The following is a 276204-nucleotide window of genomic DNA, read 5'->3' on the forward strand; positions in this document are numbered from 1 at the left end:
GTACTACACCTCCCTTCCTGTATGGACCAGCTCAGACCACTGGTCCCTATAAGTACAGCACTGAACCTCTCTACTTGGGCCAGATCAGATCAGCGGTCCATATAGTCCAGTATTGCACCTCCCTTCCTGCATGGACCGGATCAGACCATTGGTCCATATAGTCCAGTACTGCACCTCCCTGCTTGGATCAGCCCAGTGTTCCATATAGTGCAGTCCCTTACCTCCCTGTCTGGATCAGACCAGAGCCCTAGGCCCAATCCAGCTCAGGTCACCGGTCCGTATAGTGCAGTACTGCACCTCCCTGCTTGGACCCAACCAGACCAGACACTGCGGGTCCGTATAGCCCAGCCTCTTCGCCTCCAGCACTCAGTAAACCATACCCCCATAATGCACACCCTCGCAGATAAGGACTGACTGTCCTCTTGGACTGTTCCAAATCCAGCAGCAAGGGGGCTGCATGTTCCAAAAACTCAAAGGGGTGGCCGAGCCACTCATGCCCCCTGGCGGGGTGATGGCAAAAATGCAGACAACATGGGAGCCGTGGAGAATAAATCGTACTCACGTCCCAACCAAAGGACTTGGGGTGCTAGGTTGTGCTGCATGCTGGGGCCTGTGGGGGGGGGGGAGGGTGATGTCGGGGTGGGGTGGAAGAATGAGTCCCCTCTTATTCGATTCTCCTTCCTTGAAAGGAGTCTCAGCACTGAATTAAGGCAGGGGACTGGCTGCTTCTGTTTTCAAAACCCCCATGGGTTTCCTGGCCCGTCCCTTGGGCCATGGGATGCTCTCAGCCTCCTGGAGGGGAATCTGCACCCCGCAGAGCGGGATCTGAAAGGGCAAATGCCACATGTGGAAAGTTTTATTGCAGACTATGAAGGGGGAGAGGAAGGGGACAGAGGGCAGGAGGAAGGCTGTCCAGTGAAGTAGCAAGACCCAGCTGACAGGGTTTTAAAAACAATAAAACTAAGATTTATTTAAAAAAAACAATAGAGCTTCCATACCATAACGCCACCAGCCAGAGGTCCTTCCCAGATACCTTTCGACCTGCAGCTCTGACTCCCAGCCAGAAGCCAGGGAGTTTTATAGAGGGATTCCCTACCCAGAATCCTTTGCAGGGAAGGAAGCCCCCTCCCTACTCTCTCTGGGCGATTGACAGCCCATCTGGCCAATCAACTCTTTTTCCCTCATTCCTCACTCTCCAGGGCTTCCCCTCCAACGCCAAGTGCCTTGTCCTGAATTAGCTTGATCCACTTTGGAAGTGGGTTAGACTAATCCGGAACAAGGTGTTCTTATTCCAGATGAAGAGTGTGGATGGAATTAATCGGGAATAGTCAATCCGCTTTCAACTCACACCATCTCTGCACGGGGAATAACTTTCAAGTGTAGACCAGCAACTGAGCGCCGCCATATACCAGAGAAGATCGGTCGAGGTCTGTCTGTCGTGTATCCAGACATAAAGGTCCCTGGGTGCGATTCCCATGACACAGCCATTCTGTGCCCAGGGGAGAACCTGACCTTGTCTTGAAACGAGTGGTGGGCAAAAAAATTCCAACCAAAACCTTATTTCTGGCAGCTTCGGTAACCCCAAAACATTTCGCGACGCTGTGTCAACTTTGCCAAATGGTTTTGGTTGGGAAAAAACCTGAAAAAGAAATGTAAGGAAGCTGGAAAATTTTGAAAAGCGTCATTTCGGCACAAAACCGCTTAGGTTTCAGTCAGAACAAATTTTTTTCCTTCCAGCCTTGTTTTGAAAATAAAAGGGAAGGAAATCCAAAGCATTCAAACCCGTTCAAAATCAAAACGTTTCCTTCAGCCCGAAATGACATTTTTCAGCTTTTGAATTTGCCCAAAGTTTTGAAAAAAATTGGTTTTTGGGTTTTGTTTTTACTCAAAATGATTTTTTCTTTTTAACCATTGTTTTGGAATTGTCGGCAAACTGAGAAATCGGTTATTCACGCCGATCTCTTTGGGACGGGCAGGTAGGGGGACCCGATGGCAACTGTGAGACAACGGGACAGAGGGTGGGGCGTAATAGGCGCCTATATATGAAAAAGTCCCCAAAAACGGAACTGTCCCTATAAAAACGGGACATCTGGTCACCCTAGATGGGCTACATCAGTGGTGAATCCCACAGACCCCTTTGAAATTTCTTGTCTCCGCCCCCACTGAAATATACATGTGCTTGTAAGTTTCCAGGCTCCTCACTCCCCCTGTAAATCTTGATGGCTACATTTTGATAGGCTAACGAATGGGAATAAAAGCCGAGATTATTATTTTGAGGGGGGAGTAAATGTCTGTCCTTGTCTGACGAGGCTCAGGAGTGGAAAGGGGCTGCTATGAACACAGCCAGGGCGGAGGAGTACGGAGGAAAGGGCCGTGCGGGTGAGGTGAGGAGAACTCATGCAAATTCCATGCAAATTTCACCTCTAATTGCTCTCATTTGCATGCATTAATTATGTAAATTAGCCACCATTTTTAGGCTCCACGTCCTTCCTGGTGTGCTGTTGGTTACCTTGCCACTCCATAGCCAGCTGGAGGAAGTGGTGAAGCCAGAGATCCCAGCATACAGCATCCATTAGCTCACTTGTTCCCATCGGTGAATTAAGCGGCTCCATGGGGCTCTGATTTTCTTAATGTCCCCCTGGGGTACTTTTAATTATTATTTATATCATGGTAACGTCTAGAGGTTCCAACCAAGATCAGGGCCCCGTTGTGCCGAGCGCTGCCCAGACCCCGACCGAGATCAGGGCCTCATTGTGCCGGGTGCTGCTCAGAACGTGACCGAGATCAGGGCCCCCCGTTGTGCCGGGTGCTGCTCAGAACGTGACCGAGATCAGGGCCCCCCGTTGTGCCGGGTGCTGCTCAGAACGTGACCGAGATCAGGGCCCCCTGTTGTGCTGGGTACTTCAGAGGCACAGTAAGAAACAAGCCCTTGTCCCAAAGAACGCACAATGCTTATAGACAAGGGGAGGATCATTATGCCCATTTTACAGATGCAGAAACCAAGGCCCTGAGAGCTGCCAGGACTTCTCCAAGGTCACACAAGAAGCCTGTGGCCGGAGCAGATCTTAGGTATTCCCATCACACAGTATCTGAGTCACTCACCATTGTCAATGTACTTATCCTGCCAAGCTCCTGCTAAGACAGGGGAAGGTTTTTATCTCCACTGTACTGCAGGGGAACCCGAGGCACAGGGCAGCCTGGCATATGGTCACACAGGGAGTTTGTGGGTAGAGCAGGGTCCTGAACCCACATCTCCAGTGGCTGTTTTAACCTTCGTTCTGCCAGTGTCACGCCTTGAAACTCCCACTGCAACGTGCCGCTCACCCCCATCACATGATCGAAACAGAAAACCCCGGCATCGAAACAGACACGACACGAAGGAAAGCTGGCGGGTCGGAGTCTGGTTTTCACTGTGCTTTATTGGTCCACAGAGCTGGCTACACAAGGACAGGGATCTAAAAAAACCAAAAACAACCCCCCCCCCAAACCCCAACACCTGATAGACCAGGCCATCAAGCAGCTACACAGCATCAGCACCTGCAAGAGATGCGCTCACGGCCTACGGGGAGGGTGCCGGGGGAAGAGAGTCCTCCAGCTTGAATGGGAGGTGGGGGGAGAAATCAGCAAAAAACCCAAAGTGAAAAGCCCGAGAGACCAGGATTGGGAGGATCGGGGCCGCCAGAGGCGCCAGGTCCGAGGGATCTCGCTTTAGGAATGTAGCTAGGGAATGTAACCACTGCTTTGTGTTACCCATGGATGGGGTGTGTGGGTATGAATGAGTGAGAAAGACCCCTGCAGCTAATACAATAGGCTTCTCTCTGCATCCCCTGCCTAACATACAGGACGTGTCTGTGTTTTGTCGCCCCGCAGCGAGGATCAGGCTACGGCTGCAGCCTGCCAAGCTCCCAAGCCTGTACTTATGGGGCGACAGGAGGTGGGTTCCTGCTGCGTGGGACAGAGCAGACCCTTACAGACACTTCTGGGGTCAAACTCATCCTGTCTCCTCTCTGACGCCCCTAGAAGTCTCCAGACTCTGAGGGCAGGACGGCTGCGGGGACGTTCAGGTCAGACCAGATCAGGCTTCTTGCGTGCGAAGAGACCTCTCCTAATTACCTCGCCTTTCTGTGAGTGATGAGCTGTGTGTGACCGACCTCTGGGGCTCCAGGCCTTCCCCCCGTCACATCCCGGGCCAGGAGAGGCTGGGTCCCTGTCTATAGCCCAGCAGGAATCACAGAATCCCAGGATTGGAAGGGACCTCAGGTTGTCATCTAGTCCGAGCCCCTGCTCAAAGCAGAACCAATCCCCAGTTTTTGCCCCAGATCCCTAAATGGCCCCCTCAAGAATTGAACTCACAACCCTGGGTTTAGCAGGCCAGTGCTCAAACCACTGAGCTATCCCTCCCCCCTTAATCACACCTCGCTTCCCTGGTCTGCAGTGGAAACTCAGCAGCCCCCTTCGCTGAGGCGGGATCCGGCACCCGCAGCTCCCCACCGGGGCGACGGGAGCAGGAAAGCCCTGGTGGGACAGACGCACAGAGCCCTGGGCCTTGACCTCATCAGCCAGGCCAGCTGGGTACACGTCAGCTGTACCTTCTCCAGCTGACCCCCACCCCGCCCCCCGCTATGCAGGCCCCCTGCCCCTCGGCTTTCCTGGTGCTACTGCGGCTGCCTCCCCCCATCTCCCCTCCACCTCCAGGCCTCCCGTGGGCCCCACAGGCTGAGCGCGTCTGGCTGCTGGTGAAAATGACCCCTTGGGAGGTGGGCAGAGCTGACCCCTGAGCCCAAAGCGATGGTTGGGTGTCGGGGGCGGAGGGGTCAGGGAAACCGAGGTTTCGAGGACCAGGCAGAGCCGCCGGGTCCCACGAGGCTGCGTGTTAACTGCCAGAGTCCGGCTTGCCCAGTGGGTGGGGAGTCAGGCAGGTTCCCCCCCTGGCACCGGAGGGTCCCCTCTTTCTGTCCCTTCTTTGGTGCCCCACAGGGGGTCTGCATTAAACAAGAGGCCACAAGTGAAATAAACTCCACCCTCTTGGGCCCTGGGGGTTGGGGCGGGGAACGGCAGAGAATAGCCACAGCACAGTGTGCTCTGGCCACGCCCCATAGCCACCCCCTCTGGGTTCTGGGGGGCAGAGGTTCGCCACAGCGCAGCGTGGCTATTCACCCTTTATACCATGCCAGCTGTGGGCAGTTCTCAGGGGGACATTCCTACCCACTCGGTACCCCCAGAGCGCACAGTTGCTGAGATCTAGGGTGCCCCCCCCCAACATCTCTCGCCCTCCATTGCTGGGGAGGGATGTTTCCTGCATGGAGTGGGTGGGGAGGCTAGGTTGGAGGGTTGGTTATTTTCCTTGGCCTCAGGTCGGGCTGGGTCCCTGACGGAGTGGGGGGGGGCAGGGGGAGCAGATAGAAAATCACAAGCTCCGAGGCTTTGATAACAGTCCACAGCCGAGTGGGAGAGGAGAGGAGGGATATATACAGAGAAAGCACATGTGTGGGGGTGCCGGGGCGGGGGGTGACTCTTAAAGGGGCGGCCGCCCCTTTGTCCCCCTCCCACGGCTCCCTGCTCCCCTAAGGGGGCTGGGGAGGTCATCCTCTCTTCAGCTCCCGCAGCTTCTCCGCCACCTTCTTCAGTGCATGCTCTATCTGTTCCAGATTCTCCAGCTCCCGTTCCTGGATGGAGAGAAAGCAAGAGGGGCCGTGAGGATGGGGGACCCCCCAGGGCTCATCCCTACCACCCCCCAGGCCACTACATCCAAGCCACCCACCAGGCCTTTCGTTTATCGCCCCCCAAAACCGGGCTTTGCACCTCTGGCTGCCCAGGTGCATTCTGGGATCCCCACAGCACCTATCCCACAATGCCCAGGGCTGGGAGCGCAGGGGCGTTTGGGCCAATCGTCCACATGGCCACGGGCGGGGGGAGGATGGAGCGAGGAGGCCCAACTGACCCCAATGCGCTTGCAATGCTGCAGGCTGCCTCGTCTCCCCTCCACCCAGCTGGCCCTGCAGCTGCGGAGCCAGGTGGGAAACTTTGCAGGGTTCGTCACGAGGAGGAAACAGACCTTGGGAGGCGCGTAGCGAAAAATGGGAGAGCCCCACCGCAGAAGAGCCCATAGCCCCGGGTCAGAGCACTGAGCTGGGAATCCAGCATCGGGCCCCTGCTCAGCTTGATTTGGAGCAGGGACTCGAACCTGGATCTGGCCCATGCCAGCTGGTGGCCTTAGCCACCGGGCTACTGACGCTGGGGCACGGCGTCCCCTGGTTCTGACCACAAATTCCCTCCTGGGACGCTGACAAAACTTGGGTGGCAACTGGGCCGTTCCACTGAAAAATTCCCAGCCGGCTCCTTTCTGCCCACGGAGGGCCAGACCCCCGGGGCTCCCGAAGGCCGTGGGAGCTGGAGGTATGCAGGGAAGATTTTTTTCATGGGCACAAAGGCCGTTTAGCTGCCCACCTCCTGGCTTTCAGCTGCTCAGTCCTGAGAGCTGGCAGGCTCCCAGGCTGGAGGCTACCCCCAGGATCACTAGCCATGTAGCCCATGGAAAAGGGCTAAGTGCTGACCTTGTCCTTCTTGGCCTCCCTCTCTTCTTCCTCTTCCTCCTCCTCCTCCTCTTCCTCTTCTTCCTCCTCCTCTTCCGCCTCCTCCTGGTGGCCCCAGTGCTTGCCCTTCAGGTGTCCCGCCTCGTCCTCATGGTGCCTCTTCTTCAGCACGTGGCCGGGTGGCCCGTGGTGGTGGCTGTGCCTCTCCTCCCCCTCCTTCCACAGCTGCCCGTCCCCGCGGAGGTGGCTCTTCGAGTTGGAGATTTTAACGCCCTTCTCCTCTGCCTCAAACTGGGCCGTCTCCTCGTCACTGGCCTTCTCGGCCATCCGCTTAGCTGGGCCGCCTTTCCGCTGGGCCGGGCCCGATCGCTTTTCCTCTTCCTCCTCCTCCTCCTCCTCCTCTTCCTCCTCCTCCTCTTCCTCCTGCTCCCAGTCCTCTAGCCCCCCACGGTGCCGGCCTCCATGGTGGTACGGCAGCTCCTCCTCTGAACTGTCCTCTTGGCTGAAGTGCCTCTTGGCTGGCGGCCCCGTTTTCTTGCTGGCCCTGGGGCCCTGGGTCTCCCGCAGCTTGGGCGATGTCCGCCTCACCTCCTCGTGCCTCCTCTTCCTCTCCTCCTCCTCTTCCTCGCCCTCAAGGATCTCTTTGGCCTCCTCCTCCACCTGGGTGCTGTCCTTCCCTTGCGAGACCTTCTCCTCCTTCACCTTCTCCTCAATCTTCTCCGTCTTCTCATACTCCTCCTTCCGGGCCTCGCCCTCCTTCTCCTCCATCGTCTCGGAGGCGGCCGAGCTATGCTGGAGGGACTTGTCCTGCTTCCTCAGCTCGTCCCCCACGGGGCCCTCCTCTGGCTCGTGCCAGGCGCCACGGCTCGGGTGGTGGTGGGCATTCTCTAGGGGCAGAGAGGAGAACAGTGAGCTGTTCCCACCTCGTGGCAGTCCTGACCCCATTGGGGATGGGTGGACACAGGCCAGGGGACCCCATTCACACAGCAAGGCCCGTGTCCACAAACTGCCCATGCACCCTGGTCCCCCATCGTCCGGGTGCCCCAGCCCTACCCCGTCTCCAGACACCTCTCTCTTGGCTTCTCCGCTCGGAGTGTCAGCTTTGGTGGCGAGTGGGATATTGCCCTAATGCCCTGTATCCCTTTCCCTGATCCCCCCCAGCCAGGTCCCCTCCACATGCACTAGGGTTGGATGAAACTGGGGTCCCCTCCAGGGTGTGCCACCTCCAATCCGACCTCAGGACAGGGGACTGGCTGCCTCAAGGAGGTGGGGAGTGGGAGCCAAGGGCCTTTCCCCTCTCACGGGTGCCGGTTCTGATCCAGCCCTAGAGTGGGGAAACTTGCTGGCCTGGGGGGCGGAGAATGGGACATGGGGACTTTCCCCTCTAGGGTGCACCAGCTCTGATCTGGCCCCAGGGCAGGAGCGTGGGTGGCTCGGCGGGTGGGGGGGCAGGGAATGGGACATGGTGTCTTTCCCCTTTAGGGGGCACCAGCTCTGATCTGGCCAGAGGGTAGGAGGACTGGGTGGCTCAGCGGGGGCAGGGGCACGGTGTTTTTCCCGTCTCCGGGGCGCTGGCTCTGATCTGGCCCCAGCGTGGGGGGCTGGATGAGTCAGAGGGGGCAGAGAATGGGATTTGGAGCTTTTCCGCTCCAGGGGCTGCCACCTATTTTCCAGATTCAGGTTGGCAACAGAGCCAGGAATAGGACCCAGGCGTCCTGACTCCTCGTGCGGTCACTGTAATTCATGCAGGGAGGGTGGGATGGGGGCCAAGGCAGGTACCTTCGTGGACCAGCTCCTTCAGCAGGTAGTGATGGTGCAGCATGGCCAGGACCCGCTCGTCTGGAAGAGACAACAGGTGAACCCCCTTATGAGCTTGTGCCCAATTGGTGCCCTCGGGCAAACGACCTGCCCTGGTCGTGGGCTAGGAACGAGCCGCAGCCACGTGCAGTGGTATCACTGAGCTGCCTTTCACCCGCAAGGACCGTCTCGTGCAGAGACAGGTGAGAAAACCTGTCCCGAGTGCGAGGTAATTCTGGGGGAGGGGGAGATTAACTAAGTGAATTAAGGTAGCGCCCCGAGTTCTCTGAGCAGTGCTAGGTGATGTACACACATTGCATGAAAAGCTGGTTCCCGATTACAGTCAGATTCCCAGTGTTTCTGGTAGAAATAGGGGGAGGGGACTATAACCCCCTTTGCCCTCCCCGGGTCCTGGGTCCTGCATGGTCCTCAGCATCACAGCAGCCTTAGAGCTGCTCTAACTCGTGGCCACCACCTCTGGGCCCCGGGGGGCAGAGAATAGCCATGGCGCAATGCACTCTGGGCGTGCCCCCAGTCCACCCCCTAACTCCACTTCCACTTCACTTGCTAAGGGGAGAGTCTCAGGGGGCTTTTTCCCACCCACCCCCACCAAGGCCCCTGGTTGCTCCCAGGGCAGCCCAGCGGAATCTGAGAGCAATCAGGAGCTGCCTTCTAAGTCTCTTCCATCAGAGATGGGACTGAGTCCTTGCTGAGCTGTGGGGGGTGTTCGGATCTGTATCCGGCTCCGCTTTCCCCAGGAGCTGATGGCCACATCCCGGGGCACTCACCTTCTTTCAGGATCTTCAGGCAGTCGCTGGCGACCGAAACCGGGCTAGGTTTGGCCAGGGTGTCAGCCAGAACTTCCGTGATGCATTTGATGACCTGGCCGGGGGGGATGGTAAGAGTGAATTTGGGTTTACAAGGACAACACACCAAAGATCCCCTCAGGGTTTCCCCTCCTCTCCCATGGCTGTCAACTTCCGACAGGTCAGGGCCAGCGTGATCGGAAAACGGGAGGGCCATCGCACGGCTGCAATGAAGGGAGGTTATATTTTTACGAGCCACCGGAATGCCTCAGGTTCCCTGTGGCGTTCGTACGGCCGCCCACTGAGCGCCACCAGGAACGAGGGGCTAGCAGAACTGTCCGCTGCTCTGTCTGAGCTGGAATCAGACAGCTAAACCAAGGACCAGCCTGAGTCAACGCGGGTGAGCGGAGGAGCCGGAAGATAGATCCGATGGTTGAGACTTTGACATAGCAATTTCCAGCACCGCTCTGCAGGGAAGCAGAGGAGAACAGCAGCTGGAAAGAAAGGAAAGCCCAGATCCCAGGAATCCAGGACAGTGGGAAATGCTGGTTTGTTTGTTTTTTTCTCCCGACAAGGCCAAAACCCAAAACTTCTTTAGGAAGTGACCATGGTGCAGCATGGGCGATGTAGTCTGGCTGGGGAGTAAGGTTCATGAGGAGAATGGGGTGTGGGAGGGGGGTGAAAGCATACAACTCCCATGGGGCACTGTGTCGACCTGCAACGGTCCCATTTCCCGGCAGGAAAGACGCCGCCAAAATGGATCTTTTCCCAGGGAGAATTTCACTTGAGAGGAAACCCTGCTTTCCGACGGGAAACCGTTTCGTTCTACATTTTCGCAGCCACCCGAGTCCTGACAACGTTGGCCGGGGCTCTGTGGTGACTTATGCGGCATCGCGAACAAAGAGCTGACATAATCAGCGTTCTTAACAAATAATAATCCCGAGCACGGGGGGTCTCATCCCTTGTCTTTCTGAGGCCCCCCCCCAACATGCGATAAAAACTCCACAGCCCAGCTGTGCCACAAGAACTGGTTTCCTGCCTATAAAAGCCAGGGCGGCATTAGGGGGTGGGAAGCGGGGCAGTTGCTCGGGCCCCACATCACAGGGGGCACCGCAAAACTAAGTTGCTTAGACTGCAGCTTCAGCCTTCGGTGGTGGGGCTCGGGGTCCTGGGCTGCAGTCCCTTCCGGTGAGGCTTTGGCTTTCTGCTCTGGTTCCTAGAGAGTCTAATGCCGACCCCCCTGAAACCAGCTCGCGACCCCCCAGACCCCTGGTTGAGAACCACTGCCCTAGTGCTTGTCATGGGCAGATCCCAAAGCCCTTTCCAAAGGAGGCCAGCATCGTTTCTGCCATTTTACAGCGGGGAAACTGAGGCACGCAGCTGGACCACGACTTCCCCAGCAAGTTGAACCAGGAAGAGAACCCGAATCTGCTGAGTCCTGTTTCGATGCGCCATCCACTCGCTTACGCTGCCTCTCATGCGCTTATAGACGCCCATACGCACCTGAGAACACTCAGTGGCGCGGGGAGAAGAAAGAGGAAGACAATGGGAGAGAATTGCTATGAATGATTTGTGTTAGGGTAGCACCTACGGACCCCAGCCCAAATCAGGTCCCCATCGCGCCAGGCGCTGCACAATCATCCCCTCCCCCTAACAGCATCCAGGCACATTGCCAACTCTCCAGAATTTCGGGGGACTCTTGAGATATTTGCTGATTTCTCGCCAGCCCCAGGTCCTGGAATCACGTGAATTCCTCAGAAGCTCATGGAATCATAGAAACATCGGGTTGGAAGGGACCGTGAGAGGTCACTGTATCCAGCCCCCTGCACAAACTTAGCCCATCCCTGACAAGGGTTTGTTCTTAAAAACCTCCAATGACGGGGATCCCACATCCGCCCTTGGGAGCCTGCTCCAGAGCTTCACTCCCCTGGGAGTTAGAAAGTTTGTCCTGATAGCTCACCGCTGAAGATTGAGCCCATTGCTTCTTGTCCTACCTCCAGCGGCCCGTGGAGAAAAATGGATCCTTGTCTCCTTTATAACAGCCCTTAACCTACTGGAAGACTTCTCAGGACCCCTCTCAGCCTTCTTGTGTCAACACTAAACATGCCCACGTGTTTTTGTCCTCGGCCAATTTTCAGGAAATAGAAAACCCGCCTGGTGTTAGGGAAAAGCCTTGAGCATGTGAACCTTACACCGGTCAAACAGCGCAGGGTAAATCAAAGGAGCTGAAAGTTTAGTTAAAAAAATCTCATGGTTTTTAAGACCAATCTCGTGAGTTTTGAATGTTTGAGGTTGGCAGCACCATAAACAGACAAGACAGACAAATGCACAAAGAGAGAGGCCCCACGGGTCTGGGGAAAGACCCCAGGTGTCCTGAGTCCCGGCCTCTCTACTGCACTGTTCATGAAGCAGGGACCCCAGTTTAACCCCGTCAGGCGTCTTGTTCATTTCAGTGGAAATGTGGGTTTGGTCCGTTTTCTTTTTCTTCCTTCCTGTGTTTTTTTTTTCTTACCTTTTCATCTTCCTCCGAGAGCTGGGTGGACAATGGCAGTGAATCCGCTGCAAAATAAAAGAGGTGAGGCAATCTATTATTACGGGCTTTCATTAGTCGGCAACACAATCGCTAGAACACAGTCCCTCTACCGCTTCCCGGGTGTTTCCGTGATTAGGGGTACTGCAGTAACTCATTAGAGGCTCCAGTTGAGCCTGGGGCTGCCTTGTGCGAGGTGCTGCATAGACACATAGTAAGAGACAGTCCCTGCCCCCAAAATCTTATGAGCTAAACAGACAACTCAAAGAAAGGGAAACTGAGGCACACACATTTTTTTTTAAAAACTTTGTCCAGGATCAGACAGGCACTCTCTGGGAGAGGGTTGTAGCCTAGTAGATTAGAGTAGGGGGTGGAGAGCTGAGAGTCAGGACTCCTGAGTTCTAATCCCCACTCTGGGAGGGGGAGGGAGGTCTCGGAGTTAGAACCGTGGGGACAGGGGATCAGGGACGCCTGGGTTCTATTTCCAGCTCTGCCAGACTTGACTAGGTAACTTTGGGGCAAGCCGCTGCCCTGCTCTGTGCCTCAGTTTCCCCACCTGTAAAAATTGGGATGCAAGTTCTAACCCCCTGAAGTGTTGAGATCTGGGCATGACCCGCGTGGTATATAAATAAAGCGTACACTCACACCACTCGTTACGTGTATTAGGGTAGCACCTAGAGGCCCTGACTGAGGCCAGGGCCCTGTTGTGTTATCCATTGTGCAGACACACAGAGAGAATAAAGAGTTCACAGGCTATATTGATAACAAGCGGGAGGGGAAACCGAGGCATGGATGCAGCGTTTAGCTCTGATCAATGCCTGTAGGGGAATCTGGGGTTGAACTGAAGCCCGAGTTAGTAACACACCTTTGGTTGCAGTGTGGACATACCCAGAGGAGGCCTCCCCCCGAGGTCACACACCCTACCACTAGATCAGCCTCCCCCGCAGGGTCATTCATTACAGACCCACAACTCATGAGTGCCTAATGGCATGAGGAATCCAGGCTCAGACTAAGTCAGCTGACAATCAAGGTGGAAAAAAAACCATTCCCTGCCCATCTACTTACCCCTTGCTTAGCACACGCTGTTACCTACGCAGTGGTTCTGCCTTCCCGATGCTAACCACCCTCCAGGCACCAATTACTTTCCCTTCCTTTTTTTTTGGCTCCCTGAAACAGCTGCACTTCATGCAGTTTTAATGCACCAGGCTCTGCCACCACCGGGGAGAGAAAAGCTTCTTTCTCTGGCTGCGTGATCACTGCCATCATCGTAATGAGGTCCCCGCAGGGGCTGCTGGCAGAACAGCAAGATCTCGGGCAAAATAAATGACCAGGCTTTTGTTTCTTTGTGAAGAGCAAAGCAACCTGAGTAATTGAAGGCCGGCGGGTTTGCAGGCAGACAGGTGTGTTGCTTTTGGAACAATGAGGGGAAAATAGAAGGGTTGACAGTATTCTTGTCAGCAAGTTAAAGAAGTATGGGCTGGACGAATGCATGTAAGGTGGGTAGAAAATTGGCTCGATTGTCGGGCTCAATGGGTAGTGATCAATGGCTCCATGTCTAGTTGGCAGCCAGTATCAAATGGAGTGCCCCAAGGGTCGGTCCTGGGGCCGGTTTTGTTCAATATCTTCATAAATGATCTGGAGGATGGTGTGGATTGAACCCTCAGCAAGTTTGCAGATGACACTAAACTAGGAGGAGTGGTAGATACGCTGGAGGGCAGGGATAGGATACAGAGGGACAATTGGAGGATTGGGCCAAAAGAAATCTGATGAGGTTCAACAAGGACAAGTGCAGAGTCCTGCACTTAGGACGGAAGAATCCCATGCACCGCTACAGACTAGGGACCGAATGGCTAGGCAGCAGTTCTGCAGAAAAGGACCTAGGGGTTACAGTGGACGAGAAGCTGGATAGGAGTCAACAGTGTGCCCTTGTAGCCAAGAAGGCCAATGGCATTTTGGGATGTATAAGTAGGGGCATTGCCAGCAGATCGAGGGACGTGATCGTTCCCCTCTATTCGACACTGGTGAGGCCTCATCTGGAGTACTGTGTCCAGTTTTGGGCCCCACACTGCAAGAAGGATGTGGAAAAATTGGAGAGAGTCCAGAGGAGGGCAACAAAAATGATTAGGGGACTGGAACACATGAGTTATGAGGAGAGGCTGAGGGAACTGGGGATGTTTAGTCTGCGGAAGAGAAGAATGAGGGGGGATTTGATAGCTGCTTTCAACAACCTGAAAGGAGGTTCCAAAGAGGATGGCTCTAGACTGTTCTCAGTGGTAGCAGATGACAGAACAAGGAGTAATGGTCTCAAGTTGCAGTGGGGGAGGTTTAGGTTGGATATTAGGAAAAACTTTTTCACGAGGAGGGTGGTGAAACACTGGAATGGGTTCCCTAGGGAGGTGGTGGAATCTCCTTCCTTAGAAGTTTTTAAGGTCAGGCTTGACAAAGCCCTGGCTGGGATGATTTAATTGGGGATCGGTCCTGCTTTGAGCAGGAGGTTGGACTAGATGACCTCCTGAGGTCCCTTCCAACCCTGATATTCTATGATTCTATGGTTGGGGGGGAAAGAAAAAGAAAAGAAAAGAGAGTACAGACCACCCAGTGATGGCACATCCGTGGAAATCAAACCCTCTTCCTTGTTAAAAGCATAGGTCTCTATCGCTTGAGCGAAACGATTAGCCCCATCAGTTGCTAGCAGCAGTAGGCTGTTATCCTCATACGTGAACCAGCCACTAGAGGGGGCTGCATCACACACGGGTAACGTCGCTGTGGAGTCAGAGCTGTGGAATAGCAATAGCGCCCTGTTGTGGCCAAAGGAGGCTGACGCTGGTGGAGTCTCACGGCCCCCGAGGATGAAGCTGCCCGGCTTTGCACAGGCCCCGGCATGCCAGGCCAGCGGTGTGGCCTTCCTCAAACGCTCTGCACCTGCCAACGCACCAGAGCTCGCGCCATGCAGCTTGCAAATCCAGGCACCTCCGGGCCTGATCCAAAACCCGGTGGAAAGATTCCCCCGCCCCGCCCCCCAGGAACCCCCCGGCGCTTGATGGCTCTGCAGAGTGGATCCAACGTGCCCTTCTGTGGCGGGGGCAGAGCAGGTGGTAAAGGGCGGGGGGGGCTGCATGCCCCAGCAGCAGGTGCCCACCTATTATTAGCTGCATTTAGCCCAGGGCATATCCTCAGCTGTTCCGGGAGGGCAGGCTGCCCGCTCACGACACCCGGCAGGTGGACGCTGACACCAGCAGGGACCCAGCACCAGTGGGGGCGGGAAAGGGCCAAGCAGGGGTGGGGGGCCGGACCCCGGCATGGAGGTTTTAGGGCAGCAGGCGGCTGCATTCCCTGGGACAGCGGGAGGGCAGAATCCCTGCGCCGGTCACAGTTACACTGGGGCAAATCAGCTTGGAACCTGGCCCCCAGGTAGCACAGGATTTGATCCCTGGCTCCCCCGGGAGGGAAGCGGGGTCTCGCGGTTAGAGCAGGGAGGGGCGGGGAGGGGGGCCAGGACTCCTGGGTTCTATCCCAGCTCTGGGAGGGGAGTGGGGCCTAGTGGCTAGAGCAAGGGGGTCTGGGAGCCAGGACTCCTGGGTTCTATCCCAGCTCTGGGAGGGGAGTGGGGCCTAGTGGCTAGAGCAAGGGGGTCTGAGAACCAGGACTCCTGGGCTCTATCCCAGCTCTGGGAGGGGAGTGGGGCCTAGTGGCTAGAGCAAGGGGGTCTGGGAGCCAGGACTCCTGGGTTCTATCCCAGCTCTGGGAGGGGAGTGGGGCCTAGTGGCTAGAGCAAGGGGGTCTGGGAGCCAGGACTCCTGGGTTCTATCCCAGCTCTGGGAGGGGAGTGGGGCCTAGTGGCTAGAGCAAGGGGGTCTGGGAACCAGGACTCCTGGGTTCTATCCCAGCTCTGGGAGGGGAGTGGGGCCTAGTGGCTAGAGCAAGGGGGGCTGGGAGCCAGGACTCCTGGGTTCTATCCCAGCTCTGGGAGGGGAGTGGGGCCTAGTGGCTAGAGCAGGGGGGTCTGGGAGCCAGGACTCCTGGGTTCTATCCCAGCTCTGGGAGGGGAGGGGAGGGGAGGGGAAGGGGGGGTCTAGTGGTTAGAGCAGTGGGGTTGGGGCTGGCAGTCAAGACTCCTGGGTTCTATTTTCAGCTCTGCCATTGACTTGCAGTTCGACCTGGACTAAGTCATTTCATCTCCATGGGGGCTGAATGATACTGACAACCCCCGCCCCCACGTGGGGGATCTCCCTGGTGGAAAGGAGCTGTTGATGTGCTGGGTGTCCTCCAGCCCCTGCTCTCCTACTCTAGCTGCCCCCAGACCCTCAGGCTGAGAACTTGGGGGGCCACCCCCCGCCCTCCTTATATAGGGCGCCCTGCAATAGCGGGGCCCTTTAGCTCTCCATCTCCTGTAGCCAGCGTTGGCGTGCAGCCCCTGGATCCTTTTACCCCAGCCCTGAGTGGGGCGCAGGCTGGCCCCTGTTCACACAGGGGCTGGGACAAAGATTCTCCCTCGCAGGCGTCTTCCTCCCTAGCGTCTGCTGCTCCTTGGCACCCAGGTGCTGCACAGACCCGGGGGGATCTTTGCTTTAATATTAGGGGTATTGCAGCAGCAGCTAGAGGCTCAAACCAGGATCTGGCCCCCAGTCACACCAGGTGCTGCACAGACCCGTCCACACACACACTTGTCAGAGAGGGGGGCCTTCCTTGTGCTGGATCTAGCATGGATCCTGCCCGAGATCAGGGACCCCCCATTGTGCCAGGCATTGCCCAGACCCTGACCGAGAGCAGAGACCCCAGCCATGCCGGGTGAGGCACGGACATGGAGTGAGAGACAGTCCCTGCCCTGAAGAGCTTGCCATCTAAATAGACACAAAAAGGGGAAACTGAGGCACAGAGCGGGCAGGTGACTGGCTCAAGGTCCTGAAGCAGAGGTGGGCCCAGAACCCTGATTCGCAGGCTAGTGCCCCAGCTGGTTTTGGCCGAGGCCCTGTTTTGATAACCAAATGCTGGCCGGGTAGTGCGTTCCTGCTGTGGGGCCAAGAGACCCTACGTTTGGGATCTTCCTGCGAAAGCCAGACAAACGCAAAGGGCAGCTCGTTCCATCCCAGCCCCTCTGTCTATACCCGAGTCCAATTCCTGCTAGCATTTGTATCTGAAACCCTTATACGTGGATAATTTCACCCAGCACTGAGATGCAGCCACCTCTGGGCTGGAGCACAGCAGCTGTTTTTACAGGGATCCCTCACCCACCGCTGCGATGCAGCCACCTCTGGGCTGGAGCACAGCAGCTGTTTCCACAGGCATCCCTCACCCCCTGCTGAAAAGCAGCCACAGAGCAAAGACGAATAATAATGCAAATAAGTCGGACCTGGCGCCTCCTATCTAACAGCTTCCTTATGCACAAGTCCCCCAGGGTGTGCTCCTTCCCCAGCACGTGCATTGATAATCCACCCCTCCAGGGGGCCCCGGGGTTGTCCCCCCACCCCACACACAGGCCAAACAATGGACTGCAGAAGGGGAGCCGTCGCTCTGGCACCTGGAGGCTGCAGCGAGGGACGCACCAGCCTTATATAATGATATTATGTAATGTGGGAGGTAGCACAACGCGGCGGAGAAAGCAAGCGGCTGGGATCCAGCTGGAGGAAGCCTTGGCCCACCTAGCTCCGAAATCGGGGCTTCGCTCCTGAAAGCTTGGGCCTGATTCCGGGGTAAATCAGCAGCCGCCGGGGTGATGGCGGCAGGAGAACAGAAGGAGGCCCCTGGGCTTTTTAATGACTTTGACCTGGTCGGGGACTGCTGGGAAAGACTCAGGGGGTGCTAAGTGAAGTCTGCCCCCCCCGAAATTGATGTGAACCGAGCGCCGCTCTTTCGAATGCAACCGCAGGGGGAAGTTCCTCGGCCCTGCATGCAGATCTAGCGAGACAGGTGCACACGGGGGTGCAGATCGCCCCCCCAGATCTTCACGCACGCGGCCCCAGACCCACCAATCTGGGGCTGCAGGGACAATTTGTACAGTTGCGGGTGCTGAGAGCCATGGAACCAAACTGTAAACCCGGCACATGATGGAAACCACGTCAAGCCAGGGGGAGCTGCAGCACCCCCAGTTCCAGCCCTACGTGCACACGCTCGTGCGTACACAGATCTGTGCGTGCAAAGGGGACACGGAGATCTGCACACACAATCTTACTCTCCCTCTGGTGCACCCCCATGACTGGACAGGCCTTTGGATTCATATCAGCATGTCTAGTCTGAAAGCAGCCCTTTCTTGCCCTGATCCGGTCCCCTCAGGCCCCGATCCGGATTTGCCTTGAAACCTTTTGACTAATTGCAAATTCTCCACCACGCAGGATCCCAGGAGATGGCTGGGGAAGCCGTCCCCTTCACAACTCGGGAGCGGGGGCGCAGTATTTTGAGCGCCAGGATATTTAAGATGCAGCTCAGATATTCCTCTGCCAGATGCCTGGGGCAGGATGCTGTCTAGGGTGCTGAAATCCTTCAAACCCCCTCCACCCCCGGGGCTTGGCACACACCGGCTGCTGCCAAGACGGCCTTTCATTTGGTGCCACCCAGCGTAAAACAGGACTTTGTCCCACTTCAAGCCGAGCTCCTCCTGCAGAATACCCCCAGCCAAAGAATAAAGCCGGCTGCTGGTGAGTGCGTGTGTGTTTTTTTCAATGCAGCATGTTCCCCAGATGGCACGGAACATGGATTTCTGGCAGATCCCCCCAGGGAGGCCGCATTTTCCCAGGGGGCAAACAATCGCCACCTTCCCACGCCAGCCCCCTTTGAAAGAGAAATTGGCCACACGCTGTCCCAGCCCAGGCGGGATCTTCCCCAGAAGGCAGGAGAATGGGAAAGCAGGACTGACCCAAGCCAGAACACACAGTGGAAACTTACAATGATCAGAGACATCAGGGCATGGAAGAGGTACTTGGGGGCAGATTTACAAAGGTATCTGTGCATCTAAGACGCAAAGTTCGGCACCGAAGGGGATTTTCAAAAGCACCTAAGCAGACCAGGCACCTAACTCAGCTAGGCACTTCTGAAAACCCGCCTAGCTGTGTCTATCCCAGTCTGGGCCTTGCTTTGCTCGGCTCTTACCGTGCCAGCAGGACAGGAGCAAGACGGAGAGGCCGACGGCCTGCATGGTGCTCGGGTGGCGAGTCCCAAAGAGCTGCCCAAATTCTGCTGTTGACGACGGGTGTAAAACAAAGGCAGGCGGGCTGGGAGCTCAGGAGCGAAGCGGGCTGCAGACGCGGGTTAGAAGGGGCTGGGGAGGCAGCCGCGGAACAGCTGGTCAGCCAAGGCCAGCGAGCTTGCCCGAATCCCCACAGGTGCAGCCTTCGCATGTGTGCGCGAGCGGCCCTGCCTCTGCATATGAGGACAGGCAGCGGGATTTTAAATAGGAGGCAGGCTGCAAAGGAAGTGATGTCAGCTGCGGGGGGGGGGGTGTGTGATCTCCCCCTCCTTTCCCTTCTGCACACTGGATTTATTCCAAGCCACCCCAGTGCCTAACCAAACCTGGCCAGCAAATAATCTAGCTTGCCTCCTCCCTAGCACACACTGGTCCCTGGGCTTAAGGCCTGGGTTACCGAGGTAGCTAAAAGGTCTGGGCGGGCCAGATTCTGACCGGACCCTGGTGTAAATCAGGAGTGACTTTGTGGATCAGAGTCTATGTCCACACCAGGGGCTCTCAAGCTTTCCAGACCCCTTTCAGGAGGCTGATTTGTCTTGCGTACCCCCAAGTTTCACCTCTCTGAAAAACGACTTGCTTACAAAACGAGACAGAAAAATACAAAAGTGTCCCAGCCAAATGGCTTCCTGTCTCATTTTCACCACCGAATTATAAAACAAAGCAATTGGAATATAAATATTGTCCTGACATCTCAGTGTCTAGTACATAGAGCAGTATAAACACGTCATCATATGAAATTTTAGTTTGTAACTTCACTAGAGCTGTTTACGGAGCCTGTAGTAAAGTCGGGCAAATATCTAGATGAGTCGATGTACCCCCTGGCAGAGCTCTGCGCACCCCCATGGGGTCAGACCCGGTCTTGTGGACACGGTTTCCAAGCCAGCGCTTGACTGGCGTCCACCCTCCATTGTAAACCTGGCTTTACAATTGCTGGACCCGGGTCTCAGAGCCGTGCCCGCTCTGTGCCACGCAGCCCTTCTGACCCGGGTCTGCGGCTTGAGCTGCGTCCACACTGCAAAATAACAGGTCTGGGACCCAAGTCGCAACAGGACTTGGGCTCTAGAAGGGACCTCGGAGCCGGGTCCTGAGTGCTTGCTGATGGGAGTCAGACTGATTTGTGTGTGGACAGAAGCGTGTACGAGACTTCATTAACTAAGCCGAGTGCCCTGACGGCCACTCCAGTCAGAGTGCTGCGTACAAAGCTCCGGGTGAAGGCGCTCCCCAGCACGGAGGAAACTCACACAAGCGTAAACGGTGACAAACATAGGACAGCTCCTCGTTTGGCTCCTCTCGGGAAACATGAGCCAGCCCGGCCGAGGAAACCTGGGGTTTGAAAAATGCCTCGTTCACTTTAATTAAATTAATTTCTCATTTTGATCGCGCTGCTGCCCTTTCAAATCAACCCCCATTAACGACGCGCTTCCCTTCGAAAACTTGACGCCGGCTCATCTTGTTCTAATGTTGTTCCTATGACAACCCTCTTCTTTTTGATTCCAAAGCCGGGGCCAGATCCCCCCGGCCCCGGCCAGAATCGGTGTCACTCCGTTGCAGCCAATGGGGCCAGATCTGTAGCAGGTGTAAACCGGCGTCACTCCGTTGCCCTGATTCTAAATGAGCCTCATTGATTTAAAGCTCCAGGTCCGTTTCAGTCTGAAGTCAGTCAAAGGTGATTCTCAGCTAGCTGCCTGCTCCCGGTGCTCTCAAGCACCCGGGGGGTGGGAAGGGGGAGAATGGTGCCAGGGCTTAGCTATGGCGAGCAAAGGAGTCAGGCGGATGCCAGGACCTGGGCCAGAACCATGCAATGGTCCTGGCCATCAATCCAGAGTGACTCCGTAATAAAGTACATTACAATCAGCATCACAAGTTCTAAGGCTGTATGGATAAGGATCATTCCCCCAGCATTAGAATGCAGCCACCTCTGGGTGGAAGTGTGGCAGCTGCTCCTACGGGGATCATTCACCCAGGGCCCAGGTGCAGCTGGCTTGTGGGGACAGCTACTCAATAACTCAGAGCAACGCTACGCAACTGCTTTCATCCAGGGCCTGACTAATGCCACCTCTAATTGACATTGGTGGGAGAAACTGAGGCCTGTGATGATGGCCATCACTTCTGGAAAGTGCTGCAGGGGATGCAGTAGGGTGAGCCACAAGCCGTCACCGCTGACCCCAGTGGGGCTCTAGGGGCCGGCTCTCCCCTCGCAGTCACCGCTGACCCCAGCGGGGCCTCTAGGGGCCAGCTCTCCCCTCGCAGTCACCGCTGACCCCAGCGGGGCCTCTAGGGGCCGGCTCTCCCCTCGCAGTCACCGCTGACCCCAGCGGGGCCTCTAGGGGCCGGCTCTCCCCTCGCAGTCACCGCTGACCCCAGCAGGGCCTCCAGGGGGCGCTCTCCCCTCGCAGTCACCGCTGACCCCAGCGGGGCCTCTAGGGGCCGGCTCTCCCCTCGCAGTCACCGCTGACCCCAGCAGGGCCTCCAGGGGGCGCTCTCCCCTCGCAGTCACCGCTGACCCCAGTGCAGTGGGAGGTTCAGTAGTGGGCGCTCTCCCTCTGCAATCAGTGCTGATTAGCCCTGAGCAAATGACTGGCCGTTTTGGGACCCTCCACCCCCCCAAAATCAGGTAGGTTCGAGCCAAAATGCAAAAAATAAAATAAAACAAAAACAACTGTTTGTGCATTGGATCGAACCCGGCCTTCAAACCAAAACACGGCTTTTCAATGGTTTCAGTCAGAAATTTAGCTAATTAGACGTTTAAAAAAACCAAACATTTTTTCAGCCAAAACTATTTGCCAAATTCCACCCAAATGCACAAACAGTTTCGGTGCCCTGAAAAATGCTCTTTTGGGGGGGGGGGGTGACTTTACTCTTTGCAAAGAAAAAAAAAAAGAAGATCCGGTCTCGTGCTGCCCTCAAAGCGAGGGGGCACGGTGCTGCGGGGGCAACTCCGGAGGGGGCGCTCTCCCCTCAGACTCAGACGCAGCCGCCCGGGGCATCGCGAGCCCTCGGCCTGCAGCCGAGTTTGAAGCAGTGGGCGCCCGGCCCTAGCTCCCGGCGAGCGCTGATAAATGCCGTGCCCCTCGCTGTTGATCAGCGCAGCCAGGAACGGGCAGCTGGCAGCTGTTCTGTGCTCGCCTTTGCAGGCCCCTCTTTGTGGCAGAGCAATTGTCAGGCTGAGCCAGGCAAAAAGGGTTGCACCCTGTTCCCTTCGCAGGAGCAAAGCAGCCCCAGGGAGGACGCAGGAGGAATTGAATCAAATCAGCCGGCATGGCAAATTTCTAAGCAATAAAAAGCCCCGGGGGGGGGGGGGGAGCAGCAGGTTTTCACGTAAACCTGGACTACTTGCCCCTCTCTGACGCTGGCTGGCAAGGGCAGAGGTGATGGACAAAACAGCTTTGTCCTACCACGTCTCTGGGATCCCAACTTGGCTACCGCCAACCCAGTCGCACCGGGGCCTGTAGTTCTTTGAGCAGCCGGCATTGCTCAGCTGCTGCGTTCCGTACCAGAAGCGGCTGCATCTCAGCCCAGGGGGAGCGATCCCCGTATAAACAGCTGCCATCTTTCCACCCCAGAAGTGGCAGCATTTCAGTGCTGGGGGAGGATAAACAACTGTGGACTGCCAACTTGGGGTTGGAAGGATTTCACTGGTGGGGAGCAATCCCCATATAAACAGCTGCCACCTTCCACCCCAGAGGTGGCTGCATCTCAGTGCTGGGTAAACTGTCCATCTATAAGCAGCTGTCACACCCCGCCTCAGAGACGGCTGCCTCTCAGTGGCGAACAGCAGTTCTGTACAATCACGAAGGGTCAGATCCTGCCCCGAAGGCAGGGAAACCACTGGCCAGGGGAGCTGTTCCAGTACCCTGCACCCTGTCCTGCAGGCGTCGCTCTCCTCCGTGGAATAACTGCTGGAGCACAGAGGAGCAGGGGGTGCAGGAGCATTGGCTATTCCGTTCCCTGGTGACTCTGGACCACAGTAGCAATTAAGATCAATTTGCCACAGTCAATTGGTGCCTCCCCCTCCAATGCAGCAGGACTGGAGATCTCAAAGCACCAGGGCAAAGGGAATTCCCTGAGGCAGGAGGGTTTTCCCAACCGCACGACAGGGCTGATCCAAAGCACACAGAGGTCAATGGAGATGCTGGGTCAGGTCCTTCCAGACCAACTTCCCCTCCACCCTGCCGGGAAAGGCTCAGCCGAGGATCCACAAAGACAGAAGGGGAGGGGTGACCCCCATTCCACACAGTGGGAAACGAAGTGATTTGTTCCAAGGTCATGAGTCAGTGGCGGAGCTAGGAGAGAACCCAGGAGTCCTGACTCCCAACCCCCCTTGCTGTAACCCACTGGACCCTGCTCCTCCCTAACCAGTTTGTGTTTTAAGCAATGACCTTGAGAACAGAAGAACCTTTTCCAATTGCAGATTTAATGGGTGGCACAATCTCGTTGCCTTGATTGGCAGCTCCAGGAACCCCATGCCCCACTTTGGCAGCTGCCCCACTCAGGTATCTCTCTCCCCCTCTCAGCTCCTTGGCTGGGATCCTGCCCACCTGCAGTCAGTCCAGCGACCGATCAGGGAGCCTGGATCTCCCTTTCCTTCCCCATAGCATGGGCAGCTGCAAGGGCGAACCTCCCCACCCCACACACTGCCCCCCTGCTTGGTTGCCAGAGCCCCGGGGGACCCTGGCTACGGCTGAGGGGGAAGTACAGTCTCCATGGCCTGTTCTGCCTCTCCACTGAGGCTGCCGGTGAGAATTGGTGCCGATCCTACTCTGTGCGAAGCGGCTCCACCAGGGAGCTGGGCTGAGACCTGGCAAAACTCATTTCACGTCAGGGTCTCCAAAGGGCTGGCCGATGGGAACACGCTGCAGCCAGCGCTGGCCCGAGTCAGATGAGAACCGGCAGCCCGCAGGGAGAAAAGCTCTCGATCTCGTCAGCAATCAGCTCCGCCGGTCGTGGCTGGTACCGGCAGGGAGGTTGCGGAGCAGGACACGGAGAGGGAATTGTTCAGGGCGTGAATGAATCTAGCCATGGCGGCAGCATGCCCCCGCAAAGGCCTCTAAGCCAGATCTCTCCTCCTCCTCGCCAGGGGTTACTGATGGAGGAACCCAGGAGTCCTGGGGAGAACACAGCTTCCTGCTTCTTGCCAGTGCTGGGGTCTGGCTCCAGGCAGCTCAATCCAGTGCCGGAAGGATCTTGGGGTTTCTGAAGCACCTCAGACCCCATCCACATCGGCCCCATCCAGGTGCCACAGACCAACTCGAGGGGGCAGGAGAAGGGACGGGTCACAAGCCACTGAGAATAACCTGGGTGTGGCTCAGAGCCGGAAAACAAGCCAGGAAAGGCCCCTCTGAATGCTGCCGGGGTGTGCGCGTGTCTCGTCTGCGTCCGGCTGGGCTGGCGGGGTCGGGGGGGGGGGGGGGAGTGGGATCCCCGACAGCTGGTCCCCGTTACGGCTGCTCCCGGTGGGCTGCTCAGCAGCGTTTGGGCTGGTTGGGCCCGATGTATTTCAAGGGGGCGTAGCTGGGTTTGACGATGATTTCCGCACCCAGGAATGGCTGCAGGATCGCGGGGACTCGGACGCTGCCGTCCTGGGGGGAGGAACGGGGCAGGGGGTGGTTAAGACGCAGCACTGGGGGGGGGGGAATCCACCCCCCCATGGCTAAACAACAGCAGTGACTGTAGACGTTACCCGCTAGCTCCCACCTGGAGCCCACTCCACCATCCTGGCTCCGGGCCTGTCTGCCTGGGCAGAAGGATGCTCCCTGCTCCCCAAAAAAACTTGGATCTTGTTGGGGGGAGGGAATCTGGAATGGGGCCCACACTGCTGAGCCATCCCCGATTTTCTGCGCTGCTCCCCAGCTGACGGAGAGAAGGGGGGCAGGGAGGAATTTCCCCCCAGCTTGGCAGGGACATGGGGATTTCCCCGCCACACCCACTTTCCTCCGTAGCCAGGGGTGCAGGATCATCTGGGGAGATCTCCCCTCATCGATTCCCTGCAAGTGCAGGGGCATTGGGGGCCCCTTGCTCTCGGGGACAAATGCCCTGAGTTGCCTCACGCTGCGAGCGCACTCCAGCCATCGGCGGGTGCTACTTAACGGCCCGTGCTGTGTGAGAGGTTGCACCAGATGAGCTAACGGCCCCATCTGGCCTGAAACGGGAACCGGGAAAGTGCCTTCTAAATTCAACCCTAGCCTGGCTCTGGTTCAGTGGGGGAACCTCCCCACTTCTCTACTCCTGGCTGGGGCAGAGAATCCAGGCTGCCACAACTCTGCCCTCTCCCCCGGGGCCGTGTGGCCGGCCCCCCTCCGCCGCGCTGGTCGTCAGTGGGGACAGCTGCCCCCAGGCCCAGGAGCCGAACGCAGGGCACAGATGTCCCCCGCGGCGGGACGGGAGCGCACCTTGAGCTGGTTGGACTCCAACAGAGCGATCAGCACCCGTGGGACAGCGCAGGCCGTTCCGTTGACCTGGGGAGAAGAACAGCGCGAATGACGGGGGGGGGATTTAATCCCCCCTGCCCCACAGCCGCTCACCAGCCGGTGACCTGCATCTGCCAGCCTCCCGAGCAGCTCCGGGACCTGTAGCCATGAAGTTTGCTCGCCCCCACGGCGGATGAATTTATTAACATACAACGTTCCCCCTGCACGATCCAACCTGACAGACAAAGGGACCCCTCCCTCCCCCAGTACTGAGCCGTAGCCCCCTCTGGGGTGGGGCGTGGGGACGGTTTCTACAGGGACCCCTCGCCCAGCACTGGGATGCAGCACCCAGGCTCTGTTAGGTCTCCCACCCAAGTCCAGCTAGATCTGACGCTCCTGTGAAATCGCCTGAGAAACGCCCCTCACTCCTTTTGGGGGGCGTGCGGGTGTTCCCCATCTCCCCCCGCCGCCCCGGGCACTCACCGTATGTGCGTAGCGGAGCTGCCCCGTCTGGTCGCAGTACATGATGTTCAGACGCCGGCTCTGGTAGTCAGTGCAGTTGGAGGCGCTGGAGATCTGGGGAAGCGAGGAGGGGGCCGTGTGGCGGGAGGTGGCTTGGGGGACGGCAGTCACGTGACGCAGAAAGCAGCCACATGACCCGCCAAGGGCATTAGGTTGTCCCCACATCCAGACCAGTTCCCTCCCCCCACACCTCCCCAGGGACAGACCAGTGGGCCTGGTGCCGCCACACCACTCCCCACAAATGGACTCTCCCCCCCCCATCACTACATTTGCATTAGGGGTGTGTGTGAGATTGTACATCTCCTTCCTGACCCCTCACATGCCTATCCACCCCCACACCCTGAAGCATGCGGGTGGACAGCCACTGTGGTTGGGATCCTAACCTAAGGGAGCCAAGGCACATGGGGCGGCAGCAGATATCAGCCAGGGCTGCCCCCTTTGCCCCAGATCCCCTGGACAAGCTGCTCCCTTGGTGCCTGGATTTCCCCCACCCCCAGCACCGCTCCAGCTGGCGGTTCTCACCTCGCCATACTTGCCCCTGCCAGGCATCCAGGCTTCGATGTCGTATTTCCGGTAGGCGGGCAGCCCGAGCTCCTGGGTGGGCATATCCAGGACCCTGCCGCAGAGAGATCGATCAGGCAGGTGGCGGGAGGTACGGACCAATCCCAGCACTCGGGGCACCCGGTCCGAAGCAGGGCTGGGGCTGCTGGGGCCGTTTTCCCCAGCCGAGCCGGGAAAGCAGCCCTGAGCCGCCAAGGAGGGCAGAAGGGTAACCCTTGCGGGGGTGCTCCCCACCCCTACCCCATAGCTCCCCTTTTGACAAGGGCCTGCAGAACTCCCAGCCTCTCCTTCCCCGCTCACTTGTAGTGCAGCCCCAGCTCGGAGAAGATCTCCTTCTGCAGGGCGAGGAACTCCTCCAGCAGGGCGGCACTCTCCTCCCCGCTCTCCGCCGCCGTCACCCCGAACATCTCCACCTGTGGGGGGGGGAAGAGAAACTGGCGCATCAGGCAGGAGGAGCCGCTGCCACCCCCCCTGGAACCGGGTGCCGCTCCTCGTGCCGTCCCACGGGCCTTTTATTCGGGAGGGCTCCCAGGCCCCCCTCCCTCAACCTGCACTGACCCTGTCCCCCAGGGCTGGGATCTTGGAACGCCACCCTGCTGTCAATGCCCTGTGACAGGACCCTCCTGACCCGAAGATGCCAGGCTGGTGGGAGCGGTCGGCCCAGAGGGTGTCGGTTCTGATCCAGCCCCGGGGAGGAGGCGCTGGCAGTCCGCTCCCCCATCGGGTCAGCGGTTAGGGTAGGACAGAGGATCTCAGTCCAGGCCCCAGGTGCCAACGCAGATAAGCCCCCTTGGCCGGTAGCTGGAGCAACCCAGAGCGGGATCCTGTATGGAAACTAAGCGCCTCTCTGCTCACCCTTCCTCAGCAAAGGGAAGGTGGCCCTGCCTCTTGCAGAGGGGTCTAGTGGTTAGAGCAGGGGGCTAGGAGTCAGGACTCCTGGGTTCTAATCTCCCATTCCCCCTTGCCCCCCAGTTCCTGCTTTCCCCAAGAGAATGAATGGCGCCCCTACCTTGGTGAACTGATGGACTCTGTACAACCCCCAGGGCTCCTTGCCAGTGTCGGTCTCGGTTCTGTAGCAAGTGCTGGAACACACGGTTCTGGCAAAGGGGAAAGGGACAGGCCAGGCCATGAAATTAAACCCATTGTTCCAGCCCTCTCCGGGGCTGGGGGGGGGGGGGGGAAGAACCCCCACAGCTGCCATGGGGGTGAGCATCATTAGCTCCACTGGACAGAGTGGGGAAACTGAGGCACCGAAGTACAGACTTTTCCCTATTCGACTCCGAGCCAGGAACAGAACCCTGAGGTCTCGGGGCAGGCTTGGGAGTGAAGGAGGTTGGGAGTCAGGACTCCTGGATGCTATTTCGGGCTCTGGGAGGGGAGTGGTGTCCAGTGGTTGAAGTGCGGAGGGGGAGGAGGTGCTGTGGGTGTCAGGATTCCTGGGTTCTATCCCCGCCCCCCCTTGTGGAATACAACAAGAATTTACTTTGCACAGCGTTCCCAAACCCCTGGCAGGGAATAAATGACACTGGAGGGACAGAGAAACCAAGTCTGCTGAGGGAGGAAAAGTGGGTGCGATTCCAGATGAGACAGAGAACTGTCAGGGTGGGAGAAATACGGGGCAAGTGCCCAGGACGGCGAGCGCTGCGGGGGAGAAGGCTCTTGCGCTGAGCGCCGTGGGATTGCACGGAGGGGCCAGTCAAAGGGCCGGAGCTGGGATGGGAGCAGAGAGAGACAGATCAAGAAGGAAGATGACGACTGTGAAAAACAAACCATGTGAGGCAAGGGGAAGGTTATTACCTGACAGGCATGTCCTCCAAATTCACAGCATGATCCATGAAGTAGCCTGGAAAAAGGGGGAGGAGGGTTTCAGTAAGGGGCACAGAAGAGGGTGATGGGGTGGCCCCCTCCTTGTGCCGGGCACGCTAAGCCCTTCTCCTGGGTACAGCAGCAACAAGACCAAGGCCCCTGCGCTGCTGGATTCTCTCGGTGGATGGCTGGAGAAAGCAGGGAATAGACAGAGCCCACACTATCAGCTGTAGGGAGATCTTCCTGGGCTGGCTCGCGACCGCACTGCTGGCTCAGCAGAGGAGAGAAAACATGTTCCCTGCAGGATCTAAAGCCAACGAAGGAGTTGGGGGGAGGGGGGGGCATTAACATAACCCCCCCCGCCACCCCGAAACAATGAACTACCACCACCATGGGGACCAGGCTGCTCAACCTGGCTCAAAGGCCCTGGCACACGATGCACCTGGAACAGCACAAAGCGCCCGCCCTGACATAGGGCAGAGGGTCCCTCACGCTCCAGCCCAGAGACAGGCCCTGCTGGGTGCCTGGAGGTCTTCGAGACCTGCCAGCTGGAAGACGGGTGAGCGCCTGTGGTTCCTGGTTTGGGGTTTTTTTCCCCAGATCTGTTCTCTCCGGAGTGCTTTTGTTCTGAATAAATAGGCCGCGACTGGTCGCTGGCTAACTCTCAGCACAGCGGCAGAGAACAGACTGGTGGGGGCAGAGCTGCTGGCGGATCCGGGGCAGCCTGAGAATTAAGGCTACGCCGGAGCTTGGGGTGCAATTCCCAGCAGGGACAGAGGTACCCGACTCCGTAATACTCAGGCCATTCACCGTCGACTGGAGAAAACCGGCCGGATCGGCGGAAGACACAAGCCTACGGCACACTGGAGGAACCAGGCACAGAAACGGGACGGCGTTCGTCCGCCAGCCACCGTGTGAGTCCCGGCCTCGAGACAACCGAAGGCAGCGGTCGGGTGGACTGGCAGCGGTCGCTCGCTATTCCCCCGGCTGCACCAGAGCGCTGAAAACCCAGAGGGGCTCGGAGACGCCTGGAAGAAAGCCACGCAGCGTGGGCAGGGCCGCTCGGTGTCTAAGTGCTCTGTTGGAGATGTACCCGCGCTCGCTCCGGTCGAGGGAGCATGCAATCAAGTGCAGCCGCGGCGGAGTCAGGGCTAGTCTGAGGAGGTGCCTGGGGTCTCGCAGGGGAGGGGTCACACCGCTATTCTTTGCCCGCTAGCTCTGTCCGAAGTGGGAATTACAGCTCCCAGCTCCAGGGTAGACGAACTCAAAGCCCCCCCGCCAGGAGGAAGAGGATGGTGGGATCCTGCCCTGATGAAGGTGCCGGCTGGAGGCCTGAGATCTAAGCGGGGAGGTGCACTGGGATCCGAGAAGGGGCCGGTTAAAACTAAAATGTCCTTTTTAGGGCCCCTGAAGCAATCCCAGCTGGCAGAGTTCCTAGCTCCCGGAGCGTTTGAGGAGCTCAGGAAAGAAGCTGCTTAATCCAGTTTCTAAGGGCCTGGCGTCAGAGTCTCCAAACTTACAACTGAAAAACCGATTTTCCCAGGCCTAGGTCTGGTCTCTTCTCCCTTTGGCTCAGCTTCCTTTCCCTGTTTACACACAGCCCCAGTGCAGGGCAGGGCGTGCCGTGATTGCACCCGGCTGCCAGTTCCAGCCGGTCCCTTAAAGGGGTAATATGCCCCGCCACCGGTGTGGGGTCGGAGGTGCAGCGAATGCAGGAAGTGTAAATTATCAGACATCAGCCCAGGGACCTAGCGCTCCCTGGGGCTCAGGGATCAGACCAACCTCATCTCACATTGACCTGGGCCCTTCCATCCCGTCCCCACCACCGCTGCTGAAATGCGGCCACCTCTGGGGCACAGCGTTTCAGTGTCGCACCAGGAAGCCGAGGACGGACATGGCCCGCCGGTTCCTGCCTCACCTGCGATGCCGACCTCGGAGGTGCCAGCCAGGCACAGGTCCTCGAAGCGGGTCGGGTCGATGTTGTACACCGGGGACGGGACGGCGTTGGGCTGCATGCCACAGCCTTCCTGAAGGGCAGAGGTTGCAGAGCCCTGGTTATTTCCACGGTGTCCAGCTCCCCAGTAGAGCAACCCACCCCTGCCAGGGCTCCCCCAGTCCTGGGTGGCCACCCTGTCGGCTCACCCAGAATCGCGCCTGCCCTCCCTCCCTCCCAAATTCGAGGTTCCGAGAGGTGGCCAGACACTCTGCACGGCTGATGGACCCATGGCCCTGCTCCTAGTGGGAGAAATGGAGAGTGAGGGAGACCGCAAGGGGCCTGGAGCAGGGTGGGCAGACCCCCGGGGAGCACCAGTAACAGGGGGAGGAGCAAGCTGGTGGAGAATGCACGACCCTGGGAATACAGGGCTTGGGGGAAGTCGGGCCAGCTGCCACTCTCAGTGTAGAGCTGTGGGACAGGGTGGGTGCCTGGGAGCAGAGAGAGACCTGGGAGCCAGCAGAGCTGGGGGTGGAATGAGCACCCGGGAATTGGCACTGCTGGGAATGCAGAGGCAGGAGCCAGCATCACTGGGATCCCAGAGCTGGGGGCTGACGGGATCAAGTTGTAACAGGAACACTGGGATAGAGGAGTCGGGGGCCAGCACTGGGAACACGGCACCGACACAGCCGGCCTCTGGGAGACCCTACTGTCAAGGCCAGCAAAGAACGGGGGGCGGGGAAGTCAGAAACGTCCATGTTCCTGGGCAGGGGGGGGCCAGGGCTCCGTCCCCAGGACACTTACAAACACGGCTCCTCGCAGCAGGTCTGGAACGGCCATCGGAATGAAGCCCTAGGCAGGGAGAGAGAAAGGAGAAGATCCTACAGGCCAGCGGACCCAGGGCGACTGTCCCTTCTCCCAGCATGCCCTGCAGGGACCCCGGGGACGGGGGGAGGAGGCAGGGGAGATTGGGCTCCGTGACCCCATTCAGCCTCTGCGGAGGCTGCCGACCAGGGGGTTGAATTCTGGGGGCGGTTTGGCGCTGCGGACAGCAGGGGCTGGCCTGAGACCGACCAAATGTCCTGACACAGGGTCTATCCGAGGACGCTGGTGGGGCATGGAGCCTCAAAATCCTATTAATGAACTGAATCCTGACGCCCCCTCAAACACGTGCGAGTCAGCGGCACAGTCTGGAACAGAACCTAGGAGTCTTGACGACGACTCCCCCTTCCCCCGCCTTTTCCCGGGGCTCTATCCACTGGACACCACTCCCCTCCCAAGCCCGGAAATAGAACCCAGCAGTCTGAGCTCCTGATCCCACCCTCCCCTTCCACAGCTGGAAGCAGGAACCAGGAGTCCTGGCTCTCTGCTCTAACCACTAGATTCCACTCCCACCCTCCCCAAGCCCAGAAATAGAGCCCAGGAGCCCAACCTCTCTGCTCTAAGCCCTAGACCCCACTCCCCTTCCAGAGCTGGGAACAGAACCTCTGACTTCCAGCCCCTCCCCATTCCAGCCACCAGACCCCACCCCGCTCCCCAAGCTGGGGAGCGAGCCCAGACGCCTCGCACCCTGCTCCAACCACTAGATCAGGCTGCCCCCAGGCCACACGGCAAACCCAGCTGGAAGTACCTGTTTCACCAACTTGCTGACGGTGAACTGCACCAGGGCATGCTGGAGCATGGCTCCAGCCCCACGGAGATAATAGGAGCGGTGGCCTGAGATGTGAGAGAGGCGCCTGCATGGGGAGAGAAAGGAAGAGAGACCATGTCAAGCCACTTCCACTGGGCAACATAACACAGGGAGCGACTGGCTGCTCCCGGAAACATGGCGCAGCCCTAACCTGGAGCCCAGCTCTGCTGTTGACTCCCTGTGCGATCACGGCCAAGTCGCTTAGCCTCTCCGCGCCCCAGTTTCCCCAGCTGTATAACAGCACCGCCCTACCTCACAGGGGTGGTGGTGGGGAGCTTCAGATTGTCAGTCACCATTGGGGTCACGGAGCCCAATCTGCCCTGCCCCCCCCCGGGGTCCCTGCAGGGCATGCTGGGAGAAGGGGCAATTCAGAGAAAGATTAAAGGATTGCAAAACCTGCCTTATAGCGAGAGATTCAAACTACATAGCTTAACAAGGAGACGTTTAAGGGGCAGCTTGGCCCCAGGCTATAAGTACCTCCATGGGGAACAACTATTTAATAACGGGCTCTTAGCCACTGGAGCAATTGACCAAGCGTCATGGAGCATTCTCCATCACAGACAAAGTTTAAATCAAGAGTTTTGCTATAAGTTCTGCTTTGGGGCAGTTCTCTGGCCTGGGATATACAGGAGGTCAGACCAGACGATCACGGTGGTCCCTTCTGGAGGGGAATCTGTGACGATCCAAGGATGGTGGGCGAAGGAGTTGAGACGGAAACAGCTATTGTCCCATTTAATGGACAAAGGGGCCAGATTCGTCTCTGGAGTAATTCCACTCACTCCCGCCTTCCTGGAGCCACGGGAGCATCTTGAAGAGGGAGAGAAATTAGCCAAGCCCCGTGACACCCGTGCAGATGCCGAGGGAGAAGAGACTTTTTCCATGACGGGCCATCGCTCTCACCCCAGGGCAGTGGGGGAGTCAGGGGAGGCGCGCCTGATGTCGGAAAGTGCCCGAGGCCCACAGCCGAACAACAGGGAGGAGAAAGGGCAACCCACGCAACATTTATGGCCCCTCCATTCTGCAGGAGGCTGGGGGCGTCAGCAATCAGCTAATGGGCCCAGAGAGAGCAACAGCTGATCTGGAACTCAGGGCCCCCGAGGCATCCAGACACAGCAGGTGGCTGATCACTTTAGTGCGGTCTGATGCCCTAACTACAAGATCAACATGCCTATTGGAGGGTGCCCCTTTGATGTGGTTAGAGCGGGGGCGGGGGGCATCAGGACTCCTGTGTTTTATTCTCTGTCCAACCTCTGAATCCCTCAGGCAGCTCAGTTAAGTCACTGCCTTGCTCTGTGCCTCAGTTTCCCCACCTGGGAAGTGGAGAGAATAAGATGTCCCAGCCTCTAAAGGGTGGGTTTTTTAGAAGGGCTGATTCAGGGTGGTGAAGCTCAAGATCTTTGCCATTTCACAGAGAGGAGAAAACTGAGAGAGGGGTGAAGGGACTTGCCCCCAACAGAACCCAGGAATCCTGACTACCAGACCCCCCCGGTTCTAACCACTAGACCCCACTCCCCTCCAAGACCGGGGATAGAACCCAGAGTCCCGATTCCCAGCTCCTGCTGCTCTAACCACTAGACACCACTCCCCTCCCAGAGCCGGGGATAGAACCCAGGAGTCCTGACTCAGGCCCCCTTTGCTCTAATCACTAGACCCCACTTCCTCTTTGTAATTCAGACCTAGGATCTTCCATGAAGGTGTCCAGTGGGACCCGTCTCCCCATGTCAGCTGGCAGCTGCGTGCTCCAGCCTAGCCAGAGCAGATCACACTGTTAACTACCAAAAAAGCCAGAGGTAGGTTCCCAAGAACCAGTGTCTGACAGCTGCCATTTTGGGAGACATCCCAAGGGGACTGAACCAAACACCTGGAGAGCTGAAATCACAAGCTGCTACGAGCCAGGCCCCCGAATCTGGCTCTTAACAGACCCGCATCCCCTGCGGACACGAGCCATGTAACACACATGGCCCAGCACGTGGCACTTGGGCATTAAAGCACCAGATCCGCAACTGGTTTAAGCTGCCAGAGCTCCACTGAACTCAGCAACGCTTCATCCGTTTGTAGCTGGCCGAGGACGTTGGTCGTTGACAATGGCTGTTTCTCTTCCAACCCAGCGGCCTCCCGAGGTCTGTGGCGTTCTGCCTCGACAGCAGGCAGTTGCTCCCCCAGGAACCATCTGCCACCCTGCCAGAGAGAGTTTATGGCTCTCCCTGCACAGAGCGCAAAAGATGCAAGGCAGATCTGCCTGATGGTGGATGGGCAGGCGACATTTACGAGGGATCGGCGGCTTCGGGGGGGCCACCTAGTCTCGGCTGTTTTAAAGAGACAAGCCCTTCGACTCAAACAAGCCCCAATCTGGGCTACAGGCCAGACTATCTGACATCCTGCCTGGACTAAGGTTCTGCTCTCTTCTTCCCCAGGACTTCCCAGGTAGACAGCATCCCCAGGGCCCGATTTTCACAGGTGCTCAGCACCCACAACTCTGAGGTCAACCGCTCAGCGCCAGTCAAAGTCCAGCCCCCGGCCAATCGATCCTCAGCTCCCCCCGATTAGATGTATTATAGGAGCCCCACTGAAACCAGGGCCCTGCAGAGGCAGTCCCTGCCCCAAGGAGCTCACAGGCTGAGGTCAGGGTTGGGAGGGGAAACTGAGGCATGGAGAAGGCACATGACTCGCCCAAGGTTACTCAGCATGTCAGTGGCAGAGACCGGAATAGAACCCAGGTGTCTGGATTCCCATGCCTCAGTCCTTAGGCCACAGCGCCTTCCTTTTGTTACTTCACCCTGCAGGAGACCTGAGCTCGTTCCTTGCCCGGAGCTATCCAGAGCCTCCATCACCCCAAAGGACACAAGAACCAAGCAAGTTGCAGCCACGGCTGTGAAACTGACTTCCTGGGCTGCTTGTGAACAGCTACCCCTCACTCTCCCATCTGTGCATCCGGCCCTCTCCCTTCCAATCTGCTGCGAGCAACATGCAGAAAATTTCAACCTCACAACCATCCACAGTTCACGAGAGCAGACAGCCCCCTCCGCATCCCCTGGGGGTCCCCCAAGGGCAGGCGCAGGGGCCAGCTGCCTCATCGATGGGATCGCAAAATGCAGTCTCCCAGTCTGGAGTGGTCTCTCCAAACCTGACCCTCTGCCAGAGGCAGGAAGGTATAAACGCGGGGGGGGGGGGGAGGGGGTGGCGGCTAGTAAGTCACGGCCCTTTAGGCTCCAAGGGTCTGATGCTCAGATATATTCGAGACCCTTCGGCAGTGTAAAGGGATCACACGGTGGGTGGAGATGGCCTCCCAAGAAGCCACCCTGCGCAGCAGTCTCTGCAGCTGGTGTGCAAGTGGCAAAGGGCCCGGCCTGCAGCACAGGGGGTGGATCGGGGACATGGCCGGAGCGCACTTTTTGTGCTGTGGCTATTCTCTGCCCCCCGCGGCCCATGGGTTAGAGCGGCCCTGAAGCTTTGCACCTGATTACCAGTCTATTTGTCCAGCTTCAACGTTCAACCAAGGGATCTTGTCAGGCCTTCGTCAGCTAGACTGAAGACCCCTCTCTCGTCACGTTGCTGCTCTCCACCTACGTACCTAGAGACTGGGATCAAGTCTCTCCTTTACCTTCTCTTCGTTAAGCTAAAGCAGCGTTTGGGCTCTTTGAGTCTACGGCAGGTTTTCTAACCCTCTGATCATTCTCGCGGCTCTTCTCTGGCCCCTCTCCCATTTACCAACATCCCTCGTGACTTGTGGGCCCCAGTCCTGGACACGGGATTCCAGCAGCGGTCGTACCACCCAATTTAGCATTTAACGTGGAGGGCTCAGAGCCGGGTGGATTAAGCCTACGTATCAGACAGGCCTTGGTATCAGATTTCAACCCAAAGTTCAGTGTAATGTAGCTCTAAAAACAAACCCTCCCCCCCCCCCCCACTATCTTACCTTTGTCTGACGATAGCCAGGTCTTCCCCAATTTCCAGGTGCCCCTTCACTTTGAAATCAAAAGCTAAAATGAAGGGGAGGGGAAACAAAGGGTTAAAGTCACAACGGGGTCCCAGGAGACGCATCACAGCTGTAGGGGACTCTTCCCCCACTAACTCAGTGGACACAGTACTCGGCAGGTGCATCTACTGTGCAGGATCCAGTGAGCAGAAAGCACTTGGCAGTCGGGCAAACCACCCAGGAGATTGGGCAAGCGTTAGTCTCTGCTACAGCTGGGGAAACTGAGGCACAGAGCAGGGAAGTAACTTGCTCAAGGTCACAAAGGGAGCCAGTGACAGAGCTGGGAAGACACGGTCAAAGTTATTTAGTTTCTGAACTGCAGGACAGGACCCAGGAGTCCTGACACCCAATCGTCCTCTGCTCTAACCCTTTAAATCCCACTCCCCTCCCACAGCTGGGGACAAAATCCAGGAGTCTTGTCTCCCAGCCCTGTTCTGCTCTAACCACTAGACTCCACTCTCCTCCCAGAGCCTGGGATGGAACCCAGGAGTTCTGACACCCAGACAGCTAATGTTTGAGTGACCATGCACTCCAGCTATCAGCATTCTCCCCTCACAGGGATGATGTCTGACTGCTCCCATCCTATGTCTTAATATTTGGTGTCTTCCCCCCCGCCCGCAAACACACATACTGCTGCCAAAGACCTGCAGAACCCCACTAAGCCAGCTACTAGGGCCCCATCCCCAGGCTCTCTCTGCCTGTAAGCTGCTGCTCCCAGAGTTCCCTGGGGCTCACGGGGACAAAGCCGGTCTTTCCCCTTCTCCCCAGCAGATGTTCCCATCTCCAAGGCAGATTTGGAGAAGGCAGGTCACAACCAAGGCTAACCGAGGGCCAGATCCCCCCAGCTGGGGGAAGATGGGATCAGGAACGCCAGCTGTAGATGGGCTTTGCAGCCGGCCCATGTGACCCTTCCCCACATACAGGGTCCAAAACCCGCCCCGAGAATCCACTTCCTACCTGGTTTCTCTCCCACGACCTCCACCACCCTCGCTTGGCTCTCATCTCCGACGGGCTGGAGGAAGGAAAGATCAAAGGTCGTGTGGGACCACCACAAAGATTCAAGAGAGGCATGCGGAATGCACTCCAAAACCAAAGCGGATGAGCCCCATAATTACATGGATCTCTCTCTCTCTTTGACCCGGCCTTGGGACGTGGCACCACCTAGGGGCTAACTGAATTCCAGGACACCGGAAAGGGCATTATGGGAGTTTGCACGTTCGACCCAAAGTCCCACAATTCCAAGGGTGGCGTGAGAAAAATCCCGCAATGCAGAGTGCGAAGCAGGGGAACACTGCATGCTGGGATGCTTACCCAGAATGCAGCGCGCCTATTCACAATCTGCAGGGGAAGCAGCTCTAGCCGGTTTAGCAAGGCGGTGTGGGTTCACTGCTTTGGGCCAGTTTTACCTGTATTATCAGAGCCAAGACAGCCTTTCCACAAGAGGCAAGCCCTAAGCATGGTTCTCTAAGACCATCGGAATGGCCAGACCGGGTCAGACCGAGGGTCCATCTAGCCCAGTGTCCTGTCTCTGACAGCGGCCAGTATCAGAGCTGCAAGGGGAGCGTACAGGGCAGGGCAATTCTGGAGAGATCGGCCCTGTCTTTCCCTCCTGGCAGTAATCACACCCAGACTCCCTGATCTGCCTCTCCTATGTCCGTGGATGAGAGGCCGTTGGTTAAAGGTGGGGAGCCGGGCACAAATCAATACATCTAATGGGAGGGGAGCAGGGTCTAGCGGTTAGAGCTGCAGATACTCCACACCGTTAGGAAAAAAAAGAAAGAGTGAGGCCATGACATTGTAAGAACGGCTGTGTGCTATGCCGGGGCAACGCTCTCCTTAGTGGGAGGATGGATGGAGAGAGAGAGAAGATAAATAAGATTTTAATGCCAGAATAAGGGACCATTCACTCATCTAGTCTGACCTCCTGTAGAGCACCGGGTGGAGATTTTCACCCAGTCACCCCTGTATTGAGTCCAAGCACTTGTGGCTGGCTAACACGTCTTCCTGAAAGGCATCCAGTTGAGATTTGAAGCCATCAAGAGCTGGTACTGACGGTTAATCACCCGCACTGTTTACCGGTGCCTTCTTTCTAACTGGACTTGTTCCAGCTTTAACATCCACCCATTGGTCCTAGTTCTGCCTTTCTCCGCTCGATTAAAGAATCTTCTCACACCTGGTCTGTTCTCCCTGGGAAGGTATTCATACACGGCGACCAAGTCACCTCTTCATCTTCTCTTTGAGACACTGAACAGACTGAGCTCCTTAAGACTCTTCCTGTCAGGCGTTTCTTCCAGCCCTTGGGTCCCTTTCGTGGCTCTTCTCTACACCCTCCCTTGTACACGAGCAGCTGTTTAAGTCAAAGCTCAGGGACAGACTTGACTGAAATAAGGTGAAAGTTCCATATCAACATCTAAAGCCCAGGTGACTGAATCCACATACACTACAGACACCTAGCTTTACCTGGATCTCTTCTGTATTCATAAGAGTTTCCTACCAACTCTAATGTTAAGCCTCCCAGTGTCTTGAGTGACTATTGTGCACCCATACAGCAACCCTCTGTCCCATGACCCAGCAGCCCCGCCTTACCACATCGGGGTGGGTCCAGTTCGGCAGTTTCAGAGCCTTCAGATAGTACTTTTCATCCAGTTGCATCTCCTGCTGGTACAGGGAATTCAGCTGGTTACGTATTTCCCGACCTCGGTTCCGTAGCGCTTGGTAATCGGGAAGCTGTTTGGGGGAGCAGATGAGAACATAGTAAGGAGGAGCGAGTCTCAGCCAGATCCAGGATTAAAAAGGAGCCAGGTATATATCCAATGGCCGAGTTTTGTGCCACTCTTTGAGGTTCATTGCCCATATGCCCCTGCGTATTACAGGATCTTCCCAACAGCTTGTACCCTGCACTGTATTACAGCATTCATTTCCACTGCCTCTGTCAACCACGAACCTCAAAGCAGCATCAGCCCCTTCTAGAAATTTAGAAACTGGGCACAGAAAGGCAACCCGCCCAGCGTCACACAGCGGCAGACCTGGGAACTGAACTCGGACATCAGGCCAGCCAGTCTCTTGTTCTCACAAAACTAATCCAGGAGTCCCCTCTCGGAGCTGGGAACAGAAACATTCCACGGGACACCCATCACACGCTCTAACCGCCAGAGAGCCCCTCTTTTCTTTAAAGCCCTGAACATCAGGGATTTGAATGGCAGTAAAGCCTCGAGGTCACAATGAAGACCAGAGCCTCATTGCATTAGGACAGGAAAAAAGGAGACTGGTCATGCATCAGAGGGCTTAAAATCTAAAGACAGACAAAGGTGGGGTAAAAATAAAAGATGTGTTCTCTTCACGTGATAGCTGGAGAACTGCGGCTCAGGGTCACACATGAAGTCCAGTGCCCTAACCCGCATGCCCGGTCTTCCTCTCAAAGCTACCTGTCCACGCCTCATCCTGTTGCCCCAACCTCCATCCTTCCTAGTGAAGGAGGATTTCTAAGGAGCTCTCCATATGCTCCTGCCAGGGCTTGTAACGTACGAGGGCTTCTGCTAATAGCACATTCATGCTAAAAGCAGGGATGGCCCAAAACCAGCGGCCACAGATCAAACAGGCCCTGCGGAGTCCTAAACATGAAGCCTTCTAACACAGCTGATCACCTGCAGTTTTCTGTTGCACAGCTTCACTAATACATATCTATTCAGGTAGCTAGCAAGAAATCCAACGATCCAAGTCAGTTTCTGGACTATTAGGGGTGGCCATTTAGCTTCTGAACAGATTATCAAAGCAGATTTGGGTTGCTACAGTCTGATCAATTTCAAATTTTCAGGGTATATTTTAGGCATCAAGACGCAGAGCCCAGTTGATTTGCGGGAGAATCGGAAAACGGGATTTCAGTGCTCCAAGTGAGAGCAAAGTCAGAAACCCAGTGTGGCCGTTTGCTGCAGTGAGTTGGTGGATATCTCTCTGGCGCCCCCTGCTGCTCCTTACACATCACAGGCAACAGCTTAATATTCTGCTCTCCTTGGGCTTACAGCTCAGTCTACTTAAGGAATTAAGTGTGTGACCCTCTAGCATCGATCTGCAGAGGTCAAGTGTGCACTTAATGCTTCCTTGAGCTTTCACAGATTGTTACATTAGCAAAATCTGGCTCTTACCGACTGCAATGTGCTCTTGTCCTGGGTCTCCTGGGAGGAAAAAAAAGAAAAACAGGAGGTAGTAAGAGTTATTTCCTTGCTGAAGGGTGTCCGGCCTAAAGAAAACAAAACCAGGGGCGCCTGGATTGTATGAAAGTAAGCAACCTCATAGCTCCCCAGCATCTGTTCTTTTAAGATGCTGAACAGAGCATCTGTGATGACGGAAAATTATACCAGCTGTTAGAAGCCACAAGCAGTAGGGGCTTTTAAACATGGAAATATTGTATTGCACACTGGGGCTGTTTGGAAACATAGGGGAAAAGGGGGCAGCCTGTGACCTAGCAGAAAATCTCACCCCAGGGCCCGGGAGTAATCTACACACTATGCACCTGATTCTCTGCTAACTTATCTCAATTTTACACCAGTGTAACTCCACCCACTTCCCTGGGGTCACTCCAGTTTTGCACTAGTATGAGGGGAGAATCAAACCCAAGGATTGCCAGCTGCTGGATTTTTCAAAGGCCCACAAGTGTGAAATGGATCCAAAAGCAGCACAAAACCCTTAGGGGTGGGGTTAGAGAATGGGGGGGGGGGGAGGGTTCGTCAGTCATGCTCGGCAGGGGGCGAGGCAGAAGGGGGAAAAAACAGACAAAACATGCACAAACCGCCCATAAAGTTAAACAAAAAAACCCACAAGCAGCAAGTAGACTAAAGACACCTTGCTTAAAAGTCATCAAAGTCCAAAGTCACATATTTTGAGCTACCATGGCAACCCATGAGGTCATACAGCGACAGACTGAAAGATGCACCCACTGAAGTCAATGGTAGTTTTGCCAACAGGAGTTGAGCCCAGTTACAGTCCTTTGCTTTCTGGTAAAAGGCACTTGACAGACTCTCTCTAATGGATACAGTTCATCCAGCACTAAAATGAAGCTGTTGTTGCTAGAGCGATCGGCAGCCAGGATTAGTGACGGGAGGGGGAAGAAGATCTGACCCCCTATGCTTAAGAAACGTGCCATATGGGGGTTTTAGTGTTCAGTTTCTGATGTTGTGGTCTCATCGGAAGAATCCACATAACATAAAATATGCAGAATTTGAATTAATGGGAAGGATAAAGGTTTGCATCAACTGCTGGATCCATGCTCTAGATCCAGAGAGTCTACAGGTTTCAAACCTGATGTTTGGTTCACTGTGCCATCCCCTCTGGCTACAGTAGAGGGGACTGGACTAGATGCCCTACAGAGGTCCCTTCCAGTTCTACATTTCTATGATTCTATGCACACAGTCACCTTTTCGAAAGGACCTGAAGTCATTCACGGCCGAGGAGATGGCAGCTGAGGCAGATGAAGCCAGGATACAGTGAATAAGGTGTCTGTGCAATTTCCAGGGATGCCCCTCGGATAAGTTCTGGACCGTGACATCTGTGTAATGGTGGGTATTTTTATTTTGGGGAATAGGACAGGTGCTGCTGTGTAGACTCACCACGAGGTATTTCACTTGAACGGAGACTTCCTCTTTCTCAGTTTCAAGTTTTCCAATCTCTTCTTGCACATTCACCAGTCTCTTCCACGTGGAGAGCTGGTGGGGATGGAAAACAGCAGCATGAGTGCTCCGAGCTGGGGTTTCTCTAACAGTCGCTCCTCCGAACACTACAAAGCAGCAGGTATTTTCCACTCTGTAGATCATTTTCCCTTCTCGCTCTCCCAAACCCTCTCTGTCTTTCTTTCTTTCCCATATTCAAAGCATCACCTTTCCCCCTGAATCCAACTCTTCAACTTAACCTCCTAACCTTACGTCCTTCCCTCCCAAATCCACCTCCTCTTCCAGCTTCCCCTTACCCTGAGCTGTCTCCTTCACCACACAGAGGCAGCTGCAGCGCTGCTGGCAGAAATAGCAACAGGGAAATTTACAAGGCTCTAGTCAGCTTCAGGGCTGCTGTTCAGAGTCCTGTGAGCAGGGGTGACAGAGACCAAAATCAGATCAGGATCACCCTGTTGCTTTTGCTTGGGGAAGCTGGATCCATCTTCTCCCTGTTAGCTGGCTGCTGATCTGAAAGATGGAGCCATCACACCCAGCAGGAGCCAGGGACAACGGCAGCACACAGGAAGGCAAGCCAGTACCCTCCACTTCAGCAACCCCCCACACCCCATTCTCTGTTATCCTTTCCCCAAAGGCCCCTCCCCAGTTCTCTAAGACCCACTTCATATCCCATAAACCCATCCATTGTAGACTCCCCCATCCCCATAAACCCCACCCAGTAGTCCCCGGCAACTCCTCTATAGTCCTCATGACGCTTCCCTATAAGTCCCTCCCCTTTAGCCCATCCCATCCCCATAAACCTCCCACTCCTCTATAGCCCCCATCCATCCTCCCCCATAGGCCCCGCCCACTCTATAAATCCTTCTCATCAGCCCTATCCTATCCACTCTCCACAAGACCCTCCTCCCTCTAGCACCCACCCCAACCACCCATATCCCCTTCGCCAAGGCGCTCATTGCCCCTGCCCCCTCCCCTGCCCTAAGCCCCACCCACTTACCACTAAACCCCTCCCATGTCCACAAGTTCCACCCACTTCCGTGGGGGCATTGCACACATGCCCCGCCCCCTTTCAGATAGGCCCCGCCCACTGCCCACAAGCCCCACCCCTTTCCCGCTAGGCCCCGCCCCGGACTCACGATCTCGCGCAGGTCCCGGGGCCCCAGCGGCCCCTTGCGGGTCTCCAGCTCCCGCTCCGCCTGCTCGGGCCGGGCGCTCAGCGCCGCCATGTCCAGGCGGGGCCGCGCGCTGTTCCCTTCCCGCACGTGCTCGTACAGTCGGCTCCGCCCCGCCGCCCCCTCGCTGCTCCGCCGCCTCCCCGCCCCGGGCAGCCCCGGCCCCGGCAGCGCCCGCCACGCCCGGACCCGCCGCAGCGCCCTCCCCAGTGCCATGGGCGCCGCCATGTCTGCCGGTCATGTGACACGCTCGCCCCGCCCCCCTCCGGCCTCTCCCGCGCGCGCCGGCCAACCGCAGCGCGCCCCCAAGACGAGGCGGAAGGGCCAATCAGAACAAAGAACCTGCCCCTCGCCCGAGCTGGCCCCGCCCCGGAGACTGGTCGCTAAGGAGGGAGCCAGCTGGTTGCCATGGGGACGGGAGGGAGGGATGCTGAAGGAGCAGGAGCCCCCCCGTCCACCAGCCCTACCTCCCCAGCAACCCCACCCCACTCCATCCAAGGACACTGCCTCCGGGCAGGGGGAGCCTCCCGCTGAGAGCCCCCCTCCCCAGACACCCCTCCTGTACCCTGCAGAGCCCTCCTGTGTCCCACAGCCTGAGCAACACCTCCCAGCCCTCCCCAGACAAAGACAGCTCCCCCAGGGAGACCCCACCACCCAGAGACCCCCAGTGCTCTCCCAATCCATAACTCCCCCATGTGACCCATCCTCAGAGTCCTCCTATGTCCCACAGTCTGAGCAACACCCCAGTGCTCCATCACCCTGAGTGACTCTCCTGGAGACCTCTGGTACCTGCAGGGTCCCCCAATGTACCACAGCCTGATCAACACTCCAGAAGCCCCTCTCCCAGGAGCAGAGGAAGAGACTCCTCCCTCCCCCCGAGCCTGAGTGACTCTTCCAAAGAGACCCCATAGCCAGAGACACCCCCTCATACCCTCCGGGAACTGAGACTACAACTCAGAGCCCTTGTTCAGAACACAAATCCACCCTGTCTCTCAGAGACGAGTTAGAATTTAATGAGCATGGTCTGCATGGAAATACTTCACAACAGTAGAGAGCAAGTAGTAATGTCTCTGGAGGATATCTGCCATGATACAAATGCAGACGTGATTAAAACTCCTTTCCTACTATGCCGGGAACTTTACAATCCCACAACACCTCTCAGCGCGGAGGCGCTTATTTCTTCTTCTGAACATGGGCGCAGTCATATTTCCCACGCACTATTTTGAGCTTTACCCCAGGCAAGTCCTGTGTCCTTCCACCTTCCACCAGCACAATACTGTGCTCCTGCAAGTTGTGACCTTCTCCGGGAATGAAGCAGACCACCTCCTTGCCGTTGCTGAGCCGCACCCGGGCGCACTTTCTGTTGGCAGAGTTGGGCTTCTTGGGCTTGCGAATCATGGTCTTGAGGACCACGCCCTTGACCTGGGGGTTGCCAAAGGTGGGGCCGAGTTTGGGTGGGGGAAACTTTGGCTTGCCCTTACGGTGCATCTGGTTGAGGGTTGCCATGGTGCGGGTTTCCAGCTGGCCCAGAGCTTGGGTTAATGGCCATCTCCCTGGTACGAAGGCATGAGGGAAAGCATTGATACCTATAAGGAAGAGAAGTGTCATTAATTACCACTTGGGAACAATCCGACTAATCCAAGCTGGCATCCCTTTCTGTACCAATGGTCCATCTATTCCTGTAGGAGACCAGAACAATGGTCCATCTATAATAATGCCTAGCTCTTACCTAGCACTTTTCATCAGTACATCTCAAGGCACTTTGCAGAAGAGGTTAGCATCGTCATCCCCATTTTACAGATGGGGAAACTGAAGCACATGGAGGCACGTGACTTGCCCAAGATCACTCCACAAGCCAGCGACAGAGCCAGGAATAGAACCTGGGTCTCCTGAGTTCTGCTCTAGTGCTCTCTCCACTAGGGATTATGTCTCATGCTGTGCTATCTAGTATAGCATCAGACATCCTTCTAATCCATTATCCCACCTCTTGCCATGCTAGATAGGACCGTAGTACCCTGCCTCCCAACTGTGCTTCAGAGAAAGGCATAAACCCTTGCCCAATTATTCAAATTGTGCAGACCTAGGATTATTTCTTCCTGTTCCCTGGCTGGTTGTTCCTGGAGCAACAAAAACGATAAGCGATTTAGAACAGAGTTTCTCAATGACCAGTCCGTGTAGCAGCGCCGGTCCCGGAGATCTCTCTCACACAGTTTAGGAGGCATCAAGACAGTCCCTGGTATTGAAAAGCTTGAGAAACACTGATTTAGAAGATCTACAGGGAAAGGCTGAAAGAACTGGGCATGTTTAGTCTAGAGAAGAGAAGACTGAGGGAGAACAGGATAACAGTCTTCAAATATGTACAAGGTTGTTATAAAGATGACTAATCAATTGTTCTCCATTTCCTCTGAGGGGAGGACATGAAGGAATCAGCTTTGTTTCAAGGGAGATTTTGGTTATATATTAAGAAACTTTCTAACTCCAAGCATGGTTAAGTACTGGAACAGGTTACCGAGGGAGGATGTGGAATCCCTGTCGTTGTCTAACCTTTGCTTAAAAACCACCAATAGACCTGCCAGGGATGGTCTATTGATAGTTACACTTGCCACCCTGCCTCAGCACAGGGGGAAAGGCTAGATGACTTCTCAAGGTCCCCTCCAGTCCAATATTTCTATGAAGACTGGGAGCCAGTATAGTTGCTAAATGCATTTTTTGCATAGCAAAGCAATACAGAGCAACACTCCAGAATCAATCAGACTCAAAGTAATGAATAGAAACAGATACGTACTCCATCTCAGAGGTGGTGCCAGCAACCTCAGGAAACCCCTGCATGACATTCTCCGCATTAAAAGCTCACTAAAGCCCCAGAGACCATGAATACAAGTCCCCTGGAAGAAAGGAAAACAGGAAGTTAATATTTCTGGTGGGCAGGAACTCCAGCTACCACATTGATAGGCACGGTCTCAGTCAAGTGAGACAAGATGGCTTATGGGATTGGTAACTGACTACAGAGCGTATCATTTTAAAATCACTAGCCCAGAAGAAAAGCGAGTGAGAATTGTTACTATCTGACAGGGGTTTGTTGCTGTACGTGGCACGAGTCTGGCAAGCCTCTGCCCAGTTCCTAGGCGGAATGACGCATCCAGGTTACAAAGCTGCTCCTTTGCCAAGCACTAAACAGAGTCACAGACCCACTTTCCTAGAGCAGATTCAGATTGAGGCCTGCTGAAGGGTCCCGGGGTGCATGTGCGTGGAAGGCTTAGCCTGTTCTCTACCTGTGTGGGGACACACCTGGCCCACCACGGCTGGGAATCTGACAACGGTTTTGAAAAAGGGGGCACAGTAACGGGGGCAAGGCAGGGAGGTGGGTGTGGGATTTTTCAGCAGGACAAGCCAGCTGATTTGGGGAGGGTACAAATCCCCTACGCCCCCAAGTGGTTGGGAGGGGAAGAGCAGGATAGGCACCAGCGTGGGGAAAGGGGGGGGAGGGGAGGGAACACCCACACGGAGCGGCTAGGAGGGGACCGCGAAGAGGAGAGGAAACGGGGGCCCTCTCCCCAGCCCCAGAGCAGCTGTTGGGGGAGGGGGGGAGCGGCTGAAAGGCGGGGCACTAAGTGGGGAGGGGGGTGGGAAATCCTTTCCCCTCTGCCAATCACAGGGGGGGCAGCTTGGAGGAGAATGGCGAGAAGTTAGGGCACCAGCTGGGGGCGGGGGGGGGAGAAGAACCCCCCCAACCACCGAGGGGCAGCTAGGGGGAAGGAAGGGAGAGAGAGGACCGGGGGGGGGGGGGGGAGTTGGCAGGGGAACGGGAGGGGTCTTCCTCGGACCCGGGCTTCAGATGTGGGGTGGGGGTGGGGGAGGGGGAGGCGTCCCCCCAGAGAAACCGGTGGGGGAGGGGCGGCGCAACCCCTCGCCGCCATCCACACTGACCTCACTCCGCAGCCGCCATCTTGCCTTCCCCTCCCCTCCTCCGCACGAGCCCTCCGCCGCTCGGCCCCGCCCCCCCCCCCGCTCTCTGATTGGCTCCGGCCGCGCCGCCTCTTGGTTGGCCACGCGGGAGCCCCGCCCCTCCACCGCGCTGGGTCGGTCAGCGCGCGGGGCACCTTGCCCCTCCTCTGATTGGCCGGGGAGAGCCCGGAGGCGGGATCATGGTGGGGAACTACGGGAGAGCGCAAGGGTCATTCCGCCCACCCGTCGCAGCCCTGCGTGCCCAGCCGTGCAGCGCAGCCGGGGGGGGCGGGGCTGGGAACCAGGACTCCTGGGTTCTATCCCCAGCTCCGCGGCTGAGTCCCTGGGTGAGCTTCAGGCCACGCCCTGTCCCCCTCCCCAGGCCAGAGCTTGTCCCACTGCAGCGCGGGAGGGCGGGGAGAGGCCCGCGGGGCTGGGTCGCTCGCTGCCTGGGGAAGGCTTTGGGAGCCGTGGGGCCCAGCGCGCCCGGCCCCATCCTGGCTGCCAGGGGCGCTGTTGCCCCACGGGGCGATACCGAGGCAGCTGCCCCCCCCCCCCCACCGCTGGCTCGGCCTTTGGTTGCCCCGGCCCGCGTCCCTGGGAGGAACGGGGCCTGCAGAGCTGTCTCAGGCGTCACACGCTTCGCCCCCCTCTCCGAGCATGCCGGGCAGCAGCCTCTCCTCCGCTGGCTTCTCAGCCGCTTGCAGCCTGCAGCTCAGGGACCTGGGGGCCCGGCTGCCTACCCCTCCTGGGCCAGGCCGCCCAGCACAAACTCGGGGAGAAGAGCTCTTCCCCCACAGCCCCCAGACGGCATCATTCAATTACCACCCCCCCCTGCAAGCTCCCGGCCGCTGCCTCCTTCTCTCTGAGCTGTGCCTGGTCCCCACCTTTCTTCCTCTCCTTGAAAGCCCCCCGCACCGCCTGCTGTTCAGGAAAGCACTTTAATCTTCATTAACAAGCTGCTTAGGTCATATTCCGCGATTCCATTTCGGGACAGAGCCCTCTGAAACTGAACAGCTCATGTACGCGCTGGCCCCTCTTTTCTGGTTGGTGACCAGCTGAAAACTTCCGTACCCTTTTATTGATAAAAACAATTCAGACCAACAGGAAACCCATTAGCTCTCTCAGTAACTAACCTACCAGGGATTTCAGCCCAGGCCCATGGGATCATTTTAAACAATAGCAGCCTTGCTCCAAGTGCCACCATCCATTCCAGCTCTCTCCGCACCAAGGGAATGGGCTGGGAGGTTGCTCAGTGTTCGGACTGTATGGCTACCTTAAGTCCCTTCTCTATCTCTCCAGTGTAAACCAGGCTTAAGACCATTGGAGTCAGCAGGCCTCATTCTTCACTCAATCATTTGAGCAGTAGGAGAATCAGAGCCCCGGACTTCAACGGGGGCAGAATTTGGGTTTTTGAGACAGGTAACACAGAGCACCAGATCCCCCAGCATCACGCCTCCAGGTCAACAGGACGGTATCCCCTGCTGGTATAAGAGAGCAAAGACACCAATGACAGGATACTGGTTTAAACCAGCAGTGGTTCTGGCCTGTCTTTACTAGTAGGGGCTAAGGCCCATCCCGATGGCTGTATGCAGGACAAGGTGATGCACTGAAGGCCGTTGCTGGGCCATGTGGCAGGAATTAGACCCCAGTCCCCTAGAAAGGTCTTGCCCGTCCACCCCTGCTGGGCGTGGGTTCTGTGGCTCCACCTACAACCCTCTTCTGATGCCCCGTGATCATGCATTAGTACAAGAGTAGACTTTGCCTTACGTCCACATCGCCCCCCCACCCCGCCCCCCCATGGGGGGGGAACTGCACCAAAGCACTGCTAGGCCCCGGTTCTGGTCTCATGTAGACCTGTGTGAATTTGGAGTCACTCTTCTGGAGTCTTTCCAGATTTACACACTTCAGAAGCTGACCCTTGGTTTATGTCAGCAAAAGGCCTGAGCGTCTACCACGCCCGCTGGCTTTGCTGGGATCCGAGTGCAGTGAGAACAGACCTGAAGGTTACGTTCCCCATAAACTCCGGGACAATCAATAAGCAGCTATTTACGTTTGTCCAAGGGCTGCCCTGTATGGTATTCTCATGAGCGCTGCACTACCTGAAGCTTGCAGGAGCTGGGTTCTAACCGCCGCTTCCGCAGAACCATGCAATCTAACATGGGGGGACGGAGGGGTATTTTGCTCACCTGCCTGTGAATCTGGATACACATCAGACAGGCAACGCCACAGGCATCAGCTGGCAGAAAAAACTCTTCCGTTAACAGAACACACAGCGAGCTCCCAAACCAAATCTCTGCAGCTTCCAAACGGAAACGTGGCAGAGAAGATCTGACAGCTTCTCCTCACGGTGGTAAAAAAAACCACCTCAAAGAACTATTTTTTTAACCCCTTCACGCTCTGATGGCACAGTCCCAAAGCCCCACAAATAATGGCACAAGCCCAGTTGTTTCCATCTTTAAAGACTTGTTGCTTCTGCTGTGCAGGGGCAGGTTCACAGGCACTAGGAACCTCAAGAGTCGCCACGGTACTCTTTTGTCCTGTGCAGGACGAGGCTGGCCGGAAAGAACGGACTGAAAAAGCGTAGGGGCATATTAATTTAAAGGAGACGCATCCCTCTGATTTGTTCTAGGACAGGAGAGGAGCTCGCAGCGGCAAATGGAGATCATCATTCTGGCTCGCGTGAGACTCGTGGAGACCCGCTCCTGGCTCTCAGCCGAGCTTCACCATGACTGTGGAGTTGGTGATCCGTGCACCGTAGTGTCCTGCCCAGAAATGAGTGTCCTTCCCTTTGTGGAGGAAATGCACATACCGGACTCCGCGGCCGTACTGCCTGAACCAGTAGGACACCTGGGAGGGAAGGAAAAGGAACCCAGATTGATCTCTGGACTCTGTCACAAATCCATGTGCTCCAGAGAAAGTCGGGGCTACATAGACTGGTGAAGATATTCTTGCAGAGCAGGGGCTGGGCAAAACGGAATAGCCACTGTGCAGCGAGTGGGGGGTCGGAGAGCAGGCCTGTCCCACATTCCCCCCAGAGTGGTGGCCTAAGTTCCCTGAAGGTGCTTGGCCGTGCAGCAACCTATTTAGCTCTGTGCAGGTGCTCAGGGCGTGGCCAAGGCACCCCTTCCCTAACTCAGCCACGGTCGTGGGAGGGGTGGCCTGAACCTCCCATGGCCGGGGATGGGCGCCTATTCCCTGGCCCCAGCCCCAGAGCTGCCGCGGGGAGAGAAGGGCTGGAGGGAGCCCCAGAGCACCCTCCTGCATCCCAAACCCCTCATCCCCAGCCCCACCCCAGAGCCCACACCCCCAGCCAAATCCCTCACACCCCTGCACCCCAACCCTCTGCCCCAGCCCTGAGCCCCCTCCCACACATCACCTCCATATTGGTGCACATGACCAGGGTGGATAAAAATCAACGATTTAAAGGGGAAAAAAAAAAAAAAGGATTTTTTGATAAAATGCTTTTTGAGGAAAAAACTTATCTAAAGATAGTTTTAATTAAGATATCTTTGAGCTAGAATGTATCTCATCACGGAATAGGGATTATAAATTCTAATTCTATAGTATGAGACAATATATTCATGTCATGTTTAAGAAAAGTTTTGTAAATGAACTCCAATAGTTCATGAATTAGGGACCCAATTTTATGGGGTTCCAGGGGCTTCTGTATAGATTATTTAGGTCAGAGGTGGGCAAACTATGGCCCGTGGGCCACATCTGGCCCACAGGACTGTCCTGCCCGGCCCTAGAGCTCGTGGCTGGGGAGGCTAGCCCCCGGCCCCTCCCCTGCTACCTCAGCTCGCCATGCTGGCGGTTGGGCTGCGAGCTCCTGCCGGGCAGCGTGGCTGCGAGAGCCGCTGGCCTGCCCCGGTGCTCTAGAGGGCGCTGCGGTGTGGCTGGCTGCGGCCAGGCAGCGCAGCTGTCAGTCCTGGCGCTCTGAGAGGTGTGATAAGAGGGTGGGGGAGTTGGATAAGGGGCAGGGAGTCCCAGGGGGCAGTCAGGGAACAGGGAGCGGTTGGATGGGGTGGAGGTTCGGGGGGTGGGGAGGGCAGCTGGGATTGGATAGGTGTGGGAGTCCCGGGGGGCCTGGCAGGGGTGGCAGGGGTCTGTATAGGGGTTGGGAAAGTCAGGGGACAGGGAGCACGGGGGGTTGGAATGGGGGGTGGGGTTCCAGGGGGCAGTTAGGGGCAGGGGGTCCCCAGAGGGGGCAGTCAGGGGACAAGGAGCAGAGGGGATGGATGGGTTGGGGATTCTGAGGGGGTGTGGGAAGTGGAAGGGAGTGGATGGGGGTGGGAGCCAGGCTGTTTGGGGAGGCACAGCCTTCCTTACTCGGTCCTCCATACAGTTTGGGAACCTCAATGTGGCCCTCAGGCCAAAAAGTTTGACCACCACGATTTAATCTTTCTATCTACCCAATGGGACTCAGTGCTCAGTCTAGAAGATACCATCAGAGATGCTTAGTTTTGCAGTTCTCAGACTGTGGATTTGTGTCTCCATAGGTAACATGCTTGTTAACAGCAAACATGTTTTAAAATAAATATATAGAGGTGAGAAATAACAGGCCTCAACCCTACTGTCCCTCTGCAAATTTATGTACACACAGTCAGTCCCTTAACTCTCTCTAAGACTGCAGTTTCAAAAAGTTCAATGAATAGAAGGTTGTTGGGGGTGGAATAGATCTGGACAAGAAGAAGTCTGGAGCTAAATGTGAGAAGGGAGAGACAGGCAGTAGAAACAAAAGTGAAACTGTTTGAGCAGCATATTCCAGAAGTCTTGAGGTCTTTCTGAGTGTAGCCTTCGTTGATCTGAGATCTACCATACCATTCTCTCACTAGAAGGGAAAACCTATAATGGCTGCAGGCCATAAAAGAGACCCAATTTGGGTCTCATCTGTCTCGGAGTTGTGAAGAATATGTATAAAACAACCAACAAGAATGCACTTTTATGTAGAAATCCATGATTAACTGGAGTCTTCCTGACTAGTGAGTTAAATCATGATTTAAATCAAATCCACCCTGCACATAACAAAATTCATTCCGCACATGGGTGGGAAAAATTAGAGGGAGCGCTGATGGTGACTCCCGTCCCACAGGTCTGGGCCCGACTCCAGCCCCTTGCAGAACTCAGAGGAGCCCGCTAGGGCAGTGGTCCCCAACCTTTCTTGTGGGAATAGCATATTGCACCCGCAGGCACCGAGTTGGGGACCCCAGTGCTAGAGCGTCATGGAACACGAGTCTCCGTGCACAAGTGGGGCCATTCCTGCCTCCTTCCTGGCCCTGGTGCAGCTGGATACAGAGCTTTGTTTGCCGAGTGGAGCAGGCAGGAATAGATTTGGGGTAGGGGTGGGGAAAGAGGGGCTGAACGCCCACTAGCCCTAGCCATCTGTCACCTGTGGTGGGCTAATGGGTAGAGGACTGGATGTCAGGAGACCCGTGTTCTATTCCTCTCTCTGCCGCCGCCGCCACCTGCACCTCCGCTCCTCCATAATAAAACCTACATAATTTTATAAATTACGCCCACTTCATCCCTACCACTTTTCAATGGTAGATCTCAAAGCGCTCCATAGTAGATCTTGGTATGGTTATCCCCCTTTCCCAGGGGAACTGAGGCACAGGGAGGGGAAGTGACCTGCTCAAAGTCAACCCAGTGGCTGAGTCGGTTCTAGAACCCAGGCGTCCTGACTCCCTGTCCCTTAATGTTCCCAGAGAGCTGGCAACGGAGTCGGCTCACATGGTGATACCGCGCGTCGTTCCACTGCTGTATGGGATCGGGGTTGGCCTGGAATTCAGCAATTACAGTTCTTCCGTCGGCAGCCAGGAGCTTGACGCAGATGGAGTATTCACAGCCACAGTCTTCCCGGGCGCCCCACCTGGGGGATGGGAGCAGACGTTGGGGAACAAGCAAGAGGGAGACAGGACACAGGCCCCCGAACGTAAAAGGTAACAGGAATCCTGGGAACACACATAGTCAAATCCAACACATGCAGCACCACCGGGTTTTTGGTCCCCATCAGTTAGGGGATTTGCACCAGCAACTTAGCTCCAAGCACGTAACATCCTCACCCACTGTTCTTGTCTAGCCCAGCAACTTCAGGGCAGCCCGTCTATGATCCTAGCCAGCAAGTCCGAGAACAGACGCAACCTGCGAATATGCATTTGATGCAAGCCCCAACCAACAGTTGGGCTGGAGAAACTCACTGTTAAAAACCCAGCCCTTCTCACTGCTTTAATTAAGGGCTAAGAGGGCTCCCAACCCACATCTCTGGGTCCTCCAAGGGGACCTCCAGCAAAAAAAGAGATCAAAGAAGGTTCAACAGGCCTGATATTTTTAAGGTTTAAAAAAAACAAAAAACAACCACCCCAAAACAAACCCAAACCCTTTGATTTTGAGGCACAGGTGGCCCCTATAACTAGAAATAAAGGAAACTGCAGGTGTCTTATTTTGGACATCAGAAATCAGGAGCAAAGACACAAACCCATTTCTTTCAGCAGGAGACCATTAAGGCCTCTAGGGAGAAGAGGGTGAAACTTACCAATCGGAGATGTAGATTTCCGGTTGGTAGTTATCCAGCAGTTCTTCCCACAACCCCTGCTTTAGAAGATCTACGAGCTGCGATTTGATGCACCACCTACAGAGGGGAAAAGGAAACCCTAATGAGATATTGCAATCGCACCTAACTGAGATCAGGGCCACATTGTGCTGGGCGCTGCACAGACTCTGTGGACACTGGGGGGGAAAAAAAGAGTATTAGTGGACAGGTGTTGAAATCTGACTGTAGCTAGGGCAGTTGTGGTTTTAACATGTTGGCAGGTCAAGATGAACTCTAGGAGGAGACAATCGCTGTCCCAAAGAGTTCACGGTGTAGACACAGTGGACAAAGGGTGGGAGGGGAAACCAAGGCACAAACAGAGGAAGTAGTTTTTGCTCAAGGTCACAGAGCAGAGCCAGAAACAGAGCTCAGGTGTTCAAGCCTCCGGGCACTCCCGCAGTACAGCTCCCTGTGTAGACAGGCAACGCTGCCATAAGCCATGATTTGAACTCATGGGGTCAGCTCCCGCAGTGCAAATAATGTCTGCTATAGGAGTTTGCTGGGGCAGGGGCAGCTACACCTGGGGCTGGAAGCAGGGCAAATCAGCAGTACAGAGAAGGCCTCGTAAATCTGGGGGGACACCGTTCCCAGTTCTCCCCTGCCAGGACACCTTGGGTTGATACCGACACCTGGGTAGCGTGTGTTTGTGCGTGTGTCATGATAACGCAAGGCAGCACAGAGTCAGGGCCTGCATCTGATCTTGGTTATACTGCTGCAAATCCGGAGCGACCCCCCTGAAGTGACTCCAGATTTACTTAGGGCTTGTCCACACTGGCAAGTTTCTGCCCAGCAAAGCAGGGTTTTGCACTCAAACGGAAGACCGTGTACACGCTGCCAAGCCACTTTGTCCGCAGAAACTCCGCAGTTGCAGCGCTGCAAAAAAACCCGTAAGGCTATTTGCACAGCGCTCTATGGCCAGTGTACACACTTGATGGCTTTCTGTGCTGTAACTGGCTTCCGGAGCTGTCCCATAATCCCTCAAGTGACATCCCAAGGTTCCCCCCTTCCCTGCCTCAGGGCTGGTTGCTTTCTGCCACTGTCTGAACTTAGAAGATAGCATGCTGACACACTCTCTGTCCCCCAAAACACACACACAGTCTCTCTCCCCCCGTCCGTCTGTACTGTAAAACTGAATCCACACTGGGGGCTTCTGCTAGCACCGCTCTCTTCCCAATACCTGACCGACAGATCTGCGCCAGCAGGAATCTGTAGCGTAGCCCTGGCCTAAATCCAGAGCCACTCCGGAGTTACTGGTGTGTACATATATTTGGGACATGACAGTACAAGCTGCAGGGGCAGACTCAGGCCTGGCACCTCTGGGTCTCTTTTATGCTGGGTCGATCCAAGTGACTCTGGATTCATAGGGGCACACGCCAGACCAGGACCGGACTGGCCTTTGGAGAACGGGTAGCTCTCTGCCGCACACAGAAGCTGGGGGGCAAACGGGAAGGCTCAGGGGGATAGACTCACTGAAAGGATGAGACAAAGCAGGTCTGGGCCGGGGCGTCCTCGACTGGGCAGCGGTTCTCTTCCACCATCCAGCCATTGCCCCCATGCTCCACGTGCCAGTGACAGAACTGATCTGTGGGAAGACGATGCGTCAAGAGAAGGGGGGGCAAGGTGTGGTGAAAGCTGGTTTGATGGGGTGGGGGACGACGCCCTGGTGGGCACCCATTCCCAGGGGAGGGGGAGGAGTGGGTTAATGTGGCTCTCGAAATATAACCGGGAGAGAAATAAATATCTGGGGAGGAGGGGTTGCCTGGGGGGGGGGGGGAGACTCCCCCCCCCCCCATTTCCTGACACCCTTCCTTCACACCTGCCAGACCCCCAGGTACCTTTTTGCCCCAGTGCCCTCTCATCACCCCCTCCCTCACCAGTGATAATTTTCTCCCCTTCCCCCACTCTGGTGCGCCTTCTCCTTTGCCCCCCCCCCCCCAACGCCACATACCCCTCCCCATATACACACTCCTCAGTGCTCCCCATTCACCTCCTGCTCTCCCACCTGGTTCCCCCCTCCTCCCATGCTCTCTGCCCCCCCCCCGTGGTACCTGGCACTGTCAGAAGATAGGTTACTGGGAGAGATGGACCATGGGTCTGACCCACTATGGCCATTCTTGTGGCGTCCCCTGCCCTGGACTCTCTCCGCCCCCTTCCCGTGTTCCCACCTATACCTCTCCCATGGTCCCCTCCCATCCCTACTCCCCCTTTCCTCGCCCCCCATAGTCCCACAATCCCCCCTCCCCTAATCCTCCCCCTTTCCTCGCCCCCCATAGTCCCACAATCCCCCCCCCCTCCCCTAATCCCCCCCCTTTCCTCACCCCCCATAGTCCCACAATCCCCCCTCCCTCCCCTAATCCCCCCCCTTTCCTCGCCCCCCATAGTCCCACAATCCCCCCTCCCTCACCTAATCCCCCCCCTTTCCTCGCCCCCCCAGTCCCACAATCCCCCCTCCCTCCCCTAATCCCCCCTCCTCGCCCCTCATAACTCCCCCCATACTCCCCACAATCCCCCCCTCCCCTAATCCCCCCCCTCCTCGCCCCCCATAACTCCCCCCATACTCCCACAATCCCCCCCTTTCCTCGCCCCCTCCCCTAATCCCCCCCTTTCCTCGCCCCCTCCCCTAATCCCCCCCCTTTCCTCGCCCCCCCAATCGAGTCCCCCCCCATCCCTCTCCCACGCCCCCGGGCTGGCACCCACCCCTGCCCGCAGGGGTTCCGGAGCAGGTTACGCCCCAAGGGCTCCAGCAGGCAGATCCGGCTCCACCGCGGCGGGAGGCAGAGGCGGGCGGCCGCCAGGGTGGCCCGCAAGCCCGGCCGCCTCTCGCCCTGCAGCCGCCACACCGTGGGCCCGTCGAGGAGGTCCCGCCCAGCGGCGACACACCAGCCGGCAGCGGGTCACCAGGACGGGGCCCGGCACCCAGCTCAGGATCAGCGCCAGCAGCTCGTCCGGCAGCGAGTTCGGGTTCGGGTCCAGGTCCAGTGGGGCCGGGGGAGCCCGGCTCGCCGCCTGCCCCATGGCCGGGGGTCGGCCTGGCTAGCTCAGGCCCAGCTACCGCTCCTCGCTGCATCCGCTCATATGATCCCCGGCCCCGCCTTGGAGCCGCCCCTGGCCTCGTTTACACGGCTGCAAACTGAGCACCGGATTCTCCCCCGCTCTCGTTCACATCGGTGCAAAGCGAGCACCGGATTCTCCCCTTGCAACCCGGGGGCTGCTTGGAAGAGGATGCGGGAAACGCCCCCAGGTCCGGCTTCTCCGCTCAGCCCAGCTGCAGGGTCTGATCGCCGGCTGGTGTAAATCGGCGTCGTCCCCAACCCGCACTGTCCCTCCTCCTGTACACACTCCTCAATGCTCCCCATTCACCTCCTGCCCCACTCCCCCGCACAGCGCTCTCCCACCTGGTGTCCCCCCCGCACCTGGCATTGGCCACTGTCGGAAAACTCCCAGCCCCCCTGCTCTCCTACAGCTGGGGAGAGAACCCAGGAGCCCTGGCTCCCAGCCCCACCCCGCCTCTAACCACGAGACCCCGCTGCTCTCCTGGAGCTGGGGAGAGAACCCAGGAGTCCTGGCTCCCAGCCCCACCCACGAGACCCCGCTGCTCTCCTGGAGCTGGGGAGAGAACCCAGGAGTCCTGGCTCCCACCCCCACCTCTAACCACTAGACCCCGCTGCTCTCCTGGAGCTGGGGAGAGAACCCAGGAGTCCTGGCTCCCAGCCCCACCCCCAACCACTAGACCCCACTGCTCTCCTAGAGCTGGGGAAAGAACCCAGGAGTCCTGGCTCCCAGCCCCACCCCCAACCACTAGACCCCACTGCTCTCCTAGAGCTGGGGAGAGAACCCAGGAGTCCTGGCCCCCAGCCCCACCCCCAACCACTAGACCCCACTGCTCTCCTAGAGCTGGGGAAAGAACCCAGGAGTCCTGGCTCCCAGCCCCACCCCCAACCACTAGACCCCACTGCTCTCCTGGAGCTGGGGAGAGAACCCAGGAGTCCTGAGCCCCCAGCCCCACCCGCAACCACTAGACCCCACTGCTCTCCTAGAGCTGGGGAGAGAACCCAGGAGTCCTGAGCCCCCAGCCCCACCCGCAACCACTAGACCCCACTGCTCTCCTGGAGCTGGGGAGAGAACCCAGGAGTCCTGAGCCCCAAGCTTCTTTTCCGGTGTGTGGCCTTTGCCGCCCGGCAGCCTGGGCACATGCCCTGACCCAGGAGTGCGGCTCTGCCTCCCTGCCCGGGCTGGCCGGCTGCCACCAGCCCATGGCTCGCTCGGTGCTTCCTGCGGGCTGACGTCCTTCCGCCCCTGCCCTGCAGCACCTGCCGGGCGGGCGGCGGAGGGAGCCGACCGCAGCCGGGGCAGCCTGGTGCGTGCATCGAGCTGACCGGGCTCAGCCCTGGGAGGACAGCGCGGGAGCCCTGGCCCTGCGGGCGGCTGCGGAGGAGCGAGGTAAACGCGACTGCGGGGCTAGGGAGACCCCCGTACCGGCAGGGGTGTGTGAGCGAGTGGTTAGAGCAGGGGGGGAGCTGGGAGCCAGGACTCCTGGGTTCTCTCCCCAGCTCCAGGAGAGCAGCGGGGTCTAGTGGTTAGAGGTGGGTTGGGGTTGGGAGCCAGGACTCCTGGGTTCTCTCCCCAGCTCTAGGAGAGCAGTGGGGTCTAGTGGGTGGGGGTGGGTCTGGGAGCCAGGACTCCTGGGTTCTCTCCCCAGCTCCAGGAGAGCAGCGGGGTCTAGTGGTTAGAGGCAGGGTGGGGCTGGGAGCCAGAACTCCTGGGTTCTCTCCCCAGCTCTAGGAGAGCAGTGGGGTCTAGTGGGTGGGGGTGGGGCTGGGAGCCAGGACTCCTGGGTTCTCTCCCCAGCTCCAGGAGAGCAGCGGGGTCTAGTGGTTAGAGGTGGGTTGGGGTTGGGAGCCAGGACTCCTGGGTTCTCTTCCCAGCTCTAGGAGAGCAGTGGGGTCTGGTGGTTAGAGCAGGGGGGCTGGGAGCCAGGACTTCTGGGTTCGATCCCCAGCTCCGGAAGAGCAGTGGGGTCTAGTGGTCAGAGGCAGGGTGGGGCTGGGAGCCAGGACTCCTGGGTTCTCTTCCCAGCTCTGGGAGGGGGTCTGGTGGTTAAAGTAGGTCAGTGTTGTTGACCTCCCAGGGCTGGGTTCTATTCCTGCTGTCTCACAGACTCTCCACGTGACTTTGGGCAAGTCCCTTGCTACGTGCTGTGCCTCAGTTTCCCCACCTGCACAAATGGGGTCAATGACACTGAACCACCTCCATTGGGGTGGGGGTGGCTGAGAGCAGCCAAGGAATGATTGATGATGTCATCAGCACCGAAACTGGTACCCAGCAAATTGCAGAGCCCAGGCATGGAGCTGGGCCCTGCCCCAAGGCATCTGCAGTCTGGCTGCTGCCATGCGTGGGAATGCCACAGTGGGGTAGAAAGCTCCCAAAGCTAGAAATAGAACCCAGGAGTCCTGATTCCCAGCCCACACCTCCTGCTCTAACCACTAGATCCCGCTCCCCTTCCAGAGCTGGGGAGAGAACCCAGGAGTCCTGGCTCCCAGCCCCCCCTGGTCTAACACAGCACCCTGACCTAAGAAGCGCCAGTTCTTCCTTCCTCGTTCCCCCCCACCTCCGTCTCCGCCAGTCAGGTCAAGCTGGCGTCTCTGCCGGCCTGTGCCCCGTCCCCTCCCGCGAGGAATCCCTCAGGTGGATCCATCCCTCGGTGCTTCTCCAATGACTGATTTCTTGGGCCTCGCTAGGTTCTCCCATCACCCCCTGGCTAAGGGAGCTGGGGCTTTAATGCCAGGGCAGGGGGCAGTATGTGTGTGTGTGTGTGGGGGGGGCGCTGGTATCTCCCTGGCACTGTTCACTCCGTGGTTGCACAAGTCGTCCGTTTGCGAGGTTTCCCATCTGGCACCGGCCGAGCCCTTAACTAATTGGGGTTCTGGGCAGAGTTGGGGGGCAGGATGGCTGGTGTGGGTGGCAGCTTGGGTAACAGGGTCTGCCTCTGCTCTGCTCTCAGGTTCGCCTAGGAGTGGGACTCTGGGCTGCCCGTCCTGGTGGGTCAGCGTGGTGCGGAGGGGCACCTGCTTAGTGCCACGGGGCGGAGCCAGGAGCAACTGGCAGGGGAGGGGCAGCCGGTGTCAGCCTGGGGCTTGAGGTGGGAGGGAGAATTTTGGTTGCTGTCCCAGGGCCCCCCATCCCCCTTCTGCCAGGGCTCCCCAACCCCTCCCCAACAGACTGTATCCCCCCAGTCCCCCTTTGTGAGGGCTCCAGGGCTGTTTTTACAGGCATCCCACGCCCGGTGCTGAGATGCAGCTGCCTCTGGGGTGGCGTGTGTTGGCTACCTATACAGGAATCCACCACAAGGGATGTGTTTGTCCCCTGCAGCCGGCTCCCCAATAACTCTGCTCCTACACCCCATCAGGGAGCCCCAGAGCTAGCTCCCCCAGGACCTCCTCCTAGCCTCCCCACTAGGAGACACCCGGACCCAGCTCCCCCTGACCCCTGCTCCCAGCCCTCCATCTGGGCCCCCCGAGATCCAGTCCCCCATCAGGGTCCCCCCCTAACTCTGGGAATTTGAACTCTGCCCCCCAGGAGCTGTCTGGCCTCACCGCTGACGTATCAGGCTGCGGAAATCAGAGCCGCGTGGCGCTGACTCAGGACCACAGGAGGATCTGACCTGCTCACAGGCCACCACCCCACAGCTTTCGTTTCCCCATCCCTCTTCCACACGGCTGGGAAGAGCAGGGCGAGGATGGGGTTGCACGGCTGGCTCTGCCTGCTCTGCCTGGTGCTCCCCTGGCTGCTGTGCCAGGGCATCCGCCGCACCCAGCCCGAGCAAGTGCATCTCTCCTACCCAGGTGAGGCTGTCGGGGCTCCGCCTCCTGGCAGGGGGACCGAGGGTGGGGCAGACTGGGAGCCCAGCTCCACTGGGTTATTGATGTTTATATCACCGGGCCTGGGGTCCCCAGCTTTGGGAGGGGAGTGGGGTCTAGTGGTTGGTAGGGGGAGTTGGAAGCCCAGACTCCTGGTTTCTATCCCAGCTCTGGGAGGGGAGTGGGGTCTAGTGGTTAGAGCAGGGGAGCTGGGAGCCAGGACTCCTGGGTTCTATTCCCAGCTCAGGCAGTGACCACTTTGTCTGGCTTCAAGTGAGTCCCTTCCCCTCTCTGTGCCTCAGTTTCCCAACCCCCTGCAAACACTTCCCTGCCTCAGTTCCAGAGTGCTGGTGAGATGGGGGAAGGTTGAATCAGTTTCTCAGGCAGATTCAGCTCCTTGGAAACCAAGATCTGGCTCCAGGCCTGGCCATAGGCCCATCCATGCCTGGCCGGAGGGTTGGAGCCAGAGGCTGGTTCTGGGGCAGGGTAGAAGTGTCTGGAGCCGGCTCAGTGTGTAATTGGCCCTTGTAGCACCTAGACAGAGCCGGTGGGAGGGAGAGGGCCGGCGTCCCGGGGAAGACTCGGGCTCCGAGCACTCACCAGGCTGTTCTAACCCCGGCAGGCGACCCCACCGCCATGACCGTCACCTGGACGACCTTCGACCCGGCCGGCTCCATCGTGGAGTTCGGCCCAGAGCCGGGCGGGGCCTTCACCACCTCCGCCAAGGGCCAAGCCAGCCGGTTCGTGGACGGCGGGTGGTTGCACCGTAGCATGTTGATCCACCGGGTCACCCTGCGGGGTCTGGCTCCCGGGCAGCGCTACGGTAAGCGGGGGCCCGGCCGCGGCTCCTCTCCCGGCAGTGGGCCCTGCACACTGCAGACTTCATCCACGCCAAGCCACGTCCACGCCACCAGACTGAGGGACAGAGACATGGGGGCAGGGCTCTAGAAAGGGGCCCCCACAGGGAGGGGGCGCAGCAGGGCCATTGAGACCTGGGGATATGCACTGATGGGGCGGGGGGGGGAGGGCGCGTGCCCGGCCACCCGGCCACGCTCCCTGACGCCTTGTCACGCTCACGCGTGCCCTGAGACACGCGCGCACGCTGATAGGCGGGGCACGCACACAAGCACAGTGTCCCCCAGCAATATCCACCATCACCAGGTCCAAATCTGCCTTGGGCCCAAATACACCCCCACCCTGAGCACCCAGCCATGCACACTCCCCAATCTCTCTCTTTCGCACACGCGCACACAGCTCCCAGCTAGTCCGATCCACGTGCACACAGCCCCCGGCCGTGCAAACTCTGCTCTCTGTGCAATCACGTGTGAACACACAGAGCAGGGCTCATCCCCTCCAGCAGGGAGGGAGGGAGGGACACACGAGAAGCAGGTGTCTGTGGTGACCAGATGTCCCGATTTTATAGGGACAGTCCCGATTTTTGGGTCTTTTTCTTATATAGGCTCCTATTAGCCCCCACCCCATCCCGATTTTTCACACTTGCTGTCCGGTCACCCTACAGGTGTCTGAGTCTCTCCCTGCTCTTCCCCTGTAGCTTATCGCTGTGGGAGCCCGCTGGGCTGGAGCCGGCCCCACAGCTTCCGGGCTCTGCCGAATGGCACCGACTGGAGCCCGCGTCTCGCTGTCTTCGGCGACATGGGGAACATCAACCCCCAGTCCCTGCCCAGGCTTCTGCGCGACACGCAGCTGGACATGTACGACGTGATCCTGCACGTAGGTCGGTGTCACGCCGTGCTCCCCCAGGCCCTGGGATTGGGGCTGGAGAAGGGATGGGCTCAGGGGGCGGGGAACGGGACACGGGGCCTTTTCCCTCTAGTGGGCGCTGGTGATCCAGCCCCAGGGCAGGAGACTGGCTGGCTCGGGGGGGCAGAGAATGGGACACGGGGCCTTTTCCGTCTAGGGGGCACCAGCTCCCATCCCATCCATGTCAGGAATGACCGACAGTCATCCCCATCTCATGACTGTTGGTGCCCCCGGGAACGAACTCGCTGGGTCCGTGTCCAGCTCCTGGGATGGCAGGGCCTATGTCCCCCAAAGCACTGCTGGGGGCTCTAATTGCCCCCCTCGTTGGGGATGTCAGCCAAGGACTAGACTCACCTCTCAGCAGGGCCGGCCAGAAGGGGGGGGGCAAGTGGGGCAATTTGCCCTGGGCCCCGCAGGGGTCCCCACGAGAGTTTTCGGCGGCACTTTGGCGGCGGGGGGGGGGGTCCTTCAGTGCTGCCGAACACACCCGGGGTGAAGGACCCGCCACCGCTCCTTCCGCTCCGGATCTTCGGCAAAGTGCCCTGAAGACCCGGAGCGGAAGGACCCCCGCCGCCGAAGATCCCAGGCCCCCTGAATCCCCTGGGCGGCTCTGCCTTTCAGCCCTCGAGAGCACCCCTCTCCCCTCCAGGGGTTAGAGCAGGATTCAGAGGGCATCAAGCCAGCATCGTCGGCTTCAAATGGGGGGGTAACCTCAAATCTGGGTAAAATCTGCGCCCAGGCTGCCCCCTGCCCCCAGGGCAGAGCAGCCAATTCACTGTGATCCTCTTGTCTTTCCCAGGGGATTTTGCCTATGATATGGACCAGGTAAATTCTGTATCCATGCTGCCTCTTTCGCCTTCGCTTCTCCTCCGGCTGTGCCCCATCCTGCTCCCCTCCATGTCTGGGGGGCTGGCCCCACTCACTGGTGTCTCTGCAGTGGAGATCTAGGGCCATCGCTGGGAGGGGGTCCCCCAGGAGAAGGGGCTGTGTGCTCATCTCCAAGGGTTTCTAGCAGAGATGCTTGTGCCCCCATGTATGTACATTCACCTGTGTGCGTCCCACCCAGCCTGTATGGGTATCTCTACCCTGCATGCCTCATGGACTCAGTGAGGTTTACAAAGCTGCTCCAGCCCTGGAACTAACCCAGCTGGCAGAGGCTGGCACGTGGGGGGTGGGGGTTTGATTCCCGCACACGGCGACTTGCCCAGGAGGCTGGTATTATGAGCCCAGGCCCATGGGAGATTGGAACTGCTTCGGGATGTGCCAGGGAGCAGCGTAGCCTGCGATGGGAATTGAAGCAACGATGCGAGGCGGGTTGGCCCCGTCCACCCCACGCCCCATCCGTGCCCTGGTGGCCATGTATGCAAACGCACACACGTGTTTGCATTTGCACACGGATCTGCCCACCCGCTTCCAGGCATGTGGCCCTCCAGCCACCCGGGGTACACGCAGCCCCTAGGCATGTAAATGTACTCTGAGGGTGCAGCGTTCCCAGGTGCCTCGGCTGATGCGACTGTCTCTGGGGTGTAGTGTAATGCCATGGTCGGAGATGCCTTCATGCGCAAGATCGAGCCCATTGCCGCATCGGTACCGTATATGACATGCCCGGGGAACCACGAGGAGAAATAGTGAGTGGGGGGAATTTGTTGCCCTGGGAACCTCTCAGCCTGCGGTTGGGGTGGGGAAAGAGGTGGCGGAGCCGGAGGTGTCTCCATCTGCTCCCAGGGGATGGACTAGGAGTGGCAGCTTAGAGGCCAGGGTGAGGGGTGCATTAGGGATGCTTGAGATGCCGGGCTGGGAATTGGAAGGGTTAAATCCACCCCCGCACACACACCCCACTGCAGCCCCTAATTGTTCTTCCCTCCCCCAGCAACTTCTCCAACTACCGTGCCCGATTCAGCATGCCCGGTGACACGGAGGGCCTGTGGTACAGGTGAGCACCCCACCTCGCCCCCAGGGGGCAGCATTCCAGCCCCAGGTGCCCGACCCTGGCAGAGGTGCAGGAGGATAAGAACACCTGGGGCAGGACTCTCTGGGCCTGGCCGTACTTGGTTAGAGTGTGTGTGTGAGGGGGTTGGAGGGCGCCTGGGTTCTATCCCAGCTCTGGGAGGGGAGTGGGGTCTAGTGGTTAGAGCAGGGGGCTGGGAGCCGGGCCTCCTGGGTTCTATCCCAGCTCTGGGAGGGGAGTGGGGTCTAGTGGTTAGAGCAGGGGGCTGGGAGCCAGGCCTCCTGGGTTCTATTGCTCCTACTGACTCACTGTGTGTGTTGAGGGGCAGGCTGCTTCCCCCCATCGTGTGCCTCAGTTTCCCCCCAGCATAGCACAGGGCTCATCCTTCGCCTTCCCTCCCTTGTCACCATATGATTCTGCTTCTCTGCCCCCCGAGCTGGGACATCGGCCCTGCCCACGTCATCTCCTTCTCCACTGAGGTGTATTTCTACCTAAACTACGGTCGCCACCTCGTCCAGGAGCAGTACCAATGGCTCGAGAGAGACCTACAGGTAGACACGCCCCCAAACCCCCACCCCCGGCTGCCACCCGCCCAGACTTTCTCGCTCACAGTCTCTCTCTCCCCCCGGCGGCACGGCAGGAGGCCACGCGGCCGGATCGGCGCCGGCGGTTCCCGTGGATCGTCACCATGGGGCATCGGCCCATGTACTGCTCCAACAACGACTTAGACGACTGCACGAAGCACGAGAGCATCGTGAGTGGGGGGGAGCCGCTGTGGAGGAGAGAGGGGGGATGCTCTCGCACCCAGCGGGGAGGGAGCCGAGTGGGGACCTGCAGACTGATCCAGGGAGGCCGTTCCAGGGGGCGGGGGGACCTCGCTGGAGGGCCTTAAGGAGAGAATGTGGGGCAACCCACCAGGCCCCCCGCCAGCTGCTGATTCCCCTCTCCCCCCCGCTGTCTTTCTCCTCAGGTTCGCCGAGGGCTCCCCCAACATCAGTATGGCCTGGAGGACCTGTTCTATAAATACGGTACCCGCTGCCCCTCACCCCCCATCCCTCCAGCCTCCCCCGGCAGCACCCCCTAGGAGGGAACCTGGGAAACTCCCCCTGCAGGACATGCGCTGGGGCTGTCAGCTGGAGCCCCGGGGCGATGGGGGGAAGGGTGGCAGAGTGGCACCAAGGCGCTTTGGGGGCTCACGCCGACCAGGACGGGCTTCTGTCACTTTCTGGGTGTCTCTGTGTCATGCAGCCCTAGCCCAGAGCCCTGCCACCAGCAGCCGGTGCGTAGTGTGGGGATGAGCCAGCCTGGGTACCGATGCAGGGAGACCCCCAACGGGCCTGAGTCTCCCCTGCTGGGCCCAGTCCCTCTCCCCGGACACTCCCGGACGTCAGCGACAGAGCCCACACCCCAGGGACTTCGGGCCCCCAGCACCTTTCTCAGCTCTGGCCTCGTGCGCCCCCCCAGGTGACGGGCACCTCCAAGGACTTCTCTGCTTCTATCTCCTATTGTCTCTGTTTCCAGTCCCACGAGGGATTCCTGGCGCCGCAGGCTCTGTCCCCCGTCATGCTGGTTAAGGGGCCTGCCCCCCTCCCCACCCACTCGTTTAGCTTGATGGCTTTGGTTGCTTTTTTCATCGCCCTCCGAGGTCTGGCCTTGCTCAGTTTATCCCGCAGGCCCAGGCAAGCGGGTGGCATAGCATTACCTTCGGTAGGGCAGGCTAGGGTTAGGTACCTGCTTGCGTAACTCCTTTTTGTGCCTGTTCCCAGCCCACCTTTCTCATTCTTTGTACAGTATGGACTCATATGAAGGACCAGCGGGTCCCGGTTGGTATATGATCCCTTCCACGTGTTCTTGTAGAGACACAGATTATGACAGTTCGGGCAATGAATATTTCTTTCCCTGTCTCCTACCCGGACTCTCCCGTAATTCACCTGGGAACATGGGCTGAGCCCCACACCCTATCTCTTAAAGGGCCGGCTCGCCCAGCGACAGGGCCCCAGGGCAGAGCATGCCTAGGCCACCAATTCAGCCATGGGTCTAAGATCCAGTGGCCAGAGTCCTGAGCCAGTGCTGTCCTCTCTTCACCAGGTGTCGACCTAGAGCTGTGGGCCCATGAACATTCCTACGAGAGGCTGTGGCCGGTCTACAACTATCAGGTGACTCCTGATTGGGGTGGGGGTTGCGGGTGTCTGGGGGGGGGTCTCTCCGGGGTCGCTGTCCAGCCTGATTAGGGGATTGAGTCCAAGATCTGAGTCTGAAATGACCCCGTCTGCCTCCCCCCACTGCAGGTCTACAACGGCAGCACCAAATCGCCCTACACCAATCCCAGGGCGCCCGTCCATATCATCACCGGATCGGCTGTAAGTGACAGCGGGTGCCCGAGCCTGGTAGTGTGGCGCCCAGCACGGGCCGATACCAGCCGCCACGGGCCCGCCTCTGCTCGCCATGCGAGTCAATGGTGAAACCGCGGCCGGGCGTCTCTGCCCACGATTTAAGGGCCTGATCCCGTTAAGCACCAAACACCACCTGAGTGGTGCTGAGTGCCCTCAGATCCCATAGAAATTCAGTGCGGCGCTTCCAGGATCGGGGCCTAATTTAGATGCCTGTTGGGGGTGTTAGTTTAAGGGCAAGAGTACGAGGAGTGGAGCTGGGCCTGATCCTGTCTCAGGACAGTCCCGCGGCGTGGGGGTAGGGCAGGATTGGGCCCCAGCTGCCCAGGGGATGGATGGGTTGGGGTAAGAGGCTCCATGAGAAGATGGAGGGATCGGGAGAGGAGGCGTGAAGCTGGGAGCAGACTGAGAAGAGAGAAACTGAGGCATGGGCAGGGCAGTGATTCGCCCAAGGGCACCGGGGTCTCCATCCAATGCTCTATCTGCTAGGCCACGTTGCCTTGAAAGGGATAGGGGGTGGAGGGATTGATGTGCAGTGGAGGTGGGGCTGAGGCAGTGGGAGGAGGAGTTTAGCTGGGAAAGAAGCTAAGATGTAGCCCTGCCCTCTTTCTCCCCCCTGCCCCAACATGGTCATGCAATGGGCTCTGCCCCCCTCCATCCCCCGCAGGGCTGTAAGGAGAGGCTGGACTGCTTTGTCCCCTACCCACGAGAGTGGAGCGCCCTGCGCATCAAGGACTACGGCTACACGCGCCTGCAAATTGTCAACCGCAGCCATATCTGGCTGGAGCAAGTGTCTGACGACCAGGTATGGCATGGCCGGCGGATGGACCCCCACCTACGCCCACCCCGTCCTGCCCGATCCGATCCCTACCTGGGCTGGCTCAATGTGCATTGGACTGTGCAGTGGACCCATTGCAGGGGTATCTGGGCACTGAACATTAACCACTAGACCCCACTTCCCTTCCAGAACCAAGGATATAACTCGGGCGTCCTGACTCCCAGCACCCCTCTGCTCTAACCATTAGACATCATTCCCCTCCCACAACTGGGGAGAGGACCCAGGAGTCCTGCCTCCCAGCCCCCGCCTCCCGGCTCTACCCACTGGCCCCCTCTCCCTCTGAATGCTACCATCCTGCCATAGCAACCTCTCCCTGAATCTCAGCTGGCACCCTTGGGGTGTTACCACGAGGCAGTGGCAGAGAAGGGAAACCCTGGGGGTAAAGCAGCGCTGAACTCTCCTCCAGCCTAGGGTGGGAGAAGTCTGGAGCTGGGCGTCTCTGGAGAAAGGCACAGGAAGCATTTGGGCTTGTCTAGCTCCAAGCGGATATAGGGGGCAAGCAGAGAGGGGTGGCGGGGTCTAGTGAGTAGAGTGAGGAGTGGGGGCTGGGAGTAGGTGCTGAAGGCTTTTGGGAATCTGGCTCCTGTGTTGCGGGAGCTGGGTGGGAAGCCGGGCAGATCCCTGCTGTTTTGGTCCTTCTAACTTCGGTGGGTTCACACTGGAAATGGGCCTGAGCCATGGAACCTCCCAGAGTTCTCACCACCTCTCTCCAGAGCAGCCTAACATTGAATTCATATCCTCAGGGTCTTGACTTCCAGCCTTCTCTCCTCTAATTGCTAGACCCCATGCCTCTCCTAGCGTTAGGAGTAAATCCAAATCCCTGTAGCTGCGGTTTGCTAAACATGGATGTTTCCTTTGTTAGAAACGTGATAATCAACTTCATTTGAATGCTTAATCGGTGCTTCAGATTAAGGGGGCTGCAGGGGAAGGGTTTAGTGAAATCCAGAATGCGGGTCTGGTGGAGGGGAAATAGCTCTAGAGAGCTGGGGGGATAAGGCACATCTTCATGCCACTGGGGATATATTGCAATCCCATCCCTGCCACCAGTGTGAATGTGTCACGGAGTCACTGAGTGATGCTCTGGAACTGCCCCTAAGAAGCCAGGCAGGACTCTGGGGCAGCCTCCTCTCTGTGAGCAGCCTGTCTCCAGGGCAAGCAGCTCACACAGCTTCCACCTTCCTGGGGCTGACCTCGGAGCATTCAGCATCCCCGTCCACACCGTGCGCTTCCCGCAGTGAGTCCGCTCAGGCGGGGTCCTGGGGAAGCCAGAGGGTCCTGCACCCCAATTCCACAGTCAGACGTGATTCTCAGCCAGCCAGTAAAACAGAAGGTTTATTAGACGACAGGAACATGGTCTAAAACAGAGCTTGTAGGTACAGGAAACAGGACCCCTCAGTCAGGTCCATCTTGGGGGGCAGGGAGGCCAGAGCCCCATCTGGCCTCCCTCCATTTCCCCAGCCAGCTCCAAACTGAAACTCTCCAGCCCCTCCTCTGGCCTTTGTCTCTTTCCCGGGCCAGGAGGCCACCTGATCCCTTTGTTCTCCAACACCTTCAGTTGGCACCTTTGCAGAGGAGGGGCCCAGGCCATCAGTTGCCAGGAGACAGGGTGTCGGCCATTCTCTGTGTAGACACCATCACACTGGCCCCCTAGGGCTCTGCCACAATCACACACCCTTATCCCACCACCTGGATACTTAAGAACTGCATCGGGGAAACTGAGGCACCCACACAGTATTCAGGGAAAACATTAAGAACATTCCCACTTCGTCACAGAATGAATCTTGCCCCTTTGTGGTCCCAATTCATCCCTCCCGTCCCCATTCCCAACACGTTGCCATAGACCCGCCCTGGGTTCTGAGGCTCACCATGAAGCTTGTCTTGGGTTCTGAGCAGTGGAGGAACATCCCCTGGAGCCACCCCTGAACCTGAGTCCTGGTTTTGTCTTTCAGGACGGGAAACTTGTGGATGGGATCTGGCTCATCAAGGAGTTGCATGGCCCCAAAGCTTGGCTTTAGCCCGGCAGCAGGCACCCAGCCCTGAGTTGAGCAGAGGGACTGCATCCTTAGGAAACTCTGAATTCCTCGCTATCTGGCTGGAGTCAGAGCTCCCTGCATGGCTACAAACTAAACTGATCAAATCCAAAGACCGCTCTTGCAGGCCTTGATGTATGGCACTGGAAGGATACGTCGGACCCTGCAGCTGGGTCTTTATAATGGTGAAAAAGCGCTTTGCTGCAACTGAGCGTATTAGGTCTCAGAGCACTTTATACGGGTGGGGTTCTGTCTGTGTATTCCCAGTTTATAGATGGAGAAACTGAGGCACAGAGACAGGAAGAACATTGACCAAAATCTTAGATTTAGGGGTCTTGCTTTCCAGTCTTCCCTTATCACTAGATCCCATTCCCCTCTCAGAGTCAGGAATAGAACCCAGGAGTCCCCCCTGCTCTAACCACTACACCCCACTCCCCTCCAAGAGGCAGGAGCAGAACCCTGATTCCCAGCCCCCCTGTTCTAACCACTAGATCTGCCCCTCGCATGTCAGGAATAGAACCCAGGCATCCTGACTTCCAGTCCTTTGTTCAATCCACTGGCCCATTCTGCCTCTTAGGAAAACCCCCCCTAGATCTAAAATGTTCTCTAGCCTTTGCCCGGGGCATCTCTGCTGCTTGACTTCTTCTGGCTCTCAGACTGTGTGCGGGGGGGAAGGGGTGCTGGGATCTGATGGTTTTCTTTCCTTATTTGTTCTTTCCTCCATGAGCTGAGCCTCCGTACCAGGCTTTCTCCCCTGCTGCTAGTTCCTGTAATGCAATAAGCCCTACACGGAGCTGCAAGGCGGCAAGGGATGGGGCTAGATTTGCCTTTCGCCATCAAGCATGGCCCATGGTACATCTCTGAGGTTCGTTGTATGATCCTTAAATCTTCGAGCTACACGCTGGGTCCTTTGTACTGATGCTTTGGAAATTAACAAAACAAAATCAAGCTCAAAAGGTGTGCGATGCTCATCTCCTTCAGACAGCGCTTGATTTGCCTTTGGTGCCTTGACTGTTTTAGGGCCAGATTCTGCTCCGGTGTAAATCAGGAGGCGCCCCCTCCAAATCCTTGAGTCACAGAGAGGAGACTTCGGCTCTGTCACCGGCCCCTTTAAGGGGAGGTGGGCTCAGCCCCACCTGGGACTGATCAGCTGCCTCCTAGTTGAAGCTGGGGGGGTAGAGGTCAGGTGATGGCCTCAAGGAGCACCTGGCCAGCAAGCGCTCAGTTGAGAGGACTGATGGCAGGCAGGCAGCCTGGCTTTATGGTGTCTCCCAGATAGGTGGCTGGCACAGGGAGAATTTCTGGGAGTCTCTGGGTCCACGTGCGGGCTAGGGGGGTGTGTATGGGGGGGGGTCTCTAGTGGGGCAGAGGAGCTACTTAACTTGGGTATTTTGCCTAAGTTTTCTGATTACTGATACACACTGCCCTGTGCCAAGGGCGTGAGATAGACGCCGCTGTAGCATCTCTCCTTCATGGGCCAGTGAGAGAGCCCGCTGGCTCCCAGGTTCCTCCTAGATCATTGCCACAGTCAGGGGCGGGCCAATGCTAGGCCAGATTTCTGCTGCCCTTTGCAGAAAGCCCTGGTGAGAGTTCGTTTTTTCCCCACACTTACATCGGCGGCTGTGAGAGGTACTGCCCATCTCGCTGACCAAGGCTGTCTCCCTGCGCTCCCCCATCGGTCCCACCTCTTCTCCTGTATGTGGCTTGTCAGCCGTTTTGGAGCAGGGAGTGTCTTTTTGTTCTGTGTTTGTACAGCGCCTAGCGCGATGGGCTCCGTGACTGGGGCTCCTCCGTGCTAATGCAACTCAGAACCCGGGTGATGAAGGAGCTCAGTTTCCTGTCTGGGCTTTGATACAGTGTAAAAGTCACTATCCTGCATTGACTGTTTTAATCTACTGGCTCCTATTAAGAGAGACTGAAAGAGTGGGACTCTGACCTTGGAGATGAATAAGAGGGAACATGGTAAAAATGGGGGGGGAAATAGTGGGTGCTTAGCATCCACCAGCCACAGCTGTTTGGTGGCACCCTGATCAGCTGGGGGAGGACTTGGGAGAGGGCAGAGAGCAGCGAGTGGGTGGGGGTCTCGGGGAGGGGGCAGAATGGGGGTTGGAAGAGGCGGAGTGAGGGCAGGGCCGGGCCTCAGGGGAGGGGTGGAGTGGGGGTGGAGCAGCCCCGCGGAAAAGAAAACCTCAGGGCCTATGCCGTTTTCACCCATTAGCCAGTGGAACTCACTGGCACATGATCTCCTGGAGGCCAAGAGGTTAGCAGGGTTCAGAGAGCAAGCGGGCAACTTGACTGAGAACCCAGCTCACCAGACTTAGTCTAGTTAATGCTACACTCTAAAAAAGATCCCTAGGTAGGCACTAGTTCAAACAGAAATGAATTCAGGGAAGTCCAATGGCCTGGGTTATGCAAGAGGTTAGACTGACCCCTTCTGGTTCATAATCTCTGAATGAGGCAGCTGAATACAGAATGGCCCCAACATCAGATACATTTAGATGGGAGGGCTGGATGGCTGTATATATACCTGGGCAGAATAAAAGCAAATTCATGACTGCAGGGTCTTTAGAATACCAGGGCTTGGTTTGCCCGTGTCTGGTAGAGAGCTGGGAAGGGGAGAACACACTCTGTTTAGGTAGTACAAGAGAGGCGCCTTCCTAGCTAAGGCCCCTGAAACTCTTTAGGCTGCCGATTTACCCAGGGAGTTGAGTACAAGAGCTGGGCTTCAATTTTGCCTTTCCACGCGGTCCTTGATTTCCTCTTCTGACTTTGAGCTCATTAGCACAGTTCTGTATGGGGCCCTGATGAACAGGGCAAGTTAGTAAAGTATCCCTAGAGCTTTTGGCTAGGCTTTTGCCAGGGCTATAAACCCTCATGCTTCCTGGGGATTGGGGGAAGCAGGGCTCGATGTGGGACTGGGGAGGGTGGGTCACGTTGACAGAGGTGAACCCAAAAGCACATGAAAAAGTTTGGAGGCCCAGTGATCTAGGCTGAGGCCCTGCATAACACAGGCCTTTATGCAGTGACCCCAGTATAGACCCCCATATTGTGTGGTGTTCCCACCCGGGCTGCGATGTGGGCTTCATCACTCGCTAAGATGTGATGGATGATGTTACCGCTCTCTCCTGTCCTAGGGATAAACCCAGGGCCTCCAGTCTCCAGGGCCCTTTCACCAGCATTAACGCTAGCTACCACTAAGTTCTCCACGTGGGGGCGGAATTTCTCTGCTGCTGAGCATCTCAGAGCGACCTTACCGAGCCCAGGACATTCATCTGCAAAAGCCCCAGGACTTTGAAATCTGGCTGGCAGCGAAGGAGCAAAGGTTGGCAGAGAGTTGGCAATGGCCCGTGCACGCCTAGCAGAGAGAATGGGCAGCGTGCACCAGGCACGGGGCGTTAGGATGGGGCTCTGGGGATTTTATTAATCAGCCATCTATTGCTGTAGGGTTTTCTTGCTAAAAGCAGCTGTGCAATATGTCCTGTTGGGCGTGTGTGTGTGTGTGGGGGGGTGGTGGTGGTGGTGGATGATCCCCATGATAACTAGTGTTACTTACACAGATCTTTTTATCCTGTGATCTCAAAGCACTTCCCAGTTGCTGGTATAATTTATCACCCTCCCCCAAAAAAAACACCCCACTCCCATTTTGCAGATGGGGAAATTGAGGCACAGAGAGGGGAATTTTTTGCCACAACAAGACAGAAACGGAGATGGGTACGGAATCCAGGTGTCCTGCCTTGCAACGCCCCCTCCCCATTCTTGTAATCATCCTGACTTGTAAGCCCCTTTATAACCACTAGACCCCACTCCCTCCTAGAGAGAAGAACAGAACCCAGGAATTCGGATCCCTGGTCCTCCCCTGCTCTAATAGCTGGGCATAGAACCCAGGAATCCTAGCTCACATCCCCGCCCCCCTCGCTCTAACCACTAGCCATTTTGCAGCTCATCTGTAGTCCTGTCAGGGGTGGGGACTGTGCCATGGAAATCCACAACTGATTGATTGACCTTTCCACTGTACAAAGGAATCAAAAAACACCAAATACCAGACTGACTCCGAACTAATGAAATTCTGTAACCTGCTCTCCACGCAGATTTCATGACCCTATAACTATAGCAGTTAGGGGTGTGTGTATAACCTATATAGTTATACCAACACAACCCCTCGTGTAGACACTGTTATACTGGGATAGAGGTGCCTTATACCGGTATAGCTTATTTCCCTTCCTGTACAGGGATCGCTGTCCAGCACCTTTATCTTGGTATAACTGCATTCACACCAGGGGTTTGTACTGCTTTGACTAGACTGGTATAAGGCACTTATATCATTTGTTTATTTATTTGTATTATGGGACCAACTAGGCGCCCCAGTTGTGACCCAGGAGCCCGTTGTGCTAGGTTGCCTGGATGCCCGGACAGCCACATCTTCTCTCTCTCTGCCAGACAGAGTCCCTCCAGGACCCAAGGCCGCACCGTACCTGCTCTGTGATTAAGCAGGGGTGTTGGTCCTCAGGGCTGTCAGGCTGGCACTGAATTAACTCCAGTGACAAGCCGATGACTATTATTAGCTGCCATGTGGGTGGCTCATTCTTTGCCTTGCACTGTCAAAGCGCTTAATTTAGCAAGTGGGTTAGGGCTGATTGCTGGCAGGAACGGCTGCTGGGAATGGCTGGGTTCTCCGGGGCTGTGTTGGTCCTAAATACAGCCCAGGTGGCCATGCTCTTTGGATCGTGACTTTCCCTGCGCCCAGTCAGCCTCATGACCCACCTGGGAAGTAGGTATTATCCCCACAGTTTACAGAAGGGGAAACTGAGGCATAGGCAGGTGAAATGACTTGACCAAGGCCACATATCCAGACTCCCAGTTCCCTCCTTTAACCTCTAGACTGCAGGATGCCTGGGTTCTATTTCTGCCACTGGGAAGGAGTGTTGTCTATTGACTGGGGGAGGGTGGTGGCTGGGTTTCAGGACTCCTGGTCAAATACCATGGGAACATCACAAGGGTTCGCAGCCCCGGGGGTCTCGCATCTCACCTCATGATGCCGCATCATGGTGCAAGGATGGGACCGAGCGATGCCGGGTCTTCGTCTCGTGATGTCATCGTGCGGCATGATGTCACGTTTCGGCCGGAGCGAGTGACTGCAGGACCCCAGGAGATGATGCCCTATCACGCCACGATGTCACATTTCTCAGATGATCTTAGGGTGGGATCAAATGACCTCAGCCAAAGCATCATAGCGCGCCATGGTGACAACCCCCTGTGGCTGGATGATGTCATGCCTTTTTGTGATGACATCAAAGCACAACATGATGACACCTTGTCTTGCTCGGAGGACGTCATTAGGGTGTCTGGCAACATCACATGCTGAAAATGGTGGCAGTGCTGTGACAAGATGACCCCACCCGCCCGTGGCAGTCTGGGAAAGGTCAATAGGAGCTACCCCCCACGCCTCCACGCCCTCGCCCTCTCCCCGGGCTGACCCCACCCACTCCACAGAAGGGGGCGACGTCCCCTTTAAGAGAAGGCACGCCCCCTTTTCCTCCTCCCATCAATCAGCCTCTCCTCTAGCCAATCAGAACGCACGATGCTGCGAGTTCTCCCGCCCCCTCCGCCCCCGAGTGGGCAGTGCCCGCAGAGCGGCGTCGTTTTCGGCCAATCAGAGGTGGAGAATGGGAGGTGGGGGTGGGTTTGCCTCCTCCCCCCCTCAGGAGGCGGCCCCTGTTGCCGGGGGGACGGGGAAGAGCCGAGGAAGGAGGGGGGTGTCCCCGGATGTTGGCTGGTTCCTAATATGGTGGCTGCGGCGGCGGCGGAGTGACCAGGACCCGGGGGGAGACAGCGCGAGAGCCCCCGCCCTGCCCCCGGGAGACAGCCGGTGAGGGGGGGTTGAGATATGGGGGGGAGGGGGAGTGAGAGGAGGGGGAGCCGAGGGGGGTTGGGGAGGGGGATGAAGTTGGGGGGAGGGGATGAGAGAGGAGGGGGAGCCGAGGGGGGTTGGGGGCTGGGGAGGGGGATCAAGGTGGGGGGAGCGGGTGTGAGCGGAGGGGGAGCCGAGGGGGGTAGGGGGCTGGGGAGGGGGATCAAGGTGGGGGGAGGGGATGAGAGAGGAGGGGGAGCCGAGGGGGGTTGGGGGCTGGGGAGGGGGATCAAGGTGGGGGGAGGGGATGAGAGAGGAGGGGGAGCCGAGGGGGGTAGGGGGCTGGGGAGGGGGATCAAGGTGGGGGGAGGGGATGAGAGAGGAGGGGGAGCCGAGGGGGGTTGGGGGCTGGGGAGGGGGATCAAGGTGGGGGGAGGGGATGAGAGAGGAGGGGGAGCCGAGGGGGGTTGGGGGCTGGGGAGGGGGATCAAGGTGGGGGGAGGGGATGAGAGAGGAGGGGGAGCCGAGGGGGGTAGGGGGCTGGGGAGGGGGATCAAGGTGGGGGGAGCGGGTGTGAGCAGAGGGGGAGGTGGGGGGTATGTGGGGGTTTGGGGGCTATGGAGGGGGATCAAGGTGGTGGTTGGGGGAGGGGGTGTGAGAGGAGGGGGAGCCTAGGGGGTTCAGGGGCTGGGGAGGGGGATGAAGTTGGGAGGAGGCGGTGTTAGAGGAGGGGGAGCCGAGGGGGGTAGGGAGCTGGGGAGGGGGATCAAGGTGGGGGGGGGGGAGTGTGAGAGGAGGGGGAGCCGAGGGGGGTTGGGGGCTGGGGAGGGGGATGAAGTTGGGGGGAGGCGGTGTTAGAGGAGGGGGAGCCGAGGGGTGGGGAGTATGTGGGGGGTTGGGGGCTGGGGAGGGTGATCAAGTTGGGGGAAGGGGGTGTGAGAGGAGAGAGAGCTGAGGGGTGGGGAGTATGTGAGGGATTGGGGGCTGGGGAGGGGGATCAAGTTGGGGGAAGGGGGTGTGTGAGGGGTGGGGGAGCTGAGGCGTTGGGGGCACAAGGGGGATATGAAGGCATCGGGGTGAGGGGGGGTGGGGGAGCGGTGTGTGCGCGTGTAGAGCCCTGCCAATCTGGGATGTCCGTGGACCATGTTCGCGGATTGGCACTGGATACAAATTTTTGTATTGGTGCAGGACTCTGTCTGCAACTGGGATGTGTGAGCAGAGTGGGGCTGGGGGAAGGGGGCATGTAAGGGAAGTGGCCATTTGAGAGGAAGGGGGAGTTGAGGGTGGGGGGTGTATAGGGGAGCTGAGGGCATGTATAGGGCGCATGTGACAGGAGGGGGCAGCTGGGGCACAGAGGACTTGTGGGAAGTGAGAAGAGGTAAGTGATGGGGTTACAAGGCCGCTGAAGGGGTAAGGGAGGGGACTGGGGCAAGTGAGGGGACTAGAAGGGGCTGCATGTGTGGGAGGCTGGTTAGGGTGAGGGACTCGGGGGGGTTGTAGAGGGTGGAGATCTGGAGATCAGGGTGTAGTTCAGTGGAGAAGAGGCCCCTGGATGCTCTGATAGTGGGTGAGCTAGAAATGCTCCGGGAGGATGGAGGGTGTCAGTAGAATGGATGGGGGGAGGAATGGCAGAGAAGTCGGGGCTCTGTTATCTGGGACATGCTGCAGTGGGGGTGGGCAGGAATGTTCCAAATGGTGCATGACATCATGTCAAAATATATACAATATATAGCATCTGTGGTCGCCACCACTTACTGTGTGGCAGGGGACCTCAGAGAAAATTCTTGTGCAGTGCCTCTCATCTGAGGATCTCAAAGCGCTTAGCAGAGTTGGGTCAGAATTACCTCCCTCTTTGAGGTAAGAAACAGATGCAGAGAGACAGTGACTGGCCTGTGACAAATGGGTGCCAGGACTGGGAGTGCAACCCAGGAGTCTGGATTGCTGTTGCTCTGATCCCCAGAAACCATGTAGTGAATACTGTGCTCTAGCTAAAGGACCCTCTGCAGCTTTGCATATTCCACCATAGCTACACTTCCCAGTGCAGTCAAACCTCACTTATTTGAATGAGAAGAGGGAGATGTGGAAATGAATCCAGAGGGGGGTTTACTGTTGAGGGGTGTTACTTTGGTTCTGGTAAATGGGAATTTTGGATAACCAGGGTCTCAGCAAAATGAGGCTTAGAGGGCAGACTGTGCTATTTATCCTGAAAGGTTAAGCTGATATTTTTCCCTGGTGGGGAAAATCAAAGCGGGGGAAATAGGTAAAATGGGACTGTTACTGCTCCAGGGCTACAGAAACACTCTAGTATAAAGAAAAGGGGTACTTGTGGCACCTTAGAGACTAACCAATTTATTTGAGCATACGCTTTCGTGAGCTACAGCTCACTTCATCGGATGAAGTGATGAAGTGAGCTGTAGCTCACGAAAGCTTATGCTCAAATAAATTGGTTAGTCTCTAAGGTGCCACAAGTCCTCCTTTTTCTTTTTGCGAATACAGACTAACACGGCTGTTACTCTGAAACTCTAGTATAAAACTTTCCAAGCCCCCAGATGGCTTGTTGGAGTGTTTTTGTAGGAGTTGGCTCTTTTCCTCTGTTTGGTAACTGCTCTGTGTATGACAGTCTCTGGGAACAGCTGTCTCCGTTAGGACATTCTAAGCTTCAATTAGCCTGAGTGGAGATGCCACTAATTGTTAGCAAGTGAAATGCAAGTGTAAATTAAAAGTGAAGTAAGGCTCAGCCTGCAGACTCCGAAGATATTTTTATTTGGAAATAAATGTATAGACATCAGTACCCTAGAGTAACAAAGGGAGAGAGCTTAACCTTCCTATATAGGCATGTTGATCAGCAGATGTGCTCTTGGATATTTTTGCCCTCACTGTTGCTTTTTATGACTGACATTTCAAATTGGACAGTGTCCTGGTTTGTAACTCAATCCACGCTGATATTTAATGCATTCAATGATCTCTGGCTGGCAGGAGCTGCCACATACTGAGGATGCGCTGGGTTAGCAATTATAGCCACTAGAAAGTGGGTCTGAGAATGAATCCAGCTCTGTACCCTAGCTCCACATAGCTGTTGCAGTTGGAAGGAGCAGATCATAAGAACTCTTCTGAAATGTTAATTGGTTGATTTTCCAATAGCTTTCATTTTTTCTAAATATTAGGTCTGTCAATTAATCGCAGTTAACTCGTGATTAACTCAAAAAAATTAATTGCGATTAATTACAGTTTAATTGCACTGTTAAACAATAGAATACCAATTGAAATTTATTAAATATTTTGAATGTTTTTCTACGTTTTCATATATATTGTATTCTGCGTTGTAATTGAAATAAAAGTGTATACTTTTATTACAAATATTTGCACTGTAAAAATGATAAAAGAAATAATATTTTTCAGTTCACCTCATACAAGTACTGTAGTGCAATCTTTGTTGTGAAAGTGCAATTTACAAAAGTAGATTTTTTTTGTTACATAACTGCAGACAAAAACAAAACAATGTAAAACTTCAGAGCATAGAAGTCCATTCAGTCCTACTTCTTGTTCAGCCAATCCCGAAGACAAACAAGTTTGTTTACATTTACAGGAGATAATGCTGCCCACTTCTTATTTACAATGTCACCAGAAAGTGAGAACAGGGATTTGCATGGCACTTTTGTAGCTGGCATTGCAAGATATTTACGTGCCAGATATGCTAAACATTTGTATGCCCCTTCATGCTTCGGCCACCATTCCAGAGGGCATGCTTCCGTGCGGATGACGCTCATTAAAAGAATAATGCGTTAATTAAGTTTGTGACTGAACTCCTTGGGGGAGAATTGTATGTCCCCTGCTCTGTTTTACCCGCATTCTGCCATGTTAGCAGTCTCAGATGACCCAGCACATGTTGCTCATTTTAAGAACACTTGCACTGTAGATTTCACAATACGCAAAGAAGGTACCAATGTGAGATTTCTAAAGATAGCTAGAGCACTCGACCCAAGGTTTAAGAATCTGAAGTGCCTTCCAAAATCTGAGAGGGACGAGGTAGGGAGCATGCTTTCAGAAGTCTTAAAAGAGCAACACTGATACAGAAACTACAGAACCCGAACCACCAAAAAAGAAAATCAACCTTCTGCTGGGGGTATCTGACTCAGATAATGAAAATGAACATGTGTTGGTCTGCTCTGCTTTGGATTGTTATCGAGCAGAGTCTATCATCAGCATGGACACAAATCCCCTGGAATGGTAGTTGAAGCATGAAGGGACATATGACTCTTTAGCACATCTGGCGCACAAATATATTGTGATGGCGGCTACAACAGTGCCATGAGAACGCCTGTTCTCACTTTCAGGTGACATTGTAAACAAGAAGCGGGCGGCATCATCTCCTGCAAATGTAAACAAACTTGTTTGGCTGAGCAATTGGCTGAACAAGAAGTAGGACTGAGTGGACTTGCAGGCTCAACAATTTTACATTGTTTTATTTTTGAACACCATTTTTTGGTGTGCATAATTCTACGTGTGTAAGCTGTACTTTCATGATAGAGATTGCACTACAGTACTTTTATTAGGTGAATTGAAAAATGCTATTTTGTTTTTTACAGTGCAGATACTTGTAATCAAAAATAAATGGAAAGTGAGCTCTGTACACTTTGTATTTTGAGTTATAATTGAAATCAATATATTTGAAAATGTAGAAAACATCCAAAAATAAATGGTATTCTATTATTGTTTAACAACGCGATTAATTTTTTTGGTTGCTTGACAGCCCTACTAAATATTTATATTTCTAATACTAATCCTGAGCACTTTCATTGCATTTCTCATGCTCAAAGAGCTCAGTAAACACCTGGTTGGGGGAGGGATGTAAGGTAAGATGATGGTTGAGTTGAATCATGGAGCGCTTAAGGCCACCATTTTCCAAAGCGACATTTGGTTTTGAGTGCCCAAGGAGTGGACTTTCAGAGGTGCTGAATTCAATAGGAGCTGTGAATACTCAGCGGCTCAAGCTCGGGTCCAAAGTTTCTCAAACTGGGTGCCCAAAATTGAGCTTGTCACCAACGTTGTACAACAGAACACTAGAAAGCCTCCTCTCCTGTCTGTCCTCTCTCACTGACTTTCCCCTCCCTTCACTTTTAAGTGGGTGATACTTTCCAGCAGGGAAGTGCCATACAAAACTTGAAAGACTTCAAGACACTTTTTACTCGCAATTAAAAATGACTGAACTTGGCAAACATCAGCTGGACACTCTCCAGGGTTGCGAGTTGACATGGGCAGCATCTTTCACAATGGGTTAGTAAACAGGTGGACCTTGGGTTTATTGAAAATAACCAGTTGTAAAGAGTGGCTAAAGGAGGATACAAACGACCTTAGTAGCTTTGAAAAATGCTTTTTATACAAAAGCCCTAAACACAGTCTGAGAAGTCGCCAAGGAATTGGTCATCTGCTGCCAGTAAAAACATTAATCCTGGCACCCTTGTAAGGAAAGTGCTTTCCTTTGTGATAAAGGAATAAACCTGTTAGCTGAATATATTGATTGTCCTTTGCGTCTTGCAAATCCGGTTGGGGAAAGTTTTCTTGAAACCATGACTAAATTGAATGGACAAACAGAAACATTATGTGAAGCACCCAAAAAAACCTCCCGTAAGGTTTGGATTTGTTGATGGATGAATACGTGGCTGGGACAGCACCATGTTACTTTATAATCTATGACTCAAGCAGGGGGTGGTATACCTAGCCAGGTGCTTCCTTGCATTTATCTGGTGTCTCTTCTCGAATGTTAGTTTCATGCTTGTTCTGACTTTGCCCTCACTCACACCTCCTCCCTGCCTGAAAAGGAAAGCTGGTTTCGTTCACTGAAACCAGGGTTTATAATGGGAACTGAAACTCAAATATATGATCATAAACCATTACTTGACTTTACACTGCTGCTCGCTTTCGTGTTTGGCATGAAACCAACTACTGGAGACCGATCCCAGGGAAGATACCAATGTGAGTGTGATCAGTGTCCACTTGCATTACACTTTACTTCCACTGAGTGGAAATGTATTCTCTGCTCTCCCACAACCGCCCGCCCCATCCCCTCATTTGTTCCAGTACCCAGATGTTTTTCAGATACCCAGTTACTTTTGTATTTTGTTTGCATGTGTTTGGATGACAGTTCTTTTTGCTAACACTTATCAGCACCACCAGAAGGAAACTCTTAACAAAAAAATAAATAAAAATCACACGGCTTTCTTCTTCCTCCACTGGTGGCCTCCTTTCATGCCTTTACTGCTGCCTTGTGAAACTGCTGATTGTCCTGACTGACTGCTCCCATGATTTTGCAGTTTGTTTCTTTGCAGGTGCTTCTCCAATGACAACATGGTGCAACTTATTTCTTGTATGTTTGCTTGTCAAAGAGTGCTCTGGGTGACTTCTTGTTCATTAAGGTCTTTAGCCACATGTCTCATTGTGACTGTCTCTTCTCTCCAGCCCCTTGCCCTGCCAGGATAAATGTAAACTTAGTGTAGATTTTTGAGGCCAGAAGGGACCATTGATTATTTTCTAGTTTTGATCTCCTGCATAACACAGGCCAGAGAATTTCACTCTGTGATTCCTGTATCTAATACAACAACTTGTGGTTGAATTACAGTATGTCTTGGGCCATCTTTCTAAATCTTGATTTGAAGACTCTTAAGTGATGTGGAATTTGCCGCATCCCTTGGTAATCTGTTCCAGTGGTTAGCTGCCACTGATGTTAGTTTAAAAAAAAAAAAAAGAAAGAAAAAAGAAACCCAGTTTGAACTCTGCCTTTGGCTCTTCTTGTGCCTTTGTCTGCTGGATTAAAAAACCTAGTATTGGATATCTTCTCTCCACATAGGTACTTGTAGACATGATCAAGTTGCCTCTTCACCATCTCTCACTGACTTTCCCCTCCCTTCCGATGGTTTTCAGTGGTAATAAATGTAGGCCCCTAAGTGGGGGAAACTGCCACTTTTCCAGTTGGGAAGCATGAAGGAGAAGGGGCCTTCCAATCACCCAACATAGTGATTATCACATTTATTTTTAAATAGTAAAAAAAGACTCCTAGGCACCCTGATGTTCATTCAGTAGAATAATCAATCAGACAGGAACGAAGCCAGCCAGCCCCCTGCAGAAAAGCTCTCTTCCATCTCTTTGTTGTTCCAGGTATCACACCCTTAGCCTTCTCCAAAAGCCCTCTCTGGTTGACTTCTGACCTGAGTTCATCTGCAGGCTGGCAAAGCTGAATAAAAACAGGCACCTGGTAGCGCCCACTCAGATTCTATTCCTACCACACTGGAGGGTTAAGGTACCTGAACTGTGGACACAGAAATGAAATCTAAAGCCCCACCTCAGTGCTGAAATCATATAGTACTTTATGACCAGAGAGACCTCGTCCTCTGCCCCAAACAGCTGAGGTATAAGACATGGGAGAGCAAGGAGAGAGGAATTGTGAGATGGAGGGGTATCTTGCATGCATAGACTTAAAGGGGAGAGGAGGCTCACGTAAGGTTCTATGGTCGTCCGACTAGATGATCCCAATGGTGCCTTCTGGCCTTGGAATGTTTGAATCTTATGAAGGTTGCTTCCTTGGCAAACAGGAAGCACGAGGGGGTTCCAGGCTGGAGTGGGAAGAAGAGGATGAATAATGATGTAAAGATGAGGGCATACGAATTGTTAGAGTGGATCAGACACAAGGTTCATCTAGTCCAGTATCATGTCTTCAATATTGGCCAGCGCCAAATATGTAAGAGGAAGGTGTAAGAACCTCCCCAGTAGAGCAGATGTGCAATAATCTGTCCCCTATGTTGGGTCTCACTGTGGTCTAATGAAAATTGATTTAAGCCCTGAAGCAAAAGGTTTAATATCCTTTAAATTTGTTAGTATTAACTATTAGAACTCTGGATATTTTTATCCTAAATGCCCATGTCTCTTTGAATCTTGGCATTACTGACCTCAGCGACTTCCTGTGGCAATGAGTTCCACAGTCCAATTATTGGTTTTAAATTTGCCGCCTTTTACACTTTATTGAATGTCCGTCCCCATGTTCACGTGTTATAAGCGAGAGAACAGAAGCGCCTGGTATGCCTTTTCTATACAAAGGGAATAATAAAGGCACAAAGGAGGGTGAGGTTCTGAATAACTCTGAAGGTGAGGACTTGGAGAGGAGAGGGAAGATAGATTGGAGTGACACTGAAAAGGAGAGAGAGACAGCAATTAAGATGTGATTAGGATAACTAATAATGGAGCACTTTGAGGAACGAGTGGACTTCGGTGGTAGAGAAGCAAAGCAGCAGGACTTAGCGAGAGACCAGTTAATGGGGAGGTTGAGAGAGGAGTGAAATTATGGTTCATGCGAGGTTGAGTTTGGAAAGCAAGGATGATGGTGGAAAAGCCAGCATGGGGAGAGAAAAGAGGTGCTGGGCTGGGGGGGTGTTAACAGAAGATGATCAGTTTTAGAAAGACTGATGTAGAGAAGGTAGTGGGTGCAGAATACACTTACGTAACATACATCTAAGACTCTTCACTGTGAAATCAAAGCGAAGGGTTGGGTTCCTTGCTACTTTATTTTTTTCCTCTTCAGATTAATAATTTAGGAGTCGGTGGGTGGCAGCAGCGTGGGGTTGGGGGAGGAAGTTTATTTTTACATTGGGGTTGGGAATGGTTTTCTGCAGAGCCTTCTGTTGCTAATTGTGAGCGCTTGAAGAACCCCCCCCCCCCCGAACATCTCTGAGAGAAGCTGTCAGTTCTGTGCACCATCTGGATTTATGACTGGATCTGTCCTATAGAGTAGTATTTTTCTGCACCCTAAGATACATCGTTCTACTTATTGGGAATTTGGCAGCCTCAGCCCCCCTCCGTCAGGATTTAGATTTTTGGGTTAGTTCCTCTGTTTTTTTTTTTCAGCCAGCTCATTGCTCTCTCTGTTGGCTAGGCCCAAAGCACTGACCTCACTGTGTTGTTTCGTGCTCAGTCTTTGTATCTTTCCTCTTCGTTAGAAGCCATAATTCTTTATGTGGCTGCTCCTGAGTTGAGGAACTTCCTGACCATGCTGCATAGTTTTAAGACGACTTCTAGGTCGATTGTGTTGCGCATCTCTGGTCAGCCTGCCTAGGAAGGAAGGAGTTAAATTTTGATCCCTATTGAATCAAGGCATAGGACGCTCCTGGATCATGTCGTATCCCGTTCATAAACTTATCAAGGATGTTCCATGCACAGACAAAACTGAGCACAGTGATAATTTGGGCACATGACTTTGGGCCTGATCTTGAAAGCAGCTGTGCACCTTTAACTTCCATTGAGGGCAGGGAGTGGCAGCTACGCCTCACCCCTCAGAATCGGGCCCAGGACTTACTCGGAGCAGGGTTAGAGGGTAAAAATGCCAGAGCCCTGCCTGTACCTCCGCTTTTAGCATTGCTGTTACTGGTAGTGATGCACTGGTGATGAATGAAGAGTTCTGTGTGTTCCTGCTGTAAACAAGGCCTCAGTTCCACACTCTAATTGTACGGCACGGTGAACAATGGGTTTCTGGGTATTGCTTCACTGCAGAGTTAGCTGGAGTCATCTGTACGTGAGGTAGCTTGGTGTGGGGGAGAGCAGCGTGTAGCGGAGTGATACTGAGCAGCTGTGCCCCATAGCATGACAAGCGCTTGTTTAAGGAGCACCGGAGTTTCGACCCGTGCCCCCTCGGGGACCCTAGCTAGCTCCAGTTTAAACCAGGACCTAATTCGAGCCAGAGATTTTTGTGCCTGGATGAGAATTTGCACTAACGTTGCAGTGAAGACCAGTCCTGTGTGCCTATGAAAAGCTGAAGGAGTGAGTCAACTAGGACAGGACTCTGTGATTCTGATGCAAGCTGCATAATTAATGCTCCTTACGGGAATCTTGCCAACCCTCACCTGATCCTGTAAAACCAGAGATACCTCTGCGCTCTGGGACATTGTGCTACTGAAATTCAATCTCCCAGGAACGGCTTCTCTTGTAACTGAAGTATTATTATTAGTCGTTTGCATTGCAGGTGATTTAGAAGCTTCGTCTCCACGGTGTATTCAAAGTGCGTTTGCCTGTTGAGGGAGTGGTAGTTTATGATCAATTACTCCATGGTCACAAACTTTTCATGGGCTGGTGTGTGGGTCGTAATGAAAGTGGTAGGTCCCTTTTCTGAATGAGCTGCTTTTCAGAAGGCCTTTATGGCTCAGCAAAACATCCCAAGAATGCTCTGGTGCTTCTGTGAGGCCTAATTATGGCTGCATGTGTGTGTTTTATTAAATTGAATAAAAACTGATTTCTCCTGAGCTTAGGAGAGAACTGGAGGGATAGTTGCAAAAAGTGTTCTGAACTGAGCTGCGGCAGGTTTGTAGTGTTTCAAAGACCGCTTTATACAGGCCAGGTGCAGCTGCATTGCAAAACAGTGTGTCTCAAGGGAGTTGCTTTTCCCAAGATTCAGGCAATTGTTAAAATGGAAGCAGCTCTGTTCACTCTGCTTTCTATCCCCAGGCTTAATGGAAATCATCCATTCAGAAGAGTCAGGTGCTTTCGGAAACCGAAATAGCGGTTTGTTGGCCTGAAGAATTCCAGATTGCTAATTTCTTATGTGGGCCCGGTGAGGCAGGATCATCTGTTAGTCACGGTCAGAGTGCCACATCAATGCTTTATGGATTTGGGATGATTCTTTGTCTTTTTGTGAATTTTTGGCAGGGGGGTGGGGAGGGGGAAGGGAAATCTGTCTCTTGTTGCTATTCAGCAGCTCCTGCATTCTTTCTGCGGGTTTGAACCGAGTCCTTCAGAGCTCTTGCAAGACTAAATAATTCAGAGTTTGTGTGTGAGTTTTGAGTTCAGTTTACGGGCAATTCTGTTGCAGGTGGACAGAGGTTGTGTGTTGCCTTTCAAGTGTCTCCTGAACACGCTTCATGCTTCAGTGGCAGCGTTACCCTGTTGACTTTGCCGGTGCGAATGGCTCGGTGGTAATTGGTTTTTTAGGAATCCTTGGGCTTTCATGTAGCTCTCACATGCTGGAATGTGCATTCTGACATGTCACTTTAATGGGAGAGGACAGGGAGAGAACACATCACCGGACATCGGCAATACCAGGAGGGATGAACTGGAGTGCCGATGAGACGCGCAGTCAGGAAAGTAACTGAAATACTTTCCTCATGGATTGTATTTTCTAAATGGACAACCTACCTAATTCTCAATTACTGAGGGACAATCTGCACTCATTGATATAGTTTGCTTTCCACAACCAAATCTCTGTACAACTTTTCACGAGTGACATACCCGAGTATTCAGATTCTAATATCTAAACTTATTGTTAAATCTATTCATCTAAATTTGGGTTACTGCTGATTATGTACTCTATGTATCATATGACTTTTAAAAACAAACTTTCTGGATAATCTAAGCACTATACCCAGATGTACAGACATTCTTTTCTCAGCCTATGTATTACATAATTCTTTTAAGATTGGCTTTTAAATCTAATCCCTCACACCGCTAAAAGGATTCTTTTGGGTCAGAGTGCCGTAAGGAGGAAATTGAGGTCTCCTTGCTAGAGCAAGAAAATGGGCAGAAGCAGGAGTTCAGTGGTTAGGCTTATCCACTCTGTCTCTTAGGCCTTGTCTACACTGCCACTTTATAGCACTGCAACTTTCTCGCTCAGGGGTGTGAAAAAACACCCCCCTGAGCGCTGTAAGCTTCAGTGCTGTAAAGTGGCAGTGTGGACAGTGCACCGGCGCTGGGAGCTCCTCCCTTTGTGGGGGTGGGTTTTCTTTACAGCGCTGGGAGAGAGCTCTGCTGCGACTACTCAGTCATGTAAAAGCACTTTAATGTTGGTAGTGAAGACATACCCTTTGCCTGCCTTCTGCTCCCACCTCTGACCTTGATTTACGCTGCAAGTCACTTCACTTTTCTGTGCCCTAGTTTTCACCCTTTGTAAAGTAAGGCTAATTCCTGCCCCATGGGGGATTTTGAGGCATCTTTAATTATTGCTTGCAATGCACATAGGAAACTTCCAGTGAAAGTGCTATGGAAGGGCAAGGTAGTAATTACAATCCGTTACACTGACAAAAAGCAAAACTAGGGACTGTCCTGCCAACAAAATCCAGTCCTACAGCTGCTGCTCTGCCTTTAACGCATCCTGTTAAGGTCCTCCATCAGGATTCCTCGGAAGAGTGATCTAACGGCTATGTGGGCTGCAGTCAGTAGGAATGTTGCAGAGGGATTAAGGTCAGTGTTCTTAAACTGTGTGTCCCGCCTCTTTATTTTGGCATATCCCAGACTCGTTGATATTGCTGGTCTGTATCCACTGCGAACTCTTAGGGCTGGCCTATACATAAAACCCTGCAGGGGCGCAGCGCAGAGTTGCTGCCTCTCGGGGAGGTGGGTTGTCAGCAGAAGAAGCTCTCCCACCGACCTAGCACTGTTTAAGTGTGTGTGTGGGGTGGTGAGGCTGGTATAACTGTCGCTTAGGGGTGTGGATTTTTCACACTCCTGAACAACGTAGTTATACGATGTAGGTCTGTCATGTAGACCAGACCTATGTTTGATCCCAGGCATAATCCATCTTCCTCTTTTGTGTGTGCAAGCAAATAAAGCTAGGGCCCTGCTCCTGGAGTCTTACAACATACAATCCTGCACGTGGTTGGTGTGCAGAGAGGCAGTGAAGGCAACAAGCTTGTTGAATGGAGTTGTCTACCTGGATCAAGAACGCAGCAGCAGCAACAACAAAGGATTGTGGGTAAGATGTCTGCATATCCATAGTGGGGCAGAGACTACTTATCCTTAGGGCCCTACCAAATTCACGGCCATGAAAAACGCATCACGGGCCGTGAAATCTGGTCTTTTGTGTGCTTTTACCCTATACTGTACAGATTTCATAGGGGGTGGGTGGGGGGGAGTGTTTCTCAAACTGAGGGTCCTGACCCAAAAGGGAGATTTGGGTGGGGGGGTGTCGCAGGGTTATTGTAAGGGGGGGGTCACAGTATTGCCACCCTTACTTCTGCGCTGCTTTCAGAGCTGGCTCGCCGGAGAGCAGCGGCTGCTCGCTGAGGGCCCAGCTCTGAAGGCAGCAGCACAGACGTAAGGGTGGCAATACTGTGACCCCCCCCCCCTTACAATAACCCTGGGAGCCCCCCCCAACCCCCTTTTGGGTCAGGACCCCCACAGTTACAACCCTGTGAAATTTCAGATTTAAATATCTGAAATAATGAAATTTACGATTTTTAAAATCCTATGACTGTGAAACTGACCAAAACGGACGTGAATTCAATAGGGCCCTATTTATTCCGTACAGAGATCACTGTTTGCTAATTTGGCTTTGCCGGTTGGTCAGTCTATATTTAATTGAGCATTGTGGTAAGTAGATTTCCCAGAAGATGTTTTGAAGGATGGATTTCAGTGAAGGTGGGGCTCACGAGGGTAGGGAGGGCGTTCCAAGCAAAGAGATGTCCTGCAAGAAGCAAAGTTGACTGGTAGAAGGACGCAAATGGATCGACAAGGGGGGAAGGCTGGAGTGGAGCAAAGAGGGTGTTAGAAGGCGGGCGTTGAAAGAGGCAGGCGGGAAGTTGGACAATGTCTCGAAGAGGGGTATTGGGGGGGCTAACTTTGTGGACGCCTAGAGAAAGGCTTTGAATGCGGGTGATACCTGCTGAAAGCTTTGATAGGAAAGTGCTTCCCAAAGTGGATTATGTATCGCCCCTGCTTTGCCGAAAGCAAAAACGAGCTGCAGAAGGGCAGTAATTCTCCCAAGGTCGCCCAGTGAGGTTATGTCCCATCTTTTTCTGTGCCTGTCCAGAGCTTTGCACAGTGGAGTCCTGGGGTGCTATTGTAATACACCTAATAGCCAAGCTGGCCGTAGAACCCAGGAGCCCCGTTCCCTATGTGCAGGGCCATATAGCCTTCCACACGTGTAATAAAGAAGGCGATTTGTACGCACCAAAGTGTTGGTGTTTTTTTGGTTTTTTTTAAATAATAAGAACATGGAGTCGGAGACCAACTGACCGGGGGTGGACAAAGAAATGCTTAAATAATGCCTGTTTTCTAATGAAAATTAGCAGTGTTGTCACAAGCAACATAATGCTTTAGAATTGTATCCAACCTGGTCGCCCCCTGCCTTCCCTGCACGCACAATTAGAGGGTGTGAATAAGCTATAATTTTAGTAAGTGATGTAAAGGGCTAATTAAAGGTTTTACTTGGCTAATCAGCTTGCACTTTAATTAGCACCAAATGGTAATGACTTGCTGAAACATAAATTGACTTCTCGGTTGCTACCAGCTTGTTACATTCTCTTCAACCACCTGAGCCACTTCGGAGGAGTGTGGGCCTCATGAAGAGATGCGGCCCCGTGCAGGCATGCTACTCCTTCAGGGCTCTGTCACATCATGGGGGGGCTCCCTTCACTCTGGAGAAGCTGCCTAGAGTCAGTCAGCATGTTTCTGTTCTAGGAGGATGGGTTTTAAATAGGTCTGGCTCACCCTGACACAGTGCTGTGTTCAGGGGGTGATGAAAGCTGGGAGAGTGTGGGCGTTTGTCCCTAGCATTCTGGATTGTGGAGTTTGCAGGCTGATTTCTGGGTGTGCTCTTTGTGAACCCACCCCAGGGGACCTGAATTCGTGTCTTTGTGAAACAAGAGTTTGGGTCTCCACCCTGTTCCTGCTGGATGGGTGTGTGCATGTTGTGTACACAAACATTGACACTAATGGCCTCTCTCAGCGGGGGTGGAGGGGCCTAGAACCAAATGGACGACGGGAGACTGACTGCCCTTTTCACCCACTTAACAAGGGAACAGTGGGGGGTGAGGAACCTCCATTTTCTGTTATACTCACCCCCCGGCCCCCCAAATCCGTTCAAAACTCTGCTGCTAAGTTTCAGAGTAGCAGCCGTGTTAGTCTGTATTCGCAAAAAGAAAAGGAGGACTTGTGGCACCTTAGAGACTAACCAATTTATTTGAGCATAAGCTTTCGTGAGCTACAGCTCACTTCATCGGATGCATACTGTGGAAAGTGTAGAAGATCTTTTTATGTACACACAAAGCATGAAAAAATACCTCCTCCCACCCCACTCTCCTGCTGGTAATAGCTTATCTAAAGTGATCACTCTCCTTACAATGTGTATGATAATCAAGTTGGGCCATTTCCAGCACAAATCCAGGTTTTCTGCTGCTAAGATTACCCTCTGGACTTGTCACTCTGATGACCCCCTCCAAAGTCCATCCATTGGCTCTTCCCTTCCACAGCATCCAACACCCACACCTTGTCTGGGCTTTCAAATCCCTCAGTGAACTAGAGCTCCCTACCTATCTGACCTATTATCCCATCACAAGGTCGACTCCTGCCTTCGCTCTGCCAGTGATTGCCAGCTTCGGTCACTTGATTCTTTGCTTCTCCGGCAAGCGCTAGTGTTGTTGCCCCTTATGCAGGGGAAAAGCTCCTAATCAAAATCCATAAAGCTGCTATCTTGTCCCTCCTTAAAATTTGCCTTTGCTGAAACGTATACAGAGAAATGCAACCTCATAAAGGCAAGGCAGGCTGCAAGTTGTGATTGTGTCCACGGATTTGTTCACATCCTAGTTTTCCCCTCTTTCCCACTGCAGCCTGCTGGTGGGGCTGGTCTAAGCGAGCGCTCCCAGTGGTGGGTCTGCAGGGGTGGGGAGTTTGAAGGGGCAAGGGGTGGTGTGGAGACGCCCACAGGGGATTGCAAAGGATGTTGATGAGGGATAGTCCAGTGGTCCAGACCCTGAGGGTTCAATTCCCTGCTCTGCCATAGACTCCCTGTGTGACCTTGGGGAAGTCGCGTCACTTCTCTGCCTCAGTTTCCCCATCTGTACAGCTGGAACACTATCCTCAACATCCCACTGAGATAAGGAAGTGTTTAACTACATTAAAGATTGTGAGGTTGATTGAATTGATGCCACTGACTTGTACTCCTTTTTGGTTAAATGCCCTGACTTGCCATGTTGAAGCCTCATTGCTCCACCGGTATAATGGCTTGGGGAAAAGCTGAGTGCTAGAATGTGTGCCTAATTAACCTGCTATTTAGGTGGCATAGCTGGAGATGCCTGTGTCAGATCTTCTTGCATTCTTTGCATGCCTGCCTGCCTTCCCCACCCCTCTTCCTCCCCCCAGTCCTGCCTCAGTAGGAACCTCGTGCAGCAGAAAGGAAAAGCCAGCATTTTGGCCAAGTCCAGCCACCACACTGCTAAACTTATACAGTTTGTTGGATCCTGGTGGAGTCACTGGGTTATGTCTTTTTTCTTTATGAAGTTGTTAGTCACGGTCTCTCGTGGGCTAAGGAGCCAAGCTAGTTCCCTGGCTTTAGCTTTGTTTGGTGAAGTTTATACACCTGGTTTCTAGGTGGCTGAATCGCCTCCTGAGATGAAGTCACGAGTGCCTGGCCTCTAGGGAGAGGGAAGAGTGCGTGTTCTGTTTTCCTAACCTGGCCATTCGACAATCTGCGTGACTGTGCTTTGAAACACAGCTCTGTGGATGGATGATGTTGTGTGCTCTGGCATCTGTGCAATAAATGTTGGGTGGGGTAGAATAGCTCCACATCCTTCGTGTGCTGCTGTAAATAAGACCCTTGCTGTCTGTCATTGGCTGGGTCCCTAATGTGACATTAATAAGGAGTCGAGCCCTGGCTGAATACTTGGATTCCAGCAGAGGCTGCACGTCAGACTTGCCCTTGTTTCAGTTCCTCTGCAAATGAGACCCTCACCCAAATAGCATAATGGGGAAACCACTCCGAGATGGATAAAACTTCTGTGATAAAGGGGGAATACAAAGGGGCTAAATTACTCTGGGGCAAGCCCTGTGGAATTCCACCAAGGATGAATTTGGCCTTAGACATGAGGCCTTGAGATTCCACCTGTCCTTAAGAAAGGGACTGCATCTCACTCTCAAGCTCTTTCTAGATATATAAATAAGCTGTATATTTATATAGCATTCCCTGTTAGGAGCTCTGCTGGTCAGTAGAATCCATGTTGCGGGACAGTGGAATTTCCAGGGCTAGGCGCTTAGAACAGCTGGAAAAACGTGATGGTTTGTAGCTGGAAATATAATGTTGCATTGGGTCTGGAAGGCTTTGGTTCTCTGTTCTTTCTGGCCAGGGCTGCGTATGGGTAGTGGCTAGAGCAGTACGAAAGCAAATTGGATTATCAGTTGTGCAAATTGGATGGCCTAATCTGTGTGGTGGTTTACGTGTGTCTTTGGTAATTGCTCACGTTTAAGACCAGTCGAGTTGGCTGGCGTGGTGCATTAGTATAGGGGGTGTAGAACTGGAGTTGGTGAAGGGCGCTGGATTGATTATGGTAGAGACAGAATCCCTATCTCTACCCAGTCCTGGCCTTCGAAAAATAACATTGTTTGGCAATCCTGTTCAGATGCTTTCGATCCAAGGAGGCTCTCAAAGCACTAATATGTTTGGAAGATTAGGCCATGTTTACTAGTGGGGGAACTGAGGCACAGAGCAGGGATGTGACTTGCCCGGGTCATGCAGCGGAGCCAGACGTCCTGATTCCCAGTCCTGTGGCTCACCCGCCTTCCTCTTCAGACACTGCAGCAATCCTGAACTAATCTGTTGCAGCTTTTAGCGTTGGGAAAAACGTGTGTGTGATCACACACAGAGAAATGATTTGCTTAGCGTGTGTCCCCACCTCCCTTTTCCTCGTCTCATTCACAGCAACACTTGCGTGGGTGGTATCTGAAATAACCTCTTTAAACCTGCATTTCTTTGGTTTCATGCCAAATGACGACTGGGGCTCTGTAGTGGGGCAGTCGCCCCAACCCCTGAGAAGAGGGCTGGAACAGGCCTTTTGAGGCTGCGCAGACTGGCAGCCAATCATTAAAGGCCTGTAGAGGGCCAATCAGGGGAAGGAAGAGGCAGCCAATCAGGGCTGGGTGAGGCCCTATATAAAGGCGGCCTAGCAGAGAAGAAGGTGGTCTCTCCCTGACTAGCAAGGGAGCGAGCACCTTGGACAGAGCAGTGCTGGGCAGGCTCGGGGGGGGGGGGGGGAGCAGGAGAGAGCTCCAGCCCCGTTACCTCCCAGGCTGGAGACCCTACTACAAAGGGCCGAGAAGGTGCACAGGGCCAAAGGGGAACTGGCCCAAGGAAGAATAGGTGGACAAGAGGGGAATGAAGGAGGGCAGAAAGAGGCTGCCTCTAGAGGGTCCCTGAGCTGGGACCCAGAGTAGTGGGTGGGCCTGGGTCCCCTCCCCGCCTTACACTGCACCTGGCCACCGAAGACGGTGGCCAGTACAGACTGCAACTTGCCCCTGAGCTAAAGGGCTAGACTTTGGGTTGTGGTTGGCCACTGAGGCAGGTGCGAGTCCCCAAAACTGCTGTTAACCCCCCCCAGAACGGGGCGAGTCGGGAGTAGCGGGCATTGCCGGAGGGCAGTGTCCTAAAGCGGACGCCGCCAAGCGGGGAGCAATGTGGGTCTCAGGGCAGCAGGACGGACAATGAGCAAGACCTCACGCGCTGAGGACGCTCCGCAGCGGTCAAGAGCGAATTCCTGGAGCGACCAGCAGGAGGCGTAAGTGGTGGTGAGTCTTGACCCCATCACAGGCTGCCATAATTTTTTTTTAAATGAAGAATTTGGATCCTTTTGTATATGTGGCAACGGCTACGTAGCAGTACACAGGGGACTGCTTGAACAAGAAGATCTATGAAAGTGTTGCCATTTTATGAATATCTAAGAGAAGTCCTAGTTCTTGTGTGTGTGGTTTTTTTTTTGGCTGCAAATACTTCAGCTGATGATAAAAATGTTGCATACCTTATAAAATCATTCAAAGATGATGCCTTTAAAAACATCTGTGCTAAATAGCTTCCCTGCTGGAAGCATCTTTCTCCTGTGCATCTCCTGTAATGGACTCTCTTGTGGTTGTGGATCATTGTGGGTGGTGGTTCTAATACTCAGGAGGTAGTAATAATACGTAGTTCTTATATAATGCTTTTCATCAGAACTCAAAGACAGGAGCCAAGATGTTAAAAAGTTGCTGGTGAGATTGGCCCGTCCAGCATGAGATGCCATATGGGGGCACTCCTGGGTTCTGTTTCCAGTTTACCCAGTAGGCAATGTCTGTACTGGAGATGGAGGTGTAATTTCCCACATGGGTGGACATCCTCCTGATATCTCTGATTGAGCTCGTGTGCTAAAAATAGAAATTATAGCCGTGGCGGGGCGAGAGGCAAGCTGCCCTGGATACGACTCCATCCGAGACACGTTCTTGTGGAGCAAGCCCCTCCCACCATTTGTCCCATCATGCCTCCACTGCTATTTTGTAGCATGTTGGCTCAGTTAGAGCTAGCTCAGGTATGTCTGCCCAAGCTGGCACAGAGTACCTGAGTTCAAAAAAGCATTGGATAAGTTCACGGAGGATAGGTCCATCCAGGGGTATTAGCCAGGATAGCTATGGCTCTGACTGTCAGATGCTGGGAATGGACGACAGGGGATGGGATCACTTGATGATTGCCCTGTTCTGTTCATTTCCTCCTGAAGCATTTGGGGGTATGAACAGACGGGATGCTGGGCTAGATGGATCCTTGGCCTGACCCAGTGTGGCAGTTCTTATGTCTACAATGGTGCTGGAGAAACATGTGCATTGTGACACTCCCGTCGCTGTGCCTCAGTTTCCGTGTTGTAAAAGGGCTCCCTACGTACTTCCTGCAGAATGGATGGTGATGGGGTTTAGAACATACTTGCTAAAGTGCTTTGGGAAAGCAAAGTGTTTTCAGGTTGGAGGATATTTGTCTGTGTGGTTAGAATGTGTACAACATGGTTAACTGTGAGCATGCCTGTTACCTTTGCCTGCCTTTATCTATGCTCCTGGCACTTCACTGCCAAAAGCAAGGGGTGACTGTAGACTTGCCTGGAAGCTGATAGGTATAAATTCCAGTGACCCTGCACGTTGAACATACTGCATGAAGCCTGCACTTCGCGGGTGTAGTCCCTTGCGCCAAAACCTCTTAAAGCTTTGAATCCAAAACGCTCCATGGGAGACCTTGAAAAATGCAGCACCTGACTGAATTGCTTTGACTGTGTTTTCAGCTTATCTGCTCCTACTGTGACAGTGGGATGGATCGCTATCGCATGGAAAACCAGCTGAGAGAGTAAAGCGTGGTGGTGGGGGGGGGTAACTCTGTTTTATTTATTTTTTTGGAGTTGGAGCAGTGGCTCTTACCTTTTCATAGAAAGTGATTTGTGTTTATTTTGTATCCCAAATCACTTCACTAACCATAACTTTAACTCTGTTAACAGTATTATTTGCCATGGTTATTTATTGAGTCCTGGTCTGCATTAGGACACTAGGTCGGTATAATTACATTGCTCGGGGGGGGGTGAGAAATCCACACCGCAACTGACACAGTTCAACCAACCTAGCTTCTGGTGTAGACAGCGCCAGGTCGATCGGGTTGAGCCCCCATTTATGCCACGAATGTAAAGCGGATATCCGAGGAGCTGCAGGGCTCTACTGGGAATGACGGCGGCAAACGCAGCCGCACATTGGGTTTCCACTCGCAGGAGCCAGCAGCCCTCGTGGGCAGCGTCTCTGACGTGGCTGTACCGCCCCCAGCCGTGCCCACTGGGGTAGGCGCCAGGCTCAGCGGCAGCTGTCCCTGGTTGCGCTACTCCAGGAGCATGCAAGCCGCTGGGGCTGGGGTCGGTACGGCCATGCCAGAGGAGCTGCCTGAGCGGGGACTGTGAGCAGGTTTCAGGGGGTCTGCCAAAATAAACCAGCAAGCAGGGCTGGTGTTAGGCTCGCAGGGGCCCAGGACAGAAATTCGAAGCCCGAGTAACTTAGCTTTGCACGGCCCCCTGTGGTGTGGGGCCCTGGGCAATTGCCCTGCTTGCTACCCCCTTAACACCAGCCCTGGCTTGTAATCTACTAGATATGCAGAAGAACAGTTGTTGTGGGCCATGCAACTTTTATAGGGGGCCTCAAAAAAAAAGTTGAGAACCCCAGTCGTAGACAACAGGAGATGCAGAGTAGCAGGCTCTTGTGCCAGTGGGGTGAGTATGTTGAGGGACAGAGAAGAGGTCCGTGCTGGGTGCATACAGAGAATGAGGATGTGCGTAAAGAAATGAGAATTTGGAGCAAGTCGGTGGAGGACTTTAATTACAGAGAGCAATTTTTGAACTTGATTCTGAGATGGGTGGGGGGCATTGGTGGGGAGGGATTTAAGGATAATGGTCTAAGCTGATATGCTCATGCTTTGGGAATACATGTGAGAAGGCCAGCAGCAGCCTTTGGTCATGCTGGCGTCTGGGAAGCTGACTTTGAAAGCCTTGGAGAAGGGAGCGAGTTAGATCTTTGGGACAATGACTGTCATTTACCATATGTTTGTACAGAACTTAGCGCGGTGGGACCCTGAGCCTGCTGATTTGTAAAGGTTTAAAAGAAAATGGCCCTGTGGTAAGTCAAGAAGCGAGGCAGGCTCTGATGAGGCCTTCAGCAGCAATGAGTCACGGCCCTGGTGACTCTGCATGGGTGCCATGCTCCGATACCAATGGGGGGGGGGCATCTTCTGCCTTTAACGAGGTGCCAATAAACAGACTTGCAGCTGGGGAAGGAAGAGGGGTCTGTCTCGAATGGCATTTGGGGGAGTGATGGAACCAGTTGACGGTTTGACTGGCGTGGCAGAAGATTCCAGCCATAGACATTCATGCTCACGCAGAGCAGTGCTTTTTTGCGGGGGGTGGAGACGAGACTGTTGCCTTGCAGTTTATTACATCATTCTGGAGACCTTAAAATTCCCCCCACCCCACCCCCCCGGTCAAGCTCCAATATACGCATGCAACTTACTGAGCCGTCTTGAGGCTAGCAGTTCCCCCCGGCTTACATTAAGACCTGCCTTGCTAAGTGTGCCACCCTTTTGAAATGGGGAAATATGGCGTCGGATTCTAGTCGCTCATTGGTGCGAGTTCGTTGGTGTCCCTGGAGTTATTTGGATTTACAGCACTGCAAGCGAGAGGAGAGTTCGCTCCACAATGGTATAGAAGGGGCAATCGGAGGAGGAAACCACACGTCTGCATTTCTTCAGTAAAGGAGTCGCGTTGTTTTAAAAGCACTAGCGTTTAGAAGTACAGTCTACTGACAGATTACATTAAAATCCTCATTACAGCATGTTCGCCTTTGAGGCTGCTGGGAGTGTAGGATTGATTATGCATGAATGAAAGGGACTTTGACTTAATTTGTGATTTCCTCCTTGCCTCGCCCCCCCCCCCTTAGTTTCTGTTCCCAGTGGTAGTTTCCAGGCTGACAGGACCTCTCAGTGAAGTCCTGGGTGGATGTGCATGGGGTTTTTTTCTTTTCCCCCTTGTTGGTGTTGGTGTCTCTCTGAATGAAACTTGGGCTACTAAAAGAAAGGAAAAGGTTGGCTCTAGAAATAATCGGCTACAATATATCCCTTCCTCCACAGCCATCTAGAAGGAATGAGAAGCATAGCGTTTTGCACTGGGAAGGCTTGGGTTATCGTGGGCAGGGGGGTGGGGCTTTTCTCCTGGCTCAGGTGATGGTAATGGCCGTTTAAAGGTATTCATTGCTACAAACTGCAGACTGATGCTACACACCATAATTCCAAAGACGGTCTCTACTCTGGAGAGTTTACAGTTCACAGAATGATAGATTTTTTTTTTTTTTTTTAAGGCAGAGGGAGGGGACTGTTGGGATCATCTGATTTGACCTTCTGCACAGCACAAGCCATAGAACCTCACAAAACAATTCCTGACTTTTGATGGAGCTCGAGCATGTCTATTAGAAAGACATCCAGCCTTGAGTTAAAGATTCCAAGTGGTTGGGTTCTCCACCACGTCCCTAGGCAACTTGTTCCAATGGTTAACTACCCAGACTGTTAAACTGCATGTTCTTTTTAAGAACTGTTTATTAAGAAGTTTTAACAAGTTTACAAATCCTTGCCATGTAAATATTAGAAACAGAACCCTTGTTACAGCTGTTAGCTTTTGTTTTGAAGAGACAGGAATATAGTCATTTTTCTGTTTATCTCGGTGTTACTCATGCCATAAAATGGCATCATTACAACACGTCTCATTTCTAGTGATGTTTATTAAATTGGGTGAAACTTTTGTACACACATCTAACAGACCAGGCATGTCTATCAAATGTTAGTATTCAGTGAAGTTGGACGGGTGCATTGTTTTTGGGGGTGGTTTTTTACAGGTGAATGTACTTTGAGTATTGAATTAAAGGTAATCAAATATCTGCCCTCTGTCGGTTTTGTTGATGCACCTTATTTCTGATCTGAGTTATTCAGCTTTCAACAACTGGGTCTCATTCCGCCTTTTTCTGCTAGATTAAAAGAGCTATCAGAAATCTCTTCCCCGATAGGTACATGTAGACCGTGATCAAGCCCCTTCTTAGTCTTCTCGTGGATAAACTAAATAGATTGAGCTTCTTGAGCCTCTCGTGGTAACACATGTTTTTTCAGACCTTGAATTATTCTTGTAGCTCTATTCTGAACCCATTCCAGTTTTTGTCCTTGTGTTGTCAAGCTGTAAGTGACTTGCCAGGAAGTCTTTGGCAGAGCAGAGATTTGAACCCAGGTCACTTCAGTCATATCTGTTGAGGTTCAGTGCTTATGGAAATCAAGTCACATACCGGAATGCACATTTAGGAACCTGACTTTAGGCACCCAAGTATGAAAACTTGGCCTCTTATAAATACAGGTCAGTTTCCAAAAGTGCATAAAGAAAAGGGGTACTTGTGGCACCTTAGAGACTAACCAATTTATTTGAGCATAAGCTTTCATGAGCTACAGCTCAGAAGTGAGCTGTAGCTCACGAAAGCTTATGCTCAAATAAATTGGTTAGTCTCTAAGGTGCCACAAGTCCTCCTTTTCTTTTTGCGAAAACAGACTAACAGGGCTGCTACTCTGAAACCTGTCAAAAGTGCATAGTATCTTTGAACCCTTCCATTTTTGGGAGTCCAACTTGAAATGCTTTAAAGGGTCTGGATTTTCAGAAAACTTTCTGCTCCAACCCTTTAAAACTCAGGCACCTTTCAGGTGTGTCAAGCTGAACGTCCAGAAACTTGAAGCCTCTTTAAACCACTAGTCCTTTTTGGAAAAATCTTGGCCAATGTAGTAATTATCCAGTTTGATTAGGTGAAATGCAGCAAGAAACCTGAAGCTTCCCAAAACTTTGTGCTAGTCAAATGCTTTGAACAGAGTTTACAACAGCAAGGGTGTTTTATCTAGTTTGCCTTCAGAATGTAGCTGTATATAAACAACCCAGTAATCCTCTAATTAAGCTTCTTTGGAATATTAAATAAACTCGTAAACGTTTTTTAAAAACAAAATTGAATGCAGGTGTCCTCTTAAGCACTGGAAGAGACTTGGAAATGTGCAGCAGAGGCTATGCTGGGTGTCTTTGGTTTCAGAGGCTTGTCTTACCAGCCATGTAAAAGTTATTAAGGTAGCCTGGGAAGAACACACCACTCCACTGCAGCCTTCTAGGGTTTAAATACATCAGCTTCATTTAGCCCTGAGCATTGTGTAGTAATAATTTTGACTGGATCCACGCTTAATGTGACTGCCTGAATTATTTTCTAGAGCCTTGAGGTGCAACCTGTCACCCTTCCCTCTCCCTGGTAGTTAGTCTGCTATTACAATACTGGCTCCATGGTATTCGAAAGATTAGGAATTTTACATCAGCTAGTTGGGGGGTGAGGGGGAGACATTGCTCAGGTATAATGGGGGGGGGGGGGTTGATGTTAAAAGGGGAAGAGGTAGGCGTTATTAATTAAAAGAAAATAGACTGTTTTTTTTACTGCTGTCCAATAATGTGAAAGGGTCATGTGACTGGAAATAATGGACAGAAAACGATGAATAAATAAAAGGGGAAAATTCCTCTAGGCAGGGTGTAGCGAGTCTGAATCCACTGCGAGAAGGAGGTAGTAATGCCCAGTGGAGAGAAGCCCTGGAACAGGAGTCAGAAATCCTGGATTCTGTTCCCAGCTGTGTCCTTGACTTATGCTGTGACCTTGGGCAAGCCACCTTACCTTCCTGTGCCTCTAGTCTTTTATCTCTGTACAGTGAGGATTGCCAACCACTTAAAATAAGATGAATGAATGAATAAATATGGCTATCTATGGTTTATAAATTGGTGCAAAAGCATTAATGCCTCATCCATACGTATAAAAAGACCTTGGAATGCAAAACTTGATCGTGTTAATACTGATAGTGTCACTCTTGTATCTTATTTCAGCCTTGCAAAATTATCATGAAAATGTACACTGCTGACACAAAATCCAGTTGCCTGCTTTTACAACAATGATGAAGAAACCCCCAAATATTACTCGCTTCAGTGAAGTGAGGGAATGCAATTTTGCAAGGTTGCTTTGTGCGTATCTGTTGGGGGAAGCAGGGGGAAGCGAATACATTTTTAAAATATCCAGCTGCAGTATTTATATTTATCTTTGGGAACCAAGATAAGGGGAATTGGAGCTCCTGCTTCAGGGTATATATTTGAGTGTCTCCAGGGAATGGAAGGAATCTTCCCACCTCTGTGCAGTATTGTCAAGTGCTATTTTAAGAAACGGGCTAAATATCGGGAAAGATTTCCTGGGAGATGAGAGATGTTCAGAGTAGTTTCCTTAGGGCAAGTAGCTGAAGCCCCAAGGCTTAGGTCACTTAAAAGCATTCTGGGTGCGTGCTGGAAAATAGAATGCACTCCTGACCCCCTTTTTGACAACAAAAATTACTGCATGACCTCAGGAGGGGGACCAAAGCCTAAGCCCATCTGAGCCCTACTGCCCTTGGCCAGGAGGGGTGGGGGTGGGGCGGTGGTCAGAGCTGAAGCCATTGGGCTTTGGCTTTGGCCCTGGGCAGTGGGGTTTGGGCTTCGGTCCCAGGCCCCAGCAAGTCTAACCCACAGTTTGAAAACCCCTGGTTTAGATGTGACTCAATCACTTTTCTTTATCTCTAAAGCTTGTGAATGGATCAGGTGTGTTACAGCTTTTATTTTTTTACCATGAGGTGTTGGCCAGCAGCCTGGATTTGACAGCCTAATTGCAAAGCTTGTATGCTTTGCAAACTTCGAAAAAACAACAAACAGAAAAAACCCCAAGGTCTTGCACACATGAGCAAACACTGTGGTGGTCTGGCTGTTTCTTAGGAAATGACTGATTCTTCTTTGAATAACGTCCCCATGGGAGAGTCCCACGTCTGTCAGAAGTGCAACTTCTGCCTGGCTCTCAAGTCTATGGTAAGGAAGAACAGGGAGATTAAACTCCGATGGAGTGCTCCCTTTGGTCAGCTGCTGATTCGGGTCAGGAGACTGCCACCACAACCACCCACCTCCTTTCCAGACCAGCACCCCTTTCACCTTGGCACAGGCTTCCCTCAAGAAAGGGAGGTTGTTGGAGGCTTCAGAGAAGACTTCCAAAAAAGAGGAGCACGGTCTCTCATCTCAGGGTGCCTGCTCTGAAAAAGCCCAGGCCCATTGCAAGATCTATGGTCTCTGCAGCCTCAACCTCTTGGCTCATTACTATTGAATTAAAGGTGCTGGTAGAGCCCAAAAGCCCTGAGCTCGAGGGAGAGACGTGGCTCCAACAGGACTTCGGTGTTTAGGACAGCAAGTATGAGCATCCAGTCTGGTACCGGATGGCTCAGTCCTGCCTTTGGCACCTACCCGCTCGGTCCTGAGCAAGCTACCCCAGCGCTCCAGCAGCCGGGCTCGGGCAGCGATTTAAAGGGCCTGGGGCTCCACTGCGGTAGCCCCAGGGCTCCTAGCCGCCTCTGCCATTGGTAGCTCCAGGGGTAATTTAAAGGCCCCGGGGCTCGCAGCCACAGCCACGCCCCCGCTCAGGACTCTGGTGTAACGTAGCCCTTTAAGTTACTTTCACCCTTGGGCACAGGGCACGTGCACGGTCCGAGTGAGTACTGGTAATGGACAAATCTCCTCCAATCTCGGGCTCGAGAGGGGTGTGCACCCCCAGTGTGGAGTGCTCCTAGAGATGCCCGTCGCAAAGAACCACAGTTACCGCACAAAGCGAGTAACCGCTTTTCGGGGTTGGCAGTCACTTCCCTGTGCATGACACCTCTCGAGTTAAAATATTACTCCTGATCCGAAAGTGCTGGAGGAAAGTTGCTTTTCTGATGCAGTAACCAGACACGAAGGTCTCCAATCCTTTTTTCCCCAAATATCTCACACTTTTGGGTGGTTGATACTGACTGTTTCTAGCATGTTTTATCTAAGGATCTCAAAGTTTATTACAAATAGTAGCCCTTTGAGTTAGAGCCATATTCATCCTGTTTTATACAACAGGAAACAAAAGCCCAGAAGTCTGATGACTTGGCTGAGGTCACACAGTGAGTCAGTGGTAGAACCAAGAATTGGCACTGGAAGTCCTTTGTCTCTACCAGCATTGTTTAAATGTTGAGTGACCCTATGACAAACACAACCAGATCGTAGGCGTGTGGTTAGACATAAATGTGGAAAGGTGAAGTCTAAGGCCAGGTCTATACTACTATGTACTTTGGGATAACTTACATCACTCAGGAGTATGAATAAACCAGCCCCCTGAGCAACGTATGCTCCTGGGGGAATTCTGCACCAAAAAATTAAAAATTCTGTACACAATATTTGTCAATAAATAAATGCAGTGGCTTCAGCACGGCAGGGGGGGAGCACAGGCCACTAGCTGCACGAAGGTGGGAGATCACCCTGCAGCACCCGCACCCCCTGGGACACGGACTTAGCGGTGCGGCTGCACCCGACCCTGACGTAGCACAAGGCCTGGGCCTTCCCCAGAAACACCCTGGGGGCATGCCCCTCTGCGCCAGGTGTGGGGCAGGCTCAACCAGGCAGGATCTAAGTGTGGAGGGCCTCTGGGGGCGAGGGGATCCAGGTGTAGGGTGAGAGGATTCCGTATGGGACAATCTGGGTGCAGACGCTCCGTGGGGGATCTAGGTAGGGGGCGGGAATCTGGATGCACAGAGGCTCACAGGGGGTGGGGTGCATTTTCCAGGTGCAGAGGCAATGGAATTGCAGGGGCTTCCAAGAGGAGGGGTCTGGGAGTGTGGGTCTCAGCAAGGGGCTCCGAGTGCTGGGGGAGTGGGGCTTGATGGGGTAGGGGTCTGGGTGAAGCTAGTTGATGGTCAGTGGCATGGGGGTCTGGATGTGGGGGCTTGGTGATGCAAGAGTTGGGAGTTAAGTGCAGGGAGCTCAGTGGGAGACGGTCTTGGTGCAGGGGGTCTCCAGATGCAGGGGTTGAAGTTCGATGGGGCAGGGTTTGGGTGTGGAGGGCTAGGAGGGTTCTGGATGTACCAGGTGAGGCTTGGCAGGGGTGTCTGGGTATGGGAGGTCCAGATGCACGGGGGTTGGGTGGATGGGGGAACAGCTGTCCATACAGTGACCCGCTCCCCCCACAGCTAAGGAGTAGTGGGGGCAGGAAGCAGGGGAGGATGCTGAGCTTCCTGCAGCTGGGAGAGGTTTCTGGGGTTGGGTGTGACACAGCCCCAGCCAGCCCTTGCAGGAGAAGAGGGAAGTCCCGGCCTTTCCTGCCTCCAGCCCAGCCGGGATTAGCAGCTGATCCTGGCTCAGGGTAGGAGCCACTGGCTGGGGTGTCCCCAGCCCCATGGTGATTTACCTCTCCACCAGCTGCTCCGGGTGCCTGAAATGATGTACCTGGACTGGTAGGGAGTGGTGTGTGACTGCTCTTGCAGCTTCCCTGTCAGAAACTCGCTTTTCTGCAGGGAAGCAAAGACCTCTGTGGGGGACATGAATTCTGCACACACGCAGTGGTGCAAAATTCCCCCCAGGGTAAATGTAAGTTACACCAACCTAAGTGCCGGTGTGACCAGCGCTATGTCAGCCGGAGAGCTTCTCTCGCTGACATAGCTACTGCCTCTCATGGAGGTGGATTTATTATGCAGATGGGAGAGCTCTCTCTCGTCAGCATAGAGCATCTTCACCAGACATGCTAGAGCGGAGCAGCTGTACTGGTCCTCGCTTCTAGTGTAGACTAGCCCTAAATCAAAAGGAAAGGCTTTCTCTATCCCAGCGTGTCTGGACACGCTCCAAAAGGCCCAGCTGATTTGCTTAGTCATTCTTCAGCCTTAATTGAGGGTGAAGACTTAATGGCAGGTTTCTACTCCTGGGTTTCTCTGGTTTTGGTACCTCCCCCTTTTTGTTACCTGACTTGAAAAGAGGCAGGGCTAGCATCAGAACAGGTTTCCCACACAGAAGCAATGTCCTTGATCTGCATGTGAGTCACTTGTGAAATCCTTTACTCCCCAGAGCTGTTTTATAGAGGAGGGAGCAGCGCGCACGCTCCTCGGCTCCAGGAGTGTGAGCACCTGAGCTGTGCTGTGCAGCCGAGTGCACTTTATACAGGCTCTTCGCTGCCACTATTTTACTGGGGATTCACAACAAGAAATGTGACATTCTCATTCTCTGGAAGCCTGTAGGTTCGGGAAGACCCAACAGTTCCTGTCTCTGTACACAGTCCAACAATTCAGACAGCCGCAGTGGATTGCATCAGAGCGGATCGCTTGGGGGAACTCTGTGTGTTAATGCGAAGCACTCCAGAAAGGGGCTTGTGTCTTTTCTGAGAGTCAGCAAGAAGCTTAGTTATTTAGCAGAGCAGGAGGCTGTGGAGATGATCTTTGCCCACAGGGAAAACTGAGCGACTAGTTGTCCAGAAAGCAACAGGAAAGTGAAATCAGTGCACATTGCCAGATGACCCCAAAACAAGCTCTCAGTTAATAAGCCACGGTGCTAGCTGTTACAAGTCCCCATAGTACAGCGTTGCTTTTTGCTGTCAGTTTGTGGTTTGCCAGAGCTAATGAGACTAACGAAGCGTAGCGTTTTATGTAGCTCTTTAAAATATTTTCCCTTTCATCTGAGGATCTGAAAGTGCTGCAAATATCTATCCAGTCTCTTGCAATGCCCTTCTCAAGCCTTTTAGAAATCACCCCTAGGTAGTCTTATGTCAGAGTGGGGTGATTTCTCAAGCCTTTTCTACGCTGGCAAAATCCTCAAGTGTGGATGCAGTTATATCCATGTGAAAGTGCCGATACAGCTTAGGTTGGTTCGGGGAACCGGCATAAGCTGTACCGGTATAAACACTTTGATGCTGATATAACTGTATCCACCCTAGGGCTTCTACCAGCATAGCTGTGTCAGTAAAATCACCCCTCTCTGACGTAGCCATGCTAATGAAACGGGTCGGTATAGACCATGCTTCAGTATAACTAGGACTTGGAGTAGGTAAGGCAGCGCTATGCTTTTCAGCGGGGGAAAATGAGACACAGAGGAGGTGTTGCAACGAGTCGGGAAGAGAGCTGAGATAGGAACCTGGAAACTCCTGATGCCCTGCCCCTTTGGCCATATGCCACATGATGTTCACTTCCGCCCCATGTCAAAGGAGGCCAAGTACCGAGCCTAAATTAATTTATTGTCCTGTTTGTTTGTGTTTTTTTTAAAACCCGTAAGTCCTCCTGAAGTCATTTTCCCTTTAGATTTGTCCACGGAGGATTCGATTGCTGTTTCTGGCTGCTGATAAAGTAAAGCTTTTTTTTTTAAAATACATCCCCAGGTCTGCATGCGTCTTTGGAGAGAGTTAGAAGCATACTTGCTACAGGCTCCAGCTTGTCAAAATCAGCAGGCTGTTGTGCACAAAAGTTCTGTGCAAGCATATTCCCAACGCTCTTGGGGCACGAACGATGGCATTAATGTCTCCTCGTGCGAGACTGATGACCTCTTCAGTCAGGGTTGTATTCTCATGTGGGACATCATGGCTGTATAGGGGACCCATAGAGCAACCTCGGCAGATTGCTCAACCTCCGCTGGCAACATGGGGAGCATCCATATGAGTTATATGGTGCATGGCCTGTTGTAAGCTCGCATGGACAGATCTGAATGCTGCTGGCTCTGCGCTGAGCTAAGCGCTCGCCGGTCCCTACTGTAATGCCCTCGTGCATAGTAGCACTTTCCATCAAAGGATCTCAAAGCACTTCACAAACGTGAAACCTCACTAGCCCCCTTTGAGATTGGGGGTGGGGGGAGTATTCTCTTCATCCCAATTGCAGCCTTTGGCTGCTACCCTAATATAAATATTCACCAGAAGCAATTTTACAGAAGGGAAATTGAAGGCAAAGAGACAAAGTGAATTGCCAAGGGCAGCGCTGCTGCAATGTTGTGTAGATCTGCTTTGAGCAGCATGGTGGTCAAAATGCTGGTGACTACCTGTGCCCCCTTTTTTCACTTCCTGCCTGGGGATATTGGGTTGTGAAATTATCTGGGAGGATCACTTAAACGGTAATCCTTTTGATATTGTGATGCATCATTTAGGTCTCCACTGTGCACCCTTTGAGACAATTGCCAGTTAATTGCTGTAGCCACTAGCCCACACTTATGAACACCTGCAAAATCTGAATGCCTTCTCCTCACAGAAACTTCTGTGACGATGGGTCTCCTTGGTGTATCATAGCACAACCGGAGCGCAGGCTCTTGAATTCTTGGAGTTCCTAGCTCCGCTTCCATCTCTTTGTTCCCAAGTTTATCTGTCTATGGCTTGGATCTTAGCCAGGATAGGTGCGGGCGCTCCTGGGATGGGAGATACCCAAAGAAATACCAGGCTTCTACTGAATTGCCAGCAGCTATTTCTCCACGAGTACTGAGCCATTGTGATGCTAAGGGACACCCTGCTGCTGGAAGTGTCCTCATGGCTGCCATGGCCCTCACAACTCAAATATTTGCTGATGAATGTAATTGAAGGCAAGGGAGGGAGCAATGGATTGGGGCTTTGACTCTAATGAGGGCATCTAGTGTTGGTTTAAACACCAAGTTTAAAAAACCAGCTAACGTTAAGGCCAGAATTTACCAGCCGATATGCAGACTGTCTGATTAAGAAGCCAACTAGTCAGTTATCAATCTCTGCAATTACAAAGCAAACACGTACCACTTGGTAGGAAAGACTTTAGCAAAGGATCATATTAATAAAAAATCAAGACCGCAAAGCTTTGTATGTGAGGAGCAGAGTCTGAGATAACGAGCCTTATTAGCAACCCCAGGCTGAGGCCAAATGATATTACGATCGTTACATAAATTGTGGTCCCAAGACTAAGGCTGTGTCTACACTAGAGACTGCACAGCTGCATCTGTGCCACTGTAAGGTCTTCCGTGTAGCCGCTCAATTAGACCACCCCCAACGAGCAGCGGTAGCTACGTCCGCGGGAGAGCATCCCATGCCAGTATTGGTCTGTCCACACCGGTACTTCTATCAGTCGGGAGTGTTGGGGGGAAGAAACGTTTTACTGTCAAAAGTTAGTGTGGACACGTGCTATCTTGCGGCACAGAAAGTATGGAATCTTTATAATATCTGCATTCTCTTTGGACTGACGTATATAGTTCTGATTTGCAAAACGCATCATTAGCGGGGTGAGAGTAAAGTGGAGTCTGATTAAGCCATGCTGGCGATGTTTTTATACATTATTAGCGAGTAGGACATTGGACTAGGTCAATTCTCTCCCTAGTTCTGCGGCTTATTGGCTATCTGACCACGGGCAAGGCACTTTCCCTCTTTGTGCCCCTGTTTCCTCTCCCGCCCCTTGTTAAGACGTAAAAGGAATTCTCCGAGTGTGTTCCTAAACACAGCCGGTGCTGGGGCAGTGGTCATGCAAGTGTCCCTCCTGTGTACACACCAGCATACTTAAGTGCTGAACACAGGTTGTCCCCCTCCCTGTGCCTTTCAGCTTAGGTCTCTTTCTCCTGAGAGCGCCAGCAGAAGGGTCCTTTCTAATGGTGGCTTTGGGCTAGCCATCCAGGGATGTAAGTTGGATCTTGGGAGAGGTTGTGCTTGGGTGGCTAGCCTGTGGTGCTGTGGCCATCCCTGTTACTTGTCGTGCTTCTCTTGAGTAGTGTGTACATCTACCTGAGCTGGGAATGACAGCTCCCAGCTGCAGTATACGTATTCTTATGGACAATGGACACCTGTCGTTTAAGAAATAGGCCCAAACCCACCTGTTTCCTTCATGTCTGCATATGAACAGCCATTAGACTGCAACAACTTCCAGTCCCTGCTGATCCTTGCTGCATTTGATTTTGTAACCTAGATAAGAAAGGGATCGATGTCCCCTTGCTTTCCTGACACTTCTAGATCCCTGCTTGTACAGTGCCAGCAGCCTTCCTGAAATACACGTTCATTCTTGGAGTATTCGGAGACTGCTAGAGCTTAAGCACATCTTCCTTACACCTCATCCTGCCGGGAGATGCTCTCTCAAAAATAACCTGTTCAAATGTCCCTGGCTTTTAAGTCTCTCAAGCTCCACAAGTAATGCCAGACTAGATTGGCTCATAGTGGGTTGTTTTCCCTCTCACTCTTGAAGTGCAGGAGTTTTGGCTTTCATTGGAAAATGATTTTTCTTGGATCCCTCCCATCTTTCCAGTGTGATTCTGGGAATGCTTCCAAGTAATAGTTAAACAGTCCAGTGGTGGTGTGGCTGTTGATGTATCAAAATATAATAAGAGGAAAATTAACATAAATGGGAAGGGAACTGTCAACTTGCAAATCATGACAGATGATTAATTTGCCTAAATACATGTTCCCCATTTTAAAAAAAAACAACAACAAACTTCTGGGTTTTTTTTGTTCTTTTTTAACATAAAAAGATCCAGCCCTTGTAGGCTACAAGTTTTGGATGTTGTCTAGTATTCAAAATACGGTTTATTTTCAGTTTATCAAATGCAATTGTCTGATTTAAGCTGCCTTAAAAATGTCATTTTTGTTGTTGAGATGGGACTGGAGCACCACTGAATAAGACTTTTTTTCACATTTGTACTGAAACAGTCCTGCTGGGTTTGCTGTTCAGGATTTCCTTAGAGTTCATTTTGTGCTGATAAGACCTCAGTGCTGCCATTCCCACCCCCCACCCCTTTTCTGGACTTTCTAATGCATTTGAGGGAGGGTGGGGAATTGAAAGCTTAAACTCCTGCATATTGCAGTGATTCTCTCAGATGTGTTTAGCTACATGGATGGCTTGCACAGATGGACACAATGAATTTGCAGTGCTAAAGAAATGTCCAGGTTTTGTTTACAGGATACACCAGCTAATTGGGCCAATCCAGGGGCATTTCCTGTTAGCTCAAACATTTAAAAAAACAAAACAACCCAACAAAAAAAAAACCTGAATATGGACACAGACCTCATAACATTGAAACATTTTAATATTGGAAGCCTTGCATATAGGCTTAGAGCCAGACCTGGTAAGGACTCAAGCAGTTTTAGCCTCCCTGTCCCCACTAAATCAATGGAAACAGGGTACTCACCACCTCATAGGATTGGCCAATTAGAGTGGCAGACAATGTCATTCTTGGTTTACTTTCTGTGTGCCAAGGACAGATGGGCAGAAAGAAGCTTTAGACAACCATGAGATCAAAGGCCAAGTGTTAGGGAAGTTTATTAAATATGGACTCTAAATTTCCTGGTTTTTGGAGGGGGTTTAATTCACCTTGTTGGTAATCTGGCCTAGGTTTTATCATTTAAGCATCTTAACTTTGGGTTCCATCTTTTTCTTATTTTAAGATCATAAGCTAAAATCTGTGTAGAACTTCATTAAGGCCTTGTTTACACTTAGCTATGTCAGCAAACCCTCTTAGTTTAGATTCCGTTTACACTGGTGAGGATTTCAATGCTGGTATAACTTTGTCTACACTAAGGTAGTTGCCTGCATGACTTTATCAGCAAAGGATAGCACACCTAACCAACAGCTATGCCAGCAAAACTTGTAAGTGTAGACCAGATCTAAGGGAGAGTTGAACTCCCTGAGGAAAGAAAGGAGTATGCTCTAATCCAGAGGTTTCCAAACCAAGCTCCCTGGTGATACTGGCTGGTTGTGGGGTCCCAAGCGGTAGTGTTGCCTACCGGATCGAGCATTGGACTGGGACCCAGGAGACATAGGTTCTGTTCATGGCTGTGCCACAGACCTGCTGGGTGACCTTGGGCAAGTCACTTCCCTTTTCTGTGCCTCAGTTTCCCCATCTGTAAAATTAAGGTGATGGTACTTGACTCCCGTTTAAAGCACCCTGAGACCTATGGATTAAAAGTGCTATAAAAAGAGCAATTTGGCAGTGGTGTCTTTTACAAACCTAAAAATACAATAGACATCCTTCCATGGAAGCAAGTGCAGTAATTGCAACAGAGATATTATGCTCCTGAGTAGAGGCACAGGGAGTCTGCTGTCCTGTACAGGAAGGCGGTTGGCCGTGGAATAATCTCGTACTAATGTGTGGTGGTCCAGGCTGCTGGAGCGGTACTGCCAATCCCCCATGTGTTCAAATCTCACGGGTCTGACTTAATTTACTTGGCTTGATTTTGTTTGCTCTTTGCTTTCTGGTGTTGAGGTCTCTAGGGGTCAGGTTTTTCAAGCTTTGCTCCTTAACCATGAGGGTTGCTTGGTTGTTCTCTTCCCCGCCCCCCCCCCCCCCCATCCCGTTGAAAGCTGTGATTCTTAGGCACTCCAGGAGCTGGGGCATTGAGGGAAAAATGCATAAAATAGCAAGGGTTTGGAACATTGCTGCGTAGACTATTTGGGAACCCCTTGCTCTGAATCAAACTGGGGTTTCTGGCTTCTGTTCCCAGACCATCCTCTGATTTCTTAGGGTACTGAATAAGATAGGTATTCATAGATACTAGTATGGAAGGGACAAACCACTTTGCAGTTGTGTGGCTCAGTTTCCCTTTCTCTCAAATATCTAAAATCCCTCTCTGTGGGTGTTATGAGGCTTTAATGATTGATGCTGATAAAGTCTTTTGAGATCAGGTGAAAAGTGGTAGAGGTGCCATAGGGTTGGTTTTGTAAAAGTGTCAAGGACTGACCTGTGTGGCTGCTGAGTTTATTGCTCGGGGTGGGGGTGGGGGGGGAAGGGGAAGGTCCTTTAGAATTGCTGTTTTTGTAAGCCAGTTGTTATGGGGGTCCATTTGCCGAGTAGGGAAATACCCCACTAGTGACAGCTCTTGGGCGAGCAGCTGCTTGCGGTGCTGATGGGGGGAACCTGCCAGCTTTTCCTGGAGGAATTTTTCCCCTTTTGTGTTTTCAAGCTGACCCTACATTGGGTTGCTCTATCCTCTTCCCTCCCTCCTTCCTCCTCTTTTGATCCTGATCCACTGACTGGAGCACTTGACTGGCTGCTTTGTTTCAAACGTTGCTGTTTCATTGGCTGCAGGCTCAAATCTTCTTGCGTTCTTGCTCCAGTTCTTGTTGGCTTTGCTTTTTAACCCTTGCCCTTCCAAATCCAGCGGACAGGGGGATGTGGGAGTCCAGCTGACCTTTTTATTTTATTAAGCTATCACTCTTCCTGATTTCTACCGGATCTGGATGTGCTTTCAGTCCCAGATAGTTAGGGGTTTTTTTTGTTTAAAAACCCTGTTAAATTGCTACCTGTCAGGTTATTGCATAGTAAAACGACCGTAATTAATGCCTGGAACATGTAGGAAGGTTGTCAAGGCCTGAGATAAAACATGACTTGTTTTGTTTTCTGTTAACCTGAAGGGAGAGTTTCCAATTTTGAGAGGTGGCTGGCGTTCAGTTACGCGGGTTGTCGTTGGTATTGGAAGCCATTCTCCCTTTGCACTCTGGTTCCTTGTGCGAAGGAGTTAATGCTACTCTAGTTCTCTGATTTTTTTTGCCTTAGGTTCAGTTTCTGTTGCTGGCAGCCTGGTGAAGTGTAACTGCAAGATGAGAAAGGGAAGGAAAGTCCGGTTTCATTGTGTCCATTGCAGGGAACAGACTCCCTGGGCTGAGAAATAGGCACTCTTATTTCGTTGCTATGGGGAGCTGCCCATTCCTCTCCTCTGATAAGAGGGGGTGGGACTGCAGAATAAGAGTGGAAAGTGAGAACCTGTGGGGGGTGAGGGACTGGAGGAAATACCGTGTTAATAAAACCCCATTCCACACACTCTGTGCGCGCACAGATCATATCGTGTAACTGTGTGACTGGACGAAAGGGGTGAGGTGGGTTAAATATAATACCTGTGGCTTCTTTTAATAAAATCTTGTTAGGTAGGAGAGCTAGAGGTAACTGGGGAGCTCTACCATTAGAGGGATTTCGGGTGGGGGTGAGGTGGAGGATCAGATCACATCTAAGTCTTCTCACTTTTTGATTGCTCCTACAGCAGTCGCTGACAACCTGTGGTCACAGACCTCAGGGGGGTCCATGGATGCTGTTGAAGGGGTCTGGGAAAGACTTAGACTAGAAACTGACCAAACAGAGTACACGCAGGCAGGCAGGTAGGCAGGCAGGGCTGCCACTTGGGGTGGGTGTCTTTGGGTTGAAAAGGTGGCTTGAGGGGCTGGTCTTGACCACTGTTCCCTCTAAGCTGTGCGCGTGTGCCCACGCACACAGATCCTAAACCCCATGCACACGGTGAAACACCGCACGCACAGAAATTTGCACAGAAACCCAAAAATTTGCACAGAAGAAATTTTTTGCGCACACAGTCCCTCAAAAATTAGAGGGAACATTGGTCTTGGCTGACTCATTACACCAGCTACTGTCGTGATGGGTGCGCTATTAAATACCGAAAGTTGGTCTAATAAAAGAGATTATCTCATCCACCTCCTCTCTCATAAATCGGAACACACACAACCCCTAAGGTCTAGCAGAGAAACACAATCCCAGCTGCTCCTTCCCTGTCCTCTACTCCCAATGCAGCAGCTCGCTTGCCAAGAAGTAGGTGGTGCTATGCCTTCCCCCCCACCCCCCCACCATACACACTCCCTGATCCCCAGTGCAGACCAATTGCCACTGATGTGGGGGGAGGCGCCTCACAGTTAGCAACGTCAGAAATCTGGGTCTTGCTGAAACTGACGCCATGCATGCAAGCAAGCTGAGGTCAGGAGCAGCTGAGTTAGCGACTAAACCACCAGCCTCCTTCTCTATCAAGGAACAGAGCAAAGAAGGAAATCTAATCCCCTCTGGAGGGGGGGGGAGGAATTGGTTATTTTTATCAACCTTTTTTTCCCCCCGGCATTATTTTTTCCTGTGCTCTGAGTTAGGGCTCTTCCTGTGCCCCCGGCTCGTTAGCAGAAGGATGGTGAAGGTGAGTGGTTTGCTGCCTGGTTGCTTTATGCTGAGTTCAACACAGGGCGTTTTTTGGAAGGGAGAGTTGACTCTGAACTGTCTCCTGCCTGATTGGAGCTGGGGGCGGCCGTGTTTCAAAAGCTTGGAAGAACAAGGAGAGTCTCCCCGCCTTGAAGACAGGAGAAATGGACACCTGTTAACAAGCTGGCTTTTGGGAGGTGGGTGGGGGACTTTCCAAAGGGAATATGGCACTTGTATCTGTCCCTTTTTTCTGCAGAATATATTTCCTGTCTGGGATGTGGGTGCGGGTTCCGTTTTCTTCCATGCTAAAGTAAAAAAAAGAACAAAACAAAAACCACCTGTGCCTTACTTTTGTGACAATCTGAGCTGCCCAGGTGTTTGCGTTTTTTTTTGTTATCCCTGATAAAATTGGGGATGGCTGGGGAAAGTTTTCCCTTTCGTGTCCCCTCCTCAACAGCAGAGGTAAAACAAGAGCTGACTGTCTGTCTGATACAGGGCAAGCGTTTGAACTTTAAAAATGAACCCTCCAGTATGCACACTGCATTCAGTTCCAGCTGCAACCTGCTTTTAGGATGATTGTCTAGGAAGGCTTGCTCGTATGTCTGAGTCAATGATGGGAAAAATTTAGTGACTGTTCTTGGGATCAGATTTTTTTTTATGTGGATGTCACAAAACATCAGCCTATCGCCATCAGTTGATGGTGATCTTTGGGATCAACAGAGAAGAGGAGTTTTGGGAGTGGTATGTTTTGGGAGCATTGGGTGAAATTTGTGAAAAGGGGGCTTTGAGATCCTTGGATGAAAGACTACAGATGATCAAAGTGTGGTTATCTTTGTTCTGAGACCCTTCATTTTTGTCTGTATTCGCAAAAAGAAAAGGAGGACTTGTGGCAGCTTAGAGACTAACCAATTTATTTGCGCATAAGCTTTTGTGAGCTACAGCTGATGAAGTGAGCTGTAGCTCAGGAAAGCTTATGCTCAAATAAATTGGTTAGTCTCTAAGGTGCCACAAGTACTCCTTTTCTTTCATTTTTGTCATTACTCTCCAGAAAAAATATTTTTTTGCCTGCAGCATAATACAGTTTGAATGCCATTGAACTTAAGTAGACTGATATTTGGAGTGAAAATTCCAGGAGCAAACTCAAGACAACTGGGTAGATCTTTTTCATGCCAAACTCCTTCTGTGGTTATTAAATATTCTTATGCAGCCTCTTCATATAAGGTTGATATGTTATGGTTTGCCCTGAATTACCTTGCTGCTCTGTGAAGAAATAACTTTCCCTTCTAAACATGGTTTTGAAATAAAATTTTGCTGACTCTCAGATCAGGGAAAAGGGGTGGCCTGTTTGAAGTGTCATCCCAGTTTTACTCTGCGGACAGTCGGTTTACAGAAGGCCGTGTCTCAGAACTGATTAGCTCAGTGGTTCTCAAACTTTTGTACTGGTGAACCCTTTCACACGGCAAGCCGCTGAGTGCAACCCCCCCTCATAAATTAAAAAAAATGTTTTTATATATTTTAACACCATTATAAATGCTGGATGCAAAGCGGGGTTTGGGGTGGAGGCTGACCGCTCGTGACCCCCCATGTAATAACCTCATGATCCCCAGTTTGAGACCCCCTGGATTAGCTGCTTAAGGACTGTAGAATGGGTCCTGAATCTTCAAAGTAACCCTCAATGTAGTGACAGTCTTGCAAGGACTTGGATGCCAGGGCTTTTGGACAGCTGCGTTGATGGGTATTTAAGATTTAGTTAAATTGTTGATAATGCATAGCTTTTATAGCACTTTTCATCAGCAGATTTCAAAGTGCTTTGCAAAGGAGGCCGATACCATTATCCCAATCTTACAAATGGGGAAACTGAGGCACTGAGGGGTGAAGTGACTTGCCCAACATCACCCAGCAAGCCAGTAGAACCACTGGGAACGGAACTCAGGTCCCCAGAGTGACAGTCAAATGCTAACAAGGCCGCATTGTGTATGTTTTCCTCTTCAGCTTTTGGTAGAAGGGAGGTGGGGAGGTGGTATGTGCCTCTGATATAACTTAATTTTTTATTTTGACATGATTTCAGTGAACCTTCTTTGTCCTTGCTATTCGGTCTTATGTAACACACGTTGACTTTGTGTAGAGAAACTTACAAAGGGTTTCCTACCGGTTTAGCTGAGAGCCATAGCGTGGACAAGGTTCTGGAGGTCTTTTTGGTGTGTTTTTTGTATAACATTTAATTAGACAGACTTCTCCACAGGTTTAACTACAGCTAGCTCTGGCCGCTGGAGCTTTGTCTTCTCTGAGGCACCTTCTGTCTATCGCTGGTTCAGCTGACCTGATATTGTGCCTGGTAGGATTTCTTGGTAAGCTCAGTGGGGCAGCGATTGTTGGTCTTTTTGTTCTGTGTTTGTCTGGTGCCTACCGCAATGGGGCTCTGGTCCATGATCATCTCTTGGACGTTGCCACAATACAAAGAACTCCTTTTCACAGCCATGAGAAGCAGCAGGAGTGTAGTCACAAGTAAACTGAATTTACCTACTTCTCATTTGGGGCACACGAGGTTTAGTTTAGGTTAGCTTGCCCCTCCCCCCCCCTTTTTTTAAACTACTACGCCATTGAGCTCCGATGTTCTTTTCAGAAAACAGAATGGGTTTAAAAACAGAGGTAAGCGTGCAAATTGCATAACACTGTTTTTTTTTTGTTTTGTTTCCTTTTTGTAGAGGGTCGGGGGGAGCGAGAACTTACTCTGACCAGTGTGCCTTAATCAGGATAATACAGATCTGTTTTTGGAGTCGTTTTTTGAGCTTCATGTTGATCTATGTATAATTTGTCCGTACTTATAGCAGAAAACGTACCTACCAATGTATAAAACCCCAAAGCAGCCTGTTTCTGGGTTATATCTGATCCTGAAGAACCAAGTTTTTTGTCAATCCACTGTTTTTCTTGCAATCAAACTCTCTCTGCCTCTTGATCTTTTTATTTTTTCGGTGAAGGTGGTGGTAAACTCTTAGCCAGGGGCAAAACTCTTGGGTGTATGCTGGCAGGAAGGAGTGCTCTGGCTGGTGTGTTATTTATCCAGGGCTGCTAAAAGTGTTGGTTAATGGCTGACTAATTAAACAAGGCAGAGAGATAAAGGGAATGTGACCTGCATTAGGACAGCAGGCTGCGGAATGTAGCTCTAACTGGAGCACAGTTTGGTATCTAGCAGTGAGCGGGGAACAGCAAGGGGAAAGCTGGCTTCTTGGCAGGGTAGGGGAAAGTTTAGACCAGTTGGGCAAAACGATCATGAAAGTTCAGCCGCTGAGGTACAAAATCTACTTGATGGTGGCAAAGCTAACCTTTTCCCTTGCCTTTTCCAAAAATCACCCTGGATTCATAGATTCCAAGGCCAGAAGGGACCATTGTGGCTATCGCATTTGCCCCAAATAACTCCTAAAACATAATGTTTTAGAAAAAACATGAGGTAGAAGTTTGCAAGGGGAGCGCTTATTCCAAGGTTGAATAATCGGATGGCAGTACCTTATCTTATGGCTCTTAAGAGAGATGCTGATGAAAAGCCCTGTGTAAGAGCGTGGTGGTGGTGGTAATATACTAATATTTCATGTATATATGTAAAAATACATCTCTAGTAAACTCCCATTTACTTCATTGGAAGCAGGCTTAAGCCAAACCCCAGTGCTTTTGAAAATGCTGGCCCAAAAGGATAGTGAATTCCTGCTTTTTCCTCAATAAGGCTCAGATCCTGCTTGTGCTGAGCCTCTTCGTCTCCTGTGGAAATCCTTATGACCCAAGTTTTCAGTCCGGGTAGCTGTGCCATTTGTCTAGGAAGGTTTCTGCTTGTAAAGAGAAACTTGACCAAAGTTTGTAGCAAGAAACTCTCTTGGGGAAGTGAAAGGAGGGTGTGAGGTGATTCCACTTCATTCAGTGCCTAGTTAGAGTCTGAAGATACTGAGTCATTAGGTGGAAGTGGTGTGAAACTGTTAATGCCCTGCAGAAGGAAGGGAGTTTTCCTGAGTGTTACAAAAGCTGACCACATAAAACCAGTGTGACTAATAGGGAGGCATAGTTGTGGGTATTGAAGCTTTTACTAGTCATTTGCACAGGTGACTATAGTCAGCAGTGGGCCGTTAGCCCAGATTTCGCTGAGCCAGTAAACCAGGTCGGTGACTAGTGACTGTGGATGCCGGGTCTCTGTAAAGAGAATGACTTGAGGGTGAGGGCTGGAGCTCAGTTAAATTTGGGGCTCTTTAATAGGACAAAAGGATATCATGAAAATCCAGGATTGGATGCACAGAGGTTGTCTCCCATTGCTGTTTTTATTAATCCTTATGTCTATTATGGTAGAGCCTAGGGCGAGCCAAGATTGGGGCCCTCTAGTGCTTGGTGCTGTACACAGAGTAATAGACTGTCCCTGCCCCAAAGAGTTTACAGTCAATGAAGGGGCAGTATATGCTACTCCCTGCAAAGAAACTGGATGGAGGTAGAGGCATCCGTGTGGGGAAAGATGTTCCCGGTACTCCAGAAATACCAGCTCGGCTTGCTCTGTGCTCCATGAATACCAGATGGCTTTGAGATTCATTAAAGGATGTGGGGGGTGGTAATGGAAATCTCCAAGATTAAGAAAGTTCTTGCTGGTTAGGAAGGAGGGTCTGTCCAGGTGCCGGAAATACACAAGCAGCCACTGATGCCTTCCCACTTCAAGGGAGGGATCAGGTGAGGAACCGCTACATGTTTGGGTGAATAAAAAAGTGTCAGTCACACCCCGTGAGTCCAGAACTCTGTCCCAAAGGGTCAATTTGACAGCTTGTGCCTTGCGCTGGATGTGAAAAAGAGGCCGTTCTCCTTTTGTGGTCACTAAAGGTCCGATGGCATTTTTGGCAAGAGCAGGGAACACTCTCTTGATAGCCCAGGGCTTAGTTTAGGAGATCTGTGTATTGTTCCTGGCTTCTTCCCAGATTCCCTGTATGACCTGGGCAAGTCACTTATTAGCTCTGTTCCTCCATTTCCCTAGATGCAAAGAGAGGGGTAATACTTGTCTTAGCAGCCCCGGGGTAGGCATTAATGCATTAAATATATAAAGCTCTTGGAGATCCTCTGACAAGGGTGTTATAAAAGTGCAGAGTATCATTTGACTCCTGTGTGAATTCAAATGTATGTAATTCCACTTACTCACAAATCCCTTGCAACTTTATTAGGCTACAGGCTTATTCGCTTCCTCTTCTAAGCTATTGTGTAAGCTGCTGTTTGCTGTGAAGCAGCTCTCACGTTCCACCCAAGAGATGGCTGCATTTCAGTGATAAGGGGGAAATGGATTGTATCCGTATGGGGTTTACGGAGTTGAGACGCAATAGAAAGCCTCTGTTTTTGTATGGTGGATTTTTTCAGTCTTGGTACCTTACCTTTTGGTTGTGGGACTGGAAAAGTTTCCAGTGACACTAGCAGAAGCAGGTCCCCGTGGGAAGTCGGTAAGGCTAAGTGCTGGAATTCAAGAATAGTGTGGGCGGGATCTGACTCCTGGCCTGGGAGGAGCAAGTGGGCAGGCCAGCTGGTTGATGCTGGAATGCAATTCCGTCTTGGAAGGCGGGAGGAAGCTTCAAACCAACCAACTGGCTTCTGTGGAAGGAGGTGCAATGAGACACTGAGGAGGAGGGGCCTAAAAGTAATAAATAAGGAACATATGTGTTTGAAGTTGCTCCCTGTGGCTGCCACACAGTCTCCTGCAATCCCCGGGTGGAGATGAAGTCCCAGGAAGAATGGGCTTGTAAGTTTCTTTTGAATGCATCTTTGCCTTTTCCCTGTGTAACTGGGTCTTCTGCCGCAATACCCAAAGCTTTTAGCTTGATTTCAAGGATGGGATTTTCTGTGTAATCTACTTTCACCTGCATGTTTCTTCTAATGTAGCTTGGGGGCCTTGTAAATTGCACAAGTAAATGCTCTGTGATCCTTTCTGGCTGCCTCATATTTCAAAGGAGTTTGCTCTGAGTACACATCTCTAAGGCCTGGTATCCTAGTGGTTGTATCTATGATGGCCAGATGTATTCTGATTTTTGTTAGTGGAGGTAAACGGGGACTGAGATGTGGGGGAACTCCAAACAAACGAGAGAGACGAAGTACAGCCAGGCATACTGCATCTTTGCGATGTGACAGAATTTAAGTCTGTTTAAATATTTCAGCATTAGTTAGCGGAACAAGAGCCGATCGGCTGGGGTGAAGTCAGTGGAGAGGTATCTATGGCACACACTTTGTTGGTAGGTGCTGTAATATGAAGAGGGTTTTTTGGGGGGAGCTCTGTCAGCCTTCAGAGACAGATCGGGCTCTCTTCCCCCTCCTGTGCTTTGTATAGAGCTTCTCCGTTCCATGGAAATTATGGATCTCATGGGCCTTTCCAGACCAGCCAATATCTGGATGGGGGAAAGAAGAATGTGGCTGTTTCATGAGGCATCAGTCTCCATTTGTTCTCTCATTTAGCACTTTGAGAAACAAATTGCTTAAAACAAACAAACAAACAAACCCCCAAACAAACAGGGAGTGGCCCAAACCGCCAGGCTTCCTTTTGTTTGTTTTAATAGTCTGCTCCCATGTTCTTGATCTCTGTGTTAGCAGTTTGTGTTTCTGCTGTGTTGGCTGCTTTTATCGACAAACTGGTTTTTTCCCCCCTGCTGTCAGGCTCCAGATGTTGCATCAGGGTTGGACCCCACTTTGGTGCTGCATAGGGGGAGAAATCTTGCCATCCAAACCGCTGCTGGTGTGATGATGGTCTGTCCGGATTATCTCAATTAGCTGCTCCGCTAACGTAAAACTAGTCCTCATGCGACCACGATAAACTGAGGGATGATTATAGGATATGAAGTGTTCTGCAAAGGTACAGAGAGAAAAGGGCAGAGGGCACTTTTTTTGATGTTAAAAACCTTGAAGGGCTTAATGTTTGAAGTATCAGAGGGGTAGCCGTGTTAGTCTCTATCCACAAAAATAACGAGGAGCCCACCTCTGAAGAAGTGGGTTTTTTACCCACAAAAGCTTATGCCCAAGTAAATTTGTTAGTCTTTAAGGTGCCACCGGACTCCTCATTTTAAAAAAAAAATTAAATCTTCTTTGCTTTCAGATTTTTGCCATTTTGTTTTCGGGCGAGTTAGACACACTTACATCAATTTGCAGATTTCCAAAGTTGTCACCTGATCAGGGCACTGGGAATTTTACCCAGTGATAGGCTTCAGTCTTACACTGCTCCCCTTGATATAAAGTGCAAGGGACTATTAAGTCGGGGCGCTGTGCATCCGCTCAGATCCAGCTGCGAAGCCTCCCCTAATCAGATTAATACATAGTGTCTCTAGAATTGTTGGGATCAACAAGCAGCGTAAGGATTGCTGCTATTTCTGTCGTGATGAGGGGTCTGGCTAGCTGTGGGGACTGCTAATGGGTAAAGAACTTTTTGAACTGGTGACCTGCAAATCCAGAACAGGTCTGTAGTCACCCGAACAACCTGGTTGTTCAATGGTTTATGTGAGCTGGCAGCATTCAGTGTTGATCCTTGTGGACAGGTGCCAACATCATTCTTGGCAGGCTCTGCACCGGGGTCATGGGGATGGAAATACTGTGTCACCATTTGTCCTTCCAGGTCATGGGTGAGGCACTTGGCCAGAGGGGAGGTTTGCCGTGCGGCTGCCTGGATTATACGTGTTGTGTGGCTTAGAAGGACTTTCTGTGCAGTGTCTAGTACAACGAGTTCCTAATCTATGCCTAGGTGCTTCACGAATACAAATAATAATAATATTAGACTGGGATTTTTCAACTGCAGATTCAGCTGCCTAACTCCCTAGGGGCCTTTGAAAATTCCATCCTTAAGCCTGGTCTATGCTTAAAATTTAGATCCAGCTAGATACCTATAATAACAACAGTGAGAGATTCACACTCCTGAGCGCCATAGTTAAGATGACCTAACCCCCCAGTGTAGGTCAATGGAAGGATTCTTAGGTCAACCCAGCTACCGCCGCTCGGAAAGCTGGATTAATTGTTGCGACTGTAGGAAGAGGCTACACTAGAGCACCCACAGTGTAGATGTGGCCTCAGTTTCCAGAAGTCTCCATCTCGCATCTTTCACCACCACTAAATTCACTCTAAGGACCTGATCCAGTCCTGGGCCTGACTAGTACTTGAATGGAAGACCACCTGGGGATCCCAGCTGCTGCTGTAGGTGGCCTTTCTTTACCATTTTTCTCCTTGTCTTGTCCGCTCCCCTCCCCAGTATTCCCTCTGGAGTTAGTGGCGTTACTTGCAGGAGTAAAGTTTGCATGATAGAGGCCTAAATAGTTCATCAAGTCAGAAGGAGAAGAAGCACGAGTCCTTCTTCAATTCTGCTGCCTGACCAGTAAGTTTAACCGTGTTTCTGTGTGTTGCAGAGGCAGATCCATACATACTCCTGGTGCCTCATGATTGAGAATCTGCTTTATGTTCACTGTTAACCCCCCTGACCTCTGTTGCCTAGCTAAGACTGCTATGCCCACCCACTGCTGCTTTGAGGAGGTCAGGATATTTGCAGATGTTTTTCTTTGTCCGGTTCAGAGCATTCAGCTGATAATTCACCAGCGTCAAGAGTTACAACAAGGATGAATGTGGCTCTGGATTTTTCCTAAGAAGGTGTAGATTTTCTCTTGTTTTTTCCCTCCTCCCCCCCATTACAAAATTTGGCCCACATCTGTTTTTTGAGTTAGCTTTTTGTTCAAAAGTGGAAACTCTTACTAGCTTGTTTGTTCATACTGCGGACTTAACTTGCCTCTTAGAAATGTGCGCAATTGAATCTGAGGATTTTTGGATTGAAATAGATTGCTTTGACAAATGCCTACATCTCAATGTGTCTGAGAAACTTTGTAAAGGGGTTGCCACATATGCTCGCCTACACCAGAGGAGCCAGCCAGATGACTGAGCCAGCCAGTTCCATTTAATAACTTTTGTATTATGGAATTGGCTAGGATGAGCCAGCTGACAGGTTGTCACCCGTTCTCTAGTTTATGAGCTTTCCGCTGTTGTTCTTCTGACCCGGGACTGTGGTTTCTGTCTTCCTTTTTTTTTTAAAGTGTCCCTGTGATGCATTCACTGGATGGCCCATATCAGCTTGAAGATGAGCAGGTGACTATAAGGCCACCAGCACTGTCTAGAATAGTGAAGTTGTAGGTGAGCAGAGGGAGTAGCTATGCGTTGAGGCTTGGGTTTGTGTCAATGACCAGAAATATTCTTGTCTGACCCAGGTGGCTGGTGAAGGGAACATTGGATTACAAGGGCTGTGCATTTACCAGCTGCTAGAAGAGTCGCCTTTCAGACGAGAAACACATTGTTATACTGAGAGTTTCTTTTTTGTCCGTTTGTTGGATTGTTAACTCCTCAAGGCATGCATGGATCGTGATTTTTATCTTGTGCAGGGTTGGGGCCACAGTTGGTACTTGAACAAATGAGAGCTTGGAAAACAGGTTTGATATCCATCCCCTGTCACATTATCAATGGCTAAGAAGATCTCTCTCTCTCGTGCTCACTTTCGTCTTCGCTCCAGAGTGTACTCTAGCTCATTTGGTTGGATTTCCTTTCCTCTAGATATAACTTGTCTGGTCCAAAGGAAGGAAAAGGACGGGTAAGTGAGAGGATGGTGCTTGTCAGAATCATCTTGGATGGACAAACCCTTCATCTTCTCTGTGCCAGTTTCTGGAAAATTTCTTTGTTTCTGTAGTGATTTGCCAGCACTTTGAACTGCAACTGGGCAGGACCAAAGCTGTATCTTTGATTTTTATTTATTTTATTTTTTTTAAGAGGACACAGATGCTTAATGATGTAAACAGACGTTCATTGTTGCCTGGCTTTGTTTCTACAAGAAAAAATACATTTGGGTTCACCCCATGGCCAGATTTCCTGTGTAATGCCAATCCAGAGCACAGCTCTAAGCCCTCTGTAAAACCCTCTTGAGTCTGCTTTGAACTTTGCGTAGTGGAGTTTCTGAAATGGTAATAACAGACCATCCAGTGTCCAATTCCTGATCTGAGTCTGTGTTTAAAAACCCCCAACTCAGAACACTGATCTGGAAACACTATCTTTAAATCTGACGCTCTGTTTTAAAACCTCTGCCTCCCCCCCCACATAAAGAGGAATATTGGCTCTTTAATTTCTGCCCAAGATCAACAAAACTACACCCAAGTACAAGTGCTTTGTACTTCACTAAAAAGGAATGGGATCAGGCTGTACAGCTCACAGCTGGAACCCCTGGACTCCCTGGCACCGCAGTTCGGACCCCAGCTGGGTCAGCTCAGCCCCTTTATTCTTTTGGAGGCAGATAAACTGGGGTCCAGGAAGAGAGTTAAAGGGTCATAGGACTGGAAGGAGACCTCCTGCATCCATGAGTCCAGTCCTTGCTGTCACAGCCAACTCTGTGCGACCATCCCATTCATAAATGTATCAAGTGCCAATTTAGAACAAGTTTGGTGGTTTGCCCCCACTGCTACTGTTGCAAGGTTATTCCAGAGCCTCCCTCCTCTGATGGCTAGAAACCACCTTCTCCAGCCTCCATTGATCCCTGACTAGTTGATCCCCATTTGTTCTTGTGCCAGCATCATCCTTTAGCTTCAATAGCTCTTCTCTCTTTCTGGTGTTTACCTCCCCCACCTGCCCCCAGTGTATTCATAGAGAGCCATCAGATCCACTCCCAGCCTTCGTTTTGCTAGGCTATACAAGCCTAGCTCTTTCAGCCTCCTGATCATCCTAGTCATCAGTCTCTGCACCTGTTCCCGTTTGGATTAATCTTTCATGCTGGACGGGTGGGAGGAATTCTCTTGAACAAATCATGCCCAGGCATTGGGAGTGGACATGAAAGACCCCATGGAGGCACCCCTCATGTGATTTCAGAAGATTTCGCTCCTTCATTCTGCATGCAGTGCGTCATGTACCTTCCTTGCTCAACGGCAGGTGCTTTGCAGTATGCATATAGCTTGCAAAGCCACTTAGCAATCCTTTTCGATTAAAGGCCCGTTTGTGTTGCTTCAGGTCAGTGATACTCAGACTTCAGTGGTCCAGGAGCCAAGAAAGAGCCACAGTAGTGTGAACTGATTGTTTCATTTTGTTTCTCTCTCTCTCTCATATATATATACCGTGCATGTGTGTATAATATTCTCACAGCAAATTGACTGACCAGCTATTCTATAATTGGTTAATAACATAGTAAAAGCATCTTGATTAGCCAATAACTTGAATTGGTTGGTTGTTAATTGAATCGGTGTTTTAATATGTGCTGCAAAGAACCACTTGCAGCTCCCGAGCCTCAGTCTGAGTATCGCTGCTTTTGGGTGCAATATATGGGCCCGAAGAGTCAAAGGCCTGTAACTGACCAACATTAAACAGTTTTAAACAAGGTTCAGGGTTTGATATACAAAGACCTCTGCCTGTTGAGTACCATGGAAAACACACCATTAGAAATCCGTTTGAACCTTTAATAAAAGAAAGAAAAACAGGTAAAGCGTTTGAAATGTAAAGTTACTAAATAAGGCTTTCATTTTAACACATCTCTTGTCTCTTTCTATCTACTCAGGGAAATCTTTTTAGAAAGACACTTCCGCCCCTCGTTTGACAGTCTCTTAGATGGTTTTACACTTGGTAATAACTGTCTTTTTGGGGAAAGGGAAGACATTTAGTTGAGATGGGCTGGAGCTGTTGTTGCTGTTAGTCTGTTCCTGTTTGCTAGAAGGCAAAACAAGACCATCACCCACCAGGGGAAAGAAAAGAACAGCAAAGATAGAAAATGCAGCTTCTGTCTCTGGTTCTGACTCTCACTTGTAACCTCGCTGCTGGAGGAGAAATAGGCCCAGCACATGGTCTGATCAGCCATTCTGAGACCTGGCAAGCTGCTGCCAGCATCGGACTGGGAAACAGCTGTTTTTGTTAAGCCACATATTAGACAGAAGGCAAAAGGATAGGGATACGATAGAGAAGAAATACAGCAAGGAAGGAAAAGGAACACACTAGGGCAGGCGGTGGGGGGGAGATGTGACAAAGTCTTACATCCCAGGTGGTGGTCAGGATTTAGCCAGACCCAGTGGAGGCGGCGCTGTCATCTGGCTCCCTCTCTCTGGCCCTGTCTAGTCGGGACATCTCTCAGGATTAGGATGAGGAAGGTCCATGGTCCTAGGAGGTGGTGGGGGTGGCAGCCATATGATGCTCTCTTCTTCCTCTTTTCTTTTCTTTCAGTCAGCCAGTATTACAGTAGCCTCTCTGCCTGTCCATCTCTGTTAACTTCCCCCAAAGTCTGTTCTGTTTAAGAACCCCAAAAGCTCCCCATTGAGTTCACAATTTAAGATAAATTTATAGGCCCAATTATCACTACAGGCACCATAGAAACATCATCACCCCCTTCGGGAGGAATCTCGTTTTGTGGTGGTGTTTGGGTCATTACCATGTGCTCTTTCCCTTTGAGCAGCATCTCCGTGACCCCACAGCATGCAAAGACTTGCAGATCAGTCAGATCTATCCCTGATCCAGTCAGCTCGCTGTGGAATAGCATATACATTACTGAAACAGATACTTACTCTTATCAATTGACTGGGATTTGGAAAACTTTGAGAGCTAACCCTACAGAAAATACCTCATGCGAGCCAGGAAGCCATTGGGGCTATTTTAGCTAATGATTGCTCATATGAGGTTTGGGCTCTTGCTTCAGTTGTCCCCATGGGGAGAAGCGCCCCATAAACATCTGCAGAGCTTACCCCCATGTCCTCCCTTGCCATCATGCCTACGAACAACTTGGCAGGAGGGGAAACTGGTGTGCTGTGATTGATACGGTCTCATAGTTTCCTTGTGCTCCTCTGTTTGTTTGTCTAACCTAGCACAATGGGGTCCTGGGCCATGATTCCTAGGCACTACCGCAGTAGAAAGGCTTCGGTGGTAGAACTTTTCTTAACTATTGTCCATATCTATGTAGTATGAGTGCCCCTCAGAAATTATGTATCCCTGGCTGGTCCTTCCCTGCCAGCAGAGGTAGACATGGACGATGGGCAGAAAGTTTGCGGGGGTTCGTGAGTAGCATGAATGTATGCAGAACTTTGCGGGGAAGGCAACCCAAAGAGGAGATGATTTCTGAGTACCGCGAAGCCAGTGGTCTCATCTCTTCAAGGGGTGAGTTCCATAAGCCAGATTCTGTGAAGCTTCTGTCCGCAGCCCTTAGCAGCCTTTCTCCATGGGTCAAGACAGTAGAACCTCAGAATTATGAACACCTCAGGAAGGGAGGTCGTTCGCAACTCTGAACAAACCGTGATGGTTCTTTCTAAAGTTTGCAACTAACATTGACTTCTACAGCTTTGAAACTTTGCTATGCAGAAGAAAAATGCTGTTTCCCCTTTATGTGTTAATAGTTTACCTTTAGCACAGTACTTTACTGTATTTGCTGCTTTTTTCTTGTTTGTTTTTTTGGTCTCTGCTGCTGCCTGTGTACTTCTGGTTCCAAATGAGGTGTGCGGTTGACTAGTTAAGTTCGTAACTCTGAGCTGCTTCTTGGGTTTCTCTGTGGGGAAGAATGGAGCTGCCACCGGAGGCTGCGGACATTAAGATCCCTCAGTAGCTAGGGATGTAAATAATGTACAATTGTAATAGTTTAAACGGGTTAAACATTTAACCGTTAGGATCCACTGCTATCCTGCGTGCTCAGGGTCCCCTTCCTCTTAGTTAATCCTAATTTTTTCACTTACCGGCACCCTCCATTCACCCCACATGCTGGATAAAAGAGCTTTTTCTGTTCTTCTATTTAGGCACCTAAATTTAAATTTTATTTATTTATTTAAGGAGCATAAGTTTGAAAACATGGGCTGTAATTTTTTCGCTGACCGTTTCTTGTCAGGTTTGCAACCAGATAACACTTACAGGACATGAAGTACGTCTAATATCTTAAAGCATCTCTACTCTGGGAGATTCCGCGTGGTTGATACCCCTGTTTTTGTAAGAAAAGTTTAATTTGCTCAGTGGTGGCAAGGTCCAGGGGAGTTTCGCTGTCCTAGCAATTGTGGTATGTTTATGACCATCGAGCTTTAAAGCTGTTTGGCCTTTTTCTCATCAGCTATCAATTCCAGAGAGCCACGAACACAGTTCGGCGTGCATAGCTGGATGCTGCTCCGTGTGCCAGTTGGAGGGTTAAGGAGGACAGGTGTCGAAATGTCACCAGATCTTGGCAGGCTTGGACTCGGGCTGTGAAAACATTAGGCAGTGCTGCCTGAAGTTGTTCCTGTCACAAAGGAGCAATGCCATGCTCTGGTTTTAATCCCGAAGAATATCTCCTTTCTTTGTCTTGCTCCTGCAGTGCCTGTAGCTACTGCAGAGCCCACTGATCTTCTTCGGCTCTCCCCTGGGTCCCAGGCAGAGGGGCCCCGCCACCCAAGTGCAGCGTGAGGAGCACCGAGCAAATGGCCTAGTGATGTGGAAACATCCACAGCCTGCAGGAGGGAATGGCTTGTTCTAGGGGAACCCCTGGACGTCAGTAGCCATTTGGGGCCGGGGGGTAGGTAGTGGCTCGGACTGAATTGCAGTGCCTCAGAGCCATCGCAGGGTGGCGGGTTCCCGCGGCAGTCGTGTTACTTGGCATATATTGAACGTGGTGTCGAGTTCTGTGATTTATTTTTGGTGGCTCTCCTTGACTCCCACTTGATGAGGAGGTTTCTTGAGGGTCAAGTCTTCGTGTGTTTTAGTGGGTAGTTCTAGAGTGCAGGGAGATGACAGCCAGGGCTCTGGTGGATTCTCTTGTAGAAGCATTAAAAGACAGACTATGTTGAAGGAGCAACATGCAGCATAGCCTTTGGGAAAGATCCTCAGAGTCTAAGCCTTCTCTTGCTCTTCTGCCAGGGCTGAAAGGTCGAACAGGACAGGGCAGAGAAGACTCTGTATGCTCTATCTGGGCTCAGGAGGCTGTTGTTTCTGACCATGTCAGTGTCACGGTCTGATCGTTCATGCATACCGCAGACCATCTGCCTGGCACAGCCTGGAGTGAGAAGCGGGTTGTGTTTTCCAAAGATTAGCTAGGGAGGATGCACTCTGAATATCCAGTGCTGAAGACCCTTTTCTGCTTTTTGAATTTGGGACACATTTTCTTGTGACATTGGGAGACGCCTCTCCATCTCTTTAATGCGAAGTGACTGTCCTGAACACCAGCTTTCCCAGACGTCAGCTTGATCTTGGGTGAACTCCCATGGCTAGTAACAGAGGGATTCCTGCTCCTGTCTACATGTGGCTGAGATCTTCTCTGTTCTCTAAGCAGTCAGGAGGAGAGTTGTGGGAAGAAGGCGGCTTAAGCATAATGCTTTTGTGAATTCTGGTACAGAGTACCTGCCCCTCTCGGAGCCAGGTGGTAACAGTGTGGTGCTAGCATCCTTCCCCTTCCGCTTTCAGAACATGTGCATTTTCGGTTGGTATCAAACTCAATTTCCCAGGTGTGCTACAGTGCATTGGAAACCCGGGCTCAGACTCGGGTTTGAGCCCCACCCCCATATTGTCCACACACACACACATACATCTGTCTGACTTGAGTCAGCAAGCACTCGGGTTCCAGGCCCCATCCAGGGAGGAAGGGGTCTACACACAAGCCCTGCTGAGACTCTGGTCCAAACCCTATCACTTCGCAGCGTGGACGCAGCTCAAGCCGCGGAAGGTCTGTGTGGTTCAGTAGGGACCCGTTAGCCCTGTGGTAAGACCTGGCTCCAGCAGTTATAAACCTAGATTTACAATGCAGTGTGGATGCTCGAGTATGGGCTTAAAAATACCAAGTCCGCATGCCCAGGTCCCACAGATATGGGTCCACAGAGCCATGTAGACATACCCATAGAGCCTTTCATCTCTAGGCCACTGGTTCTAATCCAGGTCAGTAGTGAAACAGTGGGGAGCTATCTGGCGGTGGCCAATGAGCTGCTGAGGCTCGGACCGATTTCCATCGGGCAGGTATCCATATCATGAACAATACCCACGCTTGATGCTAATGACATCCCCTTGTCCGCCCTTGTTAGAGGCTGAGGATTGAGTAGACCATAGAGACGAAACACCCCCTCCCCCCGACCTGTAGAATTGGTCTCTTCTGCTCCTAGTTGATGCACTGTGGGCTGGGTTTACAGGGCTTCCGAGAGGGGGGTCGGTTTCAGGCTTCTGGAATGTTGGATTGGGGCTGATGTTAGTCTGATCAGAATGTACCTAGCTATCCGGAAATTGACAAAAGGCCTTCAGGCAGTCTGACGTGAGAGGTAGCCTGGGGAGAAAAATCCAGCCTCATTGTTCTACATCATTTGTGGTGCTGGGCAATAGTCTAGAGTGCCCAAGAAGTAATTTGCCAGGCGCTGCTGTTAGTGGCCTCTATCTTAATTTACTGTGTAGCAGATAACTGCACAGGGAAAGCCCAATTCTGTTTCTGCTCAAGTGCGGGGGGGAAAACTTGGACAGGTTTCAATGGGAGCAGGATCGGGCTCAGCGTTTACAGAAATCATAGACCTGTAGGATGGGAAGGGACCTCAGTAGGTCATCTAGTCCAGTCCCCTGCACTGAGGCAGCACGTGCATCTTCCAAGATGGATGGGATTAGAAATTGGTGCTGGTGAGCAACTCTGTCCTGACCCTGCAGTTTGCACAAGGAAGGTGTGAACCTGCTGCTGCCCTGGAATGGGGTATAGCCCTGCTTCCTTCTAGTCCTTTTTACTTAGCTGCTTGGAAGCCAGAAAAGGGGCAAATGGGATGGCGGGGAGAAAGAGTCTGTATTCTAAAGTTGGTTCCTCTTGGGAAATGATTAAAGCCATAAAGGGATTATTCTTCAATTGCTTGATTAGCTTCTAAACATTGGCACTTTAAAATGTTTGAGATATTTAGTTTCACTCTAAATATAAGGTGCCTCATGGCCCAAGTCCCAGGAATCCTTTTGCCTTTCTCTCTAGCACCTTTCATCCATGTTCTTGTGAGTGGGGCTGATTATCACCTTTTTACAAGTAGGGAAACCGAGGCAGAGTGGGGCAGTGGTTTACCTGAAGCCACATAGTGGCAGAGCAAGAAATAGAACCCACAATTGCTGACTCCAGTCTCTCTCGTTCCAGCCACTAGAGATCATGCATCTCCGTGCTCCTGGGCTCTCTTCCCAGCTATCTGTCCTCAGCAAGCTGAAGGCTAGACTCTCTCCCACGGGCAGGAGAGATCATGCTCTCTGATCTCTACTCTAAGCAGTGCCTGAGAGAGGAGGACAGCTCTGTGAAGTTACAAGCAAGAGATTGCCTGTTAGGTCACTGCCAGATTTAGATTCACGTTCCAAAGCAGCTTGCCTGTGTGCTCTTCTCCTTGCAGTTGCTAGAACTTCATTTTAATGGTTTTATTTTCTTCCTAGTTCTAAATTTAAATATTAATCCAAAATCAGGGACAACTGGCAAGCAAGTAAGGCAAAATGCCTTCAGGTCGGGGATCCAAACCCAGGTGTTCTGTTGGAAGAATAACAACACAAGTACAAGTTATTTAATATGGGAAGCGGAGAGTAAATGAAGGACGAAAACATAGGATCACTTTGACTGGGAATATATTTATCCTGTGCCTTTGAGATCTCAGGGCTCTAGAACACGACTGGTCTTCTCTGTGCACATCCAGAGCTGGCAGCCTTGGGATTCTGCTTCCCATGTGGAAACGGGGAAGTGACTGGCCCAAGATCTCGCAGTGGGTTGGTACAATTGCAAAGGGAACCCAGTAACAAGCCCTAATATATCTGAGGGCACATCCATCCCATGATTCCTAGCGCTGCAGGACCATGAATTCTCCTGCAGTATGCTGTGGGAGAACTGGTGGGTTCCTTCTGGGCCCATGGTGGGAGGATAGTGGGCAGGCCTTGGAGGACTAACAGCACTCAAGTGGAGCTTGCAGAGTGGCTGTTTAGCAGCTGCCAGGCTGTGCCCACTCGAGCTGTAGCTTATACGGCTTCAGGCCAGCCAACCCAAGTTAACAGCACTACTGTGGGCGAGTGAAGGGTTATCTGCATGTGGACGGAAGCTGAGTTAAGGTCAACACTCGCTGCAAACCAACCCTAGAAAGCAATCACACGCGCGGTCCTTGCAAAGCCTCCCATGCCAGAGTTGGCGATGAAGCTGAGCCCTGAGTTGGATGGGTGACCCTGAACTCCCCAGTCACCCCTGGCAGAGGTCCCTCCAGTTCAGGGTTGGGTGGAGGAAGCTTGCTGTGTCTCTTGCGGTGCACCAGCTTTCTAGATAAAGGCCTCCATTCTCTGGGGCTGTCACTTCAGGACTATTCACTGGAGCTAGCTTAATTATGTAAAAATAAATGATTTCTTTTTCCCTTTGGAACATCAATTAGTTTTACATTAGACAGTGGAGCTGCATATGGCAGCTGGTTCCCATTAATTAAAAATGCTTATTTTTAAGCAGAAAATTATGAGGTGAAACGGGCCAGATTTTGTATCCTGCCATATCAGCGCTGACTCGAGTTTTCTAGGTGCTCAGGTTGCTCTGTGTGTGTGAGAGAGAGAGAGAGCGCGCGCTAGCTGGCTCTCTGGGATTGCCCTGGCTGTTTTTTCTTTTACTGTTGGGTTTGGTTCTGTTTCCCAGTTGATTCAGGGCTGCTTGAGACTTTCTGTCGCAAGGCAAATGGCATCTGGTACTGGAGACAGATGTAATTAGAAAGGTCTTGGTGTAATTGCTGGTCCAGTGCACCACCTGAGTGACCATACATCAGAATTCTGAATCCTCAGACGGCAGCGCTTCGCCCATCTCTAGGACTTTCCATTTGCGGGTCTCAAAGTTCCTTACAAACAAGACAGACTTTGGCTTCCTAAGATGTCCAACATAGAGGAGAATTATCCCTATTCTGCAGATGGGTAAGCAAATAAATGAGAGGCGAAGTGACTTCTTTAAAGCTGGCCTGCGAAGGGGTTGACATTTTGGGTAGACGGGACCTGGATTTCTAATGTGTTGGGAATCCAGTGGTGAGGCTGTTAGCTAGGGAGACCTGCTCCCATTTCAAGGCGGGGTAGATCAAAGCACATTACAGAGCTCTTAGTGCCCGGCAGCAGGGTCTGTGTGAACACTTAATGCATGGCAGGCTAGATATACAGCCCAGCTTGCTGCGAGCTAACAGACTAGCCCCAAGTCTCTCTCTGCCTCAGTTACTCCTCTGATGATAGCACTGTCCTACCTCAAGGGGGGTGTTGTGAGGATAAATGCAGAAGATTGAGATGGGGTCAACATAGGTATTATGGATGGGATATAAAAACGAGCCATCAGGCTGCCTTTGTACCTCATAAATAAGCATAAAAAGGGCACAAGGCCTTTATTTAGATCAGTGGTTCTCAACTGGGGGTACACATACCCCTGGGGGTACACAGAGGTCTTCTGGGGGGTTCATCAACGCATCTAGATATTTGCCTGGCTTTACTACGGGCTACGTAAAAAGCATTAGTGAAGACAGTACACACTAAAATTTCATACAGACAATGACTTGTTTGTTCAGCTCTATATACTATCCACTGAAATGTCAGTACAATATTTATATTCCAATCTGTTATAATTACGTGGTAAAAATGAGAGAGTCGGCCATTTGTCAGTAACAGTGTGTCTGTGACACTTCTGTATTATGTCTGATTTTGTAAGCAAGTCGTCTTTAAGTGAGGTGAAAGTTGGGGTATGCTAGACAAACCCAACTCCTGAAGGGGTCCAGTCTGGAAAGGTTGAGAACCCCTGATTTAGACCACCTGGAAGATCCCATGGTAAGAAGCAGGAGTAGAATTTAAACCTAGGAGATGGTGTCTGTGTGTTGCAGTAGCATCTAGAGGCTCAACAGAGCTGGACGTTACGGACATGTGAAGAGCAAAGGGGCTGTCCCAGCCCCATAGTAACCCAAAAACCATCTGTCCTCTCCTGGGTTAGGTGACGTCTCTCTCCCCGTGGGTGGCAGGGGAGAATGATCATTGCTGCCCGTGACTTGTGTGCTGTTTGTTCAGTGTATCAGACAAAACAAGTTATTGGCTCCTCCCTTGTCCTATACGGTGTCTGTGCTCATTTGCCTCCCAGAGACTTCCGACTTGTTTAGAACCACTCCTGAATCAAAACTGGTTTGGCGTGGTCTCTCGGGACAGCTGGTACTGGGCAGCTTGGAGGAAACAGGAAGGGAAATTGTCTTAAGCTGTGATGAGCCTTAGGTGGAGAACTGGTTAAACAAACCAACCAACCCATGAGGAAGGAATGAGCTGTGACATGTCAGCAAAGCAAAACAATTGAGGTGGAGATTCAGTGTGTCACTGTACAATGAGGTGACCTTTAAACGTCTGCACAGCTGTTCTTATTAGTGCCAGAAGCGTGTGTGTGTGTGTGTGTGTGTGGGACTTAACAGAAATAGATATGTTCCCTCCCCGGAAAGAGTGAGCCTGTAAAAACGTAGCCACGTTGAGGACACGTGAGGGGGGTTTCCAGGATCTGCCTCCAAATTAAGCTGACATAGGAAGGAAGTGAGAGAGTTTGAGGGGAAACTAACGAAGATGATGCAAAACATGCTTGGCATAAAGCTTTGGAAAACCAGATTTTTAAACTGGACACCCGGGACAAGAAAGAGAAGCAGGTGGCTGTAGAGATGAGGTCATCTGGGGAAAGGCCATCGGAAAGTGAGGGGGTTTGAAGATGGAAAGACACATGGACAGGAATATTGTTCTGACCAGGAATGGCACATGAGCGAACCCAAAGGTGGAAGAGGTAGCCAGGTTAGGATCAAGGTGAGAGATTTCACACTGTTCCTTCAGTATGAGCTGGTACAGGGGTACACGTGAGTGGCCAGGAGCCCTGAAAAGCTCCATGTTGCCAATGTGCACTGCTCTGTCTCGTAAATGTCTCCTTCTGAGCTTTGGCAGGACAGACGTAGCACAGAAGGGTTGGATTTCTCCTGGGCATTTCCCGTTCATTATCATCATCATCATCTGTCTTGTGCATGCAGCAGGCATCTCTGTCAGAGCAGAACCCTTCAGGCTGCTGAGATGTGTCTCGTTCATGAAGCAGGAGCATGCTCGGGCCATGCTGGCCCATCTGTCATGAACATACATGCCATCTGCACAGCATGGCTGCGTTAGCTCAGTGGGTGCGGCTCTTCTCCATTTCTTCTCGCTGGCTGACCGAGTGCTATGGATGGGGATGAAGTCCTGGCTGTTTGTTTCTGGTGTCCACGTGAGCACTGAGACATTGAACTTTTTGGGTAAGGGTGTGGGGGAGAGCGTATAGGGGAGGGAGATGAGACTGTCTCTAAGGCCATGAGCCATGTGGGTGAATTTTAGCTGGTTTGTCCCACTTATTCTGACTTATTACACGGGGTGGAGCAGTGGTGAGCTGGAGCCAGTTCGCGCGAACCGGTTGTTAAATTTTGAAGCCGGTTTAGAACCAATTGTTAAAGAGGTGGGCAAACTCCGGCCTGTCGGGCCCGCCTGAGCTTTCAGCTGTGGAGAGAATCCCTTTTTAATTTTTACTCACCCGGCGGCGCTCCGGGTCTTCGGCAGCACTTTGGTGGCGGGTCCTTCAGAGCCGCCGAAGGTCCGGAGCAACAGAAGGAACCGGTTCTTCAGCTTTTGCCAGCTCATCACTGGGGTGGAGCCCAATTAGATATTTCCTCCAAGCCTCGGAAGGAGCATGAGGACCAATCCCATAATTGTCTCTAACACTTGTGCAAACCAGATTTATAGATCTGTCTAGCAGGGGGAGCTCTGTGCATGGAAACTTACTCCTCTCCCCTGTCAAGGGTTGTTTTGTTTGCTCTCTTGTGCTCGGCTCTGTACAAACACAACACAGCCAGTTCTTGCCCCAAAGAGCTTACAATCTAAGGAAACTTTTATGCCTTATGCATTCAAAAGTGACTGATTTTTGACTGCTCAAGTTGGGGGACTCCTTTAAAGGAGCCTGTTTTTTGTCAGAAGCCCTTAGTCCCTGCCCCCTCAAATTCGGACAATATCTCAAGGTGGGCACGCAAAATAGCTAAATAACTTCTGGAAATGTATTTCTATGCATCCGTTCTGGCAGACGTGGCAATGGGGTAGTTCCATAGCTAGATTGTTGCAAACACAGCAGCAAAATTGGAGACTGACTAACACTCCACCACTCGGTCTTTTTAAATGAATGCGGGACTAGCTCCAGGCATTGGTAGTGAGCGAGAGCCTGTTGCTTCTGAGTTACCAATTCAAATCCAGCCCATGACTGTAGTGACTAAAAGTTGTTTCCTATCTGAGAACACTTGGACCTGTGTGCAGTGAGTTGGCGAGTCTCAGCCCAGTTCGTAGTGGACATGCAGCTCCATCTCAGACCTCCCCCAGAGCTGGTGCAAATTGACCACCTCTTGTTGGCCATCTCCGCAAAGAGGCCAAGAATTGACTGAGCCACCCTTACACCTCACAAGAGTATGGTGGGGCACTGACCTAAATCAGTTCTCTACCTGATTGACAGTCCTAAGTTCTTATAACTTAGCCACCAATCAAACTCCTTTCCCAAGCACTAAAAATCAGTTTAGGCTATATTAACTCCCCCCGCACCCTTTCTAATCTGTCCATACATAATAGGGGCAGTGGGAGTCAGGAGATCTGGGTTGTTGTCCCAGGTCTGCCACTGACCTCTGTGTAAACTTGGGCACGTCAGTTCAGGTCTCTGGGTGCCTCAATGTGCCTCTCTGGGGATAGTATTTAATAGCCTCTTGAGGCTTGATACTCAAATGCTTTGTGATGGTTCTGGCGGAGGATGTGAGAGAGGTGCAAATCACCATCTCTGGTCTGTTGTAGAAGAGCATCCCTGTCTGGAAAGGGAGTTGGTGAAAAGGTATCGAGGTGCTATGCGGTGACATAATTCTAAATCCTGTCTGATTGTATTTAGCTTGCCATGTGGTCCCTGATGGGTGATCTGAGTGTTCTACCATACGGTCACCTTCTGTTATATGAAGGAGCTTGATTTTTGTAGCCTCCCGTGATTCTTAGGCAGTTCCATGGTGGTAAGTGCTCCCCTTCCTCCTTGACATTTATTTTTCATTCCCGTCTCAGGTCTTTTAGCCAACCTCACCATGTTCAGTAAGAAGAAGAAACGCGTTGAGATCTCTGCTCCCTCAAACTTTGAGCACCGGGTCCACACTGGGTATGACCAACAAGAGCAGAAGTTCACTGGTCTGCCAAGGCAATGGCAGGGCATCATCGAGGAGTCGGCAAAGAGACCCAAGCCACTGGTGGATCCCGTGTTCATCACGGCTATTCAACATGGCTCACAAAAGGTAGGTGGCCTGGTGAACCTTCATGCGGGGTCTGGTTTCTGCAAGAGCAAAGGGAGTTCTAGTGAATGAGGCCAGGTTGAGAGACCCTATAGTCCCTCCTTTCCCTAACAGATCAATGGTCTGTCAAGGGGCATCCATATCTAGGGGTTCATACTTGTAGCACAGAAATAACACCTCTACAGGACCCAGGCACCTGCACTCGTAGCTTCAAGAAGTGCCATGTTGGCAGCCCTGAAGGAGAAGAAAAGCTTGGCCAGGGGCAATTTGTTCTCCTCTTTTACATTTTTGGGGTGCCAGTTTGGCCAAGTAACATGGCAACTTGTTCTCCACAGCCCATTCAGTGTTTCTCCACCTCTCTCCTCAGGCTGCCAGCGAGGGTGCAGGTTTCAACAGCATCTTTATGTGCATGATGCCCTGTCTTCTTACTAGGAACAGAACAAACTCCCACCAAATTGCCTCTTGCTAGTTACCGAGAGCCATCGGTGGTCCCCAACGTGGGTGGATTTAAGCTATTAGGGCCAAAGGCTCTGTATTCCCTTCCCTGGGCCCCCTGGTCCTCCTGGTTCAATGACGAGTTTAAAAATGTGTGAAGGGAAACACAAGTATTAAACGGCATTTACCCCTCTTGCATCCCACTCATTTCCCCTTTCCCAGTGTTTGTCTTTTCCATCATTCCTGTCCTTTAAACTTTGACTGTGGCTTGTCCATTTGCTTGAGTCAGGAAGACCCAGGATCTGGAAATCGCTGCTGCTTCCACACTAACCCTAATTAATTCTTTCTAAACCTCTCCAGGTGAATGTGTCTACATGGAGCATTAGCCCTGAGCGGGGCAAACTTGCCTGCTAGGGCAGGGGCACAAAGGCTCTAGTATTTGGGTCCGCTAGTCTTTTGCTGCGTGTTTTCGTGCACTGTCTCCCCTGGGCACATGAATGCTCATAAAAAAGGAAACCTATTGAACTGGGTAAGGCACGGGAAGCAAGCCATTTAAAGGCCAGCCTGGAAACCAGAAATAGCTACATCTAAGACTCCGAGGTGTGTGTGTGTGTGGGAGGGATGGCAAAAGCTTGGTAACCTTGAATCCGTCAATTTCCGGGAGTATACAGAAGTCTTGCAATGACTGAGCTTGCATCTCAAACCTATGAGTGGGGAATTAGAGGTTCCCAAAGGTACACTGGAGAAGACTGATTGAGAGCCTTAAATGTCACCGAAGAGGATTTCCTGTGGCGTATGGAACTGAATGTGCTACCAGTTCAATCACTAATGATGGGATGGGTAGTTGGGGGTGAGTGGGAATGCCGGGGGATAGGGGCCATTGTTGGCTAGTAGCCGTAGAGCAGGACTGGGCGTTGGGGAGCGAAGTCGAGTCCCAGCTCTGCTACTGACTTGCCACGTGACCTTGAACTAATCACTTAAAGATCTGTCCCTCAATTACAGGGAGGAGGTTTTAAAAAAAAACAAAACGGGGGAGGTAGGCAGACTCAACTTTTTAAAGCACTTTAGATATGTAGGTTAAAAAGTGCCGAGTTCCGGCAATGAGGGAGGTTGCCGGTAAAGACAGGCCTGTCATTTCATGCTCTTCTTGGCTATGTTTAAACAGCCCTCTGCATATATTCATTACAGATGGCCAGACTGGTTTTTATGCCATGTTTTGCGCCTTCCCTTCAGCAGCAAGTTGCAGAGAGTGTGATGTTTGAGGGGAGCGAGAGTCGAAGCAAGGACTAGGGAGTTCAACAGATGTCAATGTCCCGCCTCAACGGAATCCAGCTCCAGCTAGGAGGACAGAGAGTCTTGTGGTGAGAGCACTAGCTGGGCTGAGAGAGACCTGGGTTCAATTTCTGCTCCTCCACAGCTGTCCTGTGAGATCTCTCTGTGCCTTGGTTTCACACATGTAAAAGGGGGATCTTTGCAGATTCCTTCCTAGCAGGGTGTTGAGGATAAACGTTAGAGATTGTGAGGGGCTCAGATATGGGGGCCAGGTAAGCACTGTAGACCGAAGTTCTCACTACTTCCAAAAAGTCCTTACTCAGAAGACCGCATGCTGGACACTTGCAGGAGCTACCTTGCGTTGCTTTGAGATGACATGGTAGCTCAAAGTCCAGCGCCACTCGGGACCCAGCCTTCAGGTTTTCTCTGAAGCAGTTTGTGTGCTGATTTGCGATCTTCCCAGGAGCAGCCCTCACTTGGACAGTACTTGGAAGTAGAACTGTTTTAAAACTGGAGGCAATTGCTGGGATCAGTCGTTAAATCAATGGGAATAGAAAGTGCTTGGCACCTTGCAGATTAGGCCTAGATGAATGAAGGAGTGTTAATGGTATTAAATGTGACGCTTCCGGTAGGTACCCAGCAGTGGGAGGCACCTTGCTACCACCTGCCCTGAGCGTGAGAGAGCTCGCAGCACTTAGGTTATAGCGACAACACATAAAAGTTTATTTAAGAAAGTCTAGAGATTCAAATGATCTCAAGTAGAAGGATAGGAAACAAATGTTTTCCGATAAACTAAAACCGTAACATGCATTCTAGAGCCTAGACGTACTTAACAAGGTACTCTCCTGTCTAATGAAGTATTGCTCACGAGTGTTTTCCAGGCAGGCTGTGATCCCTTTTCCATGACACAAGCTATGCTGTCAGCTTATCTCTTCGGGGAAGGATTCTGTGGGTCTCTTTGCAATCCCAGATATATCAAACCAGTCCTTTGATCTTCCTTCATAAACCAGGCACTGTCCTGCTGTGTTCCTTCCTCTAGATTCTGCTGTCTCTTGTGGATTTAGCAATTTAGATTAGCTGGTGGCTTAATATGAAAATAGACTTACATTGTGAGAAAGACAAAGACTAGCCAGAGAGAGAGAATTGTCTACTCTCCCCTGCCTGAACCCTCCCCTTTAACACCAAGGCTCCAAGAACATAGCTTGCAGTAAATTACTACTTTTGGAATATTCTTTGTATACACCCTTGGCAATGGCTATGACAACTGGCTCTTGGCAGAGACCTCGCATGCCACCCTTGGGTGAGTTGCTGTCCATATACTTGACCCAGGGGATGCCTGTAAAACTCTCTGTGCTTGTTAGCACATAAAGAGGTACAGACTCCATTTCCAGTGATACCTTTCTCTTTCGGAAGCCAGTGCTGTTCCTCCAGAAGAGGGAGGTTACAGCCACTCATCCAACCTGTGTCCCTTCTGCCCCCATCCCGACCTGCCTGAGCGCTCCGGCATTTTGATCTTTTGGACACCAGCATCCTTCTGTGGTAAACAATTCAGTGTAGTAGCAGCAGAAGTTTTGAAGCTAAAAAGAACTAGATGAGTCCATGGAGGATAGGTCCATCAGCGGCTATTAGCCAGGCTGGGCAGGGATGGTGTCCCTCGCCTCTGTTTGCCAGAAGCTGGGAATGGGCGACGGGATGGATCGCTTGGTGATTCCCTCTTCTGTTTATGCCCTCTGGGGCACCTGGCACTGGCCACTGTCGGAAGACAGGAGACTGGGCTAGATGGACCTTCGGTCTGACCCAGTCTGGCCGTTCTTATGTTCTTAAGCTTGCATTCCTGCAGGGCCGGCCAGCCTTGCTCCCTCGGCTCGTCCACTTTAAACCACGAAGCAGCCGTTAATAATGCTGTGGTGAAACTGCTCCGAACGCTCTTGAAGTCTTGTGCTCGAGCGGCTTTACGAACAGCCCTTGGCCTCGCAGCGCTGGCTCCGTCTGAAGGGCTGAAAACGGACGCTTGTTCTCGCCTTGCTCGTAGGACTCTGTGCCTGCGTGAGGCAGAGTCGCAATGAGCCCACTTCCATCCTATCAATCCGCAAAGTGCTTCGGCTGAGCCACAGACCACGCGCAGGAATTGCAGCGCCCGCATTCAGCAGTGGCCGTCCCGCGGCCCCCGAGCGGAATCCTGCTGCTGCTTTGAGTTACCGTAGCACCTACGGGCCCCAGTCACAGAGCTCCTCGGCACTGTGCAGACGGAGCCAAAGGACAGTGCCTACCCCGAGGAGCTTACAGTCTAAGGCCAGAGACAGGGGAGCACAAGGAAACAATGAGAGAGGTCTTGGTCAGGATGACTGGCTGTGGTCTCAGTGCTGGGACCGCTGGGGTGATGGATTTGCAGCGCTGTCGCTGCTTGCCAGTAGCTTTCAGGGCCCGCCTCTCCCGCTAACCTCCCCATGAGGGCAGGTTGCTCAGCACATGGCGGGGTCAGGCCTGTGGAGACAGCCTGTGAAGCAAGGTCTCGTGTAATCCCTTGCCAAGGTGTCACGGGGCGAGGCCTAAGGTAGGGCTGGCGACTCTCCCTGCTGGGGAGGATCCGTACGGAATCCGTGCCGGCAAACCAGAACCCGAAGGGCAAGCGGGATCTCTTTCCACGGACGCTCAACCGGATGCTTGCAGCACTGGCTCAGCCAGCACGGGGAACTGCGGAGCCGGGGGTGTGACCGAGAGGAGGGAGGGAGGGGAGTCACACTCCCTAGGGGAATCAGTTGCAGCAAGGGGTGGAGGGAGAATTGCTTGGACTGGGGAATTACTTGATCCCCTTCCACACCGAGCAGTACTAATTTGGTTCTGGCTGTGCACCACTGTCTTCCACCTGCTCTGATCTGCTGAGCTCAGCAGCAGGGGAATCCTGAGCGGGATTGGTGTTCGCCCTGCGTGAGTTGCTGTGGCAACAGGGGAAGAAAAAGCAGGGATTATAAGACACAAACAGGTTGAGCTGAGCTAATTTTGTGGCGGAAGCGAAGATATTCACCTCCGCCCCTTCATTTAACATGACTGGGTGGAAAAAGGGAGTTGCGGGAGCCTGCCTTTCACTGAAATCCCTTCTCCGCTTAACAGGGGGCCCTCTTCCCCCCTCCTCCCATGGGTTAGCAGGGATCCCACCCCCTCAATAGCACTGGAACATGATCTCTTTGTCCCCAGTTCAGCGGCTCTGACCTGGAAGGTCGTCTGTGATTCCTGCCCTGCTAGCCCGCCGCTTAAATCAAGGAAAGTGGCCCGCTGTCTGCTAAGAATGTAGCTGGGGGCTACCCCTTCTCTGTAACTGCGTGGACAGCGTCGCTCAATGGGAGCGTATTAAGCAGCCCCAGCAGATGAGAGACCTAAGTCGGGCAACCTCCAAGTACCAGCCGCTCTGGGTGCGAGTTTTGAACAGGGCCATCAACCGGCACCGAAACTGGTGCCAGTCAGCGCAGGGGTTTGGAAGGGGAAAGCAAGAGACGACCTATGGACCTGTGTGTCCCGGAGCTCCGTTCCCACAAGCCCGTGGGAGCGCTGTGCGGGAGGGTGGGCAGTGGCTGTGGGTGCCGGTCCGTTTACATGACACCGGGGAGGTGCTCAATGCTGTTTGACAATTACGGCCCTTTCACAGAGGCCCGAAATCCCTAATTGCTGCAAACTCTTCTCTTGAGCCGCCTGATGGAGACCCTCCTTCCTGATGTCTCTGCAGAACCCTTTGATCAGCCTGATTTTTATCTGACATCGTTGGGTCCTCCCCACCCCGTCCCCTTTCTCCTGCACCAGGCTGGGGATGGTTTTTGTTTTGTGGGCTGCAGGCATGAAAGCTCTGCCCTCCTGCATACGCTGCAGACTGAGCTAAAAATAAAACCCCGTCGAGACGGAAGAGGAAACAGCCCTGGTTTTTTTCGGGTCGTAGAGACTGCTCCACCTTGTAATTTTTGCAGAGAAAATTGCCAGTTACCATGCAGGAAGAGTGTTTTTCATAGCACCCTGGGCTTCTTCCCAGAGCAATGAAGAGCCGCATGGAAAGTGGTGGGCATGGCTGCCATACCTTGGTGGCTCTGTGGACTGGGGGAGTGCTGTGAATCTGTCCCTGCTGAGATCTTCTCTGCAGCCTCTTGTTCTGCTACCGCAGACCAGGGAAGGCCACCATCAATCAGTGCTTTCCCCTAGTTTGTCTGGTGCAGCTCTGTCATGTCCGGCTCCGATCTCACATGCTAAGCAAAGGCCTGCTGGGCCAGCAGCACGTGGATGGGAGACCTCCAAGGAGGCTGAACCTGGGGATTGCAGCAAGTGGCATCAGTGTTTGAGGGGGCACGTTCCCCGAAGCGACCTGTGGGAGTGTAGTAGTAGGTGGAGCTCCTCCCTCTGGCTTGGTGCTGACCCCAGTGGCTTGGAATAAACGTAGAGCTTTTTGAATGTATTATTTGTATTGTCATAGAGCCCCGTCAGGGGCCAGGCCTCGACTGGGCCAGGCACGAAATGGCTCTTAGACGGAATGTTTGGGCAGTGTTATGCCGTTCTCCCACCCCAGGGTGGCTGCATTTCAGTGGTGGGTGAGGCACATGCTGTTCCTAGAGCGCTTGGGATCCTTTATCCTGGAAGGTGTCATCCAATTACTGCTACTGACTTGTGACCAAGATGTACTTATTGGAGCCCAGCAGCAGAGGGGGCTACTAGCAGCAATGCCCGCTATTGATCTGTTGTTACCGCAAGCTACTTGTTTGGGAAAGGAGGACGTAAGACCCTTGAGACGCACACGTGGCGAGCAGTTAGTATTCCCGTTTCCAAGTAATGGGGAAACCGAGGCACGGGGGGGGGGGCAGTGACTTGACTAAGGCCGTGCAGTGGGTCAGTGGCAGAGCCAGCACTAGAATTCAGCTCTCCTGTTTCTATTCCTGCGGTCTGACCCCTGGATATGCTGCTGCCGTATTCCCTGATAGGGCTGGGATTTGCAACTTTTAAGTCTGTGACCAACAAATTAGCCAAAAACTTCTCCTGTGAGACCCACCATGTCCCACAATCCTTTGCACCCACAAAGCTTTGTGGGATTTGGGCCACCGTATGACTTTTGAGAGTGGTGGCAGGGCAAGGTAGGGGATTGTTTGATTTTTCTCTTGCTTGTAGCCCAGTATAACATGGTGAGGTGGCATGTTTTAGGACCCTGCCTAGGAATGCCAGGGCTCTTCTGCCAGGTCACCTTAATGTCAGGTGCTAAACACTTCATGAAGATGCCGGGGTCTTGTTAGCGCCGGCCTAGGATATCAGTGGGTTGGTGTGTCCCTCTCTGAGACAGAGGGAACTAAGGTCAGGAATGTGGGAGTCTGGCAGAGAAAACCCTTGGAATAGCAGACCTTCAGGGAGTTTGCCTTTATTGTTAAAGATCAAGGCAAACTCCCCAGAGGGGCTGAGTTTGGAGCGGGGTGTCTTCGTGCACACTCTGTTTGGAGCAGCATGGGAACTCCGCCTGCTTACGCTTGGCTCCAAATTCTATTTTTCTGCCTCCTTTCTAGTTCTTCCCCTGCGCCCTGCTGCATTCTTGTGCTGGCATTATGCCCTTACCTCTCCTCTGCTGGCTTAGGGGAGCGTGCATCCTCTTAACGAGGCTGGGGGGCAGTGACGTGCCCAGGGTTACACCAGTTTCGACTTGGAAACTTGCGAGTCAGTGGCAGAAGTGGGTCAGGTCTTGGGAGTCCAGATCCCAGTACTTTCTGCGTAATCTCTGGTTCTTCCATCCACAGGGTGGCTGGCTGAAAGCTGGCTGCATTGTATTTGCAGAGCAGAGGGTCACACAGTGTTTGACTCTCATTCAGCTGGGCCTTTGGGTTTCCTCTGAACTTCTGGGTTAGGTGTGAAGGGGCTTGGAATGCATTTGATGATTCGCGTCGAGCCATCTCTCCCGTGTGGGGAGGGAGAGCCTGCCCTTGTGGGGACGCTGGGTGGATTTGTAGGAGCTGAAGAGTTGGATTCGGGGTAGCTTATGAGTTTGTTGATAAATACACTTGGGTATTGTTTGCTGGCTGAGTTCAAACTGCTCCATTGCCGCATGGGATGTGGTGAGGCTGGCTCTGATGTAGTGGCCAATTGCTGACTATCTCTGGCATCTGTTGCCTGTCTTCATGTACGAAGCAACCACCTTACTCCCATCCTCTGAGCTCCCCCCAACTTCCCTTCGACGTAGGATCTGGTGGGAAATTGCCATCCTTGGGAGTTCATAAAGTCCCCTCTCTGCCCCTCCGCGTAGTCTCCCTGCTGGGGTATGGGAGAGCCTTCTCTGTAGCATGTGTGGATCAGTTTCCCTGTACTCATCCCCTGCCTCATTCTCCATCTTTATTTGAAATCTCTTGGAGGCCTGTTATCTCTGATTCCCCTTTGGCTTAAACTGGTGTCAATTGATAGTAACACCTTGATTTCATTGGAGGTGCACTGGCTGCTTACTCCTGTAAGTAGAGAGTCAAGAGACTCCTGCTGACGTTTGCAGTTCAGTCATAGACTATAGGCCCAGAGGGAGGCTGAGATCAACTTGTCTTGACCTCCTGTGCAACCCAAGCCAGAGACCTGCCCCAAATAATTCATGTTTGAACTGGAGCAGACCTCTTAGGAAAACAGCCATGATGGAGAGTCCACCACAAGCCCTGGTAAGTTGTTCCAATGGTTAATTACTCTCTTTGTTAAAAAAACATGCACCTTATTTTTGGCCTGGATTTGTCTTGCTTCAATTCCTAGGCACTGGATCTTATTAGACCTTTGTCTGCAAGATTGAAGACCCCACCAACCCTGATATTCTATGATTATCCATTTTTCGTCTCCCTTGTGTAGGTATGTGTAGACTGTGATCAAGTCATTCTTTACCCTTCTCTTTGTTAAGCTAACTAGATTGAGATCCTAGAGTCTCACTACAAGGCCGGTTTTCCAATCCTTGAATCATTCTGGTCGCTCTCTGGCCCTCCGTAGTTTATGAATGTCCTTCTTGAACTGTGGATCCCTGAATACACCTTCCAGCAGCTGTCGCACCACTGCCAAATACAGTAACTTCCCTATTTGAGAGTCCTCTCTTTCTACATCCCTTTTGGTCACAGTATCACCCCAGGAGCTCGTCCAATTATCCACCTTGTCCTCCAAGTCTAATTTAGCTGACGGTATTAGGATTCATCATCATGGCAAGTCCCAGAGGGCCATAGTAGTCTCATTGCAAATCAAGCGGCCCTCTGGTTCGATCTCCAAGTAGGACCTTAAGGCAGCCTGTCTGTCAGTTTGTCCTTTGGGAGACTTCTCAAGCTGCCGAAGCTTTTGGGGTTTGCGTAATCGCTGGTCCTGTGGCGGCATTCCTCCGTAAACGCTCTCAGGAATTCGTCCTCTTCCGTCCTGGTCTGTTCGAACCAAGGGAGCTGCTGAAACTGAACAAGTGGTGTTGCTGGGTTTGGCTGTGGGTATCCCCATTGCTAATCTTGTCCTGGCACTTACTGTGGAGAGACAATCAATCCAGCATTCCTTGGCTTTCCTCAGTGCCCACGGGTCATGGCCATGCGATAGAGTTGGCATAACTGTGTGCAGTTCTGTAGGTCCTTAGCTTGGTATTGCGACGTCCCCACAGAGACTGCTGACGGGCATGAAACATGACAGCAGCTGCTGCCCCGACATGAGTGCCCGCATCTTTTTTGAGCACTGTCTTCCAGTGTTCTCAAGTATTGATGCTGTTGGCTGCTTGACGGCAATGGTAATCCTTCATATACAACACCATAAATGCCTGGCCTGCTGGGCCAGACAGATAATGGGTCTCTTCCCCACAGGGCCTTTGAGCAGAAGGTATTGGTGCAGGCGGAGAAGAATGTAGCTATTGAGAACTTGTTCAGCCGTTTTGAGGTTGGCCAGGGAAGGCCTACTTGAGATGGGGCAAAGGGCCAGGCATTTGGTCGGACTCAACTCTGTTCTTCATTGCCAGGGACCTCCTCTGAACCTTTCACCTCCGTTCCCCCAGCGCTCTACAAGACTGGGTCCATCTCTTCAGAGCACAGCCCTAGCTTGGCTGCCCTCTTAGTCAAATCTCTTTGCTGTGGTGAAAGAGTCTTCCTAGGCCCGCGGACTCTTGAGGAGCAGTTTCATCTTTCATCTGTATCCAAAACCGCTTTCCCTGGCAGCGTGGGACTCAAACTTATGCGGCTGGGGTTGCTTGGATGAGATTCAGCTGCTCTGGCTGGAGGCTTGCATGTCAGCCACTAGGCAACCATGCGCTCTGCATGAAAGACGCGACACAGTATAAATCTGTGTGCTGTGCAGGCAGAGGCTTGGAGCAAACTCCCGTGTATTGATCTTGCTGGGGAGCAGCTTTGAGGATGGCCTGCGGTGCTCTGGGGGTGATGGCGATGGTGTGGTGGGGGACGGGAGGTGGGTTGCCGCACTGCTCTGCAATAGATGCTTAAAAATAAACCCTGTTGTCATTCCGTGTGTGACACTGCCCTCGTAAATTACCCAGTGCTGTCAATCACCCCCCCCAATCTCTCTCTCTCACCACCACCCCTCCTCCCCCACACACATACAGTTGCTGAAAGCAGGGCTGCGGTTCAGAGAGAGGGCAGGCAGGAGCTGCCTGTGAGAGCCATGAAGAGGACTGCAGCAGTGTGCAGTGAAGGCAGAAGGAGGGAGCAGGCATCTTCGCAGGACATGACTCCCATCACGCTGATCCGTTCCTTAAGTGCTTTTTGGATTCCAAGGCTATATAACCACTTGACTGGGGTCCTGGGGATGTGGTCTGGGTGACTAGAACTTATAACCTCTCCCTTTGCTTTGCCGCCGTTTCCGCACCATAGCAGAGGCAGGTACAGCCAGGACACATACAAGAAAAGACTGTACAGTCTACAAATAATCTCAATTTTCTTTTGAGCCTCCTGATTTGAGGTGGCACCTTCTTACTTTTCTGGAGACCAAAGGATCATGGCAACCTGAGTCAGCCGCTGTGCAGGAACCTCAGGGTGTAGGACTCTGGTCTTACAGATCTCTAGATTCACAAGGGAAGGAAGTCCTCGGGGAGTGGCTAGAGCAAGGTCGGTGATTGGACACTCAAATATTCCTGGATTGAGGAGGAGGAAGTAGTTAAAAGTCAGGACACCGGTGTTCTGTTCCCCGGGTGCCCTTGGGCAAGCCTCTTCATTGCTCTGTGCCTCAGTTCCTAATCTAGAAAAAGGAGTGTGTTTTTCTTCCACCCATGTTCCATCATAGAATCATAGCATCTCAGGGTTGGAAGGGACCTCAGGAGGTCATCGAGTCCAACCCCCTGCTCAAAGCAGGACCAACCCCAACTAGACTGAGTTAGATTGTGAGCTGTTCGGGGCAGGGACTGTGTGACCACATGCACAAAGGGCCCCTGATCTCAGCTGAGGCCTGAAAGGACTGTTCTCCTACAATCGCAGCTTTCTTTAGGATTTAACTCGTTAACGCCTGGACAGTGCCCTGATGAGTATTTGAGAGAGCGAGAGAGAGAAGCCAAGGAGTGTGCCACCCCCTAGCTAGGACCAAGCATTCCTTCCCACATCCCCACTCTTGCTTCGATCACGCCTGCTCCTGCCTCAGCAAACTCCCTCTCAGTATTATCACTTTCTACTGCTGCCGTTCTTGTACGCAGCTTCTAACCTGGTTAATAAAGTCTTGGGGTGTCCGATGCCTCCGGTGCTGGGGGAGGGGCCTGGCCAGCCCATGCTGACTGGGGGCAGGAAGGGAAACGTATGCAGTGACTTGCACGCTCTGGCCTCAAAACCTTCCCTGTTTGAAAGGCTTTCCCGGGAGTTACTGGCATCAAGTGTGCTCACAAGGGTGTTACAAATGCAACAGCCCCTGCATGCATTTCCAGTGATCCCAGAGGCCCTGGCACGGGCAGGTCTCTGGAGGATGTGGGCCGCCAAGTAATAAACGGCCTAAATTATTCCACCCCTCCTCTTACCTCTCTTAAATGGAGTCCTGCCGAGAGCCTGCTGCAGCTGGATGTCGGCCAGGCCCCCCTTGGAGGAGAGAGCCCCTCCCTCTGCACATTTTGTTAATCGGCAAAACCAGGGCCCCTCCACCGAGACGTGAGCCAAGGCCCTCAAATGAAATCCCCCCGAGCCTGCTGGGGCTCCAGCCCTGAGGCGAAGCGGCCCTCGGATCTTCCCTAACGAGTTGGGGATTCCTCTGGTAGAAGGGCCCTTGACCTCGCTGGGAGTCTTGCCCTCAGCCTTGAGGCCCTGTGTCGTGCAGCGTGTCTTCCTGCATGCATGCAGGGTTTCATGCAGTACAGAGATGGGGTGGGGGAAACAGGGGCATAGGCCAGGGAGAAAGGAGTTGTGTCCTTAGCTGAGATTTCAGATGGGACGGAGAGGCGGAGAGATACAGGAAGGCTGCTCTTGGTAGCTGCTGCTGCAAGGAGGAAAACTCTTGTGGCGAGGGGTTGGGCTGCATGGGGCTGGTGAAGCAGCTGCCTGTAGGTAAGCAGAGTTGGAGATGGGCAGAGAGAAGGCTGAGCTGGAGCTTTGCAAAGGAGGGAGAACAGCTTGGCACAGGGCAGCCCAGGGTGTTGGCGGTGGAGGTGTTTTGTGCTCCCTGGGATGCAGGAGAGTGAAGAAGTGTAAACCAGCAACGGGAGGGAGGGGCGAGGCTTGGCTCTCTGCCGAGTGGCTTAAAACTCAATTGCCAGGAGGCTTTATAATCTGTGATCCCAAGAATTCTGGCCATGGGGGCGTCTGGTGACTACAGTCCAAAGTGACTCTGCTTCTGGCCTGTAGTAGCAATTCTTCGCATTCCTCTACCCCCTTCCCTCTGAGGGTCATCCAGGGCTGTGCAAATAGCTTCATAGCGCCCCCTCTTTAACAAGGTGAGAGGATCGCCATCCTCTAGACACCAGCTCTCTTGCACGGGGCACGCCGCGGCTTTGAGCAGAACCCAGGGGTCCTGACTTGAGGCCCCTGCCGTAGCCACAAACTGCGCCACCCTCTCGGCACGCCAGGCTGGGGGACCTGAAAGCAACTGCAAGTAACGAGCAGAGATGCAACTGCTCTGCTCCGGCTTCTGCATTCCGCTTCAGCTCTTCTCCCGCACGGTAGCCGCTGCTGATTGCAAGCCCTCGACGCTGCACATGGGATTCGGGCACCAGATGAGCCGTTGTGGAGATGGTTCTGACCTGAGCTTGGACGCGACTGGCAGTTGTATGAAGGCTGTCTCTATTACAGACCCTGCTCGCCTCTTTGGCCGCATGGGTGGAGTTTCTCTCGCCTCCGCCCTCTTTCTTTCCCTAACTAGCTTCCTGGCGGGGCCATGACGGGTCCCCCTGCTGTAGCCGCGAGCGGGGTGGTTTTGTTTGGGATGACCGAAGGTTCGGTTGTACTCGCACCTGCCCAGGGCCGGGTTGTGCTAGACACCTCATGCAGAAGTATCTACAGCCCCGGCCACAAATTGCTGACGGATCCAGGGATCTTTTATCCTTTCTGCTGTAGAAGGTCGGGGCTCTGACCTGCTACCTCCCACAAGCCTGCTGTCACGTACGCCTCTGCTTGCTGCACCTCGAGCCAGACCTATGGCACCATCTGCTCTTTCAGCCCGGGGCTCACGCACAGCTCTGCCTCCAGGCCCGATCTGCTCCGCCCTAGGGCGGCTCAACCAAATGTCACTTGTCCTGAGTTACGTGGGGTCTGCGGGTGGTTGTGGCGACGTTTTCGATGTGCACCGGCCAGTTCGTTTTGTCAGCAAACTACAAACCCGCTCAGATTGGGCCGAGGCACGGGTTGCGGTTTTGTAATTGCTGCGTGTCCCTGCGTGATCAGACAGGCGAGCAAGGCCTTCTGTTTCGTAACCGTGGGGTGCACAGAAACCTGCAGCCCATGCGAAGCGTCTGCCTCGCCTGGCTGGAGTTGGTAAGGCAGGGCAGCCAGGTGAGACCGGGAGGACTGAGCCATCATCAGACACAGGTGGAGGTGGGGAAAAGTCACGTCCTGCATAAATGGGCAGAGATCACGGCATTTAGATAAAACACGTTCCCATTGGAGGTGGGGTTGGGAGTGTTAAACTCCTCAGGCTTTTCTAACCTGCAGAGAAAAGACAGCAGTCATCGTTGCAAGGAAGGATGTAAAATCCCCCAGCCTAGCGGCTGACTGGCTCAGAGGCAGGCTCAGATCTGTCCCGGGTTAGCAGCGAGCTCTGCGGTGACTCCTGTCTGAGATGAGCTGGTGGGGATCTCCTCTCAGGCCATAGCAGGCACCATGCCCATGAGCAGTGCCTTTGCTGGCATAGCAGAGAGGCCAGGGGGATAGGACTGGAGGCTGTGCAGGTTGAGGGTGCGTGGAGGCGTGTGCTTGAACTGGTAGACGTTAAGAACCTGCCCCTCGTTTGTCCCTGTTGGTGTGTCTCGCAGTTGAGCCGTGTAGCTGCCACCATGCGCGTGTCATGTTCACCACCAGTCGTTTCATTTTCCTTTTTTTTTCTTTTCTGTGTGTCTGTGTTTTTTTTTTTTTTTTTTCCCCCCCATCCCATGTCCTGCGTGAAGACCATCGTGCGGGGAAACAAAACCGCCAAGGACGGCTCCCTGACCTGGCTGCTGGATGAGTTTGAGAACATGTCGGTGTCCCGCTCCAACTCGCTGCGCCGGGACAGTCCCCCCTTCCAGCCCCGCCGTGACCAGCTCTTCCATGAGAACGGCCTCAACGAGGGGCCGGCCAAAGCCCGGCCCCTCGAGGACAGGAATAAGGACCACAAGGAGAGGAGTCGCCACGAAGCCAGGAACGAGCTGGATCGGGACAGGGAGAGGAAACGGGACAGGGAGGAGACCCGGGCCCACCCACAGCAACCCCGAGGGCAGGAGCCCAGCGGCAAATCCACCAAGCACTCTGGTGGCAGGCCGCCCCCTCCTGAGTACCACAAGCCTGCTAAGGAGGGCAGGCCCAGAGCCCATGACCGGGATGGGAGGCGGGACTACCCGGTGGAGAGGGACTACAGCGAGCCGGCCGACCGTGTGGTCAGGAGGGATCGCCACGACTCCTCCGACAAGAGACCCAAGTCCACGTACACCGGGGAGAAAAGCCCGCAATCCCCGCGGGACAAACGCCCGCTCTCCGGGCCCAATATCCGGACTCCAAACATCCCCGTCTCCGAAGGGGTGATGAAGACAGCTCAGCAGACCGGCCGGCCTTTTAATACGTATCCACGAGCTGAGACTGACCCTGTCAGGGGCACAGGTTCTCAGGTAAAGGTTCCCCCACCCCTCAGGTCACGATCCAGGTTAGGACTCGGTCTCCTAGGTAAGAACTGAGTCCTCCTGACTATCCAGCAGCTAAGGCTGAGCCGTGTTCGGGCTCGGTTGACTCCCAACCTACCAACAGTGTCCCCAGAGCAGATGCACACCCCCCAGGCAAAGCACCCCTCCTGCTTTGCTTCCGAAGTTAATCCTCCGCTAAGCGGCTTCTTCCATGAGGTATATCCACTCTCGATCGATTTAAGGCCTATCGAAGCGGGTGTTTCTGGCAGCCTGCCAGAGTGGGTGGCGGGATGGTTTGGTGGCCACCTTCCGGCTTGTCTGGACACTTCTGTGCATCGTGGCGTTAAACCTCTAGTGTGCAGCGAAGATGGTTCGTTCCTCTCTAACAGCTGCATGCTCTGCGGCCCATGCTGCCTCCTGCAGGAACCGGTTCCCTGAGCCGCTGCCTCTGAGCCCTGTAGCAAGCCGATGCCACCGCTAGACCGGTCTCCTTCAGCAGCTGCATGCTCTGCATCACCACTGCATTGGCTCCCTGTCCTCCTCCTAGCAAGCCTCGCACTGCCATACCGCGGACGCAGCTTTGCTCCCTGCACTGTCTCCTGGAACAGCACCTGTCTCCTCTACACCCGCTGCGTTCTCGGTAGCTCTCCCGCGCTGCGCACTCCTTCAGCAGCCGCGCGCTCTTGCCCCTTTCCTGCTGCAGCCGCGCTCCCCGTAGCAATCCTGCACCATCACTGCTCTCTCCTTCCAGCGGTAGCACCCTTAGGAATGCCAACGGATGCTTGAGGCCTCTCTCGCAAGGCCCTGTCCAGTAGAAACACCTGTAGATGCTGTCTGGATGTCTGGGGTTTTTTTTGTTTTTTTTCCTTTCTTCGTACCTATTCCCTCTCCTCACAGCCATCCCAATGCAGATCTCCTCTCTCTTTTCTCTCTGTCTCTCTCATTCAGCAATCCGTAAACTCTAATCACTGCCGTCTCTCTTCAGACAGTCTCAGCAGGGCTTCTCTGGTAACCCCATGGGAGGATGCCACCCTGACGTCTTTTTCCTCTTCCTCCCTGCAGCCTATTGGTAGGGAAGATTTCGGAGTGGGAAGCGGCTTTTGCTCTGTGCAAAGGCAGTCAGCGATCAGAGAGCCTGGGGTTGATGTTACATCTCCCGGCCTCTCTGTTTTATGTTCAGCTGCTGATGTGCTGTTTCTTTTCTCCCCCCCACCTCCTTCCAGGCAGAACCCAGGTCTGCGAGGCCCCAGGAAATGGCGTCCAATGGGCCAGTAAGCGCGAGCAGTAGCTCCTCCAGGGTCCACCAGCCAGGCCAGCCGAGGTCCAAAAACCCAGAGCCGCCCCAGCCGGGACTCTCCCCGCACGCATCAGAGCCCCACTTAACTCGCATCCCCCAGTCAAACCCCCAGCCATCTTATTCCCAGCAGCCCCAGCCGCTTCCACCGCCTCCCCCCACCACAGTGTCCCAGCAGCCCCGCTCCCCACAGCGCGAGCCCCAGCGGGTCTCCCACGAACAGTTCCGAGCCGCCCTGCAGATGGTGGTTGACCCGGGCGACCCCCGGACCTACCTGGACAACTTCATTAAAATCGGCGAAGGCTCCACGGGCATCGTCTGCATCGCCACGGTCAAGAGCACAGGGAAGCTGGTGGCTGTGAAGAAAATGGACCTGCGGAAGCAGCAAAGACGTGAGCTGCTGTTTAATGAGGTAGGTGGCATGTCTAACACACGTGAGCCTCTCCAGGGAGAGCGAGTGGCTACTTACCCCTCCAAGACAGTCGCCTGTGTGGGAGCCCCACTTCTTCAGAGCCCTGCCTTACGGACAGGGGATGCTGGGGACCGCAGTCCCCGTCGGGCCAGAGAGCGCGCTGGCGGCATGGGACGTGCAGTCAGCGCCACTCATTGGGGTGCAAGCTTGGAACCCTAAAGGGGAGCATGCCCCAAGGGGAGCAGTCCATTCGGTTGGTTCTGTCATGCTGTCCCCTGGGTGGAAAGTGTCTGGATTTGGGGGGGATGTTTTGGAACTTCCCGTACACCTGTGCATTGCTATATGTTGGAGAAGGAATTCGCACTTCGTTTCTGAGGGAGCTCGTTCCGCAGCCTCAGACCAGCCCCCAAAGCGGCCTCGTCTCCTGGATAGATGAGCTTTACCCTTATTGCAGAAAGTTTTCATGGTGCCATAGGGGTGTCGCTGCTGACTGCGATCTTCATCGCAGAGTTTTAGTCTTGTCTTCTAGATATCCTGGGCCCAGGACCTTGAAGATAAAGGTCTTTGGCCAACTCAAGATGCAGACAGGCGTTCAGCAGGGTTTTCAGAAGCACCTGAATGAGTTAGGTGCCTGAACCTGCTTAGATGATTTTGAAAAATCTCACTCAGCGCCCATCTGCATCTTTAGGTGCGTAAATTCCTTTACAGAGCCGGCCCTTGGGCTCCCAATTCCCAATGAAAGTTGATGAGACTGGACTCGCAAGAAATCAGTTCTGAAAATCGACGTAGGCTCCCCAGTTACATAGGTGCTCCTGGTCCCCATTAGCCTCATTCCTCCCCAGTCGCCGAACCAGCAACGCCCAGTCCTCTGGGGACAACCATCCCAGTAAGCGTTCCTTGTTCCCTCTCCCTCTGTGACTTCCATTGTCCACCTGGCAAATGCCACAGCGATGCAGTCTCCTTGTAGAGCGAGTGCCACCCCAGCTGATCTCTAGCTAGGCCTAGGGTGGCTTTTCTGGTGGGGTGAACCCTGCCTTTTAGGGAACCACATTCAAGTCAGGTTTATTTTCTCCTCCTTTCTAAAAAGGCTTTTCCTCTGTACGTTACGGGGCTGCAGCCACGTTTGCATTGCCGGCTGTTAAAACCCACAGCCCTGTTCCTCTGCCGGTGCCGGCCATAATGCCCCACTCTGCACCCTGCTTTTCAGGTGGTGATTATGAGGGACTACCAGCACGAGAACGTGGTGGAGATGTACAACAGCTACCTGGTGGGGGACGAGCTGTGGGTGGTGATGGAGTTCCTCGAAGGCGGAGCTCTGACGGATATCGTAACGCACACCAGGTACGATGGGGGTGGTAAATCCTGCCCTGGGGCCTCGCGCTTGGGCCAGCTGACCCCTCTGATCCCAGCCTCTGAAGCGAGGTCGGCAGCGGGCGTGGAAGTCATAGGTAGAAAAGGAGCACTAAAAATGCCAAGGGGTGAGAGAGTGTCTCAGGCTCCAGGCCCGTGCCTGGCAGTGCAGAGGCCAGGGCAGCCAGGCCAGTGGATCTCAGTAGCTCCAGCTCAGGAGTGTGACAAGCCGGAGGGCAGGAGAGGGGAGCCCTGGGAACAGGCAGCTCAGAAGGGAGCTGGAGGGGTTAGGTTATATTTGTGGGTATCTCTCCGCCGCAGAGCTAACTCAGGTGCTGCCCCAACCCCTCGCTCCCACCCACACGCGACCCTCTCACCTGAGTTCAGTGGTGCTTTAAACCCCGGCTAGCTGGCCCATGCGGACCCGAGTGAGGCTTTCATGCAGGCTGGTAACCTGTGCACTTTGCAGTGAGGACGCAGGCTAAACCACCGAGCGCGGATAATCCTCCAGTGCCTACCCACAATTCTCTCTGTGCGCCCAGGACAGACACATTCACTGGGAAAGAGGCCTAGAGTGGCTCACCTTCCTGCAGCACAGAGACCCATGCGATGTGCCCCCAGAAGTCCTGGCGATGCTCCTGGCGGGGGAAGCGCGGAACCTGTGACTGGCTGCACTAACCCGAGTTTGGCTAGCCCAGAGATGCAGGCCCATATCCCGCTGCAGGGAAGACCCACCCAAAGAGATTAGCGGCACTCCCAGACAGGCTACGTCTACACTGCACAATCAGCTCGGATGATTGGCCTGGACTCCCTGGGTCTCAGCACGGCCCGTGTGTGAGCAGCCACTCTGCAGAGCCTTGCCCGAGTTGCTGTCTCTCTGCGCTGTCTGAGGATCCAGCCCATGGGTCTCTGGGAAATACTCCTGGTGTCTCAGCACAGTCTGTTGTGGGAGAACTTGTCTCTCCTTCCGAGGAATTGTGGGAAGGGTGTTGGAGGGTTATCAGGGCGCCAGTGATTTAGCCGGTGTCCTCACCTTAGAGTGCGTGGTTCCAGCCTAAAATCTAGGGACAGAACCCAGGAATCCTGACTCCCCAACCCACACTCGAGCTGGGGACAGAATCCAGCAGACCTGACTCCCAGCCATGCTGCTGGGTCAGCTAGCTGGGCTTAAAACCCCTCCAAACCCAGGCTAGGGGTCTTCCTGTGTAGATGGTAGGGCGAGAGCCCAGGTTAAGTGTGGAGCATAGCTGTACCCCAGAGGTGAGTCTGGGGATGCAGACATATCCTGTTCTAGGAGCGGGGTGGGGACCCACCCACAGGGGGGCTGCAGAGTAGCTCTCAGAGTTGCTTGTCTGTCTGACACACACACACACACACCCATTGTGTGCGGGTCTTCCTTGTTGGTCCACAGTTCTCTGCGAGCCCACTGCGTTCATATAGTGATTCTAGCTGGGTGTATCTGCTAAAGGCAGGCTGGGGCTTTCCATCCCGGCTCTGCCAGACTCTGTGTGACCTTGAGCAAGTCCTTCCTCAGTTTTCCCCATCTATGAAGTGGTGATAATACTTCCCCCACCTAGGGTGGGTCTGAGGCGAAATGAGAGCTGGCAAAGCACTTCCCACCGGTCTGACGCTGGGCATTACACCGGGGCAGTTCCCCCTGTTACTGCAGAGCATGAGGAGGCGGGCTGCTTGTCAGTGCTCTGAACCTCTCCCTGCTTCTAGGATGAACGAAGAGCAGATCGCCGCCGTCTGCCTGGCTGTCCTGAAAGCACTTTCTGTCCTCCATGCCCAAGGGGTGATTCACCGAGACATCAAGAGCGACTCCATCCTGCTCACCCATGAAGGCAAGGTAAGTGAGACTCCCCCAGCTGCCTTAGGTCTGGTGGGGGCCTGTGGGCTGATAAACCTTCTTGGGCTGCGGTAACAGAGGATTTCTGCACCGCATGGGGCTGGGTGAACCGGCTGTGCCCTCTCCTGTGGGGACAGCGACACCTAGAGGGCGCATTTTGATATCTCCGCATCCGATAAATCGCTGCGTAAAGATAACAAGGAGTCCGGTGGCACCTTAAAGACTAACCGATTTATTTGGGCATGAGCTTTTGTGGGTGAAAAGCCCACTTCTTCAGATGCGTGGATTAAAAATGACAGATGCGGGCATAAATATACTGATACATGAAGAGAAGGGAGTTACATTACAAGTAGGGTGACCAGACAGCAAGTGTGAAAAATCGGGACTGGGGTGGGGGGTGATAGGAGCCTATATAAGACAAAGCCCCAAATATTGGGACTGTCCCTATAAAATCAGGACATGTAGTCACCCTAATTACAGGTGGAGAACCAGTGTGGACAGGGCCAATTCAATCAGGGTGGATGTGGTCCACTCCCAATAGTTGATGAGGAGGTGTCCATACCAAGAGAGGGAAAATTGCTTTTGTAGTTAGCCAGCCACTCCCAGTCCCTATTCAAGCCCAAATGAATGGTGTTAAATTTGCAAATGAACTGTATCTCTGCAGTGTCTCTTTGAGGTCTGGTTTTGAAGTTTGTTGTTGAAGGATGGCTTCTTTTAAATCTGTTCTAGAGCGTCCAGGGAGATGGAAGTGTTCTCCTGCTGGCTGTTGTATGTTACCATTCCTGACATCTGATTTGTGTCCATTTATTCTTTTGCATAGAGACTGTCCGGTTTGGCCAATGTACATAGCAGAGGGGCATTGCTGGCACGTGATGGCATATATCACAGTAGTAGACATGCAGGTGAATGAGCCTCTGATGGTGTGGCTGATGTGGTTGGGTCGTCTGATGGTGTCTCTAGAGTAGATATGGGGACAGAGTGGGCAATGGGGTTTGTTACAGGGATTGGTTCCTGGGTTAGTGTTTCTGTGGTGTGTAGTTGCTGGTGAGTATTCGCTTCAGGTTGGGGGGCTGTCTGTAAGCGAGGACTGGCCGGTCTCCCAAGGTCTGTGAGAGTGAGGGTTCGTTTTCCAGGATAGGTTGTAGATCGTTGATGATGTGCTGGAGAGGTTTTAGCTGGGGGCTGTACATGATGGCCAGTGGTGGTCTGTTGAGCCTGTCCTGTTGTAGGTGACTTCTGGTACCCGTCTCGCTATGTCAATTTGTTTCCTCACTTCCCCAGGTGGGTATTGTAGTTTTAAGAATGCTTGACAAAGATCTTGTAAGTGTTCGTCTCTCTCTGAGGGATTGGAGCAAATGCGGTCGTAACTTAGGGCTTGGCTGTAGACAACAGATCACGTGATGTGTCCTGGATGGAAGCTGGAGGGATGTAGATAAGTATAACGGTTAGTAGGTTTCCGGTATAGGGTGGTGGTTATGTGACAATCATTTATTTGCACGGTAGTGTCCAGGAAGTGGCTCTCTTGAGTGGACTGGTCCAGACTGAGGTTGATAGTGGGGTGGAAGTTGTTGAAACCCCGGTGGAATTCCTCAAGGGTCTCCTTCATCCTCTGGACCCACGGGAAGAGGTCATCAGTGTTGCACAAGTAGAGGAGGGGCACTAGGGAACAAGAGCCGAGGAAGCGTTGTTCTAAGTCCTGCCATAAAAATGTTGGCCTACTGTGGGGCCATGCGGGTACCCATAGCAGTGCCGCTGACTTGAAGGTAGAAGTTGTCCCCAAATGTGAAATAGTTGTGGGTGAGGACAAAGTCACAAAGCTCAGCCACCAGGTGTGCGTGGCCTCATCAGGGACACCATCCCAGGGTTCTTGCCATTGGCTGTGGCTCCCTCCACTGCTGTGCTAGCATGAGGCACAACTTGAGCGTTGCCCTGAACCTGACTCCCAAAAATCTCTAGCTTGGGTTAAGTAGTGCTGTAAGCTGGCCCGTCAGAGGGGGGTGGTTCGTGCCGGAGCGGTGCAGACACTGGAGTTTCAAGGGGGAATAATGGCGGGGAGATGCAGCAGCTCACCCGAGAACAACTCCGCTGCCAATCCCATCGCTGTGCGTCGCTGGAACGGTGTTACGCGGTCTAGCCACGCTCACTAGAACTAGCTAGACTGCGGCGGCTCAGGGGTAGTGATGGTTAGAGTGCAGACAAGCCCATATCAATGTGCTAACTCGTGTGAGAACTCCACGCTGTCCTGTCGTCACTAGGGGCTTGGCTCCCCTCCACTGCTACACCGACAGGAGACCTTCTCCCGTCACTGTGGTTAAGTCGCCTCCCCGAGAGGCAGTAGCTATGTCTCCTGTCATCACAGCACTGTCTACACTGGGGGTTAGGTCGGTATAACTCCGTCGCTCAAGGGTCTGGATTTCTCCAAATTCTGTTTTGTTTTTTTTTACAACCTCCATTCCTATTGATGTAGAATATGCTTTTTCCTTTGTGTGTGGAAGACGAGGGGAGCGGGCTGTGCAGGGGAAACCATGAAAGTGACTGGGCCCTGCAAACAAATGTGGGGTGGGGGGGAAAGCAGTTTTTTCTCTAATCTGGTTCAGTTACCATCCTTTTATAAGTGGTTGTAAAAAGTAGGTTAAAAAAACCCTTCGGCTAGTGTAAGCTGATTGTGTCCCCTTTAAAGCAGAACAAAAAAGCTCTTTTTTTTTTTTTTTTCAAATTTACATCTTCAGAGGGTGGTAGAAATGTGAGCTAAATGTCCAACTGGTAATGGAATATCCATGTTTTTCTCTTTAAATAACAGTTCCATTTTAAAATTGTTCATCTTTTTAATGTCCTACCAGGACCAAAGTAATTGGCTCTTTTTCCCTTCAGTGGCTCATGATTCTAAGCCCCTAGAGCCAGGCTCTGTCCTAGGTCTTAACAGCCTGGTTACAAGTCTTAAGTTCACCCTTCCTTCAGAACCTAACCCAATCCACGAGAGCTAGAAATGATTGTGTAATGAAACAAAGCAGTCTCTATTTCAATATGGCATGAGTCTTGGCCTATCCATGCCTCTCTGGGCAGTCCATTCGATTCACCAGGCACCCCTTTGGATACAAATCTGACTTCCTCACAAGCGAATCATATGGAAGCGGCTTCAGTCCCTCGTGCAGATTTGCATTTGGCGTGCTTTAAATAAGAAAAGTCTGATTGATCTTTCCTTTGGCTCCATTTTCCGTCTGACTGTGCAAATCCGCCTCATTTCCCAGGGTGTTTGCCATCTAGGCCCAACAGATGCCGTTCAATAGTGGGTTTTGAAATCTCAATAATTCCCTGTGTCTCTTCCCCCGCCCCCCCATCCCTTTCATCCAGAAGGCCCAGACCTATTATACCCTGGCTATTATGGATTAATTGCCTGCCAAGCTTACTTTTGAATCTGAGCCATTTTGGGGTTATGCCGATGTGAACAGGGGTGTTTTGTTTACACTGATAAACTCCTGTGAGACTTTTACAATCCCCATACTCAGAAATGTAAGTCTTGTCCTTTGGAGACTGAGATCACAGCGGGTGGAGGCTGGGGAGGAATTGTGTACTTAAAAACTAAACAACTTTGCAAACCAGAGTTGATCACAGGAATGTTGAGCAGCTTAGACAATTTTTAGAATTAAACTTTATATTCATCTGCGTGGCTTCTTAATGGTTATCACTTCAATTGCATTTTTGGTCCCTCTTTCTTGCTGGGGATCAGGGATTGCTGGCTGTGGTGTGGCAGGCTGGTATAGCGGCTGCCAGCAGTTTTCCCTGTGCTAACCCTCTTCCTTTCCTCTCTCCCTAGGTGAAGCTCTCTGATTTTGGGTTTTGCGCGCAAGTGAACAAAGAGGTCCCACGGCGGAAGTCGCTGGTGGGAACCCCCTACTGGATGGCACCAGAGCTCATCTCCCGACTACCTTATGGACCAGAGGTAAGGTTAGAGGGGCAGGGCCCCAGAATCCATGGGGGAAGTTCATCCTGGCCCCTTCCTGAGAAGGCTCATTGAGGGCTAAGGGAGGCCGCTGCTAGAGAAGGGAGCTGGGAGGGTAGCGATGGGAAATGGAAATGATGGGAGTGTCAGGGAAACGAAGTGTCAGGGAAATGATGGAGTGTCAGGGCCTGGGCGATCCCTAGTTTAGTGCCTGGGTAATAACCTGGCACCCCATGCTTCTCTCTCTCCTGCCCCCCCCCACCCCCCAATTGGGGATACAAACAGGGGCCTCAACACAGCCATGAGCGCTCCGATCCACCTTTTGACCCTGCAGGGAGATGAATAGATGGTAAAACCCCAGCAATGCGAAACCCTAGAGGCTGCAGGATGGAAAGGTGGATGCAGCCTTTAGCTTCCTAGGCCGCGGGGTAGGGGAGCAAGTTCCCAGCACCTCGTGTGGAATGAGCTGGTAGGAGCCTGTCCACATCCCACTGACGCTAACTGGTCCTTGGATCAGCAGTCCCGTGAGGATGCTGGTGGGTCACTGGGTCGCCCGTGGGGCAGAATTCGGTTGGTCTTGCTCTATAATTTTGATGATGATTGCCGTTTGTGTGCTTTTTCCCCCAATTTTTGTAGACCTAAAGGTTCACAGTTGTGGGAGAGGTTCAGAAAAGGGGGGGGGGGGGAGGGGGACAATTAATTATTTAATGACTGTAGAGGTTCAGATTTGAAAAGTTAAAAGCTTTGTAGCTATTAACCTGCAAATTGTCAGCATCACCTGTCAAAATCGGCAAAGTAAATAGCCTTAAACCAAACTCTCTCCTACGTTCATGCCTGCCTGTAAATTTCAATTATCTGTGGAAATGGTTTCCCTTGGTTTGTGTGTGTGTGCAGTGAAATTGACGGTTATACCCTAAAGGGAGGGTGGATGGGTGTGTTTTTTCTCTCCGTGCTCCCAAACCCCGGGGGCTTCTCTTGACTAGGAAAAGCTGATCAGGTAAGGCGAAGTTAAATCCGATGTGCTGACTCAACCTGCCAGAAACTCTCTCACTTTTCCAAGGCAGGACAAACCCTGCAGGGGCTTCCTGTCCGGTGGCCAGTTATTCCCGTAGCAGTGAAATCCGTTTGACTGTTCACGTCTGCTTCTGGCACGTCTGTAGCAACAAAGGCCACTGGGTGGCACTGTGTATAAAGGCAAACTAGCCAGAAGTGCATTTGCGTCCTAAAAAGGAAAGTGTTTTACTCTACAGGTGCGAACGCAGAATTTGGTCCCTTTCTTTGGAAGACTCACCTGCTTGCTTTCAATTCATGGCATTCGTTCCTGGTTCCTGTGCATCTTATAGAAATGTCTGTGTAGTAATAAAGCACTAGACACGCTTACGGCCCTGCTAATCAAGGGGCAGACTGGTGGAGGTGGGGTTTGGGATTCCTGCGGTGACAGATTTAGAAACACACCAGTCATCTGGTGTAGCAGGCCAGGCTCTGGGTTTCTACACCAGATGACTGGTGTTTCTAACATGCAGCTGCCGTCTTGGTCAGATCCAGACTCCAGGCTGCCTTGCCTGGGGGAGTGTGGCCTAATCGCTCTTTCAGTGAGACCCTGTGGTGCTTTTCACCTCTGGCGAAGGTACCGGTCTTTCTGATTTTAAATAGGACACCGATGTGCTGCCCAGGGAGCGTTGTCTAGCAGACTGGGCTGGGAGCTATTCCTGGACGGGGCAGGCCACTTCCCTTTCTGTGCTTCCGTTTCCCCTCCCCATCCTTTGTCTATTTATGCTGTCAGCTCTGGGGGCAGAGACTGTCCATCACTCTGCATCTTGTAGTGCCCAGCCCAATGGGGCAGGTCTGGGTGTACAGCAGCCCCCCATCATTCCATCACCAGTCGCTGTCCCTTCGCTTCCCTTTCGCCCATCTCTTCTCTCTTTGCAGGTGGATATCTGGTCCCTCGGAGTGATGGTGATCGAAATGGTGGATGGAGAGCCCCCTTATTTTAATGAGCCCCCCTTAAAGGCAATGAAGATGATCCGGGACAACCTGCCCCCCAAACTTAAAAATGTGCACAAGGTAAAGAACGTGTGGGTCATCTCCTCCTCTCCGGAGTTAAGTAGGGTCAGGAACCTGGATGGGGGAGACCCACAGATGTGTTCCGCAGTGCATGGGCCTGTTTCTCCCTCATAAAGGCTTCCTAGGGGTGGCTAGTCAAACTGCTCCTAACTCTTTAGCAAGCCAGCTGAAGTCCTGGTGAACCGGGTTCCTTTGTATCTGTTTTTTTTTTTTGCTCTCTTTCACTTGCTCACTCACTCATTGGGGTGGGACGTTCCATACACAACAGCCCTGAAGATGTTGATGTTTCACGGTGACTCTCTCAAGTCCGGGAATGAGACATGGATGTAGGTCCAGTCCCATGTTCGTATGCGCCCTGGGTGAGATTGTCGAGAGCCTAAGGGAGGCAGCAGAACTGAGTGGACAGAGCACAGGAGTGGAACGCAGGACTTCTGAGGCCGATTCCCAGCTCTGCCACTGCCCTGCCAAATGGCCCTGGGCAAGTCCCTTCCCTCCCTGTTAGATTTCATGAAGCTGTCAGTGCGGGGTAGGTGTGGAACAGGATAATGGCAGGACCTGCAGACATGTAGCTTTTAAAACCCTCTGTCTGCATTGCGAGAGAGAATATGCAACTCGGACATGAGTTCTCCATATATGTTGTGTACGTGTACGTGTGCGCTCGCACGCCTGCTGTTGGCTCTCCAAGTGAGTGCATGGGTGAGCCATTGCCGCGTTGTGCTTCAGTTTCCCCTCCCACCCATTATCCATTCTGAGCTCTTTGAAGCAGGGACTTCTTGCACGCACACAAGGGAGCCGTTAGTACGTGATCTTCTGCTGAAGGGCTTCCCTTGGTCGTGACCACAGTCGGGGGCTGAGCTCAACGGGCTTTTGCGACCTGTAGTTTTCAGCATGCTGAACCACACAACCTCCACTTTCTCACAGTGATTGTGCGGCTTTTGCACCGAGCGAGGAGTTAACAGCAACCACCCCTTTTACAGACTCGCTTCTGGCCCGGGGGAGAGCACTGTGCCCAGGCGAGCCGAGGCCAAAAGCTTTCTGCGTTCTGGTCTCCACCAGGGAACCCTGCCTCCGTGTCCTCCGGCCCCCTCTGGGGGTGGGGGTGGGGGGAGCGCACAGATGGTATAAAACCCTCAGAGAGGAGTCACATGTTAGCATGGGTCTCTGGGTGCGTGGGCAGCGGGGGGGCCTCGCATGCAAACAGGTTTGATGTCTGGGGATGGATTGCTCTGGGGATAGGGAGGTGTCTTCCAGGATCTGTAACGTGTTATCTGTGACTCATTGCCAACCGCCCTGTTCCTCGTCTGACTTCAGAGGCCAGATGACTTGGCACTTAAGGCCTGGGGTGAAATGGGGCGAGCTCAAAAGACTTCTCTCTCACTGCTTTTCCTCTATGCCCGGCGGATGGAGGTTGTGCCAGTCCATAGCTCCCCCTCCTTCCCTTCCCCACCTCCAGACCATCCAGTTCCTGCCTGCTGCAGGATCCGGGTGGGTGGCCGACTCAGGGGAGCCTAGGGCTGTTGTCATGCTCCTCCGGCAGTGGCTTCTCTAGTTCCCAGTGGCACTCGCTCTTCTCAGCCCCTGACTCATGGCTGCGCCTTCCTCCTCCTCCTCTGCAGGTTTCTCCTTCCCTCAAAGGATTCCTGGACCGCTTGCTGGTGAGAGACCCGGTCCAGCGAGCCTCCGCCAGCGAACTCTTGAAACACCCCTTCCTGGCGAAGGCTGGGCCTCCCTCCAGCATCGTGCCGCTCATGCGGCAGAACCGGATGAGATGAGAGTGCCGGCTGCACGAAAGAGAGAGAGAGAGGGACGCACACGCCGTCTAACCGCTCCCCATGCGGCCACCCGAAGCAGCCACGTCCCTGCCTCGTCCCCTGGCCCTCCGTTCTCCAGGGCGCTGCTGCCGTTCCCTTTGGCCGCCGCGGCAGGGACGGCGGCTCCCAACAGCCAGATCAGCAGCAGGAGCGTTCGGCTCTCTCGGTCCCTCCGGGTTCCCGGCGGCGTCCCATCCGCTGCGGGGCCAGCGGTTCCGCTAACTGGATTTACAACCGTGCCACTACTGTGATGACCGGCAGGAGTTCTCCTGCCTGTCGCACCATACTGCTGAGTCGGGAGGGGGGTGGGGGGGGCCAGCTGGGGCGGGGGGGTTTAATGACTTTAAAATTTCTGATCAAAATGGTAGTTTTTACACACACACACAGACAAGGCGGGGCCGGGAGCGACAGACACTAAGCAACTCAACACTGGAACTTCCAGCCACGTCTAGAAGCAGCTTTGCCTGTTCCTCTGTGGCTGCGGGCTCAGTCTTCCCCGGGCCGGGACAGGAGCAGTCGGAGTAGGTAGGAGCAGTTTTGTTTAGCTCCGGAGCATTCGGGTTTTTTCGGTAGGGTGGCAGCCAACGGCAGGGCATCCTCCCCAGCACCTGGGTCCTCCTGGCAGGAGCAGCTGCCTCCAGGCGCAGCAAACGACTCCTGTTGCTGGGTTGTTGACAACCCAGATCTCCCCCTGCCAGCTCCACCCCCGCTGCGTGACTGCTGAGATCAGCCCAGCCCCTCTGCCTGCTAGGATTGGGATCTCCACCACACCGTCCTGCGCAGGAACCTAAAGCCTGTTGATGCTGCCCCCGTGCTCGTTCTGTGTTGTCTAGACACGTGCTGCTGCTCAGTCTTCGGGATTGGGTGAGCAGAGACCTGGCCTCTTTGCTTCACAGGTTCCTTTGCATCCAAGTCGCCCAAAGTGCCTGGCTCACCCGTCCCCCGGGGGCTCCAAAACGCAATCCACTCCGGCCCCCTGCGGCTAGAATGCAGAAGACTTAGGGGGGAGAGACTCTGGTATCCCAGCATGCAGTGCCGCTTCTTGATCTGTGCAGCCTTGCATGCTGGGATACCTGGAGTCCCTGCAGTGCAGGGCTGCTGTACCATAACAGGGGGACAGGTGCGTGTCGGGGAGGGAGGTTCCCAAGGCTCCTGGCCTGTTGTCTTCAGTTTTGGGCAGCCTATGGGGTCAGAGGAATAAAGGCCCCAGTGGCCTACGGGGGAGCAGGGACGCTGAAGCTCTCTGGTGTTGTCTAGGCTTAGGGGCTTGTTGGATCATCTGTGAGAGATCCTGCCAGAGGGGACTCCCCTTCCCCGGCAGGATCTTCCCCCTCTGCGCAGCCCATGGGCCCAGTTCAGCGTAGGGAGGAGGTGACAGGGTCTGGTCGTGGGTGTGGGAAGGGAGCTCAGCACCGGTCGGGGGGTGGCCTCCTCTCGGAGCTCAGGGGCTGGACTGAGCTGTGATCTCTGATGCCAGCCAGGAAAGGGGGGCGGATTCCCTACCCCTGAGAGAGACTCTTCTGTCCAAGGCTGGCAGCTGCGTCCGCAAAGCAGCCCGCTCTGCGATCGGGGGAGGTCGGTGCTATAACACGGGTCCAAAGGAAGAATTGCCCCGAACTGGGCCAACGTTTTGTTGCTTCTACTTTCCATCCTGCCAGGGAGGGGCTGCTCGGGGAGGGTCCCGCATGCAGAAACTGAGCCATTTGGAGGAGGATTCCTCCCCCCCTTTGCGCCGTGCAATGAACATGCATGCTGTACCGCACAACCTCCCCTGCATGCTTTCTGGGGCGTGGGAGGGGCACAGGGATGGTCTTTCTTTACATGCTTTTAGCTACTTCAGTTAGAGTTCGCTGCCTTTTTACTTCTCTGCGGGAGCCCCCCTCGTGCAGCAGGAGTGGGCTGGTTACAGACACAAGGGGATTGTTTGCGGTTATTTTATCTGGTTTGCCTGGCCACCGGATTCTTGTCTGCAGAACTGCACATCAGTCGTGCTTCTTGTTACAACAGAGAGAACTACAGGGCACTAGAGACTGACAGGGGCAAGGGGGGCGGAAACTGGGTCCAGTTAGGTTTTTTTATGTGCTGGACCTAACTCTTCCCTGGGTGGCAATCGGGAATTGGCTCCACTGGGGTGCAAGCGATGGGCAGAGCAGAAGTCGGTCCAGTTAGGAGCCAGCCACAGGCCTGTTGAAAGTTGGCTAATGCGTAAGATCTTCTAGAGCACTCCACGCTGGCTGAATTCTGCTCTTACTGATCCAGTGTCTTACCGGGGATTTTAGGGAGAGCAGGATTGAGCCAGTGCTGCGTGCTCAGTTGTCCGAATTCGTGACATGTTATGGCTGTGTAGGGTGACCGGGAAGGTCTGTTTCATGCTCTTTTTCTATTAGGCCTTAGCCTTAGCGTTTTTAAACATAAACTAGATCACTAAAACACCCTTGAAGTGCCCGACAGCATGACCAGGATGTGTGTATTCATAGCCACCCACGATTGACCATGATGCAAAGCTCTCTGTCACCCAAACCCAGCGCTACACCCAGACGTGTTTACGGTGTGGGGGTGGGTCTTGTTCAGTACAGCCCCTCGGGCACTGTGCTGTACCTAGGCCCTCCCTTCTCAGCCCGAGCCCTTTGTCTAACTCCTGGCTGGGCTCCTGCAGTTTTTCTCAGCTCTTGACACATCATTATTTAACCTTCTGCCGTTTCTCAGCCCGCTTAAATTGCAGCAAAGCCTGTGGGTGTGAGACTGTCCCGTGCTGTACAGTACACCTGGCCTTGCAGCTTCTCACGCCCGTGTTCTGTTCTGACATAAACCACATCAGCCGGCTCTGAATTCCTCCTCCGCCTCGTAACCCATCCCCTGATCTCCCCATACGGGAAAGTTTTTAACCAACATTTATTTTCTTTGGGGTTTCAGCTCAATTACACAGACCTTCTCCGGTCTCTTACTTCACCCAGTCATGGTGTGTTACTGGGTACCCTCTGAGCCCCATCCTCTACTGTTCAGACCCCCGAACCTCTCCCTGAGCTTCTCGGGGAGCACATGAGCTGGGGCGGACTCTTTACGGCTCACGGATTGGAGCAGAAGGGCTTTGTGGGTCACTTGGCAATGGCGGCTGAGCCCCCAGCCTGCCACTCAACATGCCTCTGGACTGGCTCAGGATCCGGGGTCTCCTTTAAGCAAATGGGACCTGGGGCGTGGGGTCGAGCGTTCCCAGGGGGCACAGGGAGCGGGGGAAGGCATTATCCTTCCACTGGCATGAGCATTATTCCCAGCTGATGCCACTGTAGCAGCATCTGCTCCAAGTCCCCAGCTGGTGAAATCAGCCTCACGCCCAGGGCCCACTCCTCAGCTGCTGTCGATCCCTGCGGCCCCATTGCAGGCTGCAGCTCGGCCAATTGACACCGTTGGCTCACCGCTTCTCCGGGCGACCCCTGGCGCTGGGCTGCTTCGCCCCCCGGCCGAAGAGCTGCTTCCCCTTTCCTGAATCGCTCGCCCCCCGGGCACCTGCTGCTGTGGGGGAAACCCCGGCGGCGGTGGTTTGCTTACTGAATGACCGGGCGGTCCTGCTTCCCCTCGCTACGTCATCGCACGCCAACGGTGGGCTTGTGACAATCGGCACAGGCTGGTCCGCTGCGGTGTAAGACACTAGCTTCCCCCCCCCTACATCCCAACTTCCACAGCAAGCTGCTTAGGGCTGCAATCCTCTGAGAGCCTGGGGCGGGGGGGGGGGCCCTGGCAAGGCAGCTCAAAGGCGATGCAAAGAACTGGTGAACTCTGTCGAGAAACAACTACTGATTTGTTTTCTTGTTACTACTTTTTTTTTTAAAGAAGCTATTTATATTGTCATTTTGTAACACTACAGTATTCCTGATTGGGGGGGGGGGGGGGGCTGATTCAGCCAGGGACTGACTTGTATAAAAAAAAGGAATTGGATCTTGTGCTGTGAGTTTGGGGTTTGGGGGCTTTTTTTGTGGGCCTCAGCCAGGCAAAACTTTTCGAACAGTTTTGAGGTTAGTGTGACAATTACAGGCTTTCTTTTTTGGGAGGAAAACGAAACCCTGGCCTTGTGTGGTTTCTTTGGGGGGAGGGGGGCGTATGTGCAGGTTCACGTGCTGCGGGGGCTAGAGCTGGGGTGGTTAGATGGCGGGGGGGGGGCGCTGCCCGGTGCTTGCTCTCGATATGTGACGTACCTTCCTGGGGCGAAGGCGTCAGCCGCTCCAAGGCACTTTCAAGCTGGTGGAGCAAGTCGGAGCCCTGGGCTGGAAGTCAAAGCCAGAGGCCAGTTAGAACGAAGGCACCGATTTTTAACCGAGCTCCCGAGGGACGTGCTCCGTTCTCCGTCTCTTGACCACTTCGAATCCAGGCCGGGGCCCAGACCCCTCGGGCCTCTGACTTTTCACTGATTTCAATGGAAACCATGAGCTGGGCCTGGCTGGCTTTCTGGGGGCGGGAGCCCCGGGCTCACCGTGCAGGGGCCCTGGGTGGAAGCCTCCAGCCTCTGATCTCCAGGTGGTCCGAGCTGGCTCTTCCTGGACTGGCTGGTGTCAGTAACCGCTCCCGGGGGCTGTATCTGAGAGGGTTCAACGTGCAGTGGGACCCCAGTGGGTGACGTGCTGCCCTGGCACAGGCTGAGAGCCGGCCCTGCCCTACTCAGCACTGCCGAGAGAGAAAACGGCGGGTAAGGATCAGGAGCTCGCCCGCCTTAAGGGGCTAGAGCTTCTGCTCAGCATCCCAGCCTCCTTAAAACAATACAAGCCGGGGGGGGGGGGAGATTACCCCCCCAGTGACCTTTAAAGACCTCATACATCACTCCAGTGTGCCCTTTAGAAAAACAAAGTCACCGTCATCTTCAAAAATACCCTCCGGCCGCCTGGTCCCACGTCTGGGAGGAAGGAAGCTGCAGATTTCCCAACCGGCCTCGGGGTGGGGTGGCGGGTGTCTGCTGCAGGAACCCACCGCGCCAAAAAGCGCATGGTCGAGAGGGTGTCAATGTGTCTCCTTAGCGGGGAGCCGGGTCTGCTGCTGCCGCGAGGCTCCCACTAAGATGTCACTCTCGCCCGCCCCGCTCGGTCTGTCCTGCTCAGTCTGGGCCTGAACCCCCCCCCCCCCCCTGCCCCGAGCACACAGGGAGTTGAGGGGCTGGGGCAGGCCCATCGCCGTCCCAGTTCAGGATTGTGATAGCGCCTAGCCGAGAGCGGCTGGTCGGGGCGAACCCTCCGCGTAGAGAATCCGCTGAAGAGCGTCCACACACGGCTGGCCGAGCGACATGCCAAGGGGCCACCCAGCCAAGGGGGGACTCGCCCAGCGTTTTACCGGGACAGCGTCTAGGCGCGGAGCTCCCAGCGCCTGCCGATCACCTAGAGAAACCGAACCTGAAGAGCAAGGGGGCCGCTGGACGACAGCCGCCAGGGTCTGCCCCACCGCCTGACTCGGGGAGGCTGCTCTAGTGGAGGGTAGGGGCCAGCCCCGGGCTACACCAGCCCTCCCCTGCCGCCATGCCCGGCCCCGCGCTTAGTGTTGCCGTAAGTCAGATGCGTGGGGCAGGGGCCCAGGGTGAACTCTGTTTAGAGCCACCCCTGGAGTTGGAGCCGTGCGGCTCTGTGTCTAGCCGCAGGCCCTGTCCGCACTGCGAAGGGCTGGCTTAGCTACGGCGGCCAGGGCTGCGATCACCGAACAAAGCAGTTGGGCTGGCAAATGCCACCCCCACCCTGGCACAGATGCAGTTACACCAGCTCCCCTGTGCTTTCCCTGCTGCAGCTGGTCTTGCTGGGCAGGACGCTGGAATAAGGCAGGCCAGGCAATGCACCGTTTAGCTGGTAGCCCTAGGAGCTTTTTGCTGGCCTAACATCCCGGCGACAGCTCTACGGGCAAAGCACTCCTCATGTAGACGGACCAGGTCACAGTCAGCCACGGGGTCAGCGAAGCCAGGGGTGGACCCCTGGGCTAAAGCAGGGGGGGCGGTGTTCGTGTGTAGACAAGGGCTCGGTTCTGCAACTTCTCAGTCTCTTGCCATGCACGTTTCACAAGGATGTGGGTCGCCACGGCCGCCCACTCTTGACAGGAACTGAATTCTTGCGGGGGCGGGGGGAAACTGTCTCATGGGTCTGGGCGCGATCAGGGGGCCCTGCTCTCGGTCGGGGTTTGTACAGCACCTGGCACAATGGAGGCCCTAAGCTCAGCCGGGGCCACGAGATGCTGCCATGATATAACTATCCTAATAATAAAAGGAGAAAGGATGTTCCCTGGCCAATGTTAACCACTGGGATTGCATTTAGCTTTCAAAGGGAGCCAGATACTACCATGATGGGCCCTGGCTATTGACCTCATTCCGCTCGTATAGACGTAAATTAATTTTTGTAATAACTACAGTGTCCTCACAAGGTGATTTTTAGCTGTAGGGTTACGGGGGTGGGGGGGGAATGGAGCTCGAAGTCAGGTCTGCTGGGTTCCATCCCCAGTGCCGGGAGGGTTGTGGGGGGTGTATTGGGTTAGAGCAGGGAGGTTGGAAGCCAGGACTCCTGGGTTCCGTCCCCAGTGTTGGGAGGGTTGTGGCGTGTTGGAAGCCAGGACTCCTGGGTTCTATTCCCGGCTCTGTCACTGACTGTGTGACTTGGAGGCCCGGAGAGGGGGAAAGGACTTTCCCAGTTTCCCCATCTTTGGGGTAGTAATACTCCAGCTTGGAGGACCCTGTGAGGATAAAGTCCCTCCTGGTTGGAGGACTCTGGCTTTGACTGCAGCTCAGAGCTCCACAGGAACCTACACGTTCTGGGTGGCACCCGGAGATACGCCAACAGCCTGTGCTGTCCGGGCAGGCCCTCGGGCTCACCTCCTGCCCTGAAGCTGGCCAGAGAGAGGGGATTCCCTGCTGCTCTGCTGGGGGATTCACAGCAGGCAGGGTCCTGGAGCTCCTGACACACAGCGGGAGCCTTGAAAGCCCGGGGAATTTCTGACCACCTGACGCTTCCCACACGCTACGAAAAGCCCCTTTCTTTCCCCAGCAGCCCCAGTAGCGTGGAGATCTCTCCCACCGCCCTCACTTGCTTTAACAGGCTTGGTGCGGTCCTACCTACCTGGGAGATCGCAATCCAAACCCACCGCCTGATCACCAGGCCACAGTGTCCCCCATTTCCCCTCCCCACTAGTATTAGTGATCTTTTTGGCTGGTGGGGGTCTGGGCAGTGCCCTGACATGGGGCCCCATTCTTGGTCAGAGTCTGGGTGGCACCTGGCACAATGGGGGCCCTAATCTCGGTTGGGGTCTGGGCTGCACCCAGCACAATGGGGCCCCAATCTCGGGGACACCAGGTTCTACCGTAATGCATGTGGTACTCAATATTTTCCCCACCTCAGGGAGCGTTTGGATCCTCCCCATGTTCCAGTCATGGGTTCAAGGTGGGAAAGGGGTCCCATGTCCCAGTTCCTCGTGGGGAAGGCACTGCTCCCCCGATCCCTCCCCCAGCCTCCCAGACCGAGGAACTGCAGTGGCCCAGCTGGATTCAAGGCAGCAGGTTTCGGCTCCTTAGACTCTTGCCAGTGGAGTGGCCGTTCACGGGGCGTTGAGCCCTGCCCACGCCCGCGGTGGCTAACAAGAGCTGCTGGCGTCAGCCTCTCGGGGATCGGCGCTGGGGGGAAGAATTCCAGTTTCTTTTCCATGTGAAATTTTGAAATGTGGTGGGGGGGGGGTTCCCCCTTAAATTTCCCATGGAAAATTTTGGTGTTTTTCCAACTGCCTTCATTTTCAGTTTCCCCTATAAGCTGTCAGTAACCGCAGCTCTTTGAAACAAAAGCCCAACGATTTCACCGGGAAATTGCCATTATTCAGTGACATTAAACCACCAGCAAATCATCAGCTGGGATGAACAAATGTCACCTCCATCAAAAAACCCTTTAAAAAAAAAACCCCTCCAATGAAGCAATCCTCATGGGGCTCTAAGAAGGACTCATTGGCCGTGCCCGGGATAGACAGCTGGACTGCTTTAATCATCCTGGGGTAACTGGAGGGTCTGACTGCCCCAGGTGTGGAGGCATAAAGCACTCACACCTTGTTAGTATGAATTATATTATTGTAGTATATTACATTTGTATTGCTGTTGGGTGTTTTACGGTAGCACCTAAGAGCCAGTCATGGACCAGACCCCATCATGCCATGCGCTGTATATTATTATCACTGTTTATTACATGTATTACGGTAGCACCTAGGAATCATGGACACGGACCCCATTGTGCTGGGTAGGAGATACATTTTTGAGCTATTAGGTGAATTACAGTAGCACCAAGGTATCCCACTCATGGTCCAGGACCTCATAGGGCTAGGTGCTCCCGTAATACACCTAATAGCAATCCAAATGTACAGCGCCTGGCACCTTGGGCCGCCAAGGTGCTATCGTAATAGACCTAATAGCAATATCCCAGTGCTGACCTCCAGGCCCCTGCCCACCCAGGGGCAAGGTGTAAACCCAGTTCACTTCACACCCAGCCAGCTTCCCTAGAGTGGCCTGGTGGATCAGCCCCTCCTTGGGGCACTTCCCCATTGCCGCCCCATTCTGCGCTAACCAGACCAGTTCCTGGATGTGACAAGGCGGTTCAAAATCCACCCTCCCCACCGCATCTCTGAGCCCGCCTGTCCTATCCCAGAGCTAAAAATAGCCAGGCAGATGGTGAGATGGGCTGTGACTGAGGAAGGAAGAAACAGTTCCCCTAGAGCTCGTGGAAAAAGCCTTGTGAATAAGGTGGCTGAGCCACCCCTCCACAAAGCATCCTGTTTCATCACATTTACAGTCTGGGCCCCTACCACATCCCTCCCCAGCGTGGAGCTCCACAGCTTGGGCCATGCACCTCGCAGTCAAAAGGACAGCACGCTTGGAAGGTGCTGGGCACTGCTGGGAAGGGTGGCCTAGGGGTTAGGAGGTGAGCCTAGGACTTGAAAGACCCCGCTTCAATTCCTTGCTCTGCCACAGACACCCTATGGGCAAGTCACTTAGCTGCTCCGTGCCTCAGTTTCCCCACCAGTACAATGGGCGTAACAGCCCCACCTCACGCGAGACAGTATGAGGGGCTCAGAGATTAGGAGAACAGGGGCCAGGTAAGTACTTAAAATAATAATCTAGGTTTTATATAATAATCCCCAGCTCCAATACTTTACAGAGAGGTCAGTTGCCTCATCTGTTTTACATATGGGAAAACTGAGGCACGGGGGAGGGGAAAGTAACTTTCCCAAGGGCAGTGGCATAGCTGGGGCTTGACCCCAAGGTTCATGATTGGCTAGCACTCTGTCCGCTTGAGGCAGAGGAGTTAGGGGCCACCAGTGACCCATGTTGCAAGTCATTAGGCGGTGTTTTCCTGCAGTCCCAGCTCCTGAAGACTGATTAATTCAAGGTATTCCAGTAATACCCAGCTGAGACCTGTGTCTGCACAGCGCCTGGCACAATGGGGCTTCAGGCCATGACTGGGACTCCTAGATGCTACTGTAATACCTGTAATAAATAATACAGCCTAAACAGACCACAGCTGTCTAAAGACTCAAAAAAAACCCCAAACAAAATCAGAGCATCCAGAAAATTAGAACGTCCCCCTGAGCTCTCTTTCCTCATCCTTCACCTTGCTCGAGAAGTGTCTCAACAATTCTCCTTGTTCTCGCGCAATGCATCAATTCTCTTCTTTTTAGGCCTTCTCTCTGGAAGGGACATTGACTGGCATAGGCTATTCTGGGATAACCAGACACCGTTTTGTAAAGAAGAAAGCAATAGACCAGTGCTTCCCTGATAGGAGACCAACCCGTTATTCCTCTCCTGGTTAAAACACAATTGTGGTTGGTTCAGAATCGCACAAAGCGGGGTTTTGTACTTGTAGGAAATTCTCCGGTAGCATATTCTCAGCCCATGCACCAATAAGCCAAGCTGCAAGGCAGAAATTCTCCCTACTGGATTCCTTGTCTAGGGATAAGAACATAAGAACCGCCATAATAGGTCAGACCAAAGGTCCATCTAGCCCAGTATCCTGTCTGCCAACAGTGGCCAGTGCCAGGTGCCCCAGAGGGCATGAACAGAACAGGTCATCATCAAGTGATCTATCCCCTGTCACCCACTCCCAGCTTCTGGCAAACAGAGGCTAGGGGACACCGTCCCTGCCCAGCCTGGCTAATCGCCATGGATGGACCTATCCTCCGTGAATTTATCTAGTTCTTTTTTGGAACCATTATAGTCTTGGCCTTCACAATATCCTCTGGCAAGGAGTTCCACAGGTTGACTCTGCATTGTGTGAAGAAATACTTCCTTTGATAGCTTCAAAATGGGTCTGTTTATAAATGATTAGCAAGTGCTCGAAGATTGTTCTGAGCTATACTTGGAAGTTGGCCTCCTTATAGTGATGTTTGTCAAGGGGATGGTATTTTTTTTACCAGTCTAGCTATACTGATACAGCCTGCTAGTCTGCGGATGCAGTTATACTAGGTTGTAGGTGCCTCCCCTGGAGAGCTTATTCCCCTTCCCATGTAGGAATGGTGCTACGCTACGGCTGGTGAATTGCTTTGACTAGATCAAAATAGTTAAACCGAGAACGGGGCACTCTCTTATTAATAGCCCGAAACCCACGTGGCGTAGTTATAAACAACTTACTAACCTGGGCGGTCGAACTGATTGAAAAAAACCAACTTTTTAACCCAGAAAAACTTGGGAGGAAATGAAAAATGTTTGGGTTCCATAAAAAAACTTTCCGAGACTTCTGATGCGGTTTTGCCAATTTTTTTCCCCTTTGGCCACCGAAAACGGAGGAGGGGGCAGTTGGAAGCCAAAAATATTTTAGTTTTTTTTTGGCCAGTGAAAACCCCCAAGTTTGTATTTTATTTATTTTTAGCTTTGGCTGATCGAAACGTGACATTTTTCAAGGGCCGGAAGCCAAAAGCGTCTGAGGGTTTTTCTTCCAAAACCAAAAGGCCCAAAAGATTTCGAGGGGAAAAGGAAAATTTCAGGAAAACAAAAGTTTCTTCCACAAAAAAACATTTGGGTGGGGGGACAAATAAATAAATAAATGGTGGGAAAGAAGAAACTTGTGTGAAAGGTTCATAGACCCACTGTGATCATCCGCTCTGACCTCCTGGATAACCCAGGTCCCAGGACTTCTCTGAATGAATCCCTGTTTGAGCTAGGCAGCTCTTTTACCAAAACGGGCCAGGTGGTGGGTTTTCTTTTGCCAAAGTGGGTCCCACCCCAGCCCTGACTGCACCTGGAGAGGTCCTGTCCAGCATTGTCACCAACCCCAAACCTGGATGGGTTCTAACACTTGACCCGGGAGATGCCCTTAAGTAGCTCCTTGGCGGCCTTTCCTGGCCTATTGTCCCCATGGGAAGGGCTGAGCAGGGAGGGAGCCTTCCGCGGCTCTGCAGGTCGGGGCGGCTGGCACCTGCTGGATGGGTGCTGTGCTGGCATGCCCGGGAAGTGGGTGAGGTGCAGACGGGCCACAAGGTCCCCAGGGGTGGCGCGGGTGGGTGGGGGGAGCCAGGACACAGCTCTCCAGTGTTTTGCCGCCGGGCCAGCCAGCCATCTGTCCTAGGTACCTCGCCATCGGCTCTGAATGCCTCCCGTCCCAAGCTTCCATGTCCAGACCAGGGACTGCAGGCACCCACGGCTGGCAGGGGACTCGGGAACGGGGAACCGGGGACAGGCAGGTGCCCCAGGGACTCTGGGTAACAAGGAATGGGGCACTGGGGATGGGCAGGGTTCCCAAGGGGATCTAGGTCACAGAGAATGGGGCACTGGGGATAGGCAAGGGCCCTGGGGATTCTGGGTAACAGAGGCTGGTCTGGTCTGGGTGGGCAGGGGCCCCGGGGGATTCTGGGCACGGAATGGGGCGCTGGGAGCTCATTATGCCAAAGCAAAACGGTTCAGGGCTGGATGGGCAGAAAGTGACGCTGGGAGGCGGGTGAGTGGGGAACAAAGGGAGACGTGGGACCCTGATCGGAGCAGGTGAGGATTAGGCAGGGGTGATGGGGGGGGGGGTGCAGTGCACTGGCTGTGGGGGGAAGGGAGTAGGGGTCTGGCTCAGGCTGGAGGTGCAGGGGGGAAGTGCAATGCATAGGTGGGAGGCAGTAGGGGGCTGGCTCAGGCCGGGGGGGAGGGGAGCAGGGGTGCGGTGCACAGGCTGGGGGTGCAGGGGGGTGCAGTGCACTGGCTGGGGGGCAGTAGGGGGCTGGCTCGGGAGGGGAGAAGGGGGGCTGGGGGTGCAGGGGGATGCAGTGCACTGGCTGGGGGGCAGTAGGGGGCTGGCTCGGGAGGGGAGAAGGGGGGCTGGGGGTGCAGGGGGATGCAGTGCACTGGCTGGGGGGCAGTAGGGGGCTGGCTCGGGAGGGGAGAAGGGGGGCTAGGGGTGCAGGGGGGTGCAGTGCACAGCCTGGGGGCAGTAGGGGGCTGGCTGGGAGGGGAGAAGGGGGGCTGGGGTGCAGGGGGATGCAGTGCACAGCCTGGGGGCAGTAGGGGGCTGGCTGGGAGGGGAGAAGGGGGGCTGGGGTGCAGGGGGATGCAGTGCACAGCCTGGGGGCAGTAGGGGGCTGGCTGGGAGGGGAGAAGGGGGGCTGGGGTGCAGGGGGATGCAGTGCACTGGCTGGGGGGCAGTAGGGGTCTGGCTCGGGAGGGGAGAAGGGGGGCTGGGGGTGCAGGGGGATGCAGTGCACAGCCTGGGGGCAGTAGGGGGCTGGCTGGGAGGGGAGAAGGGGGGCTGGGGTGCAGGGGGATGCAGTGCACAGCCTGGGGGCAGTAGGGGGCTGGCTGGGAGGGGAGAAGGGGGGCTGGGGTGCAGGGGGATGCAGTGCACTGGCTGGGGGGCAGTAGGGGTCTGGCTCGGGAGGGGAGAAGGGGGGCTGGGGGTGCAGGGGGATGCAGTGCACTGGCTGGGGGGCAGTAGGGGTCTGGCTCGGGAGGGGAGAAGGGGGGCTGGGGTGCAGGGGGATGCAGTGCACAGCCTGGGGGCAGTAGGGGGCTGGCTGGGAGGGGAGAAGGGGGGCTGGGGTGCAGGGGGATGCAGTGCACTGGCTGGGGGGCAGTAGGGGGCTGGCTCGGGAGGGGAGAAGGGGGGCTGGGGGTGCAGGGGGATGCAGTGCACAGCCTGGGGGCAGTAGGGGGCTGGCTGGGAGGGGAGAAGGGGGGCTGGGGTGCAGGGGGATGCAGTGCACAGCCTGGGGGCAGTAGGGGGCTGGCTGGGAGGGGAGAAGGGGGGCTGGGGTGCAGGGGGATGCAGTGCACTGGCTGGGGGGCAGTAGGGGGCTGGCTGGGAGGGGAGAAGGGGGGCTGGGGTGCAGGGGGATGCAGTGCACTGGCTGGGGGCAGTAGGGGGCTGGCTGGGAGGGGAGAAGGGGGGCTGGGGTGCAGGGGGATGCAGTGCACTGGCTGGGGGGCAGTAGGGGGCTGGCTCAGGCTGGGGGGAGGGGAGAAGGGGGCTGGCTCAGGCCGGGGGGAGGAAATTGACTCGCGCTGGGAATTACCCCCCCGCCCGCCGCTAGTCAGATTTTCCAGCCGGCCCCTAGGGCGGAGCCGGCTGCTTTAAAACCCGCCCCCTGCTCGGCTCCGGCTCCGCTTTGCAAGTTGCTTCCGCTGCTTGTCGGGCCTGGGAGCCGGAGCCGCTGGGGGGGGGGGCTCGCCCAGCGCCCCGTGCCCTGCGGGGTGACCCCGGCTCCGGAGCGCCCCTGGGGAGACGCGGCCGCCGTGATCCGGAGCGCCAGGACCCGGTGAGGGGGGGTGTCTCTCCGGGGGCGCAGGGGGACCCCTATGGGGAGCAGGCAGGAGCCCCTGCTGGGGCAGGGGGCGGGGGGTCTCATGGGGCGCGGGGACCCCCTGTGGGGAGCCGACGGGGACCCCAGATGAGGTTGGGGTGCAGAAGGTGGCGGGGGAAGAATCTTCAGGGGTGCAGGGGCCCCGGGATGGGGGGTGGGGTCTCCAGGGGCGCAGGGATGGGGTTTACCGTCTCCCTTTCTCCAGGGGTGCAGGGATCTATCTGTCCCGATTTGAAGAGAGGCCCCCTGACTCCCCTCCTCTCCCCTGAGCGGCTGGCTGGGACCAGGACTGGGACCCTGGGCATACTGTGGGGTGTGGGTGCCCCTTGACAGTGGGGTGGGGGGACTCGCTTCAGCTGTTGCTGGCTGGATCCCCCTCGTTGGCCTGGGGCAGGGATAGCCCTTTGGGGTCTCGCTTTGGGGGTGCGGGGGTTTACCCTTTGAGTCCTGCCCTTAACTCTGGTACTGATGCTAAGTGCTACCTCTCCCGTGGCTCCTGGCATGGCCAGCCCTTTTTTGGGGACCTGGGCGGGGGGGGATCCCTCCTACTCCAGGCCTCTTTGAAAGCCAGTAACCTGTGGAGCCCGTGGCTGCCCCCCATTCCCCTGCATCTCAGAGCGCCGGGAGGCTGGGTGGGTGGCCATGCCAAAGGGGAGATGCTTGGCGAGCGAGTGGCTTGGGATCTGGGTGCTCCTTGCCCCCCACAGGGTGCGGAGAAAGGAGCTGTGACTCCCACCAGGGCACAGGCTCGCAAGTAGGGCGAGGCAAGTGGCCCCCACATCCAAATCGTGCCCTAGCTGCTAGAGACCAGCGGTTATCAAGCCCCTTTTATCTAAAGCATTTTTGATGAACCTCTAACTAAACCAGGGGTGGGCAAACTCTTTGGCCTGAGGGCCACATCTGGGTATGGAAATTGTATGGTGGACCATGAATACTCATGAAATTGGGGGTTGAGGTGCGGGAGGGGGTGAGGGCTCCAGTGGGGCTGCGGGCTCTGGGGTGGGGCCACAAATGAGGAGTTCAGGGTGCGGGAGAGGGCTTGGGGCTGGGACAAGGGGTGGGGGTGTGAGGGCTCCGGCTGGTGGTGCGGGCTCTGGGGTGCAGGAGGGTAGGGACTTAGGGTAGAGAGGGGGATCGGGGCTGGGTCAGGGGGTCGGGGCACTTGAAGGGATCAGGGGTGCAGGCTCCGGGTGACGCTTACCTCAAGCAGCTCCTGGAAGCAGCGGCATGTCCTATCTCTGGCTCCTACGTGGAGGCATGGCCAGGCGGCTCTGCGCGCTGCCCCATCCACAGGCGCTGCCCCTGCAGCTCCCATTGGCTGCAGTTGCTGGCCGATGGGAGCTTCAGGGGCAGCGCTTGGAGTGGGGGCAGCATATGGAGCCCCCGGCTGCCTCTATGCGTAGGAGCTGGAGGGGGGACATGCTGTTGCTTCCGGGAGCCATGGCACATGCAGAGTGGGGCAAAACCTGGACCCTGCTCCCTGGCAGGAGCTCAAGGGCTGGATTAATATGTCTGAAGGGCCAGATACGGCCCCTGGGCTGTAGTTTGCCCACCCCTGAACTAAACCCATTTCTCCAAAGCTAGTGGGTGTCTCCCTCCAGGTTCTGACCCATAGCTTGGGGTGGGGCGGGGTGGTGCTCACTTTGTAAGATGGGTTATCAAGTCCTACAGGATGGTAACGTGTCGGCTTATTGCAACTGGTTCTGCAGTTCTGGGCAGAGGCTACCGGTGAGATGGCGAAGGCTCCGGGATGTCCCAGGCTGCGCCGGCCTTCATGTTACCTCCCCACGGCTCTGTTCTTCACGGCACTCTGCGGCTCTGGTGCTGTCCTCCGGAGGAAAGGTACTGGCTGGTGCTCGCCTTCCAAACCTGCTCGGCTGCCTTTCCCTCCCCTCCTGGGTGAAACCTTACCATCAAAATGGTTTTGACGGAAAATCGGTTATGCGACTATTGGGTATTCAACAATTTTCTGGCAAAAAAATCATCTGATTCCCCCTGGAAAACTTGGATTTTTTTAAACTGAAGAACTGAACACCTGAAAAGCAGAATATTTGCATTTGGCCAGGCTGCTGTGGCCCTTCGTGGGAGTTGTAGTCTGGGTGTCCCTTGCTCCTGTTCGCCTCTATAGGCCAGTTAGACTTCGCTTCCCATGATGCAACATGGCGTCCATTCTTGGAGACTGGAGGTGGTGAAAAATGGGAGAGCCTGGCTCTGGTGGATCATGGGAGTTGTAGTCCAATCATGCAGCCCGGCCTGTAGAGGAGCACGGGTCACATTAACTACAACTCCCATGAGGTGCTGCGGTAGCATTTCCAAATTGAAATATTGTTTTGGGTGCTTGAATTTTTGCTGAGAAATCAAAAATTTCTGGGCGGAAAAACCCTTTTCCCGATGGTCTCTGCAGCCTGCCCCATAGCTCCTGCTCCCAGTGCTGCAACTCTAGGAATGGGGGGTGGGGTGGGCACTGAACTGGCTGCTGGCTCCTCTCCTGCCCCTCTCGCCAATCCGGTAGCTAAGGTGCCAGTAGCTGGCTGAAGTTAGGTGCAACGGCTGGTGCTGGGGGGAGCCCTCGGGAGAGAGCTTGATCGAGATGAGGAACGTAAAAGCCCGGCCAGCTCAGCCGTGGGTTTGCGGGCAGCGGGCATTTCCCTGTTGGTGACTCACTACTTCTCCATCCCTTCCCTGGAACCAGGAAGTCCCCCACCATGCTGGTTTTGAGGTCAGCCCTAATCAGGCTGAAATCTGGAGTGAAGCTGGGGCGGGCATCCTTCCCAGAGCAGCCAGATGCCGCAGGGAGCGGCCTGGGGGACTCTGCTCCTCCGGATCCAACCTCTCTCTGCCCTTGGGGAAATTTTGGGGTGAGAGGAGAAGATCTAAGGGCAAGAGGAAAAAGAAGGGTCTGGAAGGATGCTGGGGTCCGGAGGGAAGGGAGAGAGAAACCAGCACCCTGCCCTTTGCCATCCCTGCGAGACAAGATCTCCCCATCCTCCAGAGGTCACGGATCGCCAGTGACTCCACCGGGGAGAGATGCCCCATCCCCTTGCTCTAACCCACTGGACCTCACTCCCTGCCTAGAGCTGGGCATTGAACCCAGGAGTTCTGGCCTCTGGCAACCCACTGCTCTAACCACTAGCCCCCATCATGCTTCACTGCCTTCTTACCTCACCGAGGAGATCCTGGACCCCCCCTTCCCCCATTTTAACCCTCAATGTGCCTGTTCCTCCCTTCCAGATTGCCAGTTCCCGGACCCCTCTGATCACACTACCTACAGGTGTGTGTCCTTGGCCTGCACGCTGTCTCTGGGCAGCGGCGGGTTTAAGGCTGGCTCCATGGTGCAGCATTTCTGCGAAGACGGCTACGTCCTGGCCGGCCACCCTGGGGTCTCTGTCTGCAAGGGTGGCCAGTGGAGCGTGCTGAAGCCGGTCGTCTGCAACCCCTTGACAGGTCAGTGCGCGCCCAGCCCGGCTGATCCTCTCCTCCTGCTACGATGGGCAAGGGCCTCTGCCAGAGACGTGGTACCTCTTGGGCCCCCGCCGCAGCTTGCAGGGCCTGTTTGCGCCGCCCGGCGGCAGCTGCTGGTGTAGGCAGACATGGGGCCATGCTCGTGCTGGCCCGGGCGCTGGGGTAAATGCGACCTCTCTGCCACTTCCTCCTCTGTATCCTCGTCGTATATTGCAGTCGCCCCAGGAGCTGCCACCCACAGCCCGGGTCCCCGTTGCGCAAGGCGCTGTACTTTTTTGTTGCTGTTAGGTGTATTATGGCAGTGTGTGGGTGCCCCGGTCGTAGACCACGTTGTGCCAGGCGCTGTTCATTTTAATTGCTATTAGGTGTCTTACAGTAGCATCTAGGACTCCCTGTCACGGCCCAGGTCCCCACTGTGCCAGGTGCTGTACAGACACCCAACGAAAAGAACACCCGATAAAGCCTAAAATCCAGGCATTCGCCCCATTCTGCAGCTGGGGAATGGAGTTCCAGGTTTACCAAGGTCCTTCGATGCCCAACTCCCATGAAAAATCTGGGCCTCAGAGCGAGTCGCCCCGGGCTCCTCTGCCCCACAGACGTCGTCTGCACGGCGAGTCTCTGACCCTGTGCTGACGGGTGCTAACCAGAGCTGTGGATGCGCTCAGGCTCTGGCTGGAGCTCTGGCTCCCAGGCCCACCACCTCCCTAGGCTTCGGATCCCGAGCCGTGGCAGCCACAAGGCTGCATTTAGCACCGGCGTGCCAGGCTGCGTCGGAGCGGGGCTCTGAGACTCGCTGCCGGGGGGGGCTGGGTAAACGGACCCCCCCAGGCACTCGCCAGCGGTCGCTCCCAGGCACCTTGCCTCTGCAACCCACGGTGCGTGGGCGTCTCCCTGAGGTCAGGCTGCATTTCCTCTCCCTTACGTTCCTCTTCCGGGGGGGGGGGGGGGTGTGAAGCTGCTGGTGGAAACTTCCTCCTGCTCCGTGATTGGGGGTGGGACACAGCCTGTGTGATGCCTGCCCGGGGGAGAGGGGGGGATGGTGGATGCACAGAGGAGACCCCCAGCCCTCTGCCCCTGAGCTGTTCCCTCGCTCCCTGCCCTCGCTGGCATCCCCATCTCCATTCCAGGAGGTACGCTGTCACTCACAGGAATTGGGGGGTGGGGGGAGCCTTTGCTCCCTTATGCCCAGCAGCGGTTGGGACAAGGTGGGTAAAACCCAGCCGCAGTCAGTAACATGAGAACAGCCTGGTTAGTCCCCAGCCTACGGTGCTGTCCCTGCTCCAGACAACTGTAACCTATTGACTAAAGGGGGGCTGCATGGCCTAGTGGATAGAGCGCTGAGACGTGGGAGACCTGGCTGTTCCTTTGGCCAGCTGGATGACCTTGGACAAGTCACTGCCTCGCCCTGTGCCTCAGTTTCCCCGCCCACCCTTTGTCTATTTAGACTGAGCTGTGTGAGACGGGCCGGGGAGGGGGGCAGCGTCTCACTCTGGGTCTGGGCAGTGCCTGGCACAAGTGGGGGAGACCCAGCTGGAGTCTGGGCAGCCCCCAGTGCAATGAAGGTCCCCCAGATCTTGGTGTTGCCAGGTGCCGTGGACTTTCCCTTTATAGAGGCCTTTGTGCCCCACCTGGGTTTCAAGTGCTTCTGGCCTCTTGTTGTTGTTTAATGCATCCCCTTGGGGTCCAGGCTCGAGTTTGGCGGGGCTGGGACCTGAGATCTGACCGCCTTGCGCTGCAGGAAACTATGAAATAGCCTCCTGCCGTGTGTGACCCGCTGACCTTCTCTCCCCCCCGGCCCCCAGGATCCCCGGTGCCTCGCTCCGGCTCCATCTTCGGTGTCTCCTCCATCCCCATGGTGGCTGCGGCCTCGGTGACGGTGTCCGCCCTGCTGCTGGTGGCCATGGTGTGCGTCCTGGTGGGGCCGAAACCCTGCAGCAACTGGTGCTGGAGGTGAGCTCTGCCGCCTTTCTGGAGGGGGGGGGGTCTGCCCTGGCCGTTGATGCTGGGGGGGGGGAGGAGGGCGTGGGGGGAGGAGGCCCAAACCTCTGCTCCCTTCTCCCACTGGTTGATGCTCCCGGGGGGGGTCCAGCCCCCACCCTCTGTCTCTCCCCTTCCTGCCCAGTCCCTGGGATGCCTGGGTCTGACTCACCCTCTGGCCTCGTCTTGTCTTTGCCCGTTCAGTCAGTGCTGACCCCGAGGTGGGACTAGGGGGCCCCATGCTGCAGGGGAAGGGGCTGCGCGGAGGGGGCTGGGGAAACTGACGCCCACCAAGAAGGGAAGTGACTTGCACAGTGTCAGGACCAGGGTTCCCAATCCCCTGCTCTAACCACTAGCCCCCACTCTCCTCCCAGAGTCGGGGAGAGAACCCAGGAGTCGTGGCTCCCAGCCCCCTCTGCTCCAACCACTAGCCCCCACTCTCCTCCCAGAGTCGGGGAGAGAACCCAGGAGTCGTGGCTCCCAGCCCCCTCTGCTCCAACCACTAGCCCCCACTCTCCTCCCAGAGTCGGGGAGAGAACCCAGGAGTCGTGGCTCCCAGCCCCCTCTGCTCTAACCACTAGCCCCCACTCTCCTCCCAGAGTCGGGGAGAGTGTCCTGGTTCCCAGCTCCCTGCGCTAACCACTAGACTCCTTGCACTCCACCTCCGCTATTCCCTGTTGCCATGGCGGTCCTACCCCCGTTGTGGTGGGGCTCCAGCAGGGAGGGGCTGGGGCCCCGGGGCGCAGGTGTGAACTGGACGAGGTCTCCCCGTCCCCATGCAGGTGGTACGAGCCCATGGAGGAGTCCGAGGTGAGCATCGTCGACAGCTGCCCGGTGCCACTCCCGTCCTACGAGGAGGCCGTCTATGGCTCCCAGGGGGGCCCCGTGCCACCCACCTCCACCACGCCGACGCCCCTCGTCCTCTCCAGGGGCCTGGCCCCCCCATCGGAAGCAGCCGAGCCCTGTTGTAGTCCAGAGGCCACCACCCCACCGCCTTCCTACCAGGAGAGCCAAGCAGCAGCTGCGGGCGGCTCCAGTCTGGCGCGGCCCACGGTGCCCCCTGCCCGGTTCCTGTTCCCTGGGGCTGCAAAGGACCCGTGCAGGTAGCCGGGGTGCCGGGGGTCCCCTGGCCGGGCCCCGACACTACAGCAGAGACTCCTCATTTGAAGCAAACGCAGCCTGCTCCATCTTTTAACTTGCTGGGGGGGGGAAGAAGAGACCCCCCCCCCCGTGCCCATTAACTCAGCACCTTGTGAAACTGATGGGACCGAAGCAGCCCCCCTCGGAGGGGTGTGTGCAGCCTTCTGCCTGGATGGGGGCCCCTGGGGCTGAGGGACCGGCCTTCTGAACCCCCCCCCCCCCAAACTGTCTGTGGGGCAGCCCTGAGGGGCCGACCTTTGCCCACAAGCTGGTAGGCACCGGCTCAGCGTGTTCTTCTGACCTCTGCACTTCCACCCCATGGGACCCCACTTTTCCCTGCCCCCCGGTCCCGGTCCCCGCCCCCGCCCCGGACACACTTCTCCCACTGGGGTGTCCGTTCCCGGCAGAGCTGTGAAGGGTTAACTCAGGCTCCTCCCTCCCTCCAGCTGTGAGGATGGGGGGGTGGGGGAGGCAGACTCCCCACCCCCCCACTTCCTAACACTCTGGCAAACATCCCCTGGGCTTGTTTCATTCTTGGTGCTGCCTGGACCCTGGGGGCCTCCTCTGGGGTCAGCAACCTCCCCCCCCCCCAAAAGACCCTGCTCCCCCCCAGCTTTCCTGACTCTTCCTACGCTTCCCACCCCCCCATGCCACCGTCCATGTGTCCCTGCTGCCCCCTGCTGGAAGGAATGAGCCCTGCCCTGTGTGTGTCTGTGTCCATGTCCTTACTAGAGGGGGTGCGCCCTGCCTCTTCTCCCCCCCCCCCCCCAGTGTCCGTCTGTCCAGCTCCATGCACTCTGTGTGTGTGTGAAAACGACCCAGGCTGCTTTATCCCTAGACCACACTGATGCCCACCCCATCCCCCTCCCTACCCAGGCCGGGGGCGCTGCTCTGTGGCTCTGGAGCTGGCGGGCAGTGGCACCCGCATCCCAGCAGGGGGTGCTGCGGGTCTGGTTTCCAGAGCTGCAGTCCCTGCCGCTCCCCTGGGCTGGCGGCTCTTGTCTCCTTCCCTGCCCCTGCCCTACCCGCCCCCACCGGCTTAGCTACAGTGGGGATGAGGGGGCACCCCTGGCCCGGGGAGCAGGGGGAAGCGGCTGCAGGCTTGGATCCCGGCTGCGCCCGGGCCCATCCCACACCGCAACCGCTGGGTCTGCGGGTGGGTGCTGGGCAGGGGCCGATGTTGGGCTATTCCTCGTTGCGGGGGCCTGGCTTCCTGCCCCCCCTGAGCCCCCCGGCCCCCTCGTCGAATGTGACAAGGGGGCAGCACCGGAGATGCTCAGTTGAGCCCCTGCGGCTGGAAGTGGCCCAGGGGGCAGGTAGCCCCTGTGGAAGCCGGGTTAGGTGCGTGGGCTGGCTCACGCTCACACTCATGCTCACACTCACGCACCCCGCCCGCCCCGGGGCTGTTTTTGCACAAGGTTAATCATTCTCGGTTTGTATTTAATGATGTGGGGTTTGTTTTTCTTTGATGTATTTATATATGGGGGGGGGGGTATTTCTCAAACTTTCTCCCCCCCCCCAATTTATGATGCTGGGGCCGGGGTTGTGGTCCTGGGGGCTGTGAGGGAGCCGAGGTGCTAATTAAAACACTCACCCCGCTCGCCCCTTGTCTCCCATGTCTGGTTTTGTGCAGGGGGAGGGGCTGACTGTTAGAACTGGTGGGAGGGGGGGTATGAGCCCCGATTTGTCCTTCTGAACCCTCCCCCCCAGCTTGTCCCCCTACACTCCTCCAAAAGGCTGTTGAGAGCCCCCGTTGGCTTTGGCTGGGGGAGGCAGGTGCTTGAAATTTGGGGGGAGGGGTGTGTGTGTGTGGGGGGCCTTGACTTAGCCTCCTGCCTAGTTGTAGGTGCCGGAGGCTCAGAAAGGCAGGGTGTCCCCTCTCTGCCACCCCCCCCCATGCCAGTCACAGCCGGGGGTAGGGGGGGGATGCATCCCTTAAATCCGGGCTGGCCGAGTCCCTGCTGGCTCCGGCCCCCCTGCTGGGCTGCAAGGGGGCTCCCAGCTTGATTCCCCAGGCCCACGTGCCCCCATTTTGTGGAGGGACAGGGCCCTCAGGCCTTCCTCCTGCTGGGGGGCGGGGAGGGGCGAGTCCCCCGCACTCAGCATCAGCTCCCTTTAGCCCTTTGATTTCATCCCAGCTGGTCCCAGGTCCCTGCTCATCCCCTCGCCTGGTGGGACATCCCCTTGGAAGGGCTGCTGACCACACGAGCCCCTGGCTATGAAGACCGGGGGGCGGGTTAAGTCGATCCTGGGGCTGCTCAGTCAGGCGGGGCCTGGCCCCCTCTCTGCCCTGCTGTATGTGGCTGCCACAAGGGCCCAGCGGGGGACCCAAAGCCGGGACCCGCACACGGGTGCTGCGGCCCCCTGAGGGGCTGCTGGGTGATTCCAGTCCCCGACCCTTGTGCCTATGCCAGTTGCAATAAATCCCTTAGCGGTCAGGCTCAAGCGGTCGGGCCGGCCCTCAGCTAGGTGAGGCGTTGCTGTTAGCTGTGACGTTCTGCCCCAGCCTTGGCCGCATCTCTGGGCATCGCGCGCTTGGCGAAAGGGCTGGAAGCTGCTACAACCAAGGCTGCTGTTGCCTCCCGCTGGCCCTTTGCCTGAGTGGGAGGGAGCGGCCGCAAGGGCCCAGCTGGCGCCAGGAATCTGGGGTGTCAAGGAAGAGACCGTGGGAGGCGCCGGCCCGGGCGCCTGGCTTCCTTTTGTTCTGCTGGGGCTGGGCCAACAGGTTCTGATCCCTGAGCGGGTTTGTTTCAAACCACTTCCTGGTGGAGGGTGCAGGCCCCTGCCCCCACGGAGCTGGGGTTGGCTCAGGTCCCATCAGCACCCCCGCTCTTCCCCCCCCCCCGTGCCCCTTCTCTTCTCTTCCTAGCTCTGGGCAGGAGTGGCTTAGAGGATGGGGGAGGGGGTGGCTAGGACTCCTGGGTTCCTGTCCCAGCTCTGGGAAGGGGTGTGTGTTGGGGGAGGCAGAGTTGGGGAGCCCGGGGCTGGGCTAGCAGGGGGCTGTGGGTCAGGAGTGAGGGGCCCCGGCAGAGCGGGGACCCTCCGGCGCTGCAGAGCCGCGCTCCCCTTGGGGCTGCGCCTCTGGGGCTTGCATAACGTGTGTGTACGTGTCCCGCCTGTCCGCAGCCCGTGTCATCACCTCCCCACCCTCACCGCGGCTGGATCCCCCACCCCGAGGTTGCCCCACCACCCTTCCTGTCCCTCCTCCCCTACCCCAGCCGCGTCCCACCCTGGGCAGGGTGGGGTGGGGCGGCCCGGGCAGGAATCCCAGTCTCACTCCGCCAGCCCCGAGTGCCTGCAACCTCCTTGGCATGGCGTCCCAGCAGCTGCAGGCCCAGACCTTGCCCCTCTCCCCCGGGGCCCAGCCGCGGAGCTGGCAGCAGGAGGTCGAAGGGGCCTGGGAGCTGGGCCGCAGGGGGGTCCCCCTGCCCAGGGACCCCGACTGGAAAGCCCTGTGCGAACGCAAGCCCTTCGAGAGGAACCTGCTGCAGAATCCCAACCCCGAAGGTAACGTCTGTCCTGCCGCGAACGACCCATGCCAGCTGCCCCCGCTACCGCCCCTATCCCTCGGGCAGGGCCTTGCTCCTGGGCCGAGTCAGCCCTGGCTTGGGGGGATGGGGGAGAACTGTGTGTGTGTGGCGGGGGGTGTTGATAAGTACAGCAGTAAAGGCCGGGGTCCCATCGTGCCAGGCGCTGCACACCATCCCTGCCCTGCAAAGCTCCCACTCTCGCCGGCCAGGCTGGGCCGTGGGTAGGGGAAGGGGGTGAGGGCGTGGGGTAGGGGGCACCCTGCTTAATAAACCCTGGGGCGTGCCTGGTGAGCGGAGGGTCCGCGCGGGGCTCTCGGAGGTAGGCAAAGTTCCCCTCCCAAGGAGCTATTTTGACAAGTTCCTCAGCCCCCCCCCCCCCCCCCCCTGCAGATCCCTGCCCTGCCCCTCCCCTCCCAGGGCCCAGCAGGCTGCTGGGCTGGAGCCAAGCGTGGGTGGGCTGGAATGCGCCCGGGGGAGCCTGACTAGCTGCACCCCCCCTACCCCGCCCATACGCTAAGCACCTGCCTCGCTCGCTCCAGTAACTTGCCCAAATGCCGGCACTTCCCCCAGGGCCGCTCCGGGACCAGGCAGCGCAGGAAGGGTTAATCAGAGGAGTCCTGTGTCAGCAGCTGCCCCTCCCCAGAGGTGGCTGCATCTCAGCACTGGGGAGGGATCTCTGTAAACAGCTGCTGTGCTCCTCCCCAGAGGTGGTTGCATCGTGTGGTGGTCCTGGGCAGCTGATGAACTGCTTGTTGCACCCTCCTCCAGAGGCAGCTGCATCCCAGTGCTGGGTGAGGGGTCCCTGTGTCAACAGCTGCCACCTCCCACCCCAGGGGCAGCTGGTTGTCAGGGCAGAGGGAGGGATTTTGAATAAAAAGCCCCCCCACGTCCCACCCCAGAGAAAGTCGCATCTCACTTCTAGTTGAGGGTTCCCTGTATAAACAGCCGCCTTGCCCCACCCTAGAGGCAGCCGCATCTCAGGTGATGTGGTTCCCCGTTTGGGACGTGCTGTGGGATCCCTCAGGCGGGTGTTAACATCTCTCCTCATTCGTGTGGGCCGAAGGCCGCCCCGTCTCCGGGGAGGTCTCTGCTGAACCAGTTTGGCTGCGGGGAAGGAGGCTCAGGGGCCTGTCCCGGCTCGTCTCTCCGGAGGAAAGGATTTAGCTCCGAGGCCAGTCTCAGCCTGCTGCCCGGGATTGCCCCAGGTGCCATCAGGGCAGCTGCTCTGGGACTGCGCCATTAGCTTGATGAATCAGCATCCCCCCCGCCCCCTGCCCCTCGCCCCTCCCGGCCCCACACATGCTTACAAATATTTCTGCCCCATGGCGTCTTCTAGAACCACCACCCGCCGGCTACCCTAAACTGAGGCACCGAGCAGGGAAGTGGCTTGGCCAAAGCCACGCAGAGAACCCAGGAGTCTGGGCTCCCAGCCCCTCCCCACTAGCCCCCGCTCTGTGATACAGCCCAGGCGTCCTGACTGCGATGCTAACCACTGAGCCATGCTGCCTCCCTGTAAAGCAGCCAGAGGAAGGGCAGAGGGAGAGTGGGGATGGGGGTGGGGCTGCTGGGTAGGATTGTGGAGGGCTGGGGGGTGTCGTGCTTAGGCTGGAGGGGTGACACTGTTGTGTGTTTCATTTCCCCCTCCCCCCATCAGGTGTGAACATTTCGGAGCCAGCTCCCCACCTGCCACCCAACAGCCCCCGGGTGTCACTGGAGTCCTTGGGTAAGTGCAGGGAAGGGGAGCCTGGGGCGGGGCTGGTTGGCAAGGAAACAAATAGCCCCCTCCCCATCTGTCGTCCTCCTATGGGGCGCTGTGCAGCGTGGGGATTGGGCTTGGCCCTGCTGGGAGCTGCCTTGTGTGTCCCAGGAGGGGGCAGCATCAGGCAGGAAAGCCTGCCTCTGCGTACTTCACCCCTGCTTCACGGCCTCCCCCACAGGGCTAAACTGGGTGCCCTTTGATTTCCCCGAGGGGCAGCTGTATCCCTGTATAAGCCACTGCCATGACCCACCCCAGAGTCAGCTGCATTGCAGCGCTGAATGCGGGCTCCCTGTATGAACTGCTCCCATGTCCCGCCCCAGCATCAGCTGCATCCCTGTATAAACCGCTGCCGTGTCCCACCCCAGAGTCAGCTGCATTGCAGCTCTGAAGAGGGCTCTCTGTATAAACCGCGGCCCTGTCCCACCCCAGAGTCAGCTGCATTGCAGCTCTGAAGAGGGCTCTCTGTATAAACCGCTGCCGTGTCCCACCCCAGAGTCAGCTGCATTGCAGCTCTGAAGAGGGCTCTCTGTATAAACCGCTGCCGTGTCCCACCCCAGAGTCAGCTGCATTGCAGCTCTGAATGGGGGGCTCCCTATATAAGCCGCTGGTGCTCCCTAGTGCCAGCTGCATCTCTTGTGCCCCTGGCTCCTGGTAGAAGCCGCCCCTGGCTCTGCAGACCCGATTGCTGTCAGGGCGGCTTTTTTCTGCTGCTTTTAACCCTCCTTGTAACCCTTCCAAGGTAATTTCAGCGGCTGGGCCATTAGCACCGAGAAGCTGCCTCCCCAGGAGGCTGGCAAGAAGCCCGGCTCTGAGGCTCCGTGCTTCAGGTGAGCATCTGTCCTGGGCCAGCCTGGGGATCTGGCGGCTACTCGTGGCTGGGCCATAGACGTGGTTTATGGCCCTCCTGTCGCCCCCTGGGCCCGCGCAGCTCAAGCAGGAGATCCGGGCGCGTTGGGCTCGTGCCTCCCTGGGCTGGATCCGAAGAGAGGGAGCTGGGCATGCGTCCGGCCAGCTAGTGCAGCCCCCCCTGGGGGGGGGGGTGGGAAGACGGGGAGCGGGAGGCAGGCCTCATTCTAGAGCGGCTGGACTTTACACACCTAGCCTGCAGCACCACCCAGCCTAGGTTAGGCCAGGGTGTAGATCGCCCCCATGTGGCAACACTGGCCGACGCTTGAGGCGACAGGAGGGAACCAGGGGGCGGGTCTGAGTCCAGCAGCCTCTGTGAAGAATTATGAGTATTATTTATTAGCTGGCTTACCGTGGCACCCAGGTGTGCCAGTTATAGACCAGACTCCCACTGCGCCAGGCGCTGCACGTTGTCATTGCTATTAGGTGCATTACGGTAGCACCTCAGTGCCCCAGTCGTGGCCCAGGCCCCCACTGCGCCAGGCACTGTACATTGTCATTGCTAATAGGTGTATTACGGTAGCACCTCAGCGCCTCAGGCCCTCCATTGCGCCGGGCGCTGTACGTTGTCATTGCTATTAGGTGTATTATGATAGACCCTCAGCACCTCAGTCATGGCCCAGGCCCCCATTGTGCCAGGCGCTGTACGGACACAGAACAGAAAGATGCCCCCTGCCCTGTACGCCCCTCCCCTGCGGTTCCTGGCTGCCCCGCTCCTCCCTGATCCTTTCCCCTCCCCCTCCTTGCAGCTGGTGCGTGAAACAGCAGCAGGTCGACCTGCTGGCGGAGGGGCTGTGGGAAGAGCTCCTGGACTCCTACCAGCCGAACATCACTGTCATGGACTGGTACTGGCTCTCCTTTGAATGCCCCGGGGGGGCGGGTCCCAGTTGCTGCCACGGCTCCCCTCCCCCGGTCCGTGGTCCAGCTCCCCAGGGCCAGATATGAGCCCTGCCTTGGATCCCCTGGGGGCGCTGGCCAGGGCATGGGGCACCGCGGTGCAGTGCCTTGGTTGGGCCGAAGGGGGCTCAGTGTCCTTTCCCACGCCCTGCGCAGAGCCATGTCCAGGCTATGGGCAGGAAGGACAGTAGGGCAGTGGGGGTGGCACTAAGCTGAGAATCAGGACACCTGGGTTCCATTCCTGGCTCTACCTCCTGGGCGACCGCCCCGTCTCTTGTGCCTCAGTTTCCCCGCCCGTGATCATTTGGGAGTCCTGGCTCCCCATCCTCTCTGCTGTAACCGCCAGACTCTGCTTCCCTCCCAGAGCTGGGGGGAGAACCCAGGAGTCCTGACTCCCGCCCCCAACACTAACTGCTGGACCCCCTCCCCGAGCCAGAACTGGGGACAGAACCCAGGAGTCCTGCCTCCCTCTCCCCCACTCTAGCCTAGGCTTCGCCTGTAAAATGAGGATCATGATCCTGCCCCCCTCTGGGAGGTGCTGTGAGCTCTGCTGATGAAACGCTGGGTCACAGCTGTGGCTTCGTGTGGTTACTAGTTGCCAGAGAGAAATGGGATTTCTTGAGCTTCCCTTATGCCCCCCTCCCCGACCTTCGTTCCCCCCCACCCCTGTTATGGGGACCAACTCCCCCGACCACCCCAGATTTTGGCTGCTGTTAACTGCCCTCTGCTCCGGTGCAGGTACGAGGACAGCCGGCTGGCTCAGACCGTTTACCAGCTGCACGTCCGGCTGCTGGCCGGCGACGGGCAGACGCCCCTGCGGGAATTCCACCATGAGGGCCCCGAGCACGGGGCGTCCCGGGAGAAGAAGAACTGGTGCCATGTAAGGGAGACGCTCCCTTCCCCACCCGCGGGAAGGGGGCGCGGGGAGAGGGGCGAGACAGCTCAGGGGTAGCAGGGGGAAGGGGTGACTTGGATACACAGTGTCTGGGCTAGGTCCCAGTCTCCTGGGCATGACCCCTTAGGGAAACTGAGGCACGCATCGGCATCATGCAAATATTACTGCTGCTTCCCACTTGGTCACAGGGGGCTTGGGCCTTGCCAGGGCAGTGGTGGGGGCAGAGCCCAGAGGGGGAGACGGGGACAGGGACGGGGCACCACAGGTGGGGCTCGGTGTCTCCTTGGGGCCATGGGCTCAGGTCCTGATGGTTTCGCCCTTTCGAAGGTTTCCCACGTTTTCCACGGCTACGGGCCGGGAGTGCGCTACGTCCATTTCCAGCACCGGACCTTGAACGCCGAGACCCCAGGTGGGCTCTGCCGCACCAGAGCGACGGACAGCAGCGTCTCCGTGCAGCTGCGGGACTGACGGACGGACGGACGGGCCGGGGGCGGGCGCGGTTCAGTTTCTGTTCCCCCAGAGGGCTGATGACAGCACCCAGACAAAGATCGGCACTGGATTCACTGGGAGCCAAGAGCCCTGCCCCCTCTCTGTGCCCTGGGGGCAAAGCTGGGGCTGCGTGGGGCCCGTCAGGTCAGCCTCGCTGCTGGGATGGCTCCAAAGGAAAGGGATTAATAAAAGTTCCTGAGGGGAGCGGGGTCTAGTGGTTAGAGCAGGGGATCTGGGAGCCAGGACTTCTGGGTCTATGCCCAGCTCTGGGAGAGGAGTGGGGGTCTAGTGGGTTAGAGCAGGGGTGTGGGATGGGTGTCAGGACTCCTTGGTGCTATTCCCTGTTCTGGGAGGGGAGGCATAGTGGTTAGAGTGGGGGTGGGGCAGCCTGGGAGACAGGACTCCTGGGTTCTATTCCCAGCTCTGGGAGGGGAGTGGGGTGTAGTGGTTAGCCCTCCTGGTTTGCACTTCTGATTCTGGCTCAGTGTGTGACACTGAGTCAAGGCACATCAGGTCTGTGCCCCAGTTGCCTGATGGGGTGATACTTGCAGGGGAGCTGGGAGGCTGCAGTCAAGATGGGACCTGAGCAGTGGCATTAAAGAATTTCTGGTGCTTCCTGCGAGCCTACAGCCTGTCTTCTTGGCCTCAGCCCCAGTTCCCCCTTCCCCTGTGGTACACCACAGCAAGCCTTTATTGAGTGCTACCCCCACCCCAGAGGTGGCTGCAACCTAGCGTTGAGCGAGGGTTCCCTGTATAAACAGCCGCTGCGCTCCACCCCAGAGACGGCTGCATTTGAGCAGCTGGTGAAGGATCCCTGTATAAACAGCCCCTACCCCAGGTGTCCAGTGGTTTGGGAGACCAAAGCTCCATTTCTGATACCAGCAGAAGCCTGCCATGGCAGATAGAGCTTGTCCCAGTTCCCTAGGTGAAATAAGCTACACTCTGGACCTGGGGGGAGAGCCCTATAAACCCCATATCCATCATTTTAGATAATTGTGACATTTCATCTAAAGCATGCCTTGCGAGGTATCGTGGGAAAGGTTACGATCTGCTGAAAGCCACTGTTCTCTCTAAATCTGTACATCCCTGGTGCTTATGATGGTATGAGCGTGCGTTGGCCGGGTGTCACTAAAATATGCTGTGAGTTGGGGAATCGCCCAGATATTAAATCCCCAGAGGCACGAACAAGGGAAGTAACCAATGCCCGGGTGGGTGTCGAACAGCCATTGCCCAGCAAGGGAGTTCCAATTCACTAACTCACCTGCATAAGGCCACCCCAGGGGAATTGCTCAACCTTGCCTGGAAATTCGGCAGCGCCCCCCAGACATGTCTCGACTTGTATTCTCCACGCGCATGGATTTAGGGTATAAAACAGAACACGGGAGGGTCCCCGGCTTCACTTTTCTCCCCCCCCCCACGCTGCAAGCAACAAGGACGCTTGGAAGACTGAAGACTCCAACCCGGGGGGGGACTGGCCCAGGTCTCAAGGGTGAAACCTGTGCCTTATGAACCGTAACATGCAACGGGGTGAGAAACCTGCTTGATCGAAACCCTGCCAAGTGCCTTACGGGTTTAGGATTGAGATTGTGCGCTGCTTTTGTTTTCGCTGGTAACTAACGCCGACTTTCCTATCACTTGTAATCGCTTAAATCAGTGGCCCTTAAACTTTTGTCCTGGTGACCCCTTTCCCAGAGCAAGTCTCTGAGTGTGACCCCACCCCTTATAAATTAAAACCACTTTTTTTATATATTTAACACCGTTATAAATGCTGGAGGCAAAGTGGGGTTTGGGGTGGAGGTTGACACCTCGCGACCCCCTGAGGGGTCCCGGCCCCCAGTTTGAGAACCCCTGACTTAAATCTGTCTTTTTGTAATCAATTTACTGTTGCTCCTTACCGGTGAGTTTTGACTGGAGTGCTTGGTAAATCTGCCCAGGTTTACCGTCCCTTTCCCAGTGACAACGTGGTGAACCAATGAATAAACTCGCCTTGCTCAAGAAAGGGTCTTGAGCAGGGCCAGACCGTATATTCCTAACATACAGAGCTGGGAGCTGGGGGGATCTGGCTAGTGCCTTTCTCTGTGTGATCCGTGAATGCTTCTGGGATTCATGAAATCTAGCCGGGTGCGGGACTCCACACGCCGTTGGACTGAGTGGTAACAGCACCTGGTGCTTGCCACCGGTAAGGCACTGACAACCCCCAGGGTAGTGAGACAAGGGGGCCCCACGGTCCTACGGTCCCAGGTTGCACCCCGGGAATCCTGTCTCACCAGGTACAAGGGCATTTACGCTGATATCGCTGCATGGACACTACAGTCTTTGCCACTATAGAAATCGCACCCAGCCACCGCTCTCCTCACCGGCATTGCCAAAACTTCCCGCCGCAGACCTGGCCTGAGTTGCTCTGTGCCTCAGTTTCCCCAGCTGTACAATAGCGATCTTAGCGCTGCGCTGCCTCGCTGGAGGATAAACGCATTGCGAGGGGCTTAGACCCTTGAGTACCGGCTGAGATAGCTAAACCCTGAGTGGAAAATGAGAGAGGCAGCGTGGCCTGGCTGGATTCTATCCCTGGCTCTGCCACTCACTGGCTGGGTGACCTTGGACAAGTCACCTCCCTGCTCCATGCCTCAGTTTCCCCATGTGTGAAATGGGGATCCTGCTACCGCCCTTCTTCGTGCAGCGTTTTGCGATCTGCTGCTGGAAGAGCTAGCAATTACTAGTATTGTCTCATCATTGCAGTTCTGTTTATTGCAGGGAAAGGCATGATAAAAGCCAGGGTGTGGGGGAGAGGGTTCGAAGAGAATTGGATCTGGGGGGTAAAACCAAGCAAGGCCTATGTGCTTGAAGATTACAGTTGCCTGGAAGTATTAAGTAGAGCATTTAACCTCTCTGGCTGCTAAATGGATGCTGAATTGGGTCACTCAGACCAGCTAAAAGCCAAAGCTCGTAGTCTATTTGTTAATATCAACTGATTGTTATTTGGTATCGCCGAGAATGCGCTAGGTGCTGGATAAAGTTCAGCTTAACACAGCCCCCCGCAAAGGGGTTTGCAAGTTAAAGGGGAATTTACCAGCCGCTCTGCACAGCTCTCTGACGCTGAGATGCTTTTCCATTAGCGTTTTCTTGCCAGGAAATCACCTAGGTTTCAGACAAACAGTACACCTGCGAGAGCTGGGCTAAAGCCCTCCCAGAAGCCTCCGCCACAGAGGGGGATGGGGATGTTGGCACGAACCCATGGGGCTGTGATCTGGCAGCAATCACTCAGGCGCCGTGGGGCAGCTGTTCCTGGAGGCGGATAGCATGGTGGTGTGCAGACACTGAATACCAAAGCAGTCAGGGATGCCGGTTGCCCGGTGAGCGGTTTGGTGTGAGAAGTGGGATTAAGGCTTGGCCCAGCTGGAGGTTTGGTGTGAGCGGTGGGATAAAGGCTTGGCCCGGCTGGAGGCCTGGTCTCACTGCTTCATCCCTGGCCTCACCTCAGTAGCACTTGCAGTAGTAGGCGGAGATGGAGTTGTCCCAGTCCCCGAAGAGCCCCTTCTTGATCTCCCGCAGCCGATATACCACCCCGCTCTTGAACTTGCGGTTGTAGCCTTCCTTGCCCCTCCTGGACCAGACGTTGAGCTCACACAGGGGTGCCACCACCAGGGACGAGATCTTGTCGTTCCAGCCGAGCGGTATGTAGGGAATGTCGTCGCCGGGCTGCACCTGGAGCACGTCGCCCCCGCAGCACTGGGCGTAGTAGGGGCTGTCGTCGACGTACAGCTGGGAGCAGACCTTGCTCCCGTCGGTGTTCTTCAGATCCGCCGGGGCCGGGCACTGGGCCCAAGCCGAGGCCAGGAGCAGAGGAAGGAGGAGCCGGGTGTGAGCGGTGGCCATCGTCCCAGTGCCGATGGGGGAGCCTCCGCAGCGGTTCTCGTTTATAGAGCCCCCCCTTCCGAGGCTGGGGCCCTGCCGTGGCGGGGGAGCCTGAGGATGCTGGGGGCGGGTGTGATAAGGGTGGGAAAAGGGAAAGCTGGTGGCCCAGTGGAGGACAGTGTGTCCTGCCAAGGGAGCTCCCCCACCGAGGCCTCACATGGGCGCCTGGGGGGGGGGCAGCTAAGGGGGGTGGGGGGCTGCTCCCCCTGGAAAGGTGGGGTCACTCACCGCGGTCCCCCAGTGGGCTTGGAGGAGTTGGAAGTGTTTTTGTCCTCCCCCCTCATTTTATAGCTAGGGAAACTTTGGCCTGGGAGGGCACGGAGGTCATCCAGGAGTCCTGACTCCCCAAACTTCTTGTGCTGTAACCACTAGATATCACGGGCAATGGAACCCAGGAGTCCTGCCGCCACTTGCTCTCACCATTAGACCCTGCTCCCCTCCCAGAGCAGGGAAGAGAACCAAGGTGTCCTGACTCCCAGCCCGTCCCTCCAGTCAGGACGCCTGGGTTCTGCTCCGGGTTGTGCCGCAGGACTGTGGGTTTCAGAGTAGCAGCCGTGTTAGTCTGTATTCGCAAAAAGAAAAGGAGGACTTGTGGCACCTTAGAGACTAACCAATTCATTTGAGCATGAGCTTTCGTGAGCGACAGCTCACTTCATCGGATGCATCAGATTCATCAGACTGTGGGTGAGTCATTTCACTCACTCTGTGCCTCAGTTTCCTTGTTTGTAAGGCAGAGCAAAAATGAGCAACGCGATGCCCTGGCCCCAGCATAGGGCTGCTCCGGGGACTCCCCAAGCAGCCACCACCTGCCTTTCCTGCAGCCCTAGGATGCCAGGGCTTCATTTTCACCCTCGAGTGGGAGGGAGAGCAGTTCCCCTTCCCCCCACCCCCACCAGCTGGAATGACACCTGATAAGCTCCCCACACCGTGACAGGTGTGTGCTTTCCCCCGGCTATCCATTCCCCTCCTCCCCGGGTCATGGCCCCGAACCAGGTGTGTGTGAGGTAGTCTGATCCTTTGCTTCCAGCCAAGCTTGTTGCCTTCTCCAGGCAGCTCTGTAAACATAGAATCATAGACTATCAGTGATGGAAGGGACCTCAGGAGGTCATCTAGTCCAACCCCCTGCTCAAAGCAGGACCAATCCCCAATTTTTACCCCAGAACCCTAAATGGCCCCCTCAAGGATTGAACTCACAACCCTGGGTTTAGCAGGCCAATGCTCAAACCACTGAGCTCTCCCTCCCCCCCGTAAGAGCTGCTCCAGAGCCAAGCGGATTAAACCTGGGGCCCAATCTCTACCAGCAGGTAAGCCCCTAAGGACAGCAGGAGGCACCTAGGAGGATCCCCTTGAAGTGCCTAGCTGCTTTCGGTGCCTAAATCCCTTTGTAAAACCCAGCCTAATCCTGTCTGCTAGAGACCCCGTGTTCCCTTGGGAACAGCAGGGACAGCGAAGGGAAGCATTGTTACTGAGGAACTTATTTTTGAAGCCCTTCTGCATGCAAGGGAGACCATCCTGGTGATCAGGATGCTGGCCTGGCTCTCTGGTGTTTCTGGTTCGAGTCCTCGCTTTTCCAGCAGTCACTTTGAACAAGCCATGGGGGGGGGGGGGGGGGAACACAGGGCTGCTGGTTGCTGGAGGGATAGCTCAGTGGTTTGAGCATTGGCCTGCTAAATCTAGGGTTGTGAGTTCAATCCCTGAGGGGGCCATTTGGGGCAAAAATTGGGGATTGGTCCTGCTTCAAGCAGGGGGTTGGACTAGACATCCTGAGGTTCCTTCCAACCCTGATATTCTATGTCTATGTCTGTATACTAGTTCTGAAAATCTACCCCCCCCCCACAGTAAAATCTCTGGGGGTGTCAGTTTCCTTGGGAGAACAGGCCTGCCTTTGTCTATAGAGGCCTTGTTGGGGAGCCCCCGGGGGCGGGGGGGCTCTCAGTCCTGCAGACCCCTCACTATTGCAGGCGAGCAGCCTCTGGAGAGGTGCTGCGGGGTGGTTACTTTCCTGGCGTGGTTTTCTTCGGGTGGGAGGAGCCTCCCAGGCTGGGGCGGGGCTTAGCTGCTCACCACCACCTGGCACTAATTAGAAGCTTCCCAGGTGATGGGTCTTGGGTAAGAGGCCAAGGAACAGCTCGGGGGCTCCCAGTCACCCCTCCTGACTTACGCTGAGCTGTTCGGACTTGGAGAAATAAACCCATCCCTGGAGCAAAGCTACTGAAAATGCCGGGGGTGCTGTGGCTGCACTGGCCGGTGAGTGTCAACCCCACTGGTTTCCAGAGCCGGGGGCCCCACCGGCCAGGTCCTGAGCAGGTTGGCGTGTTGTTGAGAGGCCAAGGCTCCCGGCGGCCTGGAGCCGCTTGGGAGTTTCCCGCTCCTTGAGAGCGCGGTAGCAAAATCAGGATGGCGTTTTTTTTACAACGATGCGCCCAGCCCTCGGTGGTCCGTTTCCACAGGTAGTTTTGTTGTCTTCAACCCTGCTGCCTTCTGGGGGGGCTCTGCCTCAGGGCTCTGCCTCTGGGCTGTCATTAGATCTCCCTGGCTTCAGAAGGGATGAAAAGGAAAGTGAGAGCGAATCGGTGTCGGGCCTGACCTCGGAGCGGGGGGATTCCCCGGCTGAGGGGAGAGAACCTGGTACAAGAGTCTGGGCCCTGTGCTTCTCTGGACGGATCCCAGCAGCAGAGCAAGAGCGGGAAATGATTAACGAACCCGCTGCCCTCGTAGGAGTGTGTTGGATCATATTAAAGAAGTTCTGTATTAAAATCACAAATGAGTTTGATTCCCCAGAGTTTCAATTCCAGGGTATTACTAATTAAGAGGTCTCTTGGTTTTTGGTACTGTTTCTCTCCCTCTATGTGTGAAACTTGCAAGCTGCTAATTGCGTTAGTACATTCTAAGACAGAGTCTGTTCTCAAAGCAATTCACAGAGAGAGAGACTCAAAGCAACACTCTGTAACAACAGAAACAGCACCCAGAGACTCCCCGCCCTTTTGTTGTATTAACCATTGTGATTAAAATAGAGATAGAAGATGGATGTGGATGGATGCTTGGTGTGGATAATAACTGAATGATCAGGGAGGTGCCAGCCTAAGAATCCAGTGTCCATTGGCTGAAGAAGGCGTCAAGTGGAAATAACCAGAGGACCCCCCCCCCCGCCCCGGAGGGCAGACTGGAATCCACCCAACAGCCTCAAGAATGGGAGAACCAAAGAACAAGATAACATCTTGGAGCCGTCAGGAATGTGCTATCTGCTGATTGATTCAGCAACAGCATGATGAAGCAATTCCCATAGACTGGCATAGGAAGAAATTCCTATAAAAATAGACTCTAAAAAGTGAGAACTTTGGGGTCTGATTCTGCAAACCAACTTCCAGGAGCATCAGATGAGCATCTGACAAGGCCCTGCTCCCTCCTCATGTCCAGGCCACCTGGCCAGTGGCTTGGCATGAGCAACTCTAAGGCTGGTAACTATGATAACAACCTTGCAGAACCTGTGAGCGTGTGTTTGTATGAATGAATGTGTGAATAAATATGAGATTGAATGGCATGTTATAGCTATAACTAACTGCTTACTATGATTCTTTCTGTATTCACAATAAATGTGGTATTTTGCCTTTTTCCCTTTAATAAGATCCTGCTGGTTTTTATTTTATTGGTACAACAAGTGGACTCGGACTTGGCTAAATTGCCAGGGCCTTGTGCTGTTAAATTCATGGGTTCAATCCCTGTGGCTGGGCCTTGTTCCAGAGCGGCAAGACCCAGAGGTGGTGGGTTTGATCCCTGCTGGTCCTTGTACCACCGTGTCTTATTCAAAGCTGCCCCGTGTCTTTTCCTTCTGCAGCTGCTTTGGGGATGGCGTTAGAAAGCCCCAAGAATGATGCAAATGGAACTGCTCTCCCAGCCTGGCCCAAGCCCTAGGGCGATGCAGATGACAAGAAATACGTGGTCTTTTTTTTTTTAACCAGCCCTTTTATTAACACTGACATAAGGCACAACACAGCAATAGGAAAAGGCTCGAGGACCAAGCGAAATGTCTCCCATCATCACTCAAAATGGCACAGTGCAGAGAGCTCAGATTCTCTCCCCCCTTCTGAAATCACAGGCTCCCTGCCACTCACATAATAAATAATTATTAAAATACCCCCTCCATTAGCGGTACAGGGCACATGACATATGTCTGAGCAGTTCTCAATCCCCCCAGCAGAGGGGGCAGCATTGCACACACACACACAAGTCGGCTCATTGCACCATGTCGGATGGAAGGTCTCTCTTAACAGATGATCTAAGTCATAGATGACGAACCGTGAATAAATAAATATCTAATCAAACTCCAGTTTCAACAATTACCCCGCTAATTCCAGGGACTGAAAATAAATTACATAAATAAGACACACAATTCTGTAACAGTGCTGCAGCCAGGGACGGCAGATTGAACCTCAAAACACGAATGCAGAATTTCTTCTGCAGGAGTGAAATTCACCCCCTGGGTAGCCGTGCGCGCCTTCTACACAGGATTGAATTTCGCTCACTAGTGAGCAGAAACCAGCTGTGTTCACTCACCAGTGAGCAGAAACCAGCACCGTCTAAATGAAAACATTGAGAAATACTGGAAATGTCAGAATCACGAGTTTTGAAAATCCAACAGTTTGAAAATCCAACAACGCTGTCCACCTGCTTCAGAGTGAGTTTGCAAATCCGGGATAAAAAGCCACGGAACTGGCCGTGCTTTGACCAGCGCTGATCGCGAGTCCCTTTCGAAAACGTTAGGCCGTAATTTCTTAAAGGAGAGGAAATTAGCCAAGGGAACGGCTAGTAAATCTCCGAGGAGGCCGGCAGGATCTGCTAACCCACAGATGCAATCTGAGGGGTTGACATTGACCTGAGAAGGCGAGCCAGGAGAAAGCTACATTGTGTGACTGTTTTCCAGCCAGTCATCAGCCAGGATCTTCTCCTGGTACGTAATAAATACAATACTTAAAAATATAGACGGTCCCATCCAGACTTTCTCTTCCCCCACCTCCTCCCCATTCAGTTGTGTAGATGTCTGGTCTCGCGGCAGCAGGGCAGGTTGACAGCAGCAGGGTTTCAATGGCAGGACTCGTTGAACTTGTAGGCAACATTCTTCAGATCTTCATTCAGTAGATGGAAGAGGTTGAAGATCAGACCTCCCTCCAGGCATCTGGCAGACTCCTGGGACCAGAGAAATAGCAAGTGGGCATTACAGCTTGTCACAGCCGTGGATTCAGAGCCTGGCACGGAGCGCTGGGGCTGCGTGGCGGCGGCAGGGGATAGAACTCGGGTCACTTGGGCTAAAGGAGAATCGCCGCTACCTGTCAGCACTAGAAGGGCTAGGACACAGGGTTGTAGTGTTGTTGACTCGAGCCAGCAGAGGGCAGTGGTGTGTGCGGGTACAGACATGTGAACATGTACAGATGTGCACAGAGTTCACTACTATCCCAGCGGTGTCTTTCCTTCTCAGCGGCTCAGGATGTCCCTCCCCCACCTCATCTCAACTGGCCCCGATGCCCCAGTGTGCAACTGACCAGGGATTTATCCACAGTGGACTTAGGGTAGCACCTAAGAGCCTCAGTCATGGAGCAGGACCCCATTATGTCAGGTGCTGTACGTTCTTATTGCTACTAGGTGCATTACGGTAGCTGCCATGGACCAGGCCCCCATGGCGCTAGGTGCTGTTCATGTGTATAGCTACTAGGTGTATTACGGTAGCACCTAGGCACTTTGGCCATGGAGCAGGACCCTCTTGTGCCAGGCACTATATATTTGTATTGCTATTAGGTGGATTATGGTAGCATCCATGTGCCCTGGCCACGGTGCAGGACCCCCCCAGATGCCCGGCGCTAGGCGCTGTACAAACCCAGACCCATAGGGCAAAGGCCCGGGGTGCCGCCCCCACATCCTCACCTCACTTTTTCCGGCAAGGGATTTCCGTAGCCATTTGGCGAGGATGGGCGGCGGCCCAGCAGCATCGTGATCCAGGCCCTTCAGCTGGATCTGAAAGTCGGGGCAGAACGAGTTACAAACGGCCCCCCGCTCTGGTGTGCCGAGGGCAGCCAGCAGCTGTTCTCGGCCTGCCGCTCGTTGCATGGCACCAGCCTTCTCCCACCCAGAGACTCCCCAGGCTCCGGCTGGGCGTTTGCGCCTCCGGAAAAGCCAAACTGCCTGCTTCCAATTCCCTCCCGGTTGGCTTGCGGCACGTTGGATTTCACTGGAAAAGAAGCGTGTGTGAGTGTGCGTACAGGTGCCCAGCGGCCAGAGCTAGTTCCCCAGCTTGGGCGCAAGAGGGTTTGGGTGTGCAGAAGGTTGTGGGGTCAAAGCTGGGTGACAGTCCAGCTTGGAGGTTATTACACGGACAACGCGGAGACATGCTGGGATATGTTTTAGCTACACCCATGTGATATAAAGCCACCACCACTTGCGTGAGTATATTAGAAGGGAGCGGTAGTTGTGAGTTTCCTACTCTGTGTGTGTGTGTAAATATAATCCATATACTCATAGCACTGGAAGAAGCTGCCTTCAGCTCACCTTAAAGGGATCAAAAGAAATATGTTTTCACGTGACATGCAATTGGCCTGTGGAACTCATTGCCACAGGAAGTTGGCGAGCTCAGTGTAACGGGGTGGCCTGCCCCTTTAAGAGCCTGGGGCCTGCCAACCTGGTCTATGATAAGCCCCAGCTGGGAAGGGCAGGTGTTTTCTATAGAGGGCTGGAAAAGCTCATGGGGGAGGGGAAACTTAGGCAGCAGCTAGCATGAGGACAGACTGGGGAAGGTGGTGCTGTGCCTGGCAGGAATTTAGCAAGCTTTAGGAAGGGGTGTTTCTAAGGAGCACAAGAATTGCCGGTGTTATAAGAGCTAATGCTAATTTTAAGATTTTTGGCAGGGAAACTGGGGTTCCTGCTTCCAGGTTTAAACTCATCCCTGGGTATGAGTGATGAGGATGCTGGCTGCTGTCAGTGAGGGGATACCGGGTTAGACCGTCCTCAGCTCTGATCCATCCTGGAGACTCGTATGTTCGTTACAAACCGGATTCTGTGCTCCGTGACGCACTGCTGTGGGCCAGGCGTAGCACCAGGGAGTCACTTTGCTGTGACTGGGAGTGGAAGCTAGCCCCGAGTTCAGGAATCCACAAAACCCCCCCACTGAAAGGCAGCAGCCTCTGAGGTGGGGAACGGGGCAAACATTTGGGACAGGAAATCCAAAGCTTGCTATATCCCATCCCACTGCAGGGGGACGTGGGGACAGAGAGGGCAGCTAGGCTGGGACAGCCTTGTTTAAAATCTCTGAACCAACGCGGCAGGGCTGCATCTCAGCGCCATGCGAGGGATCCCTGTATATACAGCTTCTGTGTCCCACCCCAGAGGTGGCTGCATGTCAGTGCCAGGCAAGAGATCCCTGTATAAACAGCTGCCATGTCCCACCCCAGAGGTGGCTGCATCCCTGTGGTGGTCGTCAGTGCTGGTACTCACACAGCTCCTCAGGTCCTCCTCGATGCTCGCCAGGATCTCCAGGGGCCCGGACGCACTCCTGACCAGCTCGGGCTCGCTGAGGTTCTGAATGACCCTGATGGTCAGATCCACTTTCTTCTCCAGCACCACCAAGTTTTGACATGCCTGGGGGGCACAGCAGAGGGATGTCTGAGTGAGACTGGAGTGGGGCAGCAGGGGACCCTCAGGGCTGGGGTCAGAGGGCAGGTCTGGGGGATTGGCCAGGCATGGGGGTGGGGGGAAGAGGAAGAGAGTGGAATGGGGGGGCAGAGGGATGGAGGGCGTGGGGAAGAGGGAAGGGTGGGAGGAAGGGAGGGGGAAGGGTGGGATGGGGCAGAGAGGGGGAGAGGGCACGTGTCTCCGGCGTGGGGTCTCTCACCGGCAGCTGGTCCAACTTGTGGCTGAAAATCTTGTCGGAGCAGTTCATGACAGCGCCCTGGATCGTCTTTCCCTGTGGGGTAAGGCAACGTGGGTGGTTAGTCGTTCCTTGGGCCATGCAGAGAAACTTCCTCCATTCGGGCATCAGAGCAACGCAGGGTCACACTTTACCCTAGAGTGACTTCATTCTCAGCAGCCACCCATGAGATGCAGCCGTCTCTGGGGTGGGGCGTGGGACTGGGATCCCTCAGCTGGTGCTGAGATCCAGCCGCCTCTGGGCTGGGATGTGGGGATGTTAATGCAGGGATCTGTCACCCGGTGCTGAGATGCAGCCACCTCTGGGGCAGAACATGGCAGTGGCTGGCACCACTGTTTAGGACAGGAAGTGGCAATCAGTTCCTTCTGTATCTCGCTGAAACTGCCAGGGACAGCATGAAATTTACAATTTGGCTCCAGTTCTGGAGTTACCCCCATCCCTTGTGCTAACTCTTCAGATCACGAGGGATGGGGACAACGGTTTCATGTCTCCCCCAAGAGTTGCCTCTACTCACATATTTATCCCTGAAGTCCTTGAAGGCTTGGATATATTGGGGAAGAAGGGATCTGTATTGGGAAAGTTGGCAATTCTTTGCCGGAGCCCCTTCGGCGAAAGTTTCCACCAATACCAGCAGGAGAGCTGAGACTAGCAGGGTCCGGCTCATAGTGACTGCGCCTGAAAAAACAAAAAAAGTCTCCTAAGTATGGTCTTTTCACCACACAATATTAGGGCAGAGAGAAATTTTTCAGCCAAAACTTTTTGGGGTGGGGGGATCTGGTGACCCCAGAATGTTTTTGCCAATTTGTGTCAGTTTGGTCGAATTGATTTGGTCAAAAAAAATCAAAAGTTTTGAGGGTTGATTTTGGATTTGGGCTGACTTTGTTTTTCAAATATCCTCCCATTTTATTTCAAGAACAATCCAAAATGGTCAGAATGGAAGTGAAGCCTTTGTTTGACTCCAAATTCGTTCATTTATTTTTTTTTAGACTTTTCAATAGGCTCCAAATTTGGAAAAATTTCCTTTTTGGTTTGACCTGAAACTATTTTCTTTCTTATTTAAAATTTTTCCCCCCAACAAATCGAACCCCCCGCCATTGTTCACACAAGGGAGCCCCGCTGTAATCATGCTTGGACCATCAACAGCAAACTTTGGACCAGAACCTCCAGTCCAGATTGCTTCCACTTGAACTAGCTGCCATCCTTCTGTGTCTGACCTTTCCTATAGTATCTGAGCAGCACCCGCACTGATCCTCACGACACAGAAGCGAGGGAGGGAAGTGCTGTTATCCCCTTTTATAGATGGGGAAACTGAGGCACAGAGTGGCAGCGTGACTCCTCCAGGGTCACACTGGAAGGGGGTGGCAGAGCAGGGAATTGCACTCCAGCCGCATGCCTTAGCCAGTGTCATACCCTTCTTCTGTATGCTAATCTGGGTCTGGGGGACCCGGGCTTCTGAACTTGGGGTTTTGAAGCCCATGCTGGAGCGTCCACACTGCATTGTAAACCTGGGCTTTCAGTTGCTCGATCCAGTCTGGCAGCGTCCACACTGCATTACAGGGACCTTCTGAGCTGGGGCTGCAATCTGAGCTGCAAAAGGCCACTGTGGCTTTGACCCACCCTCCTGTCCAAGGGCCTGGAGCCTGCGTGTTTGCTGACCCGAGTCAGACTGGTTTGTGTGTGGACGGGAGGCGGGCTTGAGTCAGAGCTTGAGCTTCGCGGGCAGTGTGGACGTGCCCTGAAGGAGTGACATCATTAGCTGTGGGGGTAGCGATAGGTCCTTGTCCTCTAGCAGAACTAGTCACTAGAAGAGGCAAGCGGTTCTCCTCCAGGGTCAAACTCGCCCCGGCGGAGCAGGAGAGCCAGAGCCATTCAGCAAGAGCTGCTGGCCAGATTTTTCCACTGGCTCTGCACCTTCAACTGGGGCCAGCTTTTCTGACGAGCTCAGCCCCAGATCCTACACCCAAGGGCCTCAGCACCTGGCCTGAGACTCAAGTGGCACCTAGGCCTGGGAGCGGAGTGGGGCTGAACTGTGGTGGGGGACGGGGTGTACCTACCCCACACTGGGCCGGAGGGGGTTAACCCCACGCTGTGGGCCGAGGAAGCCACATACCCCCTTGCCCTGCTGGGCATGCTCCCACGGGGACCAGCGGATAAGAGGGAACAGCCCAGCTCGAGCATGGCAGCTAATGAACGCAGACGTGTATCCTGGGTTGGACAGACCCCTCCAGCCGGCCGCCGAGGCCGAGGGACCCCCGCGTTGGAAGAAAGGGTAGGAAGCGACCCGGGGAGGGGGACGACCGAGACTGAGCAGCGAGGCGTCGGTTCCCTAGGGCCCTGGGTCGAGACCTGGTGCAGAAGGATGGGCCCGGGTCCCCCTACCCCATCCAACCTGCCATGGACACTGCCAACGGGCAGGGAAGTGAATTGGGCTGCTAAAGGCCATTGCATAGGCTTTGGCCATTAGGCTGTATTGCCCTGAACTCTGGGACAGCCCTATTTATTTATTTTGTATTCTCACACCATCAAGGAGCCCCAGCCCTGGACCAAGACCCCACTGTGCTGGGGGTGGAAATGTTATTGCTCTCAGGTGTATTATGGTAGCACCCAGGCTACCGTTGTGCCAGGTGACCTACGAACACACAGAACAAGCCGGTCCCTGCCCCGGAGAGCAACGATCTCCCAGTCACCTCGCTCCCTTCTTGCCCCGAGCGTGAATATTCATGTTCCGTAATGATCTGCCGACCAGCTTCCCCTTGGCTTCGGGGTGTCTGGTTTCTAGTTCTTGAAATGCACCCGATCTCTGCCATTCTGTGATCGCCCACACGCTGAATGCCAGGCCCAAAGCGAGAGAGTTTCCCTGTGTGGCAAACCTCACACACGTTGTTGGGGTGTCAACGGAGACTGTTTGCATTACAGATGGGGCCGACTCGTGTGAGGAAGTCTCTGACGCGGGGCGTATAATTAAACATCCAGCTGGGTTCCATGGCGCTTAACGAACGCTTCCTCGGGAAAAGAAGCAATTTTGTCTCCGCTAAGCCGGCTTGCATAAACACGCCGCTAGGTTTTGTTTCTAATTAATACCAACGAGGCGGGATGGCTTCACTCCTCAAGTCGCAGCAATTTAGTTGGCTGCTTGCCTTGTGTGTTACGGCCATTCTACATCACGCTTGGCAGGTGTTTGCAGCACAGAAATTGCAGGGGTACGATCATTCGGCTCTCAGAATGAAAGGATCATTTTTGCCCATGGATCTAATGGTCGGAGTTGACTTCTATTGAACTCCAAGGAACCGAAGGGCGGGTGGGTTATATGGGTTTGTGGGGAGGGAGGGAGGGATGGCTGGCTAGATAGAAGGGAGTGCGTGGGGAATGGATGGATGAATACGCCTTTCATCCTGCATGCCATTCGGGTCGCCCCATCTCAAAAAGATACGAGAACTGGAAAAAGTCCAGAGAAGGGCAACAAAAACGATTAGGGGATGGAGCAGCTTCCGTATGAGGAGAGATTCAAAAGACTGGAACTTTTCAGCTTGGAAGAGAGACGACCAGATTGGGGGGATATGATAGTCTATAAAATTGTGACTGGTGCGGAGAAAGTGAACAAGGAAGTGAATAAGGAAGGGTTATTTACTTCTTCTCATAACACAAGAACCAGGGGTCACCCAATGAAATTAATAGGCAGAAGGTTTAAAACAAACAAAAGGAATTACTTCTTCACACCACACACAATTAACCTGTGGAACTCATTGCCAGTGGATGTTGTGAAGGCCAAGACTATAACAGTATTCAAAGAGAATGAGATAAGTTCCTGGAGGACAGATCCATAAATGGCTACTAGCCAAGATGCTCAGGGATGCAACCCCATGCTCTGGGTGTCCCTGAACCTCTGACTGCCAGAAGCTGGGAGTGGACGATAGGGGATGGATCACTCGATAATTGCCCTGTTCTATTCCTTCCCTCTGAGGCATCTGGTGGCCTCTGTTGGAAGACAAGACACTGGGCTAGATGGACCATGTGGCTGTTTAATTATGGGACTCATCGGTGTCTGCCCAGTGAAGTCGCTCATTGCCAGGCGCAGTTTGGATTTCAATTATTTTTTAACAACATTTACATCAGCAAATTGAGTAATGGGGAGATTAGCACAAGGCAGGAATATGATCCAGGGGCTACAATGCAGCCGAAGGAATCACGATGGCTTGGTCCTATCTCAGTGCTACAGTGTTACTTGGGAGCTGAGTTGTGTCACTGTTCAGTACCTCAGTTTTCCCTTCTCTAAAATGGGTTAATACTGTCCTGACTTTGTAAGGCCAGACCACCAGCTGGTGGTAATTGGCCGTAACTCCACTGAAGTCAGTGAAGCCAGATCCCCAGCTGGTATAAATTCAGCCTCTTCTCCACAACTTCAAGGACCAGAAACTTTCTTCATTTGAAGTGAGGGAGGAGATTTTCACCCAATGGCAACTGAGGCACCAAAAGTTGGCCAAAACATTTCAGCAGCTTACGTTTTCACCAGGTTGTAAGTGACCTAAAGAAATCTATGAGTGCTGGCTGGAAAATAGAGGATTTTTTTCTGCAGAAAATTTGGACGCTTTTTGTTAAAGAGCAGAAACCCAAAATCTTCGGATCAAAAACTGGCGAAGGCCAAAGAGATTTAGGCCAAAAGCTGCCAGCACCTGAAAAGTTTGAGCTGAAACGCCAAACGTTTTAGGCCCCAAACTGCCAAAAGCAAAATCATTCGAGACCAAAAGCAGATTTCTTTTTTTAGGGCAGAATCTAAAAAATGTAGGCCACAACCCTGAACGTGTTCAGAAGAAAATTGGAAAAGTTAAAGCCGAAAATGAAAACCTTTTGCAGCCCCGAAAAGTCTGGTTTCGGTTTTCCCGAGAAAACGGGAACGTTTCTGTGGAAAGCAGGTGCCTTCTGTGAAATCTTTCATCCAGGCAAACCCTTCCTCCCCCATTTTCCCCTCGCATTGAAGTTTCGACAGAAAACTTGGGATCAGCCCTAAGGTCTGAAAAAGCCGTACCTGTGAGAGCAACTGCCAGGATGGTGGTTCAATTCCTCTGGATGCTGTGATCTCTTTCCACCTGCTTTTCGCTGCTGACTTTGTCTCTGCTGCCCCATTGCCATGGCTTTTATGCCCTGGACGTTTTCTGTTTGTAACCTTGCAAAAAAGAAAACGTGGTTTTGCTTTTGGCGCACGGGGCGAATCCTTAGTGCTCACGTTTGGAAAGGAAAAATGGAAAGGTTAGGCAGGTGCGTGCAAACAGGGTTGCAAGGGAATGATCTCTGGAGAGGAACCACCAGATAGTATCCTGGCTAAGTGAGGTAGGGTTTGGGGAGGTTTTGTACAACATTAGCATAAACTTGCCTCTCTGTTTCTGAGGTCTCGACCAAACGGAAACCACATCAGGAGGAAGTAAAAAGGACTTCCCCCTGCTCACGAAATCCTGAGTTTGCTTTGCTGCGTGGTTTTCACTCTGGTTTGCACAGAACCGGGGGGAGTCATGGGGACTCGTGTCTGGTGGGGGCACACGAAAAGATTTTGTGCTGACGCCAAGGGGCAAAAGTCAGCAAGGTGCTGGAGGCAGGGTGGACAGAGTTTGAGCCGCAGCAGCTGGGGCAGGCCCCGCTTGTTTGGGTCAGAGGTGCTGGGAGATCTGAGGTTCGGAGGGGTGGGGGTGGGTTTGGCCTGTGATAGGGACCAGGAGTTGGACATGAAATTAGGATCCGGATGCCAATTTGCCCCCAAAGTTTGGGGCCAGTTTTTTTGCGTCAGCCTCCACTTTATACAGATCTAGGAGAGACTTTATATCAGGAAGAGGGGTGGAATAGCAGCTGGCACTGAAGGTTGAGAGCCAGGACTCCTGGGTTCTCCCAGCTCCAGGGGGCAGCAAGATCTGGTGGTCAGTGCAGAAGGCTGGGAGCTAGGACTGCTGGGTTCAAATTTCAGCTCTGGGAGACAGTAGGGCCTAGTAGTTAAAGTGGGAGTGGGGGGCCTAGACTGCTGGGTTTATGCCCAGCCCTGGGAGGGGAGTGGGGTCCAGTGGTTAGAGCGGGACGGGGGCTGGGAGCCAGGGCTCCTGGGTTCTAATGCAAGGACTGGGAAGCAGCATACTCCCACCTCGCTCAGAGTTTCCTGCATGGATAGATTTGGGTGCATTACCCGGAGCTGGGTCTCTGTCACGCCTTATGTCCCACCCCACCAAGCCGAGAGTTAGGGTTTCCTCTGACCTCCTGTCTTATACAATCCTTGGCCATTTCAACCCCAGACTCCCAGGCCCCGGCTCAAAGCGGCAGAAAATCTACCGCTGGGCCCTAGCACAAGTGCAGGATCTTCTGGAATCTGGGAAGTTTGGGAATATCTGAGTGATCATAGAATCATGGAATATCAGGGTTGGAAGGGACCTCAGGAGGTCATCTAGTCCAACCCCCTGCTCAAAGCAGGACCAATCCCCAATTTTTGCCCCAGATCCCTAAATGGCCCCCTCAAGGATTGAACTCACAACCCTGGGTTTAGCAGGCCAATGCTCAAACCACTGAGCTATCCCTCCCTCCCCCGATCTTAGATCTTAGATTATATTTTTTTGCATGTGGGATGTAAATTATTGGAAGAACAAATATTGTCTGTTAGGTGTATTACGGTAGCTCTTAGACACCCCAGTCATGGCCTAGGCCCCCATTGTGCCAGGTGCTGTACATTTTTGATGCTATTAGGTATATTACAGCAGGTTCCTGGCTACTGCATCAGGTGCTGGACAAACCCAGACCAGAAAGACAGTCCCTGCCCCAGTGAGTTTCAGCCTAGGTTTGTGGCTCCTCTAATGCGTCAACCCTCCCCCGGTCGTCTTCTTTATTCCCAGCCGATTCTCAGAACGCGGCCCCGTTTTGAATCGTCTAAAGCAGAAACCACCCAGCCGAGGACCCAGAGAACAGCTGGGTCCCTTTGGCACCTGTGCTGTGTCCCAAGCTGCAGGATGTGGGAACCGCCAGCAAGCGGCCCTGCAGCGCCCAGCGAAAGGGCGTCTCACACCAGTGAGTCTGTTCAGCGCAATCTGAAACCAGCTGGCATTTGAAGGGGACGGTGCCCAATAAAACAGGCCTGAGATGTCGATTTTTAATTTTTTTTTTGTAAACTTAAACAACAACAAACCCAACCCCAATCCTCCCCCAAACAAAAACCAGAACAGAACCCCCTAAAACCGCCCCACCCCAACCCAATAACATCCCAACAGAAATTAGAAAAAGAAAATCTGATGGAAACGGTTGCCTCTAAACTGGTGGACATGCCCACCGATGCTGGCCACCCACACGTGGCCAGATTAAAGCTGATGGAAGGAAGAGCTGTTTTGTTTTTTTTAAACACCAGGCCAAATTAGCCTGTGGAACTCATGGCCACAGGCCGAGAGAGGGACAGGATTCCTTTGACGCAGCTGAGACCAGCCGCTGTCAGAGATGGGCCTTTGGACTAGCTGGGCCAGATGAATTGATTCAGGGGTTTGAAGGCCAGAAGGCAGCCAAGGGTTTGGGGGATATCACTTGGTTTGAAAAAAGAAATGTCTCTAAGTCATAGAGCAGGAAGGCCAGAAAATGCACCTGAACCCAGAGTCTTACTTTCTAGGCGGGTAGATTTGTAAGGCATGAAGGGACTGTTAGATCTTCTAGTGCCTGTCCCATGTAACAGATCAGAGACTTTCATTCTGACCCCTTGGTGCTGAGTTTGGCTAATGCACCTCCTCCGGAAAGGCAGCCAGCTGGGATCTGACTCCAGAGATGGAGAATTCACCCCTTCCCCGTGATGTTCATTGCAACGGTTAATTGCCGGCACTGTGAAAAATCGTGGCTTGATTTCCAGCGGGAATCTGTCTGGGTTTGACCTTCAGCCATTGCCACGTGTTCTGCCTTTCTCTGTGAGACTGAAGGGCAGTTTTAGTCTCCGATAGGTTCTCCCCGTGGAGGTGTTTAGACACTGGGCTTGACTTACCTCTCTGTCTCTTCTCTTTGACTGAGCTCCTGAAGTCTCTCACCACCGGGCATTTTCTCCCACCCTCAAAGAATTTTTGTGGCTCTGCTCTGCCCCTTCACAGGCCTTCAACGTCCATTTGAAAACACGGTCCCCAGAGCTGGTCGCAGTAGCCCAGTATTGGTCTCATCAAGGTTGTGCGCAGAGGTGGAATCCCATCGCTGACACCATGTATACAGCCCAGGACGGCATCAGCCCTGCTAGCCCCAGCGTCACCCGGGGACCTCACGCTGAGCTGCTTGTCTGCCATGGTCAATAAATCTTTTCTAGCGTCCCTGCTTTCCAGGAGACAGCCCCCCCCCCCATTCTGGAGGGACAGGTGCTGGTTTCAAATATTGCAAAACCTGCCTGCAGGGTAGTTCTTGCCCAGCTAATAATAATCCCTCACTCTTATCAGCGGGGAGATCTCAAGAGGCTTTACAAAGGAGGCCGGTATTGATACCCCCATTTTACAGGTGGGGAAAACTGAGGCACAGAGGGGGGGAAGTGACTGGCCTAAGGTTGCCGAACAAACCAGTGGACTAGAACCCAGGTGTCCTGAGTCTCAGACCAGTGCTCTGTCCACTGCCTCCCTTCTAGGAGTGTGTTTGTTCCCGATACATTTTTATCCTAGCCGACATACCTCTGGGTGACCCTGCTATCTAGGTACATGTGTAGCCCTTGCTTCTACCTCCCATGATGTGCATGGCGCAGCAAGAACATAAGCCTGCTCTATCTGCCAGCCAGATGGGAGTGATCAGGAAGTTGTGAGCCCAGCCGCACTGTTCAGTCCTGAGGATACCAGCTCTCTGCCTCAGTGACATCTTGTGGTGGTGAGTTCCACAGGTTAACGGTGCGGTCCTTCGATCAGTTGCCTTTCAATTTCCCTGGGCAGCCCGCGACTCTGACGAGTGATCAGTGCCTTGTTTGACAATAATCCGGGCCAACAGGGGCACCCGGCTACCTTTCTGGATTGTACATGCCTCTAGCCACATTCCTTCTGATTTCTTCTCTCCCGGAATGGCCTTGTTCTTTTCAACCCCTCTTCATTTCTCTTGCCTGGCTCCCCTCTTGCTGAGCCGAAGCAGGCTGCTGTTGGGGGGACGGGCATGCTACGCCTCTGTGACGCTATCATCAATATCACTTTCAGCCCAGCCGCTTGTCCCTCCGGCTTTCGTGGTGCTCATCAAGCGGCTGCCTCTCGCCGAGCTGTCAGGGAGATGGTTTTCCCCGCATGCTCGCTCTTTATTGAGAGCTCATCAGCTCGAATGTGCAGCTCCCATTGCCCTTTGCGATGAGCACCCCCTCGCTTGCACTTCAGCAATCAGTTCCCCGCCGGCTTCTCCTAGCGCTCGCTAAAGTAAACATATCATTTCGTGTCACCCACTCATCTGAGGCTATGCCGTCCCTACATTGTTAATAAAAACCCACAGGTGCCACGGCCTCCCTACAGATCTGCAGGGCGGCCGATACTTAACCTTTCGCCAGATTGAAAATTACCGGTCTCTGGCTCGAAGATGATGGTTTCTGACCCAAGACAGGGCTTCACTTCTCTGCCCCTTGGCAGGGAGCTATTTTCTTTTCTAAGCATGTGGGGGTGCGGGGAGAAATTGCTTCCCCGCTGGATGCCTCCGTTTCCTCACTGTCCTCCTTTGTAAAGCACTTTGAGATCCACCGCTGACAAGTGCTAGGTGGTGGTGTTTATTAGGTGTATTACGGTAGCACCTACCGGCCCCGGTTGAGAGTGGGGCGCAATCCTGCACAGGTACAGAGTGAGAGACAGTCCCTGCCCCCCAAGAGCTTAGTCTCAATAGACAAAGGGTGGGAGGGGAAACAGAGGCACACAGCGGGGCCTGGTCGCTCAGTGGCAGAAAGAGAACCCAGGGCTCCTGAGTCCTGTCCAGCACCTGACCCACTTCCCTGATCACTTGGTGCTGAGTTCCCACCTCCAAAAAACTGACAAGAGAGACGCAGGACAGGCAGTGGGAAACTGAGGCCCAGAGACAGGAAGTGAGTTACCCAAAATCTGACCCACCCCCCATCCTTCCACATGTCTGATATTAACCGGTTTGTCTTTCCCCATTGTCTCACTGATACACACAAAACATACAAAGACATTGCCAAGCGTTCTGGTCTTTTCTTCCGTTCATTGTGTCAGTCAATTTTCTGGAAGCGCAGTGAGCAGCAATGCTGAGATACACCCCCCAGGGCATTTCTACAAGCGAACTACGAGCAGACAGCATGTGTGAGACAGAGAAACCATGGCTGAGCGCTGAGGATGGCTCTCAGGGAAACACATGCAGAAGAATTCAGCACTAGGAAAAGCAGGTTCAAAGGTGCTGACCACAACCTAGCAGTGCCAGGGTTAATGATCCTTGGGGTTAGTTAATTATTAGGGAGGGGAAACTGAGGCACCGAGCCAAGCTGTGACTTGCCCAAGCAGGCCAGTGTTAGGGACAGGATTAGAACTCAGGGGGCCAAGCTCCAGCCCGGAACAGCTGCGTGCTAGCCTGCGCATCATGGGTGTGTAGATCTGAATTCACAAAGGCAGATTCTGATCTCAGTCACTTCAGAGTGACTCCGCTGCCATCCAGGAAGGTGTTCCAGATTTACACGCGATTTCAGTCTGGTTCCTACTCCAGTGAAGTCAGTGGAGTATTTACCCCACAGTGAAAATGAGATCAGGATCTGGCCCTGGCAGCATTGGTGTGAAAGGAGAGAGACTTGGTGTGAAAGGACAGTGACTCTGGAAGTGCACCACAGTGTAAATGAGATCAGGAGCTGGCCCCGGGAGCATTAATGGGACAGGAGAGTCGCTCTGGATGTGCACCAGAGTGTAAATGAGATCAGGAGCTGGCCCCGGGAGCATTAATGGGAAAGGAGAGTTACTCTGGATGTACACCACAGTGTAAATGAGATCAGGAGCTGGCCCCGGGAGCACTGGTGTGAAAGGAGAGTTACTCTGGATGTACACCACAGTGTAAATGAGATCAGGAGCTGGCCCAGAGGGACTGATGTGACTCCAGGGACCCCAGCATGGAAGACATCTGGGTCTGGCCTCTTCCTGCCCTGCCCCGCTCTATGCTGGGCGTGGGATGGCACGGAGCTTGTAGGTGAGGCCCTGGCCCCGGAAAACCCTCCGCAGCAAGGCCAAGTCGATGGCCCTGGGGTCCGTGAGCAGCTCCAGGGTGAAGCTCTGCAGCAGGGTGGTTATGAACAGGAAGATCTCCGCCTTGGCCAGCCCTTCGCCGGGACACATGCGCTTCCCTGGAGGGGGGACAAGAGGACATGCCCGTTGGTTGGGTCTCTTGGTGCCGCTCGGGGCCCTGCCTCCAGCCAGCAGCTGGGAACTGCAGCAGCCCCTGAGAAGGAGCTTCGAATGCCAGGGGCAAGTTGCCTCTTTCGGAGACGCTCAATCTCTTCCCATTTCGCCTTTTCTCCAGCCCGCGGGGCCTTTTAAGGGCTCTTCTCGGTCCCCTCTCCAAGGGGGAACGGCGGTTTTAAAAGGCAGCCCCTGCCCCAGCGAGTGCCCAGTTGAAACAGGCAATGTGGGGGGGGGGGGAACTGAGGCACAGAGCGGGGGGAAATGACTTGCCTCAGGTCACCTGGCAGAGCAGGGGATAGAACCCAGGTGTCCTGAGTCCCTGCCCCAGGGTGCAGCTGTGTTCTGTTGTACGCGCCCGGAGCAGGACCCAGTAGTGACGCTCTCACCCGCTGAAATCCCCGAGGCTGCTCCCCCTGGTCATAGGTCAGGCGAGAGGCTGGCAAGGCCTTTGCATGGGTCTTTGTTCAGAACTGAAACGGCCCTGAGCCTCTGCCATCTCTCCTGCTTGCTGAGCCCTGCGGGGGCGGGGGGGTGTCCCTGTCCCTGCTGCCCCCTGCTAGAAGGGCTGAGCCCTGCTCTGTGTGAACGCACACGAGAGAGATGGGAGGCGAACCCGTGTCCCCATTACCTGCAGAGAAGGGCATGGCCGTGTCTCTCTTCCTGAATGCTCCGTTCTCATCTAAGAAATGACCCGGGTTAAAATCCTCCGGGGTCTCCCAGCTGGCTGGGTCGAAGTGCACCGAGGCTAGGAGAGGGATGATGGTCGTACCCTGGGGGGCGACGGGGACAAGATACTGACAGTGTGAGGTTTTAGGCATTTTACGGCAATAGGACTGGAAAGAAAATAATAGCCCCAAGGGGTCGCTATGTCCCTTTCCCAAAGAGGGAAACTGAGGCACGGGGCAGGTAAGGGACGGGCCCGAGGTCACACAATGGACAGCAGAGCAGGGAGGAGAATCCAGAATGTCCTGCTCCTGTGCTGGCCACATAACATTTCATCACCAAGCTGGCTAGGGGATCCCTTCTCCCACCACTGAAAGGCAGCCACCTCTGGGGTGGGACGGGGCCGCTGCTTGCCCAGGCATCCCTTGCTTGGTGCTGAGATGTAGCCACCTCTGGGATGGGACGCAGCCGCAGTTTAGTGGCACAGCAGCATGGGGAAGTGAAAGTTATAAGGGGGGCAGGGGGGCATTTCCTCAGCTAGAGCTGGGCCAGTGACCCCCCCACCCTCCCGCGCCGCATTGGGGCCAGCACTGGCTGGGGGAGGGGGGCGTGTGTGTCTCACCTGTGGGATGAGGTACCCCCGGAAGGAGGTTGGGCAGGTGGTGGCGTGTGGCAGGCTCATGGGCACCAGGTCGAGGTAGCGTTGGAGTTCATGAAGCACGGCGTTGGTGTAGGGCAGCTGTAGCCGGTCCTCCAGGGCTGGGGGCCGGGCCCTGCCCACCACCCTGTCCAGCTCCCCGTGCACCCGCGCTGCAAGGAGACACGTGTGGTCCTGGGACACCAGGGAAGGGGGGGCTCCCCCCATGTGTGTTCCTCCCCCCCACTTCCTTCCTTAGCCAGCCTCCCCTTCTCACCCATACCCCCACCCTCTATGGCCAGCCCCCCTTCCAGACAGTAACACTTTTCCCAGGATCCTTTGCATCACTTTTTCTGCCCTCCCCCACGCTGGTTGGCCTCCCCATGATGGATCGGGAGTGGGGGTGGGAGGGGCAGAGGTCCTACCTCCTTCTTCCCTCCCTCCTGCCTGGCTGGGGGCTCTTCCCCTGCACCCTCTCCCCTATGCCTCCTTCTCACTCCTTGGACCCTCTTCTTGTCTCCCACACCCTGCTCTCGGGACTGGGATGGGGGGGCTGTAAGTCCCCTTTGTTCTCCCCTTTGCCCAGTGCCCGATGTAATACAGAGCAACCTCAGGGCTGCTCTAATTCATAGGACGCCCCCATGGGCCCTAGGGGGGGCAGAGAATAGCCACAGCACAGCGTGCTCTGGCCATGCCCCTGAGCCGCCCCCTCTGGGCCCTGGGTGACTGGGAGCAGGGTCCTTGCATCTGCTTCACCCTGGCTGGGGTGGCCCCCCAAGTGAGGGATGGAAGGGTGGGATCCTCGGGGCGGGGGGCGGTCCCCCTCCTTTTGAGACCCTTTTATTGCTGTCAGAGCAGCCCGGAGGAGCCCCCGCCTGCCTGAGGATGGAGCCCTCTGTATGGTGCCAGCTGGGGTCCCCCAGGCAGGGAGCGTTGGGGATTATCCGCAGGGCCCCCCCGCACGGCCCCCTGGGGATGGGCCGGGGGAGGGAGCCAGCGTGTCTCGGCCACTTGCACCCACCTTGCATGTCCGGGAACTTGCTGAGCACCAGCAGGGCAAAGTAGACGGTGTTGCTGGTGGTCTCCATGCCGGCGATGAACAGGGAGTTGGCCAGCGCCGTCAGGTTCTCATCCTCAAACTCTGTCTGCTCCTTCCCTTGCTCCTAGCACAGGGCCGAGGGTGGGGGGACCCCGGTGAGGCACAATCCCACTCCTCCCCGCAAGCTGGGGTCAAGGGGTGCCCTCCGCCAGCCAATGCTGCCCGGCCAAAGGCTGCCAGGCTCCCTGTCCCCGGCCTTGGGGAGATGGAGGGACGGTTGGCCTGGCTCCAGGGGGCTGGGAGGAATGAGCATTGGGGCAGGAATCAGAGCTGGAGGAGAGACAGCCTGAGTCTACGTAGAGGTAATAGATTCATAGATTCATAGATATTTAGGTCAGAAGGGACCATTATGATCATCTAGTCTGACCTCCTGCACAACGCAGGCCACAGAATTTCACCCACCCACTCCTACAAAAAAAAACCTCACACCTATATCTGTGCTATTGAAGTCTTCAAATCGTAGTTTAAAGACTTCAAGGAGCAGAGAATCCTCCAGCAAGTGACCCTGCCCCATGCTACAGAGGAAGGCGAAAAACCTCCAGGGCCTTCCAATCTGTCCTGGAGGAAAATTCCTTCCCGACCCCAAATATGGCGATCAGCTAAACCCTGAGCATATGGCAAGATTCATCAGCCAGATACTACAGAAAATTCTTTCCTGGTAACTCAGATCTTACCCCATCTAATAACCCATCACAGGCCATTGGGCTATTTACCATGAATATTTAATTATCAAAACCATGTTATCCCATCATATCATCTCCTCCATAAACTTATCGAGTTTAATCTTAAAGCCAGATAGATCTTTTGCCCCCACTGCTTTCCTTAGAAGGCTATTCCAAAACTTCACTCCTCTGACGGTTAGAAACCTTCATCTAATTTCAAGTCTAAACTTCCTGGTGGCCAGTTTTTGTCCATTTGTTCTTGTGTCCACATTGGTACTGAGTTTAAATAATTCCTCTCCCTCTCTGGTATTTATACCTCTGATATATTTATAGAGAGCAATCATATCTCCCCTCAACCTTCTTTTAGTTAGGCTAAACAAGCCAAGCTCCCTGAGTCTCCTTTCATAAGACAAGTTTTCCATTCCTCGGATCATCCTAGTAGCCCTTCTCTGTACCTGTTCCAGTTTGAATTCATCTTTCTTAAACATGGAGACCAGAACTGCACCCAGTATTCCAGGTGAGGTCTCACCAGTGCCTTGTATAATGGTACTAAAACCTCCTTATCCCTACTGGAAATAGGGTGACCAGTGTAGGGTCAGGGACTGGCTAGATAGACAGAGGGGTGTGTCTGGGGATGGGTGGAGGATTGGTGGATAGACGTGTGGGTGGATAGAGATGTCTGGGGTTGGAGGGATGGGTGGTTAGGGGTGTCTATGAGGATGAAGGGATGGGTGGGGGAATGCGTGGAGGATGTGTGGGTTGAGGGGTGTCCATAGAGATGGATGGGGGGATGGGTGGGGGGTGGGTTGAGGGGTGTCCATGGGGATGGGTGGGGGGATGGATGGAGGGGGTTGAGGGGTGTCCATGGGGATGGGTGGGGGGATGGATGGGTTGAGGGGTGTCCATGGGGATGGGTGGGGGGATGGATGGGTTGAGGGGTGTTCATGGGGATGGATGGGGGGATGGGTGTGTGTATGTGGAGAGATGGGTGGGGCTGCATGGTTAGAGGGGTGTCCACGGGGATGGGTGGGGGATGGGTGGAGGGGGTTGAGGGGTGTTCATGGGGATGGGTGGGGGGATGGGTGTGTGTGTATGTGGAGGGATGGGTGGGGCTGCGTGGTTAGAGGGGTGTCCATGGGATGGATGAGGGATGGGTGAGGGGATGGGTGGAAGATGTGTGAGTTGAGGGGTGTCCATGGGGATGGGTGGGGGGATGGATGGGTTGAGGGGTGTTCATGGGGATGGATGGGGGGATGGGTGAGGGGATGGGTGGAAGGTGTGTGAGTTGAGGGGTGTCCATGGGGATGGGTGGGGGGATGGGTGGAGGGGGTTGAGGGGTGTCCATGGGGATGGATGGGGGGATGGGTGAGGGGATGGGTGGAAGGTGTGTGAGTTGAGGGGTGTCCATGGGGATGGGTGGGGGGATGGGTGGAGGGGTTGAGGGGTGATGGGGATGGGTGGGGGGATGGATGGGTTGAGGGGTGTTCATGGGGATGGGTGGGGGGATGGGTGTGTGTGTATGTGGAGGGATGGGTGGGGCTGCGTGGTTAGAGGGGTGTCCATGGGGATGGATGGGGGGATGGGTAGGGTGTGTGGGGGGGGGATGGGTGGTGGTGTGTGCGTTGAGGGGTGGGCAGAGGGATGGGTGGGGGTGTTTGTATCTATGGGAATCTAGCTGCAGGATCCCATCAACCCCCCTGCCCCCCCCAATCAATGGGACTGAATTCCAGCCGCGGTCCCCTCCCCCGCCGTCTACCCCGCCGCTCACTGGGCGCTGACTCCTCCTGCCCCCCGGGACGCCCCTCACCTTGGCCTGCTGCAGGAGGAAGCAGTCAATGAGGTCGCGGGGGGCGCTGGGGTCCAGGCTGCGCTGATGGGATGCCACCTGGGCCTGGATGAAGTTTTTGATGTGCTTGTATTCCCTGAATATCCGCCAGTGCTGGCCGGGCAGGAAGTGCATGATACCTGGGAAGGTATTGTACAGCTGGGGGGGGGCCGGGGGGGGAGCAGAGAGATGGGATGGAGCAGGGGGGGGGTGACCGTTTAATAGCAGGGAGGGAGAAGAGAGGCTAAAGCACTGGGCTGGAATTCAGCAGCCCTGGGTTCTCATCCCACCGCTAACACTCATCCGCTGGGCGTCCCGGCACCGCCCCTCGCTGCCTCAGTTTCCCCGCGGAGGCTGCTGAGCAGAGCTGGCTGGGGAAATGGCTTTCCCGTCCGGTGAGCGGCGGGACAAATGTCCTGCCCTCAATCGGGACATCTCGCAAATCCTCACAAACCCAAACTGGGGCTGAGAGAAATTCCAGCACGGGACCGTCGAAAGGTCCTTTTTGGCGCCTGCCTCGTCCGTGTTTGCTTTTGCAACAAATGACCAGAGGCTTGGGAACGAAAAGTCATTTGGACGCAAAATCCCGGAACTTTTTCCTTTCGAAAAACCGTCCGCGCCGGTGGGGACAAGTTTTTCGGAAGTGGGGAATTCACCAGAATGGGCCCTTTCCCGCACCCAGGGCCGGGGAATCGGCGTTTTCCAAGGGGAAACCGGTTTGTCGAAGAATTCCCGACCCGCCGAAGGTGCGTCCCGGCCTCAGGAATGGGCCCAGAGAGAGGAGGCCGCAGCCCAGCGAGCGGCTGTTTTGCTGTTTAGGGGCTGGGATTGTCGGGGGGCCCCCCCACCCCCGGGTACCTGTGCCTGGAGGGAGCGGAAGTAGCACATGTAGGACACGATGAGACGCAGGAGCTCCTGGAATTCCTCGTTGTCGCTGCTGAAGCGGGTCCCGATCACCACGGAGCAGATGACATTGGCGGTGGCCCGGGTGAGGTCGAGCACAGGGTTGAACGGGCGCCCTGCGACAAGGCGGGGAGGGAGTAGCAGACAGCAGGGAACAAGACCCACATGGGGAAACCAGACAGCGCCCAGGAGCTCCCTCTAACCACTAGACCCCACTCCCCTCCCAGAGCTGGGATAGAACCCAGGAGTCCTGGCTCCCAGCCCCCTGCTCTAACCACTAGACCCCACTCCCCTCCCAGAGCTGGGATAGAACCCAGGAGTCCTGGCTCCCAGCCCCCTGCTCTAACCACTAGACCCCGCTCCCCTCCCAGAGCTGGGATAGAACCCAGGTGTCCTGGCTCCCAGCCCCCTGCTCTAACCACTAGACCCCACTCCCCTCCCAGAGCTGGGATAGAACCCAGGAGTCCTGGCACCCAGCCCCCCTGCTCTAACCACTCGGACACTTCCCTTCTAGAGCAGGGCTCCCGGGACTCGCCGGTGGGTGCCCGAGGCTCACTGTTGGGGGATGCTGCCCGGTGCCCGTGGGGCAGCATCCGGCACGCCACTGCTCACCTTGTTTGTCAGCCACAGCTTGGGCGAGGTGCCACGCCTCCTCCTGCACCCGCTGCTCCAGCGGCTTCTTGCCCATGCCCAGGTTCCGGAGGGTGGTGAGGGTGAACCGACGGAGTTGCCTCCAGCGCTCGCCACTGCTGTCTACTAATCCTGCCACAGCCCCATGAGGACGTCATCCAATGTCGTTAACAGAGGCCCTGGCTCCCCTCCCACAGCCGCGGAAAGAACCCAGGAGTCCTGGCTCCCAGCCCCACGTGCCTGCTCTAACCACTCGACCCTGCTCCCCTCCCAAAGCTGGGGATAGAACCCAGGAGCCCTGGCTCCCAGCTCTAACCACTAGACCCCACTCCCCTCCCAGATCTGGGAATAGAACCCAGGAGTCCTGACTCCCATCCCCCCCTGCTCTAACCACTAGAACCCACTCCCCTCCCAATGCTGGGGATAGAACCCAGGAGCCCTGGCTCCCAGCCCCCCCCCCGCCCCTCCTCCCGGCTCTAACCAATAGACCCCCAACCACCGCGTTAGGTTAGCATGGGTCACACAAACGGCCACTCCCTGGGATTCATTGGGAAATGTCCCCCTGTGACGACGTGGGACTGTTCTTAATGTTTCCTCTGAATAGTGTGGGGGTGCCTCAGTTTCCCCTAGGCAGTTCTTAAGTATCTAGGGGGTGGAGTAAGGGTGTATGATCGTTGCAGAGCCCTAGAGGGCAGGTGTGTGCAGGGGTCTGGACACAGAGAATGGCCGACACCCTGTTTCCTGGCAACTGATGGCCTGGGGCCTTCCCCCCTGCAAGGTGAGAGCTAAAGGGTTGGAGAACAAAGGAATCTGGTGACCACCTGGCCCGGGAAAGGGACAAAGCCCAGAGGAGGAGGGGCTGGAGGGAGTTTTTCAGTTTGGGGCTGGCTGGAGACATAGAGTGAAGGTCAGACGGGGTTGTCTGGCTCCCTGCCCCCCAAAATGGACCCAGCTGAGGGGTCCTGTTCTCTGCACCTACAAGCTCTGTGTTAGACCATGTTCCTGTCGTCTAATAAACCTTCTGTTTTACTGGCTGGCTGAGAGTCACGTCTGACTGCGGAGTTGGGGGGCAGGACCCTCTGGGATCCCCAGGACCCCGCCTGGGGGGACTCGCTGGGGGAAGCGCCCGGAGGGGCAGAGGAGGCTGAATGCTCCGAGGTCAGACCCAGGAAGGTGGAAGCCGGGTGAGCTGTGTGTCCTGCAGACAGGCTGCTCACAGGAAGGCGACTGCCCCAGAGTCCTGCCTGGCTTCATGGGGAGCAGGTCCAGAGCATCGCCCAGGGACTCCGTGACACCCCCACCCCATGAAAATTTTGAACAGTAAGGGAAAGAGGGGGAAAAAAGCCACAGGTTTTCTATACAATTATTTGAGGGTTTTCATCCCCTCTCGCCCCCACAGAAAGGCCAAAGCAGGTGGCTTTCTCCTTGGAGGGCAAACAGAGAATGAAAAAGAATTGCCTGACTAATCAAATTTGGTGCAGTGGGGGTTGGGTGCACTTTTAAAATTTTTTTTAGGGTTCTATCAACACCCCCGCCACACACCCCCTTAAAATTCCAAGCAGAAAGTTTCACTGCGATGGAAAAGCAAAAAAACCCAACAAAATTATAATTTTTGTTTGCTTTTAATCCCAAAAGTCCCATTTTGAGGGAAAATGGTGCCAGCCCCGATGTTCCCCTTGACATAGACTATGGATAATCCCTGGCTCTTTCCATCTGTCGATGTCAAAAGTGGGTAAACTGAGGCACAGGACGTGCCGTGCCAGTGACTTGCCTGAGGTCACGCAGCAGGCCAGTGTTCTGTCTGGTAGCCCACACTGCCTGACTCCTACAAGCCCGCTGTAATCTCCAGTGGCGGGCAGTTCCACAGGTTAACAAAGCCACAGAGGCAGCGGAGCCAGCGTGATGCCAGTAGGCAGGGCTTTGCAGAGAGACCCTCCCCAGCCCGCACTCACCGTAGCCGTGGTTCAGCTCCTTGAGCAAGGGGATGGGCCCCCGCCCACTGAATGCATCACTGTTCTCCACCAGGGCTTCGCGCAGCACCTCGTACCCGCACAGCACCACCGCGGGCCTTGGGCCCAGCCAGACGGTGAAGATGGGGCCGTACTCCTGGCAGAGCTGGGGGTGGGAATCGCAGGGGGAGGGGTAAGACAGCAAAATGGGGCATGGGAGGGAGTTAATCAGGAACTAGGGGGACCCTGTTGTTTCTACCTATGGTGGCTGGAGCCTCCGTTTCCACTCAGGGCAGAGATGGGGGAAAGCAACTTTAAGCCCTTTTGTGCTGCTTGTGCCCTGCCCGGCCCCCAGTGTAATTTAGGGCAGCCTCAGGGCGGCTGTAACTCATGATCCACCCCCTATGGGCCCTGGGGGGCAGAGAACAGCCACAGCTCAGTGTGCTCCAGCCATGCCGCCGATCCGCCCCCTATGGGTCATGGGGGGCCGAGAATAGCCACAGCTCACTGTGCTCCGTCCACTCCCCCGATCTGCCCCCTATGGGCCCTGAGGGGCAGAGAATAGCCACAGCTCACTGCGCTCCGTCCACTCCCCCGATCTGCCCCCTATGGGCCCTGAGGGGCAGAGAATAGCCACAGCTCAGTGCTTTGGCCACACACTCCGATCCACCCCCCACTATGGGTCCTGAGGCTGCCAATTTTGGTTGGCTGTATTCCTGGAGGTCTCATCACATGACCTAATCTTTAATTAAAAACTAACCTTTAATTCCTGCAGATCCCAGGACAATCCTGGAGGGTTGGCAATTTTAGGCTGGCTCGATCGAGGGGCTGCCGGGAGACGGGGAGCTAGATAGAGGGGTGGGTCTGGGGCTAGATAAAGGGGTGTGCAGGGCAATAGGTAACTCAATTGCACCTGCAGATAGAAACCAAGACGCCTGCTAGATGGACGCCAGATGGACAGACCCGCAGTGGGAGCTACCTTCGGCCTTGGCTTTTGGGTTCCAGTCCCGGCGCCCGAGCCCAGCCCCCTTCCTTACCCGGTGGTAGGATTGGTAGAGCGGGAGGATGTTCTGGGTCAGGTTCCCCAACAGGGGCAGGGGGGCTGGCCCCGGGGGGAGGCGCCCGCGGCCCTGGCCTGACGAGGCTCGGAAGAGGAGGAGGAAGAGGAGGAGAAGAAGGCAGCCAGTGATCAACACGGCACCAGGCTCCATCCTCCTTGGCTGGGGTCAGCACGGCCCAAACTGCTCCACTGCCTTGGGAGGTGTCCGGCAGTGCCCCCCAGCTATCGGCCCCTGGGCCTTATAGCCAGCCGCAGGCTGCCCCCTGGTCACTAATTAACTCGCTGGGCCGGCCCCTGCCACAGCAATTGCACATTGACCCTGGCAGCCAGGGCTGGCCCACCAAGGACATCAGTGGATTGGAGCCCCCGGCAGCCTCCCCCCTCCCATTCCTGCAGCAACCCCCCACAAAGGACCCTAGCCTAACTCCCTCTGTTGCCAGCACCCCCCAGCCTGGGAAGGGTGGGTCCCTGTGGTCTCGGCCCCACAGTTAGAGGCCGCGATCAATGCACGGAGGGGTCTATCCCCGCTGTCATGCACCAGGGGCCCCGCTCTGCCCAGTGTCCTATGTAGCTTTCCCCGCTGCCCGTGGGGCAGGTAGATTTGGCACAGTCCCTCACTGACCTTTGGGCTCTCGGCTTTCTCCACTCCCTGGGGGCACCCTGGGAAGAACAGCTCCATAGCAGCGGGGCAGGGCTGCCCCTCCCGCCCCCGGGCATGCTGCCATCGCCCTAAAGAGGAGAAATCTCTCCCCAGGTGGGTCGGTGCGGCCTAGTGGCTGGAGCGTTAGAGTGGGTCTCAGCTTCTCTTCCAGTTCTGGCACTGGGAGTGTCTGCTGGGGCAAGTCACCTCTCGTCCCCCCCTTTGTGCCTCAGTTTCCCCATCTGCGCAATGGGGACAATACTGCTGCGCTCCTCAGCAAAGCGGGTTGAGATCGCTGGGGGAGACCAGCCGGGGATTGTTATTGACCAGGGAGCGGGGGACAAGACTCGGGAGCGCTCAGTGGTAGCAGAGGGCTCTGGAATTGCTGGGTGCATTGAGGGCACTTGGCCAGTGGAGGGGGCCGGGACACTCACAAAACTGCAGCTCTGCCCCATTAGCCCAAGCAGCTGCAGAGGACCCGGGGCAGAATTTGGATCCGGAGCCCAGTTCTGCCCAGATACCCCGGCCAGGGGTGCTGACTGTGTTTGTGTGCCGGGCACCCTAAGAGATGCCAGTCGGTCTCCAAGCAGGTTGCCCCCCAGCGGCTGGCCACAGGCCTAGAGACCGGTGGCACCGTCAGGAAAGCAAGTAGCCCCCCCATCAATGCCCCCGCTCCATCCCAGTGCTGCTGCGTGGGTGGGGGGCTGCAGCTCCGACCCTTCTGATTCCCTCCGGGTAGTGCACCGGGCTGGGGGAGGGGGGCCTGGGCACACCTTGCCCGCTGGCCCCAGGGTCCCTCCCCCTTTCCCGGAGTGGAGTCACTCTGGATTAACCCGGTGTCAATCCGAGCAGGATCTGGCCCTCTGGCACCCCACGCTGACCTTTAGCAGGGGCTGGGAGGAGTGGTGGGGCTCACACGCACAGGGCGGAGGGTCAATGTGAGATGCAGCCCCCCCATCCTCCCCAAGGGTGCACCCACCAGGGCAAGATGCAGAGGAGAAGTCTCTTGCGTCTGCAGAGGGGAGGGGAGAAAAGGCCGGGTGGGGCGCCCCCTTAGTGACTAGAGCCTCCAGGGAGGCTTGGCATGAAGGGATGGGGGCAGGTCACTTGGCACGGGGTGGCGCCCGCCCCCGGGGACGCAGAGGCCTCTGGTGCCAGCCGCGCAGGGAGCAGAGCATGGGGGGGGGCCACTGGCAGGGGTGGTGTCACATGGCATTTCTAGCTGGTGGAGGGGGGAGAGCTGGCAAGGCGCCAGGGCTGTTCAGGGGCAGAAAGCCCAGATCCTCAAGGGTAATTGGGCTCCTCATGTCTGTTGAAATCAAGGAGAGTCCTGGGTTCTATTCCCGGTTCTGGGAGGGGAGTGGGGTCTTGTGGTTAGAGCAGGGGGGCTGGGAGCCAGGACTCCTGGGTTCTATCCCTGGCTTGGGCAGTGGAGTCTAGTAGTTAGAGCGAGCGAGCGAGGGGGCGGCTTGCTGGGAGCCAGGACTCCTGGGCTGTATCCCCAGTCCTGGGAGGGGAGTGGGGTCTCGTGGTTGGAGCCGGGGGCTGCTGGGAGTCAGGACTCCTGGGTTCTATCCCCAGCTCTGGGAGGGGTGTGGGGACTAGTGGTTAGATGGCTGGGGATGGGCCGGAGCCGGGGCTCCTGGGTTCTCTTCGCTGCTTGTTCAGTGCCCTTGCTTGAATCAGCGGCTCAATGCAGCTCCTGCTCCCGGCTCTTTGAGGCCAAACTGGCGGGCGGTGAATTTCGCTCCCCGCTTTGCTATCGGGGAGAGTGAGGAGACTCCCGGAGGAGCGACACCCGGCTCTGGTGTCTCCCCTGCTGCAGGGTGCGTGCGGCTTTTGGCTGGAAGAACCGTCCCAGTGGTGGCTTAATTATATGTCACGGCACAGAGGCGGGGGGAAATTAGGGCTTCAGGAGAAGGAAAATCCTCTGTGGTCCCAAGTTTCTCCTTGGGATTTTACCTCTTCCCCCGGCAGGGGTCCCCGCTGACTGATTTGTTAGGATTATAATAATGAGCTTATATTTCACCGCTGCCTCGCAGCCCGAAAGAGTCCCAAGGCGTATGAGACGCTGCGTGTAAATGTAGAGTGGCGTATGGATGAGATGCAGCCACCTCTGGGGTGGGGCGTGGCAGCTGTTTATACAGGGATCCCTTGCCCAGGGCTGAGATGCAGCCACCTCTGGGGTGGGGCGTGGCAGCTGTTTATACAGGGATTCCTTGCCCAGGGCTGAGATGCAGCCACCTCTGGGGTGGGGCGTGGCAGCTGTTTATACAGGGATCCCTTGCCCAGGGCTGTGATGCGCTGACTCCAAGGCCGCCCCCCGCTCTAACCACTAGCCCCCACTCCCCTTCCACAGCTGGGGGTAGAACCAAGCAGCCAGTTGGGGTCTGTGCAGCGCCCGGCACAACGGGGGTGGGGGGGGCTCCAATCCCAGCTGGCACCCCTCAGTGCATCTATAACGCGCACAGGGCCAGATCGTCAAAGGTCCCAGGCTCTGATCTCCCCCTGATTTCAAGAGGCCTGAAGGGCCCCAAACCCCTTGAGGCTCTGGGCCTTGTGCCCCTGCAGAACCCTGGTGCCCTGGCTGTGCTGGCGGGTCCTCCGGCTCCGTGGGGGGAGCAGGCCGCCTGGCAGGGCCGCAGGGCCCCCAGTTGCGTGTCACTCCTCCTGCTTCGGCTGGGACTCGCACCCAAGCAGCTGGTCCCCAGCCAGAGCCCTGGGAGCCGGTTCAACAGCTCAGTGGGTGCGGAGGGGATGGAGGGGGGCCGGGGGGGCTGTCGCCATCCAATCTGTCCCAGGGGAGTCTGTGCAGCTTTCCCCCTACAAAGCCGGCTCCCCACCTCTCTCTGCTGGGGCCCCCCAGAGCTGGGCTAGCAGGGGCTGCGGGTCGGGAGTGAGGGGCACTGGCAGAGCTGGGTGGGACCTGATGGCTGGGCTAGCGGCCGGGGGCAGCAGAGATGGGGGTCACCGGCTCCATCCCTAATTGCTGGCCGTCAGATAAATCAGACTCCTGGGGGCAGGGACCTGGAGGGCTCTAAGGCTGCTCAGGAGCCAGAAAGTCCCCTTGTAGATGGACAGATGGACAAACCCTCCCAGATCCTCCTGCCTCCCCTCCCCGCAGCCACGGCTCAGCCCGAAAACCCCTGAACTCAGCAAGATTCCCGGTTCCCCGCTGCCCCGGCCTGGACCTTGGCCTGGGACCTCCTGGTCCATCTGTCTGCCTCTGCCTGGGGGTGTCCCGCTCTCCCTGGCCCAGCCAGGTTGGTTTTGGGAAGCACTGCATCCCCCCACCCCTCCCCTATCCCGGCACCCATTAATAGCCTGGGAGATTAATTTGCAGGTCCTCCCCCACTCCCCTCCTGCAGGCCTTTGGGACTCTTAATGAGTAACTAATTAGATGTTAATGAAAGAGTGGCAGAGGCTGGGGGAGTGGGGGAGGGGAGGCTGTGTCCCAGATTGCTTGGGAGTTGGGGGGCGATCGGGACTCGCACCCCACAGGGAGTGGTCTGTCTGGGATAAGGGTCAGCCCTGGGCTCCTTGCTCCAAGCTCCAGTGCCCCTCACTCCTGACCCGCAGCCCCCTGCTCGCCCAGCCCTGGGCTCTCCCCACAGCTCTGCCGGAGCCCCTCGCTCCTGACCCACAGCCCCACCCTCCCGTTTGCTCGGTTGTGATGAATGCTCGTGTCCCTTGTGATGAATCCAGGCTGGGGGTGCCCTCCAGCCCAGGAACAAGGTGGGTCTGATAGTTGGGGCTGGGAACCAAGACTCCTGGGTTCCACCCCTGACTTTCCCAGAGACTCCTTTGTGCTCTTCCTCCTCCCTGTGCCTCAGTTTCCCCTCCCCTCCCTTCTTCCCACAGGCCCTGCACAGGGGGGCTGGCGTTGTTCCTTCATGTCCAAGAGGCAGGGAACTCTCGGGGGCGGGGAACGAAAGCTCCAAGGATTCGAACAAAGAGGGGATCAGAAGGGAAAAAAGGGCCTATGAAATGACAGAGTAACTGAGGTTAATCCCAGCCCCAGGCAGTCAGCTGCCAGCAGCCCCAGGACCAGGGCTGGGGGCAGCCTGTCGCAGCCCCGGTGTCAGGGCTTGCTGAGAAGCTGCAATTATTGAGGTCAGGTAGGAAAGGAGAGGGCTGGGGGGGCGCCTGGGGGGAGCCATAACCTGCCTTGGAAAGTAGGCCACGGAAATGCCAGCTCGGCACGTTGTGGGGGCGGGACGGTGGCGTGGGGGCCCCGGAGAATGAGCTACAAGAGCGGGATGGCTGGGGGCGGGGGGCGCAGCGGAGTCTGACAATGAGCAGAGGCAGGGGAGATTCTGGGCATGAAGGAGGAAGGATCCGTGCCTCAGCTGGCCTCACTGGGCCTGTGCATGACAGATGTACTGAGACCCAAACCCCCCGTCGCGCCGGGCGCTGCCCAGACCCCACCCAAGATCAGGGCCCCGTCACGCCCGGCACTGCCCAGACCCCGACTGAGATCAGGGCCCCCCTGTGTTGGGTGCTGCCCAGACCCCAACTGAGATCAGGGCCCCGTCGTGCCAAGCTCCGCCCAGACCCCGACCGTGATCAGGGCCCCGTCACGCCAGGCACCGCCCAGACCCCGACCGAGATCAGGACCCTGTTACGCCAGGCGCTGCCCAGACCCCGACTTAGATCAGGGCCCCGTCACGCCCGGCACCGCCCAGACCCCGCCCGAGATCAGGACCCTATCATGCCAGGCGCTGCCCAGACCCCGACTGAGATCAGGGCCCCGTCACGCCCGGCACCGCCCAGACCCCGCCCGAGATCAGGGCCCCCCTGTGTTGGGTGCTGCCCAGACCCCGCCCGAGATCAGGGCCCCGTCACGCCAGGCGCCGCCCAGACCCCGACTGAGATCAGGGCCCCCCCTGTGCCGGGCAGTACCCAGGAGTCTTGACTAACCACTGGACTCCACTCCCCTCCCAAAGCTGGGATGGAACCCAAGAGTCCTGGCTCCTCCCACCCAGCTCTAACCGCTGCACCCCACTTTCACATACATGCCTGACTCCCTGCTCTAACCACTAGCCTCCACTCCTCTCCCAGACTGAGATGGGGGGGGCACTGCTCCTGGCACTGCACACACACACAGAGCGGGAGGCTGCCCCTTCTCCATATGGTGCATGCTCTAACCATGCAGCCGGGCTAACGTGTCCACTGAGGAACCCACAAACTTGTGTCCCTAGTGACCCCGGCTCAGCTTGCTGAGCACAGGTGCCGGCAGCTCTGATTATTTCACAGCAGCAGGTTCCTGACCGTCCCAGGCCGAGGCTGCCACAGCTAGACAGGCCTCGTCACCACCCTTCCCCCGGCTCCTAGGTATGGGACCCGTGGTCTGGTCTGACAGCACAGATCCAGAGACCAGCAGCTGGGGGACAGATTGGCAGGGAGAGCAATGGACAAGGTCTGGGGGGAAAGAAAGAAAGAAAGGAAAGTCTGATCAAAAAGAAAGAAAGAAGAGGAAATGAGAGGTAAAGAAAGACAAAGAACAATCTGATCAGAAAGAAGGCAAAGAAGACAGGAAGAAAGGAAAATCCAATAAGAAAGAAAGAAAGAAAGAAAGAAAGAAAGAAAGAAAGAAAGAAAGAAAGAAAGGTCTGATCAAAAAGAAAGAAAGAAGAAGAAATGAAAGGAAAACAGAAAGAAAAGAAAAAAGAAAGGAAAATCCAATCAGAAAGAAAGAAGAGGAAATCAGAGAAGACAGACAAAGAAAGAAAGAAAGAAAGAAAGAAAGAAAGAAAGAAAGAAAGAAAGAAAGAAAAGTCTGACTGCAAAGAAAGAGGAGGAAATGAGAGGAAAAGAGAAATAAAAGAAAAAAGAAAGGAAAATCCAATCAGAAAGAAAGAAGAGGAAATCAGAGAAGACAGACAAAGAAAGAAAGAAAGAAAGAAAGAAAGAAAGAAAGAAAGAAAGAAAGAAAGAAAGAAAGAAAAGTCTGACTGCAAAGAAAGAGGAGGAAATGAGAGGAAAAGAGAAATAGAAGAAAAAAGAAAGGAAAATCCAATCAGAAAGAAAGAAAGAAAGATGTCCATGTAGGCGGCGTGGGCATGGGGTGGGGGGTGCGAGGCTGGGGGTGCTGGTGAGCAGGGAGCTTTGCACGAGTGTGCGTGCACATGCCTGAACTGTGTGCATGGCCGTGTTCTCGTGTATTCTGGGTGGGACACCCCCGAGCTGGGGCAGGTGGCTGGGAATTGGGAGTTGTGATTGGCTGTAGAGCTGGAGGGCAGGGCTGGGGAATTAGCACGTTGGGCATCTCTGCATGGGATTCCTGCACAGGATCGTTTGGGGTGAGGGGGGCACTGGGCTCCCCAGAGACCCTCCCCAGGACTGCTGGCAGGGGAGTCATGTGTCCATGGGTGAGAGAAAGAGGCAGCGTGGCCTAGTGGAGCGACCACCGGACTGGGAACTAGGAGTCCTGGGTTCTATGACCTTGTGCAAGTCACTGCCTCGCTCCGTGCCTCAGTTTCTCCTCCTGCCTCTTTGGAGTGGGGACTGTGTGTCAGCAATGGGGCCTCGGGCTTGGTTGCTGGTGTGATGCCCAAGAACAACCCCAGCTGGATGACTGAGGACGCGGCCAGGAAAGGGCCTTGGCCATCTAGCCACATTTGGCCCTTTCACTAGGCTTCCCAGCCAGGGAGTGCTCAAATGCAGCCTCTTCTGGGGTGGAGCGGTGACAAGAGAGGGAGCGAAGGAGAATCCGGAATTCAGCCGAGGGCTTTCGGCAGCTTTCGAAGCGTAACAAGGATTTGATGGTAACACCCGGCTCTGGGGACGAGGCCCACGCACGGTTTGAGGGCCAGAGACAGCGAACACCCCAGTTTTGGGTGTCACGGGGATTGTGGGCACTTCAGACGCCCGTCGCCCGTGTGCGGCACGATGGGGCACTGGGGTCAGCCCTGACTGCCAGGGGAGCGCGCCCCCTACTGGCGCCCTGCTCCCTGTAGCACAGCGCCCCCTAGTGCCACACTGAGGTGTTGGGGGCAGCGCTGACTGTCAGGGGAGAGTGCCCCCTACCGCCTCACTGCCCCACTTCCTGCAGCACAGCGCCCCCTAACGCCACACTGGGGCATTGGGACCAGCCCTGACTGCCAGGGCAGAGCACCCCCTACTGGCCTGCAGCACAGCGCCCCCTAGTGCCCCACTGGGGTGGTGGAGTTAAGGGGGGCGAGCCGCTGCCCCACTTCCTGCAGCACAGGGCCCCCTAGTGCCGCAAAGCCATTAGGGCAGGTTCAGCAAGCGTCGCGCTACCATTTCAACCCGGCTCCGGGAGACCTTGTGGCCCCGGAGTTGCATGCGGCTGCGGCTCCGGCACGGACACCTCTGCAGGCCCCGGAGCCTCGGACAAGGATAAATGTCTGCAACAAGTAACTAATGACTAAGCAGGACGTAGAGTTTAATTAAACCGCAATCCCTGCAGCTCCGGGCTGCGTGGACCGAGAACTGACCGGGGCTTGAGCTGCTGGCTCTGGGGAGAACCGGAGAGAAACATGAAACCCGATTTCCACGGCAAAAAATTTCCGATTTCCACGGCAAAAAGCACAATATAAACAGTCCTAATCAAGAGGCATCATTCACCCCCCTCCAGTCGCCCTGGGGGCTCGGCCGCTGGAGCGATTCCTGAATAACTGTCCTGCTTTATGTTCGCTCCTGACCTAGAATCTGAATCAGTTTCCCAGTGTAGACAAACCCTGTCTATTTTGAATCACTATGACTAGGAACTAGGCACCCTTGTCACCGGAACATGAGCGTCTCCCCGTGGCGTTAATCAGGAACAGTTAATCAGCTTTAAATTCTCACCCGACCTTAATCTGGATTAATTTTCCTGTGTAGACAAACCCTAAATCTCTATCCACTTTCCTCTGGTCACTGTCATTCACTATTAATTCTATGCATCCGATGAAGTGAGCTGTCGCTCACGAAAGCTCATGCTCAAATAAATTGGTTAGTCTCTAAGGTGCCACAAGTCCTCCTGTTCTTTTTGCAGATACAGACTAACACGGCGGCTACTCTAAAACTTGGGTTCTATTTGTGGCTCTGCTGCTGGGCAACCCTGGGCTAGTCCCGCCCCCTCTCTGTGCCTCAGTTTCCCCCGTTACAGTAAAGGGGGCCAGCTAGGCATGGCTAGTAACTAACCGACCCCTGGCAACTCCACCAGTCTCTCCCTGCACTTCTCATTCCACCCCCTGTTAGTGCCTCAGGTGGCCTCAGGGGTCCATCTACCTCGGCGTCTTACGTCCAGAACGTGCCCCCAGCTGAAATAGGCAAGGGAAGGATTGTTTCCCGTCTTCCAGAGGAGCCCCAGAAAGATGAAGTGACATACCCAAGGGCACGCAAAGCTCTAGGAACAGACCCGAGATCTCCTAACTAGAGCTGCTTGTTTTGTCGGGAAATGAGGGTTTATCGAAATTGCAGCGTTTCCCGGGAAAGGGCCAATTGCCACTTTCCCGGCTGGAAACAACTTTGTTTCAAACCGTACCAGTAATCAGACTAAAATAGACAGGGTCAGAATTGAAACGAAACAGTCGGCCCCCAATACATTGTTTTCAGTTCGCAAACGGTTTTGACACAGGGGCTGGCAAAATCTTCTGCTGCATTGAAAACTTTCCACTGGACGGGAAAACCCAGCTCCCGCCCAGCTCCAGTCTAGACTTCCAGGCCAACCCTTCCTCCCATCTTTCAGAACCTTGCGGCGGTGAGTTCCACTGGCGAGCGACATCACGCGGTGTCGCTTTTGCTTCGCAATCGGCCAGTGGGTGTAGCTAACTGGGTGGTGTCTCACTAAATCTGGATCTGCGCTGGGATCCGCATGGGATATCTCTGGAACAACTCACCCTCCCGCCAGCTCCTTCTCCCTGCTTCCAGCTCAGACACGGCGCCACCAAGGAGCGGACACCCAGCGACGAGGAGTGGCCTTTACTGGGCCAACTTCTGCTGCTGGAGGAGACCAGCTTTTGCATTCCACAGAGCCTGGAAAGCCACACCAACCCTGCAAGGAAATCGGCAACTGTTTCCGGGTTGGGCTCTGTTTCCACCTGGGGTTGGCTGTGCCCCCAGCCCTGCCGAGAACACGGCCAGACCTTTGCTTTCCAGGCGGCCTTGGTTGTTGTGGGTTTTTTTAGTTGAAAGGGGAAACTCGCGGCCTGGGGCGAAACTCTGCTGTGCGAGGCATGAGGGTGAGGTTTGCTGGGGGCGCGGGGCCTGGGTGGAGAATCTCTCTCTCTGGAGCTAGTGCTGTTCCGTCCTTTGAGCAGCCGGGCGTGGGAATGGCTGAGAGGGGAAGACCCATCAAAGCTGGCACACTAGAAGGACTCCTGGGTTCCATCCCTGGCACCGGGAGGGCAGTGGGGTCTAGTGGTTGGGGATGGGGGGGGGGGAAGACTGGGAGTCAGGGTGCCTGGGTTCCATACTGGCTGTGGGAGAGGAGTGGGGTCTAGAGGCTAGAGCCGGGGGGGCTGGCAGTCAGGACTCCTGGGTTCTGTCCCCAGCTCTGGGAGGGAAGTGGAGTCTAGTGGTTAGAGCCGGGGGGCTGGGAGTCAGGATGTGAGTGAGGGGCCCGCTGCCGAAGTGACAGTCCGCAGGGCTACCGGGTGAGTAGAAATTCTCAGGGGAGCCTCCCCAGCCGAGAGCTCAGGCGGGACGAACAGGAGGGTCCTTTAACAACCGGTCCTAAACCAGCTTCAAAATTTAACAACCAGCTCCAGCTTGCCACTGGCTCTGCCATAGCCTCTGATTTTGCCGTGACCCCTTGTCCCCTCTGGCTGCAAAACCCAGCCAATGGTAGTGACCCACCCGAGGCTTACAAGGCTCCAATCAGCAGCGGCTGAAGGACTAGATGGGCCAGAGAGACCCAGCTCCCCTCAGCCGCTGGCTAGCAGGGTCGCCATGGGGCTGGCTCATGGGGCTGGCTCAGCTGTGCCGGGCAGGCGCGAGGGGAGCGAGGGCCCAGACCCCAGCACCAGGGACCGGGGCAGGTGGGGGAAGCCGCTGTCTGTGTGACACAGACACGTTGCCATCTCTTTCTCTTCCCCATCCCAGATCGGACCGGCAGGCCCATCTAGCCCAGCGTCCCGCCCGGTCCCTGTCAGCCGGGGGCTGACCCACGGGGCCCATCTGCGCTCAGCTCAGCGCCCCCCCACCTCCAATCCACCTGGTGCCTGGGGCGGGGCGGCCCCGATGCTCCCGGGGAAGGGGCTACTTTCCCCCACCTCCCCCGCCTTTGTGTTGCTTGGAGGAACGTTTCAGTTTCTGGATCCCCCAGGGGCTTGGGTTTCCGGGGTTTGGGGGGGGGCTCCCCACCACCCTCATCTCTGGCGATGCCCCTCAATCCCGACCCACAGCCCTCTGCTAGCCCAGCCCTGGTATCCCCTCATCTCCAGAGATATCCTGCAATTGCTGCATCTCCAGCCCCCACTCTGCTTGCGGCCATTCCCCCTCCGTGCCCCACCCCGGCTGCGTGGGGGGGTTGGAAGGGCATTGTAAAGCCCTGCTTAGATGGCTGGAGGCCCCCCAGCACCTGCCCCTGTCTCTGTTAGTAGTGGGGTCTACTAGTTAGAGTGTGTGTCGGGGGCGGGGGGGGTGGCCTGTCCTGCAGCACAGTGCCCCCTGCCGAGCCCCCACCCTGCTCCCCACAGCCCAGTGCCCCCTGCTGAGCCCCCACCCCTCTAGTCCAGACCCTTCTTGTCAGCGTTTTGAGCAGTTCCCAGCTTACAGGGGTGGAAGAGAATCGGGGGTTTAGCTGCTCCCTACCCCCAGCACCCTGCTGTCCTGTCCCCCTTGGGGGTGAGGTGTGCCCCCCAGGAGGGGAGAGGGTGTTGCCCGCTTCAGCCCCCTCCCCTCTGTGGGTTGCTATGGGGTGAGGGGCTCCCCCAGGGGTGCGAGCTGCACGAGTGGCATTTCCCTCCAGGATGTTTCACTGGGACGCTGCCCCTGCCCAGCTGGGCGTTAGGGGAAGGGGGGGAGCTGCAAATGCCTCAGCAAAATGGCCCCCGGGCGTGGCTCTGTGCCATCGCCGGGAGCAGGGGGCTGCTGCTCTAGCACTGGGCAGGGTCGACCTAGGCGGCAGGGGCAGCCAGGCCAGCCCGGAGGAGTGGCATTGCCACCTGGCACTTGGGCCCCTTCTACCGCAGCCACCGAACCATCCGCAGGCTGGCCGGGCCCCCCTGCAAAGTCCGACACATTCGCCTCACGAATGAGAACCTCTGTTCTAGGGGGTGGGAGTTGTTTTTCTGGGTGCTGGTCAGGTGGTACAGCAGGGGGCTGGTTGCTGGGTGCTGGTTGCCCGGCACTGGTCACGGGGATGCAGCAGCAGGGGGCTGGTTGCCAGGCACTGGTTGCCCGGCACTGGTCACGGGGATGCAACCGCAGGGGGCTGGTTGCCAGGCACTGGTTGCCCGGCACTGGTCACGGGGATGCAGCCGCAGGGGGCTGGTTGCCCGGCACTGGTTGCCCGGCACTGGTCACAAGGATACAACAGCAGGGGGCTGGTTGCCAGGCACTGGTTGCCCGGCACTGGTCACGGGGATGCAGCCGCAGGGGGCTGGTTGCCAGGCACTGGTTGCCCGGCACTGGTCACGGGGATGCAGCAGCAGGGGGCTGGTTGCCAGGCACTGGTTGCCCAGCACTGGTCACGGGGATGCAGCCGCAGGGGGCTGGTTGCCGGCACTGCTTGCCCGGCGCTGGTCACGGGGATGCAGCAGCAGAGGGGGCTGGTTGCCAGGCACTGGTTGCCCGGCACTGGTCACGGGGATGCAGGAGCAGGGGGCTGGTTGCCAGGCACTGGTTGCCCGGCACTGGTCACGGGGATGCAGCAGCAGGGGGCTGGTTGCCCAGCACTGTCATGGGGATGCAGCAGCAGGGGGCTGGTTGCCAGGCACTGGTTGCCCGGCACTGGTCACAGGGATGCAGCAGCAGGGGGCTGGTTGCCAGGCACTGGTTGCCTGGCGCTGGTCACGGGGATGCAGCAGCAGGGGGCTGGTTGCCCAGCACTGTCATGGGGATGCAGCAGCAGGGGGCTGGTTGCCAGGCACTGGTTGGCCGGCACTGGTCACGGGGATGCAGCCGCAGAGGGGGCTGGTTGTCAGGCACTGGTTGCCCGGCACTGGTCACGGGGATGCAGCAGCAGGGGGCTGGTTGCCCAGCACTGTCATGGGGATGCAGCAGCAGGGGGCTGGTTGCCAGGCACTGGTTGCCCGGCACTGGTCACGGGGATGCAGCCGCAGGGGGCTGGTTGCCAGGCACTGGTTGCCCGGCACTGGTCACGGGGATGCAGCAGCAGGGGGCTGGTTGCCAGGCACTGGTTGCCCGGCACTGGTCACGGGGATGCAGCAGCAGGGGGCTGGTTGCCAGGCACTGGTTGCCCGGCACTGGTCACGGGGATGCAGCAGCAGGGGGCTGGTTGCCAGGCACTGGTTGCCCGGCACTGGTCACGGGGATGCAGCAGCAGGGGGCTGGTTGCCAGGCACTGGTTGCCCGGCACTGGTCACGGGGATGCAGCAGCAGGGGGCTGGTTGCCAGGCACTGGTTGCCCGGCACTGGTCACGGGGATGCAGCAGCAGGGGGCTGGTTGCCAGGCACTGGTTGCCCGGCACTGGTCACGGGGATGCAGCAGCAGGGGGCTGGTTGCCAGGCACTGGTTGCCCGGCACTGGTCACGGGGATGCAGCAGCAGAGGGGGCTGGTTGCCCGGCACTGGTTGCCCGGCACTGGTCACAGGGATGCAGCAGCAGGGGGCTGGTTGCCAGGCACTGGTTGCCTGGCGCTGGTCACGGGGATGCAGCAGCAGAGGGGGCTGGTTGCCCGGCGCTGGTCACGGGGATGCAGCAGCAGGGGGCTGGTTGCCCAGCACTGTCATGGGGATGCAGCAGCAGGGGGCTGGTTGCCCGGCGCTGGTCACGGGGATGCAGCCGCAGGGGGCTGGTTGCCCGGCGCTGGTCACGGGGATGCAGCAGCAGGGGGCTGGTTGCCAGGCACTGGTTGCCCGGCACTGGTCACAGGGATGCAGCAGCAGGGGGCTGGTTGCCAGGCACTGGTTGCCTGGCGCTGGTCACGGGGATGCAGCAGCAGGGGGCTGGTTGCCCAGCACTGTCATGGGGATGCAGCAGCAGGGGGCTGGTTGCCCGGCGCTGGTCACGGGGATGCAGCAGCAGAGGGGGCTGGTTGCTGGGCGCTGGCGAGATGCAAGGGGCGAGGGGAGCCGGCGCTGACGGAAGGGGACGCTGTGCCTTTAACAGCGGGGCTGTGTGGGCCCTGCCCCCTGCTTTGCATATTCATGAGGCCCGGGGGCCGCTCCCAGCCTGGGCGAGCGGCCGTGCTGGGCTGCAGGGACCCGCCAGCCACCGCCCCGCGCGGCTCCCGGCACCGGCCCCCGGGCAGCCGAGAGGGCCGGGGGTGGGGGGCTGCCCGGTCCAGCGGTATCCCGGCAACCAGCATCCGGCTGTATCCCGGCAACCAGCGCCCGGGCAACCGGCCCCGAGCTGCATCCCGGCGCCGGGTACCAGCCCAGCCTGGATTCCCGAGCTGGGGGTTTGCTTTCGCCCCCTGGACCTTCAACCCCAAGCGGGGAGGGGTCTGGCACCCCCCTCCCCGTCCCAGGGAGTTTTGGCCCGATCCTGAGCGTGCCCTCCCCGGGGGCAGAATTGGGACCCGGGGCGGGTCCAGAATCGGTACCTGAGGCCCCCCCCCGCTCCTGAACGACCCCCCTTCCCGGCGCCAGACGCTGCTTTGGGGTCAGTCAGAGGGGGCAGCCCCCTCCACTTCCTGTATCAGCAGCGAGCTAAAACCCTGGGGTGTCTCAGGTGTCCTGGCTCTGGGGAGACGCAGCTACCCCCCCCCCGCATTGTCTGACCCTCCACATTGCCTTGCACCCCCCCCAGCACTGCATCGACACTCACCCCCTCTGACCTCAAATCCAGGCTGGATATTTTACAGCCCGCCCTCCCCCCGCCCCACTTCCCAGCTACGGAGGAAAGCCTGGGGCGAGCCCCGGATAGGGAGCAGCGAGGCGCTGGTTCTTGGGGTGCTGCTGGGGTTCACCACAGCAGCAGCTGGAGGGGAGAGCTCCTGGCACTCAGATCCCCTCAATATTTTTTGGGGAGGATTTGCCTTAGCCATCCAGGCTCGGGCTCAGACTCAGGACCCTCAAGCTGGGAGATCGGAGCCAGCAAGGATGGCTGAGCCCTGGCGTTAGCCAGCTTGGCACCCCCACCCCGACCTGAGCCCAGACCCCCGTCCAGCCGGATGCTCCTGAAGGTTTATGGCTCGCTGGAACCGAAGCGTGAGGTAGGTGGGCCCCTCCCTTTGGCTGTGACTTGCCGGGGCTGCCATCGCTGGGTGGGGGCAGGGCTGATGGGACGTGGTGGGGAGGAGGCAAGGCCATCTCAGGGAGATGTTGGACAGGGGCACGAGGAGTCAGCTGGGCGCTTGTCCTCTTGTCGTTAGCCTGCGGAACTCACCGCCACAGGGTTTTGACTGGGGCAAAGGTGGCGGGAGATGTCTGTGGATGAGAGCGACCTCCTCTGGGGAGGGGGAGCCACCCCCAGGCGTCAGGGCACGGTTGTCTTGTGGCGGGTGGGCAGCATGGAGAGGCTAGTGCTGAGGGAACATTGGGGGTGAAGGGGGTGGGGAACTGTCCTGCCATGGTTCCCCCTCCACCATCGTTGCAAAATTCAACTAAAATCACAAGCCTGTCATTCCACCCCGGACCCCACTTTGGCGGCCGAACTGGGGCAGCAGCATGGCCTGATGGTGGGGGAGGGGCTCGCCCTGGCAGGAGGAAGGGCCAGTCTGGCCGCACATTCCCCCCCCCCCCCCCCAGCTGCGAATCTCCCCCACATCCCGCCTGGGGCTCATTGATTTCACGGTTTGTCCATCCCCAGCAGAGACTTGAGGGGGGGAGGGTGTAGTCTGGACCCCCCATTACCCATAATTCTGTGGGGCTCGGGGGGCATCCTGCAGAGCACATGTGGGTCATGCCTGATTTGCCCCACTGCCCTGAGGGGGTGAAGCTGAGGATCTATCCTGGCAGTGGGAGGGGTGCATTGCATTGGGACTCACTGATGCTTCCTCCCCTCCGGTGGGGAGTTGGTGGGGGGGAGGGCACAGGCCAGGAGTTAAATCCCCACCGCCCAGGGCCAGAGATCCCTGTACAGCCGGCTCCGAATCCTCCCCATACATAGGGGGCAGGGTGTGTCTATGAACAGGGGTCGCGCGGCCTAACCAGCTCCCGCCACGAATCCCCCCCCACCGAGCATGGGGGGTGGGAGAAGTGTGTTGGGGCAAGGCAGCTGGAAGGGGCTGTCAGAGGTGTGTGTGGGGGTGGAGGGCATGAGGGAGGGAGGCTGTCAGGGCAGGGGGAGCTAGAGGGCACGAGGGGGTGACAGTGGGCTTGTAGGGGGGGGCTGTATTGGGGCAGTAGATGGTATGTTGGGGAGTGAAAGGGGCATGGGGGTGTTTAGGGGGCATAGAGCATGTGTCGGGGGGCATATGGGTTTTGGGGCATTGGCAGGTGTGGGGGGCAGTAGGCCCTGAGGGTGTTTGGGGGCGGGGCACATTGGGGCAAGGGGTGGGGGGAGGGGCAGCGGCCTGGTCACATCCCACCACCAGAGGCATCATTCAGGGGCCGGGGGGGGGGGGGGGGGAGGGGCACCAGAGCTGCCGGGGAGAGGTCACCATACCTGGGCAGGACAGCCGGGCCCAGAGGTCTGATCTGTGACGGAGAGGCGGGATACCGGGTTAGATGGGCCCATGGGCCAGAGAGAGCTACCCGAGTGGAGACGCAGCTGGGAGCCCCCCACCCCCAGCTGGGCCCAGGAGGTGCCGCTGGGAGCTGCGGTGGCTTCAGGCTGTCGTTGAGGGTCTGATCCGGTGGGGCCCAGCTTTCGGGGCCGGTTCCGATGGGGTTTGTGTTGCCTTCCAACAGGCAAGACTCCCAGCGTCCTGGGCCAAAAGCACAAGATTTCCCCCAGAACCAGAACATCAAAACCCATCTGGGTCCGAGTCGGCCCCACAACTGGACTGATGAGGGGCCAGCTGGGATCTTGGGACAGGAACCCAACCCAGATTCCAAAGGGGTCAGATATGAGGTTAGAGGAGCTCCTGGGAATCAGGGAGCCCAAGGCCAGGATACCTGGGGGCTACGGGCTGGGATCGAGGGTCATTGGTAGAGCTGTGGGGCAGAGCCCAGGGCTGGGATACCTGGGGGCTGTGGGTTGGGATTGAGGGGCATCGGTGCGAATGAAGAAGTATCACTGAGATGCAAGAGCAGGGAAAGGGTGTCAGGACTCCTGGGTTCTGTTCCCAGCCGCAGAAGGGAGTATTACCAAGGGGTGACAGATGCGGCATGGCCTGGGAATTAGGACTCCTGGGTTCCATTCCTGGCTGGATGCTGGATGATGCCTCAGTTTCCCCATCTGTGAAATGGGGCGTGAGATACAGCCCCCCCCGCCCCCCCACTGCGAAGGACCCAGCCAGCCATCCCAGCTGACGCGGGTCAGCCATGCTGGCGTCCCGCCCACGCCTACAATGCTGGGTGAGATCTGATCAAAGCCCCCTTTGAACCCGGTACGGCTCTGTGCTGGGGGGGCGGGGGGGGTTGTCCCTGGCAGACCCTGCCCCTGCCTTCCCCTATGTGGGCTGCAGGGGTGGGGGTTGGGGGCGTTGTCAGGAGGCTAATCAGCTTGCTCAGCCCTGTGTGTGTCATGATAGCCTTGGATTCCCCAATTAAACCCAGCGGGCGAGTGGGGGCGAGCTGGGAATCCAAACAAAGCTGCAGGTTCCTGCTGCAAAGCAGGTGGGGGACACAGGACAGACCAGAGGCAGGAGACTGGCTCAGAGCCCCGGGCTCCCCTCACTCCCGACCCACAGCCCCCTGCCAGCCCAGCCCCGGGCTCCCTCCCCCCGCAGCTCTGCCCGTGCCCCTCACTCCCGACCCGCAGCCCCCTGCCAGCCCAGCCCCGGGCTCCCTCCCCCCGCAGCTCTGCCCGTGCCCCTCACTCCCGACCTGCAGCCCCCTGCCAGCCCAGCCCCGGGCTCACACTCCCCCCGAGCTCTGCCCTGGGCTCCCGTCCCCCCACCCAGCTCTGCCCGTGCCCCTCACTCCCGACCTGCAGCCCCCTGCCAGCCCAGCCCCGGGCTCCCTCCCCCCCCAGCTCTGCCCGTGCCCCTCACTCCTGACCCGCAGCCCCCTGCCAGCCCAGCCCCGGGCTCCCACCCCCCACCCAGCTCTGCCCGTGCCCCTCACTCCCGACCCGCAGCCCCCTGCCAGCCCAGCCCCGGGCTCACACTCCCCCCGAGCTCTGCCCTGGGCTCCCGTCCCCCCACCCAGCTCTGCCCGTGCCCCTCACTCCCGACCTGCAGCCCCCTGCCAGCCCAGCCCCGGGCTCCCTCCCCCCCAGCTCTGCCCGTGCCCCTCACTCCCGACCTGCAGCCCCCTGCCAGCCCAGCCCCGGGCTCCCTCCCCCCACAGCTCTGCCCGTGCCCCTCACTCCCGACCCGCAGCCCCCTGCCAGCCCAGCCCCGGGCTCACACTCCCCCCGAGCTCTGCCCTGGGCTCCCGTCCCCCCCCAGCTCTGCCCGTGCCCCTCACTCCCGACCTGCAGCCCCCTGCCAGCCCAGCCCCGGGCTCCAGCCCCCCAGCCCCCCCCGAGCTCTGCCCATGCCCCTCACTCCCAACCCGCAGCCCCCTGCCAGCCCAGACCCGGGCTCCAGACACCCCCCAGCTCTGCCGGTGCCCCTCACTCCCGACTCGCAGCCCCCTGCCAGCCCAGCCCTGGGCTCCCCACCCCGCTCTCCAGTCTTGTCCAGACTGACGTTGGCCGGGTTTAACTATCCTGGTCTAGTTCCGGCAGCCCGACCCCTCCAGTGAGGCTGCGTTTAGAGGGGGATAAAGGTGCGTATCGCAGTACGGCCGCCCCGGTGTGGGAAGGGGAATGGGTTCCCTTGATCCGGATAGACCTGCGTCCACACTGGGGGATTACTGGCTCACGTCACCCAGCTTCCCTTCCCAAGCAGGAGCACTGGAACTGTCTCTAGCGCTAGACAGGGCAGCGGGGGTCTGCTGGCCTCCTGTGACCCCGAGCGTTCGACTCTCCGGAGCCCGGCCTCCCCCAAAACCATGAGCCTGGGTTCAAAGAAAACCTGGGAAACGTTCGTCTTCTTTGTGCCCGAGCCACCTCGGGGGCGCGTTGGAGCTTTTCTCTGCGGCTGCGAGGGATAGAGATGCGCTTTCGTTGAATCTCATGATTCCGGCAGCTGGGGCTTTGAGAAGAGACCGAAAAGCTGCAAGAGGTGCCACTTGGCTGCCCGTTTGGCCTGAGCAAAGGAGGGACCCCCCCACCCCCGAGCTCAACGCCCACACGGCTCCTTCGGAGGAACTCCCGCACTGATGCGTCCCCACGCAGCGCCGCTCCGGAGCCGCTGTGTGACGGACTCTCCCTTGTTTCAACTCGTCGGAAACTTTCTGGCGCCGCGGGTCCTTGTGCCATTAAGCCAAGCCACATGGCTCCTAATTACGTCGTTAATTTGTTAATTAGCAGGCGATGGCTCAAGGTGCTTCCCGGCCGTGACCCCGGCTTTCCAGACCCCTGCTTGGCGGCAGTCTTGAATGGAATGAGACTGCTTCAGAATTCAAACCCCCAAACTTCCAGGTTTTTCCTTCTGGAAATTTGTTTGTCTCCCCGGACGTAGGTGCAGGGGGGTTTGTTTTTGTAGGGTAGCTTGGGAGCTGTCGGCTTGTGTGCATAGGTTTGTTAGAGTAGGGTCTCATGCGAGGGCCGGGTGGCATGAGTTTGTTGTACCATGATTGTTATTGTAGGGTCGCTGTCAGAACCGAGCTGGTGCGTTTTGATTTTTAAAACACAGTCCAGGCGGAGTAGATCCTGCTCTTCTCTGGGATAAGCCAGAGTGACTCCGGATTGATGCTGGGCTCAGAATCTGGCCCATCCCAGGATGCACTTCCATGCCCCCGATGCTGAGTGGGGGTGGATGAGGTGCGTGTGTCGGGGGAATGAGGAGGATTGAGGAGATGCTGGGGGGGGCACAGCTTGCTGCCCCCTCCCTCCCCGTGCCATGCACGTAGCCTGGTGCTGCCCCAGCTGCTCCTGCCTCTTCTGCCAGGCGGCCCCACTGCCCGGCTCCCCCTGGGCTCCCCAGCTGCTGCCCCCCGAATCTGCACCAGGACTGAGTTGTCCCAGCTCTGCCAAGTCCTCAGTGCGTCGGGACAGGGGAGGGCTTTGGGCAGCTGCTTCTGGACCCCAGTCGCCTCCCTCACTTTGTTCCTGGGGGCTGCTGGGAGAGGCTTGCGGGGGTGTGTGTCCCAGGGGCTGCTGGGAAAGGAGTCTGGGGGTGCGCACCCTGGGGGCTGCTGGGAAAGGTGGGAGGGGGCGTACCCTGGGGGCTGCTGGGAAGGGTCTCTGTGTGTGTGCGCGTGCGCCCTGGGGGCTGCTGGGAAAGGAGTCTGGGAGGGGTGGGGGGAGAGTGTGTGCCCCTGGGCTTAAAGGGGAGGATCTGTGGATAAAGGGTTACTTGGCCCATTTTATAGGGTAGGTAACTGAGGCACAGAAAGGGCAGGTTAATAGCCCAAAGCCACGCAGTGAGTCAGTTCTAAAATGGGGCATGGAACCCAGGAGTCCAGCCCCCCTGCTCTCACCACTAGCCCCCACTCCCCTCCCAGAGCCAGGGATAGAACCCAGGAGTCCTGGCTCCCAGCCCCCCCTGTTCTCACCACTGGACCCCACTTCCCCTCCAGGAGCTGGGTGTGGTGCAGGCTGCCCCCTGCTGGTGAAGGAGGACGCAGTCCCGGGTAAGAAAGGCTTCGCTGTCACCTGGCCCGTCTCTCTCCCTCTCTCCCTGCAGCCGGGCCCCCTGACGGCACCATGGAGCGCCTGCTGCTCTACACCCTGGCCCTCTGCCTGGGCCCCTCCCGCGCCCAGCTGTGCCCCCCCCGCTGCGCGTGCCAGAACCTGTCCCCCTCGCTGGCCGTCCTGTGCGCCCGTGCCGGGCTGCTCTTCGTGCCCGGGCTCCTCGACCGGCGCACGGCCGAGCTGCGGCTGACGGACAACTTCATCGCAGCCGTGCGGCGCCGGGACTTCGCCAACATGACGCGGCTGGTGCACCTGACCCTCTCCCGCAACGCCATCCGCCAGCTGGTGCCCTTCGCCTTCGCCGACCTGCGCGGCCTGCGGGCCCTCCACCTGGACGGCAACCGCCTGCCGGCCATCGGGGCCCAGCAGCTCCGGGGCTTGCCCAACCTGCGCCACCTCATTCTGGGCAACAACCAGCTGCAGGCCGTGGCGCCCGGCGCCTTCGACGACTTCGCCGGCACCCTGGAGGACCTGGACCTGTCCTACAACAACCTGGCCCGGCTGCCCTGGGAGACCATCCGTCGCCTTAGCAACGTCAACTCCCTCAGCCTGGACCACAACCTCATCGCCCACGTGCCCCAAGGCGTCTTCGCCGACCTGCACAAGCTGGCCCGGCTGGACATGACCTCCAACCGGCTGAAGAAGATCCCCCCGGACCCGCTTTTCCTCCGCCTGCCTGTCTACGCCAAGTCGAAGGGCTCGCCCCTCTCCTCCCTGGTGCTTAGCTTCGGGGGCAACCCCTTGCACTGCAACTGCGAGCTGCTCTGGCTCCGACGCCTGGCGCGCGAGGACGACCTGGAGACCTGCGCCTCTCCGCCCGAGCTCCTGGGCAAGTCCTTCTGGAGCGTCCCCGAGGAGGAGTTCATCTGCCAGCCGCCCGTCATCACCCGCCACACGGGCCGGCTGGCGGTGACGGAGGGCCAGGGGGCCACCTTGCGCTGCCGCGGGGCGGGCGACCCCGAGCCGGCGGTTCACTGGCTGTCTCCGGAGGGGAAGCTGGTGGCCAACGGCTCCCGGACGCTGGCCTACGAGAACGGCAGCCTGGAGATCCTGGTGACCGCCATCCAGGACGCCGGCACCTTCACCTGCGTGGCTTCCAACGCCGCCGGCGAGGCCACCGCCTCCGTGGAGCTGCGGGTCAGCCCCTTGCCCCAGCTCGTCAACGGCACCCGCCCCCCGGCGCCCGGGCCCTCCGATATCCTCACCTTGGCCAAGGCGGGCGCCGACGGGAGCTCCGCCCCGCGGGATGCGGGGGTCCTGGCCTCCGAGCTCTCGGCATCCTCCGCCCTCATTCGCTGGGTCCCGCCGCGGCCCGGGCCCGGCGTCCGCATGTACCAGATCCAGTATAACAGCTCCTCCGACGAGACCCTGGTATACAGGTGAGTCCATGCCGCTGGGCAGGGGGCGCCGGGCTGGGGGGGTCTGAGTGGTTCTGGCCTGGGTTGGGCAATGGGTCTCACCTGGGTGGCTCTGGGCCGGTGGGGTTAGAGGGGTGGATCCTGCCGGCTGGCTCTGGACTGGGAGGGTCCCATCTGGGTGGCTCTGGGCTGGAGGGTCCTGTCTGGTTGGCTCTGGGCTGGAGGTTTTGGGGGGGTGTATTCCATCTGGGTGGCTCTTAGCCAGGGGCAGGGCCGTGCTAGCCAACGTGGAGGAGGGTAGCAGGGTAGCTGTGGGGCGGGGGAGGGTAGCAGGGTGGCCATGGGGCGGGGTGGGGGGGTGGAGGAGGGTAGCAGGGTGGCCGGGGGGCAGAGGCAAAGTGGGGGAAGGGCCGCAGTGGAGTAGGGGGGCATGAAGTCCAGGTGGGGCAGGGATCCCGGCTGCAGGCACCGCTCACCACTCCCTTTCCCGCCCCGCAGGATGATCCCCCCACCCAGCCGGGCCTTCCTGGTGAAGGACCTGGCGGCGGGGCGGGCCTACGACCTGTGTGTGCTGGCCGTCTACGACGACGGGCCGACGGCGCTGATGGCCACCAGGGTGGTGGGCTGCGTCCACTTCAGCACCCGGCCCGGCTCCCCGCAGTGCCGCTCCCTGCATGCCCACTTCCTGGGCGGCACCATGATCATCATCATCGGCGGGATCATCGTCGCCTCCGTCCTGCTCTTTATCATCATCCTCATGATCCGCTACAAGGCCCACGGAGGGAACAAGAAGGCCCAGGTCAGCAACGTCTATTCCCAGACCAACGGCGGGCACCCCCCGGCCTCCTGGGCACAGGACCGGGCCGACGACAGGGCCAGGGAACTCAACGGGGTGGCCCCAAGCAAGGACTGCGAGAAGGGGCTGGCCACCCGTGGCCAAGAGGTGGGCGTGGGAGAGGCACCCTCTCCCAGGAGGAGGAAGTGGTCAAGGACTAGTCTAGACCTCCAGACCAACTGCCCCGCACCTGGCCGAGCCGAGGAACAAGGTAACGGGGTCTTACGGGCGTGGTGAGGATCTGCCTGGAGGAGGCAGGGTTTCATGTCACGCATGGTGCAGGACGCTCCATGCATCTTCCATGAGTGGTCCTTGCAAGCATCATGCTTGATACCTGTATGACTCATGCCCACGTGGGTAGCCTGTGCATACATTCCTGCAGCTCTCCATATTCCTGATGGATGAACCTGTTTCTTTCTTCCCCTCGTCCCTCGCCCAGATGACCGAGGCCTTCCACTGCAGCCAGGCTACTCTGGAGAGTGCCCTCCCCTAGCTGGAGGAGAACAATATCAGACTCCAGCAAGAGCCACCAGAGGGTCCTGTCTAGCTCAGCCCCCCAGGCGCCTAGCTAGGGGCGTTCCCTATGGGTCCTTCTCCAGGGTTGGGGCCTCTCTGAGCGACATTGACCCTCGCGGCCCGGGCAGGGGCTGGGGGATGGAAACTAAGCAAAGGGTTTGGAAAGCAAGGATTGGAGAGGTCTGTAAAGAGTTAAAAAGGGAGGGGAACAGGCACCTGGATGCTATGGGGATGGATGGATGGATGGATGGGCGGATGGATGGAGACTGGGTAAACGGATGGGTAGATCCCTGCCGTCCATGGAAAGGTGGGTAGATGGAAAGGTAGCAGAGGGGCAGATAGATGCATACTGCAGGTGGCTGCATGCGTGGATGGATAGAAACATAATGTGGATGGATGGATAGTTTGGGTGAAAGGACAAATGGGTAGACATAATGCAGATGAGTGGGTGGGTAACATGGACAGATGGTGGATCATGCGTGTGCTTGGGGAGGATGGGTAATGCAGACGGGTGGATGGACAGATGGATGGACCAGTGGATGGACCAGGTAATGCAGACGGGTAGGTGGATGGATGGATAATGCAGATGGGTGGATGGACGGACAGATGGATGGATGGGTAATGCAGGAGGATGGGTGGGAAGAGGAAAGGATTCATCGATAATGCAGATGTGTGGGTGATTGGATGGATGGATGGATGGGTAATGCAGATGAGTGGAAGGTTGGGTGGACAGATGTATGTATGTATGTATGGGTAATGCAGACGGGTGGATGGATGGATGGATGGATGGGTAATGCAGACGGGTGGATGGATGGAGGGGTAATACAAATGGGTGGATGGATGGACGGAGGGGTAATGCAGACGGGTGGATGGACGGATCGATGGATGGATGAGTAATGCAGACGGCTGGGTGGCTGGCTGGCTGGCTGGCTGGACAGACAGACTTGTTCCAAGCAGCTCGAGCAGGCCCCGTCCCGTCACTGCTCCAGCACCCAACCAACTCGCCGTGTTTGTCCCCTTTTTGGCAGCCCCCCCGGCAGCAGCGCCCCCTGTGGGCGAGAGGAGATGTGCCGGCGAATGGACCGATGTGAAGATCTGAGCATCTTACCCAGCTGGAGCGTGGCCGAGCTGTCAGGGGCGCCCCCAGGTGTGGGGACTGCGTCACCCAGGGAGGCCGGGGGGATGCCGGGAGCTGGTGCACCGAGCGTCTCCACCGGGGGCACTGTTACTGTTTCATCTGCAGAGGGTGATGGGGGAAAGCAGAGGAATGGGGGTTGGGGGGGAGCTGGGAGCGTGACACTGACCCTCTGCCCTGCACCTAAGAGCTGAGCAGTGGGTGCCAAGATTGCCCACGGTGACTCCGGATCGACCCCGGGTGGCTGAACTCAGAACCCGGCCTGGCCCCATTGCAGTCAGGGGGTGACTCCAGATCGACCCCGGGAGGCTGAGCTCAGAACCCGGCCTGGCCCCATTGCATTCGGTGGTTTCAGACCCATAGGCTGAGGGGATCGGAGTGGCAGGATCTGCTGGGGTCATTGGGGCTCCATTGTGCCCCTCCCCAGACCCTCTCTGCCCCCTCGCTGCCCCACATCCTGAGGGTCCATCTCTGCCCAGTCTCACCTTCTTTCTTCTTCTTCTTCTCTCCAGATCCCCATGGTCACCAGATCCAGTGGGAACCCCCTCCCTGCCCCTCCAGGGTTCCCATTTCACGCCCCTCACCCAGCAGCCCGGACCACCTGGGACCCTGGGAGCCGGACAGTGCCCGCTCCTCCCCCACACGGAGCGGGGCCTGTGAGGGGGTGTGCCCAGACAGGCGGTGAGTGCGGGACCTGAGGCCGGGGGGGTCGTCTCCCTAGAGCCTGAGCCCCCTGGCCCTGATCCGGGGTGGGGGGAGGCATCTCCAGCAACTCAGTTCCCCTCCCTGTGGACCCCTGCTTTGACCCAGACTCCAGGGCCACAACCCACAGGGATGGGGAGGAGATGGGGGGTGGCCTGCTCCCCTTCAGAGCCCGACTGCCTTTCTGCCCCCCTTTTGCCCCTCCCTGCCCCCCCTCAGCGCTCAGCCCCCAGGCACTGACCCCATCTCTCTCTCTGTTTCAGGGCTTTTGCCATGGACCCCGTTTCTCCAGGGGATGGCGCTGCCTACCCCTGCCCTGGCTCAGGGTTTGTCCTGGGCTCACGTGACTCGCCCCGTGCTGGGGCGGGAGCTCCTGCAACCCCCCCCCCAAACCCCTGCTCTTGCCTGAAGCCCCGGCAGCTGGTTTTCTATGACCTCCCCCCCCCCCCAGTTTTCGAATGGTGTCTGTAATTTTCTAATAAACACACCTGCTCCGAGTGGGCCCTGGCTGGGAGCTGTCGCTGAACTGGGGGGATCACTAGGGCGGCTGGGGCTCACTGTCAGAAGGGGGTGGTCAGGGCAGGGTCATGGGCTGGGGGTTATTATAGCGGGGTGGGGATGGACCGCTGTCTGGGGGGCATTGCGGGACGGTCAGTGTCGGGGGGCACCAGAGTGAGGAGCTGGGGGTGGTCGCTGCATAGGGGGGATTGAACTGGGGGAGGGGGTGTCACTGCCCTGGAAAATCATTGCAGCAAAGAAGGGGGACTTGTCACCTCTGGGGAGTTGTCCCTAGTGATGAGAGCGGGAGTGGGGGCTGGGAGCCAGGACTCCTGGGTTCCCCTCCCCTTCCCCACCTCCCATATGGGATCATGGGGCCTTCCCGCAACCTGCTTTGCAGACCCAGAGGTAGTCTCCTCCCAGCCTGGCCTCTATCTCCAGCTGAACCCAGGGAGCGTCTTTCCCCCTGTCCCCCTCACTCAGCGATGGGCTCAGGCTCTCGGCAAACTCAGGCAGCGCCGGTCACACCCAGAGCAGCTCCCCCCCGTTTCTCAGCAATAGACTCAGGCTCTCCCTGAGCCAGCCCAACTTGTGCAGCAAGATGAGGAAATACCCATGGCTGTCAGGACACCGGTGGGCGCTGAGCGGAGGAGACAGGCAGCTGGGAGAGGCGCCAGCGGGCCTAGGTTCTTCACCCGCCTTAATTAGGAGTGAAACAAAATGATCTAAACACAGCCAGGCCTGATGGATCAGCTGCCACGGCCCCAGCGGGGAGGAGGGATGTCGATCTCGTCCGACGCTGCGGCTGAGGGGGGCCCGAGTGATGCCAGCTCAAGGCTGGGGTAGCAGGGGTTTGGGATTGAGGGACACCAGCAGAGCTGGGGGGGAGCCATGTAGATCAGGAGTGAGAGGCACTGGCAGAGCTGGGGGAGGGGGAGTCCCGCCTGCCCAGCCCCCACCTCTAGGCATCAGATCATGTCCCCAGACTGGTCTGGTTTGAATTTGGGTGATTGGAGCAGGGTGGGGCCAGCCAGGTGGGTGCCCAGAAGGGAGCCCTGGGCTCTGACAGCCAGATGTCCCCTCACTCGGTGCCAGGGGCCGTGTTGTACCAGGCACCGGGCTCACCTGGCAAGTTCGCTCACCTCCTGTACCCAGCGACGGGTGTGCCTGGGATGCTTGTCTGAACACTGGGCTGAAGTCCCTTCTCTGGAGGCAGGACTCCTGGGTTCTTTTCCCAGCTCTGGAAGGGCAGTGGGGTCTAGTGGTTAGAATCATAGAAGATCAGTGTTGGAAGGGACCTCAGGAGGTGTCTAGTCCAACCCCCTGCTCAAAGCAGGACCAATCCCCAACTAAATCATCCCAGCCAGGGCTTTCTCAAGCCTGACCTTAAAAACTTCAAGGGAAGGAGATTCCACCACCTCCCTAGGTAACCCATTCCAGTGCTTCCCCAACCTCCTAGTGAAATAGTGTTTCCTAATATCCAACGTAGACCTCCCCCACTGCAACTTGAGACCATTGCTCCTTGTCCTGTCGTCTGCTACCATTGAGAACAGCCGAGCTCCATCCCCTTTGGAACCCCCCTTTCAGGTCGTTGAAAGCAGCTATCCAATCCCCCCTCATTCTTCTCTTCCATAGACTAAACATCCCCAGTTCCCTCAGCATCTCCTCATAACGCATGTGTTCCAGTCCCCTAATCATTTTTGTTGCCCTCCGCTGGACTCTTTCCAATTTTTCCACATCTTTCTTGCAGTGTGGGGCCCAAAACTGGACACAGTACTCCAGATGAGGCCTCACCAGTGTCGAATAGAGGGGAACGATCACGTCCCTCGATCTGCTGGCAATGCCCCTACTTATGCATCCAAAATGCCATTGGCCTTCTTGGCAACAAGGGCACACTGTTGACTCATATCCAGCTTCTCGTCCACTGTCACCCCTAGGTCCTTTTCTGCAGAACTGCTGCCGAGCCATTCGGTCCCTAGTCTGTAGCGGTGCATGGGATTCTTCCGTCCTAAGTGCAGGACCCTGCACTTGTCCTTGTTGAACCTCATCAGATTTCTTTTGGCCCAGTCTTCTAATTTGTCTAGGTCCCTCTGGATCCTATCCCTGCCCTCCAGCGTAGCTACCTCTCCTCCCAGTTTAGTGTCGTCTGCACCACTTCAGCTAGGTCAGTTTAAAAGCCCATTTGGCTCCGCAGCAGACAGAGGGAGTGTTTGTGCCTTGGGACGGTTCCTCGCTGTATAATCCCCAAGAGACGAGGGGCGGGTCTAGTCAAGGTCAGCACCGCACCCCCATGTGCAGCTGGCTCAGCAGGGAGTAACAGCCCTCCACCAAGGGGCAGGGTGGCGAGGTGGATGGACTGATAGAGGGACAGACAGATGGAGGGGTGGATGGAGGGGTAGCCAGATGGCTGGATCAGCGAATAGATGGATGGATACATGGTGGATGGTTGGATGGGTAGACGGATGGATGGATGGATGGATGGATGGATGGATGGATGGATGGATGGTAGACAGACAGATGAGTGGATAGATGGATGGATGGATGGTAGACAGACAGACGGATGGAGGAGTGGATAGATGGGTTAGTGGATAGATGGATGGTGGACAGACGGATGGATGAGTGGATGGATGGATGGATGGTAGACAGACGGATGGAGGAGTGGATAGATGGGTTAGTGGATAGACGGATGGTGGACAGACGGATGGATGAGTGGATAGATGGATGGTAGACAGACAGACAGATGGATGAGTGGATAGATGGGTTAGTGGATGGATGGTAGGCAGACAGATGGATGAGTGGATAGATGGAGGGATGGTAGACAGACGGATGGATGAGTGGATAGATGGATGGATGAATTAGTGGATGAATGGATGGATGGTAGACAGACAGACGGATGGATGAGTGGATAGATGGAGGGATGGTAGACAGACAGATGGATGAGTGGATAGATGGACAGAAGGAACCGGTTCCAGTGTCATTCTCCCTGTGGCTGTTGCTCCATCTGGTCCCCATGTGACGACAGCCAGACACAACTTCGGTGCTCAAACTGGACCTGGCAGGGAGCTGTGCCCCCTCAGCTACCCACCCAGCCATGCCATGGCCTGAGACATCCCCCCCGTCCCCCCTCCCGAGGGGTCAAAGGTACCTCTGGCACTAACCGGCGCCAGCAGCCCCAGCCGCGAATGGGCAACCATTGGGGGATGGGGGATGAGGGCCCCTCGGCCCACAGGCACTAGTCTGGGGCTCATGGGGGTGAGGGTGGGGTGGCACCTCATGCCCTGCCCGGGCACTGCAGGGGGCAGCACCGTTATCCCACGGAGGGGTTGTACCCCGAGTGCAGTGGCCGATCTGGATGGCTGTGCCTGTGGATGGGGACGGGGGGAGGGGGGGACAAAGCCTCCGGCAGCATCTCCTCATCCCGGCACGGCGCACGTTGGCCTCGTTAATTGCCAGTATTTAGGACGAGATCTCCATGGCAACCATGCCTTAAATTTTCCCAACTGCCTTTATGTTTTTTTTTTTAAAGCCCATTTGCCACTGTGGCAACTAGCCTGGGGGGCTGGGGGCCTTGGTGGGCAGAGGAGGGAAAAGGGGAGTCATTTCTCACCCCAAAGCCCAGGGCAGAGAAGCCAGTGTCACCCCAGAAGCCCCAATGGTATTAATGCCAGGGGTGAGTTTAGACCAAGGAGTTGAAAGGAGGGGAGTGGGGTCTAGTGGGTAAAGCCAGGGTACGGGGAGGGCATGGGACCCTGGGCGTCAGGACTCCTGGGTTCTATCTTTGGCTCTGGGAAGGGAGTGGGGTCAAGTAGTTTAGAGCAGGGGTTCGCGGTGAGGCTGGGAATCAGGACTCCTGGGACCTCAGCTCTGCTACGGTTGGCTGACCGTGATCGAATCACCGCTCAAGACTTCTGCCTCAGTTTCCCCTCCCACCATTTGTGCAATTAAACTGGAAGCCCTTTGGGGCAGGGACTGTCTCTCACTGTGCGTGAAGCATTTGGGCCACGTGGCTAGTCCTGCATATCCCTCGTTCAATGCCCCCCCCAAGACCCCAAGCCACCCTGCCCCTCGTATGACCTAGCCCCCAGAGAGCTACTAGATCAGCCCCTCAGCCCCCCATGCAGGACTGGGAATGGCCACATGAGAAGGTCAGACACTGGCAGACCATGCCTGGGAAGGGCTCTGAACCGAGCCCCCATCTCAATGGCTTGTGCCCCCTGCCCCTAGGAGCAAATTTCATCAGCTTGGGCACCTCATGTAACAAGCTGCCATGTTCTTCCCCAGAGGTGGCTGCATCTCAGTGCTGGGTGAGGGATCCCTGTATAAACAGCCCCCTGCAACTTGCCCCAGAAGCACCTGCATGATCTCAGTGTTGGGCATATAAACAACTGCCACGCGCCCCCCCCCCCGTTTATATAGGGACCCCATGCGCAGCAAGGAGATGCAGCCACCCCTGGGGTGGGTCACAGGGGCTCTTTATACAGGGACCTCTCGCTCAGCACTGAGATGCAGCCATTTCTCAGGGGGAACAGGGGCTGTTTATACAGGACACACCTCCACACCCAGGACTGAGGTGCAGCTGGCTCTGGGGTGGGTCACAGAGACCCCCCCCCCATTGCCCCTCACATGCACACACTCATGAAAACCCTTCCCCCGCCCACACACACACAGAGAGACAGACGCTGTGCTCCCCTCTGCTGTGGCTGATTCATCCCCACACATGGGGGGGTGCCCCCACTTTTATGGTCTGCTGTTGCCATGGAGATGGAGTGGGGGAGGGGCCTTTGTTAGCCTGGCAAAGTCCTGTCTCAGAGGACTGTGATAGATGGGGGTGGGGGGAGGAAGCACAAAGGCAGGGAGGGGGGCAGAGAGCTGGGGGGAGTGGGGCAGGTAATGGAAGAGTGAGAGGAGGCCCAGCCAGGTTGGGGGGGGCTGACCTCCACATTGACCCCGTGAGTGGGGGCAGGAGGCCTTGCTGTTCCCCCCTCCCCCAACTGCAGCTAGGACAGAGGGCTACTGGCCCACTTGGGGGTAGGGGGGCTGGGAACTAACAGTGGGGTCAAGGAAGTGCTCCCCTGGGGGAGGGACAAAGATGAAGCTGTGTTGAACAGGAAGGAGGTTAGAGGTGCCTAGTGGTTAGAGCAGAGGGCTGGGAGCCAGGACTCCTGGGTTCTCTCCCTGGCTCCGGGAGGGGACTTGGTGACAGATCAGAATCTGCCTCCCTGCTGCATCGCATTCAGGGCGGTGACTGATCCCCTGGTGTCTGGTCCTCCCACAATTCCCCCGCCCAGGGTGCAGGCAGCCGGGTATGGCTGGCCCAGGCGTTGTCTCTCGCTATCTGTTGCATTCTGCCAGGGGGCTGGCGCTGTGGGCTGAGGGTAAAAGCCCAGGAGTTGTATGCCAGGCAGGTGACGGGGCAGGAGGGAGGAGGAAACAGCCCTTTGCCTGCATGATCCCAGCACTACATGGGGAGGGCAAGGACTGGGGCAGGAACCCACTTTGGGTGAGCAAGGGAGGGGCTGACCAGGGAGGCAGGAATGTCCCTGGCCCCCTTTGCACTGGTGCAAGGCAGTGACAAAGTGGTGGACAGGGGAGCGTCAGGCTCAAGGAGCAGAGCAGGACAGGATCAGGCCCATTGATCTTCACTGGGCTAAATCCAGAGTGACCCCACGTGGCTCCGGATTGACCCCGAGGATTGAGATCAGAACCCAGCCCTGCCCCATTAGTCAGGGGGTGACTCCGGATCGACCCTGGGGGGCCTGCGATCAGAACCGCCCCGTGTTTGGGGCCCGTCTCGCTAGCGTCGCCCCCCCGGTGTGGATCCGAGGCTCCAGCCACCAGCCCAGCGAGACGGATGGATCCACTCGCCCCCACGGCCCCTCTGGCCCCCGGTGCTGACGGGCTGCAGCGGCGTCCCGCTGGGGGGACCCCAAAGGCCCTGGTTCGGGGGCTGATGGGGATCGAACACCAGAACCTGGGGAAGGGACTCGGGGTAGGGGGTGGGGGTCAGTTTTCTGCTCTGAATTGAGCCCCCCCTGCCCCCCCAGCCAGCCCTGGTATCCGAGCCGGCCCTGGGGAGCATTTGGCTGGTGCATGGCGCCACCTGCTGGGGAGCTGGTGGTTCTACATAGGGCTACCCCCCAGGTGAGCTCTCAGCCCCACTCGCCCCCCGCCCGCCCCGCCGAGGGCTCCAGGGTGTCATGGCCACATGGGTCAGGGTGTGACCAGCCTCCAGGAGGGGTCAGAGCCCAGATGTGGTGCTGCTGGGGGTCACTGGGCCGAGACACCCCCAGGTGGTGTGGGGTTGTCAGACAGGGCCTCCCGGCTACCCCCTGCTCTGGGGGGAGGGGGGGGTCTCTTTGTGGGGCTGGAGGGAGTCTCAGAGCTGGAGTGACCCCCCAATGTAGCCAGAGCCCTGGGGGGCAGGGTGGCCATGGTAACCAAGCCCCTCCCACACACACACACATAGTGTGTGTGGCTATACCCCCACCTCCCTGTCCCACCCCACAGCCAGCCCCACTGCCCCCTGACCCCCACCTCCCCTACCCCACAGCCCTCTTACCGCCCCCCACCTAGCCCCCCCACAGCCAGCCCCACAGTGGGGGTTGGACGGGAGGGAGGAGGTGAGCAGCACCAGGGATGGGTGTGGGGGGGGGGGGAGCAGGAACCCGCTCAGGATTTTAGCTCTGTAGCCTAGGGAGCAAGGGGCTGCTGGTGGTGGGTGGCAGAGTGGGGCTGGCTGTGGGGGATCAGACACAGCCAGAGGGTTAGCAGCAGGGCCAGCAGGGGACCTGGGATTGCAGCAGCAGGCAGCAGAGAGCGTGGCCGACTCCTTTCCTCTGGCCAGCCCCCCTGGGCTGGGAATGTGGCGAGCTACAGCGCTGGGCTGGTCAGTGCCAGGAGGGGAGACCCAGAGGGAAAACCGACCTGCAGTAGGGGTGGGTGGGCGCTCGCCCCTTGGCAGCCAGTGCTGACTGCAGCACTGGGGTCGGCATGGGCCGCAGCACTGCACCCGATACACCTGGGGGAAGTCAGAGCGATGGGCTCAGGCTCTCTGCAGACTCAGGCAGGGTCGCAGCATCAGTTACACTCAGCCCTGCACAGCCTCGGTGGGGTGTAGCCGCGTTGGTTACACTCAGCCCCACACAACCTCGGTGGGGTGTTGCCACGTCGGGTACAGTCGGAGCCCTGCACAGCCTCGGTGGGGTGTTGCCACGTCAGTTACAGTCGGAGCCCCGCACAGCCTCGGTGGGGTGTTGCCGCCTCGGTTACAGTCGGAGCCCTGTCTCCGCAGGCGCAGGCTGTGCTGGTTACACTGGCATCACATTTTCAAGCTATTTTTTGCCAATCACAAGGGGTGAAAATGCCCCGTGGACAATAGTCTGGTGCCGTCACATGGCTCCAGATGCCAGGGCCCCAAGTACAGGGCTGTGGTGCCTGGCTGGGTCCTGAGGCCTACAGTGGCAAACAAGTGTGCACAGCAGAGCACTCAGGAGAGACCCTACAATAACAAATGAGTGTGAGCAGTTCTGGGGGCCCTAGTTAATGTGGCCTCTAGGGGAGAGCGGGCTCCTGGGTTCTAGCCCAGCTCTGGGAGGAGAGGGGAGGGGCAGGGCTCGTGGATAGGGTAGGGGTGGGACTGGGAACCAGGACTCCTAGGTCATGTGCCCAGCTCTGGGAGGGGAGTGGGGTCTAGTGGTTCGATCGGGGGGGGGGGGGCATATCTAGAAGGCAGGACTCCTGGGTTCTCTCCCTGGCTCTGGGAGGGGAGTGGGGTCTAGTGGTTAAAGCAGGGGTGTGGGAGCTAGGACTCCTGGGTTCTGTCCCCAGCTCTGGGCAGGGAATGGGGTCTAGTGGTCCCACAGCCCTTGCCCTGGTTCTCTCCACACACACACGCCCCGGCCTCGTTCTGTGTCAGTCGGATCGGGAGTCAGCCTGGTTGTAATTGGAAAAAGAGTTAATGGAGCCGAAGAAATGGATGGTTCCCCCTTGCGCCCTCCCCCTCCCCGTGTCTGGGTTATTGATGTTGTTTTAACGGCTCATTTCACCTCCAGTCCCAGAAGGTTAAGGCACCACGGAGGGGAGAGGCGATGGCTAACCCAGCCGGGAGAGGATGGGGGAAAACTCGGGCTGCCATCCCTGATTATTGGTGAGCTGTACTGCGGTAGCCCCTTGAGCCCCAGTCCTGGACCAGGCCCCACAGTGTGCCAGGTGCTGTACATTTTTAGGGCTACTAGGTGTATTACGGTATTGCCTAGGAACCCCAGGCATTGACTAGACCCCCCCCCCCCCCCCAGTTTGCCGGGCGCTGTACATTTTGATGGCTATTAGGTGCATTACAGTAGCGCCTCGGAGGCCCAGTCACGGACCAGGCCTCCAGTGTGTCGGGCGCTGTACAGACATGCAACAGACTGACGGTCCCTGCATCCCAGCTTGACTCAGGCTCAGACCTGTCACCCCCCCATGCTCCATGGGGTCCTGGGCCCTTGGGTCTGGGCCTCGGGTTAGCACGATTTGGGTGTAGACGGAAAGGGGGTGGGGTTAGGCTGGAGCCTGAGTGCGAACCCGGGGCTGACGTTGCAGGGCTGACGTAGCCTCAGTTTGCCCAGCTGTAGAACTGGCCCAGCAGGGTCCTAGCCCACGCGCGTCGCTCTCCGATGAGTGAACAGAACGAGGTGCGTGCAGGGTTTAAAGGCTTGTTTCCCAGAAGGAGCCGAACCTCAGCCAAGCAGCATCGACTATTCTGTGCGTGAGGGTGTGTGTGTGGGGGGGAAGAACCCCTAGCTGGCGCGTTCAAAGCCCTTTACAAAGGAGGACGGTGTCAGTACCCCCATTGTACAGATGGGGAAACCGAGGCACGGAGGAGGGCCGTGATTTGCCCAAAGTCACCCAGTGGGCAGAGCCGGGCATAGAACCCAGGTGTCCAGTGCCCTGTCTCATCTGTAGTCCCTCTTGGGTGAGGCCCACACTCCCCAGTCAAGGCGACGCGCCCCACAGGTATACTCACACTCTACAGAGCGGGAGCCCAGCCCAAGGACCCACGGAGAACTATGTGGTACAATACCAAGTGGGCGTTGTCATACGTTAGCCCCGCCCCTGGGTGGAGCTTATTCAGTGGGTGGAGCTGGGAGGGCTCACCCCAGTTCTGATTAGTGAGCACCTAGGAGTGCCAGCTACTCCAGCCCTGGCCTATGCCAGCAGGGGGCGCTGTGGGGCATGGGCAGGCCTGCTGGCTGTGGGGCAGCTCCTGTCTACTCCAGCCCTGGCCTCTCCCAGCAGGGGGCACTGTGGGGAGCAGGGCAGGCCCGCTGGCTGTGGGGGAGCTCTTGTCTACTCCAGCCCCGGCCTCTCCCAGAAGGAGGCGCTGTGGGGCATGGGCAGGCCCGCTGGCTGTGGGGGGGAGCTCCTGTCTGCTCCAGCCCTGGCCTCTCCCTGCAGGGGGCGCTGTGGGGAGCAGGGCAGAACCACCAGCTCTGTCAGGTTTCCCCATTGTGCTCGGTGCTGTACGAACACCGAGCACAAAAATGCCTCCGTTCGAGCCTTGGGTCTTTTGCAGATGGGACGTGACCCCCGGGGGCAGGTTGGCAAACTACAGCTTACGAATTGCCCCCGTGTGTTTCTAAACCCTTGGGGGGTGGGCAGAAAAAGGGAAAGAAAATTCAAAGCGAAAGGGCCCTTCATTTTCCGGCCCATTATGTCATCGATTGTCGGTTAGTTTAGCTGGGACAGACCAATAATTAATTAGTGCTATTGGGCTGATGGCAGGGTGAAGCCTGGGCTGCTTAATTAACACAGGCACTTCAGCCACCCTTAAACTCCAGCGGATCAACCCCTGAGCTTAATTGCAGCCCGGGCTAGGGGACCTTGCATGGTCCCAGCATGCACCCATATACCCGAGCCCGTCGGTTCCTTGGAAAGGGCTGTAGGGCGAATGGACCTCTTAGCTCCTCCAGTCCTGGCCTCGCCCAGCAGGGGGCGCTGTGGGGAGCAGGGCAGGGGCGCTGGCTGTGCGGGGGGGGGGGAGCTCCCGGCTACTCCGGTCCTGGCCTTGCCCAGAAGGGGGCGCTGTGCTGTGGGAAGTGGGATAGGCGACTCAGCAGAGGGCCGTCCCTTCTCCGTCAGTGCTGACCCCAATGCCCCAGCATGGCACTAGGGGGCACTGTGCTGCAGGGAGCGAGGTGAGAGGCGCAGCAGGGGGTGCTATGCTGCTTCTGTTGCCCCCCCTCCCGCCCCCCCAAATCAGCTGGTCTAGCCAAAAAGAAAAGGAGGACTTGTGGCACCTTAGAGACTAACCAATTTATCTGAGCATACGCTTTCGTGAGCTACAGCTGAGCAAAGGCAGGCTGGCCCGTTTTGCAGGCAGACGTGAATCATACCTGGCTCCTCTTAGTTTTAGCTGCATGTAGCAGGCTGGGCCCTGCGCTCAGGCCATTCAGCATGGAAACAAACCATGAACCAGAGCCATGAACGCCAGCCATGAGCCAGAGCCATGAACGCCAGCCATCAAGCCAGAGCCATGAACGCCAGCAGGGGATCGGCCCCGGAGCCCGCGCTCCTGGTACACCTGCTGGCTCTGCCAACTGCCCCAGGAGAAGCATTTCTGCCTTGACTCTGCCCACCTCTGCCACGCCGGAGAGGAGAAAGCTTGGGGAGTTGGTCTGGCTTGGGAGTGGAAGGCCCTAAGGCCCAGCGCCTCCAAGGTATTTAGGCACTTAACTCCTTAGGCACTCCTACCTCAGCGGCGCAGGACCTAAGGGGCCGTCCGGAGTCGTGTCCTGGAGCACCGTGGCTCAGTTTCCCCACTCTGCCGCGCCGTTCGCCACCTCCTCCCGTCTCCGAGCATTTCCCCCGGCCGAGCGACTTGCTAATTTCCTGCATCCTGGGAATATCCGCGGGTTTGGATTGTGTTGACAGTGGAGTAATTTTTAAATAGGATGTTAAGTGCCACGGAATGAATCACCGGTCCCCGGAGCGCCGCGCCAGAGAGCCTGTTCAGATTAACGAGAGGGAGCGAGCGAGAGAATTGTCACTAAATCAAGCCCCTGACAAGGGCTCTCAGCTGTTGTTGGCTGAGTGTGTGTGTGCGTGTGAGTGCGTGTGTCGTGTGCCGGGTTGGGGGGGGGTGCGGATGTGCATGTGGGATTGCACAAACGTTTCTGTGCTTGGGTGTGTATGTGTCTGAATGAACGGGGACAGACCCTGGGGGGCAGGGAATAGCCACAGCAGTGTACCCCGGCCATGCCCCTAATCTACCCCCTATGGGCCCTGGGGGGCAGGGAATAGCCACAGTTAGGGTGACCAGAGGACAAGTGTGAAAAATCGGGACACGGGATGGAGGGTAATAGGTTCCTATATAAGAAAAAGCCCCCAAAATTGGGACATCTGGTCACCCTAGCCACAGCGCAGTGTGCCCCGGCCACGCCCCCAATCCACCCCCTATGGGCCCGGGGGGGCAGGGAATAGCCACAGCTCAGTGAGCTCCAGTCACTCCCCCCCCCACCGATCTACAGAGAACACACCAGAGTAAGTGTGGAATCAGTCCCCGCGACTCGAGTGGAGTTACTCCTGATTCACGCTGCGGCGAGAGGCGAATCTAACTCGATTAGCTTTGTGGAGCGTTTGCTCAGGCGAGTTCTGAACACGAGCGCACGGGACCATGGGTCAGAGCTGACCCGTTCGTTCCCTCTCGGCCCCCTTCATTGCCTTTGAACCCGCCACCTGCTTTTTGGGTGTTTGCCGCAGCGGGGAACACACCTCCCTCCCTCCCTCCCTAACTAGGTGGCAGAGTTTGCTTTTGAGAGCGCTGGGAGTTGGCGTTAGTCTGGGCTCCTGGCACCGGGCTGCAGTTCACTTTTGCTTTATTTACCAACCCAGGGAAAAGCCAGAGGGGGAGAAATATAGTTTAACAAGCTCGGTTATTTCACTGCAGCAGCCTCATTAAATAACCCAGGCAGCTGGAGCCAGGCTGCGCAAAGACAAACCAGAAGGAACAGGACGCAAATGAATAAGTGTCAGGGCCCAGAGCCCCAGCCACTGTAAATTGGCCTTGCTCTGTTCAAGTCATTGGGGCCAAATCCCTGGCTGGTGTCAATCTGCCATAACTCCCATGGGAGTTAACGGGGCCAGCTCCCCCACAGATGCAAATTGGCTTTGTTCCACTGGAGACAATAGGGCCAGATCCCCAGCTGATTGGAATCATAGAAATAGAAATCATAGAAATCTCGGGCTGGAAGTCAGAGGTCGTCAGGTCCAGCCCCCTGCGCCGAGCCAGGGCCATGTAAACCTAGACCAGCCCCGATAGGGGTTTGCCCAGCCTGTTCCTAAAAACCTCCAGTGACGGGGATCCCACAACCTCCCTTGGGAGCCTGTCCCGGAGCTTCACTCCCCAGAGAGTTGGAAAGTTTGTCCTGATAGCTCACCTCAATCTCCCTCGCTGCGGATTACGCCCATTACATCTTATCCTGCCTCCAGTGGACATGGAGAACAGCTGACCCCTGTCCTTGTTATAACAGCCCTTTGCGTAGTTGAAAACTGGTCTCAGATCCCCGCTAGGTCTTCTTTCCTCCAGACTAAGCCTGCCCAGGTTTTTAGCCTTTTTTCCTGGGGCAGGTTCGCTAAACCTTTGATCCTTTTTGTTGCTCTGCAAAAGTGTGTTGTCCAGAATTCATAGACTCATAGACTTTAAGGTCAGAAGAGACCATTATGATCGTCTAGTCTGATGTCCTGCACAACGCAGGCCATGGAATCTCATCCTCCCACTCCTGTAACAAACCCCTAACTTATGTCTGAGCTATTGAAGTCCTCAAATCGTGGTTTAAAGACTTCAGCTGGACACCATACTCCAGCTGAGGCCTCACCAGTGCTGAGTAGCGCAGGGCAATGACCTCCTGTGTCTTACGCACGACACGCCTGCTAATACACCAGAACGATACTCGCCTTTTTTGCAACTGCATCACATTGTTGACTCACATTCAGTTTGTGATCCCCTCGAACGCCCCGATCCTTTCGCCCGTAGCCAGTTGTTCCCCATTTTGTAGCTGGGCATTTGATTTTTCCCTCCCAAGTGACGTACTTTGCACTTGTCTTTATTGAATTTCATCCTGTTGATTTCAGACCAATTCTCCAATTTGTCAAGGGCTTTTTGAATTCTGATCCTGCCCTCCAAAGTGCATGCCACTCCCCCCAGCTCAGTGTCAGCCGCAAATTTTACACGCATACGCTCCACTCCATGATCCAAGTCATTAAGGAAAATATTGAACATTGCCGGACCCAGGACTGACCCTTGCGGGACCCCACCAGCTAGGCCCTACCAACGGGCAGCAAACCGTTGAGAACTCCGCTCTGAGTAGGGTCTTTCGATCAGTTGTGCACCCACCTTACAGTCATTTCATCGAGACTGCATTCCCCTAGTTTGCTTTGGAGAATGTCAAACGCCTTGCTAAAATCAAGCTGTATCCCATCTACCGCTTCTCCCCCATCCACTAGGCCAGGAACCCTGTCCAAGAAGGGAATTAGGTGGGTTTGGGATGATTTGTTCTTGACAAAGCCAGGCTGGCTATTCCTTATCACCCCATTATCCTCTAGGTGCTCATAAATTGATTGTTTAATAATTGGTTCCAGTTTCTTCCCAGGTCTGTAATTCCCTGGTTCCTCTTTGGACCCCTTTTTAAAGATAGGGGCTATGTTTGCCCTTCTCCGGTCCTCTGGGACCTCCTGTCCCCTCCAGCAGCTCTCAAAGATCCGTCCGAGATTGCCTCAGGTGAATCAGCGTCACTCCACAGGATGCAATGGAGCCGGATCCCCATCTAGTGTAACCTGGTGTCACCCCACTGGATGCAATGGGGCTGGATCCCCATCTGGCGTAAGTCAACTCCACTCCATCTAGGTCAACAGAGCAACAGCTGTTTATGCTGCTGGCAGCGTGGTCCAGTGGGTAGCGCATTGCTCTGCAAGTCAGTAGACCTGGGTTCAATTCCCGGCTCTGATCCTGAGCCAGAGCCAGAAAACGGAACCAAGAGACAGAACCGGGTCAGGGATGACAGGAACAGGGCTGGGTCCAAGGCAGGAGGGGGGTGAGACAGGGCCAGAGCATGGCAGGGCCTGTCTCAGCTGCAGGGCAGGGACCTCCTCGCTCAGACAGCTTCTATCCTGCTGGTCCCTCTGAGCTTAAATGGTGTGCCGGGACCAATCAGCGATGCTGGGATGCTGCCAATCAGGCCCTCTGTGGGCGGGACGTCCTGTGAAGCTTGGGTTGCAGCCTGTGGCTCCCCCTCTGCCAGGGGGTGGCACCGGTGCAGCCCTAGACCAGTGGATGAGCTGCCACTCATAAAGCATGCAAATGACGAAGGCGCCGAGAAGTGAATGGATGCGATCTGCCCACCCAGGGCCCCAGGAGCCCCAGACTGGGGTGGGCAGGGAAGGCATTCGGAGCCGGCGTCTTGTCTAGCCAGGGCGTTTCTCGGCAGCAGTAAATTAAGGTTCTACAGCGTGCTGTCTGCTCCGTGCTGAAAGGCCAGCGGATCTTGCCTGGCGCGAGAGGAGCAGCTCCAGGCAGCCCCCAGTGAGATAATCAGCCCTCCCCGCAGGTGTCTCGGGGCCTGGGCTCGGAGATTTGTGAGCTTCCCCTTAATGAAGCCAGGAGAAAGGAAGAGTTCGGGAGCCGTCCAGCATACTGATTGCTCCCGCCGGTGCCGCAGTGAATGCAAAGCAGGGCTCTGCCTTGAGGCTGCAGGGCACAGCCATGCCCGGGCAGGCTGTCGCTCGCCACGTCTGCACCGCCGGCTGTCACAGCCAGGGGTCACCCTGTTATTACCATAGCCTTGGTGCCCTAGTCATGGTCCCAGCCCTCAATGAGCCAGGCGCTGTACATTTTTGTTGCTCTTAGGTGTATTATGGTAGCACCTTGGCACCCCAGTCATGGAGCAGGACTCCACAGAGCCATGATAACACTTCATGCTCCCCCAGTGCCTCCCATCCAGCTGCAGCGCTGCCAAAGGGTCAGGCTTGTGGCTAAGGCAGAGGTCTGCAAGTCAGGACTCCTGGGTTCTCTGCCCAGCTCTGGAAGGGGAGTGGGACCCGGCGGGTGAAAGCAGGGGGAGCTGGGAGGCAGGACTCCTGGGTTCCACCCCCAACTCCCCACGGTGCTATATAGTCTTGGGCAAAGCTCTTCCCTGCTCTGTGCCTCAGTTTCCCTCTCTGTGGTCCTGGGATTGGGAGCTAATTACTGAGTGGCAGCTCTTGCCAGCGGAGCCGTTTGTGCTCTTGGCGGGGCGGGGTGTCTGCGCCAACAACAAGGAGGGTATAAATCATTTCAGCGAGAGCCGGAAACAACAAAACAAGGAGGCACCTGCCAATTAGTGTCTCTTCTCCTCCCTGCGTTTGGGGACAAGTGGCTTTAAGATCCCTTTGCACTCGCTGTATTCTGCACCCCACATTCATGGCTGGTCAAGCTCAGGCTCCATCCACCCTGTATGGGCCCTGGGACGGGGCAGAGAATAGCCCCCCACAGTGCGCTCCGGCCACGCCGATCACGCCACCCATTATAAAACAAGGGGGTTCGGCACTGGGTTGGGAACCAGCAGACCAGGGGTCTAACCATGGTGCTGCTGCCGGGTGTCGCTTCTGCCCGGCTCCTCCAAGGGGTTTGGGGCTGGATTTCCCACTGCAATCAGGGGGCATTAGATGCCTAAATACCTTTGAGGATCTGGGCCGGAGCCACTCTGTGCCTGTTTTCCCCAGTCACATGGGAACAGCGCAGCCGGCCTTCCCTTCCGACCGATGGAAGCGCCCTGGAAGATCGAGGGGGCATCGCTGTAATTCACCCCGCGGCAGGTTGGTGTGTCGTTGCCACCCTCGAAATAGGTCAGGAGTGGGGTAAACAGCTGGGCACTGAGGGGTCTCCATACCCCTTCATCCATCCTCGGACAGCCCCATCTGTCTGTCTACACACCCCTTCATCCATCCTCAGACAGCCCATCTGTGTCTACACACCCCTTCATCCACCCTCAGACAGCCCATCTGTGTCTACACACCCCTTCATCCATCCTCAGACAGCCCCATCTGTCTGTCTACACACCCCTTCATCCTTCCTCAGACACACCATCTATCTGTCTACATACCCCTTCATCCACCCATCCATCCTCAGACACCCCAACTATCTGTCTATATACACCTTCATCCATCCCTCCATCCTCAGACACCCCCTTCTGTCTACATACCCCTTCATCCATCCATCCATCCATCCTCAGACATCCCATCTATCTGTCTACACACACCGTCATCCATCCATCCATCCTCAGACATCCCATCTATCTGTCTACACACACCGTCATCCATCCATCCATCCTCAGACATCCCATCTATCTGTCTACACACACTGTCATCCATCCATCCATCCTCAGACATCCCATCTATCTGTCTACACACACCGTCATCCATCCATCCATCCTCAGACATCCGGTCTGTCTATCTACACACCCCTTCATCCATCCAGTCATCTTGACACACCCATCTATTCATCCATCCTCATCTATCTGCCTACACATTCCTTCATCTCTCCAGCCATCCATCCTCAGATACATCTAGCTATCCTCATACAACCGTTATCTAATCTGTCGATGCTCACCCCCCCCCCCCCCCCATCCATCCATCCATCCATCCATCCATCCATCCATCCATCCATCCCAGGGTTCTTCATTCCGGCTGCTGGCCTCAGCCAGCCCCCGTGGTTCTCCAGCGCCCACCTGCGCTGCCCAGTGGCCCCAGCAGGGCTCTCCCCGTGCCCCTCGCTGGGCTCCAGTACCAGCGTGCGCAGTCCAGGCCGGAGTCGGCCCCGAGGTTGCCGTGGCGATCCGGCTGCATGACAAGAAGGCGCCCGGCTCCTTCCTCCTCGGTGTTCATTGCAGTCGGGCTCGGTGCAGGACCAGGGAGGCGGGAAATACTAACGCCCGGGCGGCGATCACCACGGCGGGGCTGTGCGGGGGGCAGCGCTCCGCAGGGAGTCCCCCTGCCCTGCCCTGGGAGACGAACCCACCCCAGCAGCCCCGGGGTTCCTGCAGCCGGGAGCGTGAGCCTGTTACAACAGCAGGGCTGGGGCCGCGGGCGGGAGGTGGTGCAGCGAACCCGGGCCTGGCCACGGGGACGAGTTGGGGCTCGGGAGTCTGGGTCACTGGGAGCTGGGACTCTGGGACGCATGTTGGGGGCCGGGTGCAAACTAACAGTGTTGAGCTCCCAGGGCGATGCTGTGACCCTCGTCTATGGGTCTAGCCATCTCCCCCGCCCGCTAGCTACATCACCCCCCCATGTCCTCACCCCATCCATCCATCCATCCCCCCACACCCTGCTTGCTACGTCCAGCCCCCCATGTCCTCACCCCATCCATCCATCCATCCCCCCACACCCTGCTAGTTATGTCCAGCCCCCCATGTCCTCACCCCATCCATCCATCCATCCCCCCACACCCTGCTAGCTATGTCCAGCCGCCCCATGTCCTCACCCCATCCATCCATCCATCCCACCCCACACTGCTAGCCACCCCTCCCCATGCTCTCACCCCATCGATCCATCCATCCCACCCCACCCTGGTAGCTACATCCGCCCTCCATGTCCTCACCCCATCGATCCATACATCCCACCCCATCCGGATGCCAACTTTCCGATTGCAGAAAACCAAACACTCCTGCCCTGCCCCTCCCAGGGCCCCGCCCCCCACTCACTCCATCCCCTCTCCCTGGGTCACTCGTTCTCCCCCACCTTCACTCATTTTCACGGGGCTAGGCAGGGGATTGGGGTGCAGGAGGGGGTGAGGGCTCTGGGATAGGCCAGAAATTAGGAGTTCAACGTGTGGGAGGGGGCTCCGGGCTGGGGGATAGGGTGTGGGAGGAGGTACAGGCTCTGGGCTGGGGGTGTGGGTTCTGGGGTGGGACCAGAAGTGAGGGGTTCAGGGTGCGGAGGACTCCGGGCTGGGGCAGGGGTTGGGGTGCAGGCTCTGTGGTGGGGCTGGGGCTGAGTAGTTCAGAGTGTGGGAGGGGGTGTGGGCTCTGGGAGGGAGTTAGGGTGCAGGAGGGGGTTCCAACCTCAGGCAGGGGGTTGGGGTGCAGGAGGGGGTTCACGGTGCAGGCTCCAGGCGGTGCTTACTTCAGGCGGCTCCTGGAAGCAGCCAGCATTTCTCTCCGGCTCCTACTCGGCGGCCTGGCCAGGCGGCTCTGCATGCTGCCCCCATCCACAGGCGCCACCCCTGCAGCTCTCATTGGCCACAGTTCCTGGCCAATGGGAGTTGCGGAGCTGGCGCTTGGGGCGGGGGCAGCACGCAGCACCCCTGTGGCCGCACCTCCACCTAGGAGCCAGAGGGACATGTTGGTCACGTGGAGCCCCACTGCACCACTGACCGGACTTTTAATGGCCCAGTCAGCAGTGACCGGAGCCACCAGGATCCCCTTTCAACCGTGCATTCTGGTAAGTACGGCAACCCTAATCTGGATGTAAGTGGGTGAATGCTCCTGCAATTGTGGGGAACTTTCCTGTCTTACACATGCCCCAATGAGATGGGCTAGCAAAAGGATCCGAGTCCTGGCTCCCACTCCCTTTACCCAGAGGCCTACCTGACCTCGAGGGCTCCCCTTCCACCCTCCTGTCTGGCAGGGTCCTCGTAACTTCAGCAAGGCTGGGCCCAGGATTCCTGGGGGGCTCGACCCACAACCTTGTCAGGATACCTCCCCCAAGTCTGGCCTGCAAGGCCTCTTGGTTGGAGCGGGAGTGTGCATCTCCTTGCACTGGGCCACTGCCCAGGGTCCCCCTTGCTCTCCCCAGCTGCTCCCCGCACCCTGCTCCGGACGGCTTCACCCCCACCCCCAGCCCCGGCCCTGGCCCTGGCCCCGACCCCGGCACTGCAGCTCTGCCTCCAGCTCCCTGGGCTGCTCCTCTGGCCCAGGGGCTTTGCTCCCCAGCTCAGGTCGGGCTCCTGCCCTCCCCTTAGCTCAGCCCAGCAATTGCAGCTCACGCGGAGGATGGGACCTCTTGGCCTCCGGACTCCCTCATTGGCCTGCCTGCCCTGTCAATCAGGTTTACCTGGTGCATTGGCCTCTCCCCATTGGCCCTGGGGAGTCTCAGAGTCAGTCTCAGGGTCCTGATTTCCCATCCACCCTTTCCCTTACTTTTGGTCCGGGGAGTTAGCCAACCAAATCCACCCCACCCCATTTAAGTTTTAGTAAGGGGCCCCCCTTACATGGAGACATAGGATGTTCATTATCCTTACTAACGAGGCGGAGGATCCAGGGCTGGGAGGAAGGAAGGGAGGGGGGAAATGCAGCAGTTTGGGGGCATTTTTCTTGGAGAGAACAGCCTACTACTGCTGCTGGCAGAGGGGGCTGTTTCTTCGGCACAGGGCTGCGCTGCGGAGGCAAAGGTGGCGGGTTCTGTGCCACACTGGTGGATGTTTGGACAGGGAAGGGGGGAGATGCTGGGTGCCATGTGCCTGGGGGTCAGCGGGCCAGGCCAGGGGGGCCCAGGCTCAGATCCCATCTCCCACATCCCAGGAATGAAAAGCAGGGAAAGAGCTGGAGGAGGGGGGTCTTCAGGAGAGCCCCTCAATCCTGACCCACAGCCCCCTGCTAGAGGATCCCCTCCTAGCCCTGCTGGTACCCCTGAATCCTGATCCGTAGCCCTCCTGCTAAAGGATCCCCTCCTATCCCTGCCGGTGCTCCTCAATCCTGACCCACAGCCCCCCTGTCAAGGGATCCCCTCCTAGCCCTGCCGGTGCTCCTCAATCCTGACCCACAGCCCCACTGCTAGGGGATCCCCTCCTAGCCCTGCCGGTGCCCCTCAATCCTGACCCATAGCCCCCCTGCTAGGGGATCCCCTCCTAGCCCTGCTAGTGTCCCTCAGTCCTGACCCACAGCCCCCTTCTATCCCCCATGTGTCTCCACTCTGGGGCACGCCCTGCCCTGCACTCCTTGCCTGGCATTGCTCAGCGTGATGACTTTATCTTGTTCCCCAGGGAGATGGCCCGGCCATCATCCAGGGCAGATCAATTGTACCATCGATTTTCCTGCTCGCCTCATTCCCCGCGGCTCCAGCCACAGGCGGCTGTAAGTCCTGCGCTGCCCGCTGCTCCCGCCCTGGGGAACCCTGATCGGCTGAGCTGGGTGGCAGTGGGGAGGTAACACACCGGGCGACGCCCTATGGGTGGAGCAGGAGATCCTCAACGCTGAGGGAGTCCCTGGCCTTGGAAAGCTGGGAGGGAAGGGGAGGCATTCAGCCAGAGGGGAAATGCGGCCACCTCTGGGGTGGGACGCAGCGGCCTCCTCATACAATGATATCAGAGGAGTAAAAAGCACCTTGAAACTACAGCGGACAGACAGGCGAACGAGAGAGTCTGGAGCTAGGGGGATGGACAGACAGACAAACTGCTTGAGATCTAAGATGACAAGTGGTCGAGGCCACAGGTTACGGCACCTTCAGCAGCACAGACGCCCCCTGCAATGGGACATTGGGGTCAGCACCGACGCAGAAGGGAGAGAGCCCCCTGCTGAGCCTCCCACCCTGATCCATGGACCCTAAAACTGCTCACCTGGCTTTACCAGCATCTTTATAAGGAGGCTACCTCACCCCGAGCCGATCCAACCCGTGCAGCTGGCCCCACTCCACCCTCACCCCGACCGACAGAACAAATAGGGCTCTTTAGCACATAACCTTGATTTCCAAGGGCTGCTTTTCCCCCCGCAGCTGCCACATCCGATGTAAGCAGCAGTCACCCTTACTGAACGGGGGAGGTACCCTCGTGACAGGTGATGTGGAAAAAGCTGACGTACTCGGTGCTTTTTTTGCCTCGGTCTTCACAGACAAGGGCAGCTCCCAGACTGGTGCACTGGGCAGCACAGGATGGGGAGGAGGGGAGCAGCCCTCCGTGGGGAAAGAAGTGGTTCGGGACTATTTAGAAAAGCTGGACATGCACAAGTCCATGGGGCCGGATCTAATGCATCCGAAGGTGCTGAGGGAGTTGGCTGATGTGATTGCAGAGCCATTGGCCATTATCTTTGAAAGCTTCTAGCGATCGGGGGAGGTCCTGGACAACTGGAAAAAGGAAAATGTAGGGCCCATCTGTAAAAAGGGAAGAAGGAGAATCTGGGGAACTACAGACCGGTTGGCCTCACATCAGGCCCTGGAAAAATCATGGAGCAGGTCCTCAAGGAATCCATTTTGAAGCACTTGAAGGAGAGGACAGTGATCAGGAACAGCCAGCATGGATTCACCAAGGGAAGGTCATGCCTGACTAATCTAATTGCCTTCTATGATGAGATAACTGGTTCTGTGGATGAAGGGAAAGCAGTGGATGTATTGTTTCTTGACTTTAGCAAAACTTTTGACACGGTCTCCCACAGTATTCTTGTCAGCAAGTTAAAGAAGTACGGGCTGGATGAATGCACTATAAGGTGGGTAGAAAGTTGGCTAGATTGTCAGGCTAAACGGGTAGTGATGGGTAAATGGGTAGGATTCATGCCTGACCAACCTGATTGCCTTCTATGATGAGAGAACTGGCTCTGTGGATATGGGGAAAGCGGTGGACTTGATATATCTTGACTTTAGCAAAGCTTTTGTTACGGTCTCCCACAGTATTCTTGCCAGCAAGTTAAAGAAGTATGGGCTGGATGAATGGACTATACGGTGGATAGAAAGTTGGCTAGATCGTTGGGCTCAACGGGTAGTGATCAATGACTCAGCGTCTAGCTGGCAGCCGGTATGAAGCGGAGTGCCCCAAGGGTCGGTCCTGGGGCTGGTTTTGTTCAACATCTTCATTAATGATCTGGAGGATGGTGTGGATTGCACCCTCAGCAAGTTCGCAGATGACACTAAGATGAGGGGAGAGGTAGATATGCTGGAGGGTAGGGATAGGGTCCAGAGTGACCGAGACAAATTGGAGGATTGGGCCAAAAGAAATCTGATGAGGTTCAACAAGGACAAGTGCAGAGTCCTGCACTTAGGACGGAAGAATCCCATGCACCGCTACAGGCTAGGGACCGACTGGCTAAGCAGCAGTTCTTCAGGGCATGCCCCCCTCGAGCTGGGGCCCCACTCTGCCCCTGGGTCCCCCGTCCCCCCCGCCGCATCCCTTTCTACTAACAGAGAGTGACCACAAACTTCCTCCCCACACCCTTGCTGCTGCCAGCTCCCTGGGTTTATACCAGCCCTGCTCACCCAAGGCTCTCTGCCCAGCTTGTCGCTTCCCCCTGTGCGGCTGAACAGGTTAACTGGCCCATCTGGCCTCCGTTAGCCCCCTCAGGGCAAATGTGGGGTGAACACCCTGTCACAGAGCCAACCCCAATACTGTGGGGGGGGGCTCACACTAATTGTGAGTGGGTGGGTGTGCGTGCACCAGCGTTTGGGCTCACACCAATTCTGTGTGTGCACGCACCGGTGTGTGGGCTCATGCAAACTCTGTGTGTGCGTGTGCACACCAATGTCCGGGGGGGGCTCAAACAAACTGTGTATGTGTGTGTACACCAGCGTTTGGGCCCACACTCATAGCGTGTGTGGGTATGCGTGCATCAACATCTGGGCCTGTGCCAATCTTGTGTGTCCGTCTGTGCGTGCTCCTGTTTGTAGGCTCACAAACACTCAGATGCATGTGTTGTCAGTGTGTGTTTACAGGTACAGCCGGTACGTTGCTCTAGCGGGAGCCATCCGGCGGCACTGTTAATTTTGCACGAGCGTTTGCTTTGCAGCCGGGCCACTCTCAGCCTTTGCCCATGTGTGGCGTTGTGGTTAGTTTCACGATGTTCTTTTCCTGGGGGGGGGGGTCAAATTGGAGCCAATTCCTGGGGCAAAAACGCTTGCTGGGACCTTGGCATTGGTGTGGGGCTTAATGGGCTGAGATCCCTGCCAGTGGGGATTGCCTAGGTGCCATCCGTGACCACCTCTGTTCCAGGACCGGGGCATATGATATAAATAAACTAATTTGCATCAGAGATTTCTTTTCCAATGGGAAACTGCAAAGCCATGAAATCAGCTAGGGCTTGGCAAAGGGGTGATCGTATTACGGGTGGTCTTGGAACAATTAGATTTTTCTCAGTAAATGTCGGTAAGCGTCGATTTCATGCAAAGCAGCGAAAATATTTCCATTGATAATAACCAAAATTTACCAATAGGTGCAGTAAGAAAAACATTCTTGAGAATTTAGGAGTCAAAATCCAGTGGACCCCATGGACTTCTCCATGTCCTCCAGCTGGACGTGCACAAGTCCATGGGGCTGGACGAGTTGCATCCGAGAGTGCTGAAGGAATTGGCGGCTGTGATTGCAGAGCCATTGGCCATTATCTTTGAAAACTCGTGGCGAACGGGGGAAGTCCCTGATGACTGGAAAAAGGCTAATGTAGTGCCCATCTTTAAAAAAGGGAAGCAGGAGGATCCTGGGAACTACAGGCCAGTCAGCCTCACCTCAGTCCCCGGAAAAATCATGGAGCACGTCCTCAAGGAATCAATCCTGAAGCACTTACATGAGAGGAAAGTAATCAGGAACAGTCAGCATGGATTCACCAAGGGAAGGTCATGCCTGACTAATCTAATTGCCTTCTGTGATGAGATAACTGGTTCTGTGGATGAAGGGAAAGCAGTGGACGTGTTATTCCTCGACTTTAGCAAAGCTTTTGACACGGTCTCCCACAGTATTCTTGTCAGCAAGTTAAAGAAGTAGGGGCTGGATGAATGCACTATAAGGTGGGTAGAAAGTTGGCTAGATTGTCGGGCTAAACGGGTAGTGATCAATGGCTCCATGTCTAGTTGGCAGCCGGTATCTAGAGGAGTGCCCCAAGGGTCGGTCCTGGGGCCGATTTTGTTCAATATCTTCATAAATGATCTGGAGGATGGTGTGGATTGCACCCTCAGCAAATTTGCGGATGATACTAAACTGGGAGGAGTGGTAGATACGCTGGAGGGCAGGGATAGGATACAGAGAGACCTAGACAAATTGGAGGATTGGGCCAAAAGAAATCTGATGAGGTTCAACAAGGACAAGTGCAGGGTCCTGCACTTAGGACGGAAGAACCCAATGCACAGCTACAGACTAGGGACCGAATGGCTAGGCAGCAGTTCTGCAGAGAAGGACCTAGGGGTGACAGTGGACGAGAAGCTGGATATGAGTCAGCAGTGTGCCCTTGTTGCCAAGAAGGCCAATGGCATTTTGGGATGTATAAGTAGGGGCATAGCGAGCAGATTGAGGGACGTGATCGTTCGACATTGGTGAGGCCTCATCTGGAGTACTGTGTCCAGTTTTGGGCCCCACACTATAAGAAGAATGTGGAAAAATTGGAGAGAGTCCAGCGAAGGGCAACAAAAATGATTAGGGGTCTGGAACACATGAGTTATGAGGAGAGGCTGAGGGAACTGGGATTGTTTAGTCTGCAGAAGAGAAGAATGAGGGGGGATTTGATAGCTGCTTTCAACTACCTGAGAGGTGGTTCCAGAGAGGATGGTTCTAGACTATTCTCAGTGGTAGAAGAGGACAGGACAAGGAGTAATGGTCTCAAGTTGCAGTGGGGGAGGTTTAGATTGGATATTAGGAAAAACTTTTTCACTAGGAGGGTGGTGAAACACTGGAATGCGTTACCTAGGGAGGTGGTAGAATCTCCTTCCTTAGAAGTTTTTAAGGTCAGGCTTGACAAAGCCCTGGCTAGGATGATTTAATTGGGGATTGGTCCTGCTTTGAGCAGGGGGTTGGACTAGATGACCTCCTGAGGTCCCTTCCAACCCTGATAGTCTATGATTCTATTATTTAGACTTTTGCATTAGGCTTGTTACAACCGGGATAGTGAATGAATGGTTATAAACAGGCCGGGTTTGTTGAGTTAAGGCTATTTTCTTCGTATGTTTGGACATGCAGTGTTGACAATGTGTGTTTATAAAGGGTCTGCTGTCATTAAATAAATGGCTGACACCCCCCCCCCCCCGAAATTTCCTGCAACTGTGAATATTTAAAGTGATACAAATCTAAAAAAAGTTTAACGCTCCACAGCGATATTATCTGTATATCAGCAAAATTATAAAAAATAAAACGCAAATTCTGCCAAGTCTAATTATGTGTGGGGTGTTTGTGTATCAGTGTGTACTCACAAATTGTGTGCATAGCCGTGTGTGTATCAGTGCTTGGGCTTACAAGTTGTGTGTGTGTGCATATCAGTGTGTGCTCACAAGCGTGTGCTTACAAGTGGTGTGTGTGCATATCAGTGTGTGCTCACAAGCGTGTGCTTACAAGTGGTCTGTGCGCATATCAGTGTGTGCTCACAAGCGTGTGCTTACAAGTGGTGTGTGTGCATGCACACTTCCTAGTTGTGTGTATGGATATCAGTGTGTGTGAGTGTGTCAGGGTGCTTACCTGTTCAATGTGTCTGCATCTATGTATGTGTGTGCTTAGAAGTTGTGTGTGTGTGCATCTCTGTGTTTGTGTGGGCACAAGTTGTCGGCCTATCTGTTGGTGTGTGTAGCAGTGTGTGTGCTCACAAGCTGGGTGTGTGCATATCTATTTGTGTGCACGCGTGCGCATCCGTGCGTGTATCAGTGTCTGGGGCT

General features: G+C 55.4%; 12 protein-coding genes across 21 annotated transcripts; 5 read left to right on the forward strand and 7 right to left on the reverse strand.

Moving 5' to 3' along the window:
* Window positions 1-3399: 3399 nt before the first annotated feature.
* On the reverse strand, window positions 3400-19059 carry CCER2 (coiled-coil glutamate rich protein 2). The gene is made up of 6 exons (XM_073321743.1): window positions 18750-19059; window positions 11649-11695; window positions 9119-9212; window positions 8313-8372; window positions 6555-7420; window positions 3400-5666 (listed from the first exon to the last, which is right to left on the reverse strand). Exons 1-6 carry the CDS (start codon window positions 18793-18795, stop codon window positions 5583-5585), a joined length of 1197 nt encoding a protein of 398 aa, XP_073177844.1. The 5' UTR covers window positions 18796-19059; the 3' UTR covers window positions 3400-5582.
* A 4184-nt stretch (window positions 19060-23243) lies between these two features.
* SARS2 (seryl-tRNA synthetase 2, mitochondrial) lies at window positions 23244-42799 on the reverse strand. Its single transcript, XM_073321712.1, has 16 exons — window positions 42535-42799; window positions 41342-41437; window positions 39881-39910; window positions 38325-38465; window positions 36696-36750; window positions 35679-35742; window positions 31703-31808; window positions 30877-30924; window positions 30058-30166; window positions 28131-28176; window positions 27343-27430; window positions 26634-26746; window positions 26295-26388; window positions 25734-25826; window positions 25233-25298; window positions 23244-24422 (listed from the first exon to the last, which is right to left on the reverse strand). Exons 1-16 carry the CDS (start codon window positions 42796-42798, stop codon window positions 24306-24308), a joined length of 1530 nt encoding a protein of 509 aa, XP_073177813.1. The 5' UTR covers window position 42799; the 3' UTR covers window positions 23244-24305.
* A 763-nt stretch (window positions 42800-43562) lies between these two features.
* Window positions 43563-48862, reverse strand: MRPS12 (mitochondrial ribosomal protein S12). 2 transcript variants are annotated; one of them, XM_073321594.1, is made up of 4 exons: window positions 48705-48862; window positions 47792-47999; window positions 45356-45455; window positions 43563-44156 (listed from the first exon to the last, which is right to left on the reverse strand). In XM_073321594.1, the coding sequence occupies exons 2-4, from the start codon at window positions 47837-47839 to the stop codon at window positions 43744-43746; spliced, it is 561 nt and encodes a 186-aa protein (XP_073177695.1). In that variant the 5' UTR covers window positions 47840-47999; window positions 48705-48862; the 3' UTR covers window positions 43563-43743. The 2 variants fall into 2 exon arrangements, with proteins under 2 accessions (XP_073177695.1, XP_073177696.1); XM_073321595.1 differs by lacking the exons at window positions 47792-47999; window positions 48705-48862 and adding an exon at window positions 46498-46592.
* Window positions 48863-48960: 98 nt separating this feature from the next.
* On the reverse strand, window positions 48961-56434 carry LOC140902016 (F-box only protein 17-like). Its single transcript, XM_073321593.1, is given in 6 exon segments — window positions 48961-49365; window positions 52249-52387; window positions 53051-53146; window positions 54578-54689; window positions 55806-55971; window positions 55973-56434. Coding segments are annotated over 6 exon segments (801 nt in total). The 5' UTR covers window positions 56123-56434; the 3' UTR covers window positions 48961-49227.
* Window positions 56435-57366: 932 nt separating this feature from the next.
* On the forward strand, window positions 57367-69887 carry ACP7 (acid phosphatase 7, tartrate resistant (putative)). Its single transcript, XM_073321742.1, has 14 exons — window positions 57367-57547; window positions 59684-59949; window positions 60587-60787; window positions 61517-61699; window positions 62525-62550; window positions 63256-63353; window positions 63596-63658; window positions 64110-64224; window positions 64314-64427; window positions 64644-64701; window positions 65762-65829; window positions 65962-66033; window positions 66731-66868; window positions 68851-69887. The coding sequence occupies exons 2-14, from the start codon at window positions 59844-59846 to the stop codon at window positions 68914-68916; spliced, it is 1308 nt and encodes a 435-aa protein (XP_073177843.1). The 5' UTR covers window positions 57367-57547; window positions 59684-59843; the 3' UTR covers window positions 68917-69887.
* Window positions 69888-74658: 4771 nt separating this feature from the next.
* Window positions 74659-164006, forward strand: PAK4 (p21 (RAC1) activated kinase 4). Of its 7 annotated transcripts, XM_073321954.1 has the most exons (10): window positions 74659-74797; window positions 131387-131655; window positions 135835-136058; window positions 150280-150975; window positions 152211-152693; window positions 153901-154034; window positions 155766-155892; window positions 159707-159832; window positions 161762-161896; window positions 163513-164006. In XM_073321954.1, exons 2-10 carry the CDS (start codon window positions 131652-131654, stop codon window positions 163666-163668), a joined length of 2085 nt encoding a protein of 694 aa, XP_073178055.1. In that variant the 5' UTR covers window positions 74659-74797; window positions 131387-131651; the 3' UTR covers window positions 163669-164006. The 7 variants fall into 7 exon arrangements, with proteins under 7 accessions (XP_073178055.1, XP_073178056.1, XP_073178057.1 ...); XM_073321955.1 differs by lacking the exon at window positions 131387-131655; XM_073321956.1 differs by lacking the exons at window positions 74659-74797; window positions 131387-131655 and adding an exon at window positions 112505-112819.
* A 13214-nt stretch (window positions 164007-177220) lies between these two features.
* On the forward strand, window positions 177221-185648 carry LOC140902045 (sushi domain-containing protein 6-like). Its single transcript, XM_073321665.1, has 5 exons — window positions 177221-177420; window positions 179175-179307; window positions 180697-180909; window positions 182730-182877; window positions 183687-185648. Exons 2-5 carry the CDS (start codon window positions 179199-179201, stop codon window positions 184009-184011), a joined length of 795 nt encoding a protein of 264 aa, XP_073177766.1. The 5' UTR covers window positions 177221-177420; window positions 179175-179198; the 3' UTR covers window positions 184012-185648.
* Window positions 185649-187220: 1572 nt separating this feature from the next.
* NCCRP1 (NCCRP1, F-box associated domain containing) lies at window positions 187221-194296 on the forward strand. Its single transcript, XM_073321470.1, has 6 exons — window positions 187221-187551; window positions 189229-189297; window positions 190073-190160; window positions 190989-191084; window positions 191875-192016; window positions 192359-194296. The coding sequence occupies exons 1-6, from the start codon at window positions 187356-187358 to the stop codon at window positions 192497-192499; spliced, it is 732 nt and encodes a 243-aa protein (XP_073177571.1). The 5' UTR covers window positions 187221-187355; the 3' UTR covers window positions 192500-194296.
* Window positions 194297-195994: 1698 nt separating this feature from the next.
* SYCN (syncollin) lies at window positions 195995-196393 on the reverse strand. Its single transcript, XM_073322281.1, has one exon. It carries the CDS (start codon window positions 196391-196393, stop codon window positions 195995-195997), a length of 399 nt encoding a protein of 132 aa, XP_073178382.1.
* A 6035-nt stretch (window positions 196394-202428) lies between these two features.
* Window positions 202429-210075, reverse strand: LOC140902375 (interferon lambda-3-like). Its single transcript, XM_073322393.1, has 5 exons — window positions 209368-210075; window positions 204859-205019; window positions 204309-204380; window positions 203908-204055; window positions 202429-202652 (listed from the first exon to the last, which is right to left on the reverse strand). The coding sequence occupies exons 2-5, from the start codon at window positions 205006-205008 to the stop codon at window positions 202429-202431; spliced, it is 594 nt and encodes a 197-aa protein (XP_073178494.1). The 5' UTR covers window positions 205009-205019; window positions 209368-210075.
* A 4395-nt stretch (window positions 210076-214470) lies between these two features.
* LOC140902035 (cytochrome P450 2C23-like) lies at window positions 214471-225354 on the reverse strand. Of its 2 annotated transcripts, none has more exons than XM_073321645.1 (9): window positions 225074-225354; window positions 224040-224202; window positions 222070-222213; window positions 221413-221573; window positions 220537-220713; window positions 217990-218131; window positions 216954-217141; window positions 216297-216438; window positions 214471-215610 (listed from the first exon to the last, which is right to left on the reverse strand). In XM_073321645.1, the coding sequence occupies exons 1-9, from the start codon at window positions 225245-225247 to the stop codon at window positions 215423-215425; spliced, it is 1479 nt and encodes a 492-aa protein (XP_073177746.1). In that variant the 5' UTR covers window positions 225248-225354; the 3' UTR covers window positions 214471-215422. The 2 variants fall into 2 exon arrangements, with proteins under 2 accessions (XP_073177746.1, XP_073177745.1); XM_073321644.1 differs by having other exon boundaries at window positions 222070-222219; window positions 225074-225351.
* Window positions 225355-238959: 13605 nt separating this feature from the next.
* On the forward strand, window positions 238960-250630 carry LOC140902127 (leucine-rich repeat and fibronectin type III domain-containing protein 1-like protein). Of its 2 annotated transcripts, none has more exons than XM_073321850.1 (6): window positions 238960-240027; window positions 245599-246985; window positions 247463-248010; window positions 249344-249462; window positions 249963-250131; window positions 250416-250630. In XM_073321850.1, the coding sequence occupies exons 2-4, from the start codon at window positions 245619-245621 to the stop codon at window positions 249412-249414; spliced, it is 1986 nt and encodes a 661-aa protein (XP_073177951.1). In that variant the 5' UTR covers window positions 238960-240027; window positions 245599-245618; the 3' UTR covers window positions 249415-249462; window positions 249963-250131; window positions 250416-250630. The 2 variants fall into 2 exon arrangements, with proteins under 2 accessions (XP_073177951.1, XP_073177952.1); XM_073321851.1 differs by lacking the exon at window positions 238960-240027 and adding an exon at window positions 241490-241829.
* Window positions 250631-276204: the final 25574 nt, after the last annotated feature.

The sequence above is a fragment of the Lepidochelys kempii genome, chromosome 23 (assembly GCF_965140265.1).
Source record: "Lepidochelys kempii isolate rLepKem1 chromosome 23, rLepKem1.hap2, whole genome shotgun sequence".
Taxonomy (NCBI): Eukaryota; Metazoa; Chordata; order Testudines; family Cheloniidae; genus Lepidochelys; species Lepidochelys kempii.

Bases quoted from the DNA above. Each gene is read 5' to 3' on its own strand.
- SARS2 (XM_073321712.1), bottom strand. From the start codon at position 42,798: ATGGCGGCGCCCATGGCACTGGGGAGGGCGCTGCGGCGGGTCCGGGCG. The intron at 41,438-42,534 runs GTGAGTCCGGGG...CATCCCCACCAG, and splicing joins CCCGGGACCTGCGCGAGATC to CTCTCCACGTGGAAGAGACT. The intron at 27,431-28,130 runs GTAATAACCTTC...CCCCTTTGCCAG, and splicing joins TTGGAGGACATGCCTGTCAG to AACCGTGTGTTCCAGCACTT.
- PAK4 (XM_073321953.1), top strand. From the start codon at position 118,543: ATGAAGTCCCAGGAAGAATGGGCTT. The intron at 150,976-152,210 runs GTAAAGGTTCCC...ACCTCCTTCCAG, and splicing joins TCAGGGGCACAGGTTCTCAG to GCAGAACCCAGGTCTGCGAG. The intron at 154,035-155,765 runs GTACGATGGGGG...CCCTGCTTCTAG, and splicing joins GATATCGTAACGCACACCAG to GATGAACGAAGAGCAGATCG.
- NCCRP1 (XM_073321470.1), top strand. From the start codon at position 187,356: ATGGCGTCCCAGCAGCTGCAGGCCCAGACCTTGCCCCTCTCCCCCGGG. The intron at 187,552-189,228 runs GTAACGTCTGTC...TCCCCCCATCAG, and splicing joins GCAGAATCCCAACCCCGAAG to GTGTGAACATTTCGGAGCCA. The intron at 192,017-192,358 runs GTAAGGGAGACG...GCCCTTTCGAAG, and splicing joins AGAAGAAGAACTGGTGCCAT to GTTTCCCACGTTTTCCACGG.
- LOC140902375 (XM_073322393.1), bottom strand. From the start codon at position 205,008: ATGAGCCGGACCCTGCTAGTCTCAGCTCTCCTGCTGGTATTGGTGGAA. The intron at 204,056-204,308 runs GTGAGAGACCCC...TGTGCCCCCCAG, and splicing joins ACAAGTTGGACCAGCTGCCG to GCATGTCAAAACTTGGTGGT. The intron at 202,653-203,907 runs GTACCAGCACTG...CTTCTTTTCCAG, and splicing joins GGACCTGAGGAGCTGTGTGA to TGAAATCCAACGTGCCGCAA.
- LOC140902035 (XM_073321644.1), bottom strand. From the start codon at position 225,247: ATGGAGCCTGGTGCCGTGTTGATCACTGGCTGCCTTCTTCTCCTCCTC. The intron at 222,220-224,039 runs GTGAGTGCGGGC...GGGCTGTGGCAG, and splicing joins GGAGCTGAACCACGGCTACG to GATTAGTAGACAGCAGTGGC. The intron at 216,439-216,953 runs GTGAGACACACA...GTCGCCCCCCAG, and splicing joins GGGGGTACCTCATCCCACAG to GGTACGACCATCATCCCTCT.
- LOC140902045 (XM_073321665.1), top strand. From the start codon at position 179,199: ATGGCGAAGGCTCCGGGATGTCCCAGGCTGCGCCGGCCTTCATGTTAC. The intron at 180,910-182,729 runs GTCAGTGCGCGC...CCCGGCCCCCAG, and splicing joins CGTCTGCAACCCCTTGACAG to GATCCCCGGTGCCTCGCTCC. The intron at 182,878-183,686 runs GTGAGCTCTGCC...GTCCCCATGCAG, and splicing joins TGCAGCAACTGGTGCTGGAG to GTGGTACGAGCCCATGGAGG.
- SYCN (XM_073322281.1), bottom strand. From the start codon at position 196,393: ATGGCCACCGCTCACACCCGGCTCCTCCTTCCTCTGCTCCTGGCCTCG.
- LOC140902127 (XM_073321850.1), top strand. From the start codon at position 245,619: ATGGAGCGCCTGCTGCTCTACACCCTGGCCCTCTGCCTGGGCCCCTCC. The intron at 246,986-247,462 runs GTGAGTCCATGC...CCCGCCCCGCAG, and splicing joins GACGAGACCCTGGTATACAG to GATGATCCCCCCACCCAGCC. The intron at 248,011-249,343 runs GTAACGGGGTCT...CCTTTTTGGCAG, and splicing joins TGGCCGAGCCGAGGAACAAG to CCCCCCCGGCAGCAGCGCCC.
- ACP7 (XM_073321742.1), top strand. From the start codon at position 59,844: ATGGGGTTGCACGGCTGGCTCTGCCTGCTCTGCCTGGTGCTCCCCTGG. The intron at 59,950-60,586 runs GTGAGGCTGTCG...TAACCCCGGCAG, and splicing joins AGTGCATCTCTCCTACCCAG to GCGACCCCACCGCCATGACC. The intron at 66,869-68,850 runs GTATGGCATGGC...TTTGTCTTTCAG, and splicing joins AGCAAGTGTCTGACGACCAG to GACGGGAAACTTGTGGATGG.
- CCER2 (XM_073321743.1), bottom strand. From the start codon at position 18,795: ATGCAGGCCGTCGGCCTCTCCGTCTTGCTCCTGTCCTGCTGGCACG. The intron at 8,373-9,118 runs GTGAGTGCCCCG...TGTCTCTTCCAG, and splicing joins CCTGAAGATCCTGAAAGAAG to ACGAGCGGGTCCTGGCCATG. The intron at 7,421-8,312 runs GTACCTGCCTTG...CTCTGCCCCTAG, and splicing joins GAAGGAGCTGGTCCACGAAG to AGAATGCCCACCACCACCCG.
- MRPS12 (XM_073321594.1), bottom strand. From the start codon at position 47,839: ATGGTCTTAAGCCTGGTTTACACTGGAGAGATAGAGAAGGGACTTAAG. The intron at 45,456-47,791 runs GTAGCCATACAG...CCTTTCTTCCAG, and splicing joins AGATAGAGAAGGGACTTAAG to GGGACTTGTATTCATGGTCT. The intron at 44,157-45,355 runs GTACGTATCTGT...TCTTCCTTATAG, and splicing joins GGCACCACCTCTGAGATGGA to GTATCAATGCTTTCCCTCAT.